The sequence below is a fragment of the Balearica regulorum genome, chromosome 8 (genome assembly GCF_011004875.1).
Source record: "Balearica regulorum gibbericeps isolate bBalReg1 chromosome 8, bBalReg1.pri, whole genome shotgun sequence".
Taxonomy (NCBI): Eukaryota; Metazoa; Chordata; class Aves; order Gruiformes; family Gruidae; genus Balearica; species Balearica regulorum.
In genome coordinates this window covers 5,884,710-6,157,655 of record NC_046191.1, presented here as the reverse complement: position 1 = coordinate 6,157,655, position 272,946 = coordinate 5,884,710, and the positions used below count along the sequence as shown (strand labels likewise).

At 46.7% G+C, this 272,946-nt stretch overlaps 10 protein-coding genes, 1 long non-coding RNA gene and 1 other non-coding gene across 24 annotated transcripts; 8 read left to right on the top strand and 4 right to left on the bottom strand.

Moving 5' to 3' along the window:
- Positions 1-9,641: 9,641 nt before the first annotated feature.
- On the top strand, positions 9,642-25,511 carry ACOT11 (acyl-CoA thioesterase 11). Of its 7 annotated transcripts, none has more exons than XM_075759335.1 (18): positions 10,038-10,191; positions 14,706-14,781; positions 16,327-16,525; positions 17,397-17,466; positions 19,376-19,426; positions 20,674-20,734; positions 20,969-21,070; positions 21,332-21,467; positions 21,753-21,909; positions 22,265-22,384; positions 22,472-22,616; positions 23,564-23,619; positions 23,750-23,816; positions 23,891-23,974; positions 24,087-24,220; positions 24,610-24,741; positions 24,818-24,944; positions 25,048-25,511. In XM_075759335.1, exons 1-18 carry the CDS (start codon positions 10,169-10,171, stop codon positions 25,201-25,203), a joined length of 1,896 nt encoding a protein of 631 aa, XP_075615450.1. In that variant the 5' UTR covers positions 10,038-10,168; the 3' UTR covers positions 25,204-25,511. The 7 variants fall into 7 exon arrangements, with proteins under 7 accessions (XP_075615449.1, XP_075615448.1, XP_075615450.1 ...); XM_075759330.1 differs by lacking the exon at positions 10,038-10,191 and adding an exon at positions 14,352-14,490; XM_075759333.1 differs by lacking the exon at positions 19,376-19,426 and having other exon boundaries at positions 9,728-10,191.
- Positions 25,512-28,814: 3,303 nt separating this feature from the next.
- On the top strand, positions 28,815-30,334 carry TMEM205 (transmembrane protein 205). Its single transcript, XM_010306307.2, has 3 exons — positions 28,815-29,140; positions 29,242-29,405; positions 29,648-30,334. Exons 1-3 carry the CDS (start codon positions 29,011-29,013, stop codon positions 29,945-29,947), a joined length of 594 nt encoding a protein of 197 aa, XP_010304609.2. The 5' UTR covers positions 28,815-29,010; the 3' UTR covers positions 29,948-30,334.
- Positions 30,335-30,472: 138 nt separating this feature from the next.
- TTC4 (tetratricopeptide repeat domain 4) lies at positions 30,473-37,335 on the bottom strand. 4 transcript variants are annotated; one of them, XM_075759325.1, is made up of 10 exons: positions 37,170-37,335; positions 36,982-37,099; positions 36,687-36,848; positions 36,380-36,457; positions 35,460-35,584; positions 35,076-35,162; positions 34,026-34,240; positions 33,280-33,361; positions 32,112-32,194; positions 30,473-31,164 (listed from the first exon to the last, which is right to left on the bottom strand). In XM_075759325.1, the coding sequence occupies exons 1-10, from the start codon at positions 37,239-37,241 to the stop codon at positions 31,065-31,067; spliced, it is 1,122 nt and encodes a 373-aa protein (XP_075615440.1). In that variant the 5' UTR covers positions 37,242-37,335; the 3' UTR covers positions 30,473-31,064. The 4 variants fall into 4 exon arrangements, 3 of the variants coding, with proteins under 3 accessions (XP_075615440.1, XP_075615442.1, XP_075615441.1); XR_012836490.1 differs by lacking the exon at positions 30,473-31,164 and adding an exon at positions 32,307-32,444 and having other exon boundaries at positions 37,170-37,277; XM_075759327.1 differs by lacking the exons at positions 30,473-31,164; positions 32,112-32,194 and adding an exon at positions 32,343-32,467 and having other exon boundaries at positions 37,170-37,277.
- Positions 37,336-38,432: 1,097 nt separating this feature from the next.
- PARS2 (prolyl-tRNA synthetase 2, mitochondrial) lies at positions 38,433-40,321 on the bottom strand. Its single transcript, XM_075759324.1, has 2 exons — positions 40,072-40,321; positions 38,433-39,878 (listed from the first exon to the last, which is right to left on the bottom strand). Exons 1-2 carry the CDS (start codon positions 40,097-40,099, stop codon positions 38,434-38,436), a joined length of 1,473 nt encoding a protein of 490 aa, XP_075615439.1. The 5' UTR covers positions 40,100-40,321; the 3' UTR covers position 38,433.
- Positions 40,322-44,901: 4,580 nt separating this feature from the next.
- Positions 44,902-49,704, top strand: CIMAP2 (ciliary microtubule associated protein 2). The gene is made up of 10 exons (XM_075760568.1): positions 44,902-44,913; positions 45,308-45,412; positions 45,518-45,634; positions 45,829-45,966; positions 46,062-46,202; positions 46,522-46,686; positions 46,877-47,011; positions 47,771-47,803; positions 48,386-48,516; positions 49,602-49,704. Exons 1-10 carry the CDS (start codon positions 44,902-44,904, stop codon positions 49,702-49,704), a joined length of 1,080 nt encoding a protein of 359 aa, XP_075616683.1.
- Positions 49,705-51,320: 1,616 nt separating this feature from the next.
- On the bottom strand, positions 51,321-61,949 carry DHCR24 (24-dehydrocholesterol reductase). The gene is made up of 9 exons (XM_075759323.1): positions 61,629-61,949; positions 60,200-60,355; positions 59,653-59,758; positions 59,245-59,363; positions 58,891-59,154; positions 57,955-58,098; positions 56,825-57,022; positions 55,895-56,073; positions 51,321-53,578 (listed from the first exon to the last, which is right to left on the bottom strand). The coding sequence occupies exons 1-9, from the start codon at positions 61,857-61,859 to the stop codon at positions 53,425-53,427; spliced, it is 1,551 nt and encodes a 516-aa protein (XP_075615438.1). The 5' UTR covers positions 61,860-61,949; the 3' UTR covers positions 51,321-53,424.
- Positions 61,950-74,563: 12,614 nt separating this feature from the next.
- Positions 74,564-81,796, top strand: TMEM61 (transmembrane protein 61). The gene is made up of 3 exons (XM_075759322.1): positions 74,564-74,635; positions 78,723-79,133; positions 81,401-81,796. The coding sequence occupies exons 2-3, from the start codon at positions 78,784-78,786 to the stop codon at positions 81,684-81,686; spliced, it is 636 nt and encodes a 211-aa protein (XP_075615437.1). The 5' UTR covers positions 74,564-74,635; positions 78,723-78,783; the 3' UTR covers positions 81,687-81,796.
- Positions 81,797-83,114: 1,318 nt separating this feature from the next.
- BSND (barttin CLCNK type accessory subunit beta) lies at positions 83,115-86,941 on the top strand. Its single transcript, XM_075760594.1, has 4 exons — positions 83,115-83,464; positions 84,595-84,674; positions 85,109-85,351; positions 86,153-86,941. Exons 1-4 carry the CDS (start codon positions 83,288-83,290, stop codon positions 86,439-86,441), a joined length of 789 nt encoding a protein of 262 aa, XP_075616709.1. The 5' UTR covers positions 83,115-83,287; the 3' UTR covers positions 86,442-86,941.
- Positions 86,942-88,643: 1,702 nt separating this feature from the next.
- TRNAG-CCC (transfer RNA glycine (anticodon CCC)) lies at positions 88,644-88,714 on the top strand. Its single transcript has one exon. It is a non-coding gene; the product is annotated as a tRNA-Gly (tRNA).
- Positions 88,715-90,794: 2,080 nt separating this feature from the next.
- On the top strand, positions 90,795-96,201 carry PCSK9 (proprotein convertase subtilisin/kexin type 9). Its single transcript, XM_075759321.1, has 12 exons — positions 90,795-91,000; positions 91,092-91,280; positions 91,430-91,553; positions 91,756-91,889; positions 92,521-92,662; positions 92,766-92,962; positions 93,115-93,298; positions 93,606-93,776; positions 94,025-94,173; positions 94,286-94,451; positions 94,712-94,893; positions 95,181-96,201. Exons 1-12 carry the CDS (start codon positions 90,839-90,841, stop codon positions 95,349-95,351), a joined length of 1,971 nt encoding a protein of 656 aa, XP_075615436.1. The 5' UTR covers positions 90,795-90,838; the 3' UTR covers positions 95,352-96,201.
- Positions 96,202-97,954: 1,753 nt separating this feature from the next.
- USP24 (ubiquitin specific peptidase 24) lies at positions 97,955-163,654 on the bottom strand. 3 transcript variants are annotated; one of them, XM_075759320.1, is made up of 68 exons: positions 163,183-163,654; positions 150,660-150,825; positions 149,615-149,682; positions 148,001-148,144; positions 147,403-147,525; positions 146,496-146,531; positions 145,843-145,908; positions 144,237-144,302; positions 143,207-143,281; positions 142,264-142,422; positions 140,849-140,963; positions 140,220-140,323; positions 138,911-139,018; positions 138,326-138,421; positions 138,050-138,211; positions 136,828-136,872; positions 136,147-136,254; positions 135,351-135,500; positions 134,432-134,563; positions 133,799-133,910; positions 133,538-133,614; positions 132,494-132,634; positions 132,286-132,339; positions 131,991-132,106; positions 131,259-131,325; positions 130,965-131,075; positions 130,458-130,556; positions 130,207-130,377; positions 129,476-129,561; positions 129,234-129,327; positions 128,821-128,976; positions 126,372-126,469; positions 125,511-125,606; positions 125,142-125,370; positions 124,039-124,198; positions 123,613-123,768; positions 122,970-123,040; positions 122,048-122,208; positions 121,116-121,177; positions 120,573-120,764; positions 120,170-120,287; positions 118,718-118,862; positions 118,140-118,259; positions 117,758-117,883; positions 117,454-117,552; positions 117,160-117,242; positions 116,793-116,934; positions 116,225-116,344; positions 115,605-115,825; positions 115,035-115,159; positions 114,319-114,460; positions 113,819-113,969; positions 112,393-112,488; positions 111,650-111,753; positions 111,104-111,217; positions 110,240-110,336; positions 108,642-108,758; positions 107,900-107,992; positions 107,460-107,562; positions 106,214-106,335; positions 105,574-105,687; positions 105,241-105,306; positions 104,900-104,966; positions 102,678-102,756; positions 102,002-102,077; positions 101,057-101,143; positions 100,607-100,717; positions 97,955-100,437 (listed from the first exon to the last, which is right to left on the bottom strand). In XM_075759320.1, exons 1-68 carry the CDS (start codon positions 163,486-163,488, stop codon positions 100,375-100,377), a joined length of 7,839 nt encoding a protein of 2,612 aa, XP_075615435.1. In that variant the 5' UTR covers positions 163,489-163,654; the 3' UTR covers positions 97,955-100,374. The 3 variants fall into 3 exon arrangements, with proteins under 3 accessions (XP_075615435.1, XP_075615433.1, XP_075615434.1); XM_075759318.1 differs by lacking the exon at positions 136,828-136,872 and having other exon boundaries at positions 107,460-107,565; XM_075759319.1 differs by lacking the exon at positions 136,828-136,872.
- A 227-nt stretch (positions 163,655-163,881) lies between these two features.
- On the top strand, positions 163,882-272,557 carry LOC142602720 (uncharacterized). 2 transcript variants are annotated; one of them, XR_012836489.1, is made up of 4 exons: positions 163,882-164,363; positions 165,312-166,426; positions 203,128-203,321; positions 272,456-272,557. It is a non-coding gene; the product is annotated as an uncharacterized LOC142602720 (long non-coding RNA). The 2 variants fall into 2 exon arrangements; XR_012836488.1 differs by lacking the exons at positions 203,128-203,321; positions 272,456-272,557 and adding an exon at positions 192,156-192,243 and having other exon boundaries at positions 163,882-164,032.
- The last annotated feature ends 389 nt before the right edge of the window (positions 272,558-272,946 follow it).

Sequence of the window (272,946 nt, the reverse complement as noted above, 5' to 3'; positions counted from 1 at the left end):
CCACGCACCCTTCCCTGCTCCCATGCTGCACTGAGCAACCCTTTTCATGACTCAAAAAAAAAATTTTAAAAAGCCTTTTCACTGAACCCATGCTTTCTGGCTTGCACCTTTACTTTCTCACATGGAAACACTGTGACCAGCTCTCCCCCTCTGACCTTCAGGCAGGGAGCTGCTTCCCCCGCCTGCTTTCACCTTTACTGTTTTAAGCTCGGTCTCTTCCTTCTCCCTCCGAGCGCTCATCGTTCGTGTCTAGCCTGTGCAACTTGCTGACCCAGCACTCCTGCCCGCTCCTCCATCCGTTTTGCCTCCACGCGTAATGCACCTCCATCATCTTCCCTGGGAAGGACGTGCAGAACGGGGTCGTGGTGCCGCATCGGGGGCCGTGACCGTGCAGGGGTCCCCGTGCACCGCCGGGGGCCCTGCACCTAGGTTTTCCTCACCGTCCACCCCCGTACTTATCCCAGCCACCTAGGAACCCCAAAATATCTAAGTAGGGGTGTGCCTGCAGGACAGCGATGCTCCTCTGCGATGCCCCCCGCACGCTGGCCGGTTCACTGGCCCCGGGGGCCCTCGCACTAAGCCAGGCTCAGCGCTCAGGCTGTCGACAGCCTCCTGGCATCCTCGCCCTGGCTGCTGCCAGCTGAGTGGGGAGGAGGCGGGGGCTTGCGACCGCCTGCAACAACAGCCCGGGGAGGGGAACAACAGCCCAGATGTGCACAACAGCCCAGATGTGCACAACAGCCCAGATATGCACAGAAGCCCACATGGGAACTATAGCCCCGCTCTGCCCACGCCACAAGCCAAGGGATGCTTCGTGCCCGGGGCCACTGCCCTGGAGCCTCCCTCTACTCCAAAATCTCTCGTCCCGCCTGCACCCGGGGCGCAGCCTCCGAGTGCCCACAGCGTGTCCCCCCCCCCCAGCCACCGCCACCGTCCCGTCCGGGGAGAAACATGGGAGCCATCGCTCCTCACCCAGCCAAAGCCTCTCCTGTTTTGATCAGCGGAGGCGTGGGCTGCTAACCACAGGGCCTCGTTAGCTTAATGAATGAATTCCAAAGCTGGGCTTTCCGCTGAGTTTTGGGCATGCAGCAAACTCTTTGGGTGTGCCAGGCTAGGACAGAGTCTCAGTGTCTCCAAAAAGCCTCATCTTCTGGTTTCTGAGAGAACCAACAACCAAACCAGGAGATTCTCATAAAGGAAATCAGCAAAGACAACTACTTTTATATGTGTGCTTAAGTATTTAGGTCAGTATTTTTAGAATAAATAGCCGTGGGTTGGTTCCTATCTTTTCACTTTCATTTTTCACACTTCAGCTTCATTTTCCTGAATCTGGTTATACTGAAGCAGCAATTGGGTTTTTCAAAGCGCTCACACCTACCAGCGCGCTGACCTCGCCGGCTCCGGTTTCTCCAACGGTTCCTCTGGCCTTTTCTTCTCCCCTGAACTATTTGCACAATTAGGGACTGAACCCGACCCCCTCTGCCTTAAAGATTTCCCCGAGAGCCGGGGAGGGAAGGGAGGAATCGGCTGCGGGGGAGTGGGGGGGGTGTCAGCTCTGCAAGGGGCTGGGGAGCTTTGCTGGTCTGAACTGGGAAGGGGACGCACGTGCTGCGTGGCCGTGGCCCACGATGGATGCGTGCGGCTCCGTGCACGGCTCCAATCCTGCACCCAACGCCAGCCGGTCCCTTCCCGCACCAGGGAGAGTCCCGGCCACCGAGCTGGGCGTTACACCCTGCAGCCTGCTATTAAAAGCAAACCATCTAGAAGAGTCCTTCGGAGTGAAAGCAGCTTTTAAAGGAAACATTGGCAGTCTCGTTTGGCTGCAACAGCGCCTGCTTTGCTAACGGCCTCCAAAATTAGAAGAGGCTCAGAAACTTAGGATGGATGTTACTGCAGCAGAGCGGGGAGGGGGGGACGAGGGGGAGGCTCCAGCCTGCTCAGCCTCAGCTGTGCTTCCCCAGGAATCGGAATGCTGCTCCACAGCCCATCCATACAACCTTTTTTTTTTTTTTTTTGGGGGGGGGGCAGGGGGATGATAAGCTCACGGTGGGAATGGAGCACAGGGAGCAATGCCCGGCCGGCGTGGAAATCCCGGGCGTGCACGTGCGGCTGGAAAAAGCAGCGATCTCTGCTGTGCTAAACACACTCCGCGGGAGCGACGGAGATGTGCCAAAGCTTCTTCATGACTTAGCTCCTAATAAACACGCTCTGGATGGGAATCGAGCCTTTGGGTTTCTCTGCTGTGGGTGAGCAGGGAGCTCACCCCAGCAATGCTCCATCCCCACGAATTGGGGGGCGCGGGGGGCGCGGGGCACGTCCCTGCCGGTCCCCGGTGCTGGGGCCAGGCTCCTGCCTGTCCTGCATCGCTCCTGGGGGAGTTTACCCCGAAATAAATCCCCCCTCCTCCTCCTCCTCCCCGGCTCAATGGCCGCTTCACCTCAAAGAGTTATTCACAGATAAACTCCATAAATTTGGGGGACAGCCATTTTATCACTCCTGGCAGCTCTGTGCAGCGCTTGCCACAAGGTGAAGCCCAGGGAGCTGGGAAGGGCTGGAAAACCAGCTCCCGGGAGAGCAGGAGCATCGGAGCGCCGGGCAAGGGCCGGCTCTGCCGCGGGGCAGCCGGGGCCACGGAACGGCCGTGTCCTGCCCCGGCTCTCGCTGCCCGCCTGGGGTTTCCGAGGCTTTGTTAGATGCAGGGAGACGCGAGAGCAGAAAACCTCCTCCTCTCTGCCTTGCCTCTATGGATGATTTATTTCGACACACGACTCCAGCCTGTTTTGCTGCATCACTCCAGGCGCTTTATTGCCTCTGGCCTGGGCTGGAGACATCCCCGCACCCAGCCCCGGCTGCCCGGGAGCAGAAAGGAGCCCTCAGCCCTTGCCAGCGGGGCTTGCCATGATACCAAAATGCTCCCGAGCTCGCGTGGTTGGTTGGCTTTTCCTGACCTAGAACAGCTCCCCTTCTCCCAGCCCCTTCCCCAAATCGTCGGTGCATCGCTGCCTGCCGGTGCATCGCTGCCCGCTGGCTCCCAGCGGGGGCTGTTTAGGGTGCCCATCGCTGGGGAGGATGTCTGTCACTGCGCTGGGACTATTCTGCTGGAACAACCACCTGTACAAATAAACACATTTTTTAAAAAATCCGTCCTTAATTTTGCCGTGCACTTACAAAGGCGCGTGGGTCTTTCCATTAGCTAATGTTAAGCCGTAACAGCGTGTTGCTGCGGACGGGCACCGCTGCTGTCCCGGCCGGGCACGGGCCCGTGCAGGCTGCGTTCCCGCAGGGCGTGCTGAGCCCCCAGCCTGTCTGCAGGACCGTTCTACCACCAGGTACTGCTACCGCTGCTGGCAGTTTGGATTTTGAATTTTAATTTTGACCAAACTATAGATTTTTTTATTCCCAGGTTGCTGCCAGCCAGGTATGCCCTTTTCCCATGGGAAAGCCAAACCCCGGGGCGTGATGACTGCTGGCGATGCTGATGGGGAGGTCCGGAGAGGGGCTGCCAGCAGACTGGGGCACCACACGCTCCCCATACCCCCCTTAAAATATCTCCTCTGTTTCACAGCGCTCCAGGACTGCAAAGCAGCCGTCGAGAGGGGCCAGATTTGGGTTTGGTACCGAGGTCCTACCATTTGGTGTCTAAAATTTCCCTATCTTCTAATAAAGCTTTCCCGCCCCAGACCGGCTAAGCAGGAAGAAACCCCCCCCTCGGCTGGGCGAGATTTCCACACCTCAGCGGCGGTGGCGAGTGCACTGCATGGCTCGCATTCAAATGAACTCGGCGCAGGCAAGCAGGCAGCGGCGACGGGCGCTGCCACCCACCTCCTCTCCCACCACGGCCCCTCGCCCCCCGCACGAAGCCGCCGCCGCCGATATTTTTTCGGAAGGAGTCATTCGCCCGCTGTGGGGTTGGGGTTTTTGGGTCCCGCGGGAGCCACGGTGTTGGGGTTTCCTGTTTACCCGCGCAGCTGCACCGGCGGTTGGAGGGAGGTCGGCGCGCGTTAGCCGCGATGCCGAAACATCGCCGGTGCCGTAACCGGCTCCTCGGCGGGTGCGGAGTTCAAGGCCTTCTCCGACGCCGGCTCCTCGGCCGCGGGCTTGCAAAAACCCAGCCAGCGAAAGGTTTTTTACGAAGGAAGAAAGTAGCAGCGATCTGCTGGTAGATGCTGTATGCGCGTAATTAATTGCATAATTAATAACATTGCATTATTTATAAAGGGCTGGGGGATGTCCCCGTCACAAGCAAGGGGCCAGTGCCACCCTAGCCTGGCGCACAGGAGAAAGCAGAGGCAAAACCCTGCGCACGAAGCCCCCACGGCCCCGGGCACGGTCACGCGTGGGAGCTCACTCCATGGGGTACGCTGCGTTTCCCTCCCCCCCCCCCGCTGGGCTGGCGCCGGGGCCCGCTGGCGTGGGCAGCGGAGGCAGGAGGGCGGGCAGGGAGCAGGGCAGGCTGCAGGCAGGGGGTAGCGGGGCAGCGGGGCGGGCAGGCCCGGCCGGGCCGTGTGTCCGTGTGTCCGTGTGTCCGTGTCCCCCCCCCTCCTCCGGGGCCGCCCCCCCCCCCGGGGCAGCGCGGCGGGGCGGGGCGCGGAAGGGGCCTCTTGAAACCGCCGCGCGCTGATTGGCCGAGCGCTTGCTCCGCCCCGCCCCCTCCTCCTCTCCTCCCTCTCCCCCCCCCTCCCCTCCCTAGGGGCCCGGGGGAGCCGGGGGTGCCGGAGGGCTCCGTCCCCCCCCACCCCCCGTGCCCGCCCCCGCCCCCCGGCCCTGGCCCCGTCGGCTGGGCGGGCCGCAGCCGCCGGAAGGCCGCGCCTGTGCGCCCGGGGGGGCGGGGCGCTGCGCTGCGCTGAGCTGAACCGAACCGGGGCGGCCGCGGGCACCGCGGGGGGGGGGGGGGGAGTGGGGAGGGGGGGAGCGGGGAGCGCCGCGCGGCCGCTCGGAGTAACGGCGCCCCCTGGCGGCGCGCGGCGGCGCGGACGGCGCCGGTACCGCACGGACCCCCCGGGGTGTCCTGTGCCCCGTGTGCGTGTGCCCACGGGGGTCCTGTGCCCCTGTGTGTGCCCACGGGGGTCCTGTGCCCCGTGTGCGTGTGCCCACGGGGGTCCTGTGCCGTGTGTGCATGTGCCCACGGGGGTCCTGTGCCCCTGTGTGTGCCCACGGGTGTCCTGTGCCCCGTGTGTGTGTGCCCACGGGGGTCCTGTGCCGTGTGTGCATGTGCCCACGGGGGTCCTGTGCCCCTGTGTGTGCCCACGGGTGTCCTGTGCCCCGTGTGTGTGTGCCCACGGGGGTCCTGTGCCCCTGTGTGTGCCCACGGGGGTCCTGTGCCCCGTGTGTGTGTGCCCACGGGGGTCCTGTGCCCCTGTGTGTGCCCACGGGGGTCCTGTGCCCCGTGTGTGTGTGCCCACGGGGGTCCTGTGCCCCGTGTGCGTGTGCCCACGGGGGTCCTGTGCCCCTGTGTGTGCCCACGGGTGTCCTGTGCCCCGTGTGCGTGTGCCCACGGGTGTCCTGTGCGTGTGCCCAGGGGTGTCCTGTGCCGTGTGTGTGTGTGCCCACGGGGGTCCTGTGCCCCGTGTGTGTGTGCCCACGGGTGTCCTGTGCCCCTGTGTGTGCCCACTGGTGTCCTGTGCGTGTGCATGTGCCCACGGGTGTCCTGTGGCCCTGTACCGCCCCCGGGGTGTCCTGTGGCTGTGTACCCCCCCAGGATGTCCCAGTGTTCATGGAACCCTGGGGTGTCCCTGTCCTCCGGGACCCCAAAGCCTGTCCTTGCCCTCATGTACCCCTGGGTATGGCTGTCCCCGCAGACCCCTGTCCTGTACCCTCCCGCCTGTCCCTGTCCCCACGTACCCCCGGGTGTCCCTGTCCTGACGACCCCCCGGGCTACCGTGGACCCCCGGGGCTATCCCTGTCCTCATGGACCCCCCCGGTCAGTCCCCATCCACACAGGCCACCAGCACCAGGCCCGTTCCTTGGCACTTCCCAAACCTTCTCCGGCAGGTCCTGCTTCCCGCTGGCCCTTCCCCCTGGTGCTCCCCATCCCCGTCACGGCCGGACTCTGGTGCCCCATGTCACACACCGTCCCGTTTGCCGACCAGCGTTCAACCGAACCACACTTGCTCTGGGCTTTAACGTTTGAATTAAAACCAAAATAAACCCCACGGCGAGCTAGAGCCCGTCTTAGCCTAACGGCACACGGCCTCCCTCCTCCTCTCCGTCGCGGGGCGGGCGAGCCAGCCTTAGGAAATTAAGTAAATACCAATGGAGGAGTTGAAAAATAGGTTACCTTGTAATTGAATTTTTTTTGCCTGCAGCTAAAGAAAAATTAGCCTTCCTGCTATCTTGTGCAGCCCGTGTGTTTGAGAACTTACCGGGGTGTGTAATAGCTGAAAGGCTGGTGTGACAGCTCCTTGGCCCGGCCTTTTCAGCTCCCTTACTTCGGAGCTCTTGCTTTTTTTTTTTTCCCCATTCCCCTGCCTTTAAACTCCAAGCGCTGCCAGGGAAATCGAGAGCTTTGACAGCTCGGAGTCGCTAAGAAGAAGACTCCTGGCAGAGCGATGGCCCCAGTCCTGCGCCAGGAGCCGGGGGACAGCCTCTCTGGGGGGGAGACCCCGGCTCGCAGGGTGCCATCACCCCGTCCCGTCACCCCGTCCCATCGCCCCGTGCTGCTGCGGCCGCCCTGGGGTAGCAGAGACTGTCGGGGTGGGAGGGTGGTACGGGGCAGAGGACCCCGACTGCCGGTGCCCGAGCAGCTGGGGGGGGGTTTGTGTCATCCTCCGCTGCTCGGGGGGACGCAGGACCCCAGCCCAGACCGGCGGCGTGGCAGCAGCCTGGCTCCGCTCCCCGGTGTTGCAGCAGCTCCTGATGCAGCAAGACGACACGAGGGTTTGATTTATGAAGCTGGTGCATTAGTATATTTTTTTTTTCTCTCCTTTTCCATAATGAGCCGTTTGCATAGCGGTGCCTGCCGTGCCGCCCTCCCTCCTTCCCATTGGCACCCAGGTTTTGGGGGGCATTGCCCAGGGAGAAGAGACCGGCAGCCCAACCTTGGGTACCGCACCGTCATCCCGCAAAGAGGGAGACGTGCCTGGCCCCCCCAGAGGCAGGGATGCCGCGAGCACCGGCCTCCCCCCCTCCGGCTCCCGCTGGGGGGTGTGGGATCACCTGCGCAAACCCTCCCGGGGACGCCGTGGGTGCTGAGCGTGGGCGGCTGCGTGGCCGGGGCTCACAGCTGATGGGTGCATCCCATGGCGGGGAGCGGGGTCCCTGCTAGGGGCACACGGAGCAGCCTGGGGCACCCCAAAAGCATCTCCGAGCCCCCGGCGCTGCGGTCGCCTCCCGGCAGCAAGTCGAGGGCTGGGGGCTGTTGCTCCCGGCTGCTCGGCTCGGTCTTCACCAGCCCCGTCCCGGTGCGGGTCTCACTCCGGCGTCGTGGGGCTGCCGGGGTCAGCCGTGGCTGCGCAGGTACCGTGTCAGCGCTCGTCGTCGTCCCCGTAATAGCCAAGAAAACCTAAGTTTCAGCAAAAATCTGACTTACACCGCAGCCTCTTTCTCCTACTACCGAGCCAGCGAGCAATTTATCCTGCCAACTACTCCAAGAAGCGATGAAACCAATAGGTCACTTTTTTTTTTTTTTGGCTCAGCAGTAATTAATGATTTAATTAACACTCACGGCATCCAATTCCCATTGCTCTGCGTGAGCAACCTCCACCGGCGGGGCCTCACAGGGAAGCATCACCGCAAACTCTCCGGTAACTGGGGGTGGAAAGGGTTAGCCGGGGAGACGGTGGGAGCTGCCGGTTGGAGGCCGCCCATCTGGCCGTGATTTCATCCGAAGCTGGAAACTTCTCCTCCTCCCGAGCAGCAGCGGCGTTTCCAACACGTTTCACAGCCTGCTTTGCTTTTGCACGGACTTGTTTACGGCGCGGCGGCTTTTAAAGCCGAGGGAAGAAACCGGCCGCCATGAGCGTGCGCTGCGCACGGCCGTCGTTATTTACTCTTAACGATTTTCCAGTATTTTGACACTAGTCCCCGAGAAATTTTAGTTGTCCCAAGGAGAATAGTTGCTTGTAACCAGTTGGTAATTACAAGTATGAATGTCAATTAATTCATTTAGCTAATTATCCACTCTCTGAGCATCACGCACCAAAGAACTGTAAAAGACGGGCATATGGCGATGGATCGGAAGGAAGAAGCTGGCGTCTACGTGTGCTTGCTGGGTGGCCGGGGCCGGGCGCGCGCTCGCCGGGGTGTGCCGGCACGCCGGGCTGAAGGGATGCAGGAAGGGCGAGAGCTGGGGGAATACGGCCGCCCGTAATTACAGCATTGTGCTAATTGCACCTGGAAAACATCAACCCTCTCCTTGCAACTTTTGTTTGGAGGCTTGAGCGTGGGTCAAGCATCTAAAGTGTTTCTAATTGTGCTGCTTCCTCTGATGGGGGGGGGGGGAAGAATCATTTTCCTTGATCGGAATCGCTGGTTTGCAGAAATAAACTGTCCTAAGGGGGGGGGGCAGAGGTCCCTGCCGAGCCTCCGTGCTAAAGGTGGGGAGATCCGCTGGAGGATGGTTGTGGCAATCTGCCCACCCGTGAGCCTTGCAGGGCACCCGGGCTGCTACACCCAGGTAGAAAACCATCTTGGTGAAAAATCATCTTATTTGTTGCCCTCCCCCCCCCAAAAAAAAGGAAAATGCTCTAAGGGAAAGGTTCTTTCCTGAAATGAGCGGAGTTAATTGCATCTGGGTGTGCAAAGTTACCTGCAAGGCATGGAAGAGGTTGCGTGGGGAGAGCAGAGCAGACGCCCCCTCCCCGCTCTCAGAAAGCCGACGAAAAATCGCAGATTTTACGCTAGCAGCTGAGCAGCCAATGCTCAGCGGGGATAAAGTCCTCGCTTAAAGCGGGGCAACAATCTTCTTCCGGAGGGAATTACCAAGGTGCCGCGCGGCCTCTTCCACCCCCCAAAGGCTCCTAACCCTCGGTGGGCAAGCATCGCCCCAGGTTGGGCCACCAGCTCCATCCCTGCCCGGCCCAGCCTTCGCAGAGGTACGGAGGTGTCCCGCCCCGCCTGCACCCGCGTCGAGGGTTTTGACGAGCGTTTCCCACGTCCAGCCTCAAATTTGGGTCGCTGAGGCCCCAGCGCTGCGGGGGCAGCACCCACCACATCAGATACTGATGCTCGGTGCCCACGGCAAACATTTGCTCTCTTCCAGTGCTTCGTTATTCTTATTTACCAAAAAAAGTGAGGCCTTATTTCCTGTTAAATTTCTTTAACTATTTCACTGCTGGCTTTCTGATGGCAACACTTGTGCTGCCTGCGCTTCCGAGGAGCTTTGATCAAACTCGTGTACGCCGATTAACAAAATTCACTTATGAAAGCACGTAAATAAAATACAAATACAACAGCATCTCTCCCCCCAAACCCAATAGGCTGTATTGTTAATGTGGTGACACGGCAATTTGCATTTTATTTCCTTGTTATTAAAAAAAAAAAAAAAAAAGGTATTTATTATAAACTCTGCCAGAGGCACTTCAAAGGCAGCAGGGCCAGGGAGTGGCTGTGCAGATTGGAGAGGCTCCGGAGAAGTTTGCGGAGGCGTTCCCGGCCGGCGATCCCGGTGTCGGCGCCTGCAGCTCCAGGGAAAAAACCCAAATATTTTCAGGCAGGTTTAACTGGAGGGGGGGAGAGGTTGGTGCTGATGCGGTGCCACTGGTACCGAGCAGGCTGGGGGGGAGCAGCCGGGGACCCCCGTGCCCCTCGCTGGGGTGATGGTGGGGAGAAGAGGGGGTGATGTGTGGGGCTGGGGAGGGGACCCAGGACCCCATCTTAGGGAGAGATGGAAGGAAAAACGCTGGACCCTGCTCTGCAGAGCCGTTGGCAGCGTGCCGCTGCCTCCCGCCTCGCTCCCCGGCTCTGCCGCCGGCACGGCGTAGCATCGGCCAACGCGCAAACCTCCAGAGCGCCGGCCATTTTCCAGGCAAGAGCAGATTTGCCAAGCGCTACCTTAAGAAAAGTTATGCGTGACTATTTTTAAGGAAGCGGGAGGGGGTGTGCGCTGGCCCCGTCCCAGGGCCCTGTGCCAGCCCTGGCCTCGACGTCCCTGCCCGGTGCTGGCCGCCGCGCGTGCAGGTGTCCGGACGCTTCTCCTCCGAGCCGGCCGTCGCCTCACCGCCGCCTGCAAATGCTCAGCTTCTTCTGGCTGAGGTGAGGTCCAGGGGCGGCTGGGGACGATGGGGACAAGGCGGGGGGGGGTACGGGACACCCCGGGGCTGGGTGAGCAGCTGGATGGCTTCCATGCTCAGTGGTGTAGCGGTGGCTTGTGGTGGCTCGTGTTGGTGCTGGGCGGCTCTGCCGGGGGGTGGAGGTGGGGTGAAAGGCCCTCACGCCCCCCTGGTGATGCCCTCTTGCCTCGGGCTTTGTGGTGAGCCCTGCTGCGGCTCTGCTGTGGGCCGTGGCACCCGTGCGGCTGCAATGGGGACAGCAAGTGAGAGCCGGCAACATCACACCCCCCAGCCCAGGTCCTTCTGGGTGTGCCAGGAGGGATGCTGGGGGGGAATTGGCTTGAATCAGCCATTTTTCACTGAAAAAGTGTGGGGGGGCAGATATTTGGAAAGCGTGGGCACAGGGATGCCGGGAATGCCGGAACCATGGGGAGGGCAGAGGGATGTGCCGGGGCCGGCTGAGGCAGGGTGGGTGGCCAGACAGGGTGGGCGGCACGATGCCATGGTGGTGTCCACTCTGGTGGTCTCCACCCCGGTGGTCTCAACCGTGGTAACACCACCGGGGTGGAGACCACCAGGGTGGACACCATTGCGCCACCATAGTCTCCATCGTGGTGGTCTCCACCATGGTGGTCTCAACTGTGGTGGTCTCCACTATGGTGGTCTCCAACTTGGTGGGCTTGACTGTGGTGGTCTCAACTGTGGTGGTCTCCACTATGGTGGTCTCCAACTTGGTGGGCTTGACTGTGGTGGTCTCAACTGTGGTGGTCTCCACTATGGTGGTCTCCAACTTGGTGGGCTTGACTGTGGTGGTCTCAACTGTGGTGGTCTTGATGCTACAGCAGTCTCCTGCCCGGGGAAGCCGTGGGCGGCAGGGCAAAGGTGCCTGGGCTGGGCGATGTTTTGCTGGGTGTCCTCATGCTCGTGAAGTTTGGCCCCGGCGGTGTTTGCAGCTGTAACGGGGTGACATGTGGCTTCACCCTCCCCTTGGGCCGGAGGCAGCAGTGCCAGAGGACCCTTGTCCCCTGGGACACTTCCTGGGAGAACTTTGCCCCTTACGCCGGCAAACCAGCACCGGCCTTCCCGGGAGCGTCCTGGGAGCTGCAGAGAGCGGCTGGGCAGGGGTACGGCCGGGGCTGGGCGCTGTGGGCACGGCCGGGGCTGGGGATGCTTCACCTGGTGTTGAACTGAATGGTGGAGAGGGATGTCACGGGGCTGGAGGGGTCCCCGCTACTCTTGCCCTGAGAGAAGGTTTCCCATGGGTGGTGGATGTAAAACCGGCGGCCCCTCATGAAAGGGATCGTCCTCGCAGCCCCTCCTGGCCCTGCGCCTGGCTTTGCTCCGTGAAACTCCGAGGAAAGCGCGAAGCGGCACCGCTCGCAGGGTGCCCTGGCCTTTCTGCTGACCGGCCGCCCTCCCAGGGTCCCACCGACACCCGCCACAGAGAGCTGCCATGCTTCCTCGCTGTGCCGTCACCCGGTGATTCGGTCCCTCTCATCTCCGCAGGGCCACCATCCCCACGGCCCTGTGCAGGAGTTGGCACCCCGTACCCCACACCCTGTACCCCACACCCGAGCAAGCACTGCGGGTCTCGTCCTGGGGATGGGGTGGTGGAGCTGAGCTGTGCCGGGCATCTCTGCCGCTGCTCCCTGGTGGGGGTCCCACCGGAGGGGACATCTCCCCTTGCACAAAACCTGCCCATCCCGTCCTGGGAGCGCCGGGGCTTTGCTGCTGCCGCCAGCAGCGGGACTGGTGGGTCTCAGGGGAAGGAGAGCCCTCGCTGCCCTGTCGAGATGGCAGAATTTCCCAAAGTAGGTCAGGTTAATTTTTTAACGCGTGTAGATTTGCTTGTTACCATGGATATTGCTCAATTATACACCAATAATCCCCCATGAGAACTTCATTGTCGCCGCTTTCCTCCCCTCCTCATCCCCCCTTTTTTCTTTAAATATTCCCAGAGAGGGGTAAGGATGCACAGAGGGGCTGGAGCAGGGGTAGGAGACCAGAGCCAGGTGAGGGAAAATGGGGGTTAGGTGTTTGGGATGTGGCGGTGGGAGAGCTCTGGAGGGCAGGCAGGAGCGGCTCGAGGTGTGGGGCTGCCCAGAGCCCCCCACAGCTCAGCACCCAGGACCCCCGCCCTGGCTTCACCCTCATCCCTCCCTTCCGTCTGCTGCTTGGGGGTGGCTAAAGCAACACCCCGCTTCCAGAGGGCTCAAGGATCTCCTGCATCCTTGCCCGGCATCATCCCGGGGGCTGTGGGACCCGAGAGGGTTTTGTGACAGAGGATCCCCCGGGCTGGTGGTCCCCCGGTGCTTTTCCAAGAAGCCAGCACCCAATTCGGCACCAGGGACCATCCCTGGAGCCTGTGGGTGCTTCAGTGCTGCGGGACACCCCCCTGTCAGGGTATAGGAGAGAAGTGGGGTGCCACAGGCTCCCTCTCCCCCAGTATTTGAGGAGCCGTTGGGGTCTCTCCCCCTCTGCACCACCCCCCCACCCCGGTTTGCTCCGTGAGCTCCTTACGCCCTTCAGCAGCACAGGAAGCGAGCACGGCAGGAGGCGAGGAAAACATTCTGCTGGAAGGGTTTTCTTCCTAATGCAAACTTTTTTTCTTTTCTTTTTTATTTTTTTTTTGGGTAGAAGTGGGTCACTCGAGGGGTGACAGAGTAAGAGCATCATCGCCTGGGTACCGCATCCCGTTGCCATGGTGACCCGAGGGCTGCATCAGTCAACAGCTTTAAAAATGTGACAGTTGAGTGAGGCTGAAGATTTTAATGAGGACAGACACTTGCTCGCTCAGTTTCGATAACCAAATACTCTATAAACACTCACTGGCTGAATGGTTCCGGGTCTCTGGAGCGTGTTTGCGACACGTGGCCGGAGCGGTCCCCTTCCCCACGCGGAGCCCTGTGCTCCCGGGTGGGACCGTGGGCTGGGGCCGCCTCGGAAATAACGGGGGGGGTGAATGGATGTACATCAGACAGCTTTTTTTTTTTTTTTCTCCTTCCTGCTAACCCAACCCAGGGGACAAGGTGACATGGTTGCAATCAGAGAGTGCAGCACGAGGTGAAGGTTTGGGTTTCCAAGGTACGGCATGAGCTGCGTGCCTTCTGGGGTTGGCCGCTGCAGCTGTGGGGTGTGACGGGGCCACCCCCGGCCATTGCCACCACCTTAAGGTGCCTGCAGCAAAGCAAACCCAGGGAGCAAACCCAGCTTGCTAAAGAGGAGATTAACTCTTGCACTGGGCTCGTGCAGGGGTGGGTGAGCCCTAAGCAAGCTCCCAAGCCTCAATAAGAAGCCTGGAGAGGTCATGGGGCTCGGCAAAGCAAAGCCCGGTGCCGCTGAGGCAGAGCTCGGGAAGGCTTTGAAAGGCTCAGGGGTGCCGCTTGCACCCGTCGGTGCTCTGAGCACCCTCATTTCATCCTGACCGCAACGAGAGCACGCCGTGCGATGCCCCGACGCTGGCTCGCACGAAGGGCTGACGGTGCAGGAGGCAAACCTGCAGCTTCCACTTTTCCGACCCCGCGCCGTCGGGGTGGGTGGGTCCCGTGCAGGATCGGTGGGGCCCGCGCAGGATCGGTGGGGCCCGCGCAGGATCGGTGGGTCCCGCGCCTTGGGGAAGGAGCTGCCGCCTCCGGCAGCCTGGCTGGACCTGCACGGGAGAGGGACGTTTGCTGGCAGAGCTGAGGGCAGGCCAAGGGCCCGCTGGTGGGGTGTTTGGAAGCAAACTGTAAATATAAAGCCTCTTCCAGTAGCTTTTGCTGCAGCTCCCGCCCTGCCTTTCCTCGCAATGCCACCGTCGTGTCCAGCCGGGATCCGGTCACAGCGCGTGTGGCCGGGGAGCCCGAGGGCACCCAAGGGCACACGATGCCCTTGGGGGATGCCGGGGATTCGTGGGCAGAGGGGCCGGTGCAGGGCGCAGCGGTGTTGCCGGCGACAGGCGCTTCCCATTCGCTGCCCGCGTACCACCCGCGCGCAGCGTGAGTCCTGCCCGCTGCCAAAAATATGCTCCCGGCTGTCTTGTGACCGTGGTGTCACCGCGCCGGCCAGAGGACCTTCAAGACACAGCCCTCCGTCACATGTAGCGACACGGAAAATATTAACACAGCGTCACTGGCCAAGGGATGGGCCACGGCACTGCACGCTGGGCTCGGTCCAGCACCCCGAAATAGCTGGGAGCCTTTCCATCAACGCCGGCGAGCGCTGGACCTGACCGCTGAGGAATGGCAGGCGCCAGCCCCGGACCTGCCCTTCTTTGTTTCGGCTCCAGCAGCCGCCCCGATAGGTGCTGGCGAGGGGCCGGTGTCGTGGGGAGGGACGTCAGCGTGGGGCTTGGGGACGGGGTGTGACAACCCGCCGCGCAGGCGGCCGTGGCAGACGGTGGCTCTGTGGCACCCGCCACGCACGCTGCCTCGTCCCCGCTGCGGGACAGCCACGGGCATCCTCCGCCCCCGGCTCCGCCGGTCCCGCGGTAACCACAGCCACTCTTCTCCTTTCCAGGTGTCTCTTAAAAATGGTCAAGGGGAATATTGTAGTCCCTGAAGAGATCTTGAGCTTCTGTTGCAATGGCCTCCAGGTACCCCCCCATGCTGTGCAACTAACCCCGGGGCTCCCCGTCCTGCCGGCGGCTACTAACCAAGGCTGTGCCGGGCACCCTGTGCCGGGAGCCGCTTCCAGCCCCGCACCAGCTCCGGTTGCATCCGTTCCCCACGCGGTCCCCATCAGCATCCCCGGCCTCTCGCTGGGTGCCATGGGGTCAGGGCTGTTCCCACGGCACGCCGTCTTTTTCCCTAAAATTTAGAAGTGGCAAGGACTGGGAAAACAACCGGTGGGAGCTCCGGCCAGGCTGGCTGCTCGCTTTGCAGCAAGCGGCTTTGGAGCTCTGTGCGTTGCTGGCTCGTGCCCCAGAGCCTGCCGCCTTCCCGAAATAGCTCCGTGGTACTCGTGTAGCCACCTCGGCATGCCGGGAAACAGTCCAGGAGGTTCGCAAAGGGGTTCGGAGCCCGCTGGGGGGGCTCGGGGGGTCCATCTCGCTGTGGGATGGGGGGCCCTTTGCCATAAGCTCGGCTTGCCGCGTTCGCCGCTGTCTCTGCTAAGCCGAGGTTTGTGCCGTTCCTGGGATGTCGTGTACCAGTAGCTATGGAAACAGAGGTTAGACCCGCTAGAGAAAAATGCTATTCTGAGAGGCGGTGAGCTCAGGGTAGTCGGGAAAGCTTCATCTTCAGCATAAACCCGTCTTTAAAAGAAGCCGGGCGAATCAAAGGGCAAAGAAGCTGCTGCAACGGGGCTCTCGCAACAAGTGCTGTCAACGGGAGCCGCGGTGGGAGCAGAAAGCGGAAGGAAGGGCTGTAACGAAGCCCAGACAGCTCCTCATGTCTCCTCAATTACTCACCGGGCTAACTGAGTTCACCCCTTGTGTAACATGCCTCACTTGACATTTAATCAGCTATTTTTTTGTGCCGGCACAGTCGCAATACCAGCCTCTCTTTTCCAACGTGCTTCCCGCCGGGGCGGCGGGCAGGAGCGGCTCTGTGCCCAGCAAACTGCGAAGCCCGTGAGGACTGTATGCAACTGCGCAAACCACCCCAAACCGAGGATGCTTCCCCCCCCTGCTTCCCCCCCTTTGCTTGTACCAGCCAGGAAAAACTGTTTTCAGTGTTTCCTCTGGCAAAGGGGGGTGTTGGTGGAAGGTTGGAGCATCGCTGTATGCCCAGCTCCGGACACAAGCCCTGGGACTTGCAAAACCACCCTTTGCCGTGACACCTTAAAAATGAAGCTGTCGGGGGAGCAAACTTCCTTCCCCAAGAATTGATTGACTTTGGGAGGGAGTTTCGGGGGGTTTTGGGGAGGAAGCAGCGGGGTTGGCTGATAAATAGCCTGGAAACCTGCAGTGATCACCCACGGAGCTCTTTTTTAGAGGGTTTTTTTTGTTTTTGTGTCCTTTCAGCTCTGGGCATCACATCTTTGGCAAGGGCCGGGTGGGTTTTGGTGGTGCCCGGGTCTGTGCAGAGCTGGGGGGGGGGTCCCGCTGGCTCTGCGTGGGGAGGGGGGCTGCGTGGGTCACCATTTTCTTAGGGGATTCTCCTCCCATTTGGGTAAACGGAGCTCTCGTCCCTCGCAGGGCTCGACCTCTCCACCACGTGCCCGGGAGCCAGAGGAGCGGGAAGAGGTGCCGGGGGCCATGGCGAACCCCTTGCCCGCCCGCAACCCCACCGAGGTGCAGATGAGCCAGCTGGTGCTGCCCTGCCACACCAACCACCGCGGCGAGCTCAGCACCGGCCAGCTGCTCAAGTGGATCGACACGGCCGCCTGCCTCTCCGGTAAGCCGTGTTCTCCCACCGGAGCCGTCGTCCCACCAGGCCGGGAGGGAAGGGACCTGGCCGTGTCCCTGGGAGCCGGCTCATCAGCGGCGTGCCTGGTGGTCCAGTGCCATCCCTTGGAGCTGACGCCAGCTGGGGACCCGCGTCATGCCGTTTTGCTGAGTAATTAGAGAGCAAACAGGAGCAGGATGAGAGGGGGAGGAGGTGTGCGCTGCAGCACGCACGCTTGCTCGGGGACGGATCAAAATCAAAACTTGCTTCTTCCCAAATGCTGCCCTTTCCCTTGCCTGTGTGCGTGGTGACACCGGGCTGGTGACATCCCCGGTGTCCCGGCAGCGGCCGGAGAGTTCTGCCGGACGGGGCTGAGCTCCTCTGCTCAGAGAGAAGCTCACCCTGCCAAGCACGCCGTGGGTCACCAAGCACAGGGAAAGGAAAACGGGTGCAATATTGCACTTTGCTGAGCTTCCCAGTGCAATTTTGCAGTTTGAGGTTCCCAGAGTCCCAAGGGAAAGCCAGAACGGCAAGGCGGCTTTAAAATATTTGCTGGGTACGGGGAGATGATATCGGCTACCTGTGCATCCACGCAGCGGCTGAAAGCATCGAGGGAAGGCAAACAGCAGGGCAGCGTGCCTCCTAGTTACAACACCCTCCCCTCCAAACCCTTCAAATCCGCGCTGCACGGGATGGAGAACCCCCAAACCTTGCTCTCATCCCCGGAAAACATGGCAGGCGGGCACGAGCAGGGAAAGGGATGCCAGCCGGGGTTTCGTCAGCCCCGCGGCAGCGACTGCGGGGCAGAGGAACGCGCGTGCCCCTCGCACGCTCGGCGTGTTGCTGCAGGTAGTTGATGTAGTTTGTTTTTCCTTTCCAGCCGAGAGACACGCCGGCTGCCCGTGCGTCACGGCTTCCATGGATGATATGTATTTTGAGCATACCATTAGGTAAATACTCCGCTCTCCAGCGGGGCATGCGCGGGGGAGGCGGATGGGGTTTTCCCGTCTGCCGGGTGCAACGTGGACGGTGGGGCTGGAGCCGGGACAGGGAGCAGCGTGTTCGGGAGGGGAGGAGGTGCGGTGGCAGTGTCGGGTTTGTGGGGCAGCTCCGCTGCGGGGGGTGCGGGCCAAGTGTCTGCTCTGATTTATCTGCTGTCCGGTGGCTCAGGGAGCTCCTGCTGGGGTGGCTTCCTGGTATTTCCCCCGATCCCAGCTCCTCCCTGGCTTTGGTCAAGAAACAACTCTTACTTTGTACTCTGAAAAACTTCATTTTTGCAAAACGTGCCTCTGTAGCAGCCACGTGGGTGGCTGGCGTGCGGCGGAGCTCACCCACCCACCGGGTGCTGGGGGGGAGTGGGACCTCCTTGAGCACCACGCTGTGAGATGCACCAGGCTGAGCTTTGCCCAGCCAAAATCCCCTCCCAGGCTCGTCCCGGTCCCCACAGAGGTGCCCACCTCGATGCGTGCAGCCCTTGAGCTGCCACGCTGCAGGGGACAACATAAGCATCCCCACCAGGCGTAGGTCTCACATGCCCGAGGTGGTCTCCCCCCGCTTACCACCCCCGGGTGCTGCCACCCACCCTCACCCCTCTCTCAGAGCCCCCACACCCCTCCGTGCAGGGGGATGCCCGTCTGCTCCCCCCCCCTCCCTGGGTACCATCTCACGGGGCTCCGTGGGGGTCGTGGCGCAGGGTTTTGGTGCACCTACGAGTGTGCCCGATGGCAGAGGTGCCCGTGTGCTGGCAGAGGGGTTTTGGCACCCCTGTCCCCTGGGGACCTGCCGGCCGAAGGCTGGCCCTGCCAAGCAAGCCGTGCCATATAGGATCCACGCTGCCTAGCACCTCCCCTCTGTTCAGGTCTGCCCACTGGGGACAGAGACGAGCTGTGGGTGCCCAGGGCTGGCATTGGGGTTCCTGGCTATCGGCTTCGGTGCCAAGGAAGTCCGACGTGCTCTCGTGTTTCAGTGCCATCCCCAGGAAGCATTGAACTCCCAATTCCACCATCTCACATCAGATGCCGCGGTGCCGGTGGGTCGGCAAGCCGCTGGCAGGGGTGCCCGTCGGGTGGCACCGGCAGGGTCGATGCCCTGCACCGAGCGGGCTCGGTGGGTGCCGTGCCCAACACCGCACGGCTCCAGCTCCTGGGGCAGCTTTGCCCGGGAAGCTTTTCCCTGTGGGTTTTGGAAGCGGGAGGACGGACCCGAGCCCCGCTCCAGAACATGAAATCAAACCCTGCAAGGCATTCGCCCCTCCTCGGGGGGTGAGCCAGGCACTGCTCCAAGGGGTCAGGGAGTTTGTGCTGCTCCTGGCTCAGATCCTGCTACCCGTAGTCCGGCCTAATGCTCGGAGCAAGGGGCCTGCCGGGGATTGCCCACAGAGCTGTTTGAAGGCAGAGGAGATTTGGGTGGCGTTTGCCGTCCGCTCTCCTCCTCGCCCGGCTGGTTGTGCTTTCTGCTGTCCTCCCACCGCGAGGGAGAGACCCCCGTGGGCAAGGGAGGGCTGTGGGTGCTGGGGGCGCACAGCGGAGACCCCAAAACATCACTGACAGAAGCTCAGCGGCTGGGCGTCGGATGCTCCCCATCCCTCAGTCCTGCCGTGTGGAAGTGCAGCCTCCCGGGAGGATTGCGCGTACCTTCGAGCCGGAGTTCGTGCAGCTTTTATGGCACCAGCTTGTGCCGTTTGATAAGGAGAGAGAGAAGATAAAGTATTTTTGGGGCTGTAATGTAGAGAGCTGGCGCTGCCAACGCGCCTGCCTCGACCCCGACCCTTGCACGCCCTCGGCTGCAAACCCAGCTGGCGCATCTGCTTCCATCGCCTCTAACCCTCTCCCCCCATCTTGCTTTTTCTTTTCGCACCAGCCAGCCATATATAAACCCTCCTGGGCAGCGGGACGGGAAGAGTGGTGTCTGGTACGGACGTTTGCAGCCCTAGAGCTGCCGGCCTAACGCAGCGCTGCCGTGAGTTGGGACCATTAACCCCACTGATGCGGCCCGGCCCGGGACGTGCACGGAAGCTGCTCACATAACCCCGTTAATGTTTTGGCATGCCGCGGCGGGCGCGGGGTTGCCTCTGGGCCCCGAGGTCCGTGCCGGAGGACAGCCGGAGGCACCGTCCCAGCCTCACGCTGCCCCTGCTCCAGCCAGAGCCAACGTGCGAAGCTTGTCGAGTAGCCGAGATGATTGTGGTGGTTTGAAGCCAGAAGGCATGCGTGGGGGGCAAGGGGGACGTTACGATGCCGAAGCACACGCTGACTCTTTCTCTGTTCTGGTTTTGAGGCCTCTGTGGTGCAAATCTGCGGTAGTGGTTCTAGGGTTTATTTTTCCACTGAGTTTTCTAGTATTTGTCTCTTTTAGGGGATGAGAAATATTCCTGATTTAATAACGCATTCGGTAAAGACTCTGTTTGCTGTTGGTGTTGCCAATGAGGTGCGTTTGCTCATTTGGTCAGGAGCAGACTGGAGCAGGTTAACGGCTGCAGAGCTGAAGCTGTTTGTGTGTTTACTCTGAAGCCTACTGAAGGCGCAGAGGAGAGCTCCTGGGCTCTGCGAGCAGCACTTTGCTGCCAGCAGAAGTTTCATGGGAGAGATGGTGCAAAATGCCCCTGGCCGGATCCTGCCTCCTGCCGTCTCCCAGTATCCCAAGGTGTCCGTCGCTGGGAAGCCCTGGAGAGGAGGAGGAACAGGAACAGCCAAGGTGCCTGCAGCTTTGGGGCTGCTGCTGCTGCTGGCCGACGGTGCCCCCGTTGTGCAGGACAGCACACGCAAGGCTGGAGGAGCCGTTTGCTCTGGCAGGAGCGTGCATGCCCGCATGGCAGGGGGTGCCAAGCAAGCCTTGGGCACCTCTGCACCCCTCGGGTGTCCCGGCAGCCCCCCAGACCTGGGGACCCATTTGCACGCAGATGCTCAGGGGTGACATCTCCCTGCTGGGTTGGACACCTGCGGGCTCCCACGTCTTGGGGGTGGCTGTCCCCATGTCCTGCTGGCCATCCTGGCATGTCCCCACAGTCCCAGGCAGCCGCTGCCGCAGCAGGCGGTGAGCCGTAACACCGTGGCACCTCGGTGGGGAGCCGCTCGATGCTGGTGCGTGTGCTGGAGAACCGTGGGCCGTTGTCCACCCCCCGTAACCCCCACGCACTTTCTCCTCTTTCTGTTTTTCAGCGTCGGGCAAGTTGTCAACATCAAAGCCAAAGTGAACCGAGCCTTCAACTCCAGCATGGAGGTTGGTGTGCCACCCCCCGCCTTCACCGCCCGCCCCTGCCCCTATCCCCCTCGCCGTGCGCCCGTCCCCGCCAGCCGTGCGCGTCTGCTCACCGCGGCCGAGTGCCAAATACCCGAATCCTCCCGCGGTTTCCAGCTTTGATCCCACGTGTTGGTCCCCTCCTGCTGTGCTTGGCGGGATGTCGGTGCCCCGGGGAGCGGAGCCGGCTCTCAGGGGTGCTGTGCCCTCTCCCAGGTGGGCATCCAGGTGAGCTACGAGGACCTGTGCAGCGGGAAGCACTGCAGCATCTGCAAGGCGTATGCCACCTTCGTGGCGCAGGGACCCCCCGGCAGCAAGGTGAGCGGCGGCCGGCGGCTGCGGGAGCTGGGTCGGTCCCTGCGCAGAGGCAGCGAGGAAATGGCCTCTCTGGGGACGGCTGGGCTGGGCCCTTTGCCCTCTGGTCCCTCCGTGAGCAGCTACAATACAACCCAGGAGGAGTGTGGCTGGCTCCGACACATGTGGTGGGGTGTTCGGTGCTACAGGAGTGTGTGCCGGCACCCGAGGGAGCCCTGCCTGCTCCGGCAGCGGGATGGCACCCTGCCTGTGTCCCCTTTGCAGGTGAAGCTGAAGCCGCTGACCCCGCAGACGGAGGAGGAGAAGATAGAGCACAGCATCGCTGCTGAGCGCCGCCGCATGCGGCTGGTCCATAAGGACACCCTCAAGGACCTTCTCACCCGCAGCCCCCGCGAAACCGGTACCGTGTCCCTTCCAGCCCCAAAATAACCCCGACACCCACTGGTGACACCCTCCTTCCTCGGCGGGATGCTGTGGGGGGAAGAGTGGTGGTGATTGCTGTGGAGGTTTGGGGGTGCCCTGGCCATGGAGGGGGAGATCAGCCCCACCATCCCTGACCCCCCAAGCTGGGAGGTGTGTGTGGGAGGGCGGCCGTGGGGAGAGGAGGCAAGGGCTGGTGGGGTGCCAGGAGCGGGGGTCCCACCGGCCAGCCGGCACGCTGAACCCCATTCTTCCCCTGTGGCAGAGCTGGAGACGCGGGACGGCAGCGTGGCGGTGCCAGCGGAGAAGACACGGGTGGAGAGCGTGGAGCTGGTGCTGCCCCCACACGCCAACCATCAGGGCAACACCTTTGGGGGGCAGATCATGGCCTGGATGGAGAACGTGGCCACCATCGCAGCCAGGTGACCCGACAGGGATTCAGGTGGGGGGAACAGCGTGCCTGGAGGGGACACACAGCCAGAGCAGCGTCCGGCTGGGTTGGGCCACAGCTGGGTTGTAGGGACCCTCCAAAGGGGTGGTCCCCAGCACATCACCCTTGGGCAATGCTGTGCAGGGAGCCCCATGGGTGCATGGTGGTGGTGGCCCCCAGGGAAGGGTTCACACTCCCCGCAGTCTGCTTATTGTCCCTTCTCAGGGCTGGTTTTGGCGATTGAAATCCAGGGGTGACATTTTTGGGGACTTCCTCGGCTCTGGCCGGGTCGAGGAGGGTACATGGGGCTGCCAGGGCATTGGGGTCATAACGCCTGCCCCCCACAGCCGGCTGTGCCATGCCCACCCCACGCTGCGGGCCATCGAGATGTTCCACTTTCGGGGACCATCGCAAGTCGGGGACCGCCTGGTGCTCAAAGCCATTGTCAACAACGCCTTCAAAAACAGGTGGGTGCCAGCAGCGGGAGGTCCCCATCCCACCCTCCCGGCAGCTCTCCCCACCCTCACCCCTTCTTCTGCCCTCCCTCCCCCCAGCATGGAGGTGGGGGTCTGCGCCGAAGCCTATGGCCAGGAGATGTCCGTCAGCCGAAGGCACATCAACAGCGCCTTCATGACCTTCGTGGTGCTGGATGAGGACGGCCAGCCCCGCAGCCTGCCGATGGTGGCACCCGAGCCGGGGGTAAGGACGGGCAGGGCTGGCATGGGACCCCCGGGAATCCCGCTTAGCCCTGAAAGGCTCTCGGATTCACAGCAAAACAAAGGCAGTTTTACGATGATGGGAATCCAATTGCTTGTTAGCAAGTGAATTAAATTGGTTGCTCGGTGCAACTAATAAAAAAATAAACCGCTTGCCTGTGCAGAGATGGACAGGTATTAACCGTGCAAGGCTTAACAGACTGTTGCCTGCAAATTCAAGCTCATCTTCTACAATTTAGGGGAAAGAATGCAAACCTCTTAGGCTGTTTTTACCTTTCAAAGCATCCTAATCCGTAATTTGCTTGGATCCAAATATTTGAGAAAACCTGTCACGTGAGCTTCACGGCAGTGAAACAAACACCTGAGCGTCTCAGGGCACATCGTAGCATCAGGGAGTGACAGCGTCGCCTTTCCCCTGGCCGATCCGTGCCCACCTACTTGATTTTTTGATGCCTTAAAACTAGGACTCTTCTCCCACCCTGCAGGACAGCATCTCACGGCCAGAGCTGGGTACCACAAAACCTCCCTTCACCTGCTTTAAAGCACTATGCTTTCTTTGAAATAAGCTGGTTTTTGGGTTTTTGTTTCCCCAGGAGAGGACATTTGCAGTGCTAAAGGATGCAATTTGTGTTTCAGTGGCTGTTTGCTGCTCTGCGGCCGCAGCAAGGGTTTTTTTTTCCTAACGTGCTGGTGCCTGTCGCTTGATCACAGCGCATGGCGGTGATGCCAAAATAGCTCACGGTTAATCACTAACCACCACTGCCAGCGTAGCTGGGGCGGCAGCCGGCAAGCGCAAGGGCTTCATCTTCCAGCCCTTCCTTGCTGACCATTTTGCCCATTCCCAGAAAGACAGGTGGTTTTTGGTTTGTTTTTTTTTTTTTTTTTTCCTCCTTTTCCTATTAACCTAATGTGCTTTTTCCCATTTATCAGGAAGGAGAGAGGAGGTACCGAGAAGCCAGTGCTAGGAAAAAAATTCGGCTGGACCGGTGAGCAGAAAAAACAAGTGGGATGCAGGGATGGAGGAGGGAAGAGAAGGAGGAGCTCGGCACTGGGGTACAGGGACGGTTTGTGGGTGGTTTGTGTCCCACCATAAGGGAAATTGTTCCTTTCCCGCAGAAAATACGTCGTCTCCTGCAAACAGACCGAGGTGCCGCTCTCTGTGCCCTGGGACCAAAGCAACAAGGTAGGGTGCTGCCCCGCGGAGGTCGCTGCCTCCTGCCCCCCCTTCCTGCCCCTGACGTGCTGCCCCTGCCCCAGGTTTATCTGAGCTACAACAACGTCTCTGCGCTGAAGACGCTCGTAGCCAAAGCGAACTGGGCGCTCGCCAGAGAAAAGGAAAAGGTACTAAACCTTCTAACCTCCCCTCGAGCTGCTCCTTGCCCCCAAAACCTGGGCAAGCCAGGGGCTCGGTGGTGGCTGAACGCGTGCCAGCCCGTGCCCTGTGCTCCCCGAGGTGCGGATGTACACGCTGGAGGAGGACAAATTCCTCTCCTTCCGCATCGAGATGTCGGTCCGCATCGCCGCCAGCCAAGCCTTCTCCCTGCTCTCTGACCTGCGGCGCCGGCACGAGTGGGACAGGCACTACGTGTGAGTGCTGCGGGGCTTCCCGGGGGCACCCAGCCCTTTCCAAAACCCACATCCTTAAATTTAAGGCTCAGTGCTTTGGGCTTTTCCTGAGCGCGTTTCGCTTCGGAGCCACGATTGCTCCTAGAGACCTTTCGCTGTGCATCCCCGTCCCCGGGAGCACCGGCTCCGCCTGTGCTGATGGCTGCACTTTGCTGCAGAAACCATCCATTTTGGGTACCCCCAAATATCTTGGGTATGGCGGCGGGCTGTAAATGGCCCCCCCCAGGCTTGGGGGCCACAGCAGGGTTTCTCTGGGCAGCCCCTTCGGGGGATGGCGCGGTCCCTTGCACAGTCGCCCCGCGGCCGGTGTCCGTCTCTCCTGGCGGGACCGGTCCCCTCTCGCCTCACAGGAGCGCCGAGCTCGTCCAGCAAGTAGATGACGATGACATGATCTACCACGTGGTGAGCCAGACGCTCAGCCACGAGAACAAGCCGCAGGACTTCGTCATCCTGGCGTCCCGACGGAAACCCTGCAGCAAGGGGTAACTGTCCCTGGCCCCGAGCCCCTGCTCCCCGCCGGCCGGGCTGCGCCGGCTCACCGGGCTCTCTCCTCCTCAGGGACCCCTACGTGGTGGCCTTTCGGTCGGTGACGCTGCCCACCCATCCTGCCAGCGCTGGCTTCACACGGGGGGAGACGCTCTGCTCCGGCTTCTGCATTTGGCCGGAGTCGGAGGAGACCAGCAAGGTGGGATGCTGCGGCCGTGCCGCGGGGCCGTGCCGCCCGTACCCCATTGGGGAGGCTCCCCCATCTCCACGTGCCCCTAGTAACCATCTCCTGTGCCTCACAGGTGGCTTACTACAACCAGGCTACGCCGGGGTACCTCAACTACGTCACCACCAACGTGGCAGGACTGTCCTCCAACTTCTGCGCTACCTTCGAAGCCTGCGAGAAGTTCCTGCTGAAGAACAAGGAGGACCTGATCGTGCGGCTGCAGGACCTCTAGAGCCGTGGCACTCCTGCTGACAGAGGGACGGACAAGGGGGCACCTTGGTGATGGAAGGGGACGTGGGATGGTGGCACCCAGGCCCTGCCACCTCCCCGGGGGCTTTGGCCCGAGCGAGGTCCCAGGGGCTGGGGTGGAGGGGCATGACAGTACCGCCTCGCCCCTTGCACTGACATGTCACGTCTTTTCTTCTTCTTCTTCTTTTTTTTTTATTTAGAAATTTTATAAGCTGATGTACAGGACTTGGTTTTCTAGTTCACTTAACGGTACTTGAATCTTTATATGATCCAAAGTCTTCCTAGAACAGGTTTTTTTTTTTTACTATTTCTTTACGGGGGAAAACTGGTTCCCTTTGAGGCAGCAAAGGGAGAGAGGGGGCAGTGATTGGGGAGGGTACCGTACCCCTCCCTGGTGCAGGGGGGGCCGGCAGAGCATCCCGCTCCCCCTGCGGCCGCTGGGTGCTGCTCCTCTTCCCGGGGAAGGCCTGGAAAACAGCCCCTGCTCCCGCCGGGCTGAAATCGCATCCATGGGGCTGCGGAAGGAGTGGCAGTGAGAGCGCATTGAAAGGATAAAATACCTGTACGTGCTCCCGGTGAGCGTCTGCTCCGGGGGTTGCTGTGCGGCTGCCCGGCCGGCGAGCGTGGGGTGGGGGTCCCGCACACGCGGCACACCCCGGGCAGGTGCCATTTCCCTGGGTGAGGAGGAGGAGGACGGGGCTGCTCAGGGTCACCAGCCCCGAGGGCTGCTGCCCGGGGTCTCCGGCAGGGGCGGGGGGCCCTTCGAGGCAGGGCTGTGCGCTGCAGGAGGGGGGGTGTCAGCCAGCACCCCATGAGAGCGGCTCTTGGGCACTGCCCGGAGGCGTTGCCACCATGGCAGGGGCAGCACGGGCTGGTGCAGAACTGGGGGGCTGCCCCTCATCCTCGTCTGCTGGGTGCACCAACACCTTGAGATGTAAACCCCAAACTGCCTCAGGGGCACTGAAAAAGGAAAAAAAAAAAAAAAAGACAGAGCTAAACCTTGTTTCCCTAAGCCTGAGCAAGGCTGCCAGGGACAGGGGGAGTAAGTGGGGGCAGATGCTGAAACCAAGAGCCTCAAAGGCTTTGACAGCCGTCCCTAATTGCCCCAAGCACTAATGAGCTGAGTGCCTCCAGGGGTGTTTCCCCCCCCAGCTGCTTCGATGGCAGCAGGGAGCCGTTTCCCAGACATGGGCAGCAGCGGAGGATGGGGTTGGGACCATTGCAAAGACCCTGCTGCCAGCCCGAGATGCTCTGGATAAGGCACCGAAATGTGGCAGGGGTGACGATGGAAGTGCTGCTCATCAGTCACACCCCAGGGGACATCCGTCCTGGGTCACACAGCCAGAGGTTTTCCGATGGCACTGAGGTTTCTGACAGGCTTGCTGCCTGCTGGGGAGGGACGGAGACCCAGGAGCCCTGGGGCACGCAGCGCTGCAGGCGCAGCAGGTTGAACACGGCCCCAGGGAGGCAGCCGTGCCCTCGCCTTTGCTAGCAGAGCCCCACTGCGCTTCACCCCGAGCAGGGGTTTTTGCAGACCCTAACCACGAGCAAGTGATGGTGATGCTGTGCTCGGTGTAAGATGAGGTCATGCGGTACCAGAAATGAGCACGGGGTCTTTTCCAGGCACCCCAGGGTGTTTTCTCCCTCTCTGCAACACCCAGTCCCTAGAAAGGCACTTTGCCACCCAAACTCCCCACCCGGTTTATAAGCAGAAGGAGCCGCCTGCCCCTCTCCAGCGGGCGCCGGCCAGCGGCTCCCAGCCCTGGAGCCGGCTGTGGCCATCAACTCCTGATCTCTGCTCTATCTCAGATCATAAACATCTCCGTGCAAGGCCTGGCACGGCGCTGCCCTGACCTCCCCCTGCCGCGCTATCGCCGCAAGATAAAGCCGTCTCAAGCTGAACGTGGTACAAACCATTCAATTTTTATAGAGCCCTCTTATCTCCCGAAACTTGAAGCAACCCTGCCTTTTTATCACCGGGATGCGAGCCATCCTTTCTACTTATCGTTAGAAATTGCTGCTGCTCGATTAAGCGGAGGGAATGATGTATTCGCCTGAACATTAAACTTTAACTGACCTCTCCTTCTCCTTAAGAATTGTGCTTTTTCCTGCTGCGGGGCCACGGTCAGCCCTGGCTGCATCCCTGGGGGCGCAGGGTGATGGAGCGGGAATGACTTGGGGGCACGACACAGAGCTGCGACGATGCGAAGCATCTTGTGGTTTATGTGCGTTTGGGAGAAAGCCGCAGCCCTGCAGCACCTGCTGGCCCTCGGGCGCAGGAGAGCGTGGGCAGCAGGGCTGGGTGGCTTGGAGCATCCCTGGAGCACCCATCTTCAACCGCCTGGTCCCACAGCCAGCTCCCAGGGAAGGAGGGACCCGCTGGTGGGTGCATCGGAGCCTGTTGGGACCAGCCTGCCCTTACCAGCCTTTCCCAGGGCCCCCTATTTGCTGTCCTCACCAAATGCACCACTCTAGGGCCAATTTAGCAATCAATCACTATTTTTCCCTTAAAAAAGAAAAAGAAAACCCTGCAGGGTATTACCCCCTGCTCTCAACAACCCTCCTGGCTCCAGCTTCTTTGCACGAAAGCACCCAGCTGCCTTGCTGCTCTCGGCTGCTAATTCCTGCAGGTAGGCAAATGATTTTTGATGTTTTTTTGGACTCGATGATCTCAGAGGTCTTTTCCAGCCTTAAAGATTCTATGATTTGGAAAGGCAGACCTGGGACCCCAAGAGCGGCAGGGCTTCACGCCGGCTGCCCGCAGAGCTCATCGCTGCTCTCCTGCGCAGCATGGCGCAGGGAACAAAGCCCCACGGAAGGACCACGGCTGCCTTCCCGCAGCCCCTGCCATCGTGCAGCGGACAGGGCTGCTGGAGGATGGAGCGGGCGAGTATCCCAGAAATGCCAAGAAGCTTTTGGCAAAGAAAAGAACACGAAGATTTCAGTGGATTTTACAGGCCAGCGTTCCAGGTGGGATTCGAGGTTTCAAGGACCTGATTTTACAGTTGCCGAAATAAATACCTTGGAATTGACATATAAAAACACAGTGTATATTCGTCTCTTTTGCAGGGGGAGCGGGATGTAATTAGATGGCAGTGTCTCTCTCAAGGCTATCCCCACTGTAATTCATGCCTGGCCGAGGGGAGGAGGGGGAATAAAGCAGGCAGCAGAATTGATGGGCTGTTCCCAGCAGCTTTGTTTTAATTAATTTCCAAAGAGCTCCTTGTCGAGGAGCAGGCAGGTCCTTCAAAGCCTCCTTCCTCCCGCTGCTGCCCATGCTCTCGTGCTTGTGCCAGCGTGGGGTCCCGGGCAGCGGGATGACCCCAGGAGCTGGCCCTGCTTCTTCGAGCCCCCAAGGTTTTTGGTTAAAAAGTGCAGAAGCTGTTGCTGTTTTTAGACACGGGGACTTTTCCCTCGCCAAGAGGCCTCTTTGATGAGCACAGCGTGAGCAGGAGTATTTGTCAGGGCTTTTCCTTTTTCCCCTGTTATTGACTTTCTGCTTGTTCCTGCTGCCAGGGGTCAGAAGGGGCTTTGGCTGGACTTTGCTGAAAGTCCACCCAAAACGGCTGGCTACCAGGTGCTGACGCAGTGCCCTGCCCCTAAGATATAAGGGCTTTGAAAATCCAGTTTGCAGCCCGGTCAGGTGCATGGTGGTGGGGCTGGGGCTGTGTCAGCTCCAAAGCTCTTCCCGAATAAGCGGGCTTGTGAAGCTCAGCTGCGTTTGCTGGATCCCGCAAGGCGACGGCAGTAACGGCAGCTCAGCACTGAATTTGGGGGCGGCTTGGCCGACATGGAGGGACCCATCCCCAGCCAGGAAACCACACTGATGGACATGGAGCCCTCCCACACTGTCAAACTGCTGCACCTGGTTTTCCTCTCCACCTCCTGGGGAATGCAGATCTGGGTGACCTTTGTGGCTGGTAGGTTGCAGTCTGTGCACGCTGCCGTGGTTCTCTGTCTGGGTGGGAGACCCACGGGAGGGGGCTTTGCCCCAGGACCTACCCACTCTCCATCCTTGCAGGGTTCGTGATGGGCAGCCACCTCCCTCGCCACACTTACGGCTTCATCCAGCGCGAGCTCTTCCCCTACTACTTCCACATCGGCTCCACTTGTGCCTTCCTCAACCTGACTCTATTTGCCATGTACCACCCCAGCGAGCTGCTCAGCGAGGAACAAACTGCCCAGGTAGCCCCCTGCTTTAAAACGTGAGCTGGCCACAGCCCAAATTCCTTCCTCTGCGGGGTCCTGCTCCGCTCTGCTCCACCGAGGTGGGTTTGCAAACGATGACGACGTCCACACATGGCTCTGGTTAACAGAAACCCGTTAGCATCCAGATCGCAGTGAGCCTTGTGCGTAAGAGGGGCTGGGGGAGAAGTTTAACCCACCACACGTGCGAGATGTTCACGGCGGGCGTTGCTCCCTTGCAGATCATCGTCTTCTTCGTTTGCATCGCTGCTTCCGTGCTGAACACGCAGTGGTTCGGGCAGGTCACCTCCGACATCGTGGCAGACATGCACCTCGTCGAGCGCAGCCACGGCCTTGGCCAGGAGGTTGGGCTCTTCACCAGCAAGTCCTGCAGGCAGCTGTGTGCCTCCAACCCCAGCTACGGGCAGCTGTCCCAGCAGTTCACCCTCTACCACGCTCTGTCCTCCCTCTGCAACCTCTGCTGCATCGCATGCAACGGCTTGAGCTTGTACTTCTTGGCTGCTCATCTCTCTGCCCTGTGAGAGCAGGACACGGCGAGGCGAGCGCTGGCTGGCCAGAACCAACGCTCTGGGAAGAGGGAACTGTCCCGCTGCCTTGTAAAGTAACCCTGAGCTTTGGAGATTAAATTTTGGCATCTTCTGACGGAGATGCTTCTACTGTATTTGTATGTGGTGCAGAAGTTTAGGAATAGCAAAATGGAAATGCGTTCTTCAGAGCTGTCTGAAGCCAGCCTCCACGCTCCAAGCAGGAGTGTTTACGGCTGAACAGCTTTTTAATGCCTCGTTCTCTAGATGCATCTAAAACTGCAGTGTATTTCTGCAATCAGTGAGAGATTGCCGAAGAGAAAGAAATGAGAGATTTAGAATTACTTTTAATTAAATGCTGAAAGCTAATACAGAACCTCAGAAGACCCTGCGTGTTGGCTGTACCACTTAGTGTAATGGATAAGGTCGGTATGTTTGGGTTTAGAATTACTGTTTGTCATTCTCTTGCAGTATTTCATGAGGTGAGAAAAAATATTGTCTCATTTATTGGGCAGAAGTCAGTCTACTTAAAATAGACATGTTTATTTCCAGGTTCTATAGGACAATCAGTAAGGTAGCAAAAGGGTCAGCAAAACACACCGCTCTGAACAAAGAGCTCTGCTTTACCCTGGCCGGCAGCAGAGCCAAGCGGTGAAAAAACCAGCAGCTGCTTAATCCCAGGCAGGAATCTGAGCGCATCCATCCCGCTGCAACAGGCGGGTATCTCCCCAGACCACTGCTGTTAAACCCCAGCAACGACAGCCCACCTCCAAGGAAATCAGTGATTTTTCATAGGTACGTACATTCGTTCCCAGCTGCTGTTGCTTCAAACTGCAGGCAGTGTTTGGCACTGCTTCAGGTTTATTTCAAAACCACATGCAGCCTATCATACAGGAGACCTTCTGCAAGCCAGCTGGATTTCTTTTTAAACAAATAATCCCCTCTTGTAAGCCCTTCATTCTCCTATGCTGCTTTCCTGGAAGTTTCCCTGCGTGCCAAGATTATTTTTTCCCTGAAGTAAGGTATTTTTGTTCAAGCAGAAGTTTGCAGTCTGTAGCTGGGATAGCAAACAGCAGCCTCTTGCACAAGATTCCTCGTGTTTCATTCTTGCTCATTATAATCGATGCACCTTCTTGCCACAGAAGTACTTCTTAGAGAAAGGAGAACGTTTTACAAATGCCAAAACTGTGGGAGTCCCAGCCTTTACAAAATACCTGCAAAGATTAAAAGAGAGTCCTTTGGCTTCCTTGTAGGTGGCCAAGTGTCATGCACAGTGAGTGACTTCTGCCCAGCTCAATAAAGACTGACCTCCCCAAGGCCAATGACAAATTTTTTTGCTGATTAGCAGAACCTTTCGTAGCCAGGGCTACACACACCCGAGGAGGAGCGTTTCATGAATCAACTCTTCTCCCAACAGCTACTTCTAATTAAAACAGCTGTTATTCTCCCTCTGGAAGGAGGTTTCTTTTGCAACTGCCCTTACTTACAGCCTGAAATCTGAGGGTTTATGCACACTGCTGAGTTTTATGGAGTGACAGTTCAGACACAGCCCGCGGCAGCGGACCTAGAGCTCTGCTCCCACTGTGACAGACCGAGCCACTGGCGCTGTGCGGCAGACTCTCTCCACCTAGCTACAACACAGTGCAAGTTAATAACATAGGCTTTACAATAACTTTTTGGTTTCGCAAACAGCAAATTCTTCTCTCTAAATAACTGCGTAACACTTTAAAGCGAGTATCAGAGTGAAACTACGCTGCATGCTGTGTCGGGGGCTGCTCACACAGCATTATTAACAGTGAGAGCATTGTTAACCTTCAACACGCTCTCTTTATATGCTGCTGCCTTTTTTTTTTTCTTAAAGTAGCACTGTGTAGATGGAATCTGAAACAGCCCTTTTGTTCTGCTGCTTGTGTGTAGCCCAACTCCCCTTCCCAACTCCATCCAGTCCCGGAAAGAGTCATTCATTTTTTTGGGGGGGGTGGAAAAAAAAGGTGACTAAAGCCAGGGACAAAATCCATGCAGTCCCACTGCTTTACACCTTCCCCACTTAGAGATGCCAAGAATTAGGATGATTAAATCAGAGAACAAACGACACTTAAAGCCCAAAACTTGTACTTTTTGCTTTCGTGGCCTCTCTGGACATGAACAGGTACGGCCTCACCTTTGGTGCTGCAGCATTTGTAGCAATGTCTGCTGTGGGTTCAGCTCGTACATTTCTGCTCTTTCTTCATCTTCAAAATAGAGCTGAAAAAAAAATTATTAAATACTTCAAATACATGAAGGCAAACTACTAAGTTGTTGAAAGTCCAGCAACAGCACACTATGTATTGACTAGAGGTTTATCAAACTTCTGTACCTCGAACCGACTGTGTCGGATGCTAACTTCAGCATTGTAGAAACCATTTTGTGTAAATTCCAAGTCTTCCCTGTATAAACCAGCTTAGCTTCTCATGGCAGTGGCAGCAGGAAGGCAAAACCACTGGCTGTTCCTGGGCTTTACAGAGAAGCAACCCAAATCTACGGGTTGCTTTTTAAAAGGTGAAATGCAGCAATGGTATGAACTAAACTGAGTAGGTTTAAAGATATCTGAATAAAATAGAGATGATTTAAGAATCCAGCAACTGTGCCTTAGACTGCACATACACACAGAGATATAATCAAGTTTTTAATCTGGTAAAGTACACAGCCACTGTCCTTTTGGACCTGTCTGCTCACTGCAGTACGGGCTGCGCTGGTGCCTGGCACATGTGACACCAACGTGGAAAATGAAAAATAAATGTCTGTATCCTTCTACGTACAATTTTTGAGAAATTCTCCAAACCTGCCGTAGCCACAACCAACTTGCGTTCCATGTACACTAAAGTCTTAATAGACATATATTGTCTTGATGGCAATTAAGTGTTTAAGCATCACCAGTTAGATCTCAGAATAACCTTTTATTTTTTTTTAAATATTTTCTCATTTGCACTGAGCAACTTCACAACAACACAGTTAAAAAACTGGCAGTCTACCAGCTTGATGGTCTAAATCTTAATTATCGTTACAAAGATGGGAATCTAAGCAGTATCTATAAATACCTTCTATCAAATACAACGCAAGACAAAAGAACTTTCATTTTCATTCATTAATTCTGTGTCCATGTCAGCACATCTGGAAAATGTTTGCATTTATAAACGACTGTAGGTCTCCAAATCCTTATTTCACACTTGTGTATGGTAAACAGGTAACGATGCCACTGCTTTCATACACTCAAAGCCCACAATCTCACTCCAGAAAAAAAACCAAAGAAAACCACCACCCTGAAATAGAAGAAAAGTCAAACTTCTCACCTCAAGATTGCTGGGAAGGTATTTTCTTTCTAAATCCCAAGGAGGTAACTCAGCAAACATCACCATTAAATGATCAATAAACCTAAAAGCCAAAATACACTCAGTTAGCTTAGATGAAGCGTTCAGCTTCAATAATTTGTACAGTTGCATTTGAGTGATGGTAGAAATTAGATAATTTAGCAAATTAGACAACAGATTTGAAAGTAAGTTTAGATCACAAAGAGTTTCTTCCCTTCAAACTCATCGCTTCCCCAAAGAGACCAAGGCCCTGCTGTAACTCATTCTATGGGTTTCAAACTCCAGCAGTGCAACAGCAAATTATTTTTAGCTTTTTATTTTCACACTGAAAAAGATGTGAAAATAAACACCCTGCATTTTGTCTAAAATTGATTTTCCTTCTACTTGGTCCCATCAACACTGCGTTTCACCAGACCAGAGTGCTCAGGATATGATTGCGTGTCAGAGGCTTGTTTATTTTGGTACTTCAGGAGTGCTGGTGGCCAATTTGTTCCAAGAACCCATTTTCACTTCCTTTGGTCATGAAAAGGCATAGTTAAGAATACATAAAGTATCAGAACCACAACTTTATTAATCTGCTTGCACTGTAATTTTAAATCCTAAACAGGGTTAGCTATGAGATCAGAAGTCTGGAACTACTTCATTAGCATGGCAGTGGTTTACTTACTGTCTGTTCTCATCTACTCAAACATCTCCTTTATGTAAAATGCTGCTGACAGTGCAGTTACCTAGAGTTCTCATGGAAAGCCGCAATGAAGTCTGTCTGCTCATGCTCAGGGTACAGAAAAAGGACAGGCCAGCTGAGGTTGCCATCAGCATCTAAGTGCACCTTTGCCCCTGTAGCATTGTCAGAGTGGAACCCATCTAAGGATATCTCGGCCAGGCCATCTGATATTTCCTCTTCTTCATTTGAAGGCTCAAGAACCAGCTTGATATTTCTTTCCTGGAGGGGAGGAAGGAAAAAACAAAAAACCCAAACAAGTATGGAGGGGAGAATAAGACCAAAAAATCAGCAGTCAGTAAAAGGACCAATTGTGTCATTCTTATTAATGAGTCAGCCTGTAAACATGCCATCAAAAGCCTTCCTACAGTATCAGACTCAGGTGACTGGTCTTCCCAGTAGAATCCAGAACCTCAGCCAGACACCCAGACTCCTCACAAAATGGATGAGGAGAGGTGGGAATCCAGAGGAGCCTGCAAGCATAACTGAAACCCTGTTCTTTGGAACCTAGCAGGCATAACTTCAGGGTGCAACTACATGCCTCAGCTCCCGAGAACATCCACTCTTTCAGAAAATTGAAGAAAGCTCGCTCTTTTCTTTGGAAAGACAACTGCAGAAAAGGAGATCAGATTTACCTAATAGCCCAAAATATTTTAACATAGCCCAAACATTTGCCCAGAATGGAGAGGATCCAGGATTGATTCTCTCTTCCACCCTACTGGATGGTTATCGTCTATCCTTCCACTGAAGGCAGCCAAGAAAGCAAGGTTCCCTGGGCCAGTGTGATGCTACAGCCCAGCAGCCAGTGCACTCTCTTGGATGCTCTGTCCATCTCCACTGGTTTTTTTTGCATGTTTCCTGAAATATGGAAACCCGGGAGCTGGGGCTAGAGCTACACACATAACAGAATCACGGTTTTAACTAATTTTTTGGCTCTAACCCTCAAAAGCCTGTGTATGAGAACAACCTCTTAGACACAAACAAGACAGCTATTAAAAAAACAAACAAACCCACAACAAAACCAACTACACAAAACCAACCCCCCTCCCTGACCCACCTTTATTGCTGCAAGCAAAATTTCCTTTTGGCGCTGCTCTTTCTTCTCCATCACCTTTGCTTTCCTTGCATCCCGCTCCTCAGTTCGCTACATGTAAGAAAAGGTTGCACCATGGTCACACACAGCAAGTCAAAGCCCATCGCTGCTCCACCCTGCTAGCGAGTGGAGAAATCAATTCAGATCTCCGGAAGGGTCGTCCCTCCAGCTCTTTTCCCTACAAACCTCAACAACACACACTACGCAGAACCACCACTCAATTCTCTTTGGGGATATTGTACTACACAGAAACTTGTACGGAGAACTCTTCAACCAAGGATCTCAAAGTGCTTCTTGACACAAAGTAGGCTACAAGCATTGCAGACACCAGACTGCCTTAATATTTACCTTTAATTTGTCAGCTTTAGCTCTCATTTCCACAAGCTTTTTCTCTTTTGAATCTATTCGCAAGCCTTCCTCACACCATGCTATTGCTTCAGAGAAATTCTTTAGCTCCATGTGACAGAGAGCTCCTGGAAGGATTAAGATTTTAAGTTTCTGGTATTGGAGTCAGTATACAACTACTACACAAAGCGGTGGTTACAAAGACAGCACTAGCCCCAGTGCTTTCAAAAGGAATACGCTATCGTCTTGCAGGGTCATGTTCAGTCATAGGCTTCAGCAGGTCAGCCGAGAAGAAAATCTAAAATATTTCAGCAGTTCTTGTATCATTTGCTCATCCAGTCACAGAAATCAGCAGAATGATGCTAGAAGTGTCTGTTACAAGCAAAATTTTATCATTATAATTAACATACCAGTATTTATCTCATAAGGGAAAATGAAGTGGCTATTTCCATGGAGTGAGAAAGGCTGGAAAAAAACCAAAACAAACAACAATCCCCAAGAACTAGTATTGTGGGAAACAGCAGAAGTTATGCTGTGCTCTTACAGAAACAGGTGCAATGTCTCTTTGACAGATACAGAAGCTGAAGAGCAAAAAGATAGTGTTTTGCCTGAAAATCCAAAGCAAAACACAGCAGTCTGTTTTGGGGAGAAACAGCAATAACAAAATGTGAAGAGATCTGGCACAGTAACTGCTTTCATTTTCTGAAGTGATTGCTGTCCTGAAACAAAGTATGAATGCACACTCACTGAAATTTACGGTTTATAAACACCGTTATTTAACACAGAAACACGCAGGGAAACAAAGCAACATCCAACACCACTGTCCCAGAGCTTGTAACAATAACAGCATTGCAAGTAAAACTAAGCTGTTCTGCAACAAAGTTCCTCGCACTCCATGTGGTAACAGGCGCTTTAACTCTCACCTCTTATGATTGCTTTGAGATGGGTGGGCTTCAGCTTCTTCGCTCGGATGGCATCATTGAGAGCAGAACGGTAGTTACCTATAAAGCAAGCAAAACCACTCGGAACCTTTCATTTCTACTTAAAATCCAACCAGATCCGAAGGTGATGGAATAGCTCATGCAGAGACTCTAATTCTCCGTTTCTACAATCACTGTGAGGGGAGTGGAGGAAGAAAGAGCAAACTAATACCAAGAGCGGAGGGGATGGGAACCCACCGGCTGGGCGAGAGCCCCCTTCCCAGCCCCGCGCGGGCACAGGTGTCCGTACCCAGGTAGAACTGGGCTGCCCCCCGGTTCGTGTGCAGCACGGCATTCAGCTCCGCGTCCTCGCTCTGCTTTTTCAGCCCCTCGGTGTAGGCCGTGACAGCTCTCCTGTAGTCCTTCTCCCTGAAGTACTCGTTCCCTTCGTTTTTGTACATCCTGGCCAGCTCTGCAGGGGAAGGACGGGGGAGGGGGGGGCACACACAGGGCCTGAGCGGGGGGTGCAGCTGCCCGGCGCCCCAAGGCCTCTGCCCCGGCCGGAGGGCAGACCGGCAGACATGCCCCCGCCCCCCGCTGCCCACCTGCGGGGCCCTGCTCCTCGTCGAAGAGGAGGGACTGCAGACAGGCCAGCTCGGGCTGCCGCGCCGCGTCGATCTCGGCCGGGCATCGCTTCATGAACATGGGGATGGCTTCCAGTTCCTGCGGGCGGACACACGGCTCGGCTCGGCTCGGCCCGCCGCTGCCGCCCCCCCCAGCCCCGCCGCCTCACCTGCTCCCAGGTGTCCGGGTGGAAAGCGCCCCGGTACCGCGGCGTACCGCCACCCGACTGGGCCTCCGCCATGCTGCTCCCGCTGCTGCTCCGGCCCGCTCCGCGCCTTCCGGCCCGCCCCCCGCCTCAGAGCCCCAGAGCCCGGCCCCCCTCCGCCTCAGAGCCCGCCCCAGCACCTCAGAGCCCGGCCCCCCTCTGCCTCAGAGCCCGCCCCAGCACCTCAGAGCCCGGCCCCCCCCCGCCTCAGAGCCCGCCCCAGCACCTCAGAGCCCGGCCCCCCTCCGCCTCAGAGCCCGCCCCAGCGCCTCAGAGCCCGCCTCCCCCTCAGGCCAGCCGTTTGAGGCGGCAGCTCCCCGGGGATGGCAGGTGGGGCTGGTCCTGCCTGGAACGGGGAGAGGAAGGACCAGGTGACCCCCTCAGGTGCAGGGTCTCACAGAGGCCTGCGTGAGAGCGGCACCGTTGTTGCTCGTGATCTCTAGATCCCAGACCCAGGAGCTGCGGTGTGGGGCGAGGAGACTCCATCAGAAGAGCTCCCTGTCCAGGGCAGGACGGCAAAGTCACAGAAAGGCTAACGACAGGGCGATGGCACCGCTGTGATGGCGGCAAGCTGTTCCTCACGGGACCCCCAGGGCATGGCAAGCCCCACACTGCAGTGGGCATGTACAGGTGGGGGATGCCACCCCCCTGCGGCACGGGGTTACTTACAGCCCATAAGCAACAACACGGCCTGGACGTTTTTACCCCCAGGCTTTACAGGTCCCCAAATTTCATGTTTCCTTGTTAATTTTTTTGCAAAGATTTTCTACTCCCCTGAGGCCGCATCCCCAAAACCACACGGTCACCACCCAAGCCCGGCAGATCCCAGCGTTCCACCAACTGGACTGACCTGCAGGACTGGGATGTCAATGCCTGACACCATTCTTCACCTTAATTCCTGCAGATTTGCCACACTATGGCATTTTCAAGGTGAACAAGGCAGTAGAGTTCACCATTTTGCTTTAATTAGGATTAGCGTCCACCTTCATGGAAGCTCGGGGCTGCAAGAAGATGCAAATGGAGGAAAGGCGCCTTCCTTTCTCTCCCTCTTAAAATCCCTCATGCTGAGAACGCAGCAGCTCAAAGGGGCGAGGGAAAGCCCCCCCCGTCCCCCCTCCTGCAGCCTCTGCTCACCCAGAGCAGGACAACCTGCACGTCCTTGGAAAGGAACCAGGGCTGCTCAGCTAAACTTAGTGCAGCAAAGATGAGAGATTCAGAGACGGGGAGTTTATGGGACCTGCATTTTACTCAGCAGCTCAATGACACCTTCCTTGGTGAGGAACAAAACCTCACCGGTGTTCTGACTCCAGACCTCAAAGACCGGGGGGTCCTCGCAAACCCTCTTCCCAGCTACGACCACGTAGGGATAACCCAGCTTGTTGGCGTCCTTCAGCCTTTTGCCGATGGTCAGCTGCGTCCTGTCATCCAGCACCGAGTCGCCGGCGAGGTGGGGCAGCGCTTCGACCAGGTCATCGTACAACCGCTCCAGCAGCGTGGCTCCCTCCTCCTCCTCCTTGCTGCCTTTCTTGGGGGGGATGAAGCAGAGCTGGTAGGGTGCGATGAGGCTTGGCCAACGGATGCTGTCCTCCGTAGAGAGCACCTCGATGGAGGCCGCCAGGATGCGAGTGACGCCCAGGCCATAGCAACCCATTTCTGCCAGCTGGGGTTTGTTCTCGGGGGAGGAGAAGACGGCGTTGGAGACGGAAGAGTACTTGGTGCCCAGATAAAACGTGTGCCCCACTTCGATCCCTTTGGTCTGGGTGAGTTTTTCCCCGCACGTGGGGCAAGATGTTTGTTCCTCATTGAGCGTTTCCACATTGGCCGCAAAATGTCCGGCAGGGCACAGCACCAGCCTGTCCTCGCCGACATCTGCCGGGAGCTGGAACTCGTGGGACACGGTGCCGCCGATGCTGCCTGTGGCCGCCCGCACTTTGACAAAGGGAAGGCCCAGGCGGTCGAAGAGGCTGCAGTAGGCGCCGCACACCAGGTCGTAGGTCTGCCGAGCCGCCTCTTCGGAAGCGTCGAAGGTGTACATGTCCTTCATGTAAAACTCCCGGCTGCGCAGCAAGCCAAAGCGGGGCTTGGGCTCATCCCGAAACTTCCTGGTTACCTGGTAGAGACGCAGCGGGAGCTGCTTGTAGGACAGGTTGCTCTGAGTGGCCACCAGCTCCGTGACCGCCTCCTCGTGCGTGGGGCCCAGGCAGTAGTCCTTGCCATGCCGGTCCTCCAGCCGGAAGAGCTCCGGCCCCATCTGGTCCCAGCGGCCGCTGGCACGCCACAGCTCCGCCGAGCTCAGGCTGGGCATGTTCAGCTTCTGCCCCCCCACGGCCTGCATCTCCTCGTCCATCGCCTTGACGAGCTTCTCCATGGCACGGACGGTGGGCGGCATGTAGTAGTAGCAGCCGGGGCTGGAGGGGTGGATGAGCCCCGCTTGCAGCATCAGCTTCTGGCTCCTGCAGATGGGTTCCCCGGCCCTGCCGTCCCACCCCGCCTCGCCGCCCGCCTGCAGGTTGAAGGGCTGGAAAAGCTGCGAGAGCAGCAGCCGCTTCGCCCTGCCCGGGGCGCCGTGCCGGGGCCTGCAGCCGTGCGGCCGGGCGCTCAGCGCCGGGAGCCTCCACCTTCTCAGCAAGCCCTCCATGGCGGCGCCGCAGGGAGAGAGACGGGGCCCGGAGCCTGCGGAGGGGGAGCGGCCGCAGAGCCGGGGGGCGGGGGTGGGGGTTAGTGCGGGCCGGGCGGGGGCTCCCCCTGCCCACCCGCGGGCGGCGCTGCCGGTGCGCTGCACGGAGACGCCGGGACACGCCGGGACACGCGGCTGTGCGCGGCCACCCTCGCACCTGCGCAGACACGCGTGCACAAGAACACGCACCTGCACACGCACCTGGGCGTACGCACATGCACGCCTTCCGGGATAGATACGTACCCCGGCACGGACACGCGTGAGCAGAAGCACACCTGAGTACCTACACGCACGTGCACACACGCATGCACACGCATGCACGCGCAAGCACACTCGCGGACACACGCGCCCTCCACGTGCGTGCTGCGCACCCGCACCCCTCGCCGGGCACGGGCACACGCGTGGGCGCGCGCTGGCCCCGCCGCGCGCCGGCAGAGACCACCGCGCGCCCCGCCTCGCCGACGGAACCAATGGGAACCGCAGGCCCCTGTCACGTGGTGGGGATCTCACCCGCAGCCGGCCGGAAGCCGGAAGTTAGCGGGGAGGGGACTCGATGGTTCCGCCGGCATTGGCGGCTGCGGCGCTCCGGGCGCCCCCTGGCGGGCGGGCAGCGCGCCCCGCAGCAGGCGGTGCGGCCCCACGGGGCCGGCCGTGACTCCCACCCGGCGTGGGCCGCAGCACCCCGGGCTGGCACGGAGCTCCCCGGCTGCGTTGCCTGGAAGCGGGCGGGCGTCCCCAGGGGCGGGCGCAGGAGCCGAGGCGGGCTGGTCCGGGGGGACGCCACCCGAAAGCCAAGGGCCCCGCGGCAGGGCCCGAGCCGGGGCCTTTCCCCTCACGGCTCCGCCATCCTGCGGCCGGGGACGGGGCTGAGGCGTGGGGGCACCCCGGGCTCTCTGCTGCCCTCCGGGGGTTCGGAGGGGCCGCAGCCGTGCACAGGCAGGGGAGGGCGGTGGATGGCCGGCGGTGCCAGGGACAGCAGAGCAACAACAGGGCTCTTACAGGGCCAAGAACACAGTGCATTTGTCTATCGCTTTTTTAATTGGCAAAGTTGTAGAGAACTGAGAAGGTCCTGACAGCCCATGGGGGACACAGCCACTCCGCAGGGCCTGCTGCCACTCCCGCGGCTCGGGGACGGTGACCGCTCGTTCATCCCGGCCGGGGAAGAACCAGCCTTCACTGTCTCTAACAGCAGCTCCAGCAGCTCCGTCCTTCCCCGGGCGATCATGGCTTTGCAGAGCCGGATCGCCCCCGGCATGGGGTTGCTGCAGACCACCCTCAGCTCCTGCTGCAGGTGCTGCCGTGAGAATTTCTCCTCGGCTTTTGTAACCCACTGCGCCACCTCCTGCACCAGCATTTCCGTCTTCGGCTTCTTCTGGCCAAAGAGCATGAGCAGTAGCTCCAGGAGGCACTGCAAGCTCTTGGTGGAGCCCGTGTCATCCACTTCAATGGCCCGCTTGAAGCTCTCAATGGCGAGTGTTTCCTGGCTTTTAAGCCACAGCCGCTTGCCCCTGAAGAGCTGCACTTGGGGTATGGTATCGCCCAGGTCAAACTCCATGGCTTTGACCAGGAGTTTCATCCAGGAGGAGCAGTTCTCGCACGACATCCATGCTTATGTTAATAGTAAGAAATAGTAAATAGAGGGGGAGTGGGACAAAATGCGTTAATGAGAGTTAATGAAAACCGAGGGGCACTGCAAGGAGCTCCCCAGCATCTCAGGGGTACGAGTGCCCATTCTCACCCAACCCATGTCCAGGTTTGTCCTCAGGCAACGGACAAACCTTGAGGACCCTTCTGAGGGCATTCTTAGCATGCATGAGCTTCCTTCTGTCAGGCGCTGTGCCATCTTGGCACGTTCCAGATCTTGTAACTACGTCTCCATGTGGATCTGGAGACCAAAGGAAACTCATCAGCTTGGCTTAGTGCCTGGTTGCAGGTTGGATGACGCAACGATGCAAGTACAAACCACTAGCACTCATCAGGTCAGCTCCTTGGCCGTGCCAAGCCACACCAGAGAGCCAGGCCAGCTTGCCTAGCACCAGCACCTCAGTGTCCAAAGCGTGACTCCATGGTTAGCAGTACCAGGAAAGGTGGTGCAAGCCCTTGAGATGCTGCCCATCCTGTTGACCTTGGCTTTAAATTTGGTTCCTGGTGATCTTGGGGTCCTTGGAAGCAGCTGACTAGCCCAGCCATGGAGGCAGCAATCCCTAACGCCTTCAGAGGTTGAACCACTTGGCCATAGGAGTACGCCTGAAGAAGGGCTGAGAAATCAAAAGCCTTTTTCTTAATATCATTTCAGCTTTCTCCAGTCAAACCTGGCAGACAGACATCACCCGGTACCCTGTGACCACCTCCATGCTGCACTTTTTGGCCTCCTGTCTCTCGCTCAAAGGAAGTCAAACATCCCTGAAGAGCAGTTGTAAGCACATATTAAAGTACTCCACTAGAGGAGGAGATTTCCCTTCGCCGAGCCTTGTTTTATGAGTTGAATAATCCTGTTTAAATATAAGGAAGTAAGAATGAGTCCTCAATTTATTTAAAAGTGGGATTTGAAGAAATCTTCATGATTCTTCTGTTACGGGAAATACTCACTAATGTGCGCTCCTGTTTACAGGGGGCTGGAAGTGGGCAAAATCAAGGGATTAAAGGGCACTTTTTTGATGCTCCTGAGTGATTTAGGAGCATTAAAGTCATTCAATAGTCTAGCCAGTTCTGTGAGGTGACTCAGCATCCTGTAAAACATTACCCAGAGGGACCTGGGCAAGTGCTGCAGCAGCTCAGTGCCAGAGCCAGGATCTGGCCCAGATTTCCTGGCTGCCAGGTAGCAACTTCACTCCCAGACAGCCTTCACCCGTTTCATCAGGTAATTACTTCTCGCTACCTACGTGTTTCTCACCACAATTAAACAAGCAACGCAAAAGCTGTCAGAGAAGCGCTGCGGCTGTCTTGGAGGCTGGAGGAGCAGGACAGGTCCCCACGGGAAGGGGACCTACCACCCCTTGGACACCCGATGGGGACCTACCTGTGCCCGGGTGCAGTGCCTGCCAGCTGAGCTGCGGGTCCCGCAGCACATCCAGTGCCGTATCGAGTATCCCTTTGGCCATCATCTGCTTGCCCAGGAAATGGAAGATTTTTGCCAGGTGTTTCAGGACAGGAGGGTTTTCTTTCACCATTTCTATCGCCTGTTTGAGCCACAGAAGTGAAGCACGTTTCCATCAGTGACTTATTGCCTGCTGTGCTGATCAAAGGGACAAAAACATCTTGGATTGATTCGCTGGGGCGGTGTTTTAACCGGGAGGGTTTAAGGCTATACAAGAGATGCTGTCTGTGGGGAAAGCTGATATCTCTTATTAAATCAACAGACAGGACTGAATGCGAGGCTAAGCTCGGGGGTTATGTGCCTGAAAGCATGTCTGTGCGCCTTATTTTTTCCAGCTGTGCTGGGGGAATCTAATAAAGGCACTGCTGTCCCTGCAGCCTGTCACGGAACCACTCGCCTGCTGCTTTGCCAGGGGCTGATTTATGCCATTGGGGCCAGTGGCCTGTGCTCAGTACATGGCAGGACTGAGGGTATCGGCTCCCGCCTGGGGCCTCCCCTCTTCCCCCCCAGGGGATTTCCAGGAGAAAAGGTGAAGGAAGGGCCCGAATCAGTCCCTGGCGCAGCACCTTTCCAAAGCAATCCAAGGGATCGGTCTCGGAGAACCAGGTAGCACCAGGCCAGGGCTAGGGAAGAGGCGTCAGGGCAAGTAAGAGGCCAAGTCATTTGGCGGCTGAACCTCTCTCCATCCTGTGGAGGAGTTGCAGTTTGGGCTTGGGGACTCAGCACGGAGAGGCGGCACGTCCCAAATGACCTTGGACGTGCTCTTACACAGCTTGTAGGGTCCGTGAGCCCACAGCGCTGGCTCACACACCTGGCTGACTAACTACCCGAGTCCTTACATTCCCTCCAGTGATGTTATGGTAACTGCACGACTGCAGGACGATGTTTTTATGCCCAGTGAAGTGGTAGTTGCAGGACTTGTCTTAGGTTCATCCCTCGGGAAGTTGCTGGGGGATACAAAACTATCGCACATCCCCTGCACCCTGGCAGCTACCCAAGGTGCAGGGTAACCCTTGGGTGCTTTCAGATAGCTCCTCCTGAGCAGACACCACTTTTGAAAATAAGCAATACTGGTAAAAATACAGTAATTAAAACAATCAGAAGAATGGATATCACCACCTGAGGTTCAGGGCTACCTTGGATGCAGGTACATACAGCATCCGTCAGTGCTGGATGCATCACACCATAAGTTATGTATGCGTAGGGACCAGAGGTGGGTTTTACACAGTTGGGTTTGGGGTCCCCCTCCTGCTGAAATAATCGATTTCCTCTACCTCTGTAGTGAGTGTTGGAGGACTTGATGACTTGTTGGAGCAGCACCAGGGTCCTGCTGACGGCGGGCAGCCTCTCCTGCTCCTCACTGCCCTGGCTGAACAGGATCCAGTCCAGCCTGCAGCGGGAGCAGGCGGCATGGCTGGGACCGGGCAGAAAACCCCACTTTTGCACCAAACAGCAGCCCAGCACTGGGGAACCGGCTTCCCCAGGCCTGGCTTGCTCTTGTCCGAAACGCCGCAGGCATTGAGGGGGCTGGTGAACCTCCCCTGTGAAGATGATGGGTGCAGATTGCCTTGCTCAGACCCGCCAGCGCTCACAGATGCAGCACATAGATCATTCTGTTCCCCAAGGTGGGATTGGCAGGTTGGGTTGTTGCTTTGAGAAGGTATTTTCCAGCAGCTTAGAGATAATTTGTCCCTATGAAAGCCTGGTAAATGGTTGGATCAAGCCCTGGATATGTTGCTTTAGCCAGGCTGGGAGCCTGTGTTATAACCAGGATCCCTGCCTCGACCCTGCTGTCTGCTCCCGGAGGGGACATTCCCTGGGGAACTGGGATGCAGGGTGCCACGGTGACGGCTGCCATGGCAAGGGCTGCCACCATCCCCACAGCCCTTGGGGACCAGAGCTGCCAGGAGCTCCCTAGGGCCATGGGCAGCCAGGTGAGGCCACCGGCTGGGCTTGCCTGGATGCATGGGGAGAGCTGGACTTACCAGAGTATCTCTCCTCACCTCCCAGTTTGTCTGTGCCCACTGGGAAGCAGCTTCTTGCACGGGGACATTTGCACGCTATGGTCCGGGACACCCAGCTCAGCCTGCGAGCACCAGGGTGGAAGTGAGGAGTGTGGGCTGCTCACACTGGAGCTTGCTGGCGCCTTCCTGGTGCTCAGCAAACAGAGCAGGGAGGAGCGGGACATGGAGCAGCAAATCCCCATGTCCGTGTCTCCTAATCGCCCCTCTTCACCCGGCTGTGGAGCCACGGCTGGCTGAGCACGGGCTCAGCCTCGTGCTCCAGTCCCGGCGCTGCTGACGGCAGTGCTCTGGCTCTGCCTTGCAGGGGAAAGCATCGGCCTCTGGCTGGGCCGGAGCAGAGAAGGGCTCCCGGCTTAGTCAGCTGCCACATTTCCAGTTCAAGGAGATAATGAAGAGGCGCAAACGCCAGGTAAGAGCTGCGTTTCATCCACCCTCTGCGCACATTTGCTGGGGGCGAGCGGCGCAGGCAGCGCTGCCCAGCCCCGTCCTCACCCTCCCCATTCTCCTCCTGCAGCAGGAAAGGCTGAGCCCAGGAATGTACGACATCAGGGACTTTCTGCAGGAGACACGGCCCTCCAGCCTCCGGGGGATCTGTGACACGAGGGAGCAGCGGTTCAGAGATCCCCACAGGGTACGTCGCACCCTGACATGGGAGATGCTGGGGAATGGTGCCCACCGGCTGCGCGACTTGGCTCCGGGCCGACACCTCTGGAGATCAAGCCCTTTGCAAGGGTTAGGAGCTACTGTGGGCACCATCTCCTCCTGCTGGGCTGGGGACCGTGCCCCTTGCCGAGGCTGCCCACAGCCACCCCACCTCTCCTGCAGGACTGCTTCCCTGGCCCCGGCACGTACGGCCCCCGGGGGAACCCCTACGCCCGCCTCGAGGAGAGGGACAAGCGCTCCGCCAGCACACGAGGACTGATGGACAGCAGGACGGCGAAGTGTGCCCTGCCGGCAGACGTGGCAAGTCCTGCCCCTCGTCCCGGGGACACGCTGGTGGGGTGGCTCCGTCCCCCGCTGAGCGCAGCCCCCCGCCGCCTCTCCCCCTGTGCCTGCAGGGCAGCGGCCTGGGACCCGGCACCTACCACCCGCAGAGCAGCATCGACGAGGGGCTGCGGCGGCTGGGCGGCCGCGGCCCCTGCCAGCCCTTCTCGAGGGACAGGGCGAAGCACGCCAGCGGTGGCCATCACGCCTTGGAGGTGCGCTGCCCCGGGGTCCTGCACCCAGACAGGGTTTCTCAGTGAGCTGTGGCATTGCCAACACATTGCTCTAAGGAAGGAGAGCTGCCTTACGCATCTGTCCTGCTTGGGTTTTGCTCTTTGATTTCCCTTGGATCCTGGGAAAAACATACCCATGCAGCAGGATTTGGGGAGCGAGCGGGCTGCAGGCACCGTGCAGGAGAGCGGGCTGGTGCCCGTGAGCAGCAGCAGGGCTGAGGTCTGAGGACACGGGATGGACGGGGTGGCTCGAGAGACTGCCGGTGGCTGAGCCTCTCGTGCCGCTCCCTTGTCCCGGCAGAGGAGACGTGCCGAGCCAAGCACTGGCACTGTCAAGGGTTTCGTGGAAGAGCTGATGTTTAAGGAGAACAAGAAGAAAGGCTGCTTCAGCACCCTGCCGAGGAACCCGGGCTGCCCCACGGAGAGGATCTTCTGGGCCACGCTCAGCCAGTGCCCGAGAGAGGCGGTCAGTGGGAGCGGGGACGTCGGCACCGGCTGGTGTCACTGGCATCCCTGGCGGTGCAGCGGGTGGCTGGGGTGGGGATGCATTAGGCCCTGGGTGAATGGATGGATGGAGGGATGGGTGGGTGGCGCTCTGATTTTGTGCAGCTCTTTCTACAAGGGAACTGAAGCATGACAGGTTTTCTTCTGCGCAGTATGTGGTGGGGCCGGGGTCCTACAACCCAAATCCCATTGGGAGATCCACATATTCCAGCCAATTCCAACCCCCATTCTGTTCATCTGCCAAGAGGTTCGACAGAAGGTCCTACCACCTCTTTACTGGCAACGAGGTGAGTGAATGGACATGGCAGTGAGAGAGGGACGCAGGAACGGTCTGAGCTTCCTCCATGACCATCCCCAATCCACTACCAGCACCCCTGGGAGAGGACGAAACTCTTCTGAGCCACAGTAAGAGTGGGCACTCCTCACCAGCTTCAGCCCGCTAAACATTAGGTGTGTCTTCTGAACGAAGCAGCACCCCAGCAGAAGTCCCACCTTAGGTGGCTGGCTGTGATAGAAGGGCAGACTGACCTCAGGAGGTGCTTTTCTCTCCCCATTAATTATCAAGGAAACCTGAGCGACTTGGCCAGGTACCATCCTTTAGAGAGGAGATGCGTCCCTCTCTGGGTGCTGTTCTTGCCCACAACAGGTTGCTAAAGAATAAATGGTAAATAAGGGCCCACGGCCCAGCGACCTGCCAGGTCAAGGGAAGGGTGCCCCCTGCGTACAGCAGCACGCTGAGCACCCACCGCTGAGCACCCACCGCTGAGCACACGCTGCCCATAGGCAGGTGAGCGTGGCTGGTGCTGGCAGAGGGGCAGGGGCTCAGCAGCGACCACATTATCTCCCCCTGCATCCTCAGGGCTTTGCCCTCTCCAAGGGATGCTCAGACCACCCTTCCCATTAGTTTTGCTCTGCATCAGCTGGAAGCAAGTGGATGCACTTCATGGATGAGGGCAGCTGGGTTTGAGTCCTTTTTGGTGCCAGGAGCTCCTTGTATCCTCTCAGAAAGTCGTATTCTGCTGCTTGAAAGACAGTTTTTCCTCTAGCAGCATCAGCAGCACATTGCAAAACTAGTGCAGGTAGGAGCCCTTAGTACCTGTTCCTGGAGCTGTATTCATCTTGGCAGCTTCCCCACGGAGAACCAGAACAAAGCCTAGAGGGCTCAAAGCAGACAGGGAAAGCTTTAGTCTGAAATAGTCCACCTTGGCTAGGGATGAGGAGCAGGCTTCCACGTGGCTTCTCTCCTTTATCCAGCTGAGTGGGGCAACTTCAAAGAGGTTGAGAATGAAGACGTCTTCGTAATTGCTGGGGAACTTAGATTACATTTCAGTGGGGAGGTTGTGACACCGCAGCCCTTTGCTGCGGCTAGCAGTAGGTGACTGGTGAGCATGCTCAAGCCTGCAGAGCTAATCGACCTCTTTATGGACCGCTGTGGTGAGAACTGCTCGTGAAGGGGACTGGCTGGGCTAACACTGATTAGCGTGTCTTCTCCTCCCTCCCTCCCCTGCAATATAGGCTCAGTTTGGTTAAGATAGGCCACATATTGTTGTATTTTTTGTAACTGAAGGCCTGGCCACGTGAAGGCACTGCCTGCTTTTGCCCCACTCACATCCACCACGCTGCCTCTAGATGGGAAAGCGCATGAGACCTTCTCCTTCCAGAACCCTGTAGGTGTTGGTCGCTACGACATCACTGAGCGTGAAAAATACCCTCAGAAGACGAGATGCCAGTCCCTGTACCGGTGTGATGCGCAGCGGTACCTCAGCAACTTGAAGCGGGATGCCTGCTTGCTGTAAGTCTGACAGACGAGGGGGCTGTGAGTGGTTTCACGCTGGCTTACAGGAAAATCATCTCGAGCAGCTCTGGGGAGGCTGCGTGCACGTTACTGACACTACAACTGATGGGAGATGGGATGGTGATGTAGTTAAAGCACTGCATCGGGACTGAGAAACACTCGCCAGCCCCACCACAGGTTCTCCCACCGCAGGGAGGTTGGTATTGCTGCACCTCTCCCCTCCCAGGAAAGCGAGGAGACCTTCGTGCTTCCCCACCGCGTAGTGGGAGGGTTAAAGAACTACTGGTTCTCAAGGCACTTCACAGGTGTCAAGGTGGTGGTTGTCTCTTGTGAAATGCGATTTGCCTGCATTGGAGGTGTAAGCAAGTAATTTCTGCTGAGTTAGAGGAGGCAGCCTGGGAAGGAACTGGGAGGTGGATGATAATCAGGCTGCCTGGGCTCGTTCCCAGTGCCGGCGCTGGACTGCTCAATGGCCCCGAACAAAAATCACCTTCTCAGGCTGTGCCTTGGTTTGCCCGTCTGAGGACGGAAGACAACAAGGCTCACTTTCACCTCAGAGGGCTTTGAAATCACCAGCGTGAAAACCCTGTGAAGCAGTTAGGAACTATCCTAATGAGGGGCCTCGGGACAGCCCTCCGCTCTCACCTTTGCTCGTGGCCAAGATTAGCAAACTGCTGCGGTGGCACCACGGGCTGACGGCTCTGTCTTGATCTCCAGAGAGGAGTTAGAAATTGGCCTTGGCTGAATGGACCTCGGCAGCTTTCCGTGGGGCAGCCAGAAGTCAGCTGTCCTGTGATGGAGGCAGCACAATGAAACCTAGCTTTCAATATTGCCTAGCTTTGTTAATTTTGCACTTCCAGTGGGAATAAAAAAGAAATCTGAGCAGCGAGCAGAACTTGGAATTCAAACACATCTTTCTGATCAAATAGTACTGGCTCCAAAATTACTTTTCAAGCTACAGCTGTGCTTTCTAAGGAATAGCCAGGCTTTTAAGAGCTCAGTTCATGTCCATGCTGATTAAGACTAATGAGATTAATCCAGCCAATAATTTGAGCCCACTGAATTGCATCCTCTTTCCACAGCGAGCGGCTCAAGCCTGTTGCTAAAAACAACTGGAGTGATTTGATTTTTGCTCCACGTTGTCCAGACACCTCTGACGAAGTCACTGCCGTTTTCCAAACATAAGACGGTGCTGGGAAGCCCAGATCAGTCAGTAAGCGGCAGACACGCCAGCGGATGAGACAGAGTAGGTGGAAAATACAGCGTGCTGGCACACAAGTCAGGAGGTGGGAAACTCAAAGTCTTGTTCTGTGGTAATAAAACACTTCCTTGGACAATCAGCAGTCTAATTTTTCTGTTGAGTTCATTATTTCCACCTTGGATTCTATAAAAGTCCAAATACTCTCAAAATATTTAAGGTACAACTCAACGGAGAGCTGGGTCTGAGGAAGCAGTACTATGTCGAAGTGTTGAGTAGTTACGTACCTGTCCCATGCCATGCGCGAGGATCTTCATCGCAAGCTGCGACGTACAGCTTCACTTGAACAACGCAAATGTTTACAAGCAGCTGGAGGGAATTAAGGGGAATTTAAGTGTCATCATTCCAAGTTTTGTAGGATACTAAAACCTGGAGGCAATGGAGAAAGTGCAGTGAGCAGAGCTGTGTCAGTGGTAACAACAGCCACAAAAATGCACGGTGAGTACTCTGGCTCGCTTAGGGTTAACCTTTATGAAATCTCGTACTAGTGTTTAGACCAGACTGGAATAATTAATTCTAGGTGTAATTACACGTTAGTTGTGGCTGATTAAGTATGCTAATTAATCTGCAATTATCCTTTGGTGGACATACCTTTGACACAGGTAAAGCTGCATTGATTTAAGGAAATGCTGATTATTGTTTGGGAGAGGTGAGCAGAGGAGGAAGGAGGTTTCTGAGGGGAAAGGCCCAAGTGGTGGGGTGGGCAAGCGTAGGCTACAGAAACGCTGCGGGGGCAACGCAAGAGGATTGTGATGCAGCTGAGTCAGGGCCAGCACAGAAGGCGATTCAAGGAAGGCAGCAGGGCTTTGGCACCTGGACTGTGGTTTCAGTGGGGCTGAGGCGTTCTGCAGCTGGATTTCAGGAGAAAGCCCGGGAGCTTCTCTCCGGGAAGAGCACAGGGAGAGGATGCACCAGCTCTGACCAAGGGAGGGGCAGGAATTCCTCTGACTAAGCCTACAGAGCTGCTGTGAAGGCATTTTTCAGCCTGAGGAGTTTCACATCCACATGATCCGTTTCCTTGGAAGAGTGCACTGAATCTTCATCCTTGCTTCTGTGGCTGCTCATTCAAACCAGGGATTAGATTTATTAGCGTGAAGTGAGAAGAATGAAGCAGCTATCCGTATCAACAGCATAGCACCTGAATCCAAAATGGGGTTTTGCCCTCCTTAGACAAAACATCACAGGGAAAGAATGAGGCGAGGGGGGGAAAAACCCAGGATAATTGGCATGACGAGGCTACGTGGAGTTAGTGAGGTGTAACTGAAGGGTTAAGGCTCAGCTCTACAGTGTTTGTTTTGTGCAGTTGTGGCTTGGGGCAGAGATAAAGGCAGACTCACAGACTGCGAAGCCAATCCTTCGGAGCTGGCTGCAGCACGAGGCTCTCCTCCTCTCCCAACCACCTCTTGACGCCTCTGGTCTCGTACAGCAGCTTTTCTCAGTAACCACTGACCATTTGTAGCGATGATTCTCAATACAATGAGAAATGATAAACACAGCCGTTGAAAAGTAAGTAATCATTAAAAGACACCACTTGGAACAGTACGCTGGCTAGATCTTTATTTTAAACAGCCCGCACAACCAAAAATTAAGAGCAACAGCAATTATGCATGTGCATGTGTGTGACTGATACAATTACAGTACCCAATCACGTCATACAAAGTTTGCCAATAAATTAAGGAGTGAAAAAACAAATACAGCGCGTACTTAAAGATCATCAGTACGTAAGTGAGAGAAACACAGCCTAAGTAAAAGTATTTGCATATCCTCTAGCTGTTTTAGCATCACCCTTTAAAAGCTAACCAAACCCACTCTTGCTCTGTGCAGATTACGAGCACTGGGCTAAATTGTAGCTTTGCCCCAGGGACGAGGAAACGGCTCTGGCGCCGCTTTCCTGGCAGGGGCAGGAAGGCAGGTTACACCCTGAGAATCAGCGCCTGCCTTCCTGCGTACCCCGAAGCCTAGAACGGTGTAGCAGATGCTCCTGGATCACTGACACAGCTCCAGCTCCTGCCCGGCTCTGCAGCGGCTGTGTCTCCCCATGGCAGGCCACCCCACTACCAGTCCCCTGCACGGGATTTTAAAGGGTACCTTGTTTGCACACAATTTACCAGCATGCATCACTGAGTAACAGACCAAGCTTATTCTTGTTACTGCTTTATCATTGGTTTCATCTGGACCATAAACATCCATCTATCAATAAATAAAATCATTGGTTTAGCACTCATAAAAATTACAACGCCTCCCACTGGTAACTGTTTAAAAAGTTCTTCGGGTTACCCCTGACGCAAACCTCAAGAAAATCACTTTCTTTTCCCTCAAGCTCAGTAAGGTTTGAAGTAACAATTTTAAATACCGCTTGGACAAGATATGGGCTTGGTTTGGAACCATGTTTCTGGCTACAGGGTTGAAACATTTCCACACTTCTACGCTTGACCGTACGAAGTGCGTGACTGTGCCGTTTTCACCAGCGAGCAGCAGAAGGGGAACTGAACAGGACTTGCTGTTGATTTCCTCTCCAGGTGGCTGAAACAGTCCTTTTACAAAGCCTATCAATCTAATCCAGCTAAAATGAAAAGCAAAAATGTCACTCGTGTCAAAACCAAAGCCCGTGTGTATCCAGATTCACAACAAGGGTTCTTATCCACAGCCGCTTGCTCTAACAAACCTGGTATAAACAAAGCCTCGACTTCCTTTTCCTACCGGCCAGGACAGAACGGTCTGAAATAACCAACGTCTTTCTCCAACTGGGTATTTATAAGGCACTAAAATTAAGCAACAACCAAAACCCCCAAAAAACCACAAAACCAAAATCAGGAAAAATCCAAATAAACTGACTCACAATGAGTAAAAAAATGAAATTAATATTTGCCTATATGAAATAGCAGCAATTTCTTCAGTTGTCTACAAAGCCAGAACATTGATATTTTGGGGCAAAACCCAATGCACTCTTAACCAATTCAAAAGTACCTAAAAACCTATATCCACTTAGACTTTATACTCAAAATCAGTACAAATCCGATAGGCACAAGTAAAAAGCATTTTCTTTACCCCTCGACGCTCAGTTTAGAAACCAACGCCACTGTTGGGGAGTCTAACTGCTCTGTTGAGACGTTAGTACCCAAGCAGTATAGTACCACACAACATCACGCAGCGCTGTACAGCCGGAAGCTTACGGTACCATTGCTAAGCTGTTCTACAGGTTACTGACCGGAGGCAAATGTTTTTAACATCATGATTAATTTGAAAATGTGTTCAGCTTTGGCACCTATTTCTGAACCCTCCCTACCATTTTCAAAAGTAATGTTAAGTATAGCTGTAGTATACAGCTGGTGTAACTCCAGGATCTTCTTCCTTTCCAATTATTTTTCTTATGCTTGGAAATAGGTGAATTCACCTATGTCACTACATTAGATACAAAGGCTAGCACTTAAGATTTCTTCAAAACAATCACTTTGAGTTTGGAAAATTGGTTTTAAGACATACAAAGAAATACTAAACATAAATTTTTAAAGCAGGAATTCATACATTTAAACATCAACAAGAATGAGCTTATTTGGAGAGCAATAAAGCTTTTTTTTTAAAAGGATATACTGACTAGTTATAGGTAAATTCATCTTTCCCTGATTGCTTGATTAGATCATCCAAGCTCAGTGCCTTGCAGCTTTGCAGATTTTGTCGTACACTTCTGGAAAAGCATCCTTGCAATTCATTTCCTCCCTCAGCTTGTGGTATAATGAACCATCAAACATATCCCAGAACTCCTCACGGGTCATATAGCAATCTGCATACAGCATCTGGAAACTGGAGAGGGAAAAAAACCCCAACAGATTCAATATTAATTGTGCCACAAGATTTGAAATACAATATTAAAAAAACCCAAACAAACCAGGGCAAGGTATGAATAGCAAACATTCAACCAAAAAACCCATCAAAAATGCTTTTTAAAAACAAGCAAATACGATAGCTCACATGGATTACACTGGGACACTCAGCCAAGTATATTTTGTGGATTTAACATGACCATGATCTCTTTTCCAAGAGGGAATAACATGTAATGGTGAAAACAGCAGAATACTGCTACAGTCATCTTGGTGAAGGAGAGGATGGGACAAGAAAGCAATTAAAATAACAGTTGTTTTTAAAAAATGGTTCAGAAGACTTCTTCAGGCATCAATGTATTGATACTTTCATTAGTTTTACTACTAAGAAAAGGAGAAGGACTAAAAAATGTGTATAAAACAGTGGTTCCTGTTTAGACATCCTAACCACGTGCAGCCAAATCTTCTGACAACTTGTATTCTAACAACTTGTGTTCACAGAAACACAAGTCTAAAGAGAGCTTCAGAAGTTCCCCCAAATCAAGAGTCTGGCCCCTTACACTGAAACCCACACATAACCTAAATTCTCCCTGACAAATACTTTTCTAACTGCTTTTGAAAGCCTGCTTTCCTTTTTCTTCCATTCAAACCTCTTAATTCCGGTTTCAAAAAAAAAAAAAAAAAAAAAAAGGAAGAATTTTATTCTGCATGCTTTCTTATGATCCATGGAGGTACAGTCATGGTGTCTTGGATTAGCCTGCATTACAAAATGCATTCAAGGCAGATGTAGCAATACATTATTTGACTTATTACACTTTCTTTGAACTGGACATTGAGAATATAACGAAGAAGGCAAAAGCCTGCCAAATCACACCAGGCTGAGAAGATAAACTTATCATAGAAATGAAGCACAGTGTAACAAAGGTCCATTTACAAAAATACATGAAATCCTTATTTGGCTGTGGACTCTTCCTTACTTTCATACTGTGCTCTCTAAAATGCAGCCAGCATCAGAGTACAGCAGTAAAACACAAACTATTACATACAAGCTCTATTGTTGCATGTGATTACAAAACTGTAAGATTATGCATTTGTCCACTGTTCATTTCCCGGTGACAGGTAGAGAAGGGGTAAAACTTTGTTAGTAAAGAGCTTTAAGTTAAAAGCTTAATTTCAAGTTAATTAAAAAAAGCTTAAAATTAACTTTCAGTCGCTTTGCTCTCTGGCAGATCACTTACTGCAGCTAAAAGTCATTTACACTCTCCAAATCATCTTGAAGCAGACTCATCATCGTTACTCGGCCACATGAGATATAAATGCTGTTAGACTGAGAAGTAGGTCAAAATAGAAATGTGGATAAATTATACTGATGGTGTAAAAATACCGTGTAGTTGGTTTTTGTTCCTGAGAAACAAGCCTGTAACTGCTTTTCCACTGACACTACGACAGCAAATGAGGCTGGCATGAGTCTGTGACAGATGGTGGGCACATATCTCACGCCTACTGCGGTCCTATGTGATAAGAATGGGGCAGGGAAAAGGAAGCTACGCAAGTACAAGTTGTGAGAAAAGACTCCCACCACCGCACAGGGACTGCAGGGAAGAGTCAAGGCTGGCCTCCCCCTGTGCAAGGACACACCAGCACAAGGACGGGGCAGAGCTGCAGCATGACGCTGCAAGGACTGCAGGCAGCAGAGCGGTCCCAAGGGCAGGCAGGGAAGCTGTCCAAACTTTAACTGCCTGTGGGATTCCTGGAGGGACTGCGGCCAAAGCAGCACTTGCTCTGCCCCTGCTCTGAACTGGCCTGAAACAAGTCAGCCTCAGTATGCAAGCTTGGTGGCTACCTTCCCGAGGGCTGCTGGGCTAGCCAGCCCTGCCGAGAGCACTCATCGACCGAGGCTAACGCTGCTTCCGGACAGCAACTGGTTTATTACGCGCAGTCAGTACAGACCTGTTGAGGTCTTTCTGCACCTGGGTGCATGCATTTGGTTGCAACAGAGACTACTCCCAGAGCAGCCTGGAGATGAAAGGATGCACGGGTAAGCTGAAGCTACCCAGCTCCCAAATACGCTGCAAGAAACTTCAGCCAGCGTGCTCGTTTGTTTGGTTTTGCAATCAAATAAGGGAAGTGAAATCATGTTTTAAAATCGTAACATCAAAACTAGTAATTAAAATTAGTTTGCAATTATTGTGGTTGTTAAATTATTGTAATAGGTGCTGGGGGATTAAATAACTGTGACTAAGCCACAGGGATGTAAATTAGATGGCATTATTACTATTCTAAGGAGTGGGATCCTTACCCATGCACACTTCTTACAAACTTCTCCATTTGCCTCATTGAAGCCCTGGCTTCAAATTGTTTCCTTTTGGGCTCTCCATAAGCTCCTATATCCACGTAGAGTTCTGCTTCATCCCCTTTTGGGTGGACCATACCGGGATTATTGGGCAGTATGAAAGGACATAACCAAAGAGGGTACACCTGCAGAGGTAAGAAAACACTGTATCACTTATTTTTAACAAAACAATCCTTTAAGCTATCTCTTAACAAAAGTGACAAAAGGAAGAGTTAAGACAACTTCTTCCCGATTTGGGATTGAAACTTACACAGCTCTTCCTTTCCAACTGTCTCGCTGTGGTTCTTAGCTCCACTTTCTAATGACCGTAACACAAATAGATTGAGATGCTCAGAATATGTGCTGTATCCTCCTAGAATTACATCTCCTCCCCCTTAAATATTTGAAATGAAAAAACTAAACCATCCCTGATCCCAAAGCAACAACTGAATACACATTCTGGGTAAAAAGAAAATGAAGTTTTCTTTTCCAGGTCAGTCCAAAATTGAAATTGCCAAGTTTGTGCTTCTTATACTAACTAAACTAAATTCAGAAATAAAAGCAACAAAGGGAAATTAATTCCCACCGTTGGGGTTTAGTGAGGCCACCAGTCATTTTAGGTGAAAGAAAAATCAGTTCAAGTTTTACTAAGTGATAAAATCTTTTAGAACTATTGGCCTGCTACTAAAGTTTGAATCTCACTTTTTAAAAAATTCTCTTCTTCAGAAAGCTGTGTTCATTTCTTCTGCAGCCTTGCATCGTAGACTCGCAAAGCACAGTACTCCCCAGGATACAATCATAACCTTTTACACAAGCAGACTATTATGTCTTAAGATCAACAGACACAGTTATTACACACAGTCCAAGATCTGCCGCATTTTAAAAACATGTTCTTACATTAAGGTCAACATGGAAGGTTTGGATAGATTTTTCAAGGCTCTTCATTGGTACCAACATGTCCTGTACAACATGGTGTTGCTCGTACAGCTTTCGTATAGCTTCTCCTTGGGTGAGTTTTAACAAAGAGATTTTTGGAGGAACCATCCAGCCAAACAGGTAACGGAAAACAGGGTTATTGCCAAAAGGAATGATATCCTTTAAAGAGGAAAGGAAAAAGTTTGACTTAAGAATGTGTAAGTGAACCAAAAGACAATACTTCAGAAACCTCACAGCAATATTAAGCCAGATTTTCAACAAGTTGAACTGCTGATACTTTTGCTAAACTCCTGTAACAGAACTGAGAGAGGCCTGGACTGAACTTAGCTACACAGCCCCGCCCTAAGCCTCTCCTAGTTACAACGATTGATTTTCAGTCATATCTGTCACCACAGACTCAGCCCCAAATACTTTCAGAGAATGAAGTTCAGAGAACAGTAGGCTATTGTCTTAAAACAGCTAAGGAGGGACTGCATAAGTAGCTAAACTCACACAACTCTTGCAAGAGTTCTTAAAAGAATTTTAAAGCTGTAAAATGCTTCCTGCACAGCCAACGCCCATTTTAACTCCTCTGGGAGCTGAAAGGATCCGCTATCTCACTCCAGAGATTCACGATGCAGCAATTGGAACCTTTCAGAGTGCCAGATAAAAGTTTTGCATAAATGCACATCACAACAAGTCCATTTATGAAATTCAAAGTAATTACCTTACTGCCTAATTACTATTCCCAGTTTAGGTAGGGCAAATTTGCAGCCATAATTTCACATTCATGTGTTTCCCACCATCTGTCTTTGAAAATCACTTAGTAGGTATATAAGCTTAATGCTGAAATATGTACTTATGGTCTAAATTCAGAAAAGTGCTAAACCAGAAATTAGGAGGTTATGATATAATGACTTTTATATAAGGAAGTGCCTTTGGATTTGTTTTGCCCAAATGCAGGACTTTTAAATTTGCCATAAGCTTCACTGTTTTTTTCTGCCATGAAAGACAGAAGTGTTGCCAAGGGGAAGAAGGTACATTGTACCTACACTGGGAAAGAGCAGAGTACCTTCCTGCAGATGTTATTTTAATTTTGGAACTGGTCTTACTTGGAGCTCCCAGAAGATACTGCGTGTATGTCTATGGTAATAATGTCTTGAGGGAATATATTCTATTCCAGTCCTGTCAGCTTTCAAATACTTCTCCACATGCTTAAAGAACCACGGCTTGTAGTAGTTGCCAATTCTGTTTATCTACAAGAAAACATGCATTCATTAGCAAACGCCAACACAGATAACAATCACACCTTACTAGACAACATTAAGTACGTCCCCAAATTCCTCTACTGTGAAGAATCAACGTTATACCCTCTGTGACAGTTTGAATGAGGCTGTCACAAGAGATCTATAGGGAGTCTTCATTTCTCTCCTTCTTACCTTTCTAGCCATTATGGTTTAATCTAAATAAGGCCTGCTCAGGTTTGCCTGTTACAAGCTAATTAAGAGACCACGAATGTGACAGAACTGGATTCCTAAAATACTGATCTCTCAACCCATTATTAATCCAAAGTCTCTTTATGGCAGAGAAGAAACATCCAAGTCGAGGGGTGCAGTGAACAGTCAGCATGTCCCTCCTGTAAGTGTCCCTGATGAGTTTTACCAATATTAACTGTATTAAGCGCTTGCTGGGAAAAGAGTTACTCCGAATAACGGCAGTTTAAAACAGCATTGTTCTGTATATGAGAAAAGATACTTCTCTTCCTCCTTAGGTACTGCAATGGAAAGGCTGTAGACTAAATTATTTGCTAGAGTACTAAAATGAGTGGGACATTTCTTATCAGTTGAAGAGATTTAGGATACAGTCTCTGTTGTTATAACAAAGAGCTGTAATTTAAAATACACTGACGGACAGATCTAACTTTTAATCCCATGTTAAGAGATTGTTCCAATCTTATAAAGACTCTGGGTTTATACTGGCATATAGTACAGCTTCAGTTAAACTTTGGGGGTATTTTTTTTCTTGGTGAGTAACTTCCCTTCAGTTACCTTGCTTTGCTCAGCTTCATCAGTCAAGACTCCTGTCATGATGACTGCTTCTTCCAAAGAATACAGGAGTCCTTCCACAAAACTATTCTCCTTTTTCTTAGATTCTTCAGTAAACTTTTCACAAATCTTCTGCAGTCCTCTCACAGGCTCATAATGTAGTTTGACATATTTCTTGGCAGGAATCATTTTTATTTCTGCTGCAACCAGGAAACCGAGAGTACCACAAGACCAAGGCACTGCATAAAATAGGTCTGAATTTTCAGTCTGCAAAAAGTATGTCATACTAAATCATATATCCATACCGATAACCGTCAACGACATTGTAAATGATAGCAAAATAACATTTTGTCTTACTGGTGAACATCTCACAAGGCTTCCATCAGCAAGAACAAGTTCATAGGCCACACAGGTATGTTGAAAAAGTCCATATATATGGGATGAAGACTCAATGCCAGTTCCCATGATCAGGCCACCTTATCAAGAGAGCACATAACAAATCAAATGAAACACACTTCAAAATGAAGGTGGTTTATGAGAACAAAACCGCACTTTTAAGCTCTGGGCATGGCTTTTAAGACTATTAAAAAAAAAAAAAAGAAAAAAAAAGAATTGCAATTGCTTATAACATAAATACCACAACAGAACATAACGTTCGACAGAGTATTTCTGGAACCTTTAAAATAATGCAACCTGTTACTGCATAAAAAGCTAATGAAAATGCAGCAAAATCAGCAAGTCTCTTGTCATCACAATGACCCTTACCTACTGTAAGATCATCAAGCTCTGGTACCACAGGAATAGTCCAGCCCATGGGATTCAGGTGTGCAGTCAACTGGCCCATGGTCACCAAAGGTTCCACAAGAACAACCTAAAAAGCAAAAAAAAATCCCAATTGCCCCAACAAATATAAATTAAGTGTTCAGCATTAACAATGACAAAACATGGCTAACTGGATTGTACTTCCATCTGTTATCAGAATTCAGAGACTTACTTTCCTAAAAGCATCTACCAAAAATAGTTTAAACTGTTTAGTGATTCCTCCTCTGCTTTAACATCTTGTTGCTCAGTCCCCAAAACCATAAATCAATCTGGTCTTTTAGACTTCAGCACGTAAAAGCTAAGCAATTCCATATGCTGGTTTTTTGGATAGAATGATCCAAGCACACACTGTAAAACCTGAAATTTGGTGGGTCTACTGCGACAAAAATCCTTTGTTCTTTATGGAATCTAATCTCCTCTTCAGCTACAAATATAGCAAAAAAAAGCTGTAAACTTCTTTATTACAAAAGCTTTGTGATGAATTTGTTACCTGTCTTTCACTGTCCACTTCCAGAACATCCATTAAGTTGATCATGATGTTCTTATGAATCTTCTTATATTTCCCAACACGAAGTGATACAGTCAGCCAGCCAGGCCGGCCAGTGCACATGTATCTTTTACTGCCTTCATCTTTCCATTCCCGAACCTGCAAGAGGTAACAACTGAGCTGACGCTGTAAGGCGTACACATGTTGTCAATAATGTATACCAGAAACAGTTTTCCTTTGCTGTGAAAAAGCTTTCAGAAGTATTGCTACTCCTCCACATGCATGTTACCTGCAAGTAACAAAGCTTGGATATCTCTACGTTCAGTAGTGATGCTTTGGAAGTCTCTCTGCAGACATCTGAACTTCTAAATAAAATACCACCAGAGTGGTCTAGTTATGTAGAGAAAGCATTTGGGTAGCTTTTGGGGTTTTTTTTTGGTGATGGGATTCAGAAAACTAGAACAAAAGTTCTAAAAATCCACAGGAAAACCTATACTTGAAGGGAGGTATTATCACTGTCATAAATAATATCAGTTCCACCAAGGTTAATGAAACACCACCTCCTCCTAAACACACCAAAAAATGGTCTGAGTCTGAAAATGAACGGGCAAAGAGAGAAAAGTTGAGAAGGAAAATGTGTAAGCCACACACACGATCCACGAATTTTGCAAAGCCACGCTGATTAACATATGGAGAACAAATGTCAATTGTAGCATTTTCTTCAAAGCTCAACTGCTGCTACAGCTGGTGATAAAAAACCCAACCCCAAACCCTCACAGAATAACTCCGCGCACATTAATATCCATCTGTATCTGCAATGAACATGACAGTCAAGGAAGAAAACAGAAGTAGACATGACAGAATTACCATAAATACTAGAGAGCACAGAAACATTAAAGACATCCGCATTCCTGGGTGGACGAAAAGTTTCGTCTCCCCTTCAATTGCCTCTTGGAACTAACCACGCGGAGCAGCAGGATGTAAGTGGTGTTAAAACACGGTATTAAGCCAGCCATTCAAAGGCTAACACTTTCATGTTACACACGCGCGCACACACACGTACGTGCCCAAACCGTGTGAGCGCACAGAGGGATTCACAGCACATCTCTAAGGATGTTACGGTGACAGCGGCCGGGCAGCCACATCTGGACTTGCCAGCTGTTGACGCCGCAACTTCGAGAGGAGTTTCAGACGGGAAAAAAAACCCCCAAACCCCACAGGGGCAGAAACACCCGCTAGCTTTTATTCGTTCGGGTTTTTTCCCGCTCCGAATTCAAGGCTGGATGTTGCCTCGGCTCCGGGAGGGGCCGGCGGGGGAGGAGCGCCCGGCCGCCAGGCCCCGAGCAGCGCCGGTGAGCACGGCAGCGGGGAGGGCGGGGGGGCAGGCTGGAGAGGAGCGGGACGGGGGTGCGGGGGTCCGGCCTGGCCTCACCTGCGCCTGGATGTGGCGGACGCGCTGGGCGTGCTGCCGCGGGGCGCTGTGGAGGCGCCAGACGGCCCAGGCGCGCAGCTGGTAGTAGATGTCGAAGAGGATGGAGAGCGGCAGGAGGAAGAGGCAGACGAAGACCCAGCGGTGGTGCACCAGCACGGCCTCCAGCCCCCGGTGCCGTACCCACAGCAGCAGCAGCAGCAGCCCCGCGCCCAGCGACCACACCGGCGACATGGCGACCGGCTCCCGCACGCGCTCCCTCACGACTGCCGGGACCCCGCCATGCCGCGCCCGCCGCTCGCGCGCTCGCCGACCGGCCCCGCCCCTCCCCCCGCGCGCCCGCTTCCCATTGGCCGCGACCGGCCTCCACCGTGAGGCGAGGGGAGGGGAGCGGCCAATGAGAGCGCTCCGGAGAGATCGGACCAGGCGCTGAGGACGCCGATTGGCTGCGCGCGGCGGGCCCCGCTCTCCCCTCATCGCCGCGGTCGCCGGCGCCCCCCCCCCCCCAGCCCGCTGCCTCCGCCGTGGGGTGTCCGGTGGGAGCCCCGGCCGGGGCTGGCAGGGGGCGTGGAGCAGGGCCAGACCCCCGGCCAGGGCTGGGGACGGGTCATGAGGCGGGGGACAGGGCCTGAGGTAGGGGTGTGGCGTAGGGGACTGCCTCTGAGGCAGAGGAGACCACCCCCCCCCAGTGAGGGCTGAGGGGTTGTGGGGCTGTGGACAGGCCCTTGGCAGCTCAGTGGTGGCCACTGTCCCTCGGGCAAAGGGCTCGCCCTTGTGCCTTGGGTGGCAGAAGCAAAACACCTCCGCATGCTTCTCTTGTGCACCGTTGTGGTGGTGGTTTAGGTACTGGTGAACCCGGTGGTGCAGTTCTCCCACAGAAAGTTGAAAGTCCAGTGCTGTCTACTCACTAGAAGGAAGAAGGAGATACCTGCTCTCTAAAACCTTGGCAGAAAATTCCTCTCCACAATTGAACAGCAGGAGAGAAGATATATAAAGTCTGTGAGGAAGATAAAGTGCTTTTTTTTTTTTTTAAGCTAAAATCTGTTATGTCCCTCAAAAGGTGTGCAGTTTGAGAGGACAGTGGCAGAGGTGCCCCGCAGGCAGTGGCTGCCCCAGGAAATGCTGACGCAGTGCAATGCCGTCATGGACCCGGGTGTGGCAGAGAGACCCGGCCGTTGGGTTCAGAGAGGGACACGGTGTCAAGGTGTTTTGTGAGGATGCTACTATGGTGACTAATGTGTCAGATGGTGCCTCTTCCTCTTTGTCAGCAGGACAAATACTCACCTTGGCCTTTAGCTGCCACAGGACATACTTGGGAGTACCAGACTGGGACGGATCGCTGCATGAAGGTTCAGAGCTCAGCTCTGGCAGGCAACCACACCTTGTGATCTCCTGCAGACAACTTGCAGGCTTTGTTTTGAACCCAGTTCATTTTTTGCCCTACTGCTTTCATCGAAAGACTGGTCTGAAACTTCCCTGCCCTGATGTTTGAAAATGGTCTCCAGATTTCCAGCCTAAATTTATTCCCAGCCAAATTATATTTGTTGCGTTTGTGCCTAGTCTGCCTGCTAGCTCTTTTCTCTCTTACATCTGAGTTGATATTACCTGCTTTTGTTTACCAATTTGTCTGCTGACTGGAATTATCTGTGGAAAAGAAGTTATTTTAACCTCTCTGAAGGAGCTAAATAATTATTCTTGATCTGAGTGTGATCAAGTGCGGCGCTTATTGGATAACAGCACCCTTTATTCATAAGGGGATATTTATACCTTCAGTGTAAATACTGGTTTGAATTTTTTTTTTTACAAAGACCCATTAAAAGTGTTTATAATGTTTTCCATGTTCTGCGCTTGTTTTTGTTAAGACCCTAGGCAGCAAAAAGGGAGTAGGTGAGCTCAAAGACTGCGATGTGAAACCGTGCTTTAAAACGGAGGAGTGACTCACCATTAAGATTATGGCGAAATTGCCTGTGTACCGGGCGATGTCAAGCATAGAAAATACAGGAATTAGAAGGGATGAGGGAAGGGGAGACAGATGTTTTAAATGCTGACATTTTTCAATTTTAGTTATTTTAGATGTGAGCAAAACGTCATCCAACAATCTATGTAGGCTTAGGAAAACATCATCTGCAAATCAGGTTTGAAAAGCTAAGACTCCCTTGGTATCTTTGTGAGACTGAAATCCCTGGCCTCCTCAATTAAATTATCATTTTAAGTGTGTTTAAGCTGTTAGTGCTTCTTAAAAAAGCAGTGCTCTTCCCTCCCTCCCGCTCCTGCCATCCCGTCCGCCCACTCATGCTGTTCTGGGCACGCTGTGCAGTACAAATGCTTCTGCTGTCACTCAGTAAAGCAGGTTGGGGAACCGATCTGACTGAAGAATTGGACTGGTTTTTAGATCGATTTTTATTTTTTTTTTTTCTCCTGCCTGGATCAGCTCTCTGGTGGAGTTCACCTCACAAGTGCTGGTGTAAGTGGGGCGCAGGGAGCAGAGCAGGGGCTTCTCGTTGAGCATGCCGGAGCTACCCATCTCCTTGGTGAGAGCTCGTCACAGATCGCCCTGCCGATACTGTGCAGGACTCTTCATTACCAAGCAGGATTCAGTAATAACTATGCGAAGGCTTTTGGACAAAGAAAGAATGAAAAGATGCAGCTGTTTGTCGAAGGAGACAGCTAAAAGGGAGATGACAATAACGTACAGAGCATTTGAGCTGCAGACAAAAGTAGGCTGAAAACTTCTGTCTCCGTAAGAAAAGTATCCAGAGGCATTCAGCGGAACCAAAGAAAGGCGTTGAAAAGCGTTAGAAAGCCCTTTTTTTTCACGCCGGCTCTCATAGCCTTGGTACTGACTGCCACAGAGCTGCTGTTGAGTGGTACCAGGATGCCAAAAGGACGGGCGTTTTGACAGTAATAGTTATAAAAGCTAACCGATAATTTTGGGAAGGCTGCAAGCCGCCTTAGTTCAATAAACAAAGCAGCCCGTGGTTGCTAGGGGGTAGGAGCGCGCTGCCCTCATCGCCTGCCTTCAGGTCTCCGGCACGTTTGTTTGGCGCGGAGCTGGTACGGCCAGGAATGGTTTCAGAGGGCTGGAGGGATGTGGTGTTCAAAGTGCTGCGTGAGAAGCTCCCTCTGCTGAGAAAACCCAAGTACGTTCGGTCGCCTTGAGGGAAGAGCAGGTTGGAGGACGCGGGCTGGAGTGGGGCTTTGTGTGACACCGGCCGGTTGACACAAGCTGTTCTGGGTATGGGCTGAACAAACCGGGAGAGCTTTCGTACATCCAGGAATTGAAGAAAAGTGTCAAATTTCAGCTTGAAGGAAAAAAATACAGGGGGAATATTATCAGCAGTTTTATAGACTGATGATATCAGAACAGATGTCTGCCAGAATATTCCAGAGGGATGACACGTACTTATGTATTACCTCTGAAAGAAAAAAATCGCTTTGTGGCACAGCAAGATTTAAAGCCAGCCTGCCCTGGGGAGTGCTCTGTGCCTTTCAGAAGGGAGCAGGGCTGTGCCGGGCAGGACAACCACGTTCCCCACCTAACGCCCGACTGCCACGTGCTGGGATTGGGCTAAATCTCCAAGGAACGTGAGGAAGGGCGGCCAAACACTGCTAAATCCTTTTGATAGTGTAAACCTAAATGGAAGATAGCTGTTGTGACAGTCCTACCTGTCTGAAGAGCAGGGACTCAGGAACTGGAGTGCCTCCATGTGAGCTTTCTCTATCTGGATGCACATTTGTGAGGCCCAGAAGATTTCAAAAGACATTTCTACTGTTTGATTCATCGAACCTGCATGCTGTACCTTAGAAAACCTTCTCTTCAGAGGGTGTATGGGAAGAATGTGGTTTACCTTATGTTGCTCAATTGCCTGGCTTCCAGATGGTGTTTTTTGAAAGGTGTTTCTCAATAGAGTATCCGTTATCTAGGATCTGCTTCTCAGGTATCACAAATATTTCATGTGAGAGAGTAGAGGTGCGTGATGACTTGAGGAGGAGGAGGGCAGAGGGTTTAGTACAACAACTGTAGCGGTGGTGGCTGTTGGAAAATCAATCCAAAAGGAACAATGAGATTACAGTTACTTTAGAAACAGCCAGGTAGCTCTCGGGGAAAGTGAAACACTGTCTGAAGGCTTAGACAAGGATCTTCAGAGTGATTAGGCTATTTTAGGTGTAGGTGGACCTACTCAAATGTGGAAGGACTTGTTTAACATCTGTGGTGGGGAAGGGTCTCCAAGTGCTCAGCACACCTAAGGGGTGCCACCTCGGGGTGACTTTGCTCTTTCTTCCTTGCCTTCCCTTGTCCTCTCAAGGCTGAGCTCACCCTGTTTGCACTGGGAAGGGCTTCACCAAGAGAAGGAATAGCTCTGGTGCTGGAGATGGGACAAGGAACCAAGGGTGCCTGGGCTGCACCCTACGTGCTTGCATAGAGGTGGTGTTGTGTGTCCTCACTCCTCCAGCGATGAGTTATTGTAGATGGCTGGTGGAACCCCAGTTGTCATCTTGGGAGGAAGCGGACGTTGGGTGCGAGGTGAAATCTGGAATGTTAACGATGGCAGAGCGGGGCCCATCCTTTGGTGGCTGTGCGCTGCGTCAGGAGGCAAGGTCAGCCGCCGGTCAGCGTGTTCGCAGAGCTGCCGAAAAAAACCCGCGCCGCAGAACGTGCGAGAGCTTTCGTATATTCTCTCTGACGTGTATTAAATCCAGCTTTACAACTGCCTGTGAAAAGACGCACTGTCTGGGATTTATAAAAAGAATCACTTGTCAAAACAGAGAGCCGGGCTGGGAAAGGAATTCAGCCCTCCCTTCATTGTCACTGGGGCCAGCGTCCTCAGCAGCAAAAATGAAATGGCGGTGGCAAGGTAGCAGGCGTGATGAGCTGGTTGCTGAAGGACCTGAGATCCAGTGTGGAACCTGCAGGGTGAGGGAGGCCGTGAGCAGTGGAGGACAACGCGCTCGTGGGCAACCATCAGTTGGCTTCATGGTCCCTCTGTCTGAGGGTGAGGAGGAGCAGCAGTTGGAGAAGCGGTGGTGGTCCTGTCTTCTTCCATCGGTGAGATCCTGGAGACACCGGCTGTGCTGGGCATTGGAAAGGAGCTGTGGTCTCTGAAAGGCCCACCATGTATGCTAAATGTGTTATTTCAGACTCATTTTATATATATCTCTCTATATATATCTATGTCTATATATCATAATGGACACATGTGCCTCCAGGATGCTGGGGGTGAACCTTGTCGTGAAGGCAGTTGTGAACTACGGCTGGTGATGAATGTCTCCAGGATACCTTCTCCCATCACTTCCTTCTGGCCTCCTCTTGCCTGGAGTGGCAAATGCTGTGGGAACATGCAAAAAGCATTCGGGGCTAATGTGACAGTGAAGGCTTGCCAATGTCACCGCAGGAAAACACTGGAAGTTATTATTTTTCTGTCCAGGCCACATTTTTCCCCCATTTTAAGCTCCCAGCAAATCTGCACGTGTGTTTAGCCTCCCGGTACCAGATGTACTTGCGGGCCCTTTTCCTCCAAATAAAGCTAAGAGTTTCTCTGCCTTGGCCGTAGCCATTCTCTCTGTCTGGTGCTGTCACTCCGTCACCTGTCTGCTTTCATTTATTTCAACGTTTTAAAAATTTCATGGGCCCACTCCCAGATGATGTAAACTGATAAAACTCCAGGCCGCGCTCCAAAAACATCAGTGTCACTGTAGGATCTAGCCCTTTGGGTTTACTTACCTATGCCAAAGAAAAATAGAAAAGCCGTAAGCAAAGCAAAAAAAGGAAAAGAACGGCTGAAAATTAACAGTTTAAAATGTTGGTTATGTATAGCTATTAGAGTTACCTAGCATATCTTTTTCATAAGAGAAGCAGTCGCAGCCAGATAAGTTAATAATTAAGGGTGACAAAAATATACCATTGTTCCAATAATAAGGAACCATATTAGTCTTATCGAAGATAAATGGAGGCGTATTTAATACGGTTCAGTGCTGTGCTGATAGACTATAAATGCCCTTTTTTTCACTAGAAAATTCAGCACAAAATCAGGTCTAAAGCTGATTGCCGGTATCTGTTAAGTTGCTTCACTTCCCTCTGAGCTGCTCGCCTCCTTTCGACAGCAGATGTGCTTTTTGTGGCAATTCACGTTGGGAAGCGGCTCCACGTGTATGGAGCTGAGCAGAAGGAAGCTGGAGGCTTTGAGAAGAGGCTCCTGCCCCTTTCTATCGAGAGCGACAGGACGTGCCTCCCGCATGTGGATCGTCTTGTGGGGATACAGAACAATTTCGGTCTGGGGACTGAATGAATAGGCTGGTCCTCACTCAGCCCTGCAAATAAGGGATTGGCAAAGGTCCGTACACAGGAAGGTGACGAGGGTGTGATTGCTGCATTTCTTTTAATACAAGAGATTCCTGTAAAATTCAGTTTGGTGGTCTTGATTATAGCAATACCTCGTAAAACGAGATGGCAATTCCAGTACCTCCTGACACAATCAAAAGCCAATTTTTTCATACCTCTGGCAAGCGCAGAAATGCAATGGCTGCGAAACCGTGCCGATGGGGAGCAGGGGCCTTTATACCCACACACAGAAATCCCGTGGCTCCCAAAAGAGATCTGAGAACGGGTGAACGCACAGATCCCGTCTCCAGCTCACGTCAAAACCTAGGCATCCTTCTCAAGCCTGGCGTACTGAGCTGGAGACTCCCACCACTGCTTCCCATCTCTCCATCCTCAGTGAGACCCTTTCCCCCCCCCCAAAAAAAAATGCTTAAGAAAAGCATCAGGAGATCCACCAGCAATAAACCATTGTCATCCCAGAGCGGTTAATTACCATTATCCCTAGTAGCAGCCAACATCCTGTAATAAGCTCTGAACTTCTCTTGCACCGAGGTGTCCGTTCACATCCAGCTAGCGCAGATGGCAGGGCTGGGATGGGCTCTCAACCTGCTGGCAGTGGCACGGTGAATCACCGAGGGAGGAGAGTTTCATCCTTCTGCGAGGCAAGGAGTCACCCACCAACAGGAGTTGACAGTTTTCTGGAACAGGAGTATTTACACCTCTGGGGAAGGGAAACTACACTCTTTCAAATCAGATGAGTAGCCAGACTAGCTCCTAGCTAAGGAAAGGACAGGATACATTTTGGGGAGAAAAATTAACCCGCTGGGTCCCAGAAGACTGCACCGGGTGGTCGAGCAGGGAAGGCTGTGATCTCCATCAGGACAGGAGGGTGTCTGTCTCAAGGATGCTACCTCTTCTCTGAGGTCCTGCCACTGTCTGAGATGCTGACGGTGAGTCATCTGGATAGGGGAGATAGAGACGTTTTTTTCAGTCTGAAGGTAAGTAATTTAGCCAGTCTTGTTTCTTCACTTACATCTTTATAAACATCTGTTTATAAACCTTCCTGTCCTCTCTCTCCCAGGCTGGTATAGGGTCTGTTTTTCTCTGACATGTCGAGGGAAGAGATAGGAGCTATCTGTTCCTACACCTCCATAGGAGAAAGCTTCTGCTGCTGCTCTTTCTCCCCGGAGTAAATCAGGAGAACGTGTTTGGATTGGGGCCTTAAACTAGAGAGCTAACTGGGGCGTGAGCCAAATTCACCAGTGAGGGACCCGCGGCACTGCTGTCGGCTCCGCTGGAGACGAGTGTTGATATCCTCAGCCTGGCTCTGACACTTTTAATGCCATTATGGAGACGTTGCAGCCCTTTATTTCCCAAACTCACCTCCTGTCATTTTTTTTGCAGAATTTCCAAATTGTCTCCAGTTACCTAGAAACTCAGGCAAGAAGATGTAAATGTTCCAGGTTAAAAGTGAGGCAAGGTGCGCAGGCAGAAATAACAGCTTTTACTAGGTCAACAGACGACATTGCAGACAAGGTTTGAAGAAAGCAGCCAAGCTTCTGGGCGCAGCAGTACAGCCAGAGCAACATCCCTGCTGCTGGAAGGAAGGGAGTGACGGTTGCTGTTTTAAACAGAGACCACGTGCCGTGAAGAAAAGAGAACCAAGCTGAATAACACCTACCTCCTAAGCTGGTGTAAGTAACACAGCACCTTTCCCACCACCTATAACCCTCAGACACCAGATGCTGCCCCAAACACTCTGACCTGCAGAAGGGCTTTTGTGCCTGAAAGTGTGTTTGGTTTTTTTTCCCCCCCCTATATATCCCTTGGACTAATAAAAGGTGCTCCCTCTCCTTTCAGCCATACCTTGCGTATCTCCTCAGGCTGTCATGCTTCCAACAAAAGTTTTGCAAGGTTTGCTGGCAGCAAAATATCCCTCAGCAACCTCCCAGCACAGCGTGCCGATGTAAACAAGTGCTTGTGGGCAGCCCGATGCCGAGTCGGGCAGTGAGATAATGCAGGGGGCACTGGGAAAGGAAACCAGCTGTGGAACATCTGGGAGGGGTGTATGTTGGCCACCGAGGGCTTCCCTGTGGCTCCACACATGGTGGCAACCGGAAGAGCTAGATGGCTGCTCCATCCTTTTTCTAAAAATCGTAATTAATGCTGCTTTTAAGCTTCTCTTTTGCATTTCTGTGCTGGGGTGGGGATAAAAAAGAAAAAGAAAGAAAAAAGCCCATTACCTACTCCCTGGAGACCACTGCAATAGCTGAGTGCAGCGGAGACGTGAAGGCTGCCCAGGGTCTCGGGGATGTCAGGGTAGCTATAGTTCATCTCGCGTGTAACGCTGAGTTTGCTGGAAAGCAAATTTAGCCAGTTGTGTCTTTGATAAGTGCTTACTGCTTTTTTGAACATCAGCGGTTGGAATCAAGGATACATAAGAGCTTCAGCCTCAGATATTCAACGTGTTTCAGCAGCCAGTGCAGACCTCCGATAACTCTCTGCTCAGGTGTGACAGATGCACTCACCACCGACATCAGGCTTGACTGAGGAACCTACAGGGCTGAAAATCAATGTTCCTTCACCGCAAGCCAAATGGCAGCTCATGCTCTAGCAGAGCCGCAGCATCTGCAGCATGTAAAACACGCTGGGTGGTGGGTTACGCACGTGTTAGCACGGCGGTTGTGCCTCTTCCCAGAGAAAGGAAGAAGCTCAGATCTGGAACGCGCAGAGCACATGGGGCCTCCCTAAGGCAAAAATCTCCGGGAACTCAAGGAAAGTTTTGCCCGACTAAAGACTGAGCAGAGGCGTCGGGATTTAACTCTTTCCTTCCCCCACCCCTTTTTAGGCAAATTTCAAATCCTTTGCCGATGTTGGTGGAAGGCTCATAGGAAGCTCGTTTGCAACACAGAAATTTCGCTTACAGGAAACCCACAGCTTTCTCATGCCCGTTGATCTACACAGCAGCCTCCGTGGAGGGAGCACGTCAGCCTGGTGCTCCTGTACTAACACAAATCCCGAATGAGGAGCAGAAGGAATTTGAGATCATTGCTCATCCATGAAGATCTCTGTGGATGAGGGTATCAGTGCTTTCCCTTTCCAGGTCTTCCGACCACAGCCACGTTCCTCACCATGGTGCAGCTTTACAAACTGCTGGTTAGGACACCGTTACAGTCAGGTTAATACACATTTAAGCTTTAAAATACTCAAGAGGTTTTGGGTCCAGCGGCTTGTCAGATGATGGACATAGCTAGTGCAGAAACCACTTCAGAGACTGATATTAAACGAGTGATCCAGCTGAATGTAGTTTATACACCTCTTGCTCTTCTGTTCAAACCCAGTAAAAGCCATCGGAACTAAATAATGAGAGATATTATGTACAAAACGGGCTGCTGGAGTCAATAAAATCTCAGGGCAAAACCATAGCTGTCCACAGAGAGAGTACTCCTTGGTGAACGTGGCCAAAACAAACAAACAAACACCACTTTGTGGCGTTTCACACCCAAATTGAAGGCTTTCCCTGCTGGAGAGCAAGAACGAGCGGTCCCAAAGCCTCCAGCTGCCCCTGTAGCAGAACCACCAGAGAGGGATCTATGGCCAGCTGCAGGGCCACCCCCAAATAAGCCTAAGGACCCTGGTGAACGCTGCAGCCTTTGAAGATGCAGGACAAATATTTTCAATGCCTGTATTTACTGACTGGATTAGGTAGGAGTGCCTGAGCTGGTATATCAGCTAACACAACTAATTAGGCATTATACGAGGATGCAAATTAAGGCAAAGATAAACAGCAGGAGGTTTCTCCCGTGTTTTACGCGTGGCGGTAGCAGGAACGCCCTCCCATCTGCACATCCTCATGCCGGCTTGCCGCAGCCCCTTATCAGCTCGGCACCTGCCTCTGCTGCGCCCCGTGGCCCGTGCTAAGGGAAAACGAGGTCTGCCAGGCCCTTGGGAATGGCGTCTCTAGGGATTTAGACAACGTGGGCACCTTATTCCTGCAGCGGTGCGCCCCTAACGCCTCCTTAGTGGCTCTTTGGTGGCTCCATCATGGGTGGCAGCTCGTGGTGCTTGCCGGGGACAGCTGGGTACGGGGAGAGCGGCCCAGGTGCCAAATCGCCGATGGAGAGCTGAGACCTGGCGCAGGGTGTCGGCAGTCCCATCCCAGGCGTGAGGGCCCTGGCAGGGAGCCTGGGCTCCCCTTCGCTGGGCTCGGTGCCCCGGTGCACCCAAATTCACTCCTGACTTGGTGCTCTGGTATCAACCGCCTTGTCGCGATGGGGCAGAAAGCGCACGTGTGGGCACACACACACAAACACAGAGGTATTGAAAATGCTAACTTATTTCGCCTGATTATACAGTGAAATACACTGTTTTACATGGGATTTGCTACAGCAGCAAAACGTGGTGAAGGGTGAATCAAACAGCAGCATTTTTCCGTGCCGGCAGCGTTGATCAGGCACAGCATCCTTACCTGGGGGAGGCAATTACTGGAACAATCTCTCTTTCTCCGTTCCTCCTTTGTTCCTGTTCTTGCAGGGGCTGTAACTGTCTTTTCTATCTTCTTGTTTTCTCCACTGCGGTTTCACCGTGCATGGGATGTTTTACATATTTTGCACAGATATTCTGTCTTTATTCTGGAGAAGCCCTTTGCCCGTGCCCCATGATGTGTTGCAGCACCTTGTCCACCGGCAGGAAAGTTCTCAGAGAGGAGCAATGAAGTTTGGCCAAGGTGCTGCCAAGCAGACAGAGGTGCTGGCACTCTTCTGTGAGACAGGCACGCTCAGCACTGACAGCTTCTGCCCTGTTGCAAAATGTTTGTCGTGGGTTTGTGGCTGCCTGTAGGCCAGCGCTCTGGGGGAAGGGAGAAGATCGCAGCAGGTTATGGGGCTGGAGGACCAAAGGGCCAGAGCAACGTGTTGGCACCGAGCCACCTCTCTGCAGCCCTGTGCTCGCGAGAGCACACAGAGCTACGTGCAAATGCTGCCTTGAAGTGCTTCAGAAGCCATTTGACAATCAAATTTCAGTTAAATATAATATGTGAGCAGGTAATAAGCAGCAGAAGATGTCTCGTCGTCCTTTGATCAGGGAACTGGTGATGCACAGTGCCCGCATCACTCATGGATGGTAACGTGAGCGCTCAGCACCGGCGTATCTGCAACAGAGGAATCCAGATGTTCTCTCCTGGGATCCCCGGGGCCAAACTCTGTCCTGCCAAGGAGCGATGACCACTGCGTTTGGAGGAGGTGTGGGATTTGCTGTTGGGGATTGCATCCTGGGGGGTGAGGACCTTGTTGCATCCCGGGGGTGGTGGGGTGGTGTGTGAGACCATGATGGGGTGCTGGCCTTGGGGACACTCCTCAGTGTCTGCAGGCAGAAGGGGCAGCACATTTTCAGCTGGGCTGAGTGGCTACCAAGCACATACGAAGCAGATATGAATTACACGACGGGGATTTGCGTCAGCCCCTGCAGTCTGTGCAGATAAACCCTGAGCTGTTTTTGAACCAGCAAGGTGAGGAGCTGCAAGCAGCGCAGGAACAGCAGCTCAGGGTTCAGCTCCAGCGCAGATGTATCCGCAGAAACAGCTTTCTCTGTCAGTGATGCTCAGCTGTAGCTCAAGAGCAACACAATGGATCTGTGAGAGTGCACAGCGATAGCACGGAGCAGCACAACAGCTGTTAATAAAATCTAACCTCCACCTCTGTGATGAGGAATTGTGCCTGAATCCAGGTGCCAGTCATACAGACCATCCTCAACCTCAGATCAGAGCACCCTCCGCTTGTTTGACATCCAGGTATCCCCATGAGTGCTGCAGGGCAAAAAGACCCAGCTGGGATGGGGAAAAAAGGGGCGATACTGGCGTTTGACAGAGAGCTGAGGAGAACTGGCCACAGTGGCAGAGATCCCCCCCCCCTCCCTGTGCTGCAGCGTGGGTGTCCCACCCATAGGACAGCGGTGTCCCATCCGCGGGGTACTGATGTCCCACCCATGGGGTAGTGATGTCCACAGGGCAGAGGTGTCCCTGTCACAGGGTAGCGACGTCCACAGGGTGGTGATGTGATGTCCGCAGGGTGGTGATGTGATGTCCGCAGGGTGGTGATGTGATGTCCGCAGGGTGGTGATGTCCACAGGGTACCTCCCGTGGGCTCCGCAGCCCGGAGCTCTCTCCAGGTCCCCGGTACGTCTGTTCCCTGGCTCCCGCGGCCCGGGGGTGACGGGGCTCTGTGCCACCGGCCCCGCAGGAGCACGGGCAGTGCCACCGCTGCTCGCACCAACCCACCCGGGAAACCTCCAGCCCGACCGACCTTCCCTCCCCGGCACTCCCGAACCACGAGATTCCCCCCAGCGAGTCGCCTCCTTCGCAAGCAGAACACAGCGGCACGGTGCCTGCGGGGAGACTTCCGACTTCCTTTGCCTTTTTCTTCTTTTTAATCTCTTCCCCCCCCGCTCAGGACCGGGGCTGCGGGCCGGCACACGGGGAAGCGCCGCGCCCCGACGGGACGGGACGGGACGGGACGGGACCGGCGCTCCACGGAGCCACCCGGGCCGCCGGGCCGGGACCGATGGGCGCCCGGCAGCAGCTCACCCCGCCCGCCCCGCCCGCCCCAGCGCCGCCGCCCGCCCCCGGCCCCGCCCGCCCCACGGGCCGGGCTCCACGGGAGCCGCCGCTCGGCCGGAGCGGGGCTGGCGGCGGCGGGTGAGTACGGCGGCGGGTCCGGGGCTGGGGGGGGGGTGTGAGCGGGGGACACGGATCCCCCAAACCACCACCCCCCCCCCCCCCGCCCAGCTTGTGGCTTTGCCGGAGGGGAGAAGCGGCGGGGGCACCGGCCGCGGCGGGGACGGGTCCCCCGGGGGTGCCACCGGGTGACAGCCGTTTCCTTAGAGGGGACGTGGGGTTCAGGCATCGCCCCGTCGGGGCGGCCGAAGCGGCGGCTGGCCTTGCTGGGGGCACGGGGGCTGGGGGGGTACCGGTGCTTCGCTCCGTCAGGGCTCCCCTCCATCCCAACCTGCGTTTGGGAGGCTGACGCTGCCAGAGCTTCTCGGATGCTCTTGCCAAAACTTGATTATTACTATGGTTTAGATGGGTACTAACCCCCTAAATAATAATAATAATAATAATAATAATAATAATAATAATAATAATAGCAGCGGCAAACTTAGATAAAGGCAGGAAGGAATCTCCCTAATGACACGCTCGCACTTCGGCGCGTCTCTCCTCGGCATCCCTCTTGGCACATCTGCGCATGGTTCTGGTCTCCAGCCTGCACGGTGGAAGGACAGGCTGTAAGCACCGTGGAGGGACGGGGTGTGGAGGTGGATTTCTGCTGGATGGCGGTGGGAGAGATTCAAAACTCTTTTCCTTTCTTGTGTCGCTGGAAAAGAGTGTTTTTCTGAGTAATGCTTAGTAGACCCTATGAATCACCATCTGCAGAAGTTTATATGGGGGATGCTATTCTCAGCATCTTACTGGAACTATGTAAACTATTAACATTCATATCTGTTTGTCCATGCAACGTGCAAATCTATTTCCCTGGAAAGACTATTTCAGAGTAGGTCAAAGGAGGAGACGGGGCAGAACAAAATGTCTCGATGGGTGGAGACGGGTGTTTGGGAGCCGGCAATTGCCGTCTTGGGAGGGGCAGCCCCTCCGTGGAAGCCTGCACTGGAGATGCTTAGCAGGAGACCTGATGTGCGGGATGCTGAGCCCCAGGAGCGGAGCCGGGAGCCGGCTCGGGCAGCAGGACTCGGGTCCTGCCCCGGCCTCACACCTCACTTCCCGCCCCTGCTCCTTCGGCCTCTTTTTCCAGTAGTTGGTGCACTGAGGAAAACATCGTGGGTCTTTTAAAGAGGCTCAGGAGAGCCGTGCCAGCCCGAGAGGGGGTTTGGCAAGGGGACGGTGCGATGGCAATGTCACCCAGCGCGGAGCAGCCGCCCCCGCACACGCGCTGCGGGCGCACGTGCCGGGTAGGCTGGAAGAGCTTTTAGCGTTGTTCCCCATGCTGCGCTGGCTTTGTCAAGAGAGAAGAGTTTATTCTCTCGAGCTGTCAATCCGTCACCTCCCAGAGACTCCACCTTCCCTCCAGCCTGCCTCCCCCTCGCTGCCAGCGTTCCCAGATGTGCACAGCGCCAGGGGCTGCAATATTCCCCGTGCCCAGGAAGCGGAATCGCAGCATCTCCCAAACCTCACCAGGCTGACCCCAAAATGAGGAGAGCGTTGACTGCAGGAGCCGAACGTTTCAACTCTTGGTGCTGTTTCAATCCAGGCTTTCAGTGCAGCGCAACCTGTAATTGCCACACACTTGGCCTGAGAGTTTTGCTATACGGTTTTTAGGTTATGGACTTTTTTTTTTTTACAAATAATATTGGCTGAAAATCTTCCAGGAAAATGCAATGCTCTCAAAGGAGCTGGATTCATGGGTCAGTAGAGTCCTTGCACTCCCCTGAGCATCTACTGCTGCAAGGCAACATAAGCCCAGTTTTGTTGCTGCGTCCTGCTCATGTTCGGTGGTGAGTTGGAGGATGCTGATCCCTAACAGCATCTAACAGCATCTCTAACCAGTCTCTAACAGCCCCTTCTCCGTCTCAGCTCAGCCAAGCCCCTGCCATTCAGGAGGGAGCATCTAAACACGTCCCCTCGTTATTGGGGGAAGCCCTGCCTCCCCTCTGCCCAGAAACACAACCTCCTTCCCGACGGGTGACTGCGGCTGTTGGTGGGGAGCAACGGCCGCCGCCAGCCCGGGCAGCGATTTGGGCTCGTGACCGCGGGACGAGAGCTGGAGCGAGTTGTCGGGGCTCCCTGTCCTGCAGCCTTCCTGCAGGTTTCCTAAATCCCGCTTCTCATCAGATTTCTTCATTAAACGTAGATTAGATCAGACGATGTTTCTTTCACTACGAAGTAATTCGGCTTTCCATTTAGTGGGCCCATCTGATAAATAATGGCTTGAAATAACGTAATTCCACCCGCCCGTGATCACACCGAGTCTGTGCTGGACTCCTGCTCCCTCCTTAGCCCTGCTTGGCAGATCTCAGGGTACAATCTGAGTCCCCGCTGTAGGAGGAGAGCCCTGCCTGGAGGCACGGAGACCAAAGCCACCAGATTTTCTTCAGTGTACTGACATACAGGCCAAGTGATGAAGGCAGAGGAGGGGGCCAAGCGTGGGTCACCCAGCTCTCCATCCACCTCTGCGCTTGAGCCCCATCCATCTCCGTCCTGGACAGCCCCCAACGTGCAGGCTCTCCACTGGCACTGCCACCACGAGAAACCCTTGCAGAGGCATCACCCAAGGCTGATTCTGTAAGGTGATGCTGGTGCTTAATTCCCACATGGTCCAAAACTTTTTGTGCATCAGGAAGTGGGAGCTGAAGCTGCATCTTCTTGCTGGGCAGTGAGCAAGGCCAGAGGGGACGTGGTGGGACCTCTCCGCCTCCCCGGTTGCTGGTGCTGTTTGGTTAGTTGGGGGCTGGGGAATCCCCAAGCCCAGAGAGCAGATGCTTGTTGTTTGCTGGAGAAAGCAGGGGGGGAGTGAGAGCCCCAGAGATCAGAAACCAGGTCCTCCCTCCCCAAATGTTCCACCCAGCAGGAACATGTGGCACTGCCTCATCTCTTTGGTTGTCAAACCAACCCCAAATCACCCTGATAGGGACGGTGAAGGTGATAACACCTGTGGGATCGATCGTGCCAGGGAGCTGAGAAGGTGTGCGCTGGAGCTGACCCAGGGGAGCAAGATTTGATGTGCAAAAGCACGTTTGGATGAAGATTGAACAGACTGTTCCAGCGTCAGGCTATTTACCCCACCTTCAAAATAAACTGAAGTCCCTCTGTGCTTCTGGAGTGTCTTGAAATGGGACTTCATAGTTGGGTCAGCAAGATCCTCATAGATCTCTGTAGTCTGTTGCCTCAAGCCCCCTGACCAGCATAGCAGAAACACCTACTTCAGCAGGAGGTCATACCATCTCCAAGGGTTTAGCTTCTATCCAGCACATTCCTGACTTGTAACGGAGATACGGAGTGATTCCCACTCCCTTCCTCGCTCCGAGATTGGCTGTGGTGGGCTCCATCAGTCACGGGAGTGTTCTTTGGGGTCTGCGCTCACTCGGCGTCTTGGGTGCCATCCCTAGATGAGGTACCCTGGGTTGCCAGCATCCAAGGATTGATTATTCCCTGAAATAGCAGCTCTATGACTTTCAGAGATGGCACTCGGCCCTTTTCCCTGAGAAAGCAAGAAGCAGCGCAGCCCCGAATCTCCTGGGCTTTCAAGCAGTGATGCCAGACACCGTCACTGCAGGACTGATTTACCTCCTGTTTCAGAGGAGAAAACATGTGCACTGATAATTCAGAAATGATGACGTCTTAAATTTATGTCCCTCTCCCTAACCTCTTCCATAAGCCTTGCTTTGGTCAGAAACCCAGCTGGTGTTCCTCTGAGCTTGGGACGGAGTCTGAGATAAAACCCAAAGACAAGAGCTCTGGAAGTCCCTGGAGCTGCCTCCAGAGCTGCCCTGGCTGGGGTTTCCATCCTGCCTCCATGGGAGCGCTGGGTCATTGCTTGAGGATGGTTTTACGAGGCTGTTGGGCCATTTATGGGTCCAAACTGGTGGCTGACTTCACTCTGCACAAGGGCTTCCCATCTGAGATGGTGCAAATGCCCCTTCTGATGGTCAATAATCAGTAGCTGAAGAGTGTGCAACCCCCAGAGAGGTCCTAGCTCAGCAATTTTCTCCTCTGGTATGTCTTCTTCCATGACCTTGTCCCTCTCAAACCCGTTCCCTTTCCTGTCTTGCAGCACGTGGACTCTCTCATGCCCTGTCTCACCCTTCTCGCCTCCTAAAACCTCCTTCTGAAGGATGGCAGCCGCCTCTTTCCGCTACGGCATGACCATCACCGGGGCCGTGCTGCTGGTGACGGGAACGCTGTGCTTTGCCTGGTGGAGCGACGGGGAGGTGGGCACACCGGCCAGCAGCGGGGCTCGCCTCCTGCCTCCCCGGGAAGCCGAGGTGGTTCCCAGCTCCTCCTCCAACGCCCTGCTCCGCTCCGTCAGCTTCTTCTGCTGCGGCATCGGTGGCATCCTCCTCCTCTTCGGGCTCCTCTGGTCCGTGAAAGCCAACGCCAGGGTGGTCTCCCGCCGCTACCAGTACCATTTCCCCAGGGACCTGCAGTACTTCACCGCGGAACCTCCGGAGAAGTGGAACTGCAGGTGGGTGCCGCGTCCCCACGCAGCGCTTGGGTGGGAAGAAGTCGAGGGTGGGTTTGACTGTCCTGGCTCAATGAACAGTAACGTTGCCGCGCTGCCGGCCGCTGCTCAGACCCCGCTCTGTGCTCTCCTCCTGCTCCACGAGCTCTTGCTCATCAGTGTCATCCGTCGCCGGAGCCCCCGCACCCTCCCCTCCCTGCAGGCACCCTCCGTGCCCACGCTGGCTGCTCCCGCGGCCGGCTCAGCCGCAGACGTCTCTCCTTGCCCCGCGGGGCCATCACCGGCTGAGGCAGACATCTCCTTAGCAGAGCCACCGAGCAGAAGACCGTGTTGGTTTTCAGGCAGGAGAGCCTGGATTTGGGGGTTTTGGGGGGGGTCATCCAGACCTCCAGCTGTTGAAACCTTCCCCGGTGCCACAGGTCTGCAGTGCTCTGGAAGGGTGATGGGTTTGTGCCGTCTCCAAAGGAAGCAAAATCTAGGTTAAAAGGGAGTTAAAAGAAAAAAAGAAGGAAAATAATCCTCGGATTGGGATTGAGATAGGAGTGCGGGTGGAGGGTCCCTCTATGAAGCCTGTTTTGGGGTGCGGGAAGACCCCTCACCACCCCCCCAAAATCACGGCTGCTTGTCAGGTTCCCACACTCTTCCTGTGTGAGCCTGAGGTTCATTCCCACTTCTTCTTTTAAAAGTTTTTTGATCAAAAGGAGGATTTTTTTTTCACAGAGACTGCTGTGGAAGCCGAGCCAGCCAGCCCTTCCCAGCGCTGTTTGATGGGGTCACGGCAAAGATCTTGGCTCCAGTGTAAATTGGGCTCTGGGGAAAAGCAGCACTAAAAGAAACTCTGAAGAACATAAAACCATAAAAATTCAGTCGGGGCAGGAGGCACGTTCCTGGTTCTCTGGGGGTTTCGGTGCCCGTCTGAGTATCTGGGGGTGAGATTGTAAGCTGCTCTGGGCAGTCGCGGGGGGGGGGGGTGTTTCCTCTCCCCATGGAGGGTTTTGCTGTGTCCCCCACGGGGAATGTCCCCTTCCCTGAGGTCCCGGCTCCCGTGCCGATCGGGAAGGCATTGCCCCAGCATCGCTCGTGCTGCAGCAGCTCCTGCAGCCCCGGCTGCGATGACATTCGCACAGCAAAGCCCTCCAAAGCAGAAAACGCCCCTCCGCACCGGGTTGGCAGCGTGACGTCCTGTACTGGGAGAAATCGCCCGCTCTGCATTTCCAAGGCAGCGTTCCTTTGCAAGCTGAGGCTCTTTGGGAAAAGCCATGGTGTGGATGCCCAGGGCAGTAGGTCCGGGACAGGAGGCCGATGAATTTGGGACGGAGGCATCCCTGCAGAGCATCACAGCTTTCCCTCTGGACCAGCAGCCTCCCCGAGTGTGCCAGCTGGGCTTTCATTTGCAAAAGCAAGCGGACGGTGGGTTGCTTTCAAAGCCTTCCCATCTTTTGGGCAGCACCGTTTCAAAGGTTTCCAAGCGGGGCCATGCACAGGGCAAAGGTTGAGCAGAGGTTTTCCCTGTACACAAGCCGTGTTTGCTCAGCAAAGTGCTGCTGGAAGTGGCACCAGGCTTGGCCGGTGCGCAGAGGACTCCGGCGGGCACGAGGGTGGGGTGTGACCGCATTGAACCGGGATGCCTGGCTCTCACCCGCCCGCTTGAGCCGAACCGCTCAGTCGGCTGCCGGCAGCCTCTGTGCTCTGGGGGGTGACTCTGGGGTTTGGCAGATGACGAGGGTGCTCTCCCGCCCGTGGGAAGCAGATGTCTCGAGAGCCAGCACGTCTGCTGCTTTGTGGTCAGCCGCACCTGCAGTTGTAGGTCTCAACATCGGCGGTGGCAGCTCTTCCAGGCTGCCTTGCCAGGCTGCCCTTCCTCTTCCTGGGCGAGGGGTTAATTAACTCAGTGGGAATGGGGTGACATTGCTTTGTTGCAAGGTCTGATGGACGGCGCCCTTCCTCCCGCGTGGCTCCCCACCCTCTGGGGACACGGCCTTCCAGCACATGCATGTCCGCCCTGCTCAGGGATGCTCCAGCTGATGGGGTTGATGGGGTGCTGGGATGCTCCGGTTGACCCGGCGCTAGGATGCACTGGTTGATGGAGCACAGGAGTGCTCCAGCTGATGTGTGCTGGGGTGCTCCACTTGACCGGGCACTGGGATGCTGTGTTTGATGGGGCACTGGGATGCTCTGGTTGATGAGTACTGGGATGCTCCAGGTGACGGGGCACTGGGATGCTCCATTTGACGGGGGGTGCTGCTGGGTTTCTTCTTCTTCTCTCGCAGTACCTGGGACTCCAGTGCCATCCCCACCTACGAAGAAGCCCTGACCTGCAGACCTGCCCATGGCACCCCAGCCTACATCCAGCCCCCGGGGAGGAAGGAGGAGCTCACGCCGCCCCTGTACCGCTACTTGGAGGAGGACGAGAGCTGGCAAGGCGGTCGCCGACGCAGCTCCTCTGACAGCGCCTTGTTCCGCCCCAGCCTGTCCTGGCTGGAGACCCAGCACCTTGGGGAGCCGCAGGCAACGCCTCCCCCCAGCTACGAAAACATCAGCATCCGGGGCGTCTGAGCTGGTGGGGGGGGTCTGGGACTCTGTGGGTGGCTGCCCGGTCCCTCGGCTTTGAGCCGAGCCCCTTCCTTTGCTGGGGTGAGAGGAGGGTGGGCGAGGAGGGGGAAGGCAGGGGGGTCCGTCTCTCTTTCTGAGCGATCGGCTGTCAGGATTGTGGGTACCGTGGGCGATGCGTTCGGAGCGGCGGGGGGGAAGTGGCATGTTTGAAAGCCTTCGTATTTTTAATAAAACCGCTGCTGGTTACAGATGTTCTGTATTTCCTTCGCTCACCAACCCTGGGGAGCTCGTATCAGGCCAGGGGCTGCCCACTCAAGGCAAGAGCTATGTAATTAAAAACCGCAGCAAAGAGCGAGCAATCTGGCCATAGAAAAACCAGCTCCGTGCCGCCCCGTTTGCTCCTCTGCCATTTCAATGCCCTTCCAGCCGTATCTCCATCCCTCCCACCTTGCTTTCCCCGCATACCGACTCCCACGCCTCACTTCATTTGGTTTAGAGATGTTCAGTGGCTCGCGCGTGCGTTCGGGGCAGCCACGTGCACTTGGCATTTCAAGCAGCATCCTATAAAAAGACACCCTGAGGGGCTGGCCCCCCTCCCTGCCCACCACGGACAGGCTTGCACCCTTACCCAGAGGAAACGCCAACTTCATCGGGGGCTGCCGCTGGTTGCTCCATCCCCCCGAAATAACAGGCTGCCCTGGGCCCCCTGCAGACCCGCAGGGCTGCAGAACGGCTGTGGAGCCACAGCCAAATATAACAGATTATTTTTCATACAATATATTGTTTTTCATAAGCCAGGTACACGCTTTCCCACGTGGGCAGGCAAGCAAGGGAACAAACTGAAGGCTAATTAAAGCCCCTGCTAGTGCCTGGCTGTCGGATGTGCGGTGGGAAGGGGACACATTTTAACACCCCTGCTCCATCGCAAGCTAACACAGGGCACACGGACGCTATGTCCTCACTCCCCCGGGTGGACCGACCCTGCTCCATCCTTCCCTGGATTTAGCCCCCCCGCGTCGCAGCCCGGTTGCTGCCCCACCGAGGGCACCCACCCGGAGCGAGGTGGGGGCTATTCCAATCCAAAAAGACCCCGGAGCGCTCCCTCCTCTCCTGCTGCAGCCCTTGAAAACATGCTGCGTCCTGGCATCCCCCTTATTTTGGGGCTCTGCCAGCTCTAATTTACAGCCAAGACCAGCTCCAGCCCCCAGGGCTGGGAAAGTCCCGGTCGGGACCGGCCGCTCTCTGGGTCCCCATCTGGGTCCCCATCTCTGCCGCCGTGCCCCCCTCGCCCTCCCCGTCCCTTCCCCAGACGTGGGGTCCGGCCGCGCGTGCCCGCAGGGAAGGTTACCCGGACACGTGCCGGGCGGCTTCACTGGAGTGTGAACGGCGGGTCGGTGTTTGCATTCATTACAAACCCGTTAAAAACTGGCTGGCTCAGCCCTGGGCAGGACCAGGCTCAACGTGCAGCTGATCCTCAGCCCCTGGCAGCCTCCAGAGAGAGGAACCACTCCTCGCCTTACCCCGGAGGTGTGCTCGGCAGGCAGCAGCCGCAGGGAAACGGGTTCCCGGCATCTCTCCTCCCCTGCCTCTCCCACCCGGCATCCATGGCCGAGGAGAAGACCTTTCGCTATGGGTTCATCATGCTGGGATTCTTCCTGGTGATGACGGGAATGTTCATCATGAGCGTGGAAAAGCCCCAGATCTACATCACCTTCTGCGCCCTGGGCGTCCTCCTCGTAGCCGTGGGCATCATCTGGAGCATGTGCCAGTGCTACCCAAAGGTAGGGGCCGTCCCGCCGCTGCGTGCCTCGGGGGGGCTCGAGGGCTCAACCGAGTTTGGGGTGCTGTGGATGTGTAGCCTTGGGCTGTGCCTCGGTTTCCCCATCAGTGGGGTGGGGTAGCGGCAGATCCTGAGGGAAAGCCGGCTGGGGTGATCCGGAGGGGGGGAGTGTTGGTTTGGGACGCTCGCGCCCTGCTACACCTCCCCGCTGATGCCTGCAGGATGTGGCCCCGCTCCCTCGCCCCACTGTACCCCTGCATCTCCCCGAGCCTGGGGCTTTGCTGTCAGGCGGCAGTGGGGAAAAAGCTCAAAAGTAAATCAGCTCGTCTTCATCTCTCCCATGCACACACCCCCCCCAAACCAGTCCCCTCCCTGCACCCACAGGAGCTGGGGGCTTGGCGGGCTCCCAGGACTTCAAAGAAGGGGCTGTCGTGGCCACGGAGGTCCGGAGGGGCCTGTCCCCCCCCCCCAAGCGCAGCCCTCCCCTGCCCGTCTCCTTGGCAGAGGGCACCGCCGGCACGGCAGGGCGGCCACGCGTCCCTGCCCCAGGAAACGGAGCTGGCAGAAAGGGCTTTTTGTCCCAAGGAGACGCTGGCTGTGGCGCTGATATCGGTGGTGCAGGATGGCGGTCGACAGCTTGGCTGCACCCCAAAATGTGAGGCGGTGCATGGGACCTTGGGACCTGGCACCAGCTGGGACCCCCGGGACCGGCAGGGTCCCTCGGGACCGGGGTGAAGCTGATCCCAGTCCCCCCCAAAGCCGAGCTCAGCCCTGGTGAGGAGGGAGATTTGGCTTTGTTACCGTGCTCGGGGCTCAAGGACGGGGCACCCTCGGTGCTGTCCCTGGCCACGGACCTCCACGAACCCTGGGACCCACCCTGGGCTCGCAATACGCGTGACCCCACTGGGGACAAGGTGCTGAGAGCGGGGCCGTGCTGGGTTTGCGCAACCTCTTATTGATTCCCCCAAAAACACCGTTTCCGAGCAAGACATCCAAATGCGCTGGGAAAAGACCAAAAACCCAGCTGAGGGGACGTTCCGTCCTTTCTGCCACTAGCGAGGGCCGAGGGTCCCCGTGATGCTCAGCGCAGCCCCCCCCCCCCCCCCGGCTCTGCGTTTCTTTTCCCCCCAGATAACTTTCATCCCTGTGGATCTCGAGACCGAGCGGTTCCTGGACCACAAACCCATCGTGCTGTCCGAGAGGGACACCCGGTAGGTCCCAGCGCCCGGCCCCAGCACCGTGAGCCGCTGTTTTTCTTTTGGCAGGTGTTTTCATCTGTACACACGGTTATCTGCGTGCCCCCGGGGACAAGGGCAGGGTCTGGGCGCACTGGCACCAGGGACAACTACACCTATTGCAGCAAAAAATGACAAGCAGGGGCTGGGGTGGGGGAGGCAAGGGCTGGCTGAGCCCCCCCCCCGGGGTTGGAGCCTGAGTGATGCTGAGGGATGCAAAGCATCCAGCTGTGCTCCTGCGGACATCCCCCTTGCAAGGACCCGCTGGCTCTGCTGCTGGTGTGGGCAGCAGTGTGGCCTCAGTGGCCTCTAAAGCACCTGATAAAGTCCTACATGGGTGTCCTTGGGCATCTCCGGGCTCCGTGGGGGTCCAAATCCTGCTCAGTAACCTGCTCCTCCCTCGCCCTCAGCTCGCAGGCACCTTGCCCCGGCCAGGAGGCCACCAGCACCTACGAGAAGAGCCTGCCGTCCTACGAGCAGATCCAGAAGCAGGAGATGGGCTCGGCGCTGCTCCCACCCACGGCCCAGCCCAGACCCCGCAGCTGCTCCCAGCCGGCCGTGCAGGCGAAAGCAGAGGTTCACCAGGAGCTGGGGGGTGCTGGAGATCCCCCCCGAGAGCCGGCGCCTGGGCTGGAGATGGCGGTGGGCAGCTGGTACATGATGCCCGTGGGGCCGGGGTGGCACCGGTGGGATGGGGGATGAAACTGGGGAGGGGGGGGTCAGACTCCCAGTGTGGGGGGAAGGAGAGGAGGCAGAGGGGTCTTTGCTGCTTGCACAGCACCAACCCCCGGATCTCCGGCCCCGCTGGAGCCCGGACAGTGTCTCAGCCCGTGCGGTCTCAGTACCAAATTATTTACCAAGGTGAAATCAGGAAGAAATCTGGATTGTCTTTGGTTGTGATTTGCATTTTGCTTTTATTTAATTTTATAAATATAAAAGATGTCCCTTACCAGAATAAATCCCAAGTCCCTGGTCAGACTTTGATAGAAACAAGACGCTCAGTACATGGCCCTCAAACCACGACGCCCATGCTTTGGTCCAGGAGATCCCAAAAGCACTTTGCAGGTGACGAGGGTCACCGTGCAGCCTCGGGGCATAGGACTCGGGCACCCCCTCTGCCAAAAGGCAGCTACAGCTGGGACAGGGCACTCTGCTTTCTCCCGGGGACGCAGGCACAGCGTGCGAGGGCAGCCACTGCTTTGTGCCGTGGGCAGGAGAAGGAGCCTGGCAGGCCGGGTGTCCCCGTACAGGCAGGCACCGGGGGCTGAGACAGGGGAGACAGGGCCCTCCTGGGGCACCCCAGCCACCCAGCCAGGGGACTGGTGATGCTGAGCAACGCCGAGCCCAGCGCCGGGTCCAGGAGCCACCAGCTCCGGGGGGAAACCCCGGCTCCATCGCAGCTGTGTTTAGTGTAACCATTGCCTCGCAGCCCTCAGCCCTCTCTGTTCCCGCAGCCCCCCCGGGCCGGCCCCAGGGGACGCGCCGCTGGCATCCCTCCTGGAGGACATGGACACGCCGTCGCTGGAGGGCTCCGTGCCCGGCAGCCCCGTGCCCCGGGGCCGACCCCCCCCGCCATCTGCTGCCTGCTCCAGCTGCACCCCGACCAGCTCCCCGGCGGGGGGACAGCACCCCGGTTCCCCCTGCAAAGGCAGCGGGGAGGTGGATGACCTGTATTATGGGCTCCGAGAAGGGCTGGATGGGCTGCTCGAGGATAGCGACCGCCTTTTTGAGCCTGAAAACTGATTTCCTGGAGAGAATGGCCACTTGGCACGGACCCATCTCGTGGAGGGGATGCAAAAGTCACAGCCTGGAAGAGAGGGGCTGGGGCTGCCCCCCCAAAAGCACAATGACTGCAGCGAGGACGAGCCCCCAGGCTCCTGCTTGTCCCCCATGCCGTGCTGCGCCTCTCGTGCCCACCCAGCCACATGGGAAGCCGCCATCCTGCAAAACCCAAGGGGAGCATCACCATCTCCTGAGCCTCACGTTTCCACAGCGCGGGGGAGAGCCAGCAGCAAGGCCCCCCCTTTGGGTGGGCACAGATAAGCGTGAATGCTGGGCTGGGCAGGATCTGGGCTAAATAATGTCCTTAGGGAGGGGGAGGATTAGCTTTGCTGCTTGAAACAGGATCAGCGTTTAGGTAGGTAAAGATGTATTCACCCCAGGTAAGATTTACGAGGCAGAGATGTCCACAAAGCCTTTTCCCCACTCATCAAAGTTATCCTGGAATTAAAGTTACATCCTGAGACTCCGGCAGCAGGCAGCCTTCATGTCTCCAGGTTGGGAGAGGGGTGATGGAGGGGAGAGAGCGTGCTGTCCCCCATCTCCTGCGTGAGGACCAGCTTCCAGCGCCGACGGGGGCGGAGGGAGGAGGACTTGGCTGAGCAGAAACCCTGGTGATGGCTGTGGCTTCCCGAGGCCGCTCGAGGTGGTGGCTTGGGGCAACATTTTCTTTCTCCACTGGGTCGGTGTCAACAGCCACGGTGCTGTGGGGGGCTTTGCATGCCAGCGCCCGCCGTCCCCAAACTACCCCTGAATAATAAGTGCTCGTTTCAAGTCACATTGATGGAGCTAAGCCTGGTTCGTCGCCGCGACGGGGGCAATGCAGCGGGCTTTTGAGCAGCCTGTTTCCAACGTGAGGAGATGCCAGTGCCGGTGGGAGCTGCTCGGGGCTGTGGGGTCTGTGCAGCCGAGCCTCCCCAGGGCAGCCGGATTCGGGCTGATTTCAGGAGGAAAGCCGAAAGCGGCAGCGGATCCAACAGTACGGGGATGCTGAGAGTCCCTCGCCCTGTTTTGAGAAAGCTGGGCTGGATGCCGCGTGTGCCCGGAGGTTTGGGAGCGCGTATCTGCTGTCAGAGTGGCTCTTCAGCAGATTTATGTGGGTTGACAAGCCCAAAAAGCGGGGGAAAAGCTGTCCTCTGGCAGGCGAGAGGGATGGAGCGCGGGAGCCCTTCTCCCCTGCCGCCCAGGGAGTGCTTTGCTGGTACAATCCAGGGGGTGCAAGACACGACTCTACCTGGGGGCTTCGTGCCCCGTGACCCTGGTGTTACCGTGCCCTTTGCTCACCTTCGCGTCACCGCAGCAGCAAGGGGAAAAGGACGGGCACTGCCCCACGCGCGCAGGGTGTTTATAGCCAACGGTGCCGTCAGGAGGGTGGGGAATGGAGATGCCGGTGTTTGCTAAATATTGCAGGTAGGATTGCGAGCGGCCGTCCAAGAGGAAGCATTAGCCAACTGTTTACACTTGCTCGGCTCCTGCTAGTCCTTCCTGGTGGGGGGGGACGGACAGCGTGGTGGCTTCGGGGATGCTGTTTGGAGGGGGACGTGTCTGGCTGGGTTTCGGAGGGTGCGTGGGGCAGGACGTGGCTCTGCGTCGCTGTCTTGTGGTCAGTTTAGGACTCTCATGGTGACCTGAAAGCTTTTGCCCAACTCTTGTCCTGGCACTCACTACCACTTTTGGTGAAAGAAACTTAATTTTCCAAAGTATTTTCCTTGGGCAGGGACAGAGGCGAGGGCTGGAGCCCCCCCCCCCCCCCCCCCGCCTTATGCAGCTGGATTTGTCCCCCCGCATCCCTCAGCGAAGCATCCTTGCCCTGCCCACAGCCGGGAGGACCCCGGGGCGCAAAGGGTTCAGCTCCCCCCACGCCGGCTGAGGTTAAACATTGTGAGAAACGGGACATTCCTGCATGAAATTAAGAGCTCCGCGAAGCCCAGGGCCCCGCCCGCCCGCTCGGCCTCTCGTGGGGTGCAGCCCTCGGCCGCTCCCCCCACGCAGGAACCCCGCGTCTGTGGGACGCCCCACGACCCGGCTCCGTGCGGCTGGGGCCGTCCCCGCCGCGGGGAGCTGGTGGCGGAGGAGGAGCGGGGTCACGCCGCTGCCCACGCAGCCCACGCGGGAGCGGGTGGCGCTGCCTGCCCTTGGCAGCACGCGGGGCGGGCAGGCACCAGCGCACCAGTGGTGTAGTGGTATCATGCAAGATTCCCATTCTTGCGACCCGGGTTCGATTCCCGGCTGGTGCAGGACGGACTGGTGCTGCTAAATAACCCAATCAGGCTCGACTCTCCCCAAAATATCTGGGGTTAAAGTGCCTCCTTTTTGCCCCGAGGTCTGCTGCTGCAGCCACGGCGGGATGCGGCACCATCACCCCGGCGTCTGGTTTCGGCAGGGCTAGGGTTAATTTTCTTCCTAGCAGCTGGTTAGTGCTGTGTTTTGGGTTTAGGATGAGAATAACTCTGATAACACACCAGTGTTTTTAGCTGTTGCCAAGCAGTCAAGGACTTTTCAGCTTCTCACCCTGCCCTGCCAACAAGAAGGCGGGGGGGTGCCCAAGGAGCCGGGAGGGAACACGGCCAGGACACTGACCCAGACTGCCCAAAGGGATATTCCTTGCTGTATGATGTCATGCTCCACGTATAACGTTATAACACGTATAACGTTGGCCAGGAGGCAGCACGGCTTGGGAATTAGGTGAGCATTGGCTGCAGGTGGTGAGAAATTGTGCTGTGCATCATTTGTTTTGTATATTATTATTAATATTATCATTATTATTAGTAGTAGTATCATCCATTTTGTTTGTTTTGTCCTATTAAATTGTCTTTATCTTAACCCATGAGTTTGGTGTTTTTTCCTTTTCCATTTTCAGTTCTCTCCCCCATCCCACGGGGAGGGGACAGTGAGCCGACGGCTGTGTGGTCCTTTTAGCCGCCAGCCGGGTTACACCACAACACCCTCTCACGCTCCCCGCACAGGCGTTGGGGTCAGGTACTCATGCTGAGACTTCCCTGTGTTGCTCAACACGTAGGGGTGCGCGTGGGGTCGGGAGGGCCTTCGCCACCCCCTCTTCTGTGGGTTCTCCCCATCCATCCCTCGGACACAGCTTGTCTCCCATGCAAAAAGGAAGCGAACGACTCTGCAGGGAGAAGGAGACTGTCCCCCCCACCCTGAAACGGGGTCCACAAGTGCTCAGCTGCCCCGAGGGGGTCCCAAAACATCAGCTCCGTGTTGCAGAAGGAATTAGCTGCATCTGATTAAGCTGAGCCGAAAATCAGGAGTGAGACTTGTCCCCACGAAGAGCCTGGTGGATGCCGGTACCTGGCGATGTCGGCTCGCCGTGGCAGAGTGGGAGGCAAGTGGGCTCTGGTGTCCACCCAGTTACCCACAGCGGCGTGCAGGCGCCCACTCGAGGTCTCATTAAAAATAACATCTATAAATCCATATAAAGCATATACACCCATGTAAACCATACGCAACGCTATAAACCACACACATCCATATAAAACATATACATCCATATAAAACATATGTATCCATATTACATGCGTAAGCTCAGAGGCTTATAAATAGCCAGTAAAAAAAAATTAAAACTCCCCGTTTCCCCCAAAAGCAGGGAGCAGGGAAGGGGTTTGCCGTGGGTCACCGGGGACGGCGGGAGCTCGGCGCTGCGGGAAGGAGAAGTGGAAAGCCGCGGTGAGAGCCACGGGAAAGCACCAACCGTATCCCGGAAAAATAATATTTGCGATGTGTGCCGACTCTGTAAAAAATGCCTAAACAGGATTAGAGGCTTTCATGGAAATTTATCGCCGAAGTAAGCCCGTAAGAGGCACATAAAAGCTTTCAGCCCTTTCTGGAGACAGTCCTTGAGCGTCTGCGTTTTGCTTGCCAGAGCTCCCAGGGGTGCGCGGGGGCTCCCGGGGGAATTCGGAGCTCCCTGCCGAGCCGAGCCCGGTGCGGGCAGCGCTGCCAGCCCCCCCCCCCCGCTCCCCCCCGCGCCCCCCCGACGCGCCGCTCCCCCGCTCGGCTGCCGCCCCACGGCCCGCGCCCCCACCCGCGCCCCCGTTAATGGTTAACCCGCCCGGGTGGGCCGATGGGGCCGGCGGCGGTGGCGTGATCCCCGCCCCGCCGCGCCGGGCAAAGCCGCAGCCGCGGGTCCGCTCCGGCTCCTCGACTCCGCGGATCCGCTCCGGCTCCTCCGCGGGCGCGCAGAGGTTCCGCGGTTCGGGTTGCTCCGTGCCGAGGGCCGGGGGCGCGGGGGGGGTGGTGTGTGGGTGTGGGGGTGTGGGGGGGTGTGGGGGTGTGGGGGGGGTGCCGAGGGGGCTCGGCGGCTCCCAGCATCTCCGTGCTGCCCGTCGGGGCTCCGGGCCGGGATGGCCCCGCGGGTGCTGGCGCTGGTGCTGGCGCTGGTGCTGGGGCGGGCGGCGGCGGAGCTGGCGGAGGAGCTGGTGCTGGCCCTGGGGGCGGCCGAGGAGGAGGCAGCCGCCGTCGGGGCCGCCCCCTCGGGACCCGCTGCCTTCCATCGCGCCGCCAAGGTGAGGAGCGTGGGGCGGCGGAGGCGAACGGGGCGACCGTGTGTGGGTTTGGACCCCCCAAACCCAAGCCCGGCGCTTGCCGTCCCCGCAGGCGTCGTGGCGGCTGCCCGGGCGGTACGTGGTGGTGCTGCGGGAGGGCAGCGGCAAGGACGAGGTGCAAGGCACGGCATGGCGACTGCAGGCCCGGGCGGCTCGGCGGGGATACCTGACCGAGCTGCTGCACGTCTTCCACCTGCTGCCCGCCTTCCTGGTGAAGATGAGCAGCGACGTCCTGGACACGGTACGGGGAGCGGGCGACGGGTGCCCGGGAGCTGGGTTGCAGTGGGGGGCGGCAGCAGCAGAGGTGGGTGCTGGCGGGGGTGGCAGCTCTGGCCCTGGGGGGAACGGGAGCTTTGCCTCCACGGCGGGCGCTGTGCCTCCTCCCCGCAGGCACTGAAGCTGCCGCACGTAGAGTACATCGAGGAGGACGCCTACGTCTTTGCCCAGAGCATCCCTTGGAACCTGGGCAGGATCGTGCCGCTGCAGCCCAGCTCGGGTGCCTACAGCCCTCCCAGTAAGTGCTGGGGGGTGGGGGGAGAACCACGGCGGTTTGGGGAAGGGTCAGTGACCCCCATCCCCACTCCTAATCTCGAGGGGATGGGGATATCCCCCTGCCCCGTGGTGCTGCGGGTCTGGAGCTGCGTTTTGGAGCATCCCGGGTGGTCTGGGCTGACCGTAGCGGTGGTTGCCTTTCCCCCCGGCTGCACCCCTGGTAGATAAAGGTGACCTGGTGGAGATTTACCTGCTGGACACCAGCGTGCAGAGCACCCATCGGGAGATCGAGGGCAGGGTGTTTGTGACCGATTTCGAGAGCGTCCCCGAGGAGGATGGCACCCGCTTCCACAGGCAGGTGAGCCCTGAGGTGCCGCATGCTGCAGCCCGGCAAGAGCATCCCCCTGCACCCATCAAACCCTGAACGGGCTTGTGAGGCGTCCCGGGACAGGAGATTCACTCGGCTCATGGCAAAACGCTGGGCAGGACATGCAGCAGCGGGAGCTGTGGTCCTGGGGGATGCTGGGACCATCAAGGTGGTCTATTTGGGGCTGTGGCTGAGCGGGGCAGGGAGCGAGTCAAGCGGAGAGCAGGCTGGCTGGGGCACGGGTGCAAGTCAAGGTGTTGTGGCAAGAGGGAATCAAGGTCCACCCCACAGCCCGGTCCGTGCAGGCTGCCGGCGCCCTGCGGTGGGTGTTAGTGCTGCCTTGCACGGCTTGCATCGCTGTGTGCACAGGGGAGCTGAGCGCTAGCACAGCCCCAGGGAAGGCTGGCTGCATCCCACATCCTTTCTGCCAGCTTTTCTCCTTCTGCACAAGATGATTTTTTTTTTTTAACCTTTCCCTCACCCCAAAATATTTTTCAAGATTTATTCTGCAGTGGGATTTAGTTGGTGCAACGCACAAGGGGTGGGGTGAGGAGGATGCTGTGGGGTTGAAACCTGCTTTGAGGCAATGGGCTGGGTCGTAAAACCGCGGTGCCTGTGCCAGGCCAGCAAGTGCGACAGCCACGGGACACACATGGCCGGGGTGCTGAGCGGGCGCGACGCCGGCGTGGCCACGGGCGCCAACATCCGCAGCCTCCGTGTGCTGAACTGCCAGGGGAAGGGCACCGTCAGCGGGACCCTCATCGGTGAGTCGCCCCACGAGCCGGAGAGGAGGGCACTTCCTCCCGGAGCCCCCTGCCTCCTCCTCCTCCTGCCATAGTTTCCCATCCCTCATCTTGTCCCTCCCAGGCCTGGAGTTTATCAAGGCGACGCTGGAGGCTCAGCCCTACGCACCGCTGGTGGTGCTGCTGCCCTTCGCCGGCGCCCGCAGCCGTGTGCTGAACGCCGGCTGTCGGCGGATGGCGCAGATGGGGGTGGTGATGGTCGCGGCTGCCGGTAACTACAAGGACGATGCCTGCCTGTACTCACCAGCATCCGAGCCAGAGGTATGGGCTGGGAGGGTTCCCTGAGGTTTGGGGACACGTGGGGACACGCTGCCACCTCCCCAGGCTCATCCGCTCCAGTGCCGAGTCAGCCGAGTGGGCTGGGGCTGCGCGTCCCATCCTGCCCACGTCCCCCTCCGTCACCGCCCTGGCAGGTCATTACGGTCGGTGCCACCAACAGCGAGGACCAGCCCGCCTCCATGGGCACCCTGGGCACCAACTTTGGCCGCTGCGTGGACCTGTTTGCCCCGGGGGATGACATCATTGGCGCCTCCAGCGACTGCAGCACATGCTTCACGGCGCAGAGCGGGACGTCGCAGGCAGCCGCGCATGTGGCAGGCGAGCTGGGCTCTGGGGTGGCAGGCAGGGCTGGTCCTCCGCTCGCTGGTGCTGGGCACGTGTCCCTGCAGGCGCCAGGCATCAGGGCTCCTGCGCTGCAGACGTTGTCGTGTGCCATGGTGCCACGGTTTTGGCATGTTTGGCTCATTTGAGCATTGCAGCCTGCACAAAGCTCCCGCATCCCGTGTGGATGATGGGCTGCAGTGATTCCTCTCGTGTGTCTCTGGAGTTGCGTTGCTCAGGGGAGTCATGTGTAGGCGGCTGTGCGGCCCCCGGTTCTCACCGCAGTCCCCATGGCTCTCGGCAGGCATCGCCGCCATGCTGCTCAGCGCCGAGCCCCAGCTGAGTTTCGCCGAGCTCCGGCAGCGCCTCCTGCACTTCGCCGACAAGAATGTCATGGACACGGCGTGGTTCCCCGAGGAACAGCGGCTCCAGACACCCAACAGCGTGGCCGGGCTGCCCACCCGGCTGGGCGCAGGTAAAGACCTTGGCTGCCTGCTGGGTGCCCGGCAGAGCTCTGCCCTCACAGGGAAAGAAGTGCCAGGGTGAAAGCACGGCACGTTGCAGGGCATGTTCCTTCCCGGCTGTGCCGGGGACAGCTGAGCCCGAGCGCGGCTGTTTGCATGCAGAGGGTAGGGGGTGGACTGGCAGCCCGGTCCGTGCCGTGGGTACTGGGTGCCGCTGTGGGTGTCCGCGCCGCCGATGACGCCATCTGCCCCATTGCAGACGAGCAGCTGTACTGCCGCTCCGTGTGGTCGGCACGCTCGGGGCTCACCCGGCACGCCACGGCCGTGGCTCGCTGTGCCGGCACCGAGGAGATGCTCAGCTGCTCCAGCTTCTCCCGCAGCGGCAGGCGGCTGGGGGAGCACATGGAGGTGAGCAGGGCATGCGGGGACAGGAGTACTGCCCCTGGGGTGCCCGCCGGCCTCGGAGGGGCATCCCCAGGCCCCGAGCACCCCCGGTGACACCGCGCTGCCCCGGCTGCAGGACAAGGACGGGCAGAAGCAGTGCGTGGCCCACAACGCTTTCCGGGGCCAAGGCGTCTACGCCATCGCCAGGTGCTGCACGTGGCCCAGGACCGAGTGCCGGATCAACGCCAGCTCCCCAGCGGCCGAGGGGGCCGGCTGCTCCCCGCGGGACCACGTGCTGACCGGTAACGCCTGACACGGCGGGCTGCAGAGCCTTGAGCCAATGCGCTGATGGCCGGGGGCGTTTCTGCCAGAAAAACTCTGGGACCTGGGGGTAGAAGGGTGGGTGCGAGTGCTGAGCTGACGGGGGGGTGGGACACACGTGCTGCGTGCATGGCGGCAGGGAAGGCTCGGGGCTCAGCGGGGACATCCCTTAGCGCCCGCGTGTGCACTGGGACGCTGCGCCGGCCGCCCCGCGCAGAGAGCCCCTCTCTCCTGTTGGCAGGGTGCAGTTTCCACTCCCCCGCCGCTGTGCTGGGTGATGGCGGCAGACCCGTCGCGGCGCTGGGGAGCGGGCCCAGCCGCTGCGCCGGCAGGACGGAGGTGATGGCGCACGCCTTGTGCTGCCCCGCCGCCAGCCTCGAGTGCCGGGTGAAGGAGCGCACGTCCCTGGGCTCTGCGGAGAAGGTAGGGATGGCGCACACTCCTCGGCCACAGTGCTGTCCTCGCCTCTGCCCGTCCCTCTGCCACCCCGATGGGGGGTTGGGTTGGTTTCTGTGTCTCATTGCGGCCATTGCCCCAACCCCAGCCTTCACTGGTGTCCCCAGTTGCCCACCTGTAATGGGGACAACCCCCCGGCTGGGGTCCAGCAGCTCAGGGTGACACCGGCCACATCACCCTGAGGACCACCGGGGACTGGCAGACCCCTGCCCCTTGCTGACTCGCGGAGGGTGACCTCTTCTCCCCCCCGTTAGGTGACGGTGTCCTGTGACGACGGCTGGACGCTGACAGGCTGTAACGCCCATTCCCAGAGCCCCGGCACCATGGGAGCCTACGCCGTGGACGATACCTGCGTGGCAGCCAGCGTCCCGGGCAGCAGCGCAGCCGCCGCCGCCATTGCCATTTGCTGCCGGAGCCGGCAATAGGGACGGGCTGAGCTGGAGTCACGGCATGCCTGGCGTAGCAGGGATGGGTCCCTTGCTGGACCACCACGTCCCTGGCTCGGTACCTTCCCGGGGCTGAGCTGCCGCTCCTGGCACGGTCCACGCTCTGACACGCGGCTGCCGTGATGGTGGGCACAAGCTCGTTGCTCTCGCACACTGTGGGGCCGCGGCGGCTCTGCAAGGGCTCTCCGAGCAGCCCCCGCGCAGCCGGAGCCCTGCCTCATCGCAAGAACCATCCCGGCACCCTTTCCTCGCTGCGCACCGGCTCTTTCTATAAATACCCTGACTGTACAAAGCATCGCGGGGCTGGTTGTTCGTGTTATCATCCACCACCTTTTTTTTAAAAAAAAAAAAAAAAAATCATTGCGGTGAGGATTGCTCCTTTCTTTCCTGGTTAGTTGCTCATTAGATGTCAGCTAATGCCTCTTTGCACCTGGAAAATCGTAGTTTAGCTATTTTTGGGCAGTTTTATAATTGCCTACTTGTGTACCTAGGAGACTTCTTTACTTTTTAGTTTAAACAGTCTGCTTGTTTAATTAGATTTTAATCTGCATTGCTACAGAGTCAGCTACTGCTTTGTTAGTGGGATTTTTTTTAAGTTGAAGTTAATGATCTGCTGGTGTTATGCATTGCTTTAACAGTTTCCCTTTCAGGGTTTCCCAAAACATGTAGAACTGGCTGCAATTACTTTTTTTTTTAAAAAAAAAAAAAGGAAAAAAGAAAGAAGAAAAAGCTTTCATAGTACCTTGGTTTTTACATTTGTACCTTAAATATTTATTTGGAATTTATAAATAAACATTTTATAACTGTCTTTTTAAAATAAAATTTGTAGACCAGTAGATATGATCGATCGTCTGGCTTCATGTACATCCCCAGGGGGAACCGGTCTGGAAGGGGGAAGCTGTCATCCATCTGACAAGGATGCTGCTCCCCCAAACGAGCTCCGCTTCGTTAGCGAGCCAACACAGGCCACCACCTCAGGCTCGAGTAGGGAGGCACAGACAGCGTGGGCACCCTCCCCTCGCCCACAGGTGGGCTGTCCCACGCAAGAACAGAAGTTTGTTCTTAAAACAGTGGTGTAGGACAAGAGCTTCCAGTTATGGAAACAAACCACCACCCAGCTTTGGGGAACGTGCCCTTGTGCTTCGCTCAATAAAGTCTTCGAAGCTTCGCTCAACAAACATCGGGCCTCCAGAAAGAAGGTAAAGCCTAGATGCTCAGAGATGCAGAGCAGCAGGGAAAAGCTGAGATGTACCAGAAGCCACCAAAACTGGGTCTCATTTTTTGGGTGATTAGCTGCCTCCTGGCCCTACAATACATAATTTGTGTTACCTGAGGACAGATGAAAAAATAAAGCTTGCTACCACAAGCACCAGGTTAACCTGTCACTTTGGCTTTTCTGGGTCGGGTGATTTCCCCATCAACAAGCCCCTTAGAGATCCGTTACTCCAGCTTTAATTGGCAAGAGCAGACAGAGACCCTGTGGGAAGCACCACTTTGAAACAGTTTAAACCTTTCAAACTTGTTACCTACAGATGGCAAAAGCCCACCCCTAATCTAAACGTGTAATTACATACCATGTATATAATTACAGCCCCTAATTTCATCAGCTATAATCTGAATTTTGCACAAAGGGGGCAAGAGGAAAAGGGATGTTAGCCTAAGAGCTCCTGAACAGCTTTGACACAGTCATTTTTCAGCAGGTTTACTAATCTGTAACCTCTCAAAACATGCATCAGGTATTTCACCTCTGCTGACTTCCCTGGGAGAGGGGAAGATCCTGCTCCCTGCTCCCTTATCGGCTCCCAGCGGAAGGTGCGAGCACGTTCCCCCCACAAGAAGCCAGATACAGCTTTCACGGCTTAGTTAAAGCTTACATAAGCCTGGTGGAAGGAAACAATATTAAAAGATTAGCCCTTGCTTACCATCTTGTACTGCGGGTAGGCAGAAAAGCCCCTCTCATCAAGGAGCAAGCCGCGTTGCGGACGGTCCCATCAGCAGTTCGCAATACCCAGGCCACGGCAGTGCCAATGGAGATGGCAAGCTGGGCCATGCTTGAAACGTAAAAGCCTTTGCCCTTAGAACAGAGGACAAAGGCTGGGCTGGCAGCCCTGTCCGTAGCTCCTCGTTCTGCTTACGAAGGCAGCAGGCAGGTGAGCAGGGGAACACCAACACCGTGGCACTGCTGCGTGTCCGGCTTTCTGCATCTCGCGCCAGGAGAAAAGGCAGTATTCGTTCAAGTCCAGATTGCCTGCAGATCTTGTTATCTGACGCACAAAAGCCGGTCTAAGCCATGACTGCAGGCGTAGCCGGGGTAAATCATTCTGCTAAGAAGGTCAGAAGAAGCTGCACATAGATACAAATCTGACAGAGCAGCCGAAGATGCCACGGCATAAGGATATACAGCAGCGCAGCTCCGGGGGCTGCTCGAGCTGCTTTGATTTACTCTGGACGGGAGCCAAAACGGCAATCAGGGCAACCTCTCGGAGCTTATCATCTGCAGGACTGGCCTAAGAAGTTTCAAGATAAGAGGATCAGTAGGACAAGAGCATAGCAGCGTGTGCGCAATCTAAAGATTACACTAGTTTTCTGTGAAAGGAATAACTTTATTCCATTGACCAGGAATCCCAAGACTGTTCATCAAGACTGCCTATTTTTCCAGTGCCAAATGTCTACGTATTAATCAGACAATACCTCTCTGAACACTCACAGGCAGGCTGTGGCTGCTCCTCACTGAACATTTTGTAAGCAGTATAAAAACATTTTCATCCAAAAAGATTGGCAGTAAAAATTACAACATATAAATGCATCACAATTTACACAAAAACTAGTTTTGTTGAACTCTATTTTCCAAAAAATAATCTTCAGCAGGTTCAAATGACAGCAGCTGGAAACAAAAATAATTGACCAAGTATCATCTTATTGCAAATTATAACCACTGACTTTGTACAAGCGTGAGCAGAACCATGAAAAAGTTTGTATTGGTTTCAAGTATACAGTGGTGATGAGCCATCCCGATGCAATTCTCTTATCAATGCTTCTCTGGGCCTGCGGTAATCAAGGACGTTGTTTCCATAGGAAATAACAGGAACCTGAAGTGACAAGTGGTGCCAACCCATAGGAACATTACCAGCTTCTTCCGTCACCATCACCGCTGTGTACTGACTTCTTGTGATGATATATGACCCGTTAACAAGGTATTAGGGATGGGGGAAGGAAGAAGGGGTATCCGTAAGAAATGATTTATTCAAAATTAATTTAAAACATCACATTTAAAATGTCCCAGCACATTATCAGAAACATTTATAAAATGCTAACTCTGCCATGTGTCTATGAAGACATTGTTTGGAAAAGAAAGCGAGAGATTCACTACGATGCCACCTTTACTTCTTCGCACGTGCAACTTATGACGACGGCTCTCTTAACCCGCAATAAGTTATAAAGCTGTACAGCTGAAATCAGATTGGATGTTTACTTCCAACAGTGAAATGACTGGTTAATTCCAATATTAGTGCACAACAGTGAAGAGCTGTCTGCTGCTTCTTGTTTCGGCAACAGTATGTAAAAAGAAAAAAAAGGCACTTTTTGGCTAGTTGTGCCTTTAACTTGGCAAATTTATCTCTTCTGGAGGTACCCAGGCACTCCTTAAGATGTCCCCCCGTTTCTGTGCATGTTTGTTTATATAATTTTTTTTAAAGTAAGGCAGAATCCATAAATAAAGGCAAAAAGCAGTGCAGAAAAATGTGACAAACGCAAAATGTACAAAAGATGAAGAGTTAGTTGGCACAAAAGAAGCTAGTAGCCAGAGCCAGAAATCACTGAACTGCACTTGACATGGAAAACAAAACTGTGCTCAAATCATCCCAACTGGTTTCCAGTTGTTTATGAGCAAATCAAAAGAGCTGTGATATTTTAAACGTTGCCTGGTCAAGTGAAAATACAAACAAAGCCAAATCATTCTTTCCCCGTGTTAAAACTGCTATAAAATCTGCACAACAGTGTCCTCAACTTACTCAAGGAATTATTCATCATATACAACCAATACCAACTTTCTCAGTAATTTCAAAGCATAAGCAAGTGATTGCAGATCACATGATTGAGACTACATTTTATTCAATATGTCTCCAAAGGTTAAAAAAATTTAATGAGTAAAACTGCAACAGAATTCCATCTTAAAGTGCTTTTTTTTTCTTTTAAACTACTCATTAACTTTTTTTTTTTTAATCCACCGACATCCTTCAATAATAAACACTTGCATACCTAGAGAACAAAGCTTGTCTTTTATTGCCCTTCCCAATTGTCTGTGGTTTTTGGAAGGGCTCCAGAAAAGATGACCCATTCCAGAGCTCCTTGACCAAACCATTCTGTAAGGAATCACTCTCCTCACAGAGCAATCTTGCTGATCCTTCTCATAAAGAGCTTTACAAATTAGCAGGGAGACATATTAAATACAGAAGTCCTTATGTAAACCCATTCTTTAACTAATATTTTACAATGAAATGTAAGTCATCACACATCTTTACAGAAATTTGAATATTCCTATTCAATATTATCAGAAAGATTAAAAATTTACCCTCCATACATAAGGGCAGTCTGGTTTCTTTTTTCCTGTATAAAAACCAAAAGATTTTTTTTTTTGCAGCATCACAGAAAAGCAACAGTTTTACATTCACTCATTTAATGTTCACATAAAAATTCAACCACTAGCGTTTGTGTATTTGATAAAATCTTCTTGAACAAACTGTTTTTGGTGTCTGGACTGTCAAAAGCTACTGCAGGTCAAGATGCAGTTTTCTAGAGCATTTATTGATCTGAAGCCTTCGTGGCTAAAAAAAAAAATGCTTTTTGCTTTCAGGGAAACAACCTCCTCCAGCATTGCCTCCGATCCTGTAACGCCACTTCTCTTCCAGACTCTTCTAACGGCATAAGCAATGGGACTCCAGTTTCAATAGGTACCAGGCATTAAATGTTTGACTTGATCTGGTTTTGTGTTCATAGGTATCCTCTATGGGTCAACATCATCAAGGTCACTTTTAGGCTCACCAATCATCATAGGAGACTCTGAGCCCTTTCAGTACAGACAAGGGATGGGGAGAGAAAGATACGGCACGTTATTTTTGCAAGGCGCACAATTATTGTGTCTACATTTAGCGATGGTTCTAACCCGAGCCCCAGGAACAAGCTATCTAAACAGAGCAACTCAACAGAAGATGAACATGTCCTTATCATATTGTTACCTGCTGCAGGTGTCTCTCTCCATTCTCGTTGGCTGGACTACTTTCTGACCCGTTACTACTTCCAGACTGATCTTTCTCATTCAGCAAGGCTGTGGCATAGGCCAGCGTGTCCTGAGTTGGAAACAGTCCAAGAGAGTGTCAGGGCCCATGCTGATACCTTCATCTCGTAATTTTTTTTTTTTTTTTTTTTTTTAATTTAAAGTTGATTCTGAAACAATACAGCTGCTGTAGTGAGATAGCTGAGTCACCACAGGTAATTGTGAGGTATTGACTAATACAACTTAAGGGTTAGTTTTTTCAGGAGCAACCACAGGGTCTGGGCTTCTAAAGGAAGAATGGTCTTAAGTGCACTGGAAAATGCTACAGTTGCCAAAACCAAAGACACTAACTGAAAAGCAAAAAAGGAAATAATACAAGTTTAACATCGTCTCCCAAGACTGTGACACATACCTGTGCTGAAATCGTACGCTGGAAGGTTTTTGCAGTAGATGTTTCATTGGATACATTACTCTGTGGAGCCCAATAATGTTCAGACATCTGCATAAAAAGCGAAAAAAGCCATAAAATTGCCATACGAGTTTTACATCCGTTTGTGATGGTAAAAATGGTACAAAGCAGGACTATCCAGACCTGTCAGCTCGCTGTGCTTCAAGAGAAGAGTGACAACAAGTTGTGCCAGCTGTACTGCAAGCATCCCACTAATTCTGCTTCCAGTATTCAGTACGGTACTAGTTTATGCACCCGACATCTGCCTAGCAGCAGCTGTCAGGACAGAAAGGCAGCCTGGAGCTGGGATACTATCGTGTTGTATGCTGGGAGACCAAGCATTGCCCTTGTAGGCAAACCTGGGCCAGTTCTGCTGAGCTTTAAGTTTCCAAAGTGTCCTTGGGTACTTATTAAAGATGTCTTGGCCAACCGACGTTAAGTTTAGAGGGAAGAACAAAAAAATAAGCGTGTGGGAGGAACAAGCTGTATCTGTCAACAGCTATGTTTTGTGCAAAGCTGCAGTGATTCTGTAAGGAATTCACTCATTTACGCATTCCCTTGCATCAACATACAGGCAACGGAAAATTGTTTTTTTTTAGAAAAGTGAAACCTTCTAATGTGAATACAGCAGGACCAAAAACTTCCCACACGGCAAGGAATGCTAATCATCACAACCATTCACGCTTGGTTTTATTCACTGTACACACATCTACGCCTGAAACACGTGGGGGCCTACTGAAGCTGTTGCATGCATCAGATTTAGCCGCATCCAAACTGTCCTTGTAAAAAATGAAGTAGTTTATATTTTGTCTTAAGAGTCTTCTCAAAGAGCCATATAGAGGATGGAGATTTCATAATTCTCATTGCAAACAAAGTGGCAGTCTCTCTGTAAAGTTACAGCCAAACTACCTTTTTCTGTAGCCACTGCACAGCCCAGCTCCAGTGGTGGGAATTCTCCTTGAAATAATCTTTCGCAGTAGGGCACCTTGGAAATTGAAATTATATTTATTAGTCACGAACAAGGCATTCTGGCAAACTTACAAAAAAAATCCAAAGACTTCTCTTTTTTTGTGCTGCTGCTCTCTGTATGCACTATTATCATCGCAAACTCTGACCTAAACTGTACAGTCCTGTTATTAACTGAATTAGCAAGAGCAATAATGCCTAGTAAAGTTTACACAAAGTAGTCTACTACACAGATTCACGTATTTCAGAACTATGCTTTACCGGCACACATGCCAAGTTCCAAAGAAAGATAATTTGGGAATCAGAATATTTCAAAAATCTGGGACAGTTTTCTTGTTTATCTTGTCTTAATCCTAGGCTCCTGCTCTGTAGAATGTAGCTGACCTTTGCCTTTATAAACAGCAATTATCAGTTGTTACATGAGAAATCCATCTCAGGTACTAATCAGTAAAGATCTCGCTTCATACCGACACATGTACTATCAAAGACCTTTGAACACCACTTAGATCACAGTAACAAAAGATAAAGCTGATCAAAAGTAGAAAGAGCAGCAGCTTTAACAGTCACAGAGAGGCCCAAGGTAGAGATGAGGTTAAATTCTGAAACCTGTATTACTCACTTCTGAGCCAAAGTAACAAGGAACTTGACACACTGGTAACAGCGGCTGCTGTCCACGTGGTTGCTGTGGTGCATCAAGGCTGTGGGGAGAAACACATGGATTAAAAAACCCTCCACACTTCAGATTTCTGTGTACCAGTCAGTCTGAAAACATAACAAAGATGAAGCTAAAATTTTAACTTAGGTGCTGGAAGTTATTTCTATAGATGTTAGCATGAGTATTTGTGTTAAACACACTGCTGTTTTGCTGGCAGTTTTCAGTATTTCCACAACTCTATTGGATTAAAAATAGATCAAAGTGAAAATGCAGTAATTCTTTCAAATGCGGTACCTGAATTTTAAACAGTCCTCTCCTAATACAGTTATTCTTTCCCTATAATCCAGTCTATGTTAGATAATTGCTATGGTTACATCTATCTGAAGGGGGGAAAAACAAATGTCTGAAACTCCCATAAATGTGCCAGATCACCAGCTTCCACCTGGATCAAAACTTGCAAAGCTAGAAGAATGTTGAAAGCTTCTTCACACAAACAAGCATAGCAAAATTCAACAGCCATCAATCTCTTCTGTGGGAGACTTGGGCAAAACCCCCAGGCCATTCCTACCAGGAAGTTTTCTATACTGTGAACTCCCACATCATTTAACAAAATTCTTTGAGGAGAAGTACAAAGATTCCCACTGAGCTGCCACAATTAGATTTGTTACTCTGAAGTTGCTCTGTCCATAGAAGCCAGCAAAGAACACTGTACTGAAACCTCTGAAGTAGACAAACAATTGCAAGGGAACTGCAAATTGCCAATTTTTCTACCGTGAAAGCACAGCAGATGATTAAAATTACAGCACCAGTGTGTTGCAAATTATGCAGAAACACCCTCGAGAACCGCAGGAAACTATCTTTTGCTGATTTCCTTTCTTAGAGTAAAGCTAGCCAACGTGACCGATCGGTCATGGTCCACGTGCATTGAGACTGGATGCTGTTCAGTGCTGGTGCAAGGAAACTGCAAGGTAAAACCACAATTTTCACTCCCAAAACTCACAGCAATTCTTGTAAAATATGTATGATTTAATAACATTACACAAAAAGCCTTCAACATAAAAATCCAACTGAATAATTGCACCTCTCCTCTGTAGAGGAAAAAAGGTCAACTACTGGGCAAGTTACAGAATAGAATTGGTCCAAGTGGGACCAATTTACCCAGAAATAAAATAACTACTTAGCTATTCTCTTACACTGCCACATATTATCTTCTCTTCTATCAGTCATATACCGAAACTACTAAAGGGAAGAGCACTGAAGTACAAGAGAGAAGTAAAGAACAAAAGCTAAATACTCCTTCTCACTAAAACAGAATCCAAAATAATGTAAGGTGAAAGCCACAATCTGAAGTAGCTCCTCATCCAAACAGCTATGAAAGAGATGCCCAGGCTGCACTAACTGATCAGAGGTGTTCTTTGAGCACCGTGTGGCTACCCCACATTTCTCTTGCACACAAAGCATCTTCTCCTGATTCATATGAAGTAAGCTCTCATCACTTCTGGGACTTTTCTGTTGCTTTTGAATACTTTAGTAAGTTCACTTCAGTGAAGTTTCTGTATCAAATGGAGAGATAACATTTTGTATGAGCAGCAAATGGGAGCCACCTGTCAGATGATGAGGCTATCCTGCAGTTAGTAGTATTAGCGTCCGTCCATTCTGAACCAGTTTCTTTTTATGGTAATTGGGATGCTGACAAAACAAAAAGATTGGCAATTTCTTGAGATACACAAGAGATAAATAATCTTTAAGGTTACAGGATTCATAGAGCTACTCTGTTGTGTTAATCCAAGGTACTTGGTTTTTTCCCTGTGTTATGTATACACCCTGATCTGCTGCTTATTTATCTTATTTCTCTCTCCTGCCAATCTCTTAGTTAAGGTTTCTTAACATCACTTTTTAAGTGCAAAAGTACCACTCTTCTCTGGGTGCTCTGACAGCTGTTGTTGGAGATAATGAATTTTTCCCAGTTAAATTTCTTTCCAGTTTACTGTTACTATAATATTCTAATGCTGATTTTGGATTTTCTTAGAGTGTTTTGTGGGGTGGTGGTGGCTAAAATCAGTGTCGAGTTGTTTTCCCTGAGAAGTAAAACAGTTTAGAAGGATTAGAAATGAGGAGATGATATGAACCATCATCAACGTAAGGGTCGGTAGGAGACAGGAGCGTTCACCCACTGGCTTACTTGCCTATTAATCCATTTTCAGTTTCAAAGGCAAATTTGATGCGCTCTACTTGCAATGGGTCTTCGATAACCTGTTAGGAAAGAAAAAGATCAATGTAAGTAAGCTGTGCGTGATACCTGTATCTATTCTACAAAATGGTTTTAACCACATCAACATGAAAAACAAGTAAGACTTGTGAAGTTTCATATAGCACTGGATTATGAAGACAGCAATTTAAAAAGTAATAAAAACTTCAGACTGAAGGATTAAGGACACATGGATGCTGAAATTACCAATGCAGTCCTAACTTTTTTTATTACACATCGATACAAAATCTATCCTCCTGTACAAGTTGTTTCACCTACCAGTATCTCATGGAGTAAGTGGAATATGTTTTTCAGTTCATGAGGTGGAGCGGTTTCCAGCTGAGTCTGCATGTAAGAAAGTTACTTAGATAGTAAAATATGTTGATGATGCAAAGAATTACGGGACAGCTTTACAGTTTTTTGAAAATTTGTTGTTTTAAACAGTAAAAGCTTAAACCTCCCCCCAAATCCACCAACCCCCACACCCCCAAATGCAAGAAACTGTCCTGACTGTTCTGCAGATCCCAGCACCATTATAACACATAAGACATGGCACAACCAAAGCTTAGAAAAAACACTTATGCAAAAAGCTTATCTTGATTATCTCCATACCTTGATAAAGTGTAGCACAGTAAAGGAAAAGTGCTCATTACAAAAGCAGCAGTATACCACCATCTCAATGAGAACCGACAGAGATCCAGTTAGCTCTCGCAATGCATACATCACCTAATGGAAAAGTGCAAACAATTTCAGACACAGCCATACAATTATTTCTAAGAGATGGATCAAGTTCATTATCAAATGTTAGTCTTTTCCAGGAAGGATGTAGATTTTTCTCCCAGCATGGCCAAGTTTGCTGAACCCTCTGCCCTCACAGGAGTCCATTCAGGTCCTCCTGCCCACCTCCAAGGGTCTGGTCAAGCATGATCCATTAAGCCAGAGCAATTAAAGTTAGCACCTCCAGCTGACATATAGTAACTGACTGCATGGGCACTTGCAAAACATGTTTAGCTGTCCTTGCTAACTTCATAAACTCTCTAACCAGACCCCTAAGTTTAGAGATACAATGGACAATAAAGGTTTCAAGAAGAAACCAAAAGTGCCTTCTTGTTCAGGCTCAAAATAACCACCATATACCTTCCCCCCTCCCCTGCTGGCTGCTTTTTAATATTCAGTGTTTTTCATATAAGGATACTTCAGAGAAAATCAGACAGCTTTTAGGTTAAAGCAGGGCAGAATTTAGAACAGATACCTCCATTAAGTAAGGTTTTCCCTCAGATAGGAATAACAAGGCTTCCACTTCTTCATGGAGTGTCAAAAGTGGACCTGAAGCAGTGATGCTTAGAGGTGGACGCTGCTTAAAGAGACCAGGAGCTATAATAGCAAATACAAAAACAATCCACTAATAAATCAGATTGTTCTACGCACCTTGAAGACACTGTCACTCATTTGGCACTATGCCATCTCTAACAACATTCATCTGAACTAGCTTATAGCTAGTACCAGTCCAAGTAATCTCTTGCACACTAAAGTGTCATTTACATTAGTGACAACATAGGGAAATTAACTGCAAGAAGGCCAAAGCAAAAATGTTCGTATTTACTATCAATACTCTGAGCTTTAGTTTCCCTCCCAATCACTGTTGCATATTCATCACATTCAGAATGTTTATCATCCTTCTTTTACTTCATTTTTTTGACTGCCCCCAACTCCAGAAACTTTTAACCCTAGACAGAAATCAAGTTAACCTTCTAAAAACACAACTTTAAACTCCTTCTTCAGGAAACTTAGTATCTCAATTCATTCCCTTATCATTTTTATTTCACAGAATATCAGGTTGGAAGGGACCTCAAGGATCATCTGGTCCAACCTTTCCTGGCAAAAGCACGGTCTAGACAAGATGGCCCAGCACCCCATCCAGCCGAATCTTAAAAGCATCCAATGCTGGGGAATCCACCACTTCCATGGGGAGATTATGCCAACGGCTGATTGCTCTCATTGGGAAAAATCTTCCTCTTGTGTTCAATAGGAATCTCCCCAGGAGTAACTTGTACCCATTCCCCCTCACTGGATATCTCTGTCTCTAAGAAATATCTAGGAGAGTATTTCATTGCATGTTTTTCAGTAGCTCTAAATACTCCCCTTCAGATTAGCAAAAAGTATAACAAATCTAAAACAAAATGTAGCCTGTTAGGTTGCAAATCTGTCCCAGCCAACGACAGCTTGATTTACTCACATGAGGAAAACCTTTTAGGCATACGGGGGAGGGTAGAAGGCATAATAATGTTAACATGAAGATCTCCCTTCGCCAGTGCCTGTAATACTGTTTGCCACAGCCTCTCAGTACGTTTACAGCAAAATAAAGAATAATCAAACGTATGTTAATCACTACCGTCTTAAATTCAAAGTGATTGTATTTTTCCTCACTGATATTAAGTTATTCCCAGTCAAAGTAACTGAAATACAGAGCCACCAAAATGTAAAGACGCAATTCTTACCAATGTTTCTTTGTGAGGAGACATCAGAGTGCAAAACAAGTAGCGCTACAGTGTTGTGCAGATATCCAAACTCACGTGCTTGTGCTGAACTCCACCTGCGATTCTGCTTGATCCAAAAGAGAGATTTAATTAACTTTTGATTGGTTAATTTAGTCAACTTCTAAGTCAAAACAAAGCGATGTCCTTAACAGTCCACAACCATTTTTCTAATACTTTGAAGTTGGTGAAAATTTTATTATCAAAAGCTTGACGCTCACTTCTGTCATCACAGCTATTTTCATGTTAACTACACTTAGGCAGAGACTTGCATGAAGTTTACAGAATAATCCGAGTAGTCGTCCATTCTACTGCATGAAAAGTATTTATCCATAATTTAAACATTGTAAAAATATGGGGATGGACAAACTACAGCACAAAACCACATGGTAGGTAAGCTTTACCTGGTTACTCTGCCGGTTGGGGCCAAGGAGAAAGTTGATCATGTGCCTCAAAGCAGAGTGTCTGAGAAGAAGACTGCTAGCCCTTATACCCTGCTGTTTAGACAACAATAAAAATTACGTTCCTGTGCAGGTAAAGAATTAATGCTCTGGGGAACAAAAGTAAAATGCATAGGCTAAACACTGCATTTCTTATCCTAAAAGAAAAAGTCACACAGAGCAACAAGCTACACTTCTAAAACATGTCTCATTATAAAGAGCATATTATATAAACTTGACCAGAATCAGCATATGCAAAGTGTCATATATAAAAAAAAAAACAACCAAGCAAAAAAACCCCAAACCAAACAAAAAAGAATAGGGAAATAGAGGGAAACCATACTGATGTGAACAACACAGTCCAGTTAGTTATTCTGCTTCCTACAGGACAAAAATCCTGAACACTGATTTCTTTATAATTTTTTTTTTTTTTTAAGAACAGCCAAAACCACCTCCCAAAACAGAAACCCAACATTTAGACTTTGGAAATGACATCTTCAAGAGGTATACTTTGCTTGTATATTTTGGTGTGATTTTATCCTAATCCAGTGTTCAAAGCCATTTACTTTTCAAAAACAGGAAAAAAAGAATAATGAAAGGTCTGGAAGAGTTTCATTGTGCTGCTTAAACCTCTATGAATATGGATGACTAGCCATTTTACTATTGTCCTTTAAAATCAAAACAACATTAAAAAATGGTTTCTTACCTTCTGCACAAAGTTGTTGAATAGCAAAAAGTACTGAGCACAGTTTTTACAGTTTTCAGGTACATCTTTATCCAGTAGAGCAAGTAGCACCTCCAATAATTGATGTAGACTTTTCAACTGTGAAAACAATTATTAATTTGAATTTAAAGAGTTGTCTACTGCTTAAAAACCAAAAGTTTCATGTATCACAGTTAAGGTACTGTTAACAAAATCCTATGTATGGTCAGATACGCTTGCTGTGATGAATACGAGTAGCTAACAAAGGATTGCAGCCTTCCCATATTTAACTCTTCTGAATGAATCCCACACATATTGAACAGGAAAGTAATGAAAGTATTGGCATGTAGGTAACTTGCTCAAAGAGGTGAAACTCAGCAGTTACATGAGTGTGCAATATTTTTAAAGCAATTCAAATTACTCCTTAGAGTGAACCAATGTTCAAACTCTGCAGTCATTACAGTGATGCAAAACAAACCAGATTAGAAGTAAACTGTCACTCAAAGTCTCATGTTTGCGTATTGTCACACACAACTATGCAAAAAGCAACGTTAGTGTTTAGTTTGCATCAAAGCACACTAAGGGTATATGCACTGGTATATAATTTATTACATCTCAGTTAACAGATAGCAACTAACAGCCAAGAGGAAGTAATCAAAAACTATCAAACTATATTGTAAATGTTCATCTCCCTCCTCCTGTACTCAGAAAGATTGCTATGAGGTCCTACGAGCTATCAGCTCTAAATAAGACAAACTTTCCTAAAAGAAGCCTCTATGACTGTACTGTCTTCCATCCATGACACTGGATGAAAAAGAATATACACACCTCAGAAACTGGACAGAATAAACATTCTATTGCACCAAATATTAAAATTTGATGTAAAAAAAAAAAAATGACTGAACAAGACTTGGGACATTTAAAAGTGTCCAAGCCCCAACTGACACCTTAGAGGAATACGCCAGAACACAGGTAACACTTCTGTCTGAGTTCTCTTAATACAAATGACTTGCTTCAGAGATCCCAAGGGAAATAAGTGAATCTCAAACATTTTACAAAGGACTCCTTTTCACAAGTTTCCTGCTGACTTTTCCTACAATATCAAGATCAGTCAAATATAACAAAGCTGCACTTCTTAAACTTACTTGCCAAGATTTTCTAATAGAAAATGAAACCCTTGAACAATAGCCATAGCTACGGTCTCTCTCTAGAACAAGATAGCACAGTTACCACTGCTATAGGCTTCTGAGTGAGGAAGGAGAATCAGTTAAAAATTAAGCTGATTTCTGGAATCTCTCAGTTACAGAAAAAGAGAATAAATCTTAAGAAAACACTGTTTCCAAACTATTTAAAGAATATGTGATGTCAGTTTATAAGACAAGCTTTATTATAACTAACACTTTGAAACTAAATTCTGAGAATTACAGCAGCACATTACCTTCTAGGGTAGGAGCAGACAGGCATTTACCTATTCAAGAAACGAAGAGCTACAAGAGCCTTTCATCTTGTCATTAACAAATCACACAGCACTGTTTGTGACCACAAAGAGAGCCATGAGAAGAGACAACCAACGGGGTCATTGGTGATGAGGTGACACTAACCTTCTCCTGATAAAGCAAGGCACTGTCGAGGGTTTTTTCAAGAATGGTGGCTACAGCAACTCGCACCTCCCTTACACTGCATTCCAGGAGGAAAGTCCTGGAAGATAAAAGGTGAAGCTGCAAAGAGAACTGGAATCAAAGTGTACACACAGTTACTATGATTAAGTGTGGTGTTTATTATTTTAAAAAGGATAACAGTCCAGATACTTCTTGCATTGTACTTCTGTGGATAAGCTTTAACTAAGTTTCCTGCACTCCTCCTCCTTGTCACTAGTAAGGCCCATAATATTACCTTATATTTATTCATTCAAATAACAAAAGAGCTAAAACTAATAGCTATCATAGAATCTTGTCCTTCAATGCTTCTTTAAACATAAAATTTTCTATACATTGATGCATCTCTTCAACTCTGTCACTTCTCCAAGAATTTGTCTTAGATGTTTTCAAAACACCTATTAGCTGATCTTGAGCTTGGCCAGAAAAATTCTTTCTGGTTTATCTGTGATCTTTGTCAGGTAAGTACTTAACTTACCTTACCCCAAACACTTTCATCACGTTCTCCTTTCCCACCCCTTGCAGAAGTGACTAGACAAACTGAAGCACATTCCAAGGCACTCCACTGAATCCACATCCTCCTCAATGTACACTACACTATTTTATTAGGTTTTCAGAATTACTTGGAAAGCTGCACAATCAGAGAAAATACTAGAAATAAACCCCTAAGTGATTATCTAGCATGTCTGTTTAAAGAATGTGCACAGTCACCTCTTTGGGAATACATCAGTATAGGCCACATCATGTTATTAGGAAGCTTTATCCATACACGAGACACAAGACACCCAAGACAGAATTCCCAGTACTTACTTTACAAGCTCTCGGCCCTCTGGCCCGACAAAATATTCAACTAACCACTGACAAGCATCAATGCTTTTGGAGAGCAGTGCATCTATGGTGGCAATCCATTCTTCTGTGTCAGCCCTTTAACAAAACAGGGACAACTGTCAGTAATGAATGAGAAAAAAAACACCTCCAAAACCTAAGCCATGTTTCTTGTTTGCCAAATAAAAAGAACATTTACTTTAATTGAAGATACACTAGATGATTTCAGACAAAAACCACTTAGAGAAGTATTTTGGAACAACTTGCTGTCTTTAAATCTGCATTAAAGCCTTTCCATGCCCAATCCGCTACCACTGAAACAATGGAGAGCCGGGAACAGCAGCAAGCTGTCAGGTTATATGCGACCCTCCTTCCTCTCTCAGATTTCTTTATGATGGGATTCCAGTGCAAAGCAGAAACGTATTGCTATTCCTGTGAATGTCTATGCTACCTGCAGTGTTTTAAGGTGCTGTAGGTACAAGCACGAAAACCTCAGAATATGTTGTTACAGAACCCAGCACAAGACCTTACCTGAGTTTCTTCTTGGTTCGGAGATAGGTTTGGAAGAGGAACTGGACTGCCAGCTGTAAGCTCACCTTTGCCATGCATGGGTAATAAGGATGCTTTACCTTAGTCTGAAAGAAACGTCAAATTTACTTCAGAGCAGAAATACGCCTGCAGCACATGCGCTGTATCTTAAACACATCAACATTTTCTATTCAAGTAATTTACTTCAGTTGGAAAAAAAATAAAGCAAAGCATATTTCTGTGCTAAAAACGGTCTCCAGTGCTGACTATGCTAGTTAACAAATATGTGAAAAGAGGAACAAACTTGCTGTAAGGCCCACTAGATCTGTGGATTTAATAAATGCTGGTTTGTTTTCCATTTAGAAAACCTTAGCTAGTAAGCTGTATTTCCAATGAAAGTCTACCAGCTTTGAGGTGACTAACACCAACTTTTGGATCTTCCATAGAGAGAGGAATTTCTGTCCCTCTGGAGCTCAGTTTGCATCATTAAAAACGGTCTGTGTTATTTCATAAATTTTACTATGGCACAAAGATGTTTCTCCCACTACTAGAACAGGAGGCTGAGTCTGCTTTGAGACAGACGTTATCAGTGTGAAAAATTATTGGAGACGATGACTTCGTCAGCTGGAAAAGCAGAATCAATCAACCCTTCTCTCCCAGTTTTCATGGTTGTGACCCAAATAGCTTCTGTGGCCCTTTCTACCCAACATATTCCAATGCTCTAAGATTATAAGCCAGGTACTTACAGCATTCAGTGAAGCTAATGACAGAACAAAACTGAAGTAGTCACTGCTGTACACATCTCTGTTCTTCATAAATTTCAAGTTTTCATCTCTCACCATCTGTAAAAAATAAAAGGCAAAAAAATTAAAATGTCATCAAAGTATATTTCTCTAATTAAAATCTCATCTTTTATGTAAATGTGCAGTGTTTAAAAATCAGTGTCAGACCTACTCTGTTCATGCTCTGAATCATTACTTCAGCGGAGGGGAAAAATACATATAGGAGACTTAGAAAATTTGTATAAGACTAATGAATTTTTTCCAAGGACATTGCAAAAACACAAGACAACAGATGAGGGACTTAATCATTTGGCCACTAAGGGAAAAGAAAAGGGAAGAATTTCTATTTTTGCTTGCTTTTAATAAAAAAACCTCCAAAAAACAACAACAACAAGAGAACAGCCTTCAAACCTGAAAGGCTTGCTTAGCAAATTTAGACGTACAGAGCAAGGACCCATGGTATAGTTGCAAGCTGCAGCCACAACAACACACTTAAATGCCAAGCCCTTCTTTTTTTCAAATGAGATTTTGCTGAAAGACTCTCAATAAATGTGAGCAGAGTTCTGTTTATTGTAATAATACAACCCTGGATACAAGAATGCCTAAAGTGACTATTCATGCCCTGGTACAGCCCATGTGGAGGGCCAGACACAGTCTGCACAGCTTATTCTGACTGTGTATGTGATATAAGCTCTCTTGCACATCAGCAGGATGGTGCGTGTTCAGAAGGCCAAATATGCAAGACTCTACCCTCTCCTGTATGCAGCAGAGCTGCAGGCCTGCAAACTGAGACCTTCCTCTTATGACAGCCTGATACCCAGGTTCTACCATCCTCTCACTGGTCTGTCACTACCATCACACCTCTGTTTTCAGTCCTGACTTCCAAAGTTGCCTTCAACATCCATGTTTTCCCCTTTGAGATCATATTCAGTATTGCCTAAGTTAACAGACATGACCAGAATTGAAGCTGGCTTTGGTTTCTCTCCCTTCTCCTCCCCTTTCTACATTCTTGTGAACTCAAGAACCTGAGGATGACTGTAACTTGCCATTGCCTCCATTACTCTTACTTCAAATGAAGCATCTTCTCAGCTCTTCTCTCTCCCTGCTTGCTTGTGGACTGCTGTCATATCTCATGTCTGACTACCTTGCCTGCAGTTTCTCCAAAGCGAAGAATGATGGGTCAATTTTGTGAGACAGGACTGCAAAACTTACAGTAACATCCCACTGAACAGCTTGTTAATAACTTTATGTCAGAATCCAGAATTATTTTTAGCTTTGCTTTCAAGAAGGGAATTACTTCAAGGAAACTTTCAAAGTTACTGTGTTCCTCTTACTATGTGCTTAAATTTCATACGAGTAGGATTTAGTTGCCACTTTCAGAGTGCACTACCTGATATATCCGCACAGGCATTTTCTCTACAAAAAGTCCCTTTTTTTCTCCTTTTCGAACCAGCTTAGTCAAGATAGAGAGGCGGTCACTGTTGGGCCTATGGGGTCGAGGTGATGACTGGGGTGAAATTTCTGGTGAAGATGGAGCAGATCTGAAATATATACAAGCTCAAGGTGAATAATGAAATCCTATGACAAATCTACAGTTCAAGTTTAAAATACCAGTACAGCCAGTATAATGTTAAGGCAAATTTAGATGACAGTCTAAATACTTCCTTAGGCTGTCAGTCAGCTCGAACTTTTTACTGCAATGGTGACAGTAGTATGGAAGAGGAAATTATAAAAGCAATAAAAGACTATTCATTAAGCAGCTTAAAACCCAAAACAACAGAAGGGTCAGTACACTCCTTTGTTGAACAGGAGTTACTCATTTCTTAGTTCTGGAGATAGAGTTTGGATATCAACATAAGAGAAACCTTTACAGACACAACAGGAACTTACAACGAGAGGTCCTCAGCTTCCTGACGCACAACACTCACTCGACTTTTCTTTGGTAGGACTGGAGAGTTCTGATCAGACACTCTCTGATAAAACAGCATATAGGCATTCCAGTAGCGCCGACGCACATCAGGGTAAGGGTTAGCTGAAAGGAGAAAAGGCAGTCAGTGAAGGCCTTTGAAGATTTTGTACCTTCTTCATTCCCACAGGGAAGTGAAACTAGGTGTGCAAGTAATATACACTGTGGCAGTATAAGGTCATCTGTCAGATCAAAACATCAGAATTATGAAACAAGTGAATATTGGTGGAAATGTATTTGGAATTAATTCCTTAAAGCATTGAAAAGTTTAATTATATGATGCCACACCATGTTCTATGCACAATTAGTTTCACTAGCCTAAAATAAAACCTGGTTTTTGTAGTGTTGTTTTTTTTTTAATAAAAAACCCCACCCTATTTCAATGAGGTACAATTTTACTTTTGAATCTCTTCTGCTATTAAGTCTACAAAGTGCTGAACAACAGTGAATATGGTTCAATTAATATTAGGCCGTATACTGTTATGTCCTTCAGTAAACAGAAGACTTTAGGAAAAAACCTGTTTCAGAAGGACTATTAGACAAAGTAACTGAAAGTAGATATAATGGACTGAGATCTACCTCTACTGAGAAGCAGTATGAAATATAAAGCTACTGTAAATCAATCTATACTTCTGCTTACATTGATCATAGACTTTAGGTCTATACTCTCCACCAAAACATTCATATTCCAAGGTTTCATCAGTTAAATCAAATTCTTCAACAACGGTGTCATTAAATTTATACCACTTTCCTTTTCCACATCCCCTGTGATCAAAACAGAATAGAAACACAACAGAAACAAAGTTACTTGACTGTCTAGTAAAAAACCCAATGACCCAAATACCCCAGAAATGACAAGGCTGAACTCACATTTGTTTTGATAGTAAATAGCTAGCTTAGTTCAAATCAATGTCAGTTACATTTTTAAAAAATAAACTTGATTAAAAATACAAGAAGCATATCACCTGCAACCAAGCGTCACAGGAAATCCTCAAATTGCAATACAAGGTACGTAAGAATCGCTGAGACTTTTATAATATGGCGTCCCATATTATTGTGTTATTGCCTTAACACTCACAATGTTGGGTGTTAAGAAAGGGAAAAATGCTTCCAATAGAGCTCTGAATGGCTCGCTATACCTTCCCAAAACAAGTAGTCTTTAGCCAGCACTCAAACCCCCCTCCCCCCCCCAAATCTTCTTGGCCATTACCTCCTGTCCTTTATAAAGGAGTAGTAGTGCCCTGCGTGCGCCTGGCCACTGTGAACAATCACACCAACCAGCTCATAGTTTTCTGTAGGGGCAACTTTCTTCCTTGGGGAGCCTCCGCCTCCTTGATCTGCGTTTCTACCGTTGTCCCCCACTTCCGAGGACGAGTCCTGGCGAGCCATCCCTGCCACAGTGTAAGGTTCCATGTTCAGCATCCAGGGAAACTGTTTGAAGAGATATTTCATATTAACTGAGAGATTACATTGTGTACATGCTTAGTGTAATTTTATGAGAACTGTATTAATACTTTCCACATTGGGAACACCTAAGGAAAACATGGTACTTCAACTTTTTATCCTTATGACACAGAAGTTAAATAAAATGTCTTTATGGAGGTTTTTGCTCTTGCTTTCTGAAAGGATTCCAAGAATGCTGCAGACAAGGAAAGCTGTAAGGAAAAATACTTATTTTCTGTAGCAAGATCATGTTTTAAGTGTACCACATACTCAAAATCTCTGTATCAAAATGTGGCGAAAAGAAAGAAGAATTAATAGTAACAGTGAGAGTCCACTCCACAAAGCAGTGGGGGGCAGTGGGGGTGTCATACAGAAAAGTTTTCTTACCCTTATTTGTTCATCGTATTTAATAGAACGTCCGCTCTCCCAATCAAAGCCAAATCTCATCAGGTGAATCACCAACAGGCTAGGTAAGACTTTAATGCATGTGCGCTTCACTGTAGTTCTCTTAAAAAGAAAAAAGAGTATCACCTCTATCTATATACCTCAAGCATTCTGTAGTATTCTTCTACAGATGGACAATTCCAGCTATCCCAAACTGATGTGCAATACAGCCACGGGAGGCAGGATGGCCATAGGATGACTACAATACGTACAGACAGGGTACCATTACAGGCATTTCAGAGTCTGTGCAGTGGGCTGGTATGTTACAGAACATTTTACCACCCTACTATCCCTCTAAATGTTCAGTCTACAATACGTCTTATGAAGGGAATGAAGAATGCTATCTGCATGGATTGCTATCTGCATGAATGCATGGATTTAACCTCTTGATTGTGACTTCAACATAGAAAGAGTAAACAGTATCTAAACATGGCTTCTATGACCATGTAACGCTTAAGAAAAAAATCAAACTACAGCTGAATCTTCTTTCACACATATTAAGAACTAATACCTTTTCTTTGCATTTTTCACAGTAGTATGCATTGCTTCCTTCCAGAACTTCTCCTCTAACAAACTGATCCAAGGATATTTCCAGACTTTGACATGAAGTCACACCGAGGTTGAGAGCCATGAAGGCTTCCTCACGCTCATACCTAAATTCAAGAAGAAAAAGTCAAGGCATTGACAGAGTAGGACCTATCCAGCTTGCATTAACAACACATAGCTTAGGAAAGAATACTGCATTTGCCCCATAGCTATCAACAGCTGTGATGCTCACAAAAGCATTATGTCTCTCTTTTTGTGCTATTTTGACCTACATATTTTAATAGTTACAGGAGCACATAACTTGTTAACTATTGCACTAAATTTAACATTACCTGTGAGGACAGTCCTTGCAGATCTTCTGATCAGAGAAGATTCCTTGAAAAGTATTCTTAAATATTTGGTCTCTTCCTATTTTCTGTTGGAGATGTAAAATTAGACATGAGTTGGATATATTACAGAGTGAAAGACCAAGAAAGCAATAGAAATTTTAAACTTCTTAATACTATGTAGATTATAAAATAAGCCGAATAGCTCTCTGCCTTCTTTTCTGAAGAACAAAGGAGAAAGAGACAAAAGGTACCGAGGAGATGCGTACAAACAAGGAAAGAAATCCCTGAGGTTTTTACCTTGAGGTACTCATCCATTTGATCTATAAGACTGGTGAAGAATTCATAAGCATCCTGTTGCTCTCTAACATAAAGTTCCTTATTCCACATCTTGAAAATCTATATAAACAGATATAAAAAGATGGTTGTTCCATGAACACATCACTAGAGAAAGTGATTTTTAGAAGAAACTTGTTATTTTTACACATTTTGACTTTTTTGAAGTAGAACTTGCTCTCTAGAAATTCTGCAATGAGAAAAGGTTGAATAAATAATTACTTGTTAAGTAGGAAAGCTATATATTCTAAACAAAAAGACGTAATACCTTCCAAAAGTTCTCAGGTACATAATACTGTAGCTTGCTTTCCATCAAATGACCAAAAAGAGATTGAACTTGATAGAACACGTTGTCATCTGGATTGTCTGTATCATCATCAATGGAAAGGAAGGCCTGGAAGGAAACAAATAAATGAACTTATTAAAATTTGTTCTTGGCAATATTATTACTGTAAGTTGTCATGACACACAGCACAGTAACTTATAATTCATACATTTATTTTGTGTGTGTGTATATATATGCACACACACATACATACACAGGTTTATTTGTTTTAAACAATTAATTTACAAATAGTGCTAAGATGAACTTTCAGTTTAGGTGACAGTAATTTCAAAAAGAGGGCTTTACTGGATGTTGAACCAATTACCTCTGGTAGACCAGGCTGCATATATAGCTGCTGGAAGACGGCATTCATGTAACAAGTAGCACCACCATTCTTCAGTCCCACAAATCCTGAAATGGAGCGACTATCCACTGGTGGAAGATACTAGAATGACAAGCAAATTTTTTTTTGTCTCAGTAAGTTACCAAAAGCATGAGACTCCAACAACATACTATAGCTTTTATAATCACTTTTATATGAGCTGTCACGAGTAATTTAATGGAAAACCAGGAATAGACATTCTGAAAGATTGCAAGAGTGCTATATTTGGTCATTAAGATATTTAACACTTTGCACAAAACTGTTTTAAAATGGCTTAAAATGTATCTAAGTAAAATTGGTGATATTTAGGAAATATTTCTTTCTTATCCAAATAATAACTGACAAAAACTCACTGGAGTATTTGTTTCTGAGGAAGATCAAATGGGTCTGCATTTACTCTTATCTGCTTTTTGTCATTTTAAATTGAAGACCATGGAAATTTCATGACTGGAGCAGTTAAGCTGGTCATACACAGTACTCCAAACCACGTTAATACAAATCAAAAAAGGCTTCTTGCTTACATCAAACTCCTTGGTAAGTGCAGGGTCACACTGGTGATGCATAGAAAGCAGCTCTTTTGTAATAAGCTGGAGATTGGAAGGTGAGCTATCAGCCAGCATTACTAACACTTCATAAGCAGCTAATCGGCTATCTGCTGTACTGCACCTAAAAAGAAAACCACATTTGAGATCTATTTTGTAGATGACTCAATTATTTCTAATTCTAGAAAGCCATATTACTCAGAACAAGTGACAATTAATGTTCAAAAGGAACACTTTAAAATGATGAAACACTCCTGAGAGATTGCAGAGTGCTATTTTTTCTTTCTTGGGGAACAGGGAAGAATAGAATCAGAAGAGCAGCACCAGGAACAATCCTTTAAATAAGTCTCCCTTACTAACATGGAGACACTTGTTAACATTCAGGAGCAAGGAAAAGTTTAGGGCACCTAAAGAAGACAGAGAATTGGTTGTACCTGTGAGGACAGACAGACATTCTCTATCACTGTAACACTGATGGAGACATAATGACTTATTTACAGGGACACAAGCCTTGAAAGAGCTAGACCAGATAACTTACTCCTACAAGAGATGACCTTAGACCTAAGCTGCCAGACCAGTACAAAGCACTTCTACTTAGCTCTTTTCAGCGAATCAAACACACTAGCCCTTTCTTCTAAATGCCAAATAAAAGGCTTTATTTGCTCAAAGCAAACAAAAGAGAGTGCTTAAGATGAACTGCAATGGAGCAAAGCTGGAGCAAAACACTAAGGTGTAGCAAGTCCCATTCAGTTCAGGGGTTGCTAAATGCTCCACTAAAACCTTCTTCAGGGTTTGTGGAAAGGCACCTCGATATGCCCGATCCAAATCCACACCAACTAGTCAGTGTAATGTAAGCAATCCAGCTGCAACAGCACAAAACTCCATGCGAGCTAATTTACCCACCCCTTCACACATTGTGTGGCAGTAACAGAAGACAGGTGTGACAGGAAAGAGAAAGCCCACTCTTTTTTCCCCCAGCTCTCTCAGGTGCAAGGAGACTTGCTCAGTGTTAGCTTCTTACAAAACACTTTTCTTTTGAAGGGAAAAAGAAAATAGTGGAACTTTTGAGATTCTCATTTACAAAGGGCTTGGAAAGTTAATTTCCTGCTCACGCTGCAATTTAGCCAACTTCCCAAGCAATGATGAGCTAAAGGAGTACACTCTAGACTCACAAAATCAGCACTCAGTTGAGCTTGCAGTTCACCATTGATCTAACAAAGCACAGACTTCAAAAGTACAGAAAAGCAAAGATTTTTGGTCACAAAAACTTAGAAAAATGCTATTTGGACACTTATATAGGAAGTATAGAGAACTGGAGAAATACTCCAACAGTGGTATTAAATCCTAGTATCTGTAGCCCCAGTGTGCCATTTGCATTCATGAGATCCAGGACAAAACCCAACATAACAAAAAATAATAATCAATTTTTACTTTGGATGAAAGTCTTGCTGACTGATTGCAGCACTGCCTGCTGGAGAATGGCTATTCAGAATAATCCTGGATGCTCGGAAGAGGAAATCATCCAACAATGGCTTAATCAAAGAGGAACCTGTAACACAGTAATCCACATCTACTGTTCAATACTTACATTATCACTACAAATGTCAAAAGCAAACTCACTTAACAGCACCGTATCAACAAAAACTATACCCAAATATTTTATCAAATGGCAAAGGTACAAAGGTACTGCCAAAATTACTCCTTATAGCTCTGTATCACTTCTACTGATGTATTATAATGTCTTCACACATACTGTCTACTGATTAAGTCATCTGCTAGTGCTACGCAGAATTCACACCAGTCTAGTCACTTGAGAGTAAAAAGGAATACTTACCAACCATTTCCTTCTCTGCCCCACAAAGTGAAAGGAGAGTCTTGATGAGCCTCAAGTGTCCTGCTAACAAGATGTTATCAGCTTCACTGGTCTCACACTCAGCTGTGCGGTTGGGTTCAAAATTGTCCAGCCATGTGATCTCATCTTCTAACATGGCAGCTGGGCTTATCTTTAGCTGTTCCATTTCTGATGCTGCAAGGGAAAAAGAAAACCCAGACAAATTAACAGCTCTAGAAATGCAGAATATGAATTCAAAAACCATCACTACACTGTTTGAAATTCTAGTTTCCCCCTCAATGTGTACAAAGTACACCTTCCACAAAGGAACTCATTTCACTTTCCAAAAAGAGTGAGCTGCCTTGCTGTTACTGAATGCCAAGAACAGTCCATGTCAGGCATTAGCACAGGACAGCCAGCACACTGGCAGGTCACACTGAGTTCATGGTGTAATAGACCCTCCGTGAAGGCAATTCCATATCTTGTCTACAGAAGGCAGACATGCTTGGAAGCTGCAGAATGACCTGTGTGCCTATACATACTTACATGTGAGGTCATCCAATAACTGACATCTCAGGTCAAAATATTCTGTACACTGGGACAAAAGTCTGAAACATACACAAATAGAAGAAAAATTTAATTTAAAATCAGAAGCTTTTTCCTAAGCAGTTGCCTTTAAGGCCTGTGTGCTCTATCTAATCCAAAATGGCATAGCCATAGCATGGGTATGCTTCTGCACATACACGCTGCAGCTTTAAAACAAATTTCTTCCCAACAGCTACTTCTGAATGTTATTCGTAACACTTAATCCTGCTTTCTTCTTCTTGTAACAATTTTAGTTAATTATCAGGCGATGATATAACAACAACATGTTTTAACTTCTCAGTTACTCCTCTATTCAGATTCCTCTAGAAATTGATGTTTAAAGTTGCTGTTAAATTCAACAACTTTTGGCCAGTCAGGGACAAGTTAACAGGACTGACACCTACAGTCTTTACAGGTGCAATGGGTAACATAAGCAACAAGAAATCAGGTGAAGTCACGGGCCCAGACACCACTGAAAAGGCTAGAGCCTTTAGGATTGGTTTCTGATCTGGATCCATGCAATACTACCAAATAAACTCAATGTTACTGTCATACATCCCATTGTCTCCATGCCTCATGCAGGACTCCAGCCAGGTTCTGACTGCCATGACCACATCGTAGAAGAAGCAGGCCTGTTCAGCAATTACAACCTCACAAATGTGAAGTCAAATAAGCCGAACTATAGCAGTTCACAGAGCAAGAGTTGTACCTTGAGAATTCAGCTTTATTTCCCTTCAATTTACATACTGCCAAAGCTATCTGGGGCTTGTCAGGGATATCTACTTTCAACAGACTTGTGAAGTCCTAATCCCTTGTGCCTCAGAGCTTCCACAGCACTATTCATTTAAAAATGCAATAGATTTGCTTCCTCAATAATCACACATCTGACTTACCTCTGGTTGATTCCCCTCATGATGCTGGTTGGTGACCAAAGAGGCAGCTGGGCACTGAGAACAACACTCAGGAGAAACTGGTTTGGCTTTTGTACATCTGGGTGAGCTGATGTGTCTGTCTGACTGAGGGTGTACAACTGGTCACAGGCAACACGACGAATCTGAAACAGTGTCACTGTCAAACACTAGCAGTTGCTCAAAAGTTACAAAAAATAGATTTCTAACAAAACAGAAGTGTAACAGAAAAAACAGACATTGAGAAGCTTTTGTAAACCAGACTATGAGCTCAGCACCCGCCAGCCAGGGTTTCTCTATTTATAGGGATTTAGCAATCCACTTTCATCCCTGAGCTAAAAGTTCTGATGCTTTATGAAACACAGATTATAAATTCAGATAAGGGGGAAAAGATACAACGACTTCATACAAAATATATGAGACGCCGTGAAATGATATATAGTACGGCTTGAAAATCTCTAGATTTCAGAATATGCAGAATAACCTTAAATCAGAAAGAATGAATTTTAGAAGGGTTCTGACATTTGGAAGCATTTCTCGAAAGTTCAGAAGAATCCATTAGATTTTTAGCCAAATCTTTTCAGACAGAAGTTACTTGGAACCTTCCCTAAAGTACTAGTTTTACAGAATGTCTCACCAAAATGAGAGTATTTTCTTTAGACTAGCCACAGCAGTCCTGTGTGCCTCATGGATTAAACAAGCCTAAAGAATGTAATACTTCAGCATTTTCTATCAACACATCACTAGATACTGGAATTACTAACAACTATACAAAGGTTATTCATTCAAATTACAAATATTCCAACAGTTTTTTGTAACGAACAATTTTACCTTCAAGACCATACTAAGCGATCAGAGCATACACATTTCAGAAGTACAACATTATGAAGTTTTCAAAGACCCTCACCTCAGCACTTGGTGATCCGAGTAGTATGTCAATAATGAAATCGGCAACACAAGGCAAATTGTAAAAAGATCCTAGAACAGATGAATACCAGGCTTTTTAAAAATAATCCTTTAAAGCTAGTCAGTTACAGTCTTGCATTAAAATACTGTAGGACCTAGAGGACATCCCCCATTGACACTGAAAAGCAGTAATGGCTATCTGCGTATTTTCCCCATCTCCTTCCCCCACCAGAGACTGACACCGCATTATTAACAACATTTTCCTTCTCCTCCCACCACCACCAAGGTTTACACCTCCTGTACACAAAGGTTCAAGTACTAAACACTAGCTGTGCAAACAGCAGCATTTACAGAATTACACACTTCAAAGCCAGTGCAAATATTTAGATACTGGCAGTAAGTCAGCTTTCCCAATACATTTCACTAAGGCACAGCACCACATGCTTTGTTTCATGCCACCTGTTCTTCAGTCCTGGAAAAAAAAAAACAACCCTGTATTTTTTAAGGAGACTTTGTGTTTTTTAACTTGAGCTGTCTCAGCTTAAAGCCATAAGTTTTTCATGAATATATTGTACTTGCCAGTCTCCAAAAGCCTTCCCCCACCTTACTTATAAAATAGTGAGTAATCCAATTCTGTTTCATACCCAGTTGCTGACTGCGTAGCTGAAGGCAGGTTACTAAGAGAGACAAGGCTTCTCCAGCAATCAGAGCATCTTTGGTGGATACGGACTGCTGTCTCACACAGATACCAGCATGCAACGCAGTAGGCTCTCCTTCACTTCCTGAACTGCAATTACTTCCTGCATTAAGAAATGAACAAGTGCTGTAATCCATTACATTTTTCAGATGTCAGTTCTCTGCAACTTAAAAAACTTCTCTAAACACCACACAAATGTACAGCATTTTTATCAGCTTTGTGTAATTCAATCACAGAATATCCTGAGTTGGAAGGGACCTACAAGGATCATGGAATCCAACTCCAATGAATTCAGCTTCAAGCTCTGCAAGAGTAAAATTAAGATTAAACCAAATGCTTTCTTTAGATTGGTTTAGAGACACAGTTAACCTACCTGAGCTGCTAAGTCTGTTTCGAATCCCAGCAGGAAATAAAGTGTTGCTCTCTTTTATTGGCTGACTACTTCCCACGAGGTCCAGTCGTCCTGCAGCAGCAGCCCAAGAGAGTCGCATGAAGCAAGCCACTGTGGAAGTGAAATCATTCACATCCATAGTCTGAAGGAACAAGAAACAGCAGTTACTTCTGTGATACTTAACACTCTTTCTTAATCACAGTGGTAAGAGGAATGCATCATCTGGATCATATCAAATTGACATTTGGATTTGTTTTCCTCTCTCTTCTCTAAGCAGGCTCAAGGATACAAGAGTCTTTTTGTTCCCAAGGAGATATTAGTATTGCTTCCTTAGTAGGAAGTAGTCTGTTTTTAAATTCTCCACTGGGGTAGATTCTCTTTTCACCTATCTGGAGTCAGGCATGCTGATTTCAATCACATCAATCCATTTGGGAAGCACTGCCCAAGAACCTAACATAGCATACTTGTCACATTAACTTCTTTCAACTGGACTCAACTTTCAAATGGGTTGAGTTCTTGTCAGCTTAGATTGTTTTAGTAAATAGCTAGTCTCAGACTAATTACACTGACATGGCTATAAAGGGAAAAATGGCATTTTCTTAGGGCACTGAAAATAAAAAGGTTTCCTTGCTTCCCAAGGTACCATCAAACAAATTTAATTGTTAATGAGCTATTTGACAAAAAATTTGCCCAAAATGTCTAATTCAGAGAAACACAGATTATAAACCATGAGTTCAAGCAGGAACCTTCTCATTTCTATTTACGGAAAATTAACATGAATAACATCTTAGAGTTAAGTGTGACTGAAAATACATCAGCAGTAAGATTTCTCAGTAGATCTATTTCTGGTAAGCTCTTTTGGGATACTGCTTCCCTTTGTACTGCAAAAATAATTCCTGAGACTGTAAAATTCAGATCAAGATTGGGAAGAGACACTGATAGTCTGGATTTGTGTATGCTTTTAAATGGACCCTGGGCAAGAACCTGCATAAAAGGTAGACTTGTGAGTAAAAATCCAGGAGTTATACAGCTGTCACTGGAGACCACATCGCTACATCACCATAAATCATCAAACTCTTCCTTACTTGTATGGCAACTCTTGCTGCTGGTATGATTTCTTCTACCCGAATGGAGGATCTATCGGACACGGAGAGCTGTCGGTAGGATGACTTCTCAGGCGTTCCACAAATGGACATCTGCCTACTTGCTTGTCGGCTGACATTACGGAAGGGGCGTGAGGACAATGCTTCTACTCCATCTTTAATGAAATCCTCATCCAGTAAGGTAGGCATTGTCTGGCCAACAAGCAAGAACCTACATTCACAGAGCAAAAAAAGTCAGGCTTATTTTTGAATGTTCACAGCAAGTGAATGAAACAGAACTCAAAGTACCAATTAATCCTAAATATTAAGCTAAGAAAGCAGCACTTTCTCTAATGAAAGGCAATTACATACCTTGCAAGTTGCAGGCAGATGGAATAGACTCCCTGTCTGGTTTCATAGTCTACTTCTGATGGGATGGAATCTCTCTGCATCACATTCACCACCAAACTTAAAAACAAATCAATAAGACAGCCTCTGTTTGAAAATGTTTTACATTAGGAGAGTGCTGTAATTAATTCACGTCTATCATTGTCTCCTCCTATTCAGTCAGCTGAGTGCCAGTTAAACCTGCCAAACTGGTGTCTTTGGAGACTAACATCCCCATTTTCCCCTCCTACATCTACAGATGGAAGTTTTCTGTTCCTGCTGGAAAATGCTTCAGGATCTGTGGGGCAGGGGAGGTGGACAGAGTTACTAAAAGCAACATATACTCGATAAATCTGATACAAGCAGTATTGTCAGGTCTTCCAAATCACTCACACTGTGCCTCAACTCTTATCTGAAGGGTCTGAATTTTGGAGACTGTAAAATTTAATTTGGTTCCCACTGCACGATCTACCCTTTGACTGCTTAAAATGGCCACTGGCATCTATGCAGGACATAGCGTAATGTACACACTCGCAAATTTGAACTGAAACGCTTGAACGCTAACTATCGAAATATCAGCTACCTTAGTAAAAGCTACACTTCACAAGCTTATCTGTGACTAACTTTATTTTGGGGTTTAACAACATGTACTCTGTTACATTACATTACTATGGTAGCTGGATTTCAGACACTAGATAATGAAAAAACAGCTTTGAGTGGATTTTTTCTCCTCTGAAAAAGAAGCTGACAGGTGTACTAGTGTGCTGCAGTGTGGAAATCAGAAAACACACAGAACTGCTAACTAAATGAAGTGTTATAAATTTAGTCAAGATTTTGAAATCTAACCTCAAACCTCCTGCTCTGAGGAAATTTTCACAGAAAGACTTGGCACAGTTTCTTGCCATTTCATCATCTGCAGTTGGCATCAGCTTGGAGCTCAGTACCTAAAATAAATGAGTAAATAAGCATGCGCACACCTTCCCCACCTTAGTATTCTTTATCTGCTGAAGGTTAAAAGTACAACAGAAAAAAATCCACTACAAATGAAGCAATTACAATACACTTATGCAAAGTTGTAGTCAGTAAAGAGAAATCACATTAAAATATTCAGGACAACTATGGCTATTACAGATATTTATTCTGTATAATTTTTTTTTCTTATTGCAGTTTGCTTGTTAAGGGAAAGGATAAAGTACATACTCTAGCACATAAAATGTTGTTTCAGGCTCTGTTGGTGCTCCTTAAGAGCCCAAATCCTTCTCCTTTCTAGATCTTCAGTCGACAGTATCCCTTTAAAAAACCCTACAGATGGCTTGCTTATTGATTCATGCCTTCTGAAACAGAACTGTATTGCTGCTTTTTTTTTTTTTTTTGAAGATGGTCCTGGTAATTCTACAGGCCTTATGAACATCAGCACTGTCTCATCCCTTCTGTTTTAAGTCAGCACTAAACTTCACAGAATGCAATTATGCTCAGAAACATGGCCATAAGGAAGTCTGCGGTCTCTGTGGGTCAGACCTCCTGTACATTTATAATCACTTTAGCTTCATTTTACATAAACAAAAAACAAAACAACACCCAACAAACAAAACCCAGCTCCTCCCAAAACCCCAGAAAACCCCCAGAAGTTATTTACTGTCTTGAAAAGTGTCTTTGGCATGTACAGCCAACAATGCTGCATGTAGGAAAACAAAATATATCCTTTCCACATTCACAGGTCAGAAGAACTGTTTACAGAGTTCCAGGCATGAAATCTTATCACAACACTGCAGGATATAACCCTGAACATCTGCAACATTTAATTTTCATCTCTTTCATACGCTCTACAAATTTCCTGTGCGCATTTTTTCCAAAAGCAGTTCAGACTGGTTCCCATATTTTCAGCATATCACCACTTCAGGGGATAAAAGAGCACATCATCCTTTTCCTGACAGAAATCATCTTACAATTGGCTTGACTGGACTTGAGGAACAAGTCCATTTATATAATCTACACATCTAATCCAATTTGCTACTTCTCATCCCTTGCCAGAAAAGCAAGCAATTTATTACTTGCCTTTATTATTTTCTCTGGCATAGAAGCAGCAGATAACTGTCTCGTCATGCTGTAATATTACCTGCCAGTTCAACAAGATACCCTTGCTGTGATATGCTAAACCATTTGCTTTCAGTTGTAGAACTTGTCAACGTATTTCAAAGACATCAAATATCTTTCATTCCAGCTGTACAGAAAAGGGGGGAATCCTAACGTTGCAGTGTGATGACAGGGTTGAAAGATGAAGAGCTCACATTAGTCTGCAGAAACCCAAAGGAAAGCAACTACCAGAAAATTCCTCCAGTAATCTTGGCACACATGGGGAATGCGAGTAACTTTGTCCACTGTTTTTGAAGTGGTTGACGATCAGTCCTCCAAGTTGTTCAAACCGTATTTGTCATGAGTTCTTATAAGTAGGACTAGAAGCTGTCCAGCTTCCTACAGCATGCAGATTACAGTGTCCTAACAACGACACCAGCTGAACTCTCTTATACTCTTCAAAATCCATCCACTGAACACATGGAAAGAACCTTTTTACAGGGTCTGATCCAGTGTTTTGGATAGAGAACTTAGAAAAATACTTTGAGGTAAAAAAAAATTGTATGTGTTCCACTCAGTTTGCATGCACAGCTAAAACAGGCCAGAAGCTTCTGGGTAAAAGCCCTGCACATTTGGATAGTGAAAATTCTTCACAGTTGAATGCTTCTCAAAAATATTTCTCCTTAGCCTCTACAGACAGAATATGGAGGACAGAATATTCCTCCTTATATAGCAGGGAAGTTAGCATTCTTTTTCTTTCAAATTGAATTGAGCAAATCCAATCAAACTAAACAACAGCTCCAATTAATTTTTAAAAGAACTGACTATATATATATATCTACATAGATATTTACATACATATATACACATGTACACTAAAAATCACATATTCAGAGCTTCTGGAGATTCAAGCAGGAATTTTACCTAAACAGTAAGGACTTTGATGTTTCTTTGCTCCTCTCCACTTGCTTCAGAATACAACTTCCACCTTGCAAATCACAAAAAGAGGGGTCTGGCTTCCCAGTAAAGTCTCTAAAGGGGAACTTTTTACCTCTTTTGTTCTGTGTAGAATTTATCGCATACAGAAAAGCAGGCTATGACATGACATTTGCATTTTGCACAATAACCCTGTCACCTGTGGTCTCCTGCCCAAGAAACTTAGAACTACTTAAACCCTAGTGCTCAGAAACACAAGTAGAAAGTAGGAAGTTTGTTTTCTTACCTCTAAATTGTAGAGCACTCTGAAGGTGGACATGCCTGGAGCAAAAGATCTGAAAAGACTTTCTAGTATGGAACTAGCACTGGGCTGATGTTGGTGTTTTGAAGACAAGGATGGTGATTTTGAAGACTGAGAACTTGACTCTGATAGCAGTGTTTTCTAGGAGTAAGTCACAGAAGAAATATTTTGAGACTACTGCATTTTGTTGTAATTGGAAATACATTTTGTATAATCCCTGTAATAACCTCCTGCCTCCAGCTACTTTCAAACAAGTCAATAATCCTTAATGTGAGCATTATTTTGCAGGAGAGTTTCAAACCCTTCACAGATTATAATCTCATAGGAAATTTAAGAAAATTGGTAGGCAAAATCCTTCTTGTTAAACTCACCAACATTAGCTATTGTTTAATCCATACCTTCCTTCCCAGTGAATCAAGCTGATCAAGAGCCTCCTGAATAGCTGGGTCAGTGGGAATCAAGAGCAGAAGTTTCCTCACTCGCAGTGTTATCCTGAAAAGTTATCAGAAGTTACTTGTGCAAAATGGGACTCAGCCACACTGTGGCCTGGCGGATGCCTACACACTGTGAAGTAAGTAGCGATTCAAACTTTGCAGTGCGAGCATTTCTTCAATATTTAAAAACCATTTAGTTTGCTTACCTTGGCTCCTCTAGATTGGCAAGCTGGTAAAGCATATCAAACACATTACACACGAGAGCCATGACTACTCCAGGGAGGGATTTCTCCTGAGAATTAAGTAGAAATACAAAGGTCTTTTTCTCCCCTCTGTTGCAAGTAATTTAAGAGAGCTCTTCACTGAAGCAACTGACCCAGATGCCAACCTGACCCATAGAAATCCCTGCTACTTTCTAGACTGAGAGAGCATTCGAATTTTTACATTACCCCATTTCCCCTTCAACAATCAATTTTTGAAGTCAACTGTTAGTTAGGGTTGACATAAAAAGCAGACCAGGAGTGGTCTGAACACACTAGTTAATGCTTCTTAGTTTATTCTCACACCACAGCTTTATTGCTATGGAAAGCTGGAAATTTCTCTCCCCAACAAAAATAAAATCTCAAAATTAAATCATACGGGTCTCATATGTTTGTTTAAAAGACCCTGTAGAGATTAACAAACACCAAGCAGGCTACGTAACAGAATACAGATTATAAAGTCCAATCTGCATGCATACGGCAATTGTGTATTGAAATGCTTTGTTTTAATTGTAGTTTGAAAGCAAAACCAGACTACAAAAGACAGGATGCTCAAACTGATGTGAACAGCCTCTGTCTCATCTTACTGTTCCTCTTCCGCCCCAGCTGTGTCTCCTCCAACTATGCCCCCTCCAAGAAAAAAATCTGAGGGAAGGTTTCAGGCTAATACGCTGTACCTGTTCCATTGCATAGGATGAACTAAATACACTGCCGCTGTTGCTGGAACTGGTTGAGGAATCTGCAGAGCTGCCTGATGGAGTCCCACTTCCTGATGTTTTTACTGTAAGGACTTGTTCATCAGAGAAGCCCAGTTGGTGGAGTAGTTTCTGATCTTTGTTTACAGTTAGCTGCAAGAAAATATTTATCATTTAGTTCTGGAAAAGAGACTCAATTTCACAAAGAATGACAATTCTTCGTAGTTACATACCAGGCTGTCATTGGCAAATATCTGTATATTATCCACAGGCGAATTCAACATCTTTGCTATCTTCCACCTGACACTCCCTACAGTTTCATTGCTATGAGCCTGTAAAATTAAACAACACTAGTTCAGTAAATCTGCTCAAGCAGTAAATTCCAGGAGATAAAAAAAAAGAAAAATTTCCCATTAAAGTCTTCCTGCTCCTCTGTATAGGGTGGTAAAGGTATTGTCCACAAAAGAGACTGACAGGGTAGGACAGCAGCAGAAGTGCTCCACCACTGACAGTAAGCAAACAACTTCTTTTTCCCACCCCAGAATGAATATCAAAATACATTTAGTTTACAAACACTTCATTACAGTAGCCTTATACACACTTTTAACGTTTTCAAATAGAGTCTCCAAGTTGACTGGAGTCCTTAAAACCAGCTTACTCTGTTGAGTCTAGGCATCAAAAAATCCAAGAATAGCTACGGGATCAACACAGCATGACAGACATAACCTGTGCACACATACCTCTATGGTGAAGGTATCTTTGGTAGACTCGTATGTAACATTAAGTGTTAAAAGATGTCCATGGAAAGAGGCACCATGAGGTAGAATAGTTCGGGGAACAGAGTAAAGGTCCTGAAGGAAAAGAAGGATGACAGTAAATACCACTCTTAAAACCAAAGACATTTCTACGATTACGTGTAACAAAGTTACTAGAGTTGCATAGGTTTAAATAACTTTAAATTTAAATTTATTTTAATTTTTAATAATATTGGAAGTTGTGTTCTTAGCCTTGCCTAGTAAAAAATTACATCTTACCTCTATTGTTATCACATAACGCTCCGCCAACAGCAGTAGCCTCTCAATTATTACAAGTTTAGTTGACCTAGAGATAAACATTGAAAACAAGAGTAACTTGTCCCAGAGATTAATTTTTGATGCCCACAGGTACCTAACATGAACTAGCTGTTTTCAAATATAACTCCTTAAACTTGGAGTTAATTCAGTTGAAATTAACTAGGAAAACAGGCCAAGAAGCTCATGTTCTACTGCTTGAGAAGGAGCCAGCTTCAAAAGAAGCTTCATGTTTCTAAAGGTCTCACCCTGTGTATATTTAAGCTACACACATATAGGTATGTGTAAGTTAAGCTAGAGGATGAAAAACCATCCTTTTCTCTCCCAATTAAAAAAAAAACCCAAAACCAAACCCTGCTGCCCCAGAAATATTATATTACTAAGAGGCTGGTAATAGTCTGGTGGGGCGGGGGGGGTTGTGGGTTTTTTGGTTGGTTTTGGTTTTTTGGAGGTTGGACAGGTGGGTGTTGGGGTTTTTTTGGTTGTTTACTTTCTGGGTTTTTTGCTTTTTAAAACACAGGTTTTTCAAAGTCTCTCTGGAACTCAAATTGCATTGTTATTGGAATATTCAATTGAGAAAGCACCAGAACATACAACTACCAATACTCAGAATTGTAATTAGCGCTCAAAATCATGTGGGAAGCAGCTGGGAGCAAGTGTCTACTGTCATATTTACTCTTTTAAAGGCAGGCCTACCTGTAAGGAGACTGAACTGATGTTGCTACTGTAGGCATAGCAGTTGCTGTAAGCATTTTTGTAGCTCTTGTAACAGCATGTGTTAATGTTGGACCACCGAGCGCAGAGCTGGCTGCCTAGAATTGAAAGCAGAGTATAAGTGCTGGTTTACACGGACAATTAGTATGTCCTGGAGGGCTAAGAGGACAAGAAATATTTGTGGAAAGAATTGTCTTCTTTAAATAAAATTATCATTGTCAATCTAATTCTAAGATACAAAACTGAAAAGGATGTAGGTACAAAATTTGTCCTTTACCTCTAATCGTGTGTAGCAATCAGCAATGAATTTCTTGTGCAGTGATACTGAATCCTAAAGATAAAGTGTACAAATGAATTAGAACTTAAACCAAAATCATGGGAATTACTTATAAACTGACAGAACCTGACAAATTACACATTTTAACACACAGAGTATCAAGGCTCTATGAATGTCAAAGCACTTTCATGTACAAATATATGCCTACCTTCTTCAATCTAGGAGTTAGATTAATATAGCTGTAATTTATTATCAATTGAATAGCTTCATTGGCAATTTCTTCATCTGGTGACTCCATTGCAATCTTCCAAATGAAATCCATTCCTATTAATTCCAGTTTTTCTACACTCTACGCAAGAAAGAACAACAGTAAAACATGACTGGATTTCTAACACAATACTGAGTTGAACCACAGGAATGAAACAGTCTTCCATCTGCTGGAAAAGCATCTTTTGACTAAATCTTAAAAATTTTCTTTTCCAACACACTGCCAAGCTTTGGCACAGTGCAAAGCGAAGTCAATAGCTGCAGATTTGTATAATTATACTAGGAAAAAAAATATTTGTTTACAGGTGGATAAACAAGTGCCAAAGAACACTCTCAAGCCAACTGAAAAAATTAAAAACTTTAGTTGGGGAAAAAGCACGGGGAAATTTAATTGGGAATGGAATTTGTTTCACAAAGGTCAACATGGTAACCAACCACATAATAAACTATCACAAAAACTACTGTGGTACTTGGCAAAAAACTATGCATTTGAAGTTAACTCTCAGTGATAAAGATCTAAAATGCCTATAGAAAACTACTTAGCATATAACAACTAATTTAACAAAAACACTGAAGAATCATAGAGTTTGTATGCTACTGTAGGTTAGAATTTGAATATGATAAGCCTAAATCTCATGTAAATAATTAAACAAAAAAAGAAAAAAGAAAGGAAAATTTCCCTGCTAGGGAGAAGCAAAAAAATGCACACTAGAATTTATGATTATTAAAGTAGTAGTCCACTTATTCCTCCTGCAAAGTCTTAGAAGCTACATACTAGCTTCCAGCTACCAATTGCTGAATTTTAACTGTTGTAATCCTGGACCTTTAGCTTCAGAATTTAACAATGTTAATGCTAGAATGACAATCTGCATATTACCACAAACACGACCGTGTCAAACAGCTGCTAAAGAATCCTTGTCTCACCTCCTCCCATCCCCAAGATCCCACCGGTAGTATACAAGAACAAACGTGCCAGAACACTCACCAACTGAGTTCCCTGCCTCTTTAGTCGATGGTCACACAGGTTCACATTTTCAAAGAAAGTCTTAAATAAACTAAAACCTGAAAGTGAAAAAAGTTGGAAGCTTTTTATTCAGGTCAGGCTAAGCCTACCCCTCTTATGGACTATTACAATTTAAAATGATAGAAAAAGATCCCTGTTTGGATATTTAATTTGAAGGCTTAGGAAGCAAATTCCAGGTATGTATTTCAAAAACAAATCTGTTGACCAAAGCCATTTTCTTACCATTCATAGTAATTTCATATGACTCCAGTTTAAGAATTTTCTCCTTGAAGAGCTGCTGCTGTACATCACTCTCTAGATCATGCTGTCCTTTTGTAAACCACTCAAAGCACATCTGGGAATGAAAGGCAGGTGTATTTTTACCCCATTGTCATGGCAAATATTTTCATTTTATACAGCATTGGCAAACTATGTCAGATACTACAGTAACTCATCTTACAGAAGTTTTATCTACAGCAAGAAGTTCAAAAATCTAATCATCTAGTAACCTCACACATTATACAGGCGTATTGTAACATTAGGGTACTATGTCTTCAGCATCATCTTTCACCCAAATAATGCTGAATGTCTCTTATGACCCCAAAAACTTGCATGTTCCCCTTTTCACACCAGCATCAATAAACCTGCAAGTCATCTCCCGGCCAATGTCCCTCCCTCAGTCAAATTTAATGTTATAAGAGCATCCTAGTCATAATTGAACATGTAACAGTGGCTCCATTAGCTTACACAGAGCATATAAATGCATTAGTTTGCATTTGCTATTTATGTTTCACATGTCTCAAATACACATGCTATTGACGATGCATTAAGATTCACTCTGCAACTGCAGACACCAACTTTTCAAGTTTTTCTTACCTCTCGATCTAACTCACAAACATCCTGGCCAGTTACAAGGCATTCCCAGATCTCCCTGGCACGATTCCAGCCCAAATAAAGGGTGGCTTCTTGCAGAAAAAATGCCAAAAATTTTAGATGTGCCTCCAAATACTGAGAAAGAGGAAACAAACAAACAAAAAAATAAATCAAGCTTAAGACTTTTCTTTCTGAAACAAGAACTCCGAGCATTCTTTTTATTTTTTGCAAACTTAGTTGTCAAATAATGGTACACTTTGCAAAATCTGGAAAAGAAATTGTTTCTGCAGCGAGATTTATTTATATTTTACACAATTTTTAACATTACTTCTTTTTTAATACCTTTCTAAAAGGGAACACTTAAGTCCCCTTGGATTTGTTATTACTTTCCCAATATTGATATTATTTAACACTAGTTACTAAGTCACAACTAGTATGGAAAAATATTATTATCAAAACCTTAGCAACAAACCGTTACAAGCTATCTGTGCATGTGCCTTTCATGTCCTAACCAACCAACTTATTTCAGGTTTTGAGAGCTTCACATCAAATTCAAAGGTATAGTCTCTATGAGGGTCGTTGAACTGAAGTTCGTGGAGAAGCTGGAAGATGCACAAGCTCGGAGACAGGAGGTCCTGGGGTGGGGAGATCCAGCTCTCGACCAGTTAAAGACTTTGCTAAGAAACTTGTAGATTGTGACGTTTGCCCACCCTTGCTCTATAATGTAACAACAAGGCCACAACAAGCCCTAATAGACAACTGTCAGAACTATGAATAAAAACTAGCATAATTATTCACCAGAGAACATACATACTGGTGAATTCCAAAAATAAAACATCTCCTGATCTTATACAATTTGGTCAGTGATACACTACATCATGTTTCCAAAAACCTAAGGTATAAGAAATTCAGGGTTCAGTACCTCCCGGTAAGTATATCGGCCATCCACTAACGTTGCTCCAACAAGCCCTCCTGGACCTGCGACAGATGCAGCCAAACGGTGGCATGATATTAAGCTTCCTGTCACCAACTTCACTATTTCAAAGTTCTTCTTTAAATCTTGAATAATGCTCTTGGCAAAAAAAATAAAACAAAACAAAACACAAAACCACAAACCATTAAGAGGTTTTTAAGAAAATACATAAATAGGCATGTGCACACGGCAGTCTGCTCTTCTACAGACACGTCTCTCTTATCAGAAGGAGTAATGTTCGCTCCTCACCAGATGCATCCCTTCCAAGCATCCAAAGCCCCGACCTTCGTGTTTTCAGTATGTGTTGGAATACACGTGTGACAGATTGCAAACAAAGTCCCATACCTCCACTCAACCACTGTATAACACATGTGACTTGCTGGTATTTTAGTCTGTTTTCCAAGAATCAACGTCAATTCAATTACAAAGCAGCTGGTCTAAACATTAGCCATTGTTCCTTTCTTAAGAATTGCTTGCCTGTTAATTATTCTACAAAAAGCTGAGAATAAATTACTCCTGACACAGCAGATTTATACACGTATACACACACACAAACATACGGCACACAACACAGCATCTCTACTTGAACAGTTTGTTTATGATACATCACTAAACTGTACTTGTCAAAGTGTTTTTTTAGTTTGTTTCCCCTCTCACTTCTAAATTCAAACTTCCATGTTCTACAGAAGCAGAGCCGCACAGACATAGCAAGGGCTTCAAAAGTCATCTCAGCATGTATCCTTACCTTGTCTTGCTTTTGGTAAGTCTGCTTAATAAACGAACGTGTGATTTCATGGAGCTGACGTAATGCTGGCACCACCCACACAAATTGAGGATTATTGTGCTGGGATGACTAGTAGCAGGAAAGGTAAAAACAATTACACATGTGTACATGCTCAACAACAGATTAACTTTCTTCTTAGACTCCTAGAAGCCTAACCATTTCTATTAATGATGCTGTTTGAAAACAACAGCTACTAGCTCTGAGGCTTCAGTTACTCATTCCTGGTCCCTTTCCAAACACACTCAAGGTGCCTTTCTTCACCTTCTACAAGAAGCCCTTTGACACACACACAGGCCATTGTGCTCTCCTGATTATTAAGCCCAAAGTACCACCTCCTTGCTAGAGAACATGCAAATTAAGTAGACAAAAAGAACTCAGTTGCACCAGGGAGAGATAATCACCACCACCTTCCTCAATTATGGGAGATGAAGCAGGCCTGTTAGGGCATAAAAGGGCAAATCCAGTCAAATGACATTACTTATTGCTAAAGCAAGAATAATAGAAGAAAGAACCTGAAATACTACTGAGGGTTAAGAGACGAAAAGAAATTTCTGATTGGTGCTGCAAGGAGCCCTCTGATAGGAAGCGAAGGATACTTAAGCTGCATTTTGAAAGAGATCCTACAAAGAATAACCCTCCTACCTCCTTGTTAGAACTGCTCATCACTTTTCTGGGAGGCTTCATTTTCTGTAAAGTTTGACCACACAAACCAGCACTGAGGTTGCTTGTTCGGAAGTGATGTCTGGTTTAAATACTGACAACAACCAATACCACCTACACAGAGGTTAAAGTAACCTGCCCGTAACAGAGAGCTCTCTACTGACGACTCCCTCATGTACTTGAGAACACTGCCTCAATATTACATTCCCTCCCAGTTTATGTCTTCATTTCCCCTAATGAAGGGAAATAAGAAAATTATGTATTTTTAAACATCTTCTGTATGGTTACCCCAATCAGCTTTCCTTTAGTGTTCCCCACTGCAGCACCTCTGTTAAGGCCCTTGCCAGAATGTAATTAAAAAGAATGCAGGAATAGGAAAGGACAAGAGAAGATCCAAAAGAAAAGACTGCTAGTTTTACAGAGATTCAGAACTCAAAGTTTGAAATTCGTATTCATAAACACACACACAAAAAGGTGTGATCAGTATCAAGAAGCAACACACTATGCCTCCTAAACAACTAAAACCCTCTACAGATGCTGCGACACAGACAAAACTTAATTTACCGTGAAAGAAGTACTAGCCTTTTTCTTTATTTACAGGTATACTTCAAACTGAAAAAAAGATGACAGGAGTATTCCTGCAGACCTCAAGGAAAACTGCCTGCTACGTGAACAGAGCAGGGTAGGGCATATGCAGTCTTTTAAGCCATGCACATCTCTGCTGCTGCCAGGAAACAGCACAGACAGCTGTGGGAATGCCTTCTTTATGTTAGATTAAAAGAGTTTAAGTATTTTATTAAAATACAAAACTACTATGATTTAAATATCAATTTGCATTTTGAGACTTAATGGCCATGCCAGAACACATGCTTATCTCAAAACTAATCTAGGCTTTAACATGAAAGGGACAGTTAAAATACTGACATACCTTTATAGTGGTTCCATTTGCAAATTCTAACCTTGGGCCCATCCTGGTAGTTTCCCATAAACTGATCACTTCTTGTGCTGAAAATTTGCTTAAAACAAAGGCAAGAGACTTCTATGAGTCTCATGGTCAACAAACTGGCTCACAAAAAGCCTACCCCTCTCACGGACTCCCCAAGGTAAGAACTTACAGATGGGACACACAATTTGTGCATCTTGAAAGGGCAACATCAAGGCTAGATAACATTTCATTTCAGAAAAGATAAAATAATAAACCAACCCTCTTAATATCCTCTATGCATTTGATGATGTAGCTTCTTTTGATTGCCTCTTTCACTGCATAGGCATCACTGAGGATTGTCAGATGTTCCTCCAAGGCCTGCTGAATAAGACTACATGGTAATGTTGGAAGATGAGCCAGCTCCCAAAGTACCTCCAGAACCTAGAGGAGGCAGTGCAAGATTAGTCAGGACCTAGGAAGTACAGAGACTAGTAACGCTACGTTTAATAAATGAAAAAAGAAAAAAAAGAAAGATTTTATTTCACATTCACATGCCTTTCCAGTGGTTGTCTCCACCCGTGCTTCTCGACCAATGCGCCCTATCAGGCTCAACAGCTTCTGTCGCACTCTATCACTCTCTGTCTCCCAGCTCTGTGTGGCAAAGAAGCATGTTCACTATTACAGCAGCAAGTACTGTCAGTCTGTCAAGTCTCAAGTGTATGCAAAAATACAATTTACAATTGTTTTACTGCAGGAAAATCAAAATACAAACAAGTATGTTTCCACCATGCCTATTTCCTTATTTTTGTTACTAGGAGTTACAGTACTAATTTGCCCAACTCTTTTTTCAAATATAAACTAGAAGGGATTAAATATCATAATAAAAATCTCACTAAGTACCATAGCACTGCCTATATAATGTAATCTAAGTCAATTAGCGGTACCAATAGGAGATCAAGCTTTTGGGTTAACAAAAAAAAAATCAGCATTAAAAGTTTTATTTTATAGCAAATTTTATATTTACATTTTCATATAGAACATATAAACGTATTCAAGGCATTTGCCCTTTGGTAGGCTGGATGCACAAGTATCTCTCATCAATTGTCTTCCTATGGAATGTAAATTCATGTGAAAACTTACCTTTTGGATTAGGACAAATAAATGATTGAGCTGATCAGAGCTAAACTTCACAGCAGCTGCAGCAATAATGGTATGTATGTTTTCAATCACAGTGGAGGATTGTCCTGACTAAAAAGAGGAAGGAAAACACATGAAGGTAGGTTTTTATCCCAAATGAGACAGAGAAAAATCTTCATGTAAGTATTATCCTACTATTCATACTAATGAGAAAGAATAACAGCTTTTGACATGTTAGAAACACAAGGTAAGAATAACTGTCCCTCCTCATTTCACTGGCAGAGAGGTCTTTGGAAGTAATTCTAAAGCAGGAAAGAACAAGTTAATCTACCATTATTGCAGCAGCTTCAAGATGCTGCAATGGCACATACCACTGGAAGGCATGGTGCCAGCAACACAAACATCACCATTTTTATTGCTTGGTTAAGTTCACGTGTGGGGTGCTCCATCCCTGACACACTTTAAGGCTTTACTCAAAAGTGAGCAATGCAAAATCTCCTCCCACACTGATGGGAGCACCATGGTAACAACAGCCAGAAGCAGCAAGGAAGTATTGCATTTTATTAAAGAGTAAAAGTCAATGAGCTAGAATTATACTTCAGCTCTGCTAAGCATGCAAGACTTGCTACCATGCCCGCACATACTGCGGATCTGACAGCATCCAGTGAGTTTAGTCTAAAACTTCGATTCAACATTTGGACTGAGGAGAAAACCATTTCCTGCAGTGGAAGATTATGTTTCTGGTCAAAATTTTCATGTCATTTGCATTAAGCAGTCAAACCACCTTTCCTACACAGCAATAAGTTGAATATACATAAAGTGAATGTGAAAAGATGACTTGTCAATTATATGTACAGAAAGTTAAATGGGAATTCATACAGTTTGAGCCCACTCCCTTTAAAGTCACGCTGTGAGCTACAGTCAAATTTATACCTCCAGTCATGAAAATTAATATCCTTAGACATGGTCTTTGGTCTAGACAAACACTCTATCATCTATTTCAGGCTAACAACCTCTTATTCCAAATCAAATATTTTTGCAGCCCCTTCACACTTGTTGCAAAGAACTGAACTTCATCATAAGAGTTAACAGCTGTGTTACAAGAAATTGCCAGGAAAAAAAATAAATTTGCCATTTTAAATGGTAAAGGAAGAAGTAGAAGAAAGCCTTTGCATTAATTATACTGTTAAAATTTCAACACCTCCACTATGCAATAAAGAGATGACTATATTATAAACCAAGAAATCCCACCACTGGAATGTCTGCTTTTGTAAGACATTCTAAAAGTACCTGGCTAGTCTTGGTTGCTTACCTGAATTCTCCAAATTTTAGTGAGCTCATCTAAAGATAATTTACTGCCCAACAGTTCAATAATTCCCTTTATACGATCACAGTATTGCGCTTGGTCTATATTACCTACGAAAAAAAGAAAGGCAACTAAATTATTATATTTAAAATAGTATTAGACACATTAAATGCGTAAGAATAAGTACTTTTGAAAGGGAGAAGAACAAAGTTATCTTCATTTGAAAATTCTTTATTTACTGTTACAGACAAATCTATTTGTTCAAAGAAAAAGAAAAGGCTCCTTCCATTTTTATTTTGTTTTACTTCATACATCTGATAGCAGTTCACTCCTATAGGGCCTTACTACTTCAGAAAAAAACTCCAAACCTCTTGTCTCTCTTTTCTAGGGGCTAACAGTATACAAAGAAAAACTGAGAGTAAAAACCCGAGGTACAACAGAAGACATCTGCACAGATGTCAAGTAGAGGACTAGATGAGAGTAGCAGAATTTGCAGGGTTTTCCTTTATTTTGAAGATGACCCAAACCCTTGAACTCCTTTGTTAATAGTGTTCCATTAAAATGTAATCAGAGGGACAGACAAAACTTTTAAGACATTCAAAACACATGCCAAAAGTCTTTGTGAAAGTGCTTACCTTCAAGAGCAATTGACAGGACAGAATTTTCTACTAGCCAATTTAGTAATCTGTCTGTATCTATTGCATTCTTCACTGACTTGGATACAGTGCTGTCTTCTATTAATTTCGTTACCTAGAAATTGCAAAATGTGAGATTCTAACAATGATTCCTACATGCATGCTATAAAATCTATTCCAAAGGCTTACTGCGAAGCTTAAGTGTGAATCCTGAAATATTTTGAGCACAGAAGGTGCTTGTTTTTTCTTTTTTGTTGTTGCCGGTTGGTTTTGGGGTTTTTTTTGGTGTTTGTTTTGGTAGTTTGGTTTTATGTTTGTTTGTTTTGCAGGGCTTTGTTTTGGTTTTTTAATAAGCTGTTTAAAGGCAAATTCCTAACCAGAAACACCTCCTTGTCATCAGTCTCTGATGCAGTAGATTCTTAGTCCCAGTGTGACTCAGAAAAGCTGGCCTGTGCTGCCAGGTATATTCCTACGGATATACCAGAAGTAGGTTATCTCAGGCTTCTGCTTGTTACACTCAAATCAGTGTCCTATTTTTTATCCAATACAGAACCGATACAGGCTCCTCACTCTAGGGAGAAAAAGTACATTTGTGCTAAAGCCTTCAAAAGCCACACTTTTGTAACTTCACCAAGGATACATGACATTTATGACTAAGAACCAAACAGCAATGAGGTTTAACATCTCAATTTCCCCATAAATAAAGAAGCAAAAAGCACAGAAGAGGACTCTAAAACACCTTACAATGTCTGCATACTAAAAAAAATGCCTTTTTTAGGACACTTAAATTCTACAAGTTCTGGAAGGAAGAGATGAATGAACAACTCCATACTTAAACTGTTTTCTTCTTCTACTTAGATATAGGATTCTAGCACAAAGAGCCCTGGTTGATAAACTCAGTTCCTAGGTGCTACTACAGCATCCATGTACAACCATAATAAAAAAATAAATATACAATTACATAGTGTAATGACCTAACGGGACTGAGACATCAATCTAGGATTAAGTCCCATTAATTTTCCCCCCCCCTTTTTTCTCAATGAGAGGAGGGGAGAAAAAGAGATATCCCATAGGATGCTCTGAATTATCAGGGTCATCTCAGAGTGAATAATCAATGAATAGCATAGACCACTGCTTATAAATCAATCTAAAATTGCAGTTCTTAGAAAATTTCAAACTATGTCTAGTTGTTTTCTAATTGGGCGGCCACGGTCATTGTGGTGGCTACTAATACTACAAACAACTCTTGTCATATTAACTTGTTTTGCTGTTTATTACAAACTAAGCTTTTGCTAGGGCAACATAATTTGTCAGGAAATATTGCACCACCTCTTTAAGGTTGTGGTTTCAATGACTTAGTAACAACCCATCCCACCTACACACAGCACATATACACACACAAAAAGCAAACCTACTTCTTTGAGGGAATTCATTTTTGCACTGAAGTGAGGAGATTTTAACATGCGCAACAGAATGTCCAGCCGTAAGTCATCTACCGCAGTTACCAAATCAGGTTGGAAGCGCATACACAGCAGTTTGATACCAGACAAGAGCTCAGGAATACTGACTAGCCTCTGTTTTTAAAAAAAAAAAAAAAAAAAAAAAAAGGCACAAATAGAAGCATTGCTATTTTTACTATTCTTTTTCAGACTTCAATGATTCACCAAGAGTAGGTTTACTGACCCAATATAGACTGTTTAATCTATGAAGTACTATGTACATCTGAAAGCACTGTTACCTGAACACCAGAAATTCTAAGACAGAAAAACCTTCGGTTAAAATGGACTCTCCTGCTACAGATTTGGTATGCTAAATTGCCTCTCTGTAGTTACACAACCTATGCATACTTTAGAGTTTACCATTAACAATTTAAGTCTAAGTAAAAAGTCAACACTCCAAAATTTAACAGAACTGAATGCCAAATTCAGGGTAATACAGAAAGTAGTCACAAGTTACATGGACATTTTATCACCAGTTACCAAATTCTCAGAAGCTAACAGCTAATGCAACAGTCATACGTGGACAAGTTGTAAGAGTTTAACAGGCTGCAAGATAGTTAGCATCTTCAAGTCAGTTACAGAAGTGAACATTCTGTACACTTCAAAAGGGGACAAACAAAACCATATTTGATAGCAACAGCAGCAAAATATTTTAGAAGGGTCATGACATCAGATATCTACTGAAAAGGGTATTGAATGGAATTGGGTAAATGTATTTTGTTCCATGTCATTCAGTCAGAATTCAGAACAGGCTGTATTTTTGCCAGTGAAAATAAAGCTATTGTTACTAGTATACGTTGTCAGCATTTTCAAGACACACAGGAAGTTCTTCCTAAATATTTAATATATAAAACATTACCTTGTCTTTCAAGTCCTTTTCTTCTACATTCTGTACATATTTAATCATTTTATGAATGATTGGATCCAGCATGGGCTAAAGAATGTGAGAAAAGGCATGACAATCATTTTATGTTTCCTGAAATCAATTACATTACTCAGAAGATCTGGCTGTAAAGTGAAATATGTAGCTGAAAGCTCACAATTATCTTAGACATAAAGCAACACCTGCAACACACATAAAACTGTCCTGCTAGGTACGTCCGGAAAAAGAAGCAATTAACATAAGAAGCCATTTGAGACCACCATAATTTTGTTTAAACCAAAATGAAATGGATCTTTCAAAATGCATCAGTTATTAGATGCACATGACTCTGACTCCCAGTGGCTTCTAAACTACCTCCTCTTAAAATAAAGACTTTCAGTCACTTATTAAATCAACTGGTTTTGTTAGTGAGTGTAGGTGTGAAGTCTGGGGTATATCTGTACGTACAGATATATCATGGTGATTTTTGTTTCCTGTACCACAATTTTTTTCCCAGTGTAGACTCTCATATCCACGTGCTTGACCTCACCCAGAAAGTTAAATTAAAAACAAAATCCATCCATCAAGCTAGACTCTTTTCCCACATGCTTTACATTGATGAAGCTTGCTAACAGCAGTGGCAAAGCTTCTCATTGTTGCAGATGTAGATAACTGAGTATAGATCACTGTGTTAAGAAAATGAATCTGAACGTTGTCTGAGCTCTCTATCCATCACCCTCAGGATGCTCAAAATGATTCTTGTGCTTCATGCAAAGTGAGTTTTGAAGGCTTTTTGAATTAGTCACCAGTTTCACACCAACACAGTTGTAAACTAATTTTCAGTCCTCTGTTTTTTCAAATTCCTACAACAAAAAGAACAGTGTCTCATGTAGCTGTCTTTCTGATACCATACTGCTCAAGATCTACTTTGACACAGAGAGCTCCATCTATATTTGAGCAAACTACTACAATCACATTTCAAGGCTTTACTATTTGCTGAAAAGAACTCAGAACAAAGGCATTTTACCTGTACTACAGAAGAGTTAAGATATTCTGCACAAACTCCAAATGGCTGAACTAATGCAGAGATTGCCTGAAAGAAATACAGCAAGTATTTAGGTGCAGATACGAGAGATCTTTTTGGAGCTAGTGATCTATACCTTAAAATAAATATTATTTATTTCATATGATAATGTCCAGTCATTTGCTACAATAGATTTTAGTGTGCAACTCCTTTACAACAACACGTGGTTCAGAAAACAGATTTACTCTGGCATACAGTATGTGTTATATATTTTTGCCTGAAATAAAAAACAGCTTCCCAGTTTTCACCAATCTTGGTCCTCTCATCATTCTGTTCAGATTTCTCTGTCTAATCCTGTTTCAGTCACAGAAGTGAACAGACGGAAAGGGACACATCACATTTTGGTTGCTCTCTACAGAAATGAGAAGTGTGAATGCAAGACTGAAGGTTAAAAGCCATATGGCAAATTTCTTCCCCAAAGAATTAAGTGCGAGAAAGCTTTTTTCAAAAGTGTCATATACATGGCAAGATCTCTGCAACACATGATTTTATTCTTATTTACTTTATACTCAAACTGTATACTTGTACTACCCAAATTATATTTGGGATTATATACTCAAACTATTATATGATTTTCAAGTGATATCTATCAAGAAGAAATTAAATGTATAAAGACAGTTGTTTGCCAATATATAGTATCAAAATTGGTTTCTTCTCACACTGGATCAAGAATTATGAAATTGAGTGTACACCACTGCAATCAAAGGCCTAAATTAAGCGACGCTGAACCAGACTCCCTTCCTAAACAAGCAGTTATTAGTCATTAAACAAAGTCAAAGTTTCTATTGCAGTATCAGGATTTAAATCGAGTTTCCTTATTCTTCTGTCATGCTCATATATGAACCTATCTCTTTATAAAAGGTAGCAAATATCAGTACCCCAAGAAAAGAAGTTGAATTCTCTCCAAATGGCATCTGACTGAAAGCAGACTGATTTTATACTGAGGGACAAGTCTCTAAACGACACGGTTTTCCCTTAGGCTCCTTGTTCTTCAACACTTGAAATATCATGAAGTCTCCTGAATATAGGTTAGGAAGCTAAAACTAAACAAATTAGATTTTGTCACCAAAAATGGTTTAGAACTGTTGAACCAGCCAGTTTTCAGACACAGATCTTGAAAAGTTGCTTAGGATTAGACAGTGTCTGTCTTCCTAAGGATTTTTTTTTCCCCCTTAAACAATGATTTCTATAATAAATGACAGAAATCAATTCACTTGCAGCTAAACGCAGCTACAGCTGAAGTAAACAGAAGATGAGGGACATATTTGTGAATTTACATTGAAACTAGACTGACTGATGTGTAACTAGAAGGCTGAATGTTAGCCAGAAAGGTACACTAGCCCTTCCTCTTTTCTGTGATGTCTTAAGTCACAGATTTTTATGTACAACCTCATTTGACCTCCAGTCTGACAGCACTTCTCCAGGGCTCTGTGGGAATATTGCTCTGGTACCGAAACAAAGGTAAGAGCACTGCCAAAAGGGACAGTACTGGTTGTACAGGAAATGTGCAGTGGAAAAGAAGAAGTCTTATGATAGAAGATGAACCTACCCCAAGTTCAATATCCTCTGAATTGAGTTTGGACTGAATTGCTGAAAATCCACCCAACTCTGCAAACTGAAACAAAATAATCAGTGTTATGTTAGTGAACTACAGTATTTTCTCTTTTATATAAGCTATTATAGAAAATACCACATTGAGAGTTCCTGGGATACCAACAAGAATCCTTTACTATGGAATATCACATTCAACATAAGCTTTATGTTTCCATGGGAATTCAGGGGCACACTGGGGAATGCAATTATACCTGGTACCAGTTTAAACATGGAGCTAGAAACTCTGTCTTAGGTAAAAGTGGATATAGGGAAGAAAGCCATACTACATATAGCAACAGCTGACTGGCCTAGCACGTTTGACTGGGAAACAGCAGGCTAAGCTGAGCTCTCGACGTCCTCTAGCCACAGCTACCACGTTAGGGTAAAGGTGCTCAAGGCAGAAGGCAGCAACTCAACAAGACTTATTTAGCAAGGCCTCTTCCCTACACATAGGCAGGATTAAAATCTTAAACTTTTTTTTTGTGTGGGTATCACAAAAGTAAAGAGTGGAAAAACAAGTTGGGGGGGAGGGGTGAAGAAGAAATTATCTTTGAAGCCAAATGAATTCAAGGGACAAATAACAGTTCTGCTTGGTTTACATCTACCTACCCTGTTCACTAGATCCACCAGCCACCCGTGAGGTTCCTTGAACAATTAAAATATTAACAAATTAGTACCTGAAACAATCAATGCTAAACATTTTTCTTCTGAAACAGAGATCTGGACAGATACATTCAGCCCGTTAATCCACATCCCAAATGCATGCTCCATGATTTCAAAGAAAACAGCAATGTGTTTGTAACAACCCCTTTACTAAGCACGTAGCTGGAGCTCTGGGAGGTTCTCATTAGCATCATCCTTTTTTGGACTCCGCTTGACATCACTGACCATGTGCTGTGGCAACAGTACACATTGTAGCTGCTGACTCACAAGCAACTGTATTTATAGCACATTAGCAGCATGGAACATTACTAAAGAACCTTTCCCAAAGCAGCAGATGCAGAATTTTCTTTCTACAGCCACAAACTCTTTTCCTGAAGGAGAGATCAACACCACCGAGGCTCCTTCTTCAGACCCACCCATCTGGAACAACCGTGACAAGACAGTGCAAACCTCAAAAACTGCCTCCTTGCCAGTGTGTCTGACTTGAAGATATCCTATCCTTGAATTCAGAAAAGCATGAATTCTCTGCTTTGAGTCATCCTGGTCATTTCACACTCAACAGGCAGACAGATGTCAGTCCTTAGATACAACAGATCTACCTGTCTGACTGTTAGTGATACTTTAGACATGAAAGTACACCAATTTCTAAATCCAGCCTCTAATAGAGAACTGGGACAATCTGAGAGGAAAAATTCATTTCTACAGACAAACATATACTGATGATCTATTTGCTGTAATTCTTGGTGACACATTTAAGCTTGCTTGTGTTATAAATACCTACTAATCAAACAAATCTTTTCTGAAACAAACACATCTACCCTAAGAATAGGTTTTAGGGCATGGCCATGCTCACCTTCTGAAAAGTGGATATGGGCGAGACAGCATGCATGTTCCCCTCCCCGAAGACTTCTGCCCAGTTTCTCTGGCACACCTTCATTCGATTCTTGAAGTGATACTCATTGTCAGGGTTAAATGCCTTGAAAGAAAAGTCCATGGCCATGAACAGCATGGCTTATGCCAGTCTCAAAACTTATCTTGATAATATCTGACTTTGTCAGTTGAGCATTCTCCTGGTTGAAAGTTAAAGATCTAGCAAAAAAAAAGTTTAACAGAAGACCCCTGCTCCTGCCTCTCAGTTCCTACAGCAGAAAGCATTCTGAACCTTCCATTCTGTATAGGCAATATCCAATACCCATGTGAGCCAGATATCCGTATAAAGGGGGAGATAACTCAAAGTACTAATTTTAAAAAATAAACACTGAAGTGTAAGCAGATAAGATTTTCTTTTTTTTGAGAGATTTGATTTGAGTTTTTTTTTTTAATCTGCAGCAAGCAATGGCTGCAGATTGTAACACAATATACTACAGCTTCAATATAGTTAAAAACCCAGCAGCATAAATATGAAATAACAAATACCCAAATAGTAGAAATTGCAAAAAAGAGTCAAATACCATTGTAAGTACACCGAGCAGGCCCACAGGAATAGGATCTTGTTTTACTCTTTCTGCAACCAGGTCCACTAGCAGCATAAGCATGTTGTATATTCCTTCATGGATTTCAGTTCCCCACTTGTGAACAGCACTGGATGTCAACAGCTTAAAAAAAAAAAAACGTTTTTTGAAGTTTGAACACAATCACAAAATAGGAGAAATTTATCAACCCCTGAGAGTGTTCTCGGAGCAAATGTTTCCTTAGAGTATACTAAGCAGAGTCTAGTGTGTTTTTCAGATGCTCTTTCTGCACTAATGGCTTAAGAGCTAATTAAATTTGTAGTTTCGATGAAGAACACCTTAAATCACAGTTTATGACAGAAAATCAAATGTAGCAAACTGTTTTCCATTTGCATGCACTAGTAAAGACTGTAACCTTTACAAAGAACAACTAATATGCAAATAACTTGTTTGCAGATTGAAGACACAACCATCAAATCTTCAAGTAGGCGTGCCACAAAGCTGCACTGATTCAGCTGTAATAACCATTTACCAATTCACACTTTTTGAGCTGGTTTCTATTGGAAAACAAAGAACATTTAACCATGAAGAGAGAGGTATTTAATGCTGCTTTCTCACCTACTGAAACATGTTCTTTAAATCTGGTCTAATGTGGTTGTTCATAAAGGACATTAAGTTTCCATCTGCAATTTTCTGCTAGCTGTGTCTGAACACAAGCAGTTAAAAAGTTTAATACTTTAAATACAATTTTTGTACCATTTTAAGAAACGAGAGTTTGATGCAAATATTTCAGCAAATTGTAATTCAGGACATTCTGAACATATTTCTACAGATTATCCTTCTGGAGGAGCAATCTACATTGTTTATTTAATATACAAAAATACCAAGTGATTTAAAAGTACTATACATAAAGTTATTACTCTAATAGCCAAATAGAAAAATAATTTTCCCCTTAAATTTTTATCTTCCTAAATATACTTATATATTCAGTATTTTAAGATTAGGAATGAGTAACTTTTTAAGAAGTGTATACATGTTTTTATACATATGGTCTAAAAACTGGGCAAGAAATTTAGGCAGTATCCAAAATAGATAGAACAGTGGGAAGTAAATTGGTTTGGGGAGCTGCATAGAGAAAATTCACAATAACCCAGAGAAGAACAGCCAGAGGGGCACATTAGGCATTAAGCACTGAGGAGAAAGACAAATTCTAAACAGATCATGCAAAGAGGTAAGAAAGAATTTAGCAAATCTCCAAAAGAAGGAGCAGAAAGAATAGAGTTAAAGGAAATCTGATTCTGAACTTGCCATTAACAGCTAAAGACTGTGTAATGACTACAGAGCTCTTCAGTTAAGAGAGGAAAAAAAAAAAGAAAGGAAAAAAAACAAAAACAAGAAAAGCTATGTGCCAGAATTGGCCAAAGTTGCAGAACTGGGACTTTGTATGATTTTAATCTAAGTCTATGTATGATTTTAATGTAGGAAAAGAACCTGACTGTGGTTTTAATCTAAGAACATACTCATTAGTTACCATAGTTTCTGAAGTCCGGATTACAAGACACGATTTCCACCATGAACAACATAAAGAAACATTGGTCTACTGTACCTACTCACCTTTTTAAATGCTTCGGGCATGCATCTGTCCATAAATCTCTTGCAATTTTCATCAGAATCAGAAAGACCTTTACAGAAAGAAGAGTGCTTTTTAAAAGTATTTTAAAAAACCCAAAACTTTTTAAGATTACCTCACGGAGCTAGTTGCAAGTTTTTCGGAACACCAACCAAACCCAGCAGTAATAAATGTGCTACTGTTCATTCATAACTAGCATGCTTTTGCAGCCACAAAAAAAATTGTGAGTCAAGAGAACTTGCCTTTTAGAAATAAGAAGTTTCCCAATGTTCCACCTTTTACAACTTCTTCAAGCATTATTAGCACCATAAGTATTTCTCCCTTCAAAGTTTAACTTACACTAACTTCAGATCACTTCTGATGCTTCACAGCCTCCACCCAAAACCAAATCTAAGCACACCCTTTTAACACAGGTTGGAAATAAAGAAGCAAACCAGAACCACCTCACAACTTCCATTCTTCCAGTGGATTATAGCTTCCTTTTAGCCTGTCATCAGGCATGATGGAAAAACTATCTTGCGCTCTCGTTATATATCAGTTGTTGGGGATGATGCCTCCATAACACTCTTAACCCCAGCCAAAATACTGAATACAGAAGAGTCAAATTGAGGTCTAATGCAGTATAAGCATTTCACTAGGGAAAAACAACAAGTTATACAAGCATGGTACAGCATAGATTTAGATGACAGCTTGTTTTCATGAACAGAAAATAACCAGCACAATGAAAAAAAGAGTCAGTAATTCAGCTCTGAAAAACAGTAATTCCCACAATCATTAGAACATAAAGAAACATGTGCTCCAATTTTTAAAAAAGCTTAAGTAAACAAATTAGAGAAAAAAAAAGACCAACATCCTTTTTACCGCATTGGGTAGAACAGTTCACTGTTAACCACTTTCACAGCGATGTGATCATTCTGCAGGGTGCTAAGTAAACAACAGCAAGCTAATACGCAAAACATAACTGCCCACCATGCTGTCTATGAAATCCTTTGAACAGATAATCTTTATACGTGTAGAAAGAGAACTTACCCAGTCTTGCTAAGTAGGTGGACGCAATTAGGCACTTGCCTAGAGACTCTTCCCGCTTATAGGGTATGGACCAGTGATCTGTCAAAACTCTGCTCTCCAGTTCATACAAGTTAGTTGTTGGAAACTCAATACCTTCACCAGAGCAATTCCCATTTTCATCATTTTTCTGTGAATAAAACGGAAGTTCAGGTGAAACATTTTCTCTCTCTCCTAGGCACTTGAAAGACTTTAGCAGCTTCAGAAAAAGTGGCTGTGCTTGTAACAAGCACGTGGAATTCGCAACAACCCTGAGGCTGCTCGTGTTTTTCAAAGTAGAACTTAATATTTCAATTTGAATTGAAGGGATTATATACCTTTATGTATTTCGTCTAGGTGATAACTACTATGTTTACAAAACTAATTGCTAACTAATTGCCTATTTAAGTGGCAAATCTCGTTCCTTAGTCTATCAGATCCTAGCTAGAGCCAAGTGATAAGTACTTCCAGTCCCTGTGAGACTGTAGAGTACAAACCTTGATCTTCACAGATCTGCATATTAATCCTCTGTTCAACAACAACTGTAGAATATGCAATAGTATATTCTCAGGGAGGTCAATTTCATCATGCTCTCACCCCATCACATTAAGAAACACAAGGCACTAATCCAGTACATCAGGATTTTTTTTTTTACTAGCTAATTATCTACCGAAAAATTTACATCTCAAATATAGTTGTCCAACAAAGAAACAATTGCCCTTCTCCTGAAGTCAAAATGAGCTACTGGAAAACGTTCTGGAAGGCAAACAGGGGAAAAGCAAGCAGATGCCTGCAGCTAAACTTTACAGGTTTCCTCGCTAGCACCACTAAACAGCAGCTATTTCTGCGTACAGGCAGAACACAGAATTAGCCCCATGTTCTTTGCTAAGTGCCATATGAGGTAACAGCCTCAGCAGCGCCAAATGAGAGAGCAGACAAGTTATCCATTTATTTTCTTCTGTTTATTTTTTAACTTCACATAGATGCTAGCTACCCAATGTGCCGAGAGTTCACATGGACTAACTTTCCCTGCCTTCATCACAGGAGCAGACAACTCAGGCAGGAGAAAGGACAGAATGTCTGGATCAGGCCTGGCAGCAACCAGGAGCGACTGTCAGAGACAGAGGAAAACACAAGTGCAGTGATGGTAACAAGATCCCCTGAGGGAGAGGCCAGGGACATGCAGGGAGGAAGGACAAGCAGGAAACATGTTCCAGAGTTTAAAAAACAGTGTCAGGAAAAAGAACGGAACAAACAGAAAGGAATAAACCAAGAAAGAGCTGAACTCAGGAAGACATGGTATGCAAAGAAAGAAGTCAATGTATGCAGACAAGTGTGCTTCCAGCTCTCTCTCTGCACATGCTATTTGCAGGATTAGACCTGTTTATCAAAAAGTAAATGTGTCATGTTCACTTTCACAATGATTCAAAAATATTAAGCCAAGGAAACAGCAATTGTATAGAGCTTACCCTTTAAAGTTCACTGGTGCAGATGACGATAGCACACAGTGGTTGGACTTACTAACAGGTTCTGGAGAGCAGGAATAAAGTTTATAGGAACAGAACACAAAATAGCACTCAGAAAAACCCCAACATGTCAGTGTTTGGGAAGGTGCCACCTTCCCCCAACCTTCTACTAAACATTTAGTTTTAAGTTTGTCATTATGGGAAGTTGTACTTTAACAGACAGTAGTTGAAACTGTAGTTGTCTGACCCAGTACTGTGCATGGAAGTCTAATGTAATTCACATCTAGCAAATCATGCCCTGTTTAAATACTTCGAGTTTTGGAGAAGAGATGTTTGAAGGTCTAAATGAAAAGACATTGAAAGCGTTTAAAAGCAAAAGTTTTCTAGGAAATGCCCTGTTGTACTTATTAAACAAACAACAGTTAAGTTTATGGCTTTTGTAAAGGACACCCATCCAGAACACAAAGCCATTTCCTGTAGAAAATAAATGTGCAGTTACAAAGAAAGCCCTTACAGCAACAGTTCAGGATACAATAATTAGTCTAATAAAGGTAAGCTGAGTAGAACAGAATATAAATACCCAATTGCTAGGCCCCATGTTTCAGTTGAGCCTAGGCTTGTAGCAAAGGAAAGCAACATTTCAACAAGTGATTACAGTAACTGAGCACCAGTTGCTCCATTCCCCGGAGGAAACCCCGCACGTTAAATAAAAACATCCATTGCTAACACTACCTGAAGAGGTGTAGCCTAACAGCAGTACAGGCCTTCAACTGTTGCTGAAAAATTCCACCTGTTGTCCTCCTTTCCCATCTGCATCTAAGCAATGTTGCTCTTTATTAACTCTTTCCACACAAGTCATTGCCTGTGTCCATAATACGGAAATTCATAAGGAAAGAATGAAATAACGCGTTCTTCACTGCACACTCAGCTCCCACAAATAAGGGTATTTTCATAAATTGTGCCAAGGATACGTCTGGCCTGTTGCTGTACTGAGTCCACAAACAATGTAGTTAAAAGATGTTTTGGGGTTTTTTTGGTTCTGGTTGGGTGTCCCCCCCCCCAAGAAATAACAACGGGTGTGGTACTAGGAATACTGTCCTAATAACAAAGGGAACTATTTGCATTGAAGCATGTGCCAACATCTTTGGCACATTCCACTAATTAGAGACAAGTTTTCTTGCTTGTCGGTGTTCTGCTACTAAAACCCTGCCCAGAAAGTATCAAGTTTAATTATTTATTAATTTAAGAACATATCACATACAAAGAGCTTCATAGCTACTGTGAAACCTCCAACAGTCTCAAATGCCTAGGCAGTTTAAAACTCAAATTCCACTTCAAACCATTAATAAATTGAGTACCCTGCATTTTTTGAGATTACTGCTCTGTTCAGTTTATATTACTGCAGACTGAGTCCCGCTTCTTACAACATATCTAGTATGAGTAACAGTCCCTTTAAAGACATTTGCTGCTCTTTCATAATTACTGTCCTTTTGTACAAGTAAACTGTTCACCATCCAACTTCTAAATCGATTTGTGTACTGCTCTTTAAATCGAGGGATTTATTAATGGCAGCTAGTAAGGTGCAATGTCAGCTCAGCTCTTGCACAACCAGCCACACAGGCTGCAGATCTTGCTCTGTTGACATTCACAACCCAACGCATCACAGCTCTGAACAGGTACCCACAATTAACGCTTTGTAACTAAGCAGCTAGGAATTGTCACTGCAAACTCTACTGACATGGGCCCACAGGTGAAATAAAAGCTTTTAAAGAAAGAGTATGCTATACATGAAAATAAATAGTACAGAAGGCCATGCCAGCCTCCCAAAAATTGGTTTTCTGTGTCACTTTTGGGTAATTGCATACTTACATATATATATATATATATATAAACTCCCTCCCTTCTCTCAAATAGAAGACTTAAGAATGGTGTCTGCCAGTTGATGATGTTCTAAACCAGGACTGTGCAATTCTGGCTGAACAGACTTAATACTGAACTGGTATCTAACATGTTAAGGATTTGTAGGGACATTCGCCATCAACAGAATAGTAAAAAGGAAAGAAACTATTCCTGACAGCCAATGGGTCAACAAAAGATAAACTGTTTAAAAGTCTGCAAGAATCACCTGTTTTCTGAGATAGGAAATCATGGTGCACATCACACATCCTGCGACTATTCTCCATTCTGCAGCCGAAATCTTAAGACCAAAACATATTTGCTTTAACCTTTAAAACTTTAAACCTTTAACAGCATTTTCCGTGCCTTCTGATATAGCTCTTATTACACAAAAGCCCTGAAGTTCCCCCCATTCTAACAGCATTACTTGACTCTTTTGGCTTATTTTCAAGGTGTGAAAATGCAGTTATGTCCAAATGTACACACACAGGGTCCCAAGAGAAATATCCTCAACATGATTCAAGATTTTCACTCTGGGGACCTGGCACCTCCCAGAGTTGTTTGCAAGGCTGAATAAACAAAAATTGTTAAATATCTGATCAATAAAGCATTGCGTAAGTCTGTAGTATAAAATCTTCCATGGAAGATTAACATAGAACAAAGATTAGCCCTTATGCAAAAAGTGAAATATAAATTAACTTTAATTGCCAAAAGGTCACAGTTCAAAGCTTCACAAATGTATGCCTGCAGTATTCAACTAATTAACTCATCAAACACTGTTTAACTAAAGCCACTGATGTTTAACACACTGGTCACTTTACATAAAATAACAAGGAGTTTAAGAAAAGGTTTTGATGCTAATTGGCAGTCTTAGTAATGAAATTACAGTCAAATTATAATTTAAACTTGCTAATTTGATTTTGATAGAAGGCTACCAACAGAATTTATTATCACCAGAGCTAAGTCAAATTATGTGCTCCTGAATCTAGTATAACTTATGAAACCGAACCCCAAAGTCATGTTTCCTTCAACAAGAAACAGTAGCAGACTTTCTAAGATACCAGCAGACCAAGCACTTCCTTTCACCCTCATGCCTCTCTAATAAGTGATTTTCACAAAATCACCACCATTTTATAGCCACGAAAACAGAGTTTTTTGATGTTTCACTGTACTGTAAACAAACCAACCAAACCAAACCACCTCCCTCCCAAACAAAAAAACCCCACCAAAGGAAGAAACCGTATTTTGTTACTATGTACCTACAAACAGGACCAAATTTAATTGCTCTGAAAAGCAGTAATGAAAAAAAAAAAGCTTAAACCTAGAATTAAAAGCCAAAAATTCTAGGTCCATCTTTCAGTTTTATCACAGATATACTACATACTGATAAGGAAATCCATTTTTCAATGCTTCAGCTTCCCCAGCTATAAAGTGTCTACAGCAGTACTTCCCTCTGCCACAGCATGCTGGTGCACCATTCACTAGTGTTTGCAAAGTACTGCAAGATGCTCAGGTGGAGGCAATGTAAGAGAAATACATCAAATACCCATAAAACCAGAGCATTTCTCTGCTCTCTGATTTATTATGTCCACCAATTTGTGGGAGAAGCCATGAATCCTGAAGTCATGACTTGACAGTCCCTCTCTATCTGCCAGACTACTGATTAAAGTAGCTTTTACTTTCACACCTGGATGTCAATTCATTTTTCTTTTAATTAACGCCTAAAAGGAGGATATTCTGTTACCTAGAACTGAATCACAGGGTAAGAATTAAAAGGCTTTCAAATAAATCAAAGCTACCACCTTGCACTTACACTTGAACACACTAAGCATGTGGTATTGAGTGTTTAAAAAAACAGTTACATTTTCATACTTGTAATTTACTTGCTTTTTATAAACTGGTGCTCCAGGAGCTTGAAGAACTTCTTTAAACTTGTATTAAGTGGCAGATGTGGGAACAAAATTGCAAAGTATTTCCCAGTTGCCTGTTTTTGCCATCAGATCAAACTCATTCAAACCACATTGCTAAGAGCAAATCTGGTATCCTTTTATGAATATGACAATATTAGTAAGCCTCAGAAAATGGTGTCATATATGGAATTTCCACATTATGTTTCTTATTTGGCAATAAGAAAACCCACTGTGATTTCCTAAATGTTTTACTGCCAAACAGGCATTTATTTGCACAGTATAGTAACAGTTTTTAACTGTTTTAAGTCCTAAACAGATACAGCATCTTGCCCTTGCATTTTCATTCACAGGAAAATATCTGTATGCAAAAGTTCTGAGTATAGTGATAGATAGGAGTGGTTTTTGTTATTTATGTTCTGCTAAGAGAAAGTAAGCTCGTTGGGGAGCTATATGGATGTTTTATTCTTTTTGCATAGAAATTAGGCTCTTTAGTTCAAATTCTTACTATGCACTACTTTACACAAACAAATGTAGTCTTATCATAAGAAAAAATACTAGTATTTCATCATGTTAATGTAAAGGAATGGTACCAGTCAATCACTAAAGGAAAATAAATCCTATGTTACAGGTTTCACTTAACTGCCAATTTGGACTCTTGCCTCACCATAAAGATATCCTAAGAAAATTCTGATTTCTTTAGTGAATGTTCCCACAGAAAGTTTTGGACACTGACCTTAACTGAAAGTAGTACAAGTGCGCTATCACGAATGCACGGTTAGACTAAACCCTTCACAGTAGTTTTAAGGGATTATAACAAATCAACCACAAAACCCCCATGACTTTCCCTCTTCCCCATCTCTCACAACCAAGAACTGTCTAAGACTGGGAATAAGAACACAAGATGAATTTGAAAAATAAAAATAAATTCAGCAAAGCTAGAAATTAACTAGGATTTTTAAAAACATCGCTTGTACTGGTCTCCCTGATTTCCAGGGCGATGGTGCGATGTTACTAAGCAATATTCCCCAATGTATTCGCCTAGTTGTTCAGAGATAAATACAATACTCAGCGTTACAGCAAAACAAAATAATCGAGGCTCTATTAATTCAAATGTGATTTTTAAAGATTCATTGAACTTAAAAAAAAAAGAGGAATACTTTGAATACCTTTACCCTTTTATATTACTATTTCCATAGTATTTAGTGAAATCTGAGATTTGTTACAGTCACTTTTGGCAACGTATTTTCAAGTTTGATAACTAGTTGTAGGCCAGGGAGAGGTCATGGAAAGCACTGTTAAGAATGTCATTCTAAGGAACCAAGGCAAACACACTTATCTTGCACCTACTCTATTAGGATAACTACAAACAGCCAGAACTGAGTTGCTATCATTATTCCTCCCAACCCTTGAGTTTTCATAAGAAAAAACCCTCATGTTTATATCCAAATAACTCAAAATAACTTTGTGTGGTATCAGATAAACATTGTGCTTTAATACACTAAAACAATGAATCACAAATGCTTAGCATTTTGGTACTTAATTTTAAGTCAATGCTTCTATCTTCCTTTGCCAAAAACCAGGCATTAATAGAGAAGCGCTGCAGAAACACTTGATTAAATATTTATTATAAGATTTTAGTGACCTAGGGTCAGGCTCTGGAAGGGAGAATTAATTCAATAACACTGCTAAACACTCATCTATACTTCCGTTCTATGAATGCAAACTGATGAGAAACTAGAGATAGAAACTAGAACTGACAAAGCTGAAAACTACGAGTTTGAATTCCAGTTCTATAATGTATTGTGACAAAATTGAGATTAGCTAATCCCAAAAACCTTTAAATGCCTCTCGAGACTGCTCTGCTGGGTATCAGAACAAGAGAAGTCAGAACTGCTGTAGTGAGCAGGAAGATCAAGTGGCAAGAAACATTGCGTACATTAGCTTTTTTTAAACTTATTTTAATTTGGCCGATGAAGCATAACTGAAACATACATACCAAAGACTATTCCTATGGCAGCACAAATACGTGTTTTTTTCAAAATAAGAGCTTACAAAAGAAACCGGCACTTCCTCTCCATCTTTGCTCTCCTCATACAAAGAGCTACTGTTCCTTAATCCAAAAGCAATCCAAATGATTTGCTGGAATTAACTTCTAACACTGGCTAATTTGTTTTTATTCTCATTCTTCCTCAGTATTTCACTTCCTTATTAAACAGCTGCTGCAAAATAGCACTGTAAACTGGGAAGATGACCAGAAAATGCCTCCAGAGAACATTATATCAAAGACACTTCCTGCCCAGCTGAGAAGTTGGCTATACGGAGTCGTCTCCTACCTTCACTGACCCCACAGGCATCACCTTCCCTGATGAACCAGTAATTATAAAGTGCTAGTCTGAATCCAAAGATTACTCTAACAATCACATTACATGATAATGGCTTTATAAATCATTTGAAACAAAGCTTAAACTTAAAATTAACCAACTGCACCTCCCAGTATTAGCCCTATTTTCCCTAACTTCATGTAGCATCTTTATTAGTCTGTGCTATATCAAGAATGAAACCCAGGGTATTTTCTTTCAAAGTGCAAGAAAGCCTTAACGTAACCAGAATATAAGTAGAGGTTCTGCACCAGGGCCACTCATTTTTGAAAACAGCGATGCCAAAAACCAAGAGTGCTAAAATACTAATGCCACTTGACATTCTGATGGCAAGCAGCCAGGGATTCAATGCCAGAATCCACCACAGAGCTTTATTTGATTGCTTAATTGTTTTATGAGGCCAATTCCTAGACAAGCCACACTGTAAAACTTCCACATAAGAATGTCAGAAATACACACTTTTGCAAAGCTCAACGCTACTTACAAGACAGGAGACTGATTTTAAATTTATAAAATTGTAGCGTGAAATCCATCTCATTTGCTTGAAGGCTAAATACCATTTTTGTCGTTAAATACAGCTCCTTCCATTCAAGGAACAAAGAACTTCCCAAGCCTAATGTCCGTGGTAATCCTAATGAAAAACACACCATTATCCTTATTTTACACATTAGAAGCTAAAACAGAGGTTAAGTTACGTACCCACTGTGATGCAGCACATTTGTGGCAGAGCTGCTTTCAGTACTGAGCTCTAATAATGAGGAGAGAGAGGGCTGTGAACACAACAGTTCTGCAGCATGACTAGTGAGAATGTTCCTGGCACTGTTACTACAGTGGCTGGCCTGTTTCTTTTACAGAACCCATTCTCTTGAAATCAAACAGCAGCTCAAAAAGCAATCTTGGACAAATTTTATTATAAATCTTATCTAGTAAAAGCAGGTGCATATGAGCTTTTGATCCCGTTCAACCAAAAAAAAAAAATCAAAAGAGCACATGCTAAAGGAGACAGGAATAGCTAGAAGGTAATATAATCCGTTAATCACAATTTACCCAAAAGGTCATAGTAATGACTCTCAGAAGCTGTTTAAAAACAAAACAAGATTGTTTCAGCAGAGGTTATACAAACTGCTGCTGTAACGTTCAGTACTTTCAGTGTAAGTGGGTTCCTACCCTTTACTGCAATTTTAGGTTCTCTGGTCACAACCCCCGCACTCACTTGGCCTGCTCTTCTCCATCAGCTCGTGAAAGTCAGCACTTCTGGCGCTCACGGCAATTCACGGACACACTGACAGACATTGTTATCACATTTGTTTATCTTAAATTATAAGGATTTAGCAGCAGTTCATGAAATAGCTTATCTGTCAGTCGTATGAAAAGATGAACATACCATCCTTCCACACACCCCCCACTCGGCAAAGAGTCACACCATACAAATCTGTATGTTGCCTAAAGAATAAGCACAGAAATCCCAGATTCCTGCCAAAATGCACTTATCAGATTTACTTCAGCCGACAGACGTAAACACAGAAGTTTTGCCAAACAGGCCAAGTTACCTCTTGTAAAAGCAGGTGATCTCAGCCTGCCAAAGTGGTTTGGCACTACATGGGGCAAAACTTCAAACCAACTGTAAACCTAAAGTTGAACTTCCTAATATTTCAGGAAGACTCCACAAATGAATGTGAAGCCCCCTTTGTATTTCCAGATTTGCCTTCCCTTTTTCTTTTAATGAGTTAAGCATGCTCATGCTAACTGCTAACAGCATCAGCTCCAGAGGCACATCACAGCTATTAACGTAAAACTCAATCAACTATATGCTCTTTGGAAGACATTAACCTGCTGAAACTGAAGTTTCAGCCCTCGTGAAAATTAATTTATGTAAGTCTTCATCTCAAGTCTCACACATAAGGCACAGAGCACTCGCTGAGACAGCTCATCGCAGCTGTCTTGCTTCTGGGCCAATTATTCCAAATTCAGGGTTCCATAACACTTTCAGGCACCCCTGAAGATCAACAGTCTGGATCACTCAAAGAGGGTTCACACTGGTTTTACTATCTTATCTAAAGAAAGCATGTTTTTAACTCGTATGATATGTATTTAGTTGCTGCGTTATTCTCAAAGAAAACCAACAGACAAGCCTTTCTTTGATCAACACGCTTACTGAACAGAACAGATTCTAACATTATGTAATAGAAACCAAATAAGCATATGCGAACATAATGGCTTCATTACTGATTAGGGAAAATGTAGAGTGTTTAATCATTCATAAATCTATTCTTATATGCATGGTAAACTGTGCTCAGCCAAAAAAAAGAATGTAAATACAAAGTACAGATCTGTTACACACACGTCTTGGAGAATGACTAGAGATTTCTTCTTGTTTTTAAATTAAAAAAAGAGAAATCTAATCCTAACTTTTGTTCATGAGGAAGATTACTAGACCAGAAAATTTTATTACGCTCTTTTGATTTATATGTTCAGGTATATTATTGATATATAAAATCCAAAAATCAAACCAAAAAACTAACATACCACTACCTCCCCACTAAGTAAAACTGGCATTATGATGAGGAGGAATACACACTCTAAGAGCTGTTAGAAAGAGAGATGGATATTGAGAGGAAGAAAACCAGAAATAACATCTGAATTACCACAATCTAGCATGGGCTACAATATGTTTCAGCATAATGTATATGACTACAATGAATAATACAGCTATTTGTGCAATGATTTTCTGTACAGCTTCATATGCCATAAGCTTGTGCTAATGGAAAACTACATACTGATTAACCACATAAATAATAGCTGTAGTTTATTAAATGTAGTCCTAGACTACATTTGAAGAATAAAAAAAACCTCCAAGAACTGATCAAATATATTTTATAAAAGGGGGAAAAATGATATGTCAAAAGCTGCTAGGTTGTACTGCAGCATTAGACAAATAAGCACAGTGAAAAAGTATCAAGTCTTAAGATTTTTACAGGTATAACTCTTATATTACAAGAATATTGTTTTGCATACATGTGCAGGAGTTGACTGACGCTCATATGTAAATGAATCCAATCACTAAATTGAGACCTGAATTTATATAAAATTTAACGTAGCAAGATACTTCAATCCTCCTGAAATGCCTGCTTTGTGGATTTGCAGTCATTTGCCTACATTGAAACGTTCTGGTTTCCCTCCTGTGGGTTAACAAGAACACAAGTCAAAGCCAGCAAGAAAATGAGTGGCAAAGGAAACTATAACACGTACGTAAGTTTGATTAGACATACGAGCTGAAATAACAGGGAAAAAACTCCTCTTGGTCAGAGCTGTCAAAGCGTCATTTGTAATAAGAAGGGCAAAAAAGTGCTTCTCTGAAGTTTACACAGACAGCTTCTCTTGAAATGTCGCACCGACAACCCAGATTACCCTAATCATAACTATACCTGATAGGAAAATCCACCCTCTTGATGGCTACAGAGATCTGAATGCAAACAAGCACAACTCTCGTTCACTCCCAACCCTTCAAAGCAAAGGCTGGAAACCAGCACCCTATTGCTTCAATCAGTGAAGTTAAACAGCGAGTCCTCTCCTGCACAGCACGCATGCCACAGATAGCCTTACTTTACTAGCATACATCATCAGCTTATATGAGCTAAGGATCTAACCCAGTTAATTCAGTGATCAGGATCACGTACCTTTATTCTGCAAGACTGGACTTCAATATACTGAAGCTATCGATACGGATGATCTGTGCAAGTGTAGTTATGTACAAGAACATATGTGCATGTATTCTTCATACATATATATTTATAGATACATACACACACGTACACAGAAAGATACCACTTCTGGTGCCAGGAAATCCCCATGATACTGTTCACTGAAGCCTGGAAGGATACATGAGTTTCCCTGGGTTTATTCACGTGCTTAGGCACCTGCTTCTCGAGACAGAGACTATGCAAGGTGGCCCTTTGGTACCACACAGCAGGGCTGTTCTGTTCTCATCCCCAGGGGTTCCATAGTCTGGTCACTACTAATGGTCTCTTTTCATATGAGCACTCTGGGAAGTTTTGGAAAAAAAGACCCGGAGGAGGAAAAGGCCTTACAGGTAAGTGCCACAAGGCAGCAGGGAAAGCGCCATGAGTGTACCTGCTGGCTGAGGAGTTCAGAGTTCTGGAAGAGGATGGAAGAGAGAAGAGAAAAAGGCAGACAAGGAGGAAGGAGAGGAACTGAGAAAGGCTGGCATTCTCCAGCACTTCTACTTCAGGTCTATTTTAGAACACAGCTATAATTTAAAACGTTTGTTTTGAAAGTATTTGAACTCACTGCATTCCTATTTCAGAATTTATGCCTAGCTTACCCAAATAAAACCGTATGCAAAGTAATACCCAGGCTGCACTTTCCTTCACATTGTGCAAACAGTGAAAAAAAATTAAGACAGTCGTTAGTCACTCGGATTATGCAAGAAGGTACGGCTGGGGGGTGGGGAGAGAAAAAAAAAAAAAAAAACCCTCTACGGTAGCCACGGATTCCTAGAATGCCAAGGAAAAGCCTGACTGCTCCTCACTTTGCAGCGACCGCAACGAACAGCCCCGGCGCGCACCGCCGGGCACCGAACGGGAAGAAGCCGGCGAGGCGGTCGGGCGGTCGGAAGAGAAGTCCCCGGCCCGTGGGGTGACGGGGCCGACCCCGCGGGGAGCGGGGGCTTCCCTGGGACACCCTCCCGCGGGACCCGCGCCCCGGGGGGGGACGCCTGCCCGCCGGCACCCCCGCAGCAGGGAGGCTCCCGGGGAACTTCCACTCGCCCCGCGGGGAGGCCGGCGCTGACAGGAGGCCGGCCGCGGGGCAGCGCGCCCGGGGCAAGGCCGCAGCTCACCTCGGTCTCCACCACTTCATGGTAGGCGGGCGGCGGGTCGAAGCCGCCTCCTCCGCCGCCGCCGTCCCCGTCGCCGCCGCGGGGGCCCTGCCCGCCGGCGGGAGAGCCGTGCCCGCCCGGCGGGCCCTGCCCGCTCTCCATGGGCTCGTAGCCGCCGTAGTGAAGGCCGGGCCGCTCGTTGGTGAGCAGCGCCACGGCCTCGTTGATGTCGTTCTTGGCCAGGCGCAGGGCCTTGCGGATGGCGGCCGCGTCCGAGAAGCCCATGCAGAGCAGCGTGGTCATGTGCTGCTCCTCCTCGCTCTCCATGGCCGCGCCGCGCCGGGCCGGGCCGGGCCGGGGGAGAGGGGGGAGGAGGGGGGTGCGAACCGAGGGGCGCCGGCCTCAGGCGCTGCCCGCCCCGCGCGCCGCCATGTTGACGGGAGCGCCTCTCCCCTCAGCCGCCGCCGCGGCGGCCGCCCCCGCCCCCCCCGCGCGCGCCCTCACACACGCGCCCCCTCCGCCCCGCCCTCAGCCCGGAAGCGGCGGCCGAAGCCCGGCTGGGGAGCGCACGCCGGGACTGCGTCACGTGACAGGGGGAGGCGCAGCCCGGGCATGAATGGACTGGCGGGGGAAGGAATGCGAGGGAGCGGCCGTCGCCATAGCAACGGGAGGGGGGTGGGCGTGGCCCGTGAGGGTCACGTGAGGGGGAGCGGCGTTGCCAGGGCAACGGGACCCCGGCCGGAGTGGTCGGGCCTCGCCGCGGCCTGGCGGTACCTCAGCGGTCTGGGCAGGGCCTGTGCGGCGGAGCCCGCCTAGCGGGAACCGGGCTGCCGGGAGGAGGCTGCCCGGCCGGTCTCCTGCCCCGCTGCCGGTAGTTCCTCCTTTAATTACGGCTCTTACTAGTGAATAAGTCCCGCAGGGGCACGGCCGGCGGGGCGGTGACTGGGCTTCCCCAGCGAAACACGAACAGGCCCGAGGGGGAGCTAGGCAAGGCGGGAAAGTGGGCAGGGGCCGGCGCACCCGGTGGGTGCCTGTGGGCCGGGAGCGGGCAGCTGGGGCAGGCAGTGGGCAGGTGTCCTTCTCGGAGATGATGAAGGGCGGTTTTAATGCGAAACGAAGCCTGGCCCCTGCTGAAAGCTCTTGCCCTGCCTGGGCACCCACTGGTGAGTGGCAGCTGGACGGCGAGTCCTGGGACGGAGGAGGTGAGCGGCGGCACTTTGGGCCTGCCCGAGTGGAGGATGTGGTTCACAGAGTACACTGAGAAGTTACTCTCTGCAGGCTCAGTGCTGCCAGCTTCCAGCTTATTTCTCTGTAGAAATGTGTTCTTTACGTGTGTAATATATCCTGCTAAAAGACAATAATTACTGGTCTGGACCAGTAGGAGGGTTTGTCCACCTTTATTTAACCTGGAAAAGGGAACATGTATAATTTTATGTACATGTTTGATAAGTAGCAAACAGAGATGCAAATCCATATAAAATGAATCAGAGTGCAATCAACTAGCAAAAAAAAAAAAAAATTAAAAAATTGCTAGTGCCCAAAGCAGAAAATCAGTTGTATATATTTCTTAAACACAGTGAACTCTGGTACTGCATAAAGTCAGTAGATCTGGATATCCTGGCAATCTCCCAGACAAAATTTACCACCTCATTTTAATAATGTCTTTTCCATGTCCAGAGAGGAGGGGGAAGTAGGAAACAGGTAAAAGTTTTGTCAAGATCAGTGCTGGTGTCTGCATATATACATTTGTCTTTGGAGGCTCGTGTTTTCTGGCAAACTATTTTGTGTTAACAGTTGCTGACATCATTGAGAGCAGCGGAGTTAGGAATCTAGCAACAGCTGTCTGAAGTCTTAGATACAAATCACATTCAGCGAAAAGGAAACTTTGAAGTGTAGGGGACACCAACAGTATTTAGGTGTCCAACCTACATGAACTTCAGAGCTCAATGTCTTGTCCTTGCTCCTGAGTTTGTCTGTAAAACAACACAAACTGATGGTTCAGTCTGTTGGACTGGCAGGTTTTTGGGTTAATTTTTAGATTGCAGTATGCCACCAGTGGTCTTATAGTCCTTATATAGCGACCCAAAAGGTAATCACAGCTCTTTCATCTTGCTCATTCATCTCTGATTTTTTTTTTTTTCCTTCTGTAGGGTGACATTCAGTGGAATGGAGGTAATGTGCATATGACTCTCAACTTCGGCTTCTGGATCTAAGGAAGGTCTTTCATTCATGCTGATCTCCAGTTATAAAAGAAACTGTTATGGCTCAAGCTTGGCAGGCTTCAGAAAAATTCTGGCACTTCAAATGCATTCAATTAATGTGCTGAATATTGACTCACTGCTTACTCACGTGACCAACGTTTAAATTACACTTTCTCATTTTTGAAGCATATTATAAATAATGGTTTAATCCTCACAGCCTGATGAAGTCAGTTGGCATCATTTTCCCCTAATAATGGAAGAAAAGTTTGTAGGAAAAAGTAACATATTTTATTAGATGTCATTATTGCTTTCAGGTTTTATTTCCAGGAGGTGCTCCTGTAAATTTGTGCTGAGCTAACTAATGAAAACATACCAAAAGTAATGGAGGAACTGATTGTAATCCCAGGTGACTAAGAAAGGAGTGCTTTGCCGTTAAGTTACCTATACACAATAGTCCAGCTGTCCTGAAGGAAGTTTGAAGGGAATTTGAATTCACCAATATGTAAGGGTAACACTTGGACACAGCCGCTCAACATAACTGACAGTGTACTGGTCCTAAAATTAGTTTTTAGAGACTTCACTGACTTAATCTCTCTTGAGACTACTTAAAGGACAAGATTGTACAGTCCAGCTTAGTGAAGGAATGGGTGCATCTTATTCTAGAAGTTATTCAGCCTGGAAGTCCCAGTTTGCAAATGTTTTTCATGCGTTGTCATTTCAAGAAAAGTTGCAGGGAGAAGCATAGCAAACTCCTCTAACTGAGAACAAGAAAAGTGGTGAGTCTTTCCTGATGGGGCACCAGGAGGTGCAAGGAGACAAGGCAAAGAAAGAAATTGAAGGGGGGAGCAAATATGCTCAAGATCTGCCTTTGGATAACTTGGAATTTGTGCCTGTGTAGTTGCCAGTTTGATATGACACATTTACTACTTATTTGATTGTGCTACTTTATGGGAGGTAATTTCTTTCTATGGAATGCATCATATGTGTATCCTGAAGCATATCTGGACACGAGGAACCCCTATGTTACAGAAAAGAGACATTTTGGAACAGAAACTACTGTTTTGGTAAGTGGTCATGCTGTGACATTGAACCCGGCTTTTTGGGTTGAGTATGGTGTTGCCAGGTAGCCTAAAAATAGAGTTTGATGGAGAATTGCAATGACTTCTGCAGACATGTGGCAGTAGGAGTGTTCGGTTAACTTGTCTCTTTAACTGAAAATGCTTTTATGCTTTTCTTCATAAGCCTGTTCTAAAGCCAGCCCTGTGTTTACAGCCCTCTCAACTATTTAAACAGCGAATGCAGCGTTTTCCCTCAAAGAGAAACAGCTGTATTGTTCTGGTGGAACATACACAGGCAGAAAACTAAGAGGTGACTCTCTGGCTTGTTGAACTTGGAGGTTTCCCTTTTTGTTTACAGCTGTTGGGAAATTCCAACCAAAAATCTCAGATGTAATCGGAAAACATCCTTTGCAACCCTGATTTTGTGTCTCTCTTTGTTGTACCTTCGCAGCCACGATTGTTATATATATACTTAGAGGCTTTGATAGAAGGGAATGTAAAGTTTATTATTTTGCCACCAAATCTTTAATTTCATGTACATGTTTTACTCAGGATAAAAGAGCATCTTTCTTGTATTTTGTTAGAAGCACCATAGGGATATATTACCAAGGGAAGCTTAGTACGAGCTAAAACTTCCTGTTCATAAATCTTTTATAAATAATGACTAAATATGGGAAATCAGGACAAAATTTAGTTACAGGGCTCCCCCGCTATATGGTACATAAGCACAGGAGTTGTAGGAAAACTGGAGTTACAGTAGCTAGAAGAAATTCCTTTGCAGTTGTTGCATGAATGAGGAGTGTGCGTGAGCCTATATGAAACCCAGCTCCTTTGTTTGGAAGGGAAGAACGCAGTTTTTCTCACTGATGTTAATGGTTTGGGATTAGGCACCTAATATAGTTGGATTTTAGGATTATAAGAAAAGGCTTCTGTCCTATCTGCCAGATGAACAGAAACACTCTTTACAAGCTGCACGGTAAATGCTTTTTTTGTAGACTTGAACTAGATTAATAGAGGAGACAGCAAAGCAAATGATACCTGAAGAAAGAGTATCTGAGATATCGCAGAACCCAGCTTTTGTATAGTATTGCGAAGAATTAATTTAGGCTTTCTGGAATGACTTTATCCTCCCTTCCCCTCCTCCTTTCCTTTTATTCCTTGTCCCACCCACTCTCTTCCAGTTTCCTGCTTCTGCTTTATTTGTAGCTAAATGTAATAGGTGGGTTTTAAGAAAGTGTCTCAGACGCCAGATAGTGCAAATCCCCCTGAATTACTGAAAATCACATTTCTTATATGTAGATATTGATGAATGGTGTTTGATTACCTCTTGCAGAAGGGTTAAAAGTATTTGTGTAGTGAAGAAGGATGTAAACCCCCTGAAAAGTACAGTTGCAATGGACAGATAACAAGACGCATTTGACTCCTCAGGTAGCTGTGCAGCCTCACGCAAAACAAAGACTTTAGCAGACACAAGAAGTGTGTGAGTCTGTTCACAAGCACCAGCTGACAGATTAATGCAATATACTTTTAGACTTTGTCTATGCTAGGAATTTTTGCTGCCTTCACAGCTTTTGGCCACCTAGAAAGGAGTGTAACTGGGGTAGCTGCCAAGGCAAACCCTGCTGCCAGCAGTGATTTGCAAAGAGGCGGTTTACCTTAGTTTCAAGCTGGAACTCATGTACACTAGTAATCATAATTACAATATTTAGCTTTAATACAGTGTTTTTAAGATGGGTATCTAACAAGCCTTATAGGGGGATGGACGGGTGTCATTAGCTCCTCAACGTGTATTAATTTTTACAACTGCTACAAACTGTAGTGGGGCTGAAAGGGAAAGAAGAAAGGTGAACAGATCTCGTGGTGTTGATGTGCCTCCTCCAGCAAGTCTGTCCCGTTGTTCTAGCATCCAAAGGGAAGAGGAGCTGAACCATGACTGTTTTTTCTGCAGCAGAAGCTGAGTACCCGCTGGTCTCCTGAATACAAAACTGAAGTTTCATACTGTTTCCCTTGAATGGAAGCAGCATGACGTGAGCGTGAAAAGAGTTGAACAGTATGTTAAGGGAAACACAACTGAAAGCAGAGAACAGTTGACTCCAGGGGTTGAGCAGATCTGCCCCCTCTGCTTCACTGTATGGGTTTGTTTCCAGCTCTTCAACTCAGACCTTTTCGTGGGTCTCACAACACATCTCCACAGCTCTGGGCTGGAAAATGTAAACAATTGCAAGGGGATTGTTCATTCTTCCTGAAACAAGCTTCACAAGCTGGGGAAAATGAAAGCTAAGGCTGAACTTTAAAACACTAAGATGCAGAAATGCAGAGTGAAGCCATTCAACAGAATCAGATTTGGAACAGAGCCCTGAAAAAACCTGCAGTTATGACTAATCCATTTTTAATGTGTGTGGTTGTAGGTAAAATCGCTTCTTTAAAAGATCATTTCTCTCCCTGTGTTGGTTACAGTTCTTTACTGTCATTTTAGATGAATGACGTGCTGACATGTGAGTTCAGTGTCAGATGAACTGCAATGATGGAATTATTTCTGATTCTGGAGTGGCCCTGGCTGAGCTGCTGGCGAAGGGGAGAAACAATACAAACAGGATATTCAGTGTCAAGCTGCAGCAGCACCCTGAGAGACCCACCCAGGGGCAGGCACTTGAATGCTCACTCTCTCCTTCAGCCAAATTAGCTGAGGAAACTTGACGTAATAGCAGACTGCAGAGCTCAGTTTGTGCAGGGACAAACTCATGCAGTGGTATTTTAGAAGTGAAACAATCTGAAATGGAAACTTCTGGTGTTCTTGTTACACTGTACAAGTCTGTGAGGCACCGCAGAGTTTTACAGGGCAGCCTTTGGGTGCTTTTATTTGGTCCTCAGATCACCCCAGCCTTGCTTGCTGATCCCTTCTCAGGGAGCCCTCCCAACCTGTGATGCAGAGCCACTGACATTAACACACTGCTGTAGGGAGGGGAGATGTGGTATGACACTCCGAGTTCGAGTGTCATGGCTGTTGTGGTGCCAATCCAACGTTTACAGGCTTTGCAGTCTTCTTATAATCAGTAGAGCTGTGAATAGGAGTATGAATTCAATGCAAACAAGTGAGAGACTGTGGAGGGGAACAGCATGGAGACTCTGTTTAGGAAGGTGGAAAACAGTACAGTGAATCCAGTGCTGATGGGATATGCTCAACTTATGGACTACATCCATCTAGCTAAGGACAGTGCAGTGTAGCAACAGTGCTTGTAGTAACACGCAGTAGTCTGAGGGTGAAGGCTGTTTTCTGTAGTGCGTGTATATCTGATATCCAGGAACAAGAGCAGTTGGTGTTTCCCTGGTGTAGGCTGAAATGTGGCGCAATGTGATAGAGCAACAGGGAACTCCTTGCTGGCTTTTTGTCCTGCGTGGATTCCTTTTGAATTAGGTTTTGACCTTTAAAGCAAGACCTGCTTCTTCAGTTTCTCATTGTCTAAATTCTGCATTGAAGCTTGAGAAACAAGTCTGTGAGGCTGGAGGATTTTTTAAGCTCTGATTAGTGAAGCACAAAATAGGTAGGAAGGAGTCTGCTGAGGGAAGAGAATCACCAAATAAAAACTGTTTTACAGATCTGGTGCCTTTATTTTTTATTTTACTCTGTTCCACAGCAACACAGGCCTGTGTGGTGCTGGACTTAAATCAGAACAAAAAATGTTTTATATTAAAGACTGGTCTGCAACTCCTCTCCTGATCAAAACACCACCTCATTTGCCCTCAGTGATGTGGAAACCTGAGGTCGCATTCCTGCTGCCAGGGTTTTACACTAGAGCACTGCAGCAGCTTGGCACCAGCAGCCCCATGCCAGAGTTCGAGGGTGGGAGAGTTGAAAACCACTGTCCTGACTAAAAATATGGGGGTATTTAGGCAGAGGAGCTGTGGTGGAAGAACCTCTTTCCCTTTTTAATTTCTTTAAGATTACCATTGCTTCAGTTGTATTTGCATGGGATTTCTCAATTTTTCATTCGGGCAGGTTCTGTCATTTCATGCAGATTATTAAGTGCAGACCCAAGGGCAACTGAAACCAAAACTCAGCTCTGGGGTGGGAAGCAGCAGCCCTTCTGTGCCAGAGGAAGGCCTCGGTGCTGTCCGTAGGGATCTGCAGGTGGGACTACAGGGGAGGCGGAAGCATGTGATTATTTTTGGTTCAAACACAAGGCTTAAGTTTTCAGAAATACCAAGAGGTTCTTCAAGGCTGTGAGAGCCTAAAGCCTTGGATTTCTCATGCCTTGTCTGCCTGCTGGCACGCACAGCCATGTTGTCCCTTTCACAATGCATTTGATCTGTCATTGACTCATTTGAGTCTCTATCTTCACCAGCAAGGTGCTTCAGGGCTGAGTAACACCCATGTATCAGCTCTGTTACTGTACCCTGTTATCAGCTACTCCTTTCACTCCCAGGGTGCTCCCAGCCTTTGATCTGTTATGATACTGCAGCAACAACTCCCCTTACTTCTAATGCTGCATTACATTGTGCAAGGCCGTCATCAGTCCCCAAATGCCACAGTCTCTGCTGCCTTTGTGCTGCTCTCACAAGTACATCCACACTTTTTTTCTAAAGCATGAAATAAAGTCTTGTTCCCCTCGATCCTCAACTAATCATAGTGGAAATCACTTTACTACAAGATGGCAATTTCCATCAGACACTACACGGAAGTATAATGATATGGTTAATTCTTCCCTTCCTTAACCCTGTTGCATTTGGCTGCTGCTTTTCAAAAACTACGGGGCAGGGGCTGTTTACTCCATCCATACAGCACGAGGAGCTGTGGGCTCTGACTGGTCTGTAAATCCTAATGTTACTGAGCAGTGACGAATCCTGTCCTCCAGCAGAAAGTCCCCTTCTGCTGGCCAGGACTGGATCTTGCTTAATTTGAGGTTGATTCTGTCGAAGCTAGAGACCTCAGTGGAAAAAGAGGTGCTCTGTGTGCAGCAGGACTGAAAACACTTTCTGTGTTTTACAGGTTTTTACAGTGACAAGTGGGTAAAAGCAGAGACAACACAATAATTTAAAACTTATTTGCTTAAAATCAGCTGAATTCCTAGTAGCGTTGGAAGCAAGACCAGTAGCAGCATCTGAGCCAGTTCTGCTGAAGATGGTGCTTATCAGATGACCTAGCAAAGCCTTCCTGATTTGTAGGACTTGGGGCAGAAACTCTGGCACAGCCCATATCTACATCACATCCCTAACACTGGTAGTCCTGACCATGGTGTGCTGATCCTAACATGATTTAATAGTGATGAATCACTTTCCTTCCACTGGCCAGGTTGGGCTTGTTTTATTTATGCCTTAAAACCTCTCCTCTCTTCCACACTGTGATCTGTGCAAAACTGTTTGGCAAGTTGAAAACTCTGCCTGGTGTGTGGGCAGGAGAAGGGCCACAGCCTGGTGCGGAAAACATGTGAGAGGTGGTCCAGGCTTCTGGGGAAGATGAGGTGGGGACCAGAGGTGCCAGTCGTGTGCTCAGTTCCTATGACTTGCCCAGTCTGTTTCACAGACTTGTAACTACTGATCCTTGACTATGTTTCAGGCCTGGCCTACAGCCACTATTTGTCAGTGTCCTGGGGCTTCTTCCAGGTTTTAATTGTCCCTATTAGTATGATGGATGCTGAAAATAAGGGCACATTGGAGAAAGGTGGTAGTGTTTTCGTTGTTGCCGTTGTCGTTGCTGGGGCTGCCATTAAAGCTGCTTACTGATTTGCCCTCCTGTGAAATGTGTAGGTGAGCTATTTATAAATGTGCAGAGAGATCCTACATCTCTAGCTTGTGCTCTGATTTAAGAGTAATCCCCATCAGGAGGGGAGAATCTGTTCAGGATCGCGAAGGAGGTTAGTGGCAGAGTTGAAAATAATCCACCTTTGAGCCTCAGCCTTGTCTTTACGATGGGGTGGGTTTACGGAGGCAGGAGTGGGAGTGGAGAAGCATATTGTTTCCGCATTAGCTCTGCCTGTTACAGCATGATCTCCCATTTTCAGGTGAAGAGAGGCACTTTTCCTGCTGCACAGCCCCCTCTCCTGTTCTCCCCTCCCTCTACACAGCAGATGCACTCATGCATCTCTGTCCCTGGCTGCATGCAGGCTTAGTATTTGCTTGCTTTTACTCTTCCCATCCGGAGCAGATTCAGCCTGGTGTATGGGGGGGTTATGGCTCTTTTCCTGGAGCAGTCCAGCCCCAGGCACTTGGGAGTTAGTCTCTGTACTTCTCAAAGATTCTTCTGAAAGTAGATACAGCAACTTGCTTTCCTTATTCCTCTACTCTAAGGTATAAATTGCCTCACTCTTTAAAGCATGCAGTTTCTTGAACAGCAAGATTAATATAGCTGTATTTCTAGTGTATCTGATTGTCTTTTACCTTTCCACATGTGGATTTGCTGATGACTAGTAACAGGCAAGCTTCTCGGCCTGTCCTCAGTGGGAACATGATTCTTCTGCCTCACTCCCAGATTTTACAAAGATGAGGGAAATTACCTACCTTTGAGGCCTACACCTCAGTGTCCAGCTTGGTTAGGGCTGACCAAAGGTCTCAAGTAGGATTAGACAGGCTCAGATACACCCCAAACGGACAGCATGAGCCTCATTGGTATAAGAAACAAGGCTGATGCTATGTGGTTGCAGTGAGGAAATGAAACTCTTGCTTCTTTCTCTGAGAGCTCCTGGCACGCTGACTGTATCTGCAGGACACACTGCCCTCTCATGGTCCTCGGTGGGCTCTGGATCTGGGCTGAGAAACCTGCCCTTCCTGAGTGTCCGGGTGGCCACGGGACGATTGCTGGAGCCTTGGGGGGGGAATCTGATATATACTGTGGTTTATAAACTCAGTCAGAGTTATAGACTTTGTAGGTGATTCCAACATCCCCTCCAGGACCTCACGAGAAGGTTTATGTGGAGCTTCAGCACTGTGTGAAATCAATTGTGGGAAAAATAACTTACGAGTGATTTTATCATTGTGTGCAAGAAAATGGTGTAAGAAACTGCAGAAATCTGGTAGCGGGATTCTTGAACGAGTGGTGGAAGACTTTCATCTGTTTTTTCCTGTAAATGAGATTTTTATGTAAATGTTGGAATATCATAATTATGACATAAACATTTCAAAGAATTTACCCTTCCAGATGTAATGGTGGTATGGGAGCAAGCTGGGAATGGAGACTTGTTTGAAACAGACATCTCTGACTTGATCTCAGTGGTGCCCTTTTGGGGTTATGCTAGCGCAGAGCCTGTCCCTGGCAGCTGCCTGAGTGATTTAGTGTGAAGCTGAGCACTGGGCTGCTCAATACAGGTATTTTAACAAGTGGGATGTAATGGTTTCATGTTGGCACGTTTCTACTACATGTGCTTGTTCCTGTCCTTGTGTGGGTTATTTTGCACTGGCAGTGTCTGACATTGTGTTCAACCTTTTTTTATGTCCTTGAGAATTTCCTTAATCTGCTCTACCTCCTTTTTAGATTACTGACATTTCATGTTACAGCAAGACGGGGGCGGGGGGGTGGGGATAGGAAAAGTTAGCTGTTCTTCAGAGCGATTATGTTCTTTTTTTTTTGGTCTTTTGTCAAGATAATTATTGTCAGCAAGAAAACCCAACATGGCTTGGAAGCGTATGTACTCACTGCATGTACTCTTGAAGGAGCAACAGATGGAAATAGGCAGTGCTTGGGTCAGAGCACCCCAGAACGGTGAGTGTCCTGGGGCTGCACAAGTTGATGGATATCTCTCCCCTTTCACCCAAATGCACATGGAGCTACAGAGGTAGTTTGAAAAGAAAAAAAGAAAAAGATACTGTCATCCCAAATGTCTTACCTGTCTTACTTGAGAGGTCACCTCCCCTCACTGTGCACCTCCTGTTGCATTGCAAATCGCCCGTGTGCCTGTAGCTCCATTTCCACACCGTCCCAGTACTGCCTGCTCTGCGCTGTCGCTGTCTGGCTCCCCGCAGCTGGGAAGTCCCTGGGGGCTATGCCCACATCGGGAGTCAAACCCTAGGTAAAGTCAAAGTCTAAACACCTACACAGGGTGTGGGAGAGCTGGGTTTTCCCCATCGCAGAGGAGTTTGTACACACCTCCCAGAGACTGCCTGAAACCACGAGCTGCTGGGGAAGGCCTGGGCAGGCTGAGGGAAAGCTTGGGGCACTCTCGGTGGGAAGCAGAGGGGTAGAGCAGGGCAGAGTTACCCACATGAGAAAGCATGCACTTGGACAGGAGGAGCAGGCTCTGGGCTCTGCTCTCAGCACACTTTTGCTAAGATCCTGAGGAGACATCTCTGTTTTAGGAATCCACTGTCCTGGGGCACAGGACACCTGCTCAGCACTCTGCCAGGCTGATACTTTTATGCTTTTAAAAGGAAAAAAATCACTTCTGATCCACCGTACCCCACAGCAGGGAGTGCCTGCCCTTGAAGAGCGTTCTCAGCTGCAGATACCAAGAAGCCTGACAGCACAAGGTGTTCAGAGAAAGGGGCACCCAAATGATGTCTCTGCTTGCTTGCCTTTGCCAGTTCCCACACCAAGAAATATATTTTTTATGCCTAATGCTTACTAGGGGGTCTGAGGCACCTCAGCTGGGTTTCTGAATCCTGGCGGGAAGGGGGCGGGGACTATGGGTGCAGAGAAGCATTGGGTTAACATGGAGTTGGTTACCTGACCAGCTCTTCTTGTCCTGTGACAGCTGAACCACAGCATTAGGTGGGACAGCATATGCTGGCTAACAGAGCTTGGCTGACATTTGCCCCCATAATGCTGGGGAGCATGGGTCAGCCACAGCCCCAAAGCACTGGGCTTTCTCTGCAGTGCTCAGACTGACAACACGTCTGGCATGTAGCTTTGGTCAGCAGGAGAGAAGCCCCATGGCCACTTCTTGAGCTTGCCTTTTCCTCTGGTAGCCCATGGGTTTCCTCAGGCCATGGGCTACACCTGGCAGTCTTCGCCGGTGGACCACCAGTAGTCAGATCATGGTGGGAGAAGTTGGGGTGTGGAAGGGGATCCTTTCCATGAAAAAAAAAAAATTCAGCACAAATTTGCCACCACAGGAAGAAATGGCTTCTATCCCTGCAGGGATCTCCCCGTCTCTGCTTCTCCATGACTCCTTTCAGGACCTCTGTGGTTTCTGAGGTTTGTGACATCTTTTTTTTTGGGAGTCTGCCATGCAGTGACTGCTCACGTGTATTAGTGGTCTGCTGGCTGCGTTGTGATTTCCTTACTCCTGTGCTGGTGAGAAACCAGCCATCTGAGAGTGGAAAGTTCCTGACTTAGTGCCCAGCCTCATTTCTTCTTTCCGTGGCCTTGCAAGCTTGCTGCTCTGTGCTGGTACTGTTTGGCTGGGCTAGCTCAAGGGAAAGGCACTCTCCAAGTCTGAGTTCACTCCAAATCTCCTCTTGGTATTTTTATAGTGATTTACACCTTTCTGAGGTTGGGCCTTTGAACCAGAATTTTCTTTAAAACCAAAATGGAAAGGGAAAGCTGGAAAAACAGCCAATGGATTTTTTTTTTTTTTCTTTCCAATGCAATAAGCCAGGTTTTGAAGAAAGCCTCAGATTCCTGCTGGCCAGATGTATGAAAGACATTGTACATGTGGCAGCCTCCTTGCTGAGTGATTACCTTGTGCGGGTCTGGTCTGTGACCAGCCTGGGCAAGCCTGCAGGTAGCCGTGGGGAAGTCCAGAGCCGGAACATGTGCATTCATGTAGACAATTTGTTTTGCAGTTCTCTTGCTTCAGCTTGACCAAAAACATTCCCTGACCTTATAGCCACAGGCAAGATCAAAATAACTTAGCAACTGTTATTTATCCACTTACATTAGTCACTCCTGTAATTAGAAGACAAAGACACACGCATGTTTTGCCGGCAGTGGGTGACCAGCGGGAGCCCTGCCAGGGCTGCAGGCTTTGGCTGCTGCCACCAGGGGACACTGTAGGACAGCCTATAGCCCGGCACAGGGTGTCGCGGTTCCCTCCCGGGCTTGTCTCATCCTGCACTCCCAGCCTCGGCCTCCCTCCCTCTCCCTCCACCACCCTCTGCTAAGCTCGCTCTCCTTGGCACTCCTTGCTCTGGCACTGGTTTCTTTAGTTCACTGTTCCCGGCTATTCGTTTTCCACGGGCAATTTTATCACCCGAGGTCACTGTGTTGTAGTATCTTGTGTTTTGTTCTGTCTCTCCTCCCCAGAGGCAGGTAGCCAGTTTGCTGGGAGCGTGTCAAGGACCTGCATGGAGCTGCAGGACTTGGCATGCTTGGAACCAAGAGACATAAGCCAGACGCAACCTGCCCTGAAGTTTGGAAGCTCTCGGAGTAGAGATTTGGGTTCGGGCCTAGTTAGAATATTAAGTTCAGTCTGGGTTCAGACCACTCCAGTTCCCCATGTTAAAAAAATGTCCTATAATTCCATTCCCTGTAATAAGAGTGAAGAGTAAGGTTCATTGCTTTTGAAGTTAGTGCCTTGATGGTTTGTGCAATAAGACAGACATGTCATTACGTGCTTGAAATTAAAGTTGTCAGGTTGCTTTTTCAGATGGAAAGAGGTATTCCTTAAGGAGCTTGAACAGGTGGACTTGTGAGTGATATGGGTTCCTTCAGGTTTCCTTCTGAGAGCAGCAAGTTGAATAACTTGTCTGTAAAAAGGGCCTCTCCTCAGGGCTGATTGCTGAGCCTGGGCTTGAGGCAAGGCAGAGAGGCAGCATCCATTGCTGCTGGTGAGAGGTTCCTCTTGACACCCCAGCCAAGGGAGAGCCGCGTAGCTGCACTGGTGCTCATCAGGCAGCCATGGGGATGGGGGCATGGAGGAGAGACTGTGAGCCTTGTCTGGGAACACTCATGGTGGCAAAAATGGATTTTGCTCCTTACAAAGAGAGGGCTTCCTTAGGTCCAAACTCAAATGGACAAAATCACTCTTGACTGATTCTGTGTGGTTAAACCCATGGTTCATGCTTTCCTTGGGGCCTGCTTCAGTACTCATTGCCCCTGGCTGCAACTTCTCTAGACTTTTGGAGCCACTTAGCAAAGTAATGGAGAATTGGACCCTGCCCCAGAAGCTCCTCTGCTTTGGGATCCTCCATGGCATGAGGTATGTTCTGATTTGCAGCATTGCGTGAAGATCTGGACAGGGTTGTTACCATCGCCTGTTATGCCTTTTACTGCTAACACACAGATTTAGAGGAAACATGGATCTGTATCTCTGCTCATGTCATTTGGCAAAGCTGCCTTGAATTCAAAGAGTTTAGTCCAGCTGAGAATCTGGTCCATCTTGTACACACAGAGCTTTGTTTTCTGTAATGGTATTTCTGCAAACATCTTTGCCAACTGCTAATAGTGCACGGGAGAGAAAGTTCACGCTTGTGCTTTGGTGAGAACTAGTGTGCCAAAGAACTCCACGTATTGTGCTTAGACCAACAAACAAGGCTTCAAACACCTCTGTGATGGGGAAGGATTTTTAGGTGGTAGTTTCCTTTCTGTTCAGTAGATGAAGTGCCCGCAACAGTTACTGTAGGAGAATGTAGCCGGTCAGCTCATGAGCTTTTATATTTGAAGTGTTTAAAAAAAAAGATGATGGTGATTTTAGAAGTGAAGAGTAAAAATGGTCTGGCAGTCAAGTGATGTTTAAGGATGAATTTAGTGTAGGCAGTGTTGCCTTGTAATATGTCAGGAGGCGGGAGGCAGCAGTCTGTGTTAATTATGCTTACGGTTAGCAGCCAGTGCCTGTGCTTCAGCTAGGACTAACTGTGCTGATTATGATTGATTGGAATTCCAGAGAGGACTCAAACTCAGTGTGTCTTCTCAAAGGGGGAGATAAGTGTGCTGAGATGATAATAATAATTCGTTAAAGTTTTATATTCTTTATGATGCTTTGCCCCCTGTGATGGTAGAATCATTTTTGTAATCCAGAGCCTGTTGGAATATTCCTGGAACATTTCTTTCCTAAAGAGTATTCTCATTCAGAAGATTGCTTCAACTCACTGGGAATGAAACTTTTCTGCCGGGCCCCAGATTTCACGTGCATGTGGCAGCCTGGGAATTGATGGAAAGAAAAAGAAGGTGCTGAAACTCAGAGAAAAAACTAGATCTGAATCTAGTTTTTAGATCCATTGATTTCAGTGGATGTCCTTATGGATTGAATCACCCCTTTATCCTGGTTGGATCATATACCTGCTAATGGTCTAGTCTGGTGATAAACTTCTGTGGAGGGTCTTCCTGGAGTTAGCAACCATGCTGTGGAAGACAGGCACTTCCCCCCCCCCCCCCCCCCGCCCCCGGCCCTCTTTTTGAGATAAAGCTTTTTGTCTGAATTTACCTGTTGCAAATATCTTTGTAAACACATAGAGCAGGAGAGACGAGGGCCTCATGGCTGGGATCTGGTGCAGAGGAACAGGAGGACACCAGCGATCTGCTTTCATGGAGTGAGCATGTGGAAGCCACTCGCTCTTGTGCCTCAGTTTCTCCCTCTGCAAACAGGGCACTTGGTAACAACTGCCTTGGAAGATGATTCCCACAGTGTGGCATTGGCGTCTCTCTGTAACGCGGGGCTCCAGCAGAACAGCTCTCTCAGTAAGATATGATTTAAATTATTTAGGGTGTTGTCATGTGATCAGAACTGATTGAGTTCCTGTGGCTTAACAAGTTGCCATCTGTTATCATCCCCATTATGAATTATGCACTAACTTAAATCAAGGCTTAAACCAAAGGAGTTCAAGCAAAGTCCTCACCCCAATGATGCCATAAAACTGTCTTTAGGGCTGTTAGTACTGGATCCAAAACACTGCAGCCACATGAGAGAGCATGCTGGTCCAGCACAAGTTCTCTCTGCTGGTTCAAACCATCCTGGCAGATTCCCTTGGTAGTGGCAGGCTTTATGCTGGGCCAGGTGTCATCTGCCCTTCCAATGCAGGCTCATAAAACTGGTGAAAATGCCATTGCCTGTGTCCTGGCTAAGTAGACTGAAATGAGACTGTGGGCCCACACCAGAGTCCCAATGGACTCAGGATCGTGTGGTCAGGGGTCCCAGGCTGAAGAAGGCACAGTGAGCACATGCTGAATTGCTGGCTAACTCAGTATGAGGCTCTGCAAAGCTGTTGGCTCTGGAAGTGCTGTGAGCCCCACTGTAAAACCTGGCAGTAGATGTGCATGTGGTGGCGTCAAAGTGGCCATTTGCAGTAAAACACTTCAAGCCCAACTCAGACATTCATCTGAGTCCTCGGGCCTGGAAGCATTGTGGCCAGAAAGCAGGCTCCGCCAGAACATCCCCATTTCTCAAGCTGAGCTACAGCGCATCAGCGAGTCAGTGCACTTTGCCTGTGAAGGAGAGGTGCCTGGGGCTGCACCAGCTCTGTGTATGGGCTACGTCCCTCTTAGGCCAAAGTGCTGTTGCTCCTTCAAAGCTCAGGAGGCTCCTGCTGGCCAAGCTGTAAAGTCTGTCGTTTTTGGTTGTGTAGCTTATATTGGATCTGCAGTGGCAAAAGAAATTAGGGCCTGCTGTCCTTCCGAGGGTGCAATTCCCTGATGTCCCATCATCTCTCAGGTCAAATTTACAGGCCAGGCTTTCTCTGCCTGTGATATACCAACATAAGGCGGCCAGCTTGCAGGCCAAGGTGGTTGGGGCAGGCTTGGCTCTTACTGCAGTTCTGGGATTGGCTGAATTTATACATGTTTGCTGGGCAGCACATTGGGTCAGCGACCTTGTTCTGATGCAAAGGTAAGCTGTTTATTATCATCCATTTGAGATCAGAGCCTATAAAAGAAACATTTCTCTCTGTGGGAACAGGCAGCAGAGATTACTGTAGCTAAATCAAGACTTACTTGGCGAGTGCGTGTAGTAGGGAACGCAGAAAATTCATGGCATCCACAGAAGCCAAGTGCTTTCACATAGATTGCGTGGCTGTCCTGAGGAGGACCACTGGGATCTGTGAGCCAAACAGGATGGATAGGCAGGGAATGAATGTCTCCTGGCATCAGCAGTGGTTGCAGTGATAACTCCTGTTTGGATTTTGGGTCATAAATCTGTTTGCGGCTGCAAGGACATTTCCAGTGACTCCAGCTTTATCCCAGTGTTCAGAGCTATATTTTTACGGCTTGGAGGGTGCTTGTTCCATCAGCTGGCACAAAGACTGACTGTATGGCTCCTGGTTTCTGCCCTTGGATATCTGAGGGCAAAATCCTTTGACTTCAGAGAGAGTTACTCACACAATGTCCCTGCTAGAAATAGAACTATGTCCCTCCTCTTTAAAGCAGGGCCAGATTGTCTTCGGCTTGATGTGCAAAGCCCTTCCCCTGGGAGAGAGCCAGCCTGCTTTTTCTCCCACATTCACAAGTGGCGGTACCCCTGGCAGTTTTACAGAGGGCTGAACGGTCTTTTCAACCGAGACAGGAATCCAGAGTCTGTCTTAACCTCCTTTGGAAAGAGGGAGGTGGATAGGAAAGCAGTAGCGCCACTGTTAAGACTTGTGTGAACCGAGTTGGTCAGATTGGACATCTTCTTTCACATTTTGTCCTGATGACTTTGCAGTCTGAAGGTAAAGAAAAAGAATGGTGAAGCTCTGGATGTGGGGGCCATAGTGGCTCAGGAAGGAAGGAATAAGAAAGCGAAGGAGAAAGAGTTGGGGTTTAGCGTGGACCACCAGGATGGGAGAAAAGTGAGACAAATTCTTGAACTGAGTCTTAAATTGCTCCAAACCACAGGGTATTGTGCTTGGGGGAGAGGCAGAGAAGGAATAGTTATGCAATTTCATCCTCAATCATGCAAAGGCAAATTATTGGACAAAGGGATTATATTAGATATATTGCAGTTGGAGCCTACTAAAGCATTTGATACAGGGTCTTACAAGATCTTGCCCTCCCTCCAAGACTGTTTGGCTTGTCTTGGACAGGAGCTCAGTCATGTGAATTAGTAGAAATGACTAATGATACATGGCTCTGATCATGCAGATTTTTGACCAATATGTGACTTGATCAAAGTTTTTGATTCACCCGTTTTACTGAGGGCTCCTCCTGTGCATTAGCAAAGCAGTAAAGAGCAGTTTAATGACAGTTTTAGGTATAATGTTTTGCAAACATTATTGAATACTTTGTATGTGAAGCATGGCAGAAACCAAGTAATTGTAGTGGGATAAAAATAATGAAAGTGGTGGAACGCTTTCATTAGAGGAGGAAAAGAAGTTTTCTATCTGAGAAAAGCATCTGAAAGTAAAATTCTTTAGGAAGGAGGGATGCTGAAAGCTTTAATGGGTGAGACAGCAAAGTGAGCAGTGTACAGTTTGGGCCTGCATGCTTGGGTGCGTGTAATAGACTAACAACAAGGTAACTGAAGTCAGGTTGTTGGGGCGGACTGTAAACTGGGGTAAGCAGCATAGCTCCATGGGAATCTATAAAGGTCTTGCGGTTTATCTCTGCTGAAGATATAGTTGGGGTACAATTTATTGCCAAGAAATTACCAATCAACTGGATTGAAATCCAAGCTGAAAGTAAGAAGGATGAGTTAAATGAATCTACTTCCCCCCACATATTAAAGAAGAGAGTCTGCTTACTCCAGGGCAGAGGAGGAAGAGAGAGGCTGTACAGGAGCCTGCCAACATCGCAGAGGTGTGGGAGTATTACTGAGCAGTAGGGGAGGACTTGGCACACCTGAAAGGAAACGGAGTGTGGCACTAAAGCCCATTCCTTGGGAGCAGGACTGCTGGCTGGGAGGCACCCTTGATGACCAAATCAGTCTTTCTACCTCTGTATAATTGGACTCTGTGGCTTATGGCTAAGATTTCATTACAGGCAGGTCATGAGGTTTTACCCAACAGTCCCAGTCATGAGGTTTTACCCAACAGTCCCACAGAAGAAGGAATTACTCTGCCCTGCAGTAGATGTCAATATTTTCTAGCCCAACCAATTATGGCTAAATATGAGATTTTTTTCAGAAAGCTGCACACTCACGATCAAGGAGTCCATTATGATGACTTTACCATTAACATGTAGTCCATACTTAGCTCCTATCCTTGGAGAGATGCATGCATGCAGGTCATTTACGTACTGTGGCCAGTTCAGGAAGAAACCTGTGTGCCTCAACAGTGTATTTCTTCATCCAATTTGCATCCAATAAAGCTCTGACCACCTGGTTGGAGAACAGGAATACTTTATCGCTCTCCCTGCTCTGGGTCAGTTTCCACCTGCATCATCCGCAATGCTGTAAAACACAGTCAGCATTGTGAGAATAGAAGGGCTAAACCTGAAACAATCCCGCATCACTGTGCTTGGCTCGTTGCTTCTGGGACTGGACAAGGATGAAGGGATTCCTCATCTGATTTCCATGGTTTGTATCAAAAGCTGCCTGGGCCCTTCTCAATAGCCACCAGTGAGGAAATTGCAACTTACTGCTACTCTTCAGTACATTTTGCTCCAGGTATGCTTTTTATATCCCTTTATGTGGCATTTGGCAGTTTAGTCTTTTGGAGCATCTGCTGATAGCAGTGTGAAGCAGTGACTTAGGTATTAGACCATTTAAAATGATAGCTAGTCAAAGGTCAGATTATAACCAGACAAAGCTGGTCAGATTATAACCTTTCCCTTATAGATGCTTTCAGTGTGAAAGCCATTCAGTTGAAATCTCATCCAAGCAATTGGTTGTTCATAGCATGATCTTATACTGCAGCCTCAAACTTCTGTACTCGTGGCATTACCTACCATATATTGAATTTTAGCTGCAGCTAGTTTCTCTGGCCCATCTTGCATGAACTGCAGGGGCTGAGTTCACATGGTAGAAAGCAGAGTTCTGTTCTTCCTCTCTTCATTTTCTCCACAGCTCCACTACTTGTAGTGGAATTATTTCTGGGTTACACCAGGTTTGGGCCTGCTGTCTTTTGATTTGATAGTAGATCAGGGTGAAGAGGAGTGACTGATCACTCCCCAGTCCATTTCAGGAAAGAACTGGGTGGTCAAAAGGTTACTTTTTAAAAAATTACTTATTTTTATATCTTCATTTGTTCCTGTCTTTGTGATTTCATCCCATAAAAATAGCTCTGTGATTGTTGGAGGCTGTTCTTTCAGATAGTGTCATACAGCCTCCAACATGCATGCCTTAAGCAAGGAGTAAGCAGGTAGGTTTCAAACACTTACTGAGCTTGGTCCTTCAGGCAACTCTTTAAGAGTTTTACACCAACAGAAAAGGAGAGAAGAAAGGACAAAGTGGAAGGGAGTGTTTATATTGAAATCTTCATTTAGTTCCAAAAGCCTAGAGCAAAGCTTCAAAACACAGAGGGCCTCATACAAGCCAAGACAGGGAATAGAATTTCCATTTTATTCCAGATGAGAAGTAGGTCTTGTTATAAAGGATTTGGGTGACAAAGCTAAATCTACTTTAATTTTCTACTCCAATCTATTTTTAATTATTCATGTGTAGATTCTTTTGTAGGGTTAACAAGGAATTTGCCAGAAGCCAGCTCACAAAGGCTTGACTTGTAGTTTTCCAGCAGACATCCTGAAAAAAACACTGTCACAGGCAATCAGCATCCTTGGGGAGGTGGCCTGTTAGCAGGGTGTTTACTAATTGGGATCATTCTGCAGTGGATAATTGTTTGTGACACCCATGCTGATTGGACCCACAATATCTTCCCATCCTGCAAATGATCCGTGACAGTTTTGATGGATTTGAAGTTTGGAGTCTGAATAAATCTACAGAAGGAAAAAAAAATGCTTCCACTGGAAAATATATGTAGAAGAGCAGAGCTCTGCCCTGGGTCAGCCTCCAAGAATGGAGCCACATGAGCACACAGAAAGAGAGGCCACTCACTCAGTGTGTCTTGTCAGACTTCCTATTTTTTCCTCTTGCATTTAATTAAGGGACTAGGGGAGGACCAGCCATGCCAAATTAAAAATGGGAGAGTTGGTTTAGCTTGCACAGGACAAGGATGTCCTAACCAAGGACATTTGCTGGGTTTACTGGGAAACTGCAGATTTATTGAAACATCCCTGGAATGAGTTCAGATGCAGGTCAGGCCTTCTTGCTGGCAGACAATAGCAAAAGTGATAGAGATGTCCCCAGCAAACAGGCGGTTCTCTGGGCTTGGGAGCAGTATGTAAGAGTTGCAAGCATCATTTTGCAGAGGAGCTGGGTTTTTTGTTTCTAGGGGTTGGACCAGAATGTATTTTTCATTTTTGCTACATTTTATTGCTATGTTGATAGGTGCTAGAATTAAAAATTCCCCAGAAAGTAAGGCTACAGTTTGGAGCAACTGGTACCAGATCAGTGCTGTCACAGCCAAAGTGAAACACTGAACAGGTCCCAGATTACACTCTTTTCTCAACTGGGTCAACATTTTAGTTTGGGGTTTTTTCAATTTTTTTTCTTTTTTTTTTTTTTTTTCCTTTTTCTGGAGGAGTAACTTAATCCCGGCAGATTTCAGGTCTAGTAAGTCAGCATGTGTCCACAGCACTTTATAGCCAGACAGGATCACAGAACTTGGAACACTTGGAAGTGTTTAAGACCAGGTTGGATGAGGCTTTGGGCAACGTGGTCTAGTGGACGGTGTCCCTGCCCTCAGCAGGGGGTTGGAACTAGATGATCTTTAAGGTCCCTTCCAACCCAAACCATTCTATGATTCTATGAACTGTAAGAGCATTCTTCCCCAGTCCCCTGCTCAAAGCTTATTTGAGCTTCTGGCCCAAGCATAAATTGTATAGCCAGAATAAGCACCGTATCATGTATTTTAACTCATTTGACAGAAATGTGGTTGTCATGCTTTGACTGCTTTGCATCTGTATTGCACCAAGGTGAGCTGGAGATGTGGCAGGTTTAGTCTTTGCAGTTAAAAGATTCTGTAAGCTCCATGTGAGTGGGCAGCATTTGCCAGATTTCAGACTGAGGATGAAGTTGCAGAGTTGCAGGGCTGATCTCAGGCTGTGGATCAACAATACGATATTCTGGGCGTCCCTGCTCCTAAAAGGTCCTAAGTGGTCAATATTTTTTCTATATGTATTTCAGGAAGACTCTAGCAAAATTAGTACTGGATGTATATCAGGTCTAAGAAATCACTGCTACAATTCCCATATTCACTGTCTGGACCTTTTGGTTGGGAAGTAAAGAAGCATTACTCTGTAATAAGTTTTGTCAAGCCAGGAAAGTTATTAGTGCTGTTAGGATAAATCTGTATTCATATCTTGAAATCATAGGGCTAGTAATGGCTAAAACATAGGAGACAAGGATTCAAAGATGTCCCAAGGCAACAGAGTTCACATTCCTGTTCCGAACAAAGGTCAGTCATCCTCTTGAGCCAGAAACTTTCTGGAGACAGAGCTCTCCTCCTGTAATAGCCTTGCTCTATTCCACAAGCAAATGAAGTTCCAGATGCAAATTGGCATAGAAAATCATGAGAAGCCATCTATATCTGAGCTGTGGAAAAGGGGAACTCTTTGTATCATCTCTCATTTCTTCCAGATCCTCTCTGTCCAGCCCAGTGAAAGGCGTCCCATGAAAGGCCAGCTCACTGTACATTTTAATGATGGTCCTTGTAGAATTAACCATAGTAAATTGACTGGTGGTATATGATACAATTGCAAATCCCTCCTCCCAGTGGTCTTATCAAAATGCACACAGTTCTCTGAAGCTCTGGCTGGATACTGAAGAATGATCTCAATAAACTCATCACTCTGGGGCCTGTGATTGCACTGCACGCATTCAGTACTAACTGACCAAGTTAGGTGGTGAGAAGGAAGAGAAACCAGTGTCTTGTCTTTGAGGTAAAGCTGAAGGTACTTCTCAGGAGATCAAAATCATAACATGGAATAAAAGTGTGAGGGCATTGAATTGTGTAGCTTCATTATTTATGCAGATGTGTGGTTCAGTTCTATACAGAATCACTAATGTAATGAGAACTCCACCTAGCACAGCAGAAGGCTGGATGAATGAATGAAAATGCACAGGGCTTGCAAAAGGAGATCCATTGCCGCAGAAAGGCAGGTAGTGTGCATCAGATACTGGCCATTTGCCACTCTATATTTAAAATTTCTCCAGGTAAACCCAATAATTAGAAAAAGAACTGTATTCCCTAAAATAAATTTTTCAAGTATTTCTCAGCACCTTTGTTAGTCTTCTGTTATGTTGTGGTAAAATGAGAAGACTTGCCCAAAGCCATACAGAGAATGAAAAAGTCCTGACTGGAAGTGTCCAGGTGCCCATTACAGTTGCCCTTGTATGTAACAAATGGGGTGAATTAACTGTTTCTAAAAATATGTTAAAGGTTTCCCCAGTAGAAAAGGCAGGATACTGTTCTGGTCATGCAGCATTCCACCAAAGCCAGCAGCATCATACCGGAGTGGTGTGGTCCAGCTTTCTGGCTCCTATCAGAGGATTATATGACTTAAATGGGATCAAGGACTCACTCTTTTGAGTCGGAGCACTGGTTACAAGAGGTGATCATTTTTATGACTCTTACCAGGGGCAACCCACCTCCTCAAACCCAGCATCCTGCACATTAGCTTAACTGTGATAATCTTCTGGAGCTTTAGCAGATTCACAGGAAAGGGCGGACCTGGAAGGATTCCTGGAGGCTGTCAAATAAGTATCCAGCGTTTCAATTGCAATGAGCTCCGGTGCATCTTCTCTAAATCTGTTTCAAGTTGTTTTTTTTGGGGTCAGTGGAACACAGTATAAATCCCGTCTCGCTCAAGTCCTTCAGGCAGAGAATTTGGGGAATACATATGGAAATGCTTTTGCCTGGTGTTCTCTACTCTGCGCCCCTCCCAAACAGAACATACATTTGTGTTGCAGTATAAAAGAGAAAAACCTCCGAGCCTGGAGTAATGTATACAATTCAATAATACATGAAATTCAAAGCCACACATTAATCACATTCATGTTTAACTTTCAGATTTAAAACCCTGCAGGTTGGCTGGCCTTTGTTCTGCTAAGTGGAGGGGGGCATTCCAGCCTCTCCGTGCAGAGTTCAAAAGCTGCCTCGGGTAACAAGTGCAATTGGCTTTATAGGCCTCATTGTACTCTTCCTCCAGGGCATGGTGAGAAGCTACTGCACAGGTTGGCCCCTTATCAGGCTGTTCAAAGGAAGAAAAGTTTGGACAGCAAAGGTTTGGCAGGTCACTGTGAGGGGCTGCTTGCAGGTTCAGGAGGCCAAGACTGGAAAAGTGATGATGCTGCAAGTCAGAATCCAGCTGCATTGGCAGGTCTGGGCAGGAGGAGCAAGTTATACAACAAACTCTCCTCCCGCTACCATCCAGTTTCCAAGCCCCTTGTTTTCGTTAGTGTTAGTTCATTTGCAGATTTTTGTGAATAGCATTTTGTGTTGGAGTGCTTGTTTCTGATGTGCCCTTGTGTGTTGGATTATTATTAATCATTCTTGGTGGTTACCTTTGTCTAGCATTCACTCACTCATCTGCAGCTTCCTTGCCTCTGTGTTCAGACCCCCATTCTCCCCTCCTCTTTCAGTCTATTCCAAATGCTCTTACAGTATGCCCTTATCCTGCCCTTTTTCCACCCAGCCTGGCTTTCCAGGGCTTCACACAGGCAAATTAAGTCACAGGGGGCAAAGACCATTCCTCTGCCCTTTAGCAGCCTGCTGCCATAAGAACCTGCCATCTTGCTAATATTTACACTGGCCTTCAACACCAGTGGGGTGCTGTGGCTAACCAAAGAGTAAATTTATTTGCAATAGCTGATTTGCATCAGGGTTGTAGTCTTGGGTGATCCAATCATAGCAAGATGTGGCAGTAGTGATGGTTGTGCTGTGGCTGCAAGTATATCGAAAGTAACTTCAGGTGGACCAACTTGGGAGCTGGTAGCATTCCAGCTGTAGTATTATGGAGGTTAAGAAGATAGCAAAATCCTCACTAGAAACCCAGTAAATGTCAATTCGTCTATAATATTTTGGCCATCGGGTAGTTTAAAGTGCATTCATAGAGCTGTGATGACATGTCGTCCAGCTTCCAAATCCCAGTGTGTCACCCCAGGTAAGACCTGAACTTAAGATGTTCCACTTGAATGGAGGAGATGCAATGAGCATCCCAAGAGTGCTTGTAAACATCCCAGAAAACAGGATATGGGACAGACTTTTTAGAAGTAAACACACTGGGTGACTCAGTGAGACTACCCATCACCAGCAAATGAGCCTGAACTTTGAAGTTGAATGGTCTAAATTCCAGAGAGTCCAAAGGTTTCACACAGTGGAGTGAAATGCCGAATTCTGCAGGCATATCAGAGGTAGAGTGTTGGATTAAGAGCTGTATATGTAGTGATGACCTCTTGCTGGTGGATCATCCAAGGACATTTTCTGTGCTAGTATCAGCTTCTGATGGTGCAAATCAACAATAGCCATCAAAGTGGTGGAAGAGTTTGATCCTGGGAGGTCCTCTCCAAAACCTAAGCAGGAGAATAAAGAGATCTTTTAACAGGGAGTGAAACTCAAATGCCTGTTAAGATCAAGTGGTAAGTTCATCACTCGCATTGCATTGCAAAATTGTGGGCTGACAAACTGAGCCCTCCACTCAACAAGACAGACAGCATGGCCTGAAAGACTTTCATATAGAATACAAATGTAGAGGTGCAGCAGAGGGCATAATTTTCCCATGCTGTCAGTTGAAGAGAGAATATTTTATGCAACAACACTGAATTTAATTTGAAGTTATAAAGTATATACTGTTCTTGTAGGGCCACACTGGGGTTTTAATGAAGCAAATGGCAAAGTTCCCACTGACAGAGTTTGGCCCTCAGCAACTTCAGCTCCGGAAGTTATTCTGTTATGTATTATATGTAGAAAGAGGAAAGTTTCCAACCTATCAAGCTTTGATGCAAACAACTTTTCCTATTTATTTCAAAAGGATGAAGTGTGTACTGTAAGCAGCACGCAAAAATTTCCAAAAGGCTGGATTATTGAATAGTACCTTGGAGTTTTAGTGAGAGATCACACAAGTGACTTTCCAAACTTACTCCCTATGCTTCTGCACTACCCAAATATATAGCAAATACGTGACAAAATGCGGAGCAGGCTTTTCAAAGGCATTAAGCCCCATTTTAGGGGCTGTCTTAACTTGAAATCAATATAAAGCCAGACATCTAACTTAGACAATCCCCAGTGTTTCATAGTTAAAGGTTGCCATAAAGAGCAGTGTTCGTTAGGACATAGTGAAAGATCTCAGAGAAGTTCTGTTGACTTAAAAAGGAACAGGACTCAGCTCAGCTTCTGACCTAAAGGGTTTGACACACAAACAAGCATCTGTCAGCTGCCCAGTAATAACTTGCTGTTGGGATATTCTGACCCTGTGACAATCCACAATAAATGGAAAATAATTAGATTTAGTGTTTTTCTTTTTAACTTGTGAGAAAGCTACCCCATATTTGAAAAATAAAAGGTCCCCTAGGGATAAGAGCATGCATGTGGACTGAGAGAAGCTGGTGTGTGGTAGTTTGTTACATTGCAATCACTCATTTCTGCGTCAGAGCTCTGTGATACAGCAATTTCAATTTTTTCTAACTTCTCTTGTCTTTTCTGCTGCTTCTTTTCAATTGCTGTTTTCCCTAACAGAAAGGAGAGATTTCTGTTATGGCATTCATAGGCCAATACTGAAATTCTAAGTTTGATGCCCATATACCATTTCTTCTTTCTGTTTTCCTGACTGATGGAGTTAAGTTGTATCCCATTGCCCTGAGGGAACAAGACCCATGGTGGTGGTTCGCTGCAGGTTCTCTCGGCTTAGCATAACACGATGCAAACTGCAGCTTTTCTTTACATCTATAAGGGTTAGATGGATACTCACCCGACCACTGGAGGTGCCTGTCCTTTAAGGTTAAGGGTTATACCTGGAAGATGTCTTTACAATCACCAAACTTACCCAACTTCTGAAAACCCATCAGGCACCCTCAGGTTCAGACTGTGGAAAACACTCATGGACAAATGGTGGGAATGTCCAGTTCTTTCGTATCTCTTTTGCTTACAAAAATATCATTTGTTCATATAAGGAAGGTGTCAAGTTTGAAGTGAGACCTGTACAAACAAAATCCCATTTGTGATGTTGCGGAAGCTGTGGTGGCTCCTGAGCAAGCCCAGGAGGGATAAAGTGTTTCCAGAAGCTTGGGAAGAGCAGAGGTAGCTGGAATGCCTATGGAGAGAAAGAACTGGGTCTCCCTGCCTCTGGTGCTGGACATTGGAGTGCCTACTACATCTTCCAGTAGTGGGAGTGGGACCTGGCAGTGGTGCTGCACATGTCGTTTCTTTCTCAGAAAGCCTAGTTAGGTGTCAGAGGTTCTCTGTAGAGAGCCATCTGCCTGGTGAGATCCATGGCAAGCTCCCACAGCAGGATGTCCTGAGTGGAGGGGTATTCAGGGTGGCTGACAACACTGCGCACTGTGAGCATTAGCTCTCTATGCTGGCAATAACTGGCTATTGGACAAAAAGGCAGCAGAAGCTGGCACATTTGGTTCAAAGTTTATAATTAGTGGACTGTGAAGAGGAGTACAGTTCCATCACACGTGGGGCAAATTCAGAAAATAACATTTTTCGGTCCAAGGTGTGGGAAAATGAAACTCCTACGACATTCTGGAGAGGTGAGACCAGTGGCTCTTTGCTTTACAGCAAGACAAGGGTGACTTATACCTTCTCGAAAGCTGTGTAGGCCTTGCTTGGGTCAGGCTCAGCTCCTTGGCTTCATGACAGTGCACTGACAGAGCAGAAAATTGGTTCCAATATGCCCAATCATTAAAAATATAGTTAGAAATATTATTTGAGACAGCCTGAGGTTAATGTGGGGCAACAGGCTATATCTAAAAGGACTTTTTTCTCGGAAAGCAGTGTCTCGTGGAAGACTTGCAGTCTTTCTTCAGTTCATATAATGGCAAAAAATATTTTAGCCACATTGCAGGCAGCCAGATAGTTTGTAAAAAGATTCAGTAACTTAACATGATCTTACTTGTATAGAACTTGCAGTTCTTTGATCCAACTAACTCAATCCAGGAGGACTTTAAAAGGAGAGAAATAAAGTGTTTCTAATTAAAAATTTGAAAAAAGTTTTCAAGAAAAAACAACCCCAAAACAGAAGAACATCAATTGTAGAATTATTTAATTTAAAAAGAAGTTTCCTAATTCTCCCCATGTTTTGACATGAAAGGTGGATCTGTGGCCAGCTTGTTAAGTGGAATCGCTTGGCTACTGGCCCACACACATGGGTAGCAAGCCAATTTCTGCCCTACCTCTTCACTGCACTGCTGATGTGCTGCAGCGTGGCAGGAGGAGACAGATGGATATGAGCAGGAACACTGCAAAAGTGGCAGAGTCAGCAGTTGATTGGATGCCATTTTTACAGCTGTTGGATGTTTGAATTTGGGAAAGGAAAGCCAACTCGTGATTTTAAGACAAGGGTAATTCCAGTCCTTTAGTGCCTGGAAAAGGGAATGACTGCCAGTGACAAAGACTTTTACATTTTGCAAATTGTGCTAACGCTTCTCCTTGTCAACTTCTTAAGGTGACAAATTAGGAGAAGGGCTTTTTTTGTTGTTAAATCTTTGGGGGGAAAAGCATGCATGATATTAAGTAGGTTTAGGTTGGGGCAAAACTTACTTGATCTTGAGTTTCACTGCAATTTCGATCATTCTCTCTGGCATCTGGTGCCCATTTATAAGGTACGAAATAAGGAATCACTTAAAAGCATGCACAAGCAAATATGAAATTTGTGCTAAAACAATGCACTTGGGGATTTTAATACAATAATTGACCCCTTCCTTGTTTGTCTGTCTAATGCTCACTTTGTTCTTTCTAGATCTCACAAGATATTGAATTTACTGGCTAGAGAAGGGCTGCAGACTAGAGGAAAACAGAAAAATTTGCTGAGAAAGCAGAAGAAGAGGTTAGTGGAAAAATCTTGTTTTCTCTGGGCAAGTAGTACTTCTTCTTCTTGTGATCAACACCAGATACTCTCCAGCAATGGTTTCTTGTTTTTCACTCCACCCTGAAAGAGTTCTTCTAACCAGAACTATTGTGTTTTACTGGTTTTACAGATTTGATGAAAAAATTCAGAGCGCCATACAATCCATTTCAGATAACAGCAAATCAGTACTGAAAACCTTCCACCTCACAAATTCCCAGCTACCAAAGAGATTTACAGACAGTGGTGACAGCCCTAAGCGCTCTTGCTCTTGTTCTGCATATTTGTCATGCTGGAGGCTTTTTATATTTTGCAGGTAGATGTTAAATTTGTAATGGAAAAGAAGGCTGGTGGGTGTTTTGTGGCTGACAGGCTGGGAGGGAGAACTGATGTGCATCTGACTTCTGGGTGAATCGTTGTGCTCAGTACAAAACAAACGGTTGGTATGGCAAAACCCCCTGTGCTTCTCTGTGGCATGGGTACTGTGAAACCTGCATACTGCCACTATGGTTTGAAATGCTTGTTTTTTGGACCAGAGTATGCAACTTTTTCTGCAAACTAAGAATTCAGTGCTCCCTATGTGTCTAGTCCCATGCCTCAGCGTCAGGAGAGAGCTTCAGTTCAGTGCACTTCACTGAACTGAAAGTGGAAATGAGGGCAATAGCCACAGTTTCAGTGGTGTCTTTTCAGTGGTGTCTCCTTGTCTGCATTCATTGTTTGTGTCCAGTCATCCCAGACTCTTACAGCCAGATCTCCCTGGTCTGGATGAGACTACTTCAATCAATGGATGCAATAACTTCAGTATTTCTTATTCTAGCTCTAATGCTTAGGTCTCTAGCCTCTGATTTAGTTCCTTGCTTCTCAAATGCCAAGCAGCTATTTGGATCCTGTAACCAGGCTTTCCTTATGCTGGCAGAACAAGTTACCAGCATGGCCTTGTTCCTATCGGTAAGTATGCTTTATGTAGCCTCTTGTTTCTCAGCCTGTTAGTTTTACCTGTCCCCAGGAGCAAGTGTTTAGCAGAGGAGGGATTGCACAGCCAGGTCCCAATGCAGGAGATCCATTCGTCTCGTTTGGAAATCCCGAGTTTTGAGGTCTGATAATTAAGTGTTTCATTAAGCCTGACGCTGCGGTGGAGCCTGGAAAAGTATGTGCTGTGTGTTAGAGCACTTTCACATGCTGCAGTGCAGGCCTCTCCCCTAGAAACAGCCACTGGGGGAGAGTTGTGGCTGCTGCGTCGGATGAAATCTTTGTCTGAAAGGATCCAGCGGGTCTCTGAGCGATGGAGAGGTGCAGCTGATGGCAGCATGTCCCAGCCACAGGCTGAGCTGTGCACACGCTGCACCACCTGCGGCCTCTTCCCCAGGAACCTCCTGGGCGGAAGCAGAATGGACCGAGAAGAGAAGAACTGTCCTTGGGGGAAGAGGAGACAGAGGAGGATATTGAGGAGGGCCAGAAAGTCCCGAGGAGCTGGAAGACTGTCAGAAGGGAAGGACATGACTGGAAGGGTCCCAAAGACATTAAGTGTGGGGAGGAGATTTTCTCTGTGTCTTTACATGAACAGGAAGGCATTTGAGCATGGCTGGTTCCCTGTCAGCTCCTTAACACCATATTCAGGCATCTCTCCAGATCCTGTCAGGAAAAAGAGGTTTCTCAATGAATCATCTGCACTGAGTAGTTCTGCTGCAGACACCGTAGGTGCAAGGCACTCTTTGGTCCTGTGGTTTGATGCAGCTATACTGAGCTACTTCACATCTCCACTCAAAATCATTTTTGTCCTGAGAGACGCACTGCTCATCATGATCAAAACAGTTTAATTTTAGAAAGAGCAAAATGAGAATTAAATAGCAAACGGTTCCAGTAAAGGGACTAATGCTCCCAGAGTATCTCACCACTGTCAGATTGTGCTGTAGTCAGTCATGTCAGCGTTGCATTGGCCAGTCTGGTTTTCCCAAGTGCCAGCTGGGTTTATGGATTGTACCTATACAAGAAAAAAACCGTTGTATGGTGCTGAGAACTCCCTGTTTAGGTGCCTGTGCAGAGACAGATGTATACACAGTTAGGTAAAGATTATTCTGTGGTTGGAAGAAAGCGCTGTGGAGCATTTCTTTTACACCAGTGGGAATGACCTATGGGCTCTGCTTTTCTACTCAGCCTGTTGTTTATTGCTCACAAACAATGGAAATAGCTCACATTTAAAGCGTTTGCTCATCTTTAAAACAAGACCCAATCAAAAAGGAACTCTTTGAAAGAAGTTTTCAGCAATAATTTACTTCACTATAATATGAACAAGGCTGAACTGAAACTTTTATGACCTATGACTTGTCAGATTTTTCTTCACAGACCTTACCCTTTAGCACATTTTTCATGATAATACAAGCCAATCTGTTTATTATTTTCAATTTAAAAAAGTAAAAAAGTATTGCATCCTCATGAAAATTGCTTCATTGTTGGGCTGTTTGAGTGGTCAGTGTAATATATCATTGTTTGATCTGGCAGAACCATCTATTTATAAGCTAGTATGTGTCAAACTATTTTTTTGGCAAAACTGGGAAGACACCTGGTTTAGTTTAGATTCCTCGCTATGTAATTCCAAACATCGCTCAGTCCTCTTGGATTGAAAACACAAGCTAGGATCCAGACTTAAGAGTGCTGCTGTCATTCACAAGATGCTCAAGGGCCTCTGCTCTCAAGGTTCATGAGATCATAAATTCTTTTTTAATTTTTCTTTTTTTTTCGTAGTTCAAGTCTAGGCACAAACCCAAAGTTGGGTACATATCAAATGTAAGTGAGGTGCAGTCGGCCCCGTTCACCGTTTCAGAGAGAGTTGCCTGTATTGACCAACAGAGGTAGCAGCAAGGCAGTTAATGAGAGTTGGCTGATGAGATTGAGAGGGGAGGGTCACCTTTGCAGAGCTGTCATAAAAGTTGGGAAGACAGCACAACCCCGGGCCATGTTTGGGAACAGGAATTAGAGACACTGTATTTGTGCAGTTCAGTGAGCTTAAGGGAGCTGACGATTGACTTCCTGTTGAAAGGCACTATTCAGTAACAGTGCAATACTGCCTTTACGGAGGTGTCTTTGGAGTTTACAAGTTACCTCTGGTTAGAGCTGTCCTACAACATACTGTATCAGCATTATATTTTAATACAGTTCCCCTTTTGAATTAGCTAGATCGTGCTGTTAGACAAGATTTAGGATGTACATGTCACTGTTGCTTGGCTGTACAGTTCAAGAGCTTATATTGATGGATTCATATTAATTTCAACAGTAATTGTTTACAGGTCTCAAAGGGCACTGGGATCATCATTTTCAAGTGACTGGTATGAGGAGAGTTGTAGTATGCAATACTGTGTGCATGTTCAGCGCTTACATAAATGTAGTAGTAAAGATGAACAAGAAGACAAAGTGAGAGGGAGGGAAAGAGAGGAGGATGAGACAGGAAAAAGAAAGGTGTTGATCCTGAATGTATGCTGAGTTCCCAGTTAAACCAGTGAACCTAGTCCTTTCTGTCCAGTAAAATCGTACCATTGCATCATTACCATGTTGAGCATTTAGCAGGTTTTGTTTTTCCTCTGTGGTGGATCTTCTCTCTTCTAACCGAGAAAGAGCCCTTTGCAAGGAGCTGGCCAGTTGTCTAAATAGGCTGCAGCCCCTCTTGATTATTTTCTCTTCATCCTCCTGGTGAGGGAGATAGGTGGTCTGGAAAACAGAGTCCAAGTGAAATGGTTCATGCCCAGAGCAGCAAAGCAAACTATGCTTTGAGGCCAACTTATTTTTCATAATTTATTTAGTAATGTAAGCCAATGCAGTAGTTTGAGACAAATTTATTTTCAGCCTTAAAGGGCAAAGGACTTGTATATTTAACCACAGGCTAAGTTTGACTTAAGTACACTGAAGTCAGTCAGTGACCTCCCATCTCCTACTAGGCAAAGTCCTTCTGTTTCTGCAGCCCATGTTTAGACACTCCTCAGTAATACAACCTTGACAGTGATCTGGGAAGAAGAAATGGAGCTTGGCTGTGAGTGGATGAGTGGTTATTAGTAGCAGCTGAACACTTATCAATGTAATGAGCAACACTGTGTTGCCATTTCTGACGTGTGTTAGGTACTCAAGCGTGCGTGGAATGAAGAGCGAGGCACCCAAACCCAGCATTGACATCAGCCATCTTGCTGGGAGGGCTGTGAAAGGCTGCCAAGAGAAATATCAAAGAGAAAAGGGTGTCTGAAATAATCTCCCCTCATGTTACTTCAGGTTACTCAAAGTACCCGCAGGCCAGAGTCAACCAACTTTGTTTCACAGCCCAAAGCGGTCTGGTGCACGGCGGTGCTGCGTTGCTCCGTTGGACAGGCTTTCTGTTACAATGCAGCCAGGTGGGGTCACAGCAGTGACACCTTCTTTCTCTATAACTGACCTCAAGTTACAACACTCGGTGACATGGAAGAGGTACGCTTTAGACCTTCTTTAGCCCAGATGGCTTCCGATCCACCTCTTTCCATTTCATACTGGAAGATAACTTGGAATGAGGGAAGGGGATTCTCCAGTTTTCCCGTTGAAGCTGTTGGGGCCAGAGGGAGCGTTACTCCAGCCACAGAAGATATTCCCTGGTTTTCCAGTGGTCCCTGTTCTTAAAACTCTGGGTAGCTCTTTAATGCAAAATTCAGAAACTGTCTAGTTACTTGGGGGTTTTGTCTTATCTTCTTGGATTCTGATACTTGAACTCCATCCAGCTTGCACTAAATATTTCTTCTGCTCAAAATATGAAGTGTCACCTTCCTGTTAATGGAGCATCTTCTCTGATAAGGCCATTCCTTTTCTTAGTTGTCTAACCAGTTCCAGGCTATTTAAATGAATAGAAGTTATGTGGATATGCATGACAAATACCTTCATTTAAAACCAGGCGGTAACTGCCAGCCCAGTCTCTGATGGTTTCTGGGTCTGAAAAGATAGATAAGCTAGGAACCTGGAAAAGGTAAAAGAAAACATTATTATCAGGAGTCAGTAAAGGGGCTACATTTTCTGCTTTTGCATTAGAGATTCGTTCCTGTAACTCTTGCAGAAGCAGCGGGACAGACTATTCCCCACTACATCATTTTTTTGAGCATATATTGGGTTTGAGTTGTTATCCAGTGAGAGAAAGCAGGATATTGTGGACTGGAAGCGTTTCATACTGACTCTGTGTGGACTGAGAACTCGGTCCTGGAGACAGTGAGACATTTTCATTTTTCCTATGCTCATAGATCACTGTAGAAGCACCACTTTCCAGCTTCTTAAAAACTAAGAAAAATTGTGAACATCTTTCAGACCTTTTAAATGTAGTATTTAATTTTTAAACAGTTCTATCTCTGTGTCCAGAGCCTGGGACAATTGCAGACTTCAGTAGATTAACATTCCTTAATAAATGTGAACACCTTGAGCTATTTCTTAGAACTTTACCAGCCTGTCCTTGAAGGACATGAACACCCTTCAGTTTCCTGTAAGGGATGGCATTTTATTTCTTGTTTTGCCAGTTTTCATGGTCCCAAGATCTTTTATTATCTGAACCTTGGGTTTTTGAAACACTGTGTCACCTTTACCACTGCAGAGCTTTGTTGAAAACTTAGTATTTCTTGGACACAATGTGCCGGCACTTATCCAACAGTTAGATAGGAGAGAATCATCATAATAGGAATATGACTCAAAATACTTGCATCAGGCTTAAGAATGTCTTTTTACCCTGCAGTCAATTACACATCTTTGTGCTGCTCCCTTAATACTTCTCACTTCTCTGCTTCCTATTGTACCTATTAATTACAATTAATGAGCTCAGTCTTTTATATTTGTCCTTAATATCATAAGGGTAAAGAGCATGCAGGCCGTTGGAACAACTGAATTATTTTGTCTTCCATATGCAATGTGGAGTCCCAACACAGGATCCATGTTGTTCTTGAACTTGTTAGCTGAGCCCTGACAATGAATGCTGCTTCCAGTTCTGTACATATCATAATAAAAAGTATGGACTGTTCCAGTGATGGAGGCATAGATTTGTTTTATGAGTGTGTTACACAAAACACCACAAGCTAGTAGATTCTCATTTTTATTTGGTGGTAATCTTGATCAATAGCAGATAAATCATTTACAGAAGAAAAATAAATGGGAAGAAAATTTCACATTTATGTTCCAGCTGTGCAAAGGGATCTTGAGTTTTCCCCCATCCTCTCCTCCCAGAGCTTGTCAGCGGTAGGAATTCATAGTAATAAAAGCCAGACTTATTTCCAATGCAGGTGTTTCTAGAGTGATTGTAATCTTTCTGATTAACTGCATCTGCAAGAGATCTCATCATTACAAGCAAAGCAGAAGTTATGAAGGAAGGTGCCCCTAAAGCAATGAACTGGGAATTAAAATAATATTATAGGCTCTGAGACATGGGATTGCACAGAGAGCTTGGAAATACAGTCAGGATAGGTCTGAAGATGTCATTATGCCACCAAAATCTTTGAAGCCTGCGGCAGCATAATGGACTGGCAAAGGCAAAGGAGCCTGATGTGATTAGGTAGTGCTGAAATCCGGCTTTTGGAGATTAAGCTGCATTACTAAGATCAGGGGCCCTTATCAAACTCAGTCCCAGAAGACTGCCCTAAGTCATCTGCCCTAAGTCATCAAGGAAATGGCTGCGGAAAAGTAAAGTGCTGATCTTGTGAAAATAGCATTTTACTGCTTGTGAAAGTCCCTAGGATGACAGCCTTGGAGACTGGGGTCTGGTTTCGTCACGCAGAGCAGCAACATACGGTTTGGTACATTACAAACTGAGTGGTCTCATGCTGTATTTGGAACAACAAGATTTAATTGAGATGGAAATTGATTAACAGTTGCTAATCAAGGCCACATTTTCTTCTAGCCTCTCAGTTGGGGCATGTGAAACATTTGCAAATGGTTGTCATTCCAAGCTGAAGTTTTAGTGAGAGCAGGATAAATTTACACATGTAAAATGTCTATGCTGTAAGCTGCCTAGCGGTTTTCATGGTCTTTATGGCCACAGTCCAAGTCGAGCCGTCACAAAAGGGTGACATTGTGAGAGGTGAAGTGGACCTCAGCTTCCTGATGGCAGCACTATTCCCTTCTTCTCACCCTTGCTGCTGCTGGCAGATCTTATTCCAGATCTTTCTTGGTTGCCTGGGACTGAGATTTCTTTCCCCTGATGCTCATCACTACTCTGAACCCTCCAGTTATAACAGGGTATTATCCCTACAGCTGCTTTTGAGGTGAGAAGTTATTTCCATACATTCAGATGCAAAAATAGGTGATTATCCAGGACCTGTGTCAGGAATTGAACCCTCGAGTGCCAGTCCAAAACCCTGTTTTTGAGATAATCCGTCCTGCTTTGTGGTGTAAAACCAACTGACACATGGATGTGTTGCACAAACTGCCCCTTCACAACTAGAGGCATGACAGTCCTTTGGTTTTTGCATCATTACTTGTAGAGACAAATGAAAGGAATCTTTCAGTGTCATACAGCCATGACCTAAAGTCAAAAGGCTGTCTAAGTTGTTACTGGAGGAGATCCAGTTGTAGAAAGAAAAATTCTTGCCAAATCAGCTAGAGAAAGTTGACTGAAGTATGTTTGAACAGACAGATTGTTCAGCCATCTATGCAGCTGGCTCAATAGAGGAAACAGTTATTCCTGGGTAATTGGAAGCAACTATGTGTATAGATGTATAAAGAAAATATAAAAATATATATTGCACAATTTTTCTAGTTGTCACCATTTCTCTCAGTGAGAAGTCTGAAATCCAAAGGTAGCAGAGAGAGAACTCAAACCTGGAAATTCAGTGTCGGTACCCCCTGCCCCCCGATAATCCCCTATGCTGTCATGGGAGTACATGGGTCTGGATATTGCTGAGCACTTGCTCTGTGCTGTGGGAGATGGTGTTTCACATACATTAACCAGCTGTCCCCATTCTGTCCTGCCTTAACAAGCCAAACCAGATTTTCTTTGCTACATCATATATCGTGAAACATGGAATGCCACTTGGTTTAGTGAACCTGGTTGCTAAATCCACAGATGGGGTTTCATCAACAGCTAAGTATCAATGCAGAACCATGCCATGTACTTGTTAGCAAAACATTTCAAATGGCCCATTATGCATTAATTTGCATTCTGGGACTTGGCAGCAGCACCACATTTGTTTTGGGATACCACAAGAAGAAAATCTGTTCCCTTTGAAGTGCTTACCCTTCCCTGCCAACCTGTCTCTGTTGGGCTAACAGCAGGACACAGCTGCTCGGGACCTGGCCTTTCTAATGGTAACTGAAGGGTTAAACTGAGCCCCAAGCACTTGTTCTTCCAACATACCCTGCACTCCTCACTCTCCAGGATTTATGGTCATCTAGTCACATGTTAAAAAGATTATTGGAAAAATATGTAAATGAAAGTTAATAAGTGTAGCAGAGTGGTGTAAAAGCAGACTTATTAGCAACAGGATGCAAGGCTCTGCACATGCTACATTTCTGTTGCTGGAAACATCATCAAAGAGCTTTCCAAGGCTGCAAGACCCAGATGTATTTTACATCTTTATGCACCAACCCTGAGCCAAAGCTGAATTCACAGGTGAAGTTGACACCACAGCACATGGGGAGGTGCCTGGGTTGCACGTCTGTCCCTCACCCAGGCTGCAGTTCTGGCTCCCAGGAGAAGTGGGGGTCTCCTCAGAAGAGTGGTTTTGGGGAGAACTTGCTAAAAATAATAATACTAAAATGGTGCAAAGGACAGCTTTGCTTCTACATTGGGAATTTAACAAGGCTTTGTCCTTTAGGCTGAAAACACACACCACAGCTATTCCCTTTCCAGGCCCACTGGATCTTCTCCCCCTCTAGAGGTTACATGTCTTTTTGCCAGCTGCCCACAGGGCAGTACTTTAACCTCGTTCTCTTCTCCCATTGTTGGCAAAGAAGTTTGAGACTTAAATAGCAAAACACATCAGCTTTCAGCACCTACATGGCTTATGGCTAGGATTTCTGTGGCAGCTAGCAGCAGTGGCAACCAGTCTGGGCAGCAGGACACAGGGTAGAAAGTGTAGACCCCTGTTTTCCCCAGGGTATCTGCCTTCCCTGTTGCAGGCTCTGCTCTCTTGAGGGAGCAATCCTCCTGCTGTGTAACTGATGGAGAGATTTCACACACCCAGTACCCCAGGGCGAGAACCGGAGCCAGGTCTGTGGGTATACCTGGGTTTTTGGGAAAAGGTCTAGATTGCAAAATTTGGGAATTAATATTATTTAAGTATCAAACGGTTAGGTATACTTGAACTATACTCTGCAGAGGCGCTCTTGAATTCCATAACAGAGGCGGTCAGCATACCAGGCTGGCTCCCATTCCATAGCCTAGAGATGTAGGCAGAGTCCCCACTAAATTCCCTGTCTGTAATGGCATTTGCTCTCTGATTGCCCAGACAGCGCTGATCCCTTTTGCATCACGAGTGGAGCATTTGGGGTTGCTGCAGCAGTCAGCTCTGCACTGCTCTCTGTCTGCTGGGAAGACAACGCAGCACGCCAGCGGGCCCAGTGCCCAGATCCACGCTGTGTGCACGCAGGCCAGCAATTCTGCTGTACACATTCGTCCACTTGATCGGGAACCAGATGGGCGTATTCAAGTCACCTTAAATCTGGTCTTTGGAAACCTCAAACCAAGACAGCCTTTTAAAAAAAATAAGCCCTCAAACAATAACAACAAAACCAGCATGTGACTAAAAGCTGGAACGAGGCACTGCCAGGATTTCTCTTGGAAACCCGTCATTCTAAGAATCTGCTTCTTGCCACACTTGTGCAAGGCACATTATTGAACATTTCCTGACTATTTGCCCAGGATGCTATAAATGCTGTCCAAATAGCAGGGTCTCGCCTGCTGCTTTGATACATCTGGCTAAATTGCATTAAGCAGCACGCCAGAGGCTGATGGAGTCCCCACAGGACGTGCTCCGTCTGTCAGGCTCTCCAAAGAGTGCGGGTGATGAATGATAGCGCTAACATTAAACAGCTTGCCTGTGATGTTTTTCAAGTGTCCCTCCCCAACAGCTCGCCTGCTGCCCTGTCTTCTAGGAGATAACCCAGCACAACAGAACATTACCTCATTAAGAAAGCTACCTCTAATTAAAACCAGACAGGGCATCACCTCCCTTATATTAGCTTGAAGGGTCCACCCTGCCATTTAAATTCCTCTTTGGAAGATTAATATCCATACACATTGCGAAGAGTGATGTTCTTAGAAGTAGTCAGTTCGGAGCAAATGTTAGACGTGATGAAAGTGAGCATCAACAATAAAAATTGGAATCACAGGGCCTTCAGATGTTTGTGCCATACTCTGGAGGGGGGTACGTGTATGTGGGGGGTGTATATGAGAGAGATGTCTCCACCCCTAGCTTGGAAGAAATAGATTTTGTCTAAACCCCGTGTTAAAACCATTCAGACGTATTGTTTAGGCCCAAGTTCTGTATCACTACAATATACTTGTCTGTACCCAAAGAAACAGCACACCAGCTGAGGTATATCAAGAACAATTCACAGGACACCCATGAGAGAGCCTTCTACAAACATCCTGTCACATCAACTCCTCTGTTCCTCCCATTACTCTGAGTTTCAGGGTAAAGAAAGGCCAGGTAAGAGATGGATTTGGCTGGCCCCTGAATGGATGGAAAAGAAAGGGGAAAATGAATCATATCCATGAACTCACAGCTCAGTTTTCATGGCACTCAAGTTTTTTCTTCCCTGATGACTCTCTGGTTTATTTTAAACCAAAGGTTTTAAGTTCAAAAATGACTCAATTTGGAATAATTTGAAGCAAGCCAGTAGCATCACTTAAGTCACTTACTACTTATTTTGCCTTTTATTCCTATAGAACCTTTGGCACAGAGTGCTGCCCTGATTTGTGCAGAATTCCCATTGCTGGAGCAGCCTGACACAATGGAAGCACTTTTAACTTCAGGATTTTACTGCCACCACCTGACTGACAAACCTAAGGCCCCCAGGCGAGGAGCACTGCCCATGGCAGCAGCACAGGCCTCAGCGAGCCCATTCCATGCTGCCTCTCAGGTATGCCAATACAAGCAGTTGGGTTGTCTGCTGGTTGTCTGCTGAAACAAAATCTGGTTTTTTTGCATGTGGATCAGTTTCCTGGGATGCTTTTTCACCCCACCACCCCAAGCAGCAGTACTGGCCTAAGCCTGGCCGGTGATATAAAGTAAAAAACAAATGCCAACAACCAAACACTACCCCTGAAGCAGCAATAAACATAATCTGCATCTGATCTGTGGGGCACTGTTTTCAGCAGGGCAGTAGAAGAACAATTTTCCTATAGTCTTGGCTGTTCACTGCTAACCTCAGAGTACCAGAGCTCACTGCTTTCCCTTCCAGAGGCCTCAAGTTCAACCTCTAGTACTGACAGCCCGCCTAGGAGCCCCTTGTTTGGATGGTGTGTTCAGTTCATATTATACTGGTCAGTAGCCAAGATATAAGATTACCTATGGATTCACATTGCTTTCAGGGAGCCCAGAGATCAAGAAGCATTATGGTTATATCCAATATGCATAGGCCTGACAATAGCCTATTTTAAGAGTATGTACTAACCTTATCAGGTGCCGTCTGCTTGACTGAATGATTATTTCCCAGTTACTCAAATCACAATTATCTTCAGTTACGATGATTTTTTTACTAAACAGCTTTTTTTTTTTCATTGATAAGATGATCCTTGAAGCATTAAAAGCTTGCTTAGGAGGCCACTATACTGAAAAACCTTGACCACACAAAAGATGCATTTTAAGTTATCAAATGTCATGTAAACAGTCAAATGCAGTTGTCTGTGTGGAAAAGCCAAAGAAGTTTGTTTGGGGAAGGGAGGCATGACAGAAAAAGCATATGCGTTTAGGTATCTATGGATACAGTCTAGACTTTATAGTTTGCAGTGTGTCATTTCAGTACTGACTTTTACTGAGCCGCCTTCCATATTCCTCTCCCATTTTGGACATCAATTGAAGCAATTCCTCCAGAAGACTTAGCTAGACTTAATTTGTGACCTGAAGAAATGGCTGTCTGAAATGCAGATGGCATGGGCAATAATTTCAGGTCATGGTGCTCTTATACTTGGACAATATTTGGTGACGAGCGCTAAACAAAAAACATATACTTGGTCAATGTGGGGCCACATTGCTGCTTAATTAGCTGGTTTCTTGGACAAAACATCTAGAATCACTCAGTATAATCTGTAATTTCATCACATTTAGTGGAAACATGTATCCTGAAGAAGGCTACTCATCTGCTGTGCATGCCTCTCCCGTAGCAAATGTTTGGCTCAGAACCTAAGCAAGGGAATTGAGATTTAAAACTGAAACACTAGACTTAATGCTCACCTTAATGTGCATGTAGGGACCTAAGAATGGATTTTGTGGTGAAGAGCCAGTTTGGATCCTTGCCCAAATCTTAGTCCCCAGTGTCAAGGCTCAAGAACGATCAGGTGCAATCAAAAAAGTTTCTTATTTCTTCTTCTTCAGTTTCTGGTTCCTGCCAGTGTTCAAAGTGAGATTGTCAAGTACCCCAAGAACATCTGTTTTCTAGCAAGACCCAAAGTATCAGGAAAATGTGGAAGTGTACCAAGAAAACCTGTTATCAGGAGATCATCAGTCTAGTTACAGAAGGTCATCTGGAGAGGGCAGGAAGCCTTAGCAAAGCTGGCAGACTTTGGAGGTGCTTCTGTCAGCAGTTACAGCACAATTTCACTGGGTTCTCAGGTCCATAACTGACCTTACAGCTCCACGTAGACTCCTACCCCTCCATTTATCGTGGTGTTCAAACTTGCAGGCAAATTTTTTTGATTCATTAAGCAGTCTCGCTGTTGTGAGTATGATCCGGAACTCTTCATGATGCTTTAAATTGTTACAGGTTTAAAAAACAAAACAAACCTAGGCAATAAATTACTTTTTCAGTTTGCTTTTGAATAATCTGCAATAGTCATAAAATCAAAGAGGAAATCATAAAATCCAATATTCACACATGTTAATAACGAAGTGGAAATGGCTTTTAAAAACTCTCAACCTCAGTCTGTGCTGCATCCTGCTTGGTAGTTCCATGGGGATCCCTCAAGGGGCAAATGTTCTCGTAGAGCACAGAGCAGGGTAAAATTCTGTACCTTAGTGGTAGGACCCACACCTCCATCCTAAAACTGATTAGTGCCATATTCTCACCCTCACTTGCACACAAAGAGATAACTACAAATTAAACTGCTCACTGCCATGGAAATTGTTAAAGGAGAGGGTAGAACTTGCTGGTCCTGGAGTGTTCAAGCAGATCAGCTTATTTGGCACTACAAGTATCAAATGTTCCACATCTGTCCCTCAGAAATACATGCATCTAGTTTCCAAATTCACCTTCAGTTACTAGTAAGCTGTTGCTCTACTCTTCTATTCTGCCTATCATAACCTTTGTAGCCACGATATGGCAATTTTTAAAACATACTGCTTTCTTCCTTCCTGGAACAAGGTCATCTTCCACCATTCTACTATTTTACATGCCAAAATTTGATGAAAGGTTTTGATCATGACATTGTTTCTTCTTTGCTTTGTCATTTCCTCTGGTAGATGGTCATTTTTTCCTCAGCAACTTAATACAGTACCAAAGGACACTGCTTCAGTCGTATCATTTTCCAAGCTGATTGCTTGCAACTCTGCTCAGTTACCGGTACACTTGCCCCAGAATGCTTACAAAGTTTATAACTCTTGAATTCTGACTCTGTATAGATCCAGTGTAAGGGACTGGATCATTCAACTGCCTCCCCTCAAGGAAGGCTGGCACGTGGTTCTGCACATACTGCACACTTAGAGTTTGTGGAGTCTTTTACAATTAACCCAGACCCTACTTTCATTTTCACCTAACTGTGCAGTAGAACTGACCCCATAAACTGTACCAACACCATAGAGCAGATTTTCAATCTCAAAACAGCTTTCAGAAGGGCTGAGGCAGTCACAGTTCAGGAGTACCTTACCTGCAGATTACCTTCCTGTTGAAGATCACATTACAGGATCACCTTATTGTGGTAGTCTCCAAGACACTTGCATAGTATCTTGGTGTGTCCTTATTGTGCACAAGGTGGTGTGATGAGAAGTAGAAGGATAAAACAAAGCAAATGGTGGCTGATGGTTGTTTCCTGACAGCAGGACAAGGACAACGCACTGTTCTACAAAGAAGAGTCTAGCAAGTCATGGCAGATCACCTTATTTAGATCTGTTCTGACAAATGCAGATATTGGGCACATCTAACTTTCTAATGCACCAGGAGACAGTGTTTTTATAGCCCTAGTTACTTCACTCATCAAGGTAATTGGTTTCAGCTGAAAACAGCTATGCTCCCTCATGCTGGCTTCTTGGCAGACCAAGCAGACACCTGCACTAACTAGCCAGGGCATTTTTTTTTGGGGGGGGGCGTAATGCTTCTGTTAATACATTGGACTGTTAAAGCAAGATCCAAACTTCTAGGAATGCTGTATTAGCAAGACCTCCAGAAGTTCTGTTTCTCTGTAAACGAGTAAACTCTCACCTGAGCCTGTGGCACCTCGGGGCAGTGCCTGTCATATTTGATGGGAGCACACAAACACCCATGCCTTGGCCTGCGATGCTGTTGTTACTTGAGGGCTGTGGGCATCTGACAGGCAAACTCCTGTACTTCTACATTGCACTCATGCAGAAACTGCTCCGCCCTGCTTATAAGATATTTGCAGATATTTGTGTTAGCCTCTCAAGCTGAGGCCTTTAAATAACATAAGCCTTGCGAACAGAGCTGAGCAGAGAATGTTTCTGTGATTCTCTAAAACCTGGGAATCTTAAGCTTTTTCCATGCTGAGAGTCATTACAAAACCAGAAACAGCTCACAATAGACTAAACTTATTTCCCTGGGATGTGGTAAAGCCCATCTTCCATCCTGGCCAGGCCTCACTCAGGATATTCTGAGTTGTCTTGGCGTTAAGTAACAGATGCATTTCTGAAGAGTTTTAACTAAGACATTTTCCAGCAGAAGCCATGTCAAAATGGTCCTAACCAGACCTTACAATAGGGTCCATCAGTCATACGTTTTGGGAGGTTCAGTGGTTAATCCCAGCTTCTAGTTCTGTTGCAGGCAGGATTTGACACAGCTGGGACTGGTTAAATAAGAAACTTGAGACTTGGGATGACACTGTTTCAGGCCTAAACATTAGCCTGGGCTAATGACAACAGATCTCTCTCAGCACCAAAGGTAACAATCAAAATAGTCTTGGATGTGTCTTGCTCATTTGCAGATGAGGCTGTACTGCACAAATCCCCTAGCACACACTCAGTTGTGATCTTTACTTGCAGCAAGTAAATGGGGCACACTCTTGACCTCAGTTTCTCACTGATGCTTAGACTCCCTATTTTAATGCTAACCTTTCAATTCCCACAATCCCCTTCCAAAGGGGAAAGGAGTCTAATTCCCCACAAGCCCTCCAGAACATAAACACAAGGCTAACCTTCAGATAGAAGAATTTATTTGCCTAAGAAATCTTTTCCAGAGAATGAACTAGTTCTTGAATGTAGAATTAGAGTTTAGCTATATAAACTCACTTTGGGGTCTGTAGTACAGGATATGAACATGAATGAAACATTAAAAATATGAGTTGAGAATAAAAGCTCTCCCTAAATCTCCCTTATTGTATAAGCTGCTATGAATTAAAGCCCTTTCAGGCTGATTTTTAGTCATCAACATAATTATTTAGGAACATTTTCCAGACCAGTGTTTTTTACAAGTATTTTAACAACCTGCAAATCAGGAAACTGTAAATCAGAGAAATGAACTGAAATCAACAATCACAAGGCAGGAGGCCCCTGGCTTAGACTGTGACAGCATACCACGAATAGCGGCAGCTCTGTTCCCTTGCTTGCAAGCAAGGGGAATGGTTGCTAGAGATGGGCCTGAGCTAAAAGCCACCCAAGCCTGGGACTTGACCAGGTTGAAAGAATTCAACTCCAGTGCCGTGAGCCAGAACACACTCAGATCCTCTTCTTGCTGTGAAAGATGAGGCATAGCAACACCCTGGGTTTGGATTCTCTCCTTCCTCCTCTCCAAGCAGGATAAATCTAAAACCAAAAGCCCTTTGCAAGCATCTTCTTCCTTTCCCCAGAATGAATCAGTTCTGCTTCACTTTCATACACCAAACGTGAGGTAATATGTTTCTAAGCCTTAGAAAGAGCAAACCTTAATTTTAGTGCCCCAAAAAATTAGTAATAGCTGTATGCTTTCTAGAGGTGCACTCTGTCATCAGCCTGGGTTAGCCTCACCTCAAAGCAGAATACAGAATCCTATTTCATGGTCTAAGTATGGCCTTAGTTTCCCTGGAAAGTTTTTTTGTAGCCAAGTGAGATGATAGTTTATTCACAGGTATTGAACACTGGAAGACTCTAGTTCAGCCCTTGCAAATGTGGTTGAGTGGCAGCCCTTGGATTCAGTGGTCAGCAACCTGTGAGGCAGGTGTCTAATCTTTGATAAAGGATTCCTGTGCCAGAAACCAAAATCACTCCTGTCTCATGCTTATGGCATGGCAGAAAGGTGAACCAGTCCCTGCTGTGTTCCGTCTGGGAGTCAAGTGTCGTGATTAATGGCTTTCCTAGGAGCAAGTGACATCATATAGAATTTTAAAGGTGAAATTTTGCATCTTGCTACAAGAGGCTGAGAGACCACATTACAGGCCTCTCAAGTCTTCTACCATTGAGAACATGACAGTTACTGTTGACTAAAAGATGTCACAGCTCTGAGATCTCTACTCCAAGACATTCAATACTTCTCAGAACCAAAGCATGGCTTTTCAAAGCCATTTGTGCAGATACCCAGGTACCTGGAGGTTAGGGCCTTGTACCTTATAATACACTGTCATCTCTTGAGATCCTGTCTCCAACTTTCTGGGCTTTAGTTGCATGATCTGCAGAGAAACTAGAGACTGATTTGGCCAAGCCTGAGAGGTGACTGTAGAGCTTCAGAAAGTTAATGGAGCATATTTAGGGTAGGACAACAATCAGCATGGAGGCTGTGCCTGGAGAAACGCAGTATGATTTGCTACAGGTGTTTTAACTAATGAGGAAAGAAGCAGTGTGCCTTCATACATCCAAGGAATTTGCTAAAGCAGGACAAGTGAGGAACCCCCAGACCTCTTCAGTGGTACAAGTTATAGAGAACTAGCAGTCCCCTAGGAAGAAAAAGCATCTGCAGTTACAGTACCTCCCCCGGGCGGAACTTCCAACCTTTCCTATGAGACACAAACTATCCATGAATGAAGTCTAAAGTCACTAAGGAAATATAAAGTTTTACAATGAGATGTACAGGTCTAGGAAGATTTGAGAAGATTGCTTTTTCACAAGCTCCCAGCCCTTGAGTGTCCCAAATACAACACAGATCTCATCCTGTGAGAAGAGTGGGAAAGCATATTAAACCTCAGGCCTTGTCTTCATTCTTGCAAGTACAGGGACTTGTTCACATGGTGGCCTATCTGAATGTAGTCACCCAGTAGTTCATCAGGTATTGTTCAGGACACTCTTACCAGGACAATCTGCAGCAAAGCTTCAGTTATTTGAAAAGTCTCTATAAAGATGTGGCACAACTGAAAAAAAACACTTAAGCAAAAAATAAACAGTAGCAAAATAAAATTTCTATATTTAATTTCCTTCTTAGCTAGTACTTACCCAAGACATCAAAAGAGTTCTCCTTTCCACCCCCATCAAAAAAAAAAAAAAATTAAGCCCTAGCAGAGCTGCTTTATACAGCCAGATACCGGGGGCTACATTAGTGATTACTTATGCTTGGCTATTAACCACACCCAGGGAATGTATAAAAGGTGAGTTCCAGGAGGTTCTCTCTTACAAAAGCACAGAGGTGGGGGGAAAGGATGAGAGGAAGATAAATAGGCTCTATGACTCTTATTCTTTTCTGAATAATGTTTCTTATATGAGTCTGAGAAGAGTCTTTCTATTGTTTCTGAGGGGCTTTGCATTTTTTTTCTCATTCTATCTCTGGAGTTTCCCCTAGGCTTTGCAAGTTTGTTTTTAGCACAGAATAGGTTAGTGTTCTCTAAAGCGAAGTGATGGCTCTCCTTGCTGAACTTCCTTCCATAAGGAAAATTCAGTGGGGTTACCAGGAGGGCTGGCAGCAATTTCTTAAACAGCCTTTTGAAAGTTCTTAAAAGAAAAAAATCATAGCAAATAACACACACAAAGATATTCAGTACTCCCATCTCCTTGTACAGGCTGTCAGAAATGCTGGCAGCTGCTGTGAGGAGCTGAAAAAATCATCATTATATTCTAGGCAGCTTGAAATCAAATAATATGTGCACACAAAAGGTTTTCATTTTGGAGCTATTGTGCCTGCTCTGTTTTGGAGGAGGGGAGAAAGAGACCTATTGTCTCTTAAAAAGCAAAATAGTGGCCTGGTTTTAGTTCTGCAGGAATGGAGTGATCTGTGTGCTATTAGCTGACAGTAAAGACATCCTCTTTGCAGAGCTTGCTCACTGCTCCGCTTAGTTTGCAACTGGTAACTGCCAAATCCCCACAGGGTAAGAGGCCTTGCACTCCAGCTGTTGGAGAAGTAATATCCCCCACTGCTCAGCATGATAGGAGAGTAATAAAAACATCATTTCTAATAGGAAAATGATGCTTGCAGAAACAAATAGAGACTGGCTTGCTTAACAGAAAGGGGGCTTTGGGAAGTACAAAGCCATCCCTAGCAAGCTTGTGGATGAAGCCTTGAAGAGAGCAAGAAGTGTCCCAGAATCCCTCAAATCTAAGCAGATAGTGAAACTTTATAGGCATTTGTAATGGCTATCTAAAGTCCTGTTAAACTTTTAATAGACCCTACAATTCTTTATGAAAAAGATGTTTAGCAGCTTTCTAGAAGAAAAATACTCCTATTTTCAAGGAATTACTGCAACTTTTCTCAGAGCCTCCCTTTTGTTTCTGCCTCTACTTTTCTAAACAAAAGCAATTATCAAAGAAAACTACTGGCTGTGGGCAGAAAGCATCCACAGTATTTGAGTTCTGTCTTTGTCAAGGACTTAACACTGAGCTCAAATGTGAATACAGAGCAGTTGAATGACACTTTTATAAGTCAATTTTTCATTATACAATCTTGCTTGGGTGCTCTTAAAATATATATAGGAAAGATTGTACCAACACTGTAAACTTCATAATTATTTCATCATGGCCTATCTTGCTCAAGCCTGTTTGTAGAAGCTCTCTTCAGGTTCCAAAGAAATGGATTTGTTAGGGAAAAAATTCCCTGAGAAGGGAGAAAATCTGAGTTTGTTGCATGTGCTTGGTACAAAAGCTTGAGGTGCTAATTCTAAAGCGATCTCTCTCCAGCTGCCTCATGCGTTGAGCAGGTCTCCAGGAGTTGCTCAACATCCATATGTTTCATCAGTTAGCCTTTGGAATAACAACATACGCGGTAGGCTTCTTTACCCTTATCTGTCCAGGAAGTCCCTTTGCAGAGAATTGCTCTTGGCAGGGAAAGTGTCAGCATAGTTCATGCCGATGAGATCACTGCGAATTAACCATTGGCTTTGGTGGTATCCCATGCTGCCTTTTTGCAAGAGAGAGAAGAGTTACGCCTACTGCCATTTCTATTGTTTTTATACAAATAGGTTAGATATAATAATTCTGTATCGGTATCTTGATGAAAAGAAAGGAAGTATTCAAGGGGCCTTGCCGAGTGTTTTTTGGGTAAAATACATAATTGACAATCTTTCTTCTTGAGCTTTTCCACGATCTAACAAACTCAGAGAACTTCAGATTTAAAGTGTTTTGGAGATTTTGAATGCACTTTCCTCTTGCAGTAAGTACTGCCTTCTCAAACCTCATTAAGTAGGAGCTGCCATCAACTATAAACAGAAATGATTCAAACTAGTTTGGGAGTCTCTCTGCTTAGATGCATTTAGTGCCAAAAGCATTTTTAACATCTTAAAAAGATATTTCCTTTTCCCCACTTAAATAATCTCAGCTGTACATTGATACCGATATAATAATTACGGAACAAAGATATTAATCCCTTCTATTTGTATTCAGCTGGTTTTAATAAGGAATCTTAAGCATAGTATCAGGAACAGTTTGGATTCCCTAAATGTGTTAGCACATGGTGTCTCTTTCCAAACAAGGTTCACAGAAGCCGTCTCATTTGAAGCACCAGGACAGCAAAAAAATAATAATCCTGTAAAGAAAAGGAAATAAACTGTAGGATTTTGTATGTTTTTCATTGGTCAAAACATGATCATACTAAGAAAATGGACAGGCTGAAAACTAATGTTTTGAACTTTTCAATACCAGGATAGAACTTCTTTCTCTCAAACTGTAGGAATTTGTCCTTTGAAACAGAAACAACTACTTAAGCAATGAGCATTAAAGGATCTATTATGATACTGAAACGAACTGGTCTGCTTCCATTCAGCTGAGCACAATGGTATAGGCATGCACTAGTTTTTCATCGTAATGTTGTTTCTAAACCCGGATTCATGTATAAAGTGGTCCGAAACATCCCCCTCTCTTCCTTCTGGGATACTGATGCAGAGCTGTGCCTTTTTCACTTAGGGAGAATAAAGGAATCGTGGTGTATTTCTGACATCTAAGGACAATGATGTGAAAATATCTTTGGATCAAACTTGACGCTTACTTGCTTCAGACTGTTTCATATTCAAAATTTTTGTGAATCTTGGATCAAACATGTTGCATTTCAGACTATATCTAAGTTAGTTTTCATAAACAGCATCAAAATCCTTACAGATGCATTACAGATCTCATTCCCAGCCATGTGTAAGGTACCTTCCCTGATGTCCTGAAAGGTGCTCCTGTGACTGCAAAAACAATGTTGGTAGTAGAGACGGGGCCAGAAGTGTTTCTTAAATCAGATATTTTGAAGGATAAAGGACAAATAAAGCTCAGTTAAACAAACCACCCCCCAAGAGTCAGTCCTATGGATAGAGGACCTACAGAGAGAGGGCTGGAATTTGGAAGCATGGAACTTCTGAGCTGATGTAGCCAGAAAGCCTCCAAATTATACGAAACAAGTAAGTGTCATACATAGCCTCGATTGTTTGAAAAAACAGTATCTCCAATTTATTTTTACAATACAGGAAAGGAATGTTAAGTCAAAGGACTGGACCTCCTTAGTATCCTGTCATTGCAAAAACCCACAGTGCGTAACACTCTCCAGAAGCATACTGAGTTGTAAAGACTAAAAGGCATGAAATGGGTAAAGTCTTTGTAATATGTGACAGCGTTCAGAAGTTCTTGTTTGTGAAGCTATCAGTGAATGTCTCTTTCTTTTTCAGAATAGAAGGATAACATGCAGTTTGTTTTGATCACAATGATTTATATGAACTTACATTAGAAGCACATGATGAAATTAAAACTGCATTCTATGTGGAATTCAAAAGAATTCTGAATGATCTTCCAGTGCCATTAAATACTACAGAGATGAGTTAAGTTTTGCAATATCTAATGTAGTTGTGAAGAGCACTAGAACATTTGTAAGCTTAAATAGAGCTGATATCAGTCAGCCTGACACTATATTTATTTATTCAAAGAAGAAACTTATATCCAGAGAGTCTCCAGCCCGTTGCTCAGTGTATTACCTCAAAGAAGCAATGCTGAGAATGACCTAACACAATAATATGCATGAGCCCATGAGACAAGGCAAAACACTTGACATATCCAGAAAATCCAAGTATTGCTGATAATAGCTGAAAGCAGGTTTGAGGTTTTAGAAGCTTGTTTTTAGTGAATGAGAGATTTTTTTTAGAAACATAGGAAACTTGCAGCTGAAACTTTACGTATAGAAGCTGAGAGGGCTATTGCAGAGACAATTATTTGTCTTCAGAATGAGAAGCCACCTTATGCTGAGAATTACAATAAAGCTGAAGAATGAGTGAAATGATGCACCAGATAATAAAACACAGTAGAGATGACAGAGGAGAAGAAAAGTATTAATAATGTGAATGCATTTTACAAGAATATCCATGTGTGGAGGAGTGAGCGAGCATGATTAAGGACGAAAGTGGAAATTATAGTGTAACTATAAAAAGTTAGAGAAAATACTGTGATCTCTTTAATAGTGAGGTGGAAAAAAGAGATACTGGCTGTAATCCAGACAGCTCAGCTGTTTTGTAGAAATACCACATTTTGAGGAGCTTTGAGAGACAATTACAATTCTCAGGACCAATAAAGCACCAGGGGCCGATAGTGTTCCTGCTGCATTATTGAAAACAGGAGGGCCTACACGAACTCAAAGACTTTAGAAACTGATTTGGTTTGGAAGCTTGAATAAATTCCAAGTGAATATGCCCAATTCTGAAGAAGGGAGAAACCAGAATGGAAGAAATGTTGCAGCATTTTCCCTTCTCTGTACAGCCTATTGTATCCAATCTGCTTTATAAAAATAAATGTTTTTCACAGAGCACAGAGACATGATCAGTTAGGTGCTCAAGAGAGGGCAGGAATCTGATCGGGATATATATATCTCTGTGTGTATGTATATATGTTTGCTCTGCAGCTTTTAGAGAGGTTGAAGAAAGCTTGTGTATTTGCCACACATTGACTTTCAGCAGAAAAAGGATCTGGATAGCTTGAAAAAAGTATTAGAAGGGTGCAAATGTGAACTGGTTGAAATGGAAAAGGTTGCACATTCTGCTCTATTTGACCTCAGTGAAGGATTAAGCTAGAGAGATGCTTAAGTATCATTCCTGATACTTTTAATGTGACTGTGTAGGGATTAATATACTCATTGTGAAATTCTCAGAATGGTGTGAATTTAAATAGTTTACATTTCCTTTTTGACCATGCTGGTGAGTTAACTATCATGAGAGAGAAGAAATATAGCTTAAAAGAGAATTGGAGACCAGAAGGTGCTGCAAATAAAAAAACAAACTCCAAACAGTGGTTAAATTTGAAGAAAATAAAACCCAGTTGTTAGCTTAAGATCATCTTGGGAAAGCTTTTCTGCAAGTCAATAAATACACTGGATTATGTTGATGTTAAATGGTTTCAACACCTCAGAGGAAACTAAGGCTTGTTAAAAGCGAGAATGACGTTACTGTTTCTGCAGGTAACTCGTAGGTCCAAAATAGTGAGAGAGACCAAGCTGCAGAGATCCAGGTTGTTGGACCTCTTTTTAGATGGAAGAATGACCACTAAATAACTTGAACAAAGCCCTGAGATGGATTTTTGGAGAATGTAAGGGAAAATGTTTGGAGAAGATTTAATAAAGATGAGCTTGAAGTCTATAAAGAACCTAATATAGTAAAGGTAATGAAATCCCTAGCCATTTTGTTGGCAGAGCCTACATTTTGGATGATGGAAGACAGAACAGCTGAACATTTCTTGGAAGGCTGTTCTCATGGTATTTGACCTGGGTGCTGATCAAAGAGACAGCCATTACTAAGCATGACCAACGGCCCTTAATATGAATTAGTAGCAATGGAGAAAAAATGCCCTTGACAGTCTTAGCAAATTATGAAAAGAGCCAGGGATTTTTGGGGTCTGTAGAGCTAGTAAATAAGTAACTAGCACTGCATTAAAAGTTGGATATCGTAACAGTGTTTCCGTAATAGCAGATATGATGCAGTAAGATTGCACTGAGGATTTTGCAGGGGGTAAGTTGGAGGGTAGATCTGACCCAATTATTATGCATCAATGGAGACAGGAAAATCAGGGCCAGTATACTTGGGGGGATTTTAAAAAGTCAGAGCTGTTGGAGTAACAACTGTGAGAGAAAGCACTTTGGCTGGAAGTCTGGACAGTGATTATTGGATGAGTTCTGATGGCAGCAGTTTTCATGTGAATTCTTAGATAAAGTGTCCTTGCTGTAGATAAGGAGCTGTAAATGCATAAGACTTGGATAATTCTGATATGACTGTTTGGCCTTAATCTGTTTCTTCACTTTTCTATTCTAACATTCTCAACTGCTAGCACAATATTTTTATGACTTGGACTAACTCTTCATGCTGTTCACTCGTATGAGCACTTCTGTCCTTAGCTAGCCTGAAAATAGCTGTCCTGGGATATGAGCCAAAGTTCCTTGAAGCTCATGGAAAGACTTGTGGATGAGGCTCTGTCATACGGCTGGTTCTCAGGACCAAAGATTTTCATGATTCTCTGCCAGATGTTGACCTAGTTCAGTAGAACTGGCCTTTTTATATTTTTCATTTCTTAAAACTTTTTATTCTACACTGACATGTAGTCAAGTCAACAGGAAGTGATAACTTGGTGTTCTGGGAATATGGGTGATTACGTCTTTTGGGAGCTGATATGTAGACATTTCCCAACTCCAGAAATACTTTGGTTTAAGTTTGGCGATTTTCTGTGATTGTAAGTCAGTCTTCCTTCCTAGTATCCTTGCTTGGCAAAAAAAAAATTATTATATATATGTATTTATGCATATATGTACCTATAAAAACATCATATATATGTACACACACATATACACGTGCACACAAGTCTCAGTTCATTATGTTATGATCTCTCTTTCAGCTCACCCTGGCTCTTTGCTTGTTCTCTGTCACAGTCCTTCTTGCAATGGCTTTTCAACTCAGAACTTTTCTCTGCATCCCACTTCCTCTTTACAGATTTAAAGGACAAGTTGTTCTTCCTCCAATGGCTTTTGTTCCCATGACTCTTTCTCAGAGTTTTGCATTAGCCATTAGTATCCTGTTGCCCCGATAGCTCATTGAACTTGGTCTTGAGTCAATGGTCTTGTTTTGAACCGATTAGAAAAGATTTCCTTTTCTTTATCAAAGCTAAACAAAAACAAGGAAATTAAATTAAATACAAAACTATGTTTAAATAACAGTAGGGTTGTGACATGAGGCAGGAAGCTCAAAGATAAGGTTGATGATCTGCCCAGAACTTCAGCGTGGAGAGGCACTGTTGCAGGAACGGAGGCCAGAATGTCAGCCATCATACAGCATTTTTGTGGGGTTTAATCAGTTGTCTATCAGAGCAGTGATTGTCTGGAGTAAGTAAGAAAATAGCATCTATCGACTGGGCTGGGAGGTAGGGGACATGTAATCTTCCATTGTGCTTAGCACTATGACTCTGCAGGCTGAGATCTGAATACCTTAATGTAGTGAGTTTAGCATATGCACTGTGGGCAAAGATGCAGGAACCATAGTGACAAGATCTAAAAGGGCCTCTAAATGACTGTCCTCACAGTGTGGCTCAGTCATCAGTTGATGAGATGGTGTCTGTTGAGCATCTTGGGCTACTTCTAGGGTGAGAAACGTTGTTAAACTGAGCATCTTTTGCTGATGTTACTCAACGTTTCTTTACTGCTAATCCTTTTCAGATACTTACTTTCAAAGCCTTGTACAGGGACAGAGGGAAAACATCAGTTTATTCTATCCTTCCTTTTGTTTCCTTGATGAAAACTAAAAGTTGTGTCTGCACTTGATGTTAAAGGAGTTGGATTATTGCTATTGTTGAAAACCTCTTATGTTAGTAACTCGATTATATCTATTGTAGATTACTTCAGATTAGAAGTTAGAGTTATGAAGTGACCATTCATCCTGAACCTTATGGAGACTGTTCACACTTCCTCTCCATGCTGGTGTCTGCTCATTTGTGTCTCACAGCTCGATAGAGTAGTAGTTGGATGTGATGGCTTTAAGTGTACTGAATTGTCTTGTAGTTTCACTTGCTACAACCTCTGTCCGAAGTAGAAGTTATATGACGCTCATGTGTTCACCAGCAGACTGAGAGGCAAGTTCAGAATTGAAGGCGGCCAAAAGAAGACTGTTCTCTCTGCTAGAAAATCCTTGGGCACTGAAACACTGGGGGAAAAAGAAAGTCATTAATGCTCAGTAAGAACTGCAGGTCTTTTGACTTCCTTCTACTTTTCTAAGCCATATGGTAAATCTTCCTTTATAAAACCTGGGTCTCTCCATCATCCTTACTTTCTGTGAGTTCATTTGAATTGCATTGACTCTAAATATTTCTTTGGATATTTATTTATTTTTAAATAATGTGTTTAAAGTTCTCTCAAGGAACAGATTACAGGATTAAAATTCAAGGAATGGCCCTCTTTGTTGGAGTACTGCTGATAGACAGCTGTAAGGACAAAAAAGCCATAGCTCTGGTAATAAAGATAAAAGGAACTCAAAACGTGAGCTAACTTCCTCACTTGCTATAAATCCAGTGTGGTTTGTTTCCTTCGGATTAGTTGAGCGCTGGCAACTCCCAGTAGTTTCTGTTGGGAGGTATTGCAGGTATTGTGCCTTGGAAATCTTCTTCTCAGTTAACCAGTTTGGTAAAATGTATGGGTCTGAGGGAACTATGGAGAAAGTCAAACCTCATATTATACATGTATGTGTGTATGTGTGTGTGTGTGTATACATATATATAAAATGCTTTACAAATGTGAAATGTTGCTGGAATGCTGGCCAGCCAGAATACACTGGGGCAGGTTTCGAGAAGAGCTGTGTCTGGCACAGTGAAAGGGCCTCTGATGTCCCCATCCAGCGTAGTTCAAGACCCTGGGAGTGGACATGGGAAGAAAAACTCCTCTGGCTTTGCAGCTGACAGCGGAGCGGCAGGGCTTGGCCCTGCAAGTGCTGACAGTGCCCAAAGACAACCCCACTTGGGGCTCTGTCATCATCCTGTATGAAGCAGGTGCTGTCAGGAACTAAAGGTTCTTTCCCCTTGTTATCTGTGGCTGTTATCAGGTGAAGCCACTGCCAGAAGGATGGATAGTATAAAAGAATACATACCAGTGACCCTTAAATTACAAAAATGCCTAAAGCTTGGGACCACCTGGAAGATGATGTTAGGAGAGAAACAGAGATGACTGATGAGTTTCTCCCTTTTTTGTTCTGGTTGCTGTTGTTGCTCCAAATGCCGACCCTTCACAGCCTTATCTTGCCTCATCTTAGCGTTAGTTTAACAGCATGGATGGTTTCCTTTGCCTGTGGCAATTTAGGGCTCATCCATCTGGAAAGACCTGCCACAATGTGTGTGAGAATTCATCTCGGCAGGAAGGAATACCAGTTACTTTGCCTTAATGATTGACAGAGTCCCTGTAATTATAGTTACACAAGCTGATATCCTGTGTGCTTCTCTCTCCTACCCCCGGTTGGGATACATCCTGTGTGTTTGTATTTGTGGTTTCCCCCACTCACTGGAACAGAGGAGAGTTGTTGAAAACCTGTTTCGATTCACTCTTCTTTCTGTGCAAACCACTACCTTCTCCTTTATGGTATTTGTTCACAGAATCTTTTGAAGCTGAAGGACAGATGTGTTTTTTAGAAGATATAGCCACCTTGCTTTTCTTTACTTAGCTGTTTTCCCTGACTCCGATCCTGAAAGAGGGATCCCTGATCTCTCTCCCTGATCCTTCTTCTGCCAGTATCAGATTTTCTTCGCATGACTTGAAATTTCCTCCTACTATGCTTCTTTAAGTTTTTATTCTCTTTTGGGCACACAATGCAAAGAAGGGACCAACAGCAGAACCACCCAATGGAGAAGTGGAGATGACTGACCCAAGCAGCAAGCATAATCCATCCTCTGTCACAGGCAAAAAAATAAAAGGAACAAAAGGAAAAAAAGGGAATCACATGGGAAGTATCCCAAAGCAAAAGCAGTATTTATGAATTAGATTCTCCAGAATACTCTTGCTGTGAGGTGGTGACCAAAAAAGCTCTTTAAACAGCAGTGTCATGTGACAAGCCCAGAGCTGGAGACTGTTCCCCATTTGGTTTTTGTTATTTAATAGAAGTTAGATTGACAGAAAGCTTTTTAATGAAAGGCCTTAAGAAAGAACATATTGTTGATCTGGAAAAGCTGATAAACAACTGGCAGCCATGCATGGTATTTTCATGCTAAACCAACATAAAAAGATTCCCTCCCCTTTCTCCCCCAAACCCCCTTGTTTCTTTTTGGGATAATATGAACATATGTTTTGTCCCCATGAAAGGGACGTGATTTTGATCAAGGCTTTGGCATGTCCAGCGAGCCTAAAGCAATTTTTGTGTTTGCAAATAACAAAAATGATCTTTTTAAGATTGGCAGTCTCCCACCCTCACATGGAACAAACCACCTCACAGCTTTTGCTGTGACACACATGCTGGCGGCCGGCTTCCCAGTGAGCCAGAGGGAGTCTGCATAGTACTGCTGAAACCTGATCATCTCCTCAAAATGAGTTTTGTAACCAAAGCAGTGGCTCGCTTCCTCAACTGGTGTCTGCAGTCAGATCCGGGGAGCTCTAATGCTTGACACCAAGTAATAATTAGCCTGCTATGGCCTGTGTGACACTTGAAAATGTCTGTACCAGTACCTAAAGACTCATCACCGAGTTTCCAATTAAAAAAAATTAATTTAAAAATTAAAATTAAAATTAAATTTAAAATTAATTTAAAATTAAATTTAAAATTAATTTTATTTCAAATTAAAATAAATAAGCATGTAGTAAGCAAATATTCACTGTCGAGTTCTAAATGTGCGTTACTGCACTGTGCTGTTTGTCAGGCCTTGTTCTGGTGCGTATCACTTATGATCTGCCTATGTGTTTGCGACATTTTCCTCTGTAAGAGTCTTTAGGATATTTCATCAATCATGTGTGCAGTTCCTTTGTCGTCTTTTGAAAGAGTGATGTGGTTTAATTTATAAGAACCATGTTGAGAACATGTTTTCTTTTAAAAAGTGAAACCTCTTTGTACCAGTAGTTCATCTGGAACTGGCAGGGACAGTAAACAACTTTGGCTGGTTTTGAGGACTTTTCTTTGCTCCAGAAAGCTTATCAGTTCTTCATGTAGCCAGCCAATGCAGGCTTCTTGAAGGAGTCAGTATAGAAATTAGGTCACTGTACGTTGGTACCACAAGCTATAAGCAACTCTGACAAAGTCCAGGTCTAAACATATGGTTGGAAATTTTCCACCATACAGAGATGGAAAGAAGCATTGCAGTGATCTAGAACATGTCCAAAGATACTCAAGATGATTTTAAGGAAGATGTGAAAGTATTCCAGCGTTAATGCATCTTCCCCACACAGTGTTGGGATACTTGCCCCTCTGTATGGTGTGGAGAGTTTTGTTCTGCTTTGAACCTCAAACAACTCATTCTAGTCTGTCACTTTGCAGCATTGAGGGGTGTAACCCCAGGATTTTCTCAATCATCAGACCTGTTGCCGTCATAGGACTGCATGTGCTACACTCCCATCAAGAAGGCAGTTACCTAGTCTGTCATATTCTTTCATGCTCTTTTCCATGCCCAGCATGAAGGGACATGAACTGCTCCTGAGACTGGGAATCTCCACACCTCAGTCATAAGTCTAGATCTCTGTGTAACGCAATGGCAAATAGTTGGTCTGTGAAATCTCAAGCAAATTTTACTGACATTACAGTTTTTCAATTCCAGATCTGCATGCATGGTACTTGTGTGGTGAGCGGATTGTAAAGAATGGCTTATAGGGAAGTTACTGATTAAGAAATTAACTAATCACCTGATTGCATTCCCAAGCAATGATTGTGAAGCTTCTCTGATTGCCCCTCTACCTTGACTGATATTTCAATCCAGAATTTGATGAAAATCTGGGCAGAACAGAAATAGAAAATAAAAGGTACTGTGAGATGCCACATGTCCTGGCACGTGGCTTTTGATATTGGCATAGGGACTGGGAGGCTGTGGCTCACATCAGTGTAGCTACATGAGCTCATCTCTGTGTGGTTCACATGCTCCCAGTTTCCAGTGAAACAGGAGAGGGTGCCTTGGCATCACATGAAGAAGCTTTTTTGTCTCTTTCAAATGTCAGCTTTCCCTCTGGAGACTTGTTAAGCACAAAATGACAGTGTCCCCAGGTCATGCATTACTCAGCAGCAACATGAGGCCCCCAGATGTGCTGTGGCTCCAGTTCACAGGATGTTCTTTGTCCGGGGAACAATGTTCCAGTTTTGGGGTTTTGGGTTTTTTTTGTTTTAACGCATCTGGGTAGAAAAGACGGGAGCCAGTGTACCGATTTGACTTGAACTTGAGGTATCATTTTCAAAGACAAAGATCCTCCCATTTCCCATTCTGTCTTCAGCTCTTGAGAAGAATAGGGTTTTTCCCCTTCATATGAACATTAAAGACATGGTCTTGCACTGCTGTCCTTCATGCCTGGAGTGCGCACAGAAGTCATGATGTATTCCATATCCTAAGTAGTCATTGGTGACTTCTCAGTCAGCTGATCCTTAAAGAGCAAATGAGTTACAACAGACCAAATATGTAAAAGCTGAAGTCGCCCTCCATTCTGACAATATCATAGCAATTTCCCGTGCTGAGATGGCTTTAAGTTGTCACAGTTTGCAGAGTAAGTGAGGCTGAGATGTGGCAGTTTTACAAAGATCTTCTTTCACTTCAACTTGAAATTGTTGTAGCATATGGACATGTTTAGGGATTGCACGAAGGATCACCGTGTTTTGTAGTAGTTGTACATTTAAAACCTGAGTTTTCTTCTGGTTGTACATGTGTAAAAAGCTGCACCACTTACTTAAAGATTTATCAGGCATGAGAGCACACAAAGGGGTGTTTGTACTCCATCCAAAACTTCTCATAAAGCAGTTTAGTTGCCTAGCTCCAGTCTTCACTAGGAGCTCATATGCTTAGGGTACTCCGCAACTTCATACGCAATAGCGTATGCCAGCTTAACTCTACTGATTTCAACAGAGCTTGGTTGCTTTTCCCCACACCAGCACATCCATATGGCATAAGCTTTTTTTTGCTGTTGCATCAATATAAAATAATGAAGTAAATCCTAGGAATATGCCAGAGAAAGCACAGCGCACCTCATACGAACTCAAGATGTCAGCTGTCTTTATGGAAAAAGATGGATTTTGGCCCAGTTAGAGGTACTCTGTTAAGAGACATATGAGGGATGTTGCAGAATTACTCTGGGATACCATTGACAGTAAGAAGATAAATTGATGTCTTCTATAAAGGGAACTTTTCTATGAGAGAATGAATTCCGTATTCCTAAAGATCTATGGATTGCTTAGGACTCATTGGGAAGTCCTCTCAGTGTCACCATCAGCAAATGGGAATCACTGGCTTCATGAGTAACAGGTTAGCAGCGTGGTCCGTACGCCTGTTGACACACAGATGCTCTAGAATGTGCGTAGTTGTTACTGTGTGAGCATCCTTGCAGCACACATCTTTCTGCAGACGTCTTGAGTCATAGGTAGATTTTATAGGCCCTTCTTCCAATGTAGGTGCTCTTGTATTGCCTGATTTCTGGGGTCTCTGTAGGCACCTCTCATCACTGCTGCTGATGATTGATAGGTTTTGAGACCCTCAAGCATTTGTCTGTGCTGACGATGCTATGGAGTCTCAGTAACTGTCTGTGGCCAAGAAGAGGGGTAAAGTTGCTTGGTTTGTGGAAAAGAATATGGGACCAGGACAGAGCTCCAAAAGTAAAGAGGAAAGGACTCAGAATACAGTTAAGTTTTTGGAAAATTTTAATAGCTTTAAAAAATATTATTTTTAAAAGACACAATAATTGAATATTTTTAGGAAATGTTTTTAGGAGTTTGATAAAATGAGGACAGGAAGGCACTAAAGCTGGAAAGAAAATGGTCATTTGAGCCAAAAAACGTACTAAAATGGAATGTGTTTCTGTAACAGCTAATAGAGCCAATAGAATTTATATTAAACTTATGAATAAATATGTCCCCAACTCCGCTGAGCATTTTTTACCCTTTAATAGAGAGAGATGTGGTGAGATCTTGTTTAATAAAGATTGCTGATTTGGATAAAATAAACCATTAGGGAAGCTACAGGCAGCAGAACCAGGCTGGTTATGAAACCTCATTGCAATGTTGACCCAATGAACTGTGCGACAGCTGCAGTGTTCAGCCACTCCATCATCAACAGGCTTCAATGTTTCAACATTTGAAAATGTTCAGCTATCTCAGTGTTCCTGACTGGGTGACAGGCTTGACTTGTGTAAGTAGAAATCTAGAATGCTTTTGAAAATCCTGTAAGGAAAAAACTGAATGTTTTTCTAGACACGGGTTCATAAGGAATGTGGACCAGGGATCATGGCTTTGTCTTCCATCTAATCCATTTTATCTCTACAGAATGGTATTGCAAGACAGCTTTTCTCTCTCTTTACACATCCCAAATTTGGGGATTAACAGCCAGATCTACAGTTAGGAAATAAAAGGGACTCTTTCTTGTTAAAATGAATTATTACAATATAAAATAATTAGCTTCTCAACTCTTTTGTATCTGGACATTAATTGATCAAAGTAGTGTGGTATTGTCACAAAAATAATGATTTCTGTTTCAGAATGTCCAGTCTCTATTAAATTACTGTGCTAGAACCCATGGTTTTGAGTTCTTTTATTATTATCCAAAGTAATCTCTCCCAACCCTGCAACATCAGATCCTTTGAACTATGAAATGCTCAGTTGGGCACAAACTGCTGAATTTTTCCCAGGTTGATTCATGATACTTATATCTAAGAGGGAGGTAGTACCTGCCATCTGTTGTGCCTGACATGGGGATCTCCAAAAGGAAATCCCGGTGAAGTAGGCATTCTGCCCTGCCTTGTCTTCTGTTTTCCCTTTCAGGGCATATGAAAGCTACAGAAACACGGTCTGTATTAGATATGGGACATTAATCAAGATTTTCTCTTGAAGAAGTTGGCACTAAGAACTCAGCACAAACTGATCAAATAAATCCCAGAAGCCACTGATGCAGCCCCTAGGAACATTAAAATAGATGTCCTTCACATGAAAGACGGGTAAAACAGAAGGGGCTGGCTCCCTTTTTTACAATGGGTGTAATTCTGAATTGAGCCTCTCTTTAAATGTGACCACTATAGGGATATGCTTGTTTTTAAATGAGTCCTACCCCCCCTTTTTTTTTAAACTTACTCACTACATTGTGTTTTTATCCTTGTGGAAACTAGATTGGTGTCATGGGAGCGTGCTGTAGGTCCAGCCATAGGTCCATGATTTCAGTGCTCCTAGAACTGGATTAGGGATGGAAAAGTCAAGAGCCAAGGATGAAAACCAGTGGAATTCAATATCTTTCTGAGCCTGAGCTCTGGTACTGGTGAAGTCATACACAAAAATTTCTGTGAAATAACTGCTCTATAGGCATGTTGGATATGCAAAGAAAGTCTGATGGTACGTACCATGAGAAGCAGATTCGAGCCTCCTCAGGCCTGTGTAGACACTGAAGTTTAGTCTGAAATCTATGCTGGTATTTTTTTTTAAACCCTCTCCAAAATCTACAGGAAGTTAGGTACTTTAACAAATATTTTAAAACATTTTAAAAGGAAGAAAAGAGCTTATAATTAACATCTCTCTTGATCTCCTGTTTTTTCTTCCACTTTAAAACCATCTGGACTCCAGCGTTGACAGATAAACTCCTTAATCTTTTTACTTATGTTAAATGTGCTCACCAAGTTATATTTTTCACTTCTAATTTAGTGGCATCTGAAGGGTGTGTGGGGGGGAAGTGAGCCAAAGGCTGAAATATTTGCAAGAGAATCGGTGCAGTGACTTTATTGTTGGAAACACACCTGAACAGCGGGTGCCCACAGACCAAACTCCTTTTGGTTCCCTACATCTGTCTTGGCAGCTGATGGTGGGTGAAGTCCTTTCCAGTTGCAGAAATGAGGCTGCAGGCAGGCTGAGCATGCAAGGACCAGTTATATCTAATGTTGTTGAAGGCACTGAATCCCTGACGGGTGGGGTTTGCTCATGTCTGCTTTCCTCCTGAGCTCAGCTGGGGCTGGTTTAAAAGCTTTATAACTAGTAGTATGTTAAGTCATGGTCCTTCTGTAGGTTCCCGTGCAAAACTAGAGCTGTATGGACAATTCCTCACTGGCCTTCAGTGAACTTGAGCTGCTGTGGATGAACCCAAGGCAGCTCCATTCTCATGGGAATCACTTGTAAAGTTGCCAGGAAAAGCAAAGGGTTTGTTTAGTGGCAGTGACTTTTCCAGGGTTGGTGAAAAGCCATTTGGCATATGACGCTATTGGTATCTGAGGTTTAATGGAAGGTTGGATGACAAAAATTTGGCATATAATTGCATTTAGAGCTGTGACATCCAAGATTACTTGCTAAATATAAGCCTGTTTTCTGAAGTGTTTGTCCCATGACAAGCAAGCAGTGTGCCCTGTTAGGAACCTCCTGCATCTCTTCAGATGGATTTTGTTTAGTCATGTTTGCTTTGTGGTGATTGGCTGTCAGAGGTGATGTTGACCATAGTAAATCTGCTTTTTCACTTAAATGGAGAAAGGCACATAAAGTCCTGATTATGCTGTGACATGTAGTGGATGCACCTCCGTACTGTTGCTAAGGGTTTGGGTCTCCTTACCACTTCTGGAGTTTTTTTCCTTAAAGCACCATCTCCTGGAATCAACTCATTCTGTGCTGCTTTTGGCCTTTGGAATTAAAAGTTTGTTCTCAAAATTAGAGGAAAATGCTTAAAAATACAAGCCATGTGAGCCATATAAAACAAAAGGCAAGAATTAAGAATATGGTGGTCACTGGTTTTGTTTGTTCTGTAAACTGAATGATTTCCTTGGGAGTTGTCAAAGGGGAAAGTGTCCTGACTCTCGAGTGCTTGGAGTTTCCAAGGCCAAGGAAGCAATTCTTCGTGGAGTAAGCCTGTGCCTGGGATACGGGGTAGAGAATGAAGATTGTTAAGACACCTGCACTGACATTTTTAAGGCAATCTCAATTTTCACTGTTCTGTCCCACACTTCATAAATGAATAATTGCAAGACATTTTAAAGAGTCTTAATTTCTACTTCAAGTCAGATGATATGTCAGTAAGAAATGGTGACTAGAACTGAGCAAATAGGAAAAAATCCTTATGGATATTATTTCAAATTCCAAAATGAATTTGGTTGGCCTACGTTCAAAAACCTTGCATGTTAGCTTTGAGGAAACACTTGGGTGCCAGCGTTTTACTAGCAAATAAGGATTTTAAAGCTCAAAGACTGCAGTGAGTCACTGGAAGTGAATTTGGTAATTTGGACTATCTAATTCAGATTTTGCACTGTGTTAAGCACCACATTCATTCAGGTGGCAGCATCATGAACCCGAGTTCTTGGCATTTTCCTCAGAGCACAGTTGAATGTTAGTCAATAAACAGTCTCTGACATTCAGAGGAAAAAGACTCAGAATTCTCTAATTTCAAATAGTGTAAGTTTCAGATAGCAAAGCTACTGCAGGAAACTGTGAGCTATTGTGTTTGTAATACTTGTAATTTAAAAGGATTAAGAAGCATAGTGCTGATGCATCTAAAGCTGTTACCAAGGAGCTGGCAGTGAGAATGTTGGAGAAGATACAGGCAGTTCTTGTTTTTCATAGAAATTTTATGTGTGCAAACATATATCTCTTGCTGGTATGCATACAGCTAAGATGTGAAAAACAAAACCCTGCTCGTCTAAAGGCACTCTTCTCAAATATTTAGCTCTGGATGGCAGTAGATTCAATTGGGAAGTTGAAAGTCCTGACAACTCCAGGTTTATCAAGCAACTAACACTTAATCCATGCCAGCTGCCTGTGGTTTCCTTCCTACCACTGCCAAACCAATACTAAATATGGGTTTCATATTAGAAATAAATCTTTCAGTATATTACAAGATGGTCATGTTTCTTGAAGTATGCAAAAGGGCGAGGAATCAGACTAAACTTTGAGCATTGTGGACAGTTTTCTTTCAGAGTACAATACTGTTTCTTTGAATTCAAGCCCTTCTTACAGGTATTTGTCACCAGCCATGACTTAATGGGTCATAAACTGGGGTGGGGGGGGGGAAGAAGACTTGTGTAGGATCTGGTATAGTGATATGATAAGGATAATGTGTGGAAGGGAGGGAGAAAACATGAGTAGCAGGTCTGTAATGATTAGATATCTAGAAATTTGCTGATGTAGTGGATGAACAAGGGTGGTTGTTGTGAGTTGAAACCATACTCAAGAAGTACTCTCCGCAATTGCATTGCTTTCACTTCCCGCCGACCTGTGTGCCAAGCGGCCTAAGGAGTCCTTTTGTCTCCACTTCACATGGAAGGTTTTCTCCCTTGCTGTCTTGGGCTGAGCTGAGCTTACTCTAGAGAATTCAGAGCTGACCGCTGTTCCCAAATCATGCAGCTCCATACTGGCCAGGAGGGACAAGTAGACATGAGGTGAGGAGTTGGAAAGGGTGAGAACTGAGAGTGTGGGATCAGGAGAGCCGCTTCACTCTGGGTTTGTTGGTTATCTGAATTATTGCACTGCCTTTTGTGCAAGGAGACAGAATTTTCATTTGTAATTTCAGAAACACCACCACCTGCATTCAGAAGGGCTGGACCCTACACAGGATCTCTATGATGGCACACGGGTGGAGTGGGAGAGCCATGGAGACCATTGCCTTTTGTAAATCTTTCTATAAAGCAGTGTAACTGCAGGTTACATAATTGTTGTAAGCAATGCTGGTGTTTACACCATCCATTACGAAGTTCTTTGGCAAGTGCCCACCTGCCACAGCTCAGCCAACGTAACTGGCCAAATTCTGATCTCACATCCCCACAGCCCCACCGAAATGGCTGTGGATTTATATGGATCTGAATGAGGTCAGGACCTGGCCCGGGATCCACAGGAATGGTCAAAGTTGGTGTGTGGAGCTGCACACAAATCCCTGCCCCTATGCTAGTCATGCAGGCCGTGAATCCTTTTAAGGCTGCATTGCCATAACTTTTAGGTTGATCTAGCAATTGAAAAATATTATTTCTAGTTGTCAAAACAGAAAAAAGTACAAGAAATATGGATTTCACATCCTTGCACAGAGCTTCTGGCAGCTCGTATTCTTTCTGCACTTGTAATGACAAATAATATTAACCTTAGCCATTTTGCTTGGCACTTGGGATTGTGTTTTTTTACACTCATTATTCCTCCCAGAACAGGGAACACTTTGTAATCACTGCTTCAGTTTTTCACCAACCTCATGTCCAAAAACAAGGCTAAAGCCAAGGATTAAATGCTTTTTTGCATGGGAACAAAAGCCACATCAGTCACAGGATCCTCCAGATCATAAAACACCTTGCTTTGGAAGACAGTAGAAAATATCTCTTTTCTCTGACAAAAATAGCTTGCATTGTGAGCCCTGGAAGATTCCAACACCAGAGTTTTTGGTCAGCCAAGCACTGTCGTTGGTTTTCTTCAAAACTGTCTTCTCTCATGTTGCTTCTTTTCTTCACATCTGACCATCCGAGTTTTGCTCCCCAGAATTTGTTTTGCTAAGGGCTTGCAAACACATAAGAAGAGGGAAGCGGAACAGAACAGAAAAGAGTAGTTCCTGCATTCAGGAACTGCCTGGGTGTGGTATCAGTGAGACTACAAAGGTTTTAAAAGTAGGCCAGAGAGGTGCTCATACTATGACAGTGATATGAGACAGACTATGTTGTCTGCTACTATGTCGTTTGTCACCTTCCCAAGAGGCCTGAAGTGGCTGTTCTGTCTCAAAGCTTTGTGTGTCCTTTTCCACAGATGTAACCAGACACATCAGTGTTGGTTAAACTTTTAATCTGATCCTTTATGAACTCAGTGGGCAGGTAGGCATGTGCCACTGGAGGGGTCCTTGGTCATTGGGTCCATTCTCTGCATACTGCAGGATAAACAGTCGTGCTGTACAGTTTCATTCATGAATTCATCAAGCCGAAGTCAGTGTGCACAGTGAAATGATATCCTGCATTTTCAGCACAGGGTGGTCTTTTAGTTTTGGGAAGAATACTCCAGAGAGCTTTTTAACAAAATGAATATGGTAGAAGCAATTACTACATTGATTATTTCATTACAAGATTTGTAAATATGCAGACCCATCTGGTTGGACCACATTTGAAGAGAGTATGGATGCTAGCTTATGTTATTATAAGGAATGGGAACATTATGATATGCTGTAAATTAAACAGTGAGATCCTGCACTTTTTCCTTCCCCATCATGTTGTAGGTGATCTCTAGGAATACTTCTTAGTACACCAAGGAGAAAATAATACAAATGCTAAACCTAGAAAACCTTCACTGAACCTGACCTAGCCATCGGCCCCCAGCTGTACTATTTTGCAATAAAGCAGAAGTTAATCAAATGCCATGGAGCTGTTCAGGGTGCAGGGAAGTCTCCCACGTACCACAGACATTTACTGAACAACGTTAATATCTTGAATCAAAACAAATGGGGCAGCTTTATCAGTAGACTTTCTCTGCTTTTCTAATCCTGTTTCTCATGCGAGCTCATTGTAATAATCCAGGCTGGATGTTGTCCAGGCAGCTGGTGGATGTTGTCATTCTTCCATTGACTTGACAATGGAGGTGCTGGCCAAGAGTGAGAACCTGGAAGAATAATTGCCTTGACCACAGAGGGGTGGGAAAAGGCATCGCTGGCAGTTTTGGAAGCAATAATTACAAAGAGTCGTGCAAAATCCTCTCCATCTCTTTCTGGATGATTGGAAGGATTCAGCTCTGCATGCCATCACTGGGTTTTTTTGGCTTGGAGAGGTATTTGGAGGTTCATTCATTACTTGTTATAATCCCTCCCAGTTCAGCTGTGCTGAAAGTGAAGTATTTACATTAGAAATAACATCATCACTGCCAATAACTGAACTGCCAGCCATTGTGGAACCTGTGAGGGAAATGAAGTCTTCATAGTGCACTTTGCTATGCCATTCGCTTGATCACTTAGATTTTGCTCCCTTGGTACTATAATGTATGTGTGACCTTCAAAATAAACTATGAGCACAGCCAGCTTTTTACTATATAGAATTAGATTTTCAAATACTTCCCTGTTGAACTACCTACCACTTGAATCTGTGACCAGTTTTTGGGCCTTTTTGGCTAGGTCTGCTTTCTTCAGACTTTGTCTTTCTACAGATTTATATTGCCCCGTTAACACGATTCGAGTCCAAACACTACATCACAACTGTGGGCTTTTGGGCAACTCTCCAGCAGTGTGTTGAATCTTTCTCTTTTGCCTTGCTTTTAATAATTCTATTATATGTGGACAGAGCTGCTGCTGCTTTTAATGCATGTCTCGTTGAAGCTTTGCAGGCTCCTTCAGATTTACACAGGACTCTGTTATGAAAGGAGAAACTAAATCTCTTATCCATTCCACTCCCAGATCTGTGTGTTTCTCTTATTTCCAAACACTTCATTTAGAAAGCTGGCCAGAGAAGCCTGAGCTAATGCCACGTGCCTCATGCAGTTCAGTTGTTTAGTCCAGGCAAGCTTTGCTTTTGTAAACCTTTTTAGAGATACAGAATTAAATGTGAAACATGAGTCAAACAGTTTTTGGATGTGTTTAACTTGGAACACTTTGTAGTTGTGATGTCCTGATTCAATATAGGGGAATGTACTTTTTTGCCCCCGAACAGCTTTGTAAGATGGCTATCAACTGGATAGATACGTACTTACTCATCTTGCTCCCGATTCATTTGCTTTGGTTACTCCATCTCCAGCAAGACAAACCAAGGAACTTTGCCAAGGAAACTCACGTTTGTGTTTTTATGATTTCAAAATGAAAAGAAAGCCTAGATCTGCAGGAAATATTCCTGTCCTTGAAAGAATTTAGTACAGTCAGGCACAAAATCTGCTTTGGGCTACCACTGTAGCAGAAATGCTTTATGCAGACTAGGTATGAGTGAATGGTTAGGTCATCCTTGAGCATATCCATATAGTGAAACTCTCATCTAATCCATAAACCTGTAGGCAAACCCTATCCCTGTTTAATATCTGAAGGCCACCTGGGGATTTGAAAGACTTTTTGGTCCAGGTTTAAGTAATTCTTTACCCTGGTACTTTCACCTCAAGGGTCTCTGTACCAGACAATTCACATTGATACTCCAGGGTCTGGTAAACCATTCTGCAGCCCTGTTGATAAGTGCTGCCTTTTTATCCCTCTGGCTTCATCTGGATGACCTTAGGTTTACTCTTTCACTGCCAGGCCTGGCTTGCAGACCTCAGTATGTGCTGCAAGTGAGTATCACAGAGTATGCAGGTCACTTCTGGTCAACCCTGCTTGGTATGTAGGGCAAGGGGACATCCTGACTTCTTGAGAGGTTGGTCTGTGGAAAACTTATGGTCCATCAGTCGGTACCTGGTTTGGGGGAAAGAGGATGTCAATGCAGATCAGACCACGGCATGCAAAAGCAATTCCTGGCTTCATTTGGTTTCCAGAGACACTGGAGACAGACCTCCTCTCCTCACCCTCTGGCATGTTTTTTGCCTTTTTGTGTGTGTGTGCACTTGTTTCCTAGCTGAGCTCTCCACCCACAGCTTCAGCCCACGGCCTGTTTAACCCCCGTTTTGTGTGCTGAGGGCACTTCTGTGGTTGATCGCTTTGCACCAGTCAAGTGCTCGAGCAGGCATCTGGAGGGAGTCCACATGCTGGGCTTTCCACTTTTTTGTAGTGGTTCCCACCAGGTCTCTGGAGCTTGTCTGTGTTGGATCAGACAATGGTGCCAATCAATGGCACCAGTGGTGAGGCCGTGCCCTCACGTTAAAGAGCCTTGCGCTGCATGTAAACATTGCTTATCAGCAACTTCCTGTCTTGCAAACACGGCGTGAAGAATTAGTTTTGGCATGGAAGAAAATAATGGCAATCTGCAGCAGCTGTATCTGTCCTGTATCAAGGTCAGAGCATTCCTGACCCAAGTTCTGGCTTGGATGGCTTGGAGCTCTGTGTGCTTCATGGTTTAACGATTTTCTGTAACAAAAAGCTATTCAAAACTCTGATGGAAAACACAGAAAAGGCAGGGAGGGCATGGTCTGTTATCATAAGTCAGCTTGCGGAAACTTGTTGCCAATGGAGCCAATATTTTCCACTCATCTGAGATAGCAGTGGAGGTCAATGTTCATTTATTACCTCAGCTGGCCTAAAATGTCACCAGTGGTTGTTTATCTCAGCTATGTACCTCATGCAGCTACAAGCTGTAGCCCTGGCTGCTTGACAGTGCAAAACCAAGAGGGACTCTGTCTGAAGTTGTGTTTTATTCAGTTACCTCTGGCCGGATTCGTTCTGTTACCCTTGCACGGTCATGTTATTTGTAACAGTTGGCCAAAGGTGCGTCATCTACATCAGGAATGACTCAGAAAGCCACAGTGGAAGTGGGAGGATTAGCAAAGACCTGCTGTCTCCACCAGGAGAAAAGAAGTTGTGTCTGTATGAATGGCTCTGGGTTAGTTATCCTTAGGTGCTGAGTCCCCTTGCAAACATTTGAGGCCTTATGTGGGGTCTGCACTGTCTGTGTGAAAGAACAGGTCTAATGTGATCAGCTTTGGCAAGTTATTAAGTCAGACTTCTTGTCATAATCCAGTCTTTTAGTTCAATAGTCACTTGACTCTCAATAAACTAGTCTTTTCTGTGGGAACAGGGTTTAGGTGCAAAAGATCCAATTAAAAACCCTTTTTTAAAAAAAAAAAACCCAAACCGCCCCAAAACCTGTAATTGGTTGTTACAGTAAATTATTGAAATTCAAGTTTCAGCTTAAAAACAAGCTTAAAAACATTACCTTTTGGAATTTTGTATTTCTGCTCCCACTGGTAAACATACAGATCCCTTTCTCTCAGCTCTGGACCCAGACCTATTCCCCTTATTTCAGCGGCTGTAGACACACTCCAGACTCTGAACATGCAGTGTTTGTTCTACCCTGGAAATCTTCAGAGATGGACAAAAGTGAAATCTATGGTTCCACCAGATTTTGTCAAAGTTTGGATTTATGTACGGACAGAAGAGCTGGAATTTTACTCTTGCAATTGGGTGCTGGTCTGCATTTGACCTATCTGTGTTTTGGAAACAGATCTAAAATCGAGGCAAACAAAAACAGAGACTCTACAGGTTGGACTTTCCTGAAGATGTTGTTTGGGGTAGAGAGCTTCAGTTGTTCTCTTGAAAGGAGTCCAATGTGTTTCCTGCTTAAAAAGCCCTTACTCCTCAAGGAAGAGTCTGGCTTAGTTACTTACTTTTTTTTTTTTTTCCCCAAGAAATTTGATATTTCAATGTGTGGGAGCAGAATTTCCATTTCAGCTCAGAGAGCTCAGGGTGTTTGCTGCTGTTCCCATTATTACTTCACTAATTTCTACCTCTTCATGATTCTTTCGCATCATACCGCTGAGTTTTGACCCCTTGTGACTGGTATGCAAGACCATTGCTTTGCATTTGTGACTGTCACTCTCCAAAATTCAGTTTTTCGGTTTTAACAGCCCTTTAATCTCCTGTAGTTTATTTCCATGTTCATTTTAATATCTTTCTCAGTTGCTCTAGGTTTAATCTCTTCAAAATTAGTTTTCTTTCTTTCTTCCCGTTTCTGTTATGAGTGATACATTGGTTTGTGATCAGCAGATGAGTAGATCAAGCCATTATCAAACCAGCCCGTGGTTCTAGATTTGTAATGTGCCTTCACTATGGAAAGTAATGAGCTGCTGAGCAAGCTGCTGAGGGGATTAATGGTTGTTTATCAGATCAGTCTTAGCCAGTGATTATGAAGGGATGTTTTTCTAACCTTCTGCTACCTGGGGTTGGAGTTCTGCAGGGGTCACTGAAGGGGTGTTTGTCAGCCATGATGTTTATCATCCAAGGTTTTTCAAAACAGTGTGAGAATCTCAGTCATCGGAGAGTTACAATAGTGTGTTTGTCACTCTCATCTGCTGGCATCCATGGTATGAACAGGACAGGGCATCATGGGGGTGTGTGGTGTTCTCTTGCAATATTTGCTGTCTTAGTCTTGTGTGGGCTTTGCCAATGTGTGTTTATTTCCCTTTTGATAGCGGATGTGTTTTTATTCTCCACTCAGGGAAATGCCTGGCTGTCTAACAGTGTTACCTTTTCACCTGTATTAAGTCAGAGAAAAGAACAGAGAGAAAGTTGAGACAGAACCGGAAGTTTTACTGCACCACCTTTGTTTCTTTCAGTGATCATGAAATTCTTTAATGAATTCTTCCAACATTGTGAGAAAGAAGACATAAGGCTTAAATTCGTGCACACACAGACAAGGATAGATATGATAGTTAAGTCACATAGTCTTTTATGGGCAACAGTCTCCTGTTGTTGGCTAGGATATCAATTGCAGCCTTATTTTCCTAGAGACCCCATTGCTCACAGACATGTGTGCTATGGAGGGAAATGAAAGGCACTTTCCTATGCAGAGAGAGAAGGGTTGATCCATTTTATACTGGGTATATATCATAGAATCACAGAATGGTTTCATTTGGAAGGGACCTCAAAGATTATTTAGTTCCAACGCCCTGCCATGGGCAGGGACACCTTCCATGCTGAGAACTTGGTGTCAGAGGGGAGAATCAATCCTCCGGGACCTTCTGAGGCAGCCCGTGCAAGACCATGGGATGCTTCTTTTGGAGTTTTTAAGGGTTGAGTAATCATATTTCAAATAGAAAGAGCATCTTTCTCTCATTAGAACTGTATTATGAATACTCAGTCCAAATCATGACCCTATTTCTTTTTCTCAGTTTTTTTGTGTATAGAAGGGAAAATAATGAGAGAAAGCCAGAATCAGAATAGATACCTTCTGCATTGTGTGGTGACCTAGAACAAAACTCAAGATGTTGTATGAACTCAAGAAATTTCAGGTCAGGACTGTAGTGCTCTATCTTTGTCCTTCCTCATCATTACAGATTTATCTGCTACCTTTAACTACAGTAACAGTCAGAATAACATTTTCTTGGTGACAGCATATTTTTCTCCTTTTTTGCTTTCACTTCTTCAAAAACAACTTTCAACTGCAACCATAGGGAGCAAGCAAAGATGCAAACCACTGAGCTGTTTGAATGTGTGGATAACCATTGATTTGTCTCAGAGCCCTGTATCCACATTTATCCTCTGAGATCAGGCCATGTAGAAATCCATCCCTTTCCCTAAAACTGTACCTGTCTGGTTTGGGAATGGGTACAAAATGAAAGCATATATGACTCCTGAGAAGCAGGGCTGTATCTGGTGCTGACTAGAAGTCTAGTGGTAAATAAAATGTGGGTAAAATGACCCAAATTCAGAGTGGTGTAAACCCCGTTTACCCACATTTTCCTTCATCTACACTGCTGATATTGAAGTGTGGTCTGTCTCTACTGTGGTAGTATTGCTGGTGAGGAGCTGGGCAAGTAGGGAACTATAAACCCATTTGGTTCAGATAATCTGTTACATGAACTCCACAGTTGAGAGGGAAAAAAACATAAAATATTTATTTAGAAAGTGCAGCTTGTTCCCATTTGTGACCAAGCAAATTAAGAAGATGGAGCTTTGTGGGGGTATTTTTAAATGGGGGAGGGGAGAACCCTGTAATCATGAAAGCCTGTGAAATGAGATTGTTTCTTCCTAAGAAAAAGAGCCCATTAAGAAATTTTAATGTAATGTACAAGCTGCGCAGCGCTATAATACTGACCTCTCTGCTCTCAGCCTGTTCAGCTCCCCTTCTGCAGAGCTTTCTACCTCAGCGTCCCCAGCTCTCCTCCTGCAGAACCTCCTCCCTTTACCTCTCTCCTCTCCTCCTCCTTTCCTACATTTGGGGTATGAGGGAAATGAAGTGCGGGGTCTTCCTTAAAACTCCAGCTCCCTGTGAACTCCCACAAGACTGAGGTAGGCTCTTGCCTCAGGCTGAAAGGGAGTTAGCTGTCACCTCAAGAAGTGGGAAGGGATCTGTGGGAAGTACTGTGTCCAGCTCTGGGGCCCTCAACGTAAGAAGGACATGGAGCTGTTGGAGCAAGTCCAGAGAACGCAACAAAGATGATCAGAGGGCTGGAGCACTTCTATGGAGACAGGCTGAGAGAGTTGGGGTTGCTCAGCCTGGAGAAGAGAAGGCTCCAGGGAGAACTTACAGCAGCCTTCCAGTACCTAAAGGGGCTACAGGAAAGCTGGAGAGGGACTGTTTACAAGGGCATGGAGTGACAGGACAAGGGTGAATGGCCTTAAGCTGAAGGAGGGGAGACTTAGATTAGGTATTAGGAAGAAATTCTTTCCTGTGAGGGTGGTGAGACACTGGAACAGGTTGCCCGGAGAAGTTGTGGATGCCCCATCCCTGGAAGCGTGGAAGGCCAGGTTGGATGGGGCTTTGGGCAACCTGGTCTAGTGGAGGGTGTCGCTGCTCCTGGCAGGGGTGTTGGAACTGGATGGGCTTTAAGGTCCCTTCCAACCCAAACCATTCTGTGATTCTATGATTCTATGATTCTATGATTCTGTGATCAGCAGGTGGGTGTGGGGCACAATGGGCTGGACCTGTGCACCAACAAGAGAGGTCCGAGTTAAACCAAATGTTTGTTGAAAACCTGTGACAGACCAACCAAAATCCTTGAGTTTACAGCAGGAAATGCCAGGTGAAAATTTATGGTCTGGATTGTACAGGAAAGTAGAATTTGACAGACAAAGTGTTTCCTTTGGTCTTAAAAGTTCCGAAGGTCTTCGCTTACTGGGGGAGAGCTAGCTTGAAGTAATATAAAAATGTTAGCTGCAGAGGCTTTCAGAGGAGCTTAAAAGAATTAGGATCTTGACTGTCAAATAACCCTTCATATCTGTTGCAGGAAAATGCTGTTAAACAATTTATTTTCTGTCTGCCAAGTTTCACTCTTACACTACTGGGAGGTGTTAACATTTTTATGCTGAATTAAGGTGTTGCATACTAAAGAGGAAATACATGGGTCTCATGTTCGGGAAATGTACTCCTTTGTGCCCTACAAATGAGTCAGTTAATTTGGATTGAAAGTGCATAGGTGTCCTTTGGTGACATAAAACCACCGTGAAACTCAGTAGAAACATAGGATTGCAAGAAGTAAATGTAATATTGATTAATTACCACTGAAAGAGAGGGCTCTGTTTTTAACCTGGTTGGGGAAATTGATGGTGCAGTATGGAAGGAGGAAGAGGACGTTTCATGAACTATTCCCATAATAGTTTTGGATTGGGGTGGCCTTTCGAAGGAGCTGTTTTAACTGATTCCTTCATCCCCACAAACATTACATAAGAACCATTGGCAAAACTAACACACACAAGCTTCTGGTACAAAGAACTAAAAAACTAGCCCAGATGTTTACAAAGCAACCACAAAAGACCGGAAGAAAAACAAACATACAGAGATGCAGAGCAACTAACAAACATAGGAAAAAATATCCATGTTCCTGGCAGTAGCTTTTGAACATAATGAAACCATTTGGGGCAACCCTTCTTTAAACTTGCCCCGTGGCAGGTTTGAATTATCAGTTTTCATTCATCACTTAAGGTCAAAGACTTCATCTTTCACTATAGGTCTACCCTTCTCTAAAAAGGCAGATGGAAAAGGTAAGGCAGATCTTCTTCTATTGATGATTTATCCTAATTGGTTTACCCTGCATTCCCCTATTTCCCTTCTTCTGACAGCAAGGACATAAAAGAGGGTAGTCTTGGCTCAGTTATCTTCCTCTTTGAGCAAACCAGCACTGCTCATGCTTCCCAGTTAGCCTGCAAGCTACCTAGGGATATGAGCAGGTCCAAAAGTGCATTGCACCGCTGTGCATATTGCTGTATGTCTACATCCTTCAGGCTGATGTTTTGGGCCCTTTTCTGGGGACTTAGTGGTTTGGAACATGCGAGGAGACCTGACTGGAAACGCTTTCCTTCCAGCTTGAAATGCCTTTCTACACAAACTTCTTGGACTTCTTTGCCCAAAGTCACTACCCTTGTGATTTTTAGGTCAGAAACAAGAGCTTTTTTCTAGGAGGTATTTCGCTTGAATCCTTTGTTTGCTAAGTGAGAATAGCTTGGAAATGTATTGCGTTTGGACAGACGCTTGAATTCGTACAGTCACTCCTAAAATGCAGCTTACATTTTCCAGATGGCTTAATAACAAAGCTGATTTAATATTCTTTGCACATATATAAAAGTATTAAAGGATCTTACAAATTCATGTGCCTAGGTGAGGTGGTCCTGAACCCAGGACTACCAAATACAAGGCTAACTGGGATCCATATGCAAACTTCACAACTTTGACCTGTTGCTAATCAATATAGCCATTAGACTATAATGAAGGTACCGGAAACAGTACTGGTTTTTGTTGAAGACTCTGTACTTTACTCCTAAGCACTACAAAACACTGTAAAAGCTGTTTACTTTGGCTTCTGGTCTCCTGAATTTGCTGAAGGTGGTCATGGCTTTTGTCCTTCTCTACCTACAAGGCAAAATGCTTGAAGAGAAGAGGAAAAATGCTCCTTTCAGGCTGGAATGTTGAGGTTGCAATTTATCGTATGGGACTTGAAAGAGGAATTTTCAGTTCCAACTTGTTTGAAGAGGAATGGGCTGGTGAAAGAATTTAAGGGCACTTCTGAAATGCAAAATGTTGCCTGTCTATGGAATGGCCCAGAAAGGAAACATCCGTGAGGATCTATGGCTCAGATATTCCACGCTGCCTGGACAGAATAATGAAACACTTCTCTTGAGATTTACGAGCCTGGAAAATAGACTGCAGACTTCCATCAAGGCCTGAAAATACTACAGACTGTAGTTGGAGTCTCTAGTACATCTCTTTTTATATAAGCAATACAGGGTGGGAGTACTGGGAAGGAATCAGAGATGAAGTGTTAATGCAAACGCAGAAAATAAATATATTCTTTACTGTCATGAGACTCCCAAGCTCCAATTGTGAAAGAAGTTTTATCTTTCTAGTGCAAATTCCCTGTTCCTTTTTTTTGTTTGTTTTGTTTTTATAACTAAATACTACCTCCAACTTCCTACCATTGCACTGCAAGGTGAGGTGTGGTGGGGGAAGCATGAATTCTGTTGGAAGCTTCTTTTTAGCAAACACACAGGCAATGGAGTTGTTGAGTCCAGGCTGCTTCGCTTTCCTCCGCGAAGGCCAGGGGCTGTCAGGAGCACACAGTGAACGCTGTTCCACTGCCTAATGTGAATGCTGATCCATCCCTGCCTGTCGAGCAAAAGATGAGCAAGACAGTGACTTGTGCGCTTCAGGATAATGCCATTTTGTGTTAGAGAGTGGAAATCACAGAATCCTAGAAAGCAGGATCTCCAGGTTAGCCAGACCGTCTCTGCCCCAAAGAAATGTCAGCTCTTAAAGGTGTGTGACGGTTGTTACTCTGTCCTGTTCCTGAAAAATTGTAGCGCTTGAGATTCCCACCCCTGGTTTGCGCTAACCACACAGCTGAATTTTTTTCTTGGCTGTAATGCCAATCTCTCTTGCTGCAAGTGTTTTCTATCAAATGTATGTCATAATCCATGAAGTAGTTAATGTTGCTTGGCAGTCACATCTGCTGGCAGTATTGTTGGTATTATTATTTTATCACTGCTATGTTTTTTTAAATGTTCAGCCTACAGGTTTGAGAGTGATTTTGGATGTGAGAAAATCTTTGCTGCCTGATTGTATGAAATCTCACCTAGCAGTCCCAGATCTCAGTTCTAGGAGCAGGGACCAAACCCTCCTGCGTACACACACACAAAGGATGATTTGGTTGCACTCTCACCTCTCAGCCACCTTTCTTAGTGCCACACTCTAGTAGAGCTTTAGAGGACCAGCTCTGAGCTCTGCTGAAGAAAGCCCAGCTGGCAACTTGGGCGTCACAGTGTGGAGCTGAACTCCTTCATAAATCTAATGCTGAACTTTGCTATAAAAAGAAGCCACTCTGCAAGGTTTCCCCAAAATGCACCCTGAAAGAGCTTATGGTCTAAGCAAAGAAAATAAGTCGATCCTGATCTATACCTGTACAGCTGAACAGGACCTGGAATAAAACAGGAAAGAGCATGCAAAAACCATGAAGGGGAGTGCACACTCAGCACCATAATTCTCATAAGGTTTTAGATGAGGGTGGGGTTTTTTTGCATTCATTGTTTTCCTAAGACATCTACAGAGGAAAAGAAATAGATTTCAGTGGCTGTTTGGAAGAACTACATGTTAAGGGCAAGGATCGCTCCACAGGTAATGCTGGTTTCTCATTCATCATTTCAGTCCATTGTTGTCAGCCCGATGCAAACTGTTTCTTGGTGGCTCTGCATTCCTGATCGGGACCATATAAACTCACCGCATATCGCAGTGACTTTGACCGGTGATTTCCTAGTAAGGTGCCATGTGCAAGGACAACCCCAGTTGCATTCACAGGGAACTTTTTTGCCGGTGGAAAATTAGAACAAGTGCCTTGTGTGTGATGATTGATACTGCCAGGCGGACAATAATTATGATTTACACATGATTTCTTTATTCTTGAGGGGAAATCCCAGTTGCCAAGTATGTTAACGATGTATGTAATGGTGTGTTAACGGACACCATTAGTTTGCTGGACAAAACTGAGACCTCTGCCAAAACAAACCTTCTCCAATAGTACGTTTTATAGATCAGCAGATTCTGAAAATGCTTCAGAGTGGAACTGAATTGTGGGGCACATGCTTCTGGAATGGCTAACAGTTTCCTAACCGCAAGTTTAAAGGTATCTGTTAGTAATTAAATGCACTCGAGCATTTTGTTAATTTCAGCATCGTACAATTTCTCTATGAGGTGCAATAATTGCAGTCCGGAAATAGTTTGTTTTAACGTTATGACTAGATTAGTACAGAAAATAATCCCAGCTTGTAGCAGCTCATGTTAACTTCCGTCACCGGTACCAAGCAGCTTGTCCGTGCTGAGGAATGCGCTCGTAGCCCAAGGCGTGCAGGGAGCTGTACCTCCCCAGATCCTCCCCGGCGCCAACAGGACCCGGTGCCGAGGTCGTGCGAGGTTCGTGGGGGACGACCCCGATGCACTAGCAGGCGCAGCGAGGGGTCTGGCAGACCCTCTGGCTCGGGGTAACTGCTGAGAGCCGGGGAGGCTCTTGGTTCAGCTGCTTTTGGAAACACTTGACGGTGGAGCTGGTCTGCAGGAGCAGCTGAAAAACTCATGCACAGATGGAGCTGGGGTGGCTCAGTACTTTTTTTAAGGTGTGTCAAGGTCTGGGCCAGCACGGCAGGCCATGGGCTGTACCTGGGCACAGTTGAAAATGCTCATGGATACAGATGCATGTTCTCAGTGGGAGCTGCCAGCAGTTTGGCAAGAATTTGCCCTGTAATGGCATGCGGTATCACATACTGCTAACATGCAGTGCTTTCCCTGAGAAAGGCTGATCTCAGTTTCCAGTTTGAGTTCTTCTGTATAATCCATGGTTCACACAAAATTTTGCAGACTGGGACTTTTCTCTTTCCAAGAAACCTGGTTTAATTCAAATTGTGGGGACTTCTGCAGTATCTGATGTGGAGGACAGCAACGTCCTGGAAGTGTTGTGCCATAGTACTTGACCCAAGATTTGGATCAATGGACAGGTATGAACTTCCTGCAATCTCAGAAACCTACAAAGCACTTCTTATAAAAACCAAACCATGCGACCCATTTACTCCAGAGCAGAACTAGGCTCTTCCTGACTTCTTTCTGCTCAGCCGTTCAGTGCTATAGATGTACTCAATAAAGCTCATTATAACAGTTTATTGCCTTAGTTATGAGCCTTCATGTATTAATACAAGAATTTCAGAGCACAAATATGGATTAAATAAATGGCTGACAAGGCTAGAGTGATCCAGCAATGATGCTGGTTCTTCCTTTCAAAGGTTTCCATTCATCTCAGACATGATAGTCTAATCTTTGACTGAGACAAGAGTTGTACCTGGGTAGTTTCCAGCCATGCTAATGGGAGCTGTGAAAACCTTGTGCCTATCAGCAGCAGAAGTGGCCCCTTTTTCAAAGAGAATGGTTTTGGTTGTTTCTTAGTGCATTACAATAACCAGCCACCAGACTTAATTGCTTTTTTTGTACCACTTTCCCTCCCCTCCTTGTATCTTTATCTCTTCATGCCATAAAAATACTACATTTTAAAATGAAGTCAAGGAGACAGAAAACAGAAGAGACATGTTTTGCATAAAAGAAGAAACATGTGTTAGGAATAAAGGCTCAAAATGGGCAAACATATTGAAGACATACATGCCTTCCCTCTCCCCCTTTTGCACCCTCGCAGGCAAGCAGGCGTGAAGCTGCTCTCGTGTCTCGCCTCGCTGGGAGGGGGCTTGGTTACGCCTGCAAAATCAACCAGCCGTCATCCCCAGAGAGGGGTCAGGCGGCCTTGGAGCAAAGTGGGAAGTTTTCCCACCGTGGGCTGTTTTGGGTGGATGTGAGCATGTTTTGGTACTTTTATTGGAGCTGAAAACGCTGCTGGCACAAGCAGGTGAAATGCATCTGGCAGAGCCAGAGATGACCCTGGATGGTTTTTAAAGGGAGCAAATTGTTCTCATTGCTCCCGGGAAGGACATGGAGGCCTGGGTTAATCACGTTCGTCTTCCGTGATGATCCTGCTTAGGACATTCAGTGCATGCTTGTACGATAATCAGACCCAGGTCAATTCTAAGTAAGTGAATTACAACTGGCATGGGTAATCCAGCACAGGTTACACAACTTTCCCATGAAAATGTTCAGGTGACTCACAAAAACCTTCGTACTGCTGCTGACCTGCTCCCCTCACCTGAGCTGGGGTCTCAAGCTGCTGTGGCTGTGCTGTCCTGCAGTGATGCCAGGGCGGGCAGAGCTGAAGAATGAAGGGCATTCAGGGAGTCTGACTCCACCGGGGCCTGCTCCTTCTTTTCTTCTTTGCCAAGAAAAATAAAAATATATTCCCCCTCCCAATTCCTTAAAAACAGGGCTGGGGGGGGGGAGGGTGGTAAACTACAGAAATATTTTAAGTACTTGTTTTTCCTAAGGGGAAAAAAAATGCAATGTGGTTTCATTCTAGCCATGCAAATATTTATGTGAGCAAGAGAGAAGCAAGATCAGAGAGAAAAACTGGGTTTGGTTGTGACATGGGCTTTGGTGCCAGAGACGTGGATTTACTCTTGGCTCTGCCAGAGGTGGCCTGTGTAACCTTGAACCGGTCACATTCACGTCTGCGCCCAGAGCTGCCCGTCTGCTAGAGCTGATGAGAACCCTTTTTTTTTTTTTTTTTTTATTAGCTGCATGGGGCTGGGACAGCTTCAGGGTAAAAAGGAGCTTTTCAACTCAGTAGGAACATCTAAGCACTTGGGCGATGTAGTAATAGTGGAAAATTATGGCGATTTGAGCTAGGGAGGATACATCCAAAATTTGTACAGTACCGTGCACACTGTGCTTGATTTGCTGGAGTCTTCTAAGTGCTACTGTAATGCAAACAATGGTCTGCATTCAGTAAGTAGCTCCTCAAATTTCCTGTGGATATCCCCAGCAAATCTGTACTTAAATAAGCAATAGTTTCTTAATCCTGGACTGCAAGTTGCTGGGGCAATTTGTACTCAAGGTGAATGTTGAGGTTAGGGAGATGTTGAGATGTGTACAAGAAACTTGCCATCCAAATTGTTTCCATCTGTTTTCATTATGTCCCACTCCTGCAGAATAAACCAAACATTTTAGCTTTCAGCTATTTCCTTCTGGACTCTGTAAAGCTACCTGTTCTCAAAAGCATTATTTGGTGTCTTTAAGTGCTTTAGTCTGATGTTTTTACAGTTGTATTCAGCCAGTCAAGAAAACCGCCTGTAAATAGATAGGAAAGGTAGCTGAAAAAAATGGAAAAGCAGTTTGATTAAATGAAAAAATCTGTTCAGTTTGCATTGTTAAAAGCATAAATACATTTCAGTTATGCTAGAATTTCTTGACAGTTGTGTAGTTTTACCCTATCATTTTTTCTCCTTCTCCCCTGCCAAAATTGCCAGGGCCATGGAATTTAGTAAACCATATATCAGCTCGTGCCCCAGTTTCCTCCATATTTCTTGTGTCATATCTGACCGCTCAAGACACTTCAGCCCAAATGACCCAGAGCAAGGCTCAAACCTGTGTTGCTGGGGCTGTGGGTGACATGTCTACCCGCAGTTCTAGCAGAAATGGGTAAAAAATTGCTTCATTTTTAATTCTTTTGCTAAGATAAATGGCAGTCTCAAAGGAACCAACATTTTGCTAAGTATTTTCATGTAGAGGAGTGATGGAGGAGCAAAGTACATCAAAAGTGTTTTAAAGAAGTTTTTTTGACTTTTGCTCCAAAAGCCAAAGCAATTAAACGTCTGCTGCAATCATCCTGTACCTTAGATCTTACAGACCAGAAAGGTCAGATCTTTCCTCCAGAAAGAAGTCTTTCCAGTAATTGAAAATATTTCTTCCCAGAAGTGAAAATATATTATGCCCTTTCTCTTTAGTTAATCTATTTGTGTTTAGCTCTGAAGAGTGATTTTTATATGCTAGTTGCCCAGTTGCCCAGATGTATATGTTACCTTAGAAGAAAAGTAATTGATTTTTAGCCAAAAGGACAGGAGAAAGGTTAGGAATGTGCAACACACTTTCTCATAACTTTGGAGGAGGCAGATGTTTCTTTTCTGATTCCAACCTTCATTTTCTTTGCATGAAGAACGAGTTCTTTAAAACCAAATAAATATCCCTTTGAGAAGAGCATGGTTCCCACTGTTATTCTTTAAATTAACTCTTTTGTAGCTGAGGCACGGCTTAATTTGTTGATTTTTATTGCAAAAATGGAAGAAAAAAGAATACGGTGTAATTTTTTTTTCTATAAATGGCTTCAATTACTGTGCTCAAGAACTGGTCAGAAGAGTAACAACAACAAAACCTCTGACATTTGACACGATATGAATTCTCACTACTCATTCTATGTAGTGTAAATATGACTAAAAATACTTTTTTCTTGCAATTAAGATTTCATTTAAACTTTCGTAACTGCAAACATAGCAGCACAGATTTCACATGTATAAAGTAGCAGAGAGGACAATTGTATCTGCTAGCGGTAACCAACAGCAGACTTCTACTGAGGCAGCAGAAAGGGAAGACAAGTAAGGGTTGTTATTCATGGTAGAAGCGCACAGGATGGATGTTGCCCGCCTCTGACTGAAACGACTTGTCTGTGCATGTACGGCAAGCCATACCTGTCTTGGTGGTGGAGGCAGTGGGATGCCATTCACCTCCTCAGGCACTGGAATCAAAATGGCAGGTAGGCTTAGAAGAGTCTCCAGCATAGAGAAAAGTGAAAAATGTCTAATTTCAGGTTAATATCCTTCCTCTGCTGACAGCGGGGATGTCCCTGAAACTAATGCAGCTAATTCCATGCTCTGCAGCCCCCATTTCCCAGGGAGAAGGACGGAAATGTTTACTAGAGCAGAAAACCTGGCAGGGGAGAGTATCTGTGTGTGGCTGGGAATGGACACTTTGAGATCTCTAGGGCCTACTGAAGCAAGGCCAGAGGCTGGGGGTCACTGGTAAGGTAACCTTGTCCATAGTTTGGATTTAGTCATTTGTCTTCACAGTGTCTGACTGATGGGAAATGTGGACAAAAGCCTTTGTGAAGCTCTGCTTGCCATATGTAGCTGTACAACGCTACTGGGGAAGCTGGCCTGTTTACCTACCACGTCTGTGAGAAGCATTTGGTTCCTAAGTTTATAAATCAACATGGTGACCCCTTTCCAGAGGATGGAGGAATGGCTGAGGAATTACAGAAACCACTGTCTGAAGTGTATGTGTGTTTGGCCATGATGGGATCGATGAACTCCATCGTCTTCCTCTTGTCCCTGTTCCGTGCTGAGTGCTGGGCAATAAGGACTTTCAGAAGTCCCCACTGGGAAATCTTGGGAGGAAAGAGAAATGTGAAAAGCAGAGACAGGTAAAAAATGCCAAGGAGGGGCGAGACAACAGTTGCCTCTAAGGAAGCCTGTTGTCGTCAGTGAAGCAGAACGAGTGTGGAGAAAGATGTGACATTCCTTACATGTACTGAGTCGTGATGAGAATTTGGGCTAGCCAAAGCAAGATCTAGTGGTGTAATAGTCAAGGGACAAAGTGTATGTGCAGTTGAGACTAAAACCACATCATCCAAGCAAGACCAGACTTGAGTGGTTCAGCCAGTTGTCTCCCAGAGCCACTGGTTGCCCCACCCAGGGAGAGCTTTATGGGTTGTGAGACCCTTCCCAAGAAACCTGTGCTGGGGTGAGATTAAGATGGGAGAGTAAAACTGGAGGGTGATTCCAGAGGAGAAAGAAGGCTTTTTACATTTAAAAATCACAGGTGGCTCTTCAGGGCTGCCCGTGATTTATTGTTTCCACATTGTGTGAGCGGGGGCTCCCAGCCCACCCACACGCAACTTTTCTTTCATATAACAAACAGAAGAACACAAAACATATGAGTGAGTCCCACATGTTCATATTCAGCTGACTTCTTCCTCACCTCTGTGATCAGCACTGTCTTTTTCCCGCTCAGCTCCATTTTCAGCTGAAGGAGTGTTTGGTAGCAAAGTACTGAGTCTACTGGGACATCTGGGGACATTTATGTGCCCTTGCAGAGATGTGTGGCACAATGAGACAAAGTGGTTCAGTTCCCCATCCAAATGCATCTTTATCTTACCTTTTCTTCTTACAGAAGAAGTTTTCATGCTGGTCGTAGTTCTGGAGGTTTTAGGGTGAACATTTGCAGTATTTTCCCCTGCTCTCTCACATTTCCTTCTAGGCTCTCCTAAAGGCCCAGTATTTCATGCCTTTGGCAAGATCCTACTGGTTGGATATCAGCCCTGCTGATTGAGGGGAACCTGGAGCTCAGTTGCCCCGTTCTGCTCAGTGTTGGCGTTTTCATCTGGGGCTTTCATGTGTACTCACCTGAACTTCTGGCAAACTCTAGCTGCATGCAGAGGCGTTACTGCCACTTCTGGATGATATTTTTCATTGAGCCACTTGAGACTGAAGAACCTGTTTCCTGTTTAGAGCTCAGAGAGCTCAGCCCAGCCATTTCCTTGCTATGGGTTTTGGAAAGGAGCACCGTTTACATCCTTCCAAGCACACTGAAGACATCTGAGTTCACATCTGACAAATTGGTACAGATAGATCTGCCTGTTCTTGCCTGCGTTTTGCCTGAGTAGGGTTGGGGATCCTGGCCAGATCCAGTGCTATATAAAAGACTGGATTAGCTCACGCACGATTTCACCCTACCAAGATATGCGGCGTCTGGCCTGAAGCTGCTGTGCGTCCGTAGAATAGACATCAGGCCTATGTTGGTTTACACGTGCCGTACGTAAAGGCAATTTGGAGTCCTTATGTTCCAGTATAGGGGGGTGATTGGCCTGTTCCTCACATGATTAGCAAAAGGTCAGGCACAAAGTTTGGGTTCCTGCTCCAGTTCTCTTGAAGGCAATTTTCTATGCACAAAGTTGCACTGCTTTAGCAGACAAGAGAGGATGGTTACATCTGAGGCTTTTGCATATGGATGCGCCTGTGTCTGTTTAAGCCTGGATAATTTTTGGCTGGTTTGCATCAATACATTTACAGAAAGCGCTAATCCTATATAGCCAGTGTGAAGTATCTATGCATGTGTTAAACCAGAGTTTGCATGAGCTTACCCAGGGCGGTTTTCCGAGTGCTTTGTAAGGCAACTGGTGCAACAGAGCTATGCAGGAAAGCTGAAAAGGTGTCTAGTTCTGGCTTTGTTTTACACACTGAGTCTTTCCAGATAAAACATATTTCTAAAGGCCCGGTGCAATATACTGAAATGCCTTACATGACCTCTTCTGAAAAAGGGGAGGTGGTTTGGTTTCTCAGAGGGGCTATTGAGGTACTGTGCTCTGTAATCTTACCATCAAAAGCTCTCCATCTGCTCTTATATTGCCATCATATATATTTGATGCTGCTGTGAGGCAGTGACAACTTCCATTCTCCTTCAGACCCCAGAAAAAATTTCTGTGGAATTTAGGAGAACATGTGATAAACCTTTCGGTGTTGCCACAACCTAACTAAAAATGTTCCTGCTCTGACAGCAAAGAGGAACGTTTCGAGTATTTTATAGAAGTCACTTTTGTACAACTCCACCAATTTAGTTCAGTTTCATCCCAAAGGATATTTCTGTTTAAGAGAGTACTGCTGATGCTGAATAGGTATAGGGTGTTCTGGAACTGGAGGAAGTTCTTTCGCATATAAATATCTTATTAAACCTTAGCACACATCTCTTAGCAAGCAAAAAGTCCATGCCCCAAGATCTGAAAAAGCATTCTGTGTTGTAGAGGGAAGGATATTATATTCAATAAATCATATGGAACTATTTATCAGCAATCACTTCTTTAACTTTTCCACAGTCTTCAGTTTCAAAGCACATTTTGAAGTGACTGAAGTTTGTACAGAGCAGTTTATTTAAAAAATTATTTTAGGAAAATTACCTCAGGGTTGATTGTGTATTTATGAAGGGTTTCTCTTTTCCTTTTTAAAAAATATTAACATAATGTAAGAAAATGGCTTTATTAAGAACAGTGGAAAAATGCATAGAGAAACAGAAAAGGTTTTGTGGCAGACAGTCTGCAATGGGAAAAGTTGTGCTTGTCATGCAGTCACAAATGACAGAGTCAGTGGAAAGACCCTGATTTCAATGGGCTTTGGATTAGGCTCTTTACCAGTGTGGGATCGTTCACTGCAGAACTTGAGTTGTTTCTGGGTATGTCTACATCCTCCTCAGTGATTGTATTTAGATTTCTCTATTTTTCTCCCCTGCTATTATCAGTGATTGATTGTTTTTATTAACCTCATTTACCTACCTCATCCTCCTTGCTTGCTGCCTTCTCCTTAACCTGAATCCTGCCCTGATCTTCAGTTAAAAATGAAATTAAAATTCTCAGGATTCAAACAAATGAATGGTTTTTATGCTGCAAAAGTTGTTGCATGATCTCTTGCAAATCCACATTGGCCACTTTGTGTTCCTGACATGGTTCATTCCTGGAACAGTTATGGTCTGCTGCAGTTTAATTATGGTGTCTTTCAGTACACAACACAGCATGGTGCTAATAGTGATGACTTAGTGATTGTCTAAATCGTGAAATAAATCTGATGATTGTGAGTATTCGGTATGTGGTTTACAATCAGATGGATTATGACTCTTCCCAGTGCAGTCCGTCTCTTTATAGTGAGCCCACAGGTTGGAGTAGAACTAACTTTTTGCTGTAGATTGTTGTGGGCTTTGTGTTTGTTTGGTTTTATGTTTGTTTGTGGGTTTTGGTTTTTTTTTTTTTGTTTTGGATTTTTGTTTTGTTTTATGTTTTGATTTTTTTAAATAAAACTCAGTGTTTTCCAGATACTTGGCATCTGAACCATGCTGGTACTCCACGAACTTAGCTTGAGGTGTCCAAATATGAGCTCAGATGTGAAGGCTGCATGATCTGTACTGGCAGGGGCCATGCTCCTGGAAGGTAGGCTTCATTTCATGGCCTCAGCAAAGCACTGTGTGAAGCCTGCTGACTGCCCTTAGAGCTGGGAAGGGAGCAGGGAAGAGGTGTCTGGTCAGGTCAGTGCACATGCAGGGTTGGAAGTGCGTGTAGGAGCCCTGGACATGCTGGGATGTCAAGGTGCAGTTTGGATTCCATATAGACAGAAAGGTCCCTTTCCCAGGCATCCACGACTGATGAAAGGGAAATTGTTTGCAGGGACTTGGAATGGATTAAGTAGACAAAATATGAATGTTTGAATAAAGTAGTAGCCACAGCTCTTGTGTAGATGGTAAACAATGGTTTATTGACAGTAAACTCTTGCTCTTATGGTAAAATGTCTTGAATCACTTATTTCCTGAAAGGCTCAGGCAGGGTGTCTTTGGTCACTCACACATGTTTTGTACTTATCTCAAATCAAAACATCCTGATTTCCAGTCTCTGGAACACATTACTTGTCCATGCTTCCCCTGTTTGAATGAAGGGTGGCAATCCCAGCTGTGCGCTCGTCAAGGCTGTTTTAGGTAGCATCTATAAGTTCAGAAAAAGCTGTGGAGAGATGAGACCCTAGGATTTGTGCAGCAGAAAACATCCTTGGACTGGGATTGACGGGAGGGAGTTGTAGCTCTTCTTAGTCCCCTTCTGCTTAGACTTTGATGTGATTGCTGTGTAGGAACAGAGTGTTTTATCTCTCAAGAAGGAGCCTCCAGTCTTGTACGCAGTCTAGTTAAGCTTCCATGGCTTGAAGAGCTTCCCTGAAGGTTTCCATTGCGTCACACCACTGCAGAGGGGAGCCTGAGTCCCCTCACAGTACTCCCTTCTGGGTATTCACCTCTGTGTCAGCTTGGTGAGTACAGAATGGTTGCCTGGTGGGTGACAGTGAGCTACTGATTGGTGTGAACCATCAAAATCTTCTGAGACTGAGTCGTTTCTCTGGTCCAGAAACTGCTGCTCAGGTTCAAGAAGGCCACTGTTGGCTCAAATGAGTCCTGATAAGTATTCAGTCAGTTTGTTACCTCCCACGAGCCCCAAAGTTTAAAATAAAAACCTCAAACAAGCCTTAAGTCCAGCTAATATGCTCGACAGAGGAACTGGTCAGACTTCTGCAGGACAGAGCATCAGGTGATGTCTACTGACTCCTCAGTACAGCTACAACAGTTAGCCCCATCTAGAACTGCAACTGTGTACCATCTTCTCAAAGGCATGTCGCACCTGCTTCTTTCTCAGGCAAGTGCAGGAGACCTCAGGGGAATTGTTAGCTACCAAAAATAGAGGGACAAGATTCTTCTTTTCTTCATATTTTATGACGGGTCCTGTAGCAGCTCCCAAAGTTGCAATAAGTGGACAAGGACTTCTTGGGAGGATAATTTACCTGCCTCATCATCAGTATCTGGAGAAAGAATAAGGGAATTCAGGTTAAATCCGGGGTAAATGAGCAATGGCAGCAACCATGATTGCCTCATATGTCAAATAAATACACTCTTTTTTCTCTGCAGTACACTGAACTAAATAACTTCTTTTCTAGATGTTTTGTTAATAGATGTAAATCCATTCCCCACACAATAGGGTGGGGTATCTGTAGCTAGAGTGTTTGTTTAGGGTCATTGGGTCCTGAGGCATCTTGTTCTGGCTGAAGATGAGCTCACTGAAGAGGTTACTGGCTCCCAGCCACATCCACCTGATCTCTACCTGCCCCAGCCTCAAGTGTGCAGGTGTAGCTGCATCGGTACTTGCTCTCTGCTCTGATACTGTCAAAACGAATCAGAAAAAAATCATTCTACTAGAAGTAGTTGAGGGATCTGGGGTTTTTTGACAGCATTGGCTTCAGGAGTGATTGCACAATCAGTTGTGCTGGCAGATCTTCTGATGGGAGGGCAGAGGAGTAACCAGGGATGTACTGAGAACAAACCCAGGCAAACAGAACTCACTTGCTTCTACCAAAGTCAGACATGTGAAGGAGACAGACATAGGCTGTGAGCACACTGGATGCTCCCTGGAGCGGGTGACAATCGCTCTGTGGTACCCAGCCATGCGCTGACTGCTGTAGCCTGTGCACAGGTGGAACATCCATCTTCTGTAGCACAGCAAAATGACCTCGGTTACTTCTCCCGGGCTGCAAAGACGTGCGCATCAGCCTTTCCTGCAGTAAGGGTCATTCAGGGCAGCGTGCTCATCCGTGAGGTGGTGCTGGGTGGCTCCAACACAGGTGCTGTGCAGGTGCCCCGTGCAGTGAAGGAGCTCGACTCTGAGCCCGTTAGGAGGAGAGCACAGGGCAGAGGTGGGGAGCTGGAGGGCTGGAAGCGACCAGAGAGTGGGGGCTGCCTTGGCTCTTCCTCTTTAGAAATGAACCCCTTCATGGAAGTCTTGCCTGTGGTCCTGAAGACCCCGAAGCCTGGTCACTTCAAAAGTCTTTCTTGCAGCCCTCAGCATTCAAAGGACTCAAATCCGTGGTACTTCCATATTTCTTTTTCCCATGAGGGACTTGACTTGCTGTGACTCTCTCTCGAGGGCCCAGGACTCAGGAGGTGAAGATTGCTGAGCACTATGTCAGCTGTATCCGAAGTGGTTTTTGTTTAATGGTCTCCGCTGCTGTTTATATTTTCTAATGCGCTGCGGCTGGCATTTGTTGCCATTAAAACTTCATTTGTTTGGAGGATCTTTTCAACAAACTGAAATCCAATAAATCATGAGTAAAATATTTATTATTTCAACTGGATAAGAAGGGGAGGAGGGAGTGGACAAATTTGTATTCTTTCAGCAGCATGTTAAATGGGAGACCACGGGGGCACGTCACCCACAGGACTTTGTCCCCAGAAGAACAATTAGTTGGCTGGACAGGACCGGTTGAGTGACAGCTTCAAATTGGGAAGCAGAAGCGGAGCAGAAATACTCTGAGTACTCCGGCTTTATCCTGTCTACCCATGTAATCACATCCACAGATGATGGTAGTGAGCTCAGGGCTTCTGGATTAAAACTGTCAAAAATACAAGCCTCTAATGCCTGAGTTAGAAATCCTGGGCTAATAAACTAGTCTCACTTATGTTGGTGGCAAAGCCGCTATTGTCTGAGGTCAGGATTTCACTCCAGGTCTGGTTTAGTTCACAGACAGTAGCAGACTCCAGACTCCTCATCCTGCTGTAGGGTATGTTACACTAGCTTGTGGTGGGACAAATGACATGGAGATCTGGAGCAGGATGTGGAAAATGTCATCACAAGCATCATTACATTAGAGCTGTGTGGCTTTATTTATTTGTTGAATAGTGAACTCGATTAAAAATAGTGTGGGATTTAGGGCTGTTCATGTACTTTTGCATTCAGCCAGTGGCTTTGGCTGAAAATGGAGAGGGAAATATGGGAGAGTCAGTCAGTGATTTCAACATTTCAAATACAGAATACATTGCCTATTTACTTGGAAATGTTGTTTAGTTTTTTAATGTGACATTTTTTTCAGTGCCAGAAACACAAAACGATTTTGCTTTTGGGCTGATCTGAATAGAAATAATTCTGAAATCTGTCCATGGGACTAAGGGAAAATCTCTGCATTGCCCACTTGAAGCTCTCAGAACAGGTGTGAAGTGTGGATCCAAACATTTAGGAGATGTAGCAGGCTCCATAATAAACTGGATGCATATATCTAGTGTTTCTATGGAGGACTGGTATATATATCTATACCTGTGGCAGAATCTGTCTTTTCAGTAAGGAAGATGCCCTTCTGCACCTGTAAACCAAACCCTGACTGTAAGCAACTGCAAAATATTCATACACAGACTTAGCCTCAAAATTTTACATTAAATCCAATGCCCTCATCCTGCATGATAGCTTCTACCTCACAGAGTCACAAAAGCCATCTCCTTCACTATTAAGGCCTCTAGATGCTACTATAATACCATAAAAATACAGGATCCTAGATAAAATAAGTTAGTGTCCCATCTGTCAAAAACAGGACGTACAGCAACCCTTCCCAGTGAGTCATCTGTTCAGCATTCTCAAGTCTTTGAGACCTCTGCACTCACCAGGGAGCTCTGACATTTACCAATGTTATCTTTCTTATTTCAGTTTTGGCACCTTCTTCCTTTCCTCAGAGACTGTACTGGGCAAAAAACACATGAAATGAGCAGCAGACATAATCTGTCATTTTTCTGAAAGGTTACTGGGCTTGAGTGTGTTGTTTGGCCACAGACAGTGGTAACTTCACCAGAAAAACAAACAACAAAAGTAAGTAGTGAAGGAGTTGTTAACTGGGTAGAGTTTTGCATGAGGGGTCCATTTATTGAAAGGGAAGAGTAATCCTTATTCATATTGACTTTTGGGATGACTAAACCCTCAAGAAGCAGATTAGAAAATGTTACAAAATGCTTTTCTTACTATCATTTACTGTGAATCAGCAATAAAGTAGTCACCTCATTGGCAGCATTCCCACTGAGGTCAGTGGAGCCAGGGTTTCACCCCTGGAAGTCCTGCTCTGCAGGAGGGGCTCTCCATCAGTCTGTATCCATCCGTTTTCACTTCTGTGAGCAGTTGTGAGTCTACTTACAGTGTTTCATAATACAAGAACAAAGGGGTTATTCAATGAAAATGAAGGAGGGAAAGATTTAAAGCAGATGAGAGTAAATACTTGCTGCACAATAATGTCAACACCTGGCTTTTTATTGTTGGTAGATGTCAAAGTACTTTACAAGAGTGGTCAGTACCAGCATCACTGTTTAAGAAAGAGACGAAGAAAGATAACATTACCTGTTCAAGGTCACCAAGCAGACAATGCCAGAAACAGAGTGGAAAATATCCTCCTATACTATGCAGTGGCTTCTGGTTAAAATCAGATTACTTTTATGCTACAGATCTTGTTGCTCTAGGTCAGCATGACACCAAGAATGCAGTGGCATGGACTGCTTATGTGGAGAACTAACTAGCACATGGCACTGGGAAGATGTAAAAAAGAATTCAGGTCAGACAGCAGCTCCTGTTTTTGTAGTGATCTGTCTGATGCCAGGAAACAGGAGATTCTGGCTGGATGACATGTTTCTTTTTAATGATGATGCAGAGCATAGAGCTGGTTTCTGCCAGTCAGGGTTTTCCTGAACACCCCACTGACTGTCCCAAATACTTGGAAGTCTACCCTGTCCAAGGCGAGTAAAGGTGTTGTTGCCTCCCACCAGAGATATTCCCAAATAAGGGTAAAAAATAACCCCAATCCTGGAGTTATTGAGGAATGGGCAATGGACTGACACCGAAGCTGAGCATTCTTGTGAGGCTTCAGGGTTTACCCAAACAATCAGGCAGGACTCATGAATCTTTGCACCTCCACACCAGATCGGATGCTGTCCTTTCCGGGGGCATTCCAGGAGGCTTTTGCCAAACCCATAGTGAGTGTGGTTGGCTCAGCTGAAGATGAGAGGGTCATCCACCCTCTCAGACAATGTACCCTCCCATACTCATGGATAGTCACACAGCAAGAGTGAAGTTTGTTCTCCAGCTGAGCTACTGTCCCTCCTTTTACCTCTCTTCAAGATGTGTGAGCCCCCAGTAGCTCATTAACCCTTTCCAGACTCACATGGGTTTGCACATGTGCTTTTTAGTGGCATAGTTCTTGGCAAGAGAGGCAACCTTAATATTACTATTGGACCTATGTGCATGTCTGTTGTTCATCATGTGTAAATTAGATGGAATACCCTGAACTGGAGAGGGAGAAACTAATGATTGCCATATTGTTTCCAGCAGTTGTCAAGCAAAAGAAGCTGTTTGAACTTTCCCCCAAAGACGCTTCTGCCTCTTGCAGTGATTTTAAAATCTTGGGTTCCTACCCTTTTCAAGGTGATTATATTTTGTAATGATGCCTTTGCCTCCCCAGGGGAGGGGGTGAGCAGAGGGAGAGAAGTAAGTCAAGGAGAAGGAACTTTTAAAAACTAACTCCATGTGCAGCAGTAAAAGGCGTGATAGCTGCTTCTTTTCCTCTCTTCTCTAGTTTCCAGCAAATTCCCATGTGCTTTCAGATATTTCATTATGTCTTGGTTTTAATTCCTCTTCGATGCACATATTGACATGTTTCTTTCTATTTCTGTCCTCCTTTGCCCAGTAAAATGATCCCACTGGGAAGGCGAAGGTCCAAATAGAAGGTGGAAGGAAGGAAAGCATCTTTCCTCATTACTGGGAGCAGACTGATTGATAGTGTGTGACTCCGAGGCAAAGACCCTCTCTAGGGTGGAGATTGTAGCCTCATTTGTACCAAAAGGACAGGCAAGAGGTTGAAACTAAGAATGGGGACTGCGTTTGAAACATATGACTAATTGTGGTGCTTGTCTGGCCTTCTTCCCAAAAATCAGGAGAGAAATGCTGTAGCAGGCATTGTTTTCATCCTACAGGATATTTCAAGTGCTGTGCTTCGTGACTAAGGAAAAGACTGCATCCCGCTACAACTGGCAGTTAGAGCTGACTGTGACCAGGGGTGACCTTCTTAATATTGCTTTTGAAATCTGCACCTGTGTGCATCTTGCTCCACAACCATGAAATGGACAGTAGGAAAGAGCGAGAAAATCCCTCACATTGTTTGGATTGTCAGTAATAAATAAAAGGGACTGGAAAAGGCCTTCCTTGTTGGCAGGGTGATCCCATCTTCTTGATATAAGAAAGAAATTTTTTACAGTGAGAACAATCAATCACTAGGATAATCAATCAAACTTCCCCAGGGATGTGGTAGAGTACCCATCACTGGAGGCTTTCAAGATGCGGTTGGACAGGGTGCAAATAATCTCATCTACGCCTCCTTTCACATGAAAGGCTGGACCAGATGATCTTTCGAGGTCCCTTCCAAACTGGACTGTTCTGTGATTCTATGATCATCAACACATTGGTTGGCTGGGTGTGTAATGTTTTCTAATCAGAGGTGGTCAACCACTGTCCTTCAGTTCTTGCCACAAGTGAATCTGTGCTTTCCTCTATTATCTAGTTTCTTTACAATCTTACTTTGAAGATTTAGGGGTAGTTTGGAGTCCCCTTAAGATTATCTACCTGGCTGCTATCTGCTAGACTTTTCTCTGAGCTGTATAATTTGATCAAAGATGGGGCTCTGGAACCTGCAGTGAGTGGAAAACTTGCATTCCTGCATGAGAATGGACTGTGTAAACTCACCTTCTGAAGGACTTTCCCTCTGATCAATAGTCTGGCTCAACCTGGTGGCTCCCTGGAGTGGGGTGAAGGACAGCAAATACGGAGATCTGAACTATACCTCCAGTGCTGCTCTGCTATATTCTGTACATCAGCCCAATCACATGTAGAACGTGGGTCTGTGGATCGCTCTGTTGTTTTCGGTCTGGTAATCCAGAATACACTGCTGGAAGTTCCTAGGACAGTTTAGTTCAAAATAGAAAATTACAAACTAACAGCCCCCTTCCCTCTGCCACCCCTCTTTGATTTGATTTGAATCAAATTACCAATGAGAAAGTCCTTTAGTTTGCTCAATATGGAAAGCATTCTCAGGAGAGAAATGTTGGAGGACGAGATCATGAAAGCTGAGACAAGATGTAAGGGTGTCATAAACACAGAGGCCAAAGTGGAAGAGAATAGAGAGCTGGCCAAGAAAATGTCATCAGTGACCCTTGTGAACACTGTTTTGTTGGAACGGGGAGGATGGAAATGGGCTTGGAGAGGATCCAGGGTGCTGGAGACAGGGAATACACCTGCTGTGCTTATCTCGTCCCTAACCACAGATGAATCCAGATCCTCCGGAAGCTTCTGAAAGAAAGTAGGTCCCAGAAGACTTACCACTTGAACATTTCAGCAAGGACCTTTGTTCTTTAAATTGCAGAGAATTTGGAAATCTAACACAGGAGATGTCAGCTGTCTGAGTGGGTTTTCGCATTTTTGGTATTATTTGATTCTGTTAATGTGCTTTATAAAGGTAAAATAGGCCACATCTCAAAAACTGGGAATCAAAGTGGAGACAAAGACGGCAGGGAGAGCTCACAACCATTGTGGGAAGAACCAGATAAAGGGAAAAAGTGAACAAAACTGATGGCAACTATAATATGGTCTGATAGCTGAGGTGGGTAAAGTGTGTGCTTGGAAGGGGTCATGAATTTCCTAGCTTCACAGGAGACTGTGAAGACAACATTGCTCAGAGCCTTCTGTCCTCCAGGATGTAACTTCCTCCCTGTTCTACTGATGGATCCTTTTCTGCTGTGTATATTTTTCTTTCAACCAACTCAGCAAAAGTACTGAAAACTGGCAAGGCAGCTCAGAACAGTAAGAGATCTTGTACAAATTCCTGCTTCCTTCACAGGTTGTTGAGACACACTGTAACATAAGATTAGAGATGAGAATGGCATTTTCTGTCAAAGATAATAAAATATTTCCACTGCTGACCAACTGCAGTGCATTTGTCCTGGCAGGTCCTGAAATCAACATTTTTATAGTTCTCTCCAGAGAACCAATTAGCTTGAATACTGGCATAGCTAGCATGATAACCTTGACTTGCTGTTAATGAAAGAAGGGCTTGAATAAAAGCAATGGGTTGGATCATTCATCTTGATGGCTATATGGTACAAACCTCCTGTTATTTAAAAATACCCAGACCTTCTGTGTATGAGCCCTTATTTACCCCTGCAGACAACACAAACCCTGAAAAGACTCTCATAAATTTCAGTGGGAATTGGCTATAACAGGCTGAATTCCTGAAACCATTCCTTAGGGTAATTCTTCCCTGAATGCATGCCCAGCAGGAATATCTGCTTTATCAACCATAACTAGTCTTGGGATCCTGTGGACAATAGAGTCCATTCTCCTCTGTGGGCCTGGGCATTTACGCTTCAGCTGTCTTGCAAGTGCAGACCTTGAATTTAGGTTTGGCTTTTAGGGTATGTTCAGGTGAATTTGGGCTGCGACTCATTCACCAATTCAGATTTGCCTACCGTGCACATTGCTTAGTTTTGTAGAGAAACTGCTAAGATGGGCATGAAAACCAGGGTCAGGTATGGTGTTCTTGGAAGGAGTGCAGGGTGAGAGTCAAAATGTTTTTAGAAGAGAACTAAATTCTGTCAAACTGGACAGATCTAGCAAAGGCAGGCAAAAATGTCAACAGATGACCTGCAACTGGCCGTTCCTTAGCCTAGGGTGGTTGAGTTGAGCCTGAAGTGGAGCAGTGTGACCAGAAAAAAGCGTGCATGCCTCATGCAAAAGACTGCTCTATGGTCCTGCTGTATAGACACAGCCTTATCCACAGTCAACAATTACTGTGCTAGCTGATGCTGTGAAAAGCTTGCCACTTCAGAGATCATCCATTCCCTCAGTGGATGTCTTTATACTGTTATGTGCCTCTGAGAGTAGAAACAGCGGACATTTTGCTTTCACAGATCAGAAAGTGTACAGTGCACAGTTACGGACAGATGACTGCTTTGAGAACAACTCCGCTGGCTGAAGCAGTACCACACTTTTTAGCTCTTTTGAGGGAGGAATCATCTGAATTCCCTTCTGAGTACTTTAAGAACTGTGGTTCGATGGAACCTCACTGAGTCAGTCACATGTAACTGCAAGAGATGCCACTCTCTAAGATCAATATGGCTCCCTGTAGCGCGGGGTCGCTTTTACCGCTTCTCACTGGGGGTAGGTTGGGTACTGGCAAATGTCCCTGAGCTGCTCCAGAGGCTTTGAACAGTTGCAGTTCTGCTGCGATCGCTCCTTTGGGCGTCAGTGGGGCAGTTTGTAGAGGGAGCCTGTGGCTTCTCAACAGGAATCCATATAGCTGTTGTAGGGTCTCTCTCCTGGCCTCGTGTAAGGCCTAACTCATGTTTGGAATAGTGCATCATCATGAGCTCGTTCGAAATAACTTCAGGTTGTCCTTGCTTCCAGCAGAAGGTTGGATTAGATGACCTCCAGGGGTCTCTCCCCACCCACATTTTCCTGTCATCTCAGGAGTGAATGGTAGCGAGCTCAGGACCTCTGCAGCACAGGCTACCTTTATTTCTATCTATGGTGAACAGGCACATTGTGTGGATACCCAAAGGCCCTGACAGACAAGCCCTGGCAGTGATCTGAGCTTTTACTGTCCTCAGCTATCGGCCTGTGTCTCTGCCAGAGGATATCAAGCTTGTAGCAGCAGGAGGGAAGGTGTGAACTGGAGCAGCTGAGGATGCTCAAATTGTTTGTTCCTACAAGCTGCGTGTCATGAGCCAGTCATGGTTTAGACCATGACAGCCAATTGCTCAGATAATGGGAGACAGAGCTCTAGCTTCATGCAGCCAAGCTTGGAAAGTGAAGGCAAAGTGATTTGAGCTTGACTTGTGTGTGGAGAAGGGATGCTGCAGTCCTCCATACCGTCTGAATGCTAAACAAAGCAGAACGTGGCCCAGAACCCAAATGCTTATGCAGTGTCCCACCTCTAAATATTAGCTTTGAATTGGCTTTGATTTTTATTGCATATTTGTCCACAGCAGCTGTCAGAAAGTTTAAATGCTAGAATTACAGCTGTAATAAATATATCCTTCCAAGCCCTGGCTATGGTTCTACCCATTGGGAGTTTATGTAACATACTGAGTGGTACAAAAAATACGCAGAGAGAACATTTTGCTTCCTGGAGACTTCAGCTTGGTTTAACAGCTCAGTGCTGACTCACTGTCAGGACCCGGGTTTATGCCTTGGTGTTGCTCTGCAGTAAAGCAGTGAGGACTGCTGCCTGGGAAGTACAGCCATCGGCGTTGCCACAAATGGATGTGAAACCAGACTGTTATCATCCTAAGTGACTTTTTTTCATGGCAGTGCAAATGCCATGGCATTCAGCCAGAGGACAACTTAGAGCAAGGGCTGCTTTCCTGTGCCAGCAGGTGAAGAAGCAGAAAAGACCCCAAAGCGGTCTCAAAATACTATAGTAAGATGAAGATTTCTTTTAGTGCTATTTTTATCCAATACTCTAATTTTATCTAGTTTTCTTACATAACTTTCAGAGTTGCAGCTGAATAAACTTCCAGGCAAAAGAAATTTTTCTATTAGAGCTCCAACTTTCTCCACATTGGTTCTCTGAAATCATCTGCAAAAGCCTTCCAGGGCATGTATGCAGTGTGGGTCCTTATCAAGAAAGAGATCCTTTATCAAGATCCTTTATCAAGAAAGAGATCCAAACTCCCTAACAGTTGAGTTTGTCCCTCATTCTGGAGATGGCAAAAAGAAATTATTTTGTTTGGTTTCTTTCTGGCAAGAAAATGCAGTTTCTTGATAGTGATGGAGTAGTTTCCAGATGGGTTTAGTTAGATAGGGTTAGCACACCAGCAGCACTTCTGCACTCCTGGCCTGACCCTGCTCCCCCTACCTGCATCTCCTTGAGCTCTGAGCACGTGAATGGCGAGTGGAGGTGCCTTTTGGCTCCATCTGCCTCCCCTCCAGCCCGCTTAAGCTCTAGCAGTGGGAAGAAGAGAGCTCTAGCTCTACTGCCCGCCCCAAGCCGATGGCTGCCCCAGGCAGCTGCCTACTCTGCCTGCGCCTGGAGCGGACCTTTGGCATTATGAGGGTTAGGGTGTAGCTGAAGTTAACTGTGTTCTGGCTCTTCTCTGTTGTTCAGGAGCCATGCGAGGCAGATCATGGGTTAGCAAAATGTTGAGGATATTCTAATGCTCTCTAGGGACCAGGTGGGTCCCTGGCTGCTGCAGGATATGGCCAGAGAAAGGCTACCTTTTCTTTTCCCAATTCCCTTCCCATGTTTACATCTGCAGGAAGAAAATCACCAGAATCCAGGCCAGATGTCTTCTCCAGCCCCTCCCTGCATCTAGATGGGAAATGTTCACTGCGGCATCCTAGAAAAGCCAGTCTGCTGACCGTCCGAGCATGAGGGATGGGAAAAACAAGGGCTTGAAGAAATGTGAACAAAACCAGAACAAATTTAACTTTAAACAGGAAAAGTGGCTGGAAAGGCAATGCGTCTGCACCTCTGTAACTCTTTTTATTTTTTTTTGTTTGTTTGTTTTCCCAAAATGGAGAGGAAACTGAGGTGGCGGTATTTGTAAAAAATTTTCTTGGTCAGTCTTTTTTTTTTTTAATAATTGAGAAAAGTTATTAGCAATAATATAAAGCCAAATCACAAGACTGGTGAATTAGAATGTTTTCTAGCTGTCTATCTTTCCCCAAAATGGAGGCTACAGTTGGGTGGTAGTTTAGGAGCTGTCTTATGCTAAAAGCATAAATTTGGCTAATGTACTTGAATAACTAATGGCCAAATACAAAGCCCAGTGAAGCCAGCAGGAGGTTTTCCACTGGTTTCTTTAGACTTTGGATGACTCTTAACTAGACAGGCAAAATAACACGCAAGAGTAATCAACATTTGCCCCTTCTTGGAAACGCATCAGCCCAAAGGGGCTGTGCTCATGTGTTTGTTATTGCATCTGACTCTGACACCCTATAAGGAAAACGCAGATCATCAGAACGCGATGCAGCAACGTTTGAGATCTTGGACGTGGAATTGTTTATTGAACAGTGACAGACTGCAGCACATCGCTTTTAATAATGATAAGGAAAGGTTTATGCAAGCACACATCTGCACTTGGCTGGGTACAAAGCGCGTTAATAATGTCATGTTCCTGATTAGCCATAAATTTCTCCGAAGCGCTTGCTGAAATAGGAGCGCCCATGGTGACTGATTTTTGCTGCACAGCTTGTATTGTTTCCACTGCTCCAAACTTGGTGTGCAGTAATGAAATATATCCCTGTAGAATTGCTGGTCCTTTTTCTTCTACTCTGTTTCTGTTACACGGTTTCACTATGTTGGTGCTGCTTGGACTCTGCCGAGAATTATGATTTTTTTAGTCCCTGTTAAAGATAAGTAGGTGAGATATGTTTTTCTACAATCTGATGATCTGTGCAATACAGGTCATTGTCGAGCAGCCCCTTCATCACAGGCATTACGGCTGAGAATGGTAGGTGCTCACAGATGCAAACTTGTGCTGACATGGAGCTGGAGGTGCTGGAGAGCGTATTGTAAAGACATCCCAACATATGGCACGTGAACAGGCTCACCTGTGGACGGTCAAACCATCTCTAGCCTCGTGCTGGCCTGAACAAGCAATCCCTTCCCCACGCCACACTGCAGAGGGTTAACACGGTGAGGCTCCATCTGGATGGGGCCGTGCGGTTTTGCTCGGACACTCTGTTCCCGTTCGCAAAGCCCTGGGTCTTCCTTGTTCTGTTGTGATCTGCAACATCTCTGGCTATTGAAGTAAACTAACAATATTTAGGACTTTGGCAGCAAACGAAGGCAGGTTTTTCTCACTGTCGCTAGGTCTCCCAGTGGTTGTAATGGAGATTTCCATAGCTCCTGTGACATATAATCCAAAAAGGATTTACTGTGTAATGCATCGCTCTGAAGACCAGTAGTTATTTCCTCAGGGTGAGAGGTAACAAAGGCTTCTTGCACTGTGAAAGCCTTATTCTAAAATTAGCAGGAGGGCACTGGTATTAGATCTTGCCCTAGGAATGTAATTGCAAAATACATATAGCTGTTCCCTGGTGTGTCTTTACATCTAGATTATTTCATTATTCACCAGTTTTTTCATGATCTTCAAGTCTCCTGTTACCTCCCAGATTTTGCAGGATGCTTAAAAAATGACCAGGTCTTAAGACCAAAGGAAATGGGGAGCAGACAGGAGTGAGGGCTGAGAGTGCTCTTTTCTTCCATAAAGTCTGTCTACTTGCCCTGAATCCAGGGATAGTAGCTAGTCTGACATAACAATAATATAAACTGGCTTTCTGCCTTTTCCAGAGTTAACTTTGGATCCCAAATATGAATCCTGCACAGTGAAAAGAGGAAATCATAATTTCTGTCCAAATGCGCTGTACCATTTACTGAAGCTCCCTGATACAGCTAGAGATTATTCTGACTGTGATCTTTGGTATCTGAAGAGAGTCCCCCAAAGAGTCCTTCTGGGTGCAAAACGCAGCACGAGCAGAACCTGCCACCATCTGGAGAGGGGAAATTGAGGTGCCAGGATTATTTGGAAGCAAGGGGTGAACTCACGTGTTGTATGTCAGTACCTTTATTCTTGCAAAAGGCTCAGGAAACAGCCAGTGGTATGTGCAGCCTTTTCTGCATTTGAAAGAAAAACTTAGAGCTCCTCTGTATGAATTAGAGCAGTCAGAGCAAAACTATCAGCTAAATCTGAGAATGAACTGAGGATCAGAGGGAGTCCCCCCACAGCTCCCGTTCAGCAGCGCTGTATATTATTTTAAAGGACTCTTTTGCAAGAATTATGTTGCATTCTGAAAGAGGAGATTGTTTTACTTGCTTGATGTGGGAAGGTCCTCAAATTACAGCCCTTCCTGCTTATATTATTACATTCTAGGGTTCATCCTGCTGCAGTTACCCTGTGCTGTATGGGAAGCAGAATCCACGGCAGATAAATCCACAGCCAAAGCCTGTTGTTACAACAGAAGTCTCTTGCCAGAGTGCCTGAGCTATTTCAGACTTCTCATTGCAGCTGAATGCAATTAATAGCTGCTCGGTTGTGCTCTGGAAAACGTGTGTGGGAGATGGGTCCGAGTGTCCTGGAGCACAAAGTCACTGTGTAGCTCCAGAGCAGGTACAACGTTGAATGGAGACCACGGTGATGGGGCATGGTTCCAAATTAACATTGGACAAAACGCTTCTATCTGCATTCTGCCTAGAAGACTGAGTTTTGGCTTATTCCTCCATTACAAAGTGATCTACTTACCAGGGAGATGAAGGAGAAACAGGTACATTTTATCCAGGAAGTGGAATGACCCCCAGCCAAAACTATGACTGTAATCTTGACCAAGATGAAACATTTGTGTCCTGAAATTCCCATTCATGGGTCTTCTAGTCCTGACTGCACATGTCCCTATTCCCAGCAGTGGCCAGGCTCCCTGGGTGAACTCCCAGCCATTCACGTCACTGGTGCATCACCTTTTCCACTGGTAGGGGAGACCACAGCTTCTCATGGGAAATGTAGTCCACCACACTCCTCATCTGTTGAGAAAATGGGCCTGTGATGCAGAGTTGCATCTCCCCCGAGGCATGAATGGCACTTGGGCTTTGAAACATTTTAGTTTTGCCTCAAAAAATTGTTATTTTGAGGAGAAGGAGTTTCTGACCCACTTTCTAACCTGCTGTAGTTGAACGCTGAAGTTCATGACCTCAGCAAGGAATGAGGGCTTCACACAGGCATAACATCTCAGCTCTCTGGTTGTCCAAGAAATAACAGATGAAAATTATTCATTAGAAAACTAGTTGAGAGCAGTCTTGAGAAAGCATTTCATGTAGAATAAGGTCGGAGCTTTGCAAATCTCCTGGCATCGTCTCTTGTTCGTGAAGAGCACGAACAGAGCCTGGTGGTGCTTGTGTGAGGAGCAGAGGAGGTGGGTGCTTCAAGTCTCATGTCTGGTTTGAAGTTGGCTGGTGGCATCCTTCAGTGGATAAGGGCATTTGCGTGCCTGCTCTGACAAAGGTTCCATGTTGCTTTGCTGCCCAAACAAAAAGTTAGGCTCTGTGTGGAAATTAAAACATAGTAAAGCAGAATCAAAGCTTTTGAAGCAGCCAACTCAAGTCAAAGATGCAGCTCTTAGGCCTGGTTGCAGGTCCTGATATGGGACATTTTCCTGAAGCCTGGCACCCTCTGGCTTTGCCTGCAGAATGATTTCTTTGCTGGGTATGTGGCATTTCTCAGGCTGCACTCTGGGCAGGCCATGCTATATTTAAATACATTTTGCTGGTGAGGGACTGAAGGGCCTCCAGAGTTGTAACTTCCTAAGGGCTATTCTGCAGATTCCTTCCTCCTTTCTTTTTTTGTTTTCCTTTAAAGGAAACTCTCAATCTTCTTAGGAAATAATCCTTTGTTTATGTCATGAAAAAAGAACCCTGTGCTCTCCTGGCCGGGAGTGTGGAAGAGCCAATAGGAAGAAGTGCCACTTGTTTCTTTTGATACAACCAAGCATGTCTTAAATAAACACTTGTTTATTTTTCTACCTTTCTGTTGAATTGCATCGTTGCCAACATAGAAGGTAAAAGTATCCAGTTCAAAGAAGGCGACTGTAAGCATAGGCTGACATCCTGTCATAAATATAGAACTGGCCTCATGACAATGCCCTGCTTGGAAACAATGGGAGCAGGGCTGGGAGAAAGAAATTTGTGAATTAACGCAGCCAAGGCAAATTATTAACAGCTGATGGAGGAAAAGAGCTGTGGGCAAGGCCGCTGGCTCTCAGGCGTGCTTCTGAGCTGGCCTTTGCCCCCTTTGCAGAGCTGTGCCATGTCTCTGCCTTGCTCACGTGCCATCAGTGATGCCACCCTGGGGATACCAAAGACATGGGAGACTCTTCCATGCCAAAGCGCAGAACAGGTTGGTTTTTTTTTTTTTTACTCGCTCAGGCTGGGGCAGAGCAGTAACTTCCGTCTGCTTTTGCCTCTGTCCTGCCTTGCCGACAGGACACCTTGGAGTGAGGGCAAGTGTCTGCCCTGCCCAGTACTTAGCATTTGTATGTATAGCATGTATGTATATATATGTATAGCATACTTACCACAGCATTTACAGTGTTTGGGGTTTGCATCAGCAGGGACCAGCACTGAGGAAGCTGCAGCCAGACTGAATCCCTGCCCTTGGGACAGCCCTGGACAAAATCCCTGTAAGCCAGGTGATATCTGCCCTCCATCGTGTTGCACTGGAATGGGCAGTGGAGACCCATTTCCACAAGCAGGATGAGACCCCCAGGCACTGCCAAGACAGAAATGAGAAGGTTCATCTTGATCAGGCTTTGCTATGTGGGAGTCCCACGCTGATTAGGAACCTTACTGATACTTTTTGTGATCCCTGAGAAAGCCTGTTATGATTTAATAAGAACCGGCCTGTGGCTGTCAGTTTTTCTTGGCTCTGGCTGGGGACTTGGCAGAAGTCACCAGCTCCTGTCCCCACCAATGAGGAGCAGACTGGGAGAAGACAGGAGCCACATGCATCTATAGCTGGTCTTCACATTTACAACATGCTTGTGGGGACTTCTTCATGATGTTTTGGGAGCCCATGGCTAAAGTGGGGACGCTCCCATGTGTCATGGAAAGATTTTCAGTTTGATGAATCCCTTGTATAAACTGGATTGAGTTTTAAAAGCTCTGCAGAGAGAAGCCTAGTTTAGGTTAGCTTGATTTTTCTTTTTCTTTGATTAACTACAGTTTTTTGTGACTGTCATGTGGGAAATGATGGCTTGCACTGAGTCTGCAGTACTCACTGCACTTGTGTCCTAAGCCACCTTTAGCTCCTGGGCTGAGCCAGCAGACCAGTGTCCATGGCGATAGCAAGTGACTGTCACCAGTTTACCTTATCTAGCTCACAAGAGTATGGCATCCAAGAGTTGAAGCACTGGGTTTTCTTCTTTTCTCTTTCTGTGCAGCGCAGGGTGTGCCCCATTTGACCTAAATATTTGTGAAGTTACATCCTTGGGACAGGCTGACAAAAGGTTATAAACTCATTTGTTTTCATCTTTTCCTAAGTCGGGCAGGCTGCAGTGAGGCATGACATCTGCCTCACATGGGGTCCCTCACACCTTCCTCTGACGCAGCTGGTGCTGGCCACCATCTGAGACAGGATGTGGGGCTAGACGGGCCATGGACCTGATCCACACTAGCAATTCCTGCTTCCTTACCCCGGGAGACTTCGGCTGCTGCCGCCTCGTCACCTTCTGTAGGCACGGACCCGTGGGCTCTGGAGGTACCGTTTGGGTGAAGGAGCAAATAGTGTCATGGGAGATCAGGAGTCAGTTGTGTGTTAGAGGAGTTCTGTACGCTTTAGGGTTTGATCCTCAGCTTAGTGATCCCCCACAGCGCTGTGGGATCAGGATTTTCCTGCTGATGTCAATGCTGTTAGGTTGCTTTGTACCTGAACCATTAGCTGTGCTCATCTTTGGAGGAAGATGAGAAAGAGTAAGTTTTGAATGTTAGTGGAAGCAAACTAGGTGGTTTAATCCCAGAGGTGAAGTGTGTATACATAATAACACCAGGCTTTACCATATCACCAGCACTGTTTGACAATGGCTGCATTTAATTATGGTTGTGGCACTGTTGTTTGTTTTAGGAACAGAGGAGTAAGGTGCAGTCTCAGTATCTGAGCATAAGACAGAGTGGAAGGGATTTTTCCACTCCACTCCACTCTTGACTTTGACATTGGTCAAATTCCCCAGGCACTTCAAGAGCATTTCCTAATGTGGATGCCAGCTGTGCCCACATCTGGGCTCCCTGGGTTGCGAGGCTGGTCCTGGCTGTGTGCAAAGATGCTTGTGCATGTAGCAGTCCCAGGTGCCACATGAGGAACATTGCTGCGTCTGAAGCCAGTGCTACATTACAGACCCATGGCCTTGGGCAGAAAACAGCCAGTGTCTTGTCTTTCACAGTGTATTTTAGTTTTTAGGCTGCAGCATCTTTGTGCTAAACTATAATCATGCACCAGTCCCTAGCATGCTCGCTCATGCTGCCCTATCAAGCAATCTCTCTTCTTAAAAAGCTGAACAAATCTGCAGCCAAGTGTTTCAGAGTCAGTGCACAGTTTCCATTAAGCATCCTGGATGTGCTGGACGTTGGAGTGCCTGCTCTGAAACAGCACGTTCCCCTGGTTTGTATGATATCAATGGGCAGAGGTTTGGGGGGAATTAGAGACAGGACATTGGGGTGAATGTCTGCAGACCTGTCAGCTGGTGGGTGGAAGAAAAACTCAAAGTATTCTTGGGAGTGACAGGTGAGTTATTGCAGGAGGGTGTCAGTGCAACCCAGAAGCAGAAACGGTGTGCAGGGTACGAGGCTGGTACTGCCTGTGCTAAAGCCAGTGATTTGCAATGTGTAACCAGCAGTGTTGTGAGCCTGATCCTCTGTTTGCGTATGCTCTGTTATCAGAGCCTCTCAAATGTTTTCCATCAGCTAATCCTTAACCCTTTGCAGATATAGACCAACCCTGCACTGGAACCAAGAGCTGGATCAGAAAGAAATTCTTCCTATTCTTTCTTCGGAGGCTTTTTGCAATGAGTGCCCCCCCCTCCGTCCCACCTACCCCCCCCCCAAAAAAAAAAAAAAAAAAAAGCAAGACAAGGACAAAGTATCTGTGGAACAAAGCAATTTGAAAAAAGCCTGTAGGAAAGGCTCAGAATCCAAAATTAAAGGTCTTTGAAAACTAAGTGATTCAGTGGCATAAGTGCCATTTGAGAAAATGAGCAGGCCTTCTGGAGCAGACCAGACAAAGGCGTTCAGGTGCCTGCATATTCTAGTGTCCCTAACCAGGTCAAAGAGAGTTGAGTGCTTGATGGGTGTTGAGACCTTTCTCTCTCTAGCTTACAAAGACTTGCTGAAAAACTTCATGGATATAAGGTTTCTGGGTTCTTGTCCAAATGTTTGATCACTCTCAGGGCAAAATTCTTTTTCCTTGCAACTGATCTGAATCTCCCTCACTGCAGTTTGTCCTTTCGCTGTGCATCTTTGAGAGGCAGGGCTTCATCTTCTCTGTCACCCCCCATTATGTACCAGAAGCTGTGATTCCCCATCGCGCTCTCTGCCCCAGCCTGAACAAGCCCAGTTCCCTCCTCTCATGCCATGTGCTTTGGCCCCCAGACCATCTCGATGGGCAAAGCCAGGCTCACAGTGGCTCACTCCTCTTAGTGTCGTGTCCTGGGGAGCCCAAACCTGGATGCGGTCTCCAGACCTGGGCTCACAATGCCGAGCACAGGGGAAGAACCCTTTCCTTCAACCTGCTGGTTGGGCTTTTGCTGTTGCAGCCCAGTACGGTGCTGGACTTTGCCCCTGGAAGGGCACATTGCTGACTGAGGCTCAGCTTGTTGCAATGTAATAAATATCCTTCTCTCCCACTGGCAGGCAGATCTGTAAAATGTCCCTGACTGACCTCTCCTGAGTCTATATAGGCAACAGGGCCAGATAAGGACTTGAGCAATCCCGTATGGCTTCTATTTTTTGTACAGTTCCACCTCACATCCAGTTTTGGACTGACTGTCTCCATCAAAGCCTTGCTTTAAGCGTTTATAAGCTCACAGCAAAAGCAGAAATGTGTCTGCTGCATGAAATTACTTTCCCAGGATCTTCTGTTCCCTAAAAACTGGTTCAGGTCTCTGGGCAATACAAAGATCTGGGAGAGGTTTCAAGGGAAACAGTGTCCTTCAGTTATTTCACTGATCTTGGAAGACAAACTGTTCTTGACCACTTTGATTCCTACTACTCACTCTAGTTGCAAATGAATAAACAGGAATGCAGCTAGAGAAAGAAGTGAATAGCCTGGAAAAACTCCTGTGTAAAAGCTTTCCAGCCCAAAGAACCTACATATTGATAATTGCTTGAAAAAGAAATAATTTATTTTGCCCGGGGGATTTGGAAAGCTGAATTGCTAGGAGGAAAAGAAGAGTCAATGGGGACTGCCAAAGCATTATTGTTATGTCCTGAGTCTACAGCCAGGTCCCCAGCTGCTGAGCACCAGTGTGACTCCATTGACTAGCTGCAGACAATGCCCTGGGGTCCAGCAATGTGCGAAGGGCAGAAGCACTGCTAGATATTTTGCTCTGTGGTTAGGAAGGTCCTTTTTGTGTTGTCCCAAGGCCATTTGCATCATTCCTGCTGCTTCTGCCCAGCTGCTCTGTCCTAATTCTGTGCCTGAGGTACACAAGACTCTTCCTTTGCTGTTTGGCCTCAGCCCTGCACGTGCTTCCAGCTACCACCATGTCTGGTGGTACTACAGATGGAAGTCCCACCACCCATCCCCATCAAGATCACAGAGCCCAGAGTCCCATCAAGGTCACACTGTGACCTCAGATCACCTATGCCATCGGGAGGGTGAGGTTGCGTGTATGAGCCAAGGTCACCAGGTGGCTCTTGGCCTAAAGCCCTGAACTTTTGCACCACGCTAAGGGGAAGGTGGATGATTTGGGGGTTGTGAGAAGCCTGAGAATATAGCAGCATTCCTGTATCCAGACTAGGTGGGGCAGCGACAAGGGGATATTAGTTCTCCCTAGCAGTCAGTGTCTGAAACTTCCTTGTATTGTTTGTCCAATGCTAAGAGTTTCCCCCCAATGCTAAAAATAGCTTTTTGTTTGTAAGTTCACTTTGCATTCAAGCTTCCTCTCTTGGTTTTCTCAAGAGGTTCCTTGATATCTTTAAATTTGCTTTAACCACAGGAACAAAAGGCAGCAAAAGTGTCCCTGCATGAAGATGGGGAGGTTTTCACCTCAGAAAGACAGAGGGGGGAGGCAGTTTTTAATATCTTTTTATATTTAGTGCAGGTTTGACTGGTGAGAGCAAGCATCACGTTCAGCCTTTATTCTGCTTACCCAGTAAGAGCAGAAAGGGAATGCATTGTCCTCCTGGGAGCCCAGGGAACAGTTGGCAATGATACCATACAGCAAAAAAAATGTTGTTCTCAAAAATGCTCGAGCAACCACCAAGCAACAGCAATCACTGTGCCTCTTAGCTCTAGCCCTTGGCAGCTGTTATCTGGACCAGATGTTGTCTTAAGTAAAAGGAAGATGCTGCTTTCTGGGGCAGAGGGATATATTTATTTTTTTTCTGACATTATTGCTCGATTAATTTCTTTTAAAAAGAATGCCTTGTAGAATGTTAATAAATAGCTGTTTATTTTGACAGCAGTGTCAAGAGCATGCTAATGTGTTATTGTTTGTACTGTGGACACTTAAGACATATAAAGGGAGTTTGTGTTGCTGGTTCCAGGGAAGCAGGAAGGTTTTGCTAGTGGTGGACCCAGTCCAGGGAATGTGCATTACATATGGGTGTTTATATCTTGCTCTGTCTGTAAGAGTTCATTTGGTTGATGAAAGATTGTTTGCTAGCACTCTAGGAGCTGGCAGGATGGTATTTATACCATTGTCAATTCTGATAAAAGTTTCAGATGTTACAAAAGCTTTTAGCTTAGATCAGAAAAAAGAATTAATTCAATCTAAATTTCTTCTGAATGTGTTTGTGTTCAAAAGTGATCTGCCTTGTGGGCCTCTGAATCTGGACTGATCTACTCGGTTTCTATTGCAGTGAATCCAATTTGAAACCAGGCAATTCTGCAGGAAATGCCAGTCTAACCCCAACAGCGTGGAGCTTAACATGGCATGGAAAACCAGCCGGTGCATCGGGTAAGGCACCTTACGCAGTAGTTGCTGGGGGTATACAGCAGCGTAGATGTGACTGATAACTTGTGCTTCCTTCAGTTAGATCCCCAAATTCAAATCCTGGGTGTAAGTGTAAAAACCCAGGGCTAGAAAAGCCCTCCTAAAATGCCACCTCCTCCTCCTTTCAGCTGTGGAGCTAGACCAGCTCTACCCGCATCGGTCCTGGCTCACCGCAGGCGATGGAGGCACTGCAGCCTACCCAGGCTGACTGATGCAATCCTCTACTATCCTCACTGCCTACAAATTTTCCTCTAGGTATAACCACAGCCTTCCTGGCTTCGGTTTACTTCTTACTGAAACTGCAGTGGATGTCACGATACTGCAGCATGTGTAAAATGCTGAATACTCTGTTTTTTG

Bases quoted from the DNA above. Each gene is read 5' to 3' on its own strand.
- ACOT11 (XM_075759329.1), top strand. From the start codon at position 15,628: ATGCCTCACTTGACATTTAATCAGCTATTTTTTTGTGCCGGCACAGTC. The intron at 23,620-23,749 runs GTGAGCAGAAAA...CCTTTCCCGCAG, and splicing joins AAAAAAATTCGGCTGGACCG to AAAATACGTCGTCTCCTGCA. The intron at 24,221-24,609 runs GTGAGTGCTGCG...CTCGCCTCACAG, and splicing joins GAGTGGGACAGGCACTACGT to GAGCGCCGAGCTCGTCCAGC.
- TMEM205 (XM_010306307.2), top strand. From the start codon at position 29,011: ATGGAGGGACCCATCCCCAGCCAGGAAACCACACTGATGGACATGGAG. The intron at 29,141-29,241 runs GTAGGTTGCAGT...CCATCCTTGCAG, and splicing joins CTGGGTGACCTTTGTGGCTG to GGTTCGTGATGGGCAGCCAC. The intron at 29,406-29,647 runs GTAGCCCCCTGC...GCTCCCTTGCAG, and splicing joins GCGAGGAACAAACTGCCCAG to ATCATCGTCTTCTTCGTTTG.
- TTC4 (XM_075759325.1), bottom strand. From the start codon at position 37,241: ATGGCGGAGGCCCAGTCGGGTGGCGGTACGCCGCGGTACCGGGGCGCT. The intron at 37,100-37,169 runs GTGAGGCGGCGG...GTCCGCCCGCAG, and splicing joins ACCCGGACACCTGGGAGCAG to GAACTGGAAGCCATCCCCAT. The intron at 33,362-34,025 runs GTAACTGCACTG...TTTGGCTTTTAG, and splicing joins GCTTTCCATGAGAACTCTAG to GTTTATTGATCATTTAATGG.
- PARS2 (XM_075759324.1), bottom strand. From the start codon at position 40,099: ATGTGCGTACGCCCAGGTGCGTGTGCAG. The intron at 39,879-40,071 runs GTGCGTGTTCTT...CCCCCTCCGCAG, and splicing joins ACGCCCAGGTGCGTGTGCAG to GCTCCGGGCCCCGTCTCTCT.
- CIMAP2 (XM_075760568.1), top strand. The intron at 46,203-46,521 runs GTGCGCTGCCCC...TTGTCCCGGCAG, and splicing joins GTGGCCATCACGCCTTGGAG to AGGAGACGTGCCGAGCCAAG. The intron at 48,517-49,601 runs GTAAGTCTGACA...CTCTTTCCACAG, and splicing joins AAGCGGGATGCCTGCTTGCT to CGAGCGGCTCAAGCCTGTTG.
- DHCR24 (XM_075759323.1), bottom strand. From the start codon at position 61,859: ATGTCGCCGGTGTGGTCGCTGGGCGCGGGGCTGCTGCTGCTGCTGCTG. The intron at 57,023-57,954 runs GTAAGACCAGTT...TCCTCTTTAAAG, and splicing joins GTATCTTCTGGGAGCTCCAA to GATATCATTCCTTTTGGCAA. The intron at 53,579-55,894 runs GTAAGGATCCCA...TTCCCTCTCCAG, and splicing joins TTTGTAAGAAGTGTGCATGG to TTTCCAGATGCTGTATGCAG.
- TMEM61 (XM_075759322.1), top strand. From the start codon at position 78,784: ATGGCAGCCGCCTCTTTCCGCTACGGCATGACCATCACCGGGGCCGTG. The intron at 79,134-81,400 runs GTGGGTGCCGCG...CTTCTCTCGCAG, and splicing joins CCGGAGAAGTGGAACTGCAG to TACCTGGGACTCCAGTGCCA.
- BSND (XM_075760594.1), top strand. From the start codon at position 83,288: ATGGCCGAGGAGAAGACCTTTCGCTATGGGTTCATCATGCTGGGATTC. The intron at 83,465-84,594 runs GTAGGGGCCGTC...TTTTCCCCCCAG, and splicing joins TGTGCCAGTGCTACCCAAAG to ATAACTTTCATCCCTGTGGA. The intron at 85,352-86,152 runs GTACATGATGCC...CTGTTCCCGCAG, and splicing joins GAGATGGCGGTGGGCAGCTG to CCCCCCCGGGCCGGCCCCAG.
- PCSK9 (XM_075759321.1), top strand. From the start codon at position 90,839: ATGGCCCCGCGGGTGCTGGCGCTGGTGCTGGCGCTGGTGCTGGGGCGG. The intron at 92,663-92,765 runs GTGAGTCGCCCC...TGTCCCTCCCAG, and splicing joins CGTCAGCGGGACCCTCATCG to GCCTGGAGTTTATCAAGGCG. The intron at 94,894-95,180 runs GTAGGGATGGCG...CCCCCCCGTTAG, and splicing joins CCCTGGGCTCTGCGGAGAAG to GTGACGGTGTCCTGTGACGA.
- USP24 (XM_075759320.1), bottom strand. From the start codon at position 163,488: ATGGAGAGCGAGGAGGAGCAGCACATGACCACGCTGCTCTGCATGGGC. The intron at 138,422-138,910 runs GTAAGTTTTCAC...TTTGCCACACAG, and splicing joins TATTTGTCCTAATCCAAAAG to AGCTGGGAGACAGAGAGTGA. The intron at 132,107-132,285 runs GTAAAGGACAAA...TTTCAATTCTAG, and splicing joins ATTGCTACACACGATTAGAG to GCAGCCAGCTCTGCGCTCGG.